Source organism: Poeciliopsis prolifica, unplaced genomic scaffold (genome assembly GCF_027474105.1).
Source record: "Poeciliopsis prolifica strain line A6 unplaced genomic scaffold, Auburn_PproV2 SCAFFOLD011, whole genome shotgun sequence".
NCBI lineage: Eukaryota > Metazoa > Chordata > Actinopteri > Cyprinodontiformes > Poeciliidae > Poeciliopsis > Poeciliopsis prolifica.
In genome coordinates, this window is record NW_026562386.1 from 4,320,396 (window position 1) to 4,554,633 (window position 234,238).

A 234,238-nucleotide genomic window follows, 5' to 3' on the forward strand; every position below is an offset into this window, starting at 1 on the left:
ACAAATGTAGCAGGCAAGTGTCCCTTTATACAAGTGTATTTGACCCTCATTATAATTATGTGTTATTATTATATATGGCCCACCAGTGTATAACATTCTAGCTACATAACACAATAATGCAACGGCACCACAGTTCATCGCTCAAGGCAAGAATGCATAAGCTGCACGTATGGGAGAGTCAGATTCAACAAGGAAACATTCTTCATTGCCAAGTAAGCCCTGCTGTGTTCCCAAGTGCATATTTTGCACCATGAGTTCACATAGCATTTGCTGACTTTGGAACCCAACAAAAATAACTGGAACCGTTTTATAAACCATTTGCTTTTGACATGGAGAAAGCACCTGGAACCAACCAGCCTGAGCTTACAGAACAAGCAGTACAACAACAAACCCAGAGATGGCAAAGAATGAGTCCCGGGGTCCAACGCCATTTCTGCCTTTTTCATCCCTGTGAGAATGTCCCGAATCTTCACTTATTCTCTGTGATGAAAACAGCACACAGAAGTCACCTCACTGATGTGCAGCGCTAAAGAGTCCAGTGTTTTCACAGCTTGAAAAGCAACACTGGCAATTAAAGAGCTTGTTAGTAAAGAAATGATTGTAGAAACATTTGGTTGTAAGGTGCGTGTGTGTTCCTTAAAAGCTTATCTGAGCTGTTTGTGAAGTTTGTATTTACATCATGTTTCTGTATAATCGCAAAAGTATTGCAAATTACAATTGTTATTTAAAGAAGGTAGACGTTGGCAAAAGTTTGACATACCTTCTGTTTTCAAGGGCACATCATTCTTCCTGTCTTCACACCCGTGTGAAATTCACAACTGCTGCACCAACCTTTAATAAATCCCCTGGGCTTTGTTTTCAGAGAGGAATAGAGGTCAAGAGGGAAAATCAAATTAGGTTCTCATTTGATCGGGATAGAGGAGAAGAGCCTGCTCATTAAACAACCAAGCCTCCTGCTGTGGAGTCATTAGGGCCATATTTACCATGCAATAGGAATATAACTGGGAAGAATAGAGAGGATTTACTATGTTTTTGTCCACGTAATTTGAAGAAGAATTGAGAGCATTTGAAAGATACTGACTAAAAACAAAAACAGAAAGAAACTTGATTGACTTTGTTGGAAAGTTGTAAACTTTGAAGGTTTTTGTTTATTTATATAAGAGTCATACATTTCTCATATAAGGAATCTATTCTGGGGAGCCGGGTTTTTGTCTTGATGTTAATACCCCACGTTTTGTAACGTCACACAGCACAGATCAAAAATCCTGGTGCAGCGTTCGTTTTTACTTCCACTCTGGCTTCTTGGATTCAACACCCCCACTCACTGCTTTGAAGATAATCCATTTTGATGTCCATCTAAAGGTTTGAGTGTAACATGTGCTGTTCAGAGGCTAGAAAGGGAACAGAGACTATCAGAAATGATCACAGTCAACCAGAAGGTGACGAGGACCGCAAGCTCCACAGAGGCCGTACTTACTGAATCCTGTCTTCAGCGCTGAAGAGACCCCAGCCATATAAATGGCTTTGAAGAAATCACACTCTCTGTCATAAACTATTAAGGTTCAGTCACAGATACAAAACTACCCGAGTTGAAGTTTGCTGCTGACAAACTGGAGGAAAAATACAATGCTGAGGTGATAAAAACATTGTTCAGTACACTCTTTTTTGACTATGTGAAGGAGTAAAATGTGTTGTTGGAGGTTAATCTAAATATATGTACAGTTTTATTCTAGGATATACCAATATCCTTGTGTCACGGCTGGTTGATGGAAAACCCAAATGCAGAACTGCAATTAAGTGGAGTATATGATGAAAAGGTATTTTATGAGAAATGATGAACAAACAGAGAGCCGGGCAGAATGCAAACCATAATCCAAGGAAACAATAAGTAGTTAACATAAGGAGACATGAGGGAAACGGAGTAGATCAGGAAAGTAAGAGAAGGAACCAGCGAAGAGTGAAAGACAGAGGTGTGATTAAACACTGGGAGAGTGAATGCTGGAACTATAGAACTGGGCTGTTGCAGGTGTGAGAGAGGAGAGCAGAAGGCTGGCTGAGGAGATGAAGAGAGAGAGCGAGTCACTCACCAGATCAACAATTTTTTCTCATGCTTGGATGAAAGCATTCTACTCAGAAATCCACACAAATACAAAAACATACAAATTTAAAACAAATTCCTGAACTGACACGAATGAATGTTGCCCAGGTGATGTAATGCTTTTGGCACAATGCATTCAGTAAATAACCTTTCCTATAATTTAGAGACATAAAAAGAAAGACACCCAGCTGTGTGGTCCCCTTTAAATGTCACATTAACATGTATGCTGACATTGCAGTAGTGGTGTGACCTTCTGTTTAAGTGTGTGCCACAGCGGGTTCATTTAAGTTATCGTTTCATAATTTTTCCATTTCAATTCTTATTGTCCAATGATTTCTTCTAAAAATAAGTTTAATTTACAAAATATCCAGTAGAAAGACTTGAAATATTCTAGCTGTTTACGATACATTTTTTCTTTCTTTTTTTTTACCAGCATTTTTAAAGAGGCCGTGGCCTTTTCTCAGCCACAACATCCCACTTGTTTCTGACCTTTGGCTATTAAAACACAAGCTGAAGACTCTCATGTTTTGTAAATGTTACGCCTAACTAGATGTCTGTGTACCTCATATAAGTGTTACATCGAAAGCATACTGCTGAATCAACTGGAAAAAAAATAATGTATACATTTTATACATATATATATATATATATATATATATATATATATATATATATATATATATATATATATATATATATATATATATATATATATATATATATACAATTTTCTAATTCTCTTCTCACCCACCGCGGGTGGTTCTTATCCTCTGAGCTCGGGTCCTCTACCAGAGGCCTGGGAGCTTGAGGGTCCTGCGCAGTATCTTGGCTGTGCCAAGGACTGCACATTTCTGGACTGAGATGTCTGATGTTTGTTCCTGGGATCTGTTGTAGCCACTGCTCCAGTTTGGGGGTTACTGCCCCGAGGGCCCCGATGACCACAGGCACCACTGTGGTCTTCACCTTCCAGGCCCTCTCCAGTTCTTCCCTGAGGCCCTGGTATTTCTCCAGTTTCTCGTGCTCCTTTTTCCTGATGTTGCAATCACTTGGTATTGCTACATCTACCACAACGGCTTTCCTCTGTTGTTTATCCACTACGACAATGTCTGGTTGGTTCGCCATTACCATTCTGTCTGTCTGGATCTGGAAGTCCCACAGGATCTTAGCTCTGGCGTTCTCCACCACCTTTGGGGGTGTTTCCCACTTTGATCTCGGGGTTTCCAGTCCATATTCTGCACAGATGTTTCTGTACACTATGCCTGCCACTTGGTTATATCGTTCCATGTACGCTTTCCCTGCCAGTATCTTGCACCCTGCTGTGATGTGCTGGACTGTCTCAGGGGCCTCCTTGCACAACCTACACCTTGGGTCTTGTCTGGTGTGGTAGATCTGGGCCTCTATTGCTCTGGTGTTTAGGGCCTGTTCCTGGGCGGCCAGGATGAGGGCCTCTGTGCTGTCCTTGAGTCCAGCTTTTTCCAGCCATTGGTAGGATTTACTGATATCAGCCACTTCAGTTATTTGCTGGTGGTACATCCCATGTAGGCTTGTCCTCCCATGATGGTATCTCTGGCACCTCAACCTCCGTTCCCTGTTGTCTGAGACATTCACTGAGCACATTGTCTGTTGAGGCTTTGTCCCTGATGTATTTATGGATCTTAGTTGTTTCGTCCTGGACAGTGGTTCTCACACTCACTAGTCCTCTGCCTCCTTCCTTGCAGCTCTCAGGGTGCTGGATTTGGGGTGGAACCCTCCATGCATGGTTAGTAGTTTTTGAGTCTTAATATCTGTGGCTTTTATATCCTCTTTTGGCCAGCTAAATCCAGTCAGTTGGCTCATCTGTCATGCTGCCTTACTTCTGATATGCAGTCAGCTCCACAAGCCAACCTTACCTTATCATTCTTCCCCTTAAGGCAGCTACAAAATTCCTATATACTGTGAGAGAGAAGGCTGGCTTGTGTGGCTTGATCCAACAGATGAGCTCCTATAGCTCAAATTGTTGAGGATGTCATTGCTTGTTCTGACAGAAAAGTGTTAGAATGCACAGAGCATCACCGTTTGTTGCATTTAATACTGCCACCTGTACAAAAACAAAAGCACCGACAATGAGAGTGGCAATGATCCTAGAGCACAGGAAGATGGATTAAACAATCAAACATATTTTTTATATAAATTGCACAAAGATGTACTGCGGGAAGAAGTACATCTCCACCCAGTGGAGGCAGTATGATGGTAACGAGGGATGGCAAATGTTTTGGTCCTGCCACTGAGATGGATGGATGGATCCAGGCAAGGTTGCAGACCATGTGCACGTTTTCATTGAAAACTATTGAAAGTCATTACTGCAGGACTCTAAGCTCTGTCATGAATGGTTTGAGGAGCACAACGACAAAGCTTGAGGTGGTTGGTTAAGATCTTAATATATTGCAGATTTTTTAAATTTTAAAATCGCACTGTTTTCTATTTTTTTATAAATAGAAAACAGTGTTCGTTTTCAACAATATTATATAAATGTATTGTATTTCTGACCAAAGGAGAGACGACAGATGATAACTGTAAACTATGTTTACTTCTTCAAACCCAGAAGTCTCAGGTGTTGGAGGGAACAAATCATTCAATCACATTCACAGTTCAGAGCTTTCCAATTAGCACAAACAAGTCTAGAAAAACTATGCAAGCCAAAAGAATGGGCAACAACTAATTACTCAAAGGTGAGAGGATCATTGGAAAGACATCAAATACCAAGCTTCTAATTAGAGCCAGACTCCAACAAGACTGCAATCAAGAGTAAAATGAAAGCGGTCCCATATGTAACAACAGACTTGACACCTCACCATGAATTTACCTGCCCCAGAAAGTAAATTAAAACTTGTACCCTACCTCTGTGACACTTAACTCTTCAGGTCGACATTGCTATTTGGATTCCCTGGTTTAGAAATAGTTATGTGTGCAGAAGCATGTTAAAGAGAGAAAGCTACAGTACTTTAGAAAATACGATCAATTCAGTTTTTATTTTTATTTATTGGGGTGGAAACTGATAACACTTCAGCTGAGTGCCCATCATGAGCAAACATAAAGATAATGAGTTTACAAAAAGATTTTTTAAAACTCCATTAGCCTGTCGACTTGTTTCTGCAATTAAATGTTTACTAGTTATGCATTTTAAGGGCAGAAATAATTTGAGGGTAAGTAGCAATGGATGTTATGGGCAATTTTTACATAGACTCGTCCACATGCTATCATTTACAAGCAGAGCTTTTTTCATTTTTATTTCTAGGCAGATCATGTGCATGGACCATTAATCTTTTCTTCTCTTTGTACTATCATTCTTCATTCTGTTCCTATGAAATAGGCATGCTTCACACATTGGTCAATTTCTCTTATAAATTATCATAAAAATGAAATCTACAGTACCACAAGTGTTTTCCACGCTGAGAAAGGAACATATCCATCAGCTTGCATATAACTCCACCCCCCGGAGTCCAACACACACTAACAGACAGACAGGATATCACAATAGCCTTCAGGCTATGAGCAGATGTATTCCTCTCTATCTTGTAACTCCTGTTATCCATGGGGATGGCTTTTAGTCTTAGAGATCATCACAACATCAGGATATTATCTCTCCATCACACTATTCACATCCCCCAAATCCCAACACTTGCTCATAAAACCATTCCTCCCATCTTTTTTTCCCGAAATAATCTCTGCTTCAGGCGTTACTCATTTCTGCCTGCCATGTTGGGGGTGTTTTTCAATAGACTACGGACAAAAGAAGAGCATGTGTGTGTCTTTCAGATACTGATCTGCTGCAGCAGCATATGAGCAAAGACTGGATGTGATTGGTGTGCAGGCAACCCTGTACAATCACACTGATGATCACTCATCCGGTTTGATAATGGACCATTTCATGGGGATATGATAAAGCTTGGTAGGTTATAGATTGAGTAAACTAAAATGTTCAATATTTTCAATCACAGGTGTTTCACTGTGGCAAAAATTGGGTTTACATACAGAAATCTTGTTCAAGTCTTTGTTTTGGAGACAATGTCAGCTAAATCCGTACTATGTTGAATAATATGTAACTAAATCCAGTTACTTATGCATACATTAAAACAGAGCTGATCTGAATATATTATTTGTCTTTCAGAATAAAAGGTGTCCATAGGATGACAACAATTTGGCATATCTGGTCCAAATTGTTTCAGCTTTCTGCTCGTCGATGAAGACATTAAATGAGGTGAGGTTACATTTGCAATCACTCTCTGGTGTTACAAACCCAATGATACGACTGAATCAAACTTAATTCTAGTTGGTCAAAAATGCTTAATAAGAAAAGGTAAGCTGTCAGGGTCCATTATCCATCTGAGAAGAGACATGACTGTTTTCACAGAAAGATTGGACATGAGCATGTCTACAACAATGGTAAGTTAGATGATATCAGTCAATGTAACAGTGATGCCAGAACTTAGTTTCCCAGAAAAACTCTTCGCAATTTGTCACACTCCCAACACCAGCTCTTTTGATTTTTTAATAGTTAGAATCTGGTTTTCATTTGTGTTTTGATCGTTTCTTTGTTTATTTTTATTTTGAAAAGTTTTTCCATTTTCTACTCGTTTCTCTGCGACCACTTTTGCTAGAAAGTTGTTGCCATGTAGATTCTTTATTTTATGTTTGTCTTCTTTCTTAATTTATTGTGTTATGTCCCGTGTATGTTGGTTCATTCTCTTGGATTAGTGTTAGTCTGTTCCCTCTTTGGTTTGGTTTATCTAGTTTAGCTCCACCAGTGCTAATTGTTTACTTTTTGTTAGTCTCCCTGTTTTGCTCTTCATCACAGCTGTTGCAAAACCTCCAGATTAACTCATCTGCATGCAATGTAATTTTACCCTCTTTCCTGAGTATGCAAGCTTATTGATTAGCTCTCGTGACTTTGCAATGCTTCATGTCCCGCTTATCCTTTAGGAAATACAGAAAGCTTCCATTCTATTGGTCCAGTCATGAGCCAAAGCTTCAAGATGCTTCATTTGGTCTACTGTGCCATCAAGTGGACAGCAAACAGACCTGGCAGATTGATAACAATGACATGACTTTGGTGTGAGAAGGTTTAAATTTTAATAAAGAAATGAATTGTGTTTGTGATAGATAAATTCTGAATGTGGTCTGAATATGATCTAAATCCATCTTAATCTTCTCTGGATGAAAGGGAAAATGGAAACAAATAAGTGGGAAGTCTGTCATGCTTTGAGGCGTTTGAGGAAGACCCAAGTTGCAGCAGAATGGCAGGCAAATAGCAGAGTGAAGATTGAAGGGTTTCAATAATGAAAAAATGATACATTTGCAGAACCTGGGTCGACATGAAAGAACAACAATGACAGGAAAAAATGAACAGAAGATTCCAGCAGTGAAGAAAACCAAAAAACTTAAATACTCTGGAGATGTGATTGTGGCATGGAAACAACAAACTGATTACCGAGTAACTGGGGAAATGCTAAGGAGAGAGCTAAGTGAAGGTAAAATAATTGCCACAAGAAACACAGGAATCTAATCTAAAACACAAATGAACAACAATCTAACAATAGACATAAAGAGATACACTAATTAAATAAGGAGGAGTGCCAGGAAATTAATAATCTGAAAGGGTAGAAGTATTACATTACTTTCAGGCTAAATGCTCCTACAGAAGTAATCAAAAACATGCTGGGATAAACTAAGGACCCCAGAACAAAATGAGTCACTGGGAAATACTATAATCATCTAAACAGAAAGACCACAGAGAAAAAAAGACACAAACACCCAGGGGCAAAGAGTTGTGCTGAGTATACAAAGTGATGTGAATATGCCTGTGTTACTTTGTTTGTAACCTTATGGACCTCATGTTACTAAGGACAAATGTTGTTTTTCCACTGCGTTGGGCTTCAGGCTGTTTCTGTTTTTTGATTTGATTTTGCCTGCTTTGGGAAAAGCCCTTTTTTTTTTTTTTTTTTTAGAAAAGAAACCAGGGTAGGAAATAAATAAAGGAACATCAAGTTCACAAAGGTTGTGAAAAAACATTTTTTTCTGTCTTTCTCGATTCTCTGGACAGGCGAGTCTCCAAGTCTCTCAGTGTTTGGTTCATTCGGGTTAGGACATCCACTTTTTTGGTTGCAGTAACATTTTGGTTCCATTACTGCCAGACTGTGTTGTACTAAAAGATGATACAGTTTGTTTCTTAATACAATATAAATGACTATAAAACTGGCGACCTGTCCAGGGATATACCCCGCCTCTCGCCCGGATTGTTATCTGGAGACAGGCATCAGCACCCCCTGCCAACTCCACCAGGGACAAGGGTGCTAGAAAATGGATGGATGGAAAATGTCTATCCAATAGCAATATTAGAATGTGAACAATGGGTCTGAGAAGCTTCTGAAGATGAAACGGAAGACGAAGCTGAAACAGTGGCATATTCAGAAGTAAGCCTTTATTTTGGGTGATGATCCCTACATTTTTAAGCTAGGATTGAGCAAGAAATTGCTGAAACACATGCAATAAAATCCCAAGATAAGAAAATTTTGAATCACACACAAACCCGCAACCCAAATTCCTGGATCATTATTGTTACATCTGACTTGCAAGGCTTCGAACTTCACCACATAGGTCATTAACATAACCTTCAATACACACTTCACAAACATCCACCTGGATTACTCAACACACTCTTTGAAGCCTCGACACAGTAGGACACATAACTAATGATTTCCCTTGTAAGCTTTCTTGTTGTTTATTATTAAAAACTGCTCTTTTTTCAGTCTCTCTGATAAAATCGCAAACAGAAAACCCAGCTCCACCAGCTTTCTTCCCATGTTGCATCTCGCATGCCATGTGTTCCCCAGGTAGGAGACACACCTCATCCACCTGATGTAAATGAAAAGATGTTTCATCAGACCAGATCTTCTTCTGTTAGCTGTTTTTATTTGTGAGTCAATGCATCCTACTTTAAATGAAAAAAAATAAATATGTAAATTAATTTGCCAACCTTTTCCCATAACTGTGAGCCAAAGAGGTGCGTTCTTACCTTTTTCTTCACATTACTCTTTGCCAAGCAGTGGTTCTTAAGCACAGTGTAAGAAAAACAATTTACTGGGAATTACAAAATATCGCAGTCTGGCACCCTTAAAAATTAACTTCTTAGGTTCTCAATAGGTCTTTGTATGACCCAGGCTCTAGCCAGAGTGGAGGCCCACTCTGCTCCAGAGTGATGCCTCACAGCTGAATACTAATGATAAGCCTCTGATCTCACCCTGACTTTTGACTTTTGCAATTAGGGACAAATGGAAAGCACTCTGGTGGTCCCAGGCAGGAACTTTCCAAAAGATGGCTGTCCCACACAGGGATGTAAAACACCAACATGAGACGGGTTGAGGAGGGTGTAAGTTTATGATGTTCCTCATTCTATTCCATCTTTGATCATATCTATGATGATCTAATAATTTATTTTGTTCCTGGTTTACATTTTTATTATTACTTCAGTATGCCTTTCGTTTCATATTCCATGATCCTCTTGTTTCCCAGAAACCATGAAGTTCTTGTTTTCTTTTGAAACTGGAATAAAAATAAGCATCAGGGAGGGAAGCACTGGATTCAGCCCTGAACGTGTCGGGACTGGCGGAGGGACTGGAGGAGGAAAGAGCACTATGGAGAGCAAAAGATGTTTTATTTCTGGAAGCAGAAAAATGGAGGACTATCAGGGATCAGAGGAGGCTGAAGTACACGATGAAAGAAGCATCAAAGTATGTGTGTACAATTGTTTGTTGCTAAGAAACGTGTTTTGTCATGAGTCTCAGCTGCTGGCTACAATGGCTCCGCCTTTCTCCCACTGCACTCAACACTATGCTAGCTAATCAGTTTTTAATTGATCACATTAACGGAGATCAAATCTCCATTAAACTTTTGGTTGTTCCTTCTGGTTTGACAGATGCCAACTCCTATGCTGTTCTATATTTACATGGCTTTCAATGTTTTGCAAATTAAAGAACAACATTTACCACACTCTGAAAAAAACTCATTAAATTTACAGTAAAAATGGTGAAATACCGTAAGACCGTAATATCCAGAACATTTCATTACCGTAGAAAATAAGTGAAATGTGGAAAACAAAGAAATATACTGTAAAAATATAAGTAAATGTAAAATTCGTAGAAAAATATTGTAATATTGCCAGCAGTTTATTACCCTAAAATTAATTAACTGCTAGCAAGAACTTTACCGTATGAAGACAGTGAAGTTCAGCTGCCAGTATTTTATCATCAATTATTTTTTGTTTTGTTTTGGGGGTTTTTTACAGTGCACATACTGTTTCTTGATTACTGTGAGTGATTCTGGTACAACATTTATTTTACCCAGGTGGATTTGTAGCACAGAAGAGACTCTAAAACTTAAAAAAAGGAAGAAATAGTAAATTGTGCTGTCTCACTGAGGGAATAGTTTCATTATGCTTTTGTGATGGTTGATATGAAAACACAGGCCCAAAAATGTAATCGCTTGCACATTTGCAAGTTTTGAATTGTGCAATTATGAAAGAAAATATCAGTCAACTCAATCAGTCAAACACACAGAACAGAAGAGAAATAAAATCCCGACAGAACAACCAATTTCAATATAACAATCTCTCTCACACATACTCATCGTCTTTGAAATGTTGGCGCTCATCAGGGCTGACAAAATCATTTCCCATTGAACAGGTATAACAGCCTGTCCTTTGAAAGAAATTACGTAGTTTTCTGCAATTTTCGTCTTTATCAAAGTGATCAGGGAAATAGATTGCTGCCTGTCATTGAGAAACAAACTTACAAAGGCTAATTTGCTTAACAACTTTAAGATAAATCTGAAGTTTAGAGATTAGAACACTGACATTAAGTTTTAGTTTTTCTGCTCAGTAACAGTAAGCAAATAAATGATCAGTCGATTCCTTTACATATGAAATTAAAATAAAACTTGTTAGCAATCCTAGTTTGGGTAAGAATGGCAAAAATATTTGTACAGACTCTAGTTGTGCGATGGCTGAAAGTGTAAAGGAGCATAAAGAGTTGACAAATGAGTGTCTGCTGTTTCACAATTATGCATCCAACAGGGATGCTCATATCAGAAAAGAGTTGAGTGAAATCCAATTAAAGTGAAAAAAGAATCAATTAATATTACTAATATTCTGCTTTTTTCCTTTAGATGTAGTATTTATATTGAAAAGAATTAAGTCCAAAAGCACCACATGACTTAACTGGAAGTGTGAACAATGAAACTGATATTGGCAAAGAGCCCAAACATAATGAATCTATTCTTCATAGGAAGTAGTGTATGTGGTAAGTCTCCCTATATTAACAACATAATTCTCTCATGGGAGTGTGATCAAGTATAAACATAACTGCAAATATCAACAAATAGAAGTAATTAGATTAAAAACTCCAGCTTTGAAAGCCATTGAAGTTGTAGTTTGACAAGCACAAGTTCACGTGTTTTTCTTCCCTCTTCGATCTTAAATTCTGATGAGTTCTCCAGAAGAATCTAAAGTGACTTTAATTACTTTAAACAAATTCAGAACCACGCAACTCATTGGAGATAACTAATGAGCTTTTGAAGTATATATTACCAAGACAATTCATCAAGGCGGAGAAATTTTGTTTGACATCTTGGCTTTCTTTGTCTAAGCAGATGAGTGCTCTGAATTGTATTATTTTACCCACTCGCATGTGACTGAAAGCACAGGAATAGACGGAGTACATTGATTTACTTGTTGTTCTTTTGTAAAGTTAAATAAATATTTGAGTTTCAGAACATATAAAACATGATGGACTTTGTCCGCAATCACTGTTAAGGAAGTATTTTATGTCCATGACAGGAGAAAAGCAAAGAATAATTTAAACAAAAAATATTGAATTATTTTCACGTTCTTCCACATGTTGGTTACGTTGGTATCTTACTGCATTTTGTGAGCTCTTGGAGAAAGGACTTTGTAATCAAATACTCAAAAAAATATATTTTCCAGCTCTTTGTAGGAAGATGCTGGTTCAGCCTACAGCCATCATATACCAAAATGTTTGTACCTTTTAATCAGACCCTCAGGCACTTGCATATAAAATGTAACAGCATCCAACATTTGAAGCACATTCTCCATACCTTCTTTAAATTTGGTTTATTTCGATTGAATGGTCAGTAGGATGAAAATGCAAAGAGCCAATAGGTCATTTTTAATTTCTCATCAAAAAAAAAAAAAAAACTAGAGAAACTAGAGGTTGAGTTAGACTTTTTCTTTGTCCGTTATTTTGACTGACTGAGCAAAAAATTTTTTTTATCATAATCAGTTTTTATCCATCAGTTTTTAAAATAATAATATTGACGCCAATTCTCATCAGTTTCATACTCATTACAGCGAGAAGCAAGGACAGAGTAAAAGACCAATCCAGTGGGTCCACATTTATTCTTTATTCCCCAGTAGGACGCTTGTGTCCTTCAAACCACCTTAACATGTTGGTGCACTTGAGATGTGTGGTAATGAGATAAATGGCAGCAGGGCTTCATTTAAGGTACCTCTCCTCAGTTTAATTTAGCACGTGGAATGAACTGTGACTCTACAGGGGATCAATAACCTCTTTGGTGAGGAGGCCAGTTCAATTGTGATTTTTTTTTTCTTAACCAAACCATAAACTCATTTACTCATTGCAAAATCATGAGTGTCTACTATGCGAAAATAATACCTTGAATAAATATAAAATGCCTTGCAAAAATATTTATACCTTTTGATTCTTTTTATATTTTATGATACAGTCACAATTGTGAATATTAAATTGCAAAGTGCAATTGAAATTATAAATTACAAAGAAATACCCAAAGAAGTGGGTAACTTCCATTTGTGGTCACCTCCAAAAGTTGCCACTTTGTGAAACCTAACTTTACAGCAACAACAGTGTTCTAATGTTTTTATTTTGCACATTGGGCTCAGTTAAAATGAATGGAGAGCACAAGAATTAATTTTTAGGTGACATCAGGCACAAAATTACATGTGGGAAAAGTACTCATTCTTTTTCAAAATAAGGGTAATATAGAGCCTTGACTGACACCTTTTTTACTCTCTCTCTTTTTTTTTATCATTTGATATTGTTTTAAAACCAAAAGGCAAAACGAGGTTCATGAAAATTATTGAATGCTGAAAAGAATTCAGCATTTTTCTTCAAATAGAAGAAGAGCATTGGCAGTTCCCTCATACTGTGTTTATTAACATTTGTGAGCATAACATCAAAAACAGCAGGAAACAAACATTGAAATTCAAGTCATTAAAACCAAACAGAACATCCATTCATGGAAGGAGTTTATTTGTGCAGTTTATAGTAAAAATATTTGTGAATACAGTTTCAGCATCAGAGTCAGTTTCTAAGTGGTCATTACAGGGCTCCATTTCAATCTCAGATGTGGTGAGCCTGCTGGGTTTGCAGTTGGCGAAACTGGATGGCCGCAGCTGGAGGCAAGGAAAAGTAATGGCTTGTTTTATGTACACAAGACCAAGTTGGAAAGGAGTTTTACATTAACTGAAAAGATTATAATTGACCTGGTCTCCTTACAGAAAAAAAAGGTTTTAGCTGCTTTCTGCATCTGCAGTTTTAACTGGAACAACTACCAAAACTTTAGAGGAAAATCTTAAATATTTATTCACCTCCTGGAAGTGTGTTACAGAGACATGATTACCTGTTTACATCTGATCTCATCAGCCTTGTATATATTTTACTTTAGTGATTCTAGTTTGATATGTTTATTTATTGTGTGTGTAGTTTTTCTTAGTTACTTTAGTTCATTTTGTTCTTATGTTTAGATTTGCTTGCTGTTAGATTCATTTCTTAGTCCTGCGTGTAATCTCCTTTACCCCCTGCATTGCTGCAATGCCTTCATACCAACAGAGTTTTTATTTATTTTCTCATTGTAATATGTGTGTCACTTTATGGATTCATATAAAGTCTTTTCAACATTTCAAATGTCTTAATAGTTTTTAGGATTGCCTGTTAAACATTCCTAATACTTGTTCTGTCCCATCTTTATGAAACAGACACAAAATATAAATAAATTGACAAATGTCAACTGAACTTGTAGTGAAACCACTTACATGTCAAAATACTGACCAGAAACTATGTTTTCAATTTATTTCAATGGTTGGAAAAAATATTTTTAATGAAAGCTTTAATGAATTACATTTATGATCTTCTTCATTGTGTGAAATTAATGACTAAATGCTGTACTATGGTGAATGCAGTGACTCCCCTGCACATCCATACAAACCTGAATCTACATACTGTCAGTGTCAGACACCAAATACGTCTGGCACATGACAGTTAATAACCTGTCACAGTGAGAGAACATGATGGGTATACCAAGTATGCAATGACTTTGACAGGAGTCACCTCAAAATTTTAATTTAAAAAGTTTTTTTTTTCTTTTCCCTTGTACTTTCTGACCAGCTATTCAACACGATGGAATTCCAATTAAACCGAGAATCTCTCTACAACTTCCTCACCCCGTGATGTTCAAGGTTATTTCTTTCTCTTTGGTTTTACATGGACAGAACAAATGGGGAAGGGAAATGCAGTACAAGTACATTTTATCTGCCAACACGAGGAACTGGAATATTCAAAATAGTAATATAAATAAAGATTTAATTATTTTTCTCAAAATCAAAAAGCAGGAAAAATGTACGTCTTCTGAGCCAAGGTCTGAACTTTAGTTTTTCTTTAATCTTACTATAATTTAATTGTGTGTACCTTACACAATACGCCACAATGCACAGACATGATGGTTCAGGACATTCATCCTTACTGTGGTGATTGGCTCTACTGGAAAAAGGCTTTCATGACCTTTTATGTTAGTTTTAGGGCTTTTGTAAATGGCTATTTTAGTAATCGAGTAACCTATCCATTATTTAAATAAATTTATTGTGCGGTCCATCTGTAAAGCTACACTTACACTGTAACCAGAGGCTGAAGTCAGAGCCACGCGTAACGCAAATAATGTTCCAGCCGGATTGATGCGCTAAATAATAAAGCATACAGTAAGTTAACGAAGCTTCGAGGCAGGTACATTTTCCTCCAGGAATTTTAATAGTCGAGTTGCTCAAATCATTCAATGAATCGTTTCAGCCCTAATTAGTTTCAAAGAAAAATCTGTGGATTCTCACTCCTTTCACTGGCCATGTCACAGCCCACATACATCTCTGAGGGGAGAAAAAGATGAATTTATAGACCAGTAGACCAGTAGAGAACTTGGGGTTGAATCGGGGACCATCGACATGTTGCTGGAGGAAGCTGAAATAAAACTCACCACTTTCCAATAAAACAGTTGTAAAAACAGTTACTCTACCCACTGAACTGCAGTTGCCCCGGATCAGAGTAATCTGTGGCTGAAGTAAAACCTGGTCGTAAGATGGCTGCACATAAATCCCTCTACTCTCACTCTGAGTATTTCTGTGCTTTCAGCTCCAATGCGACGTAAAATCATAAACTCTTCTTTTTCTTTTTTATTCAATTTTGTTGAGATTTTTTTTGTTTTTCAACTGCAACTACTTTAAGCTAATGCCAAGTTTTTGTATAATCTAAATTAGCAAGAAGATTTAGCTACTTAAAAAACATGCTCCTGGATTCTTGAGTGCCATGAATTACTGTGTATTGTTTAAAAGTTGTATTATGTGTGCTTGTAAAAGACATAAAAGGACACAATCAAAAACATTGTTTGTGAGTTCTTCTTTGATTCATTGTTGCTTAATCTTCTATCAAATGGAATCGCCCCGAGCCAATCATCCAAGCTCACGCCAATTCTCAGCACGCAAGTCTGCTGCCGGTGTCCGATCGCCAAAAACTTTGGGTCAATAAAACTTTCTAACTGCTGTTTTTTTCCCTTGTGAGTCGCTACACTCAAGCATCCATTTGCTTGAGTGTAAAGTGTGAGCTTGTCAGTATTCACGTCTGCGTGTGCTTGCATGATAGAGCTTCAATTTCCAAGCTGTGGGCTATGTAGAAATGGGAAATAATTCTTTCCCTCGTGAAACAGGCCACCAACAGCATTCTAGAAATGACTGCCTACCTTACCCTGAGCTCTCTGAAGCATTATTGTGCTGATGGAGCACAGACATTTCTAAACTATTTAGAGAGAGGCCCAGTGCTACCGTTTAAGTCAAAGGCATTTTTTAAGAGAAAAGAGAAAAGACATGAAGAATTAGTAAGTAATGTCTCCAATGTTCTAACAAAGAATAGAGAATAATTAGTGCATGTGTGAGCTGTTTTTCAAATAGTCCACCAATAATAACATTGCAGCTTCAGTGGAATCACATTTCCTTCATGCATAACAGAATATTTACTTCGATATCTTCACAAAAACGCAATGACAGTTGTTTATTGTGAGCTGAAATCTTCAAATAAATCTCATTTCTTATTTTCTTTCTGCCCTGGCCCTCCTCTCATCCATTGCTGCTTAATTCAAATATGTTTATTAGTATCTATATTCCACAGACACATGGGACAGTCAGGGCTGTCCAGCTAAACTGCTCTGGGTGCATCCAGCAATAAAGTATGTATTGTGCATAAAACATTACCAAGTATTAAGATATACATATTAAAATGATTTGTTTCGTTTATCATTTATATATTTTTATTGCATAAATGCTGGATGCACAGAACACTCTGGAGCAGTGGACTCATCTGCGGTGCCACAACTGAGCCAAGAACCTGCACCGTTTTCCTGCCATTGATTGAACCACAAGCATGTTACAATGTCCAAATTTAAAACGTTATCTTAAAAACAAAAACACAGACACACAATTAAATATGGAGAAGCTCCTAATCCTTTTTCTCATATGTGACCCCTGAAAAATTTAATTTTCTTATCAACTATAAAGCTATTTTCCTAAACGCGACCAAAGCAGAGATCAGATCTTTCTCTCTACACAATGATTATTCCTTTCATGCCAATTATCAGGAATTCACTTATTATGGACATGAAGGTCAGCTGACCTGCAGCTCTGAACAAATGGCCTATAGAGAAAATCCAAACTAATGCATCAAATTAAACATTAAAATCCACACTCATTTGTTTTTGTAAGTTGTACATCAAACAGTAAAATGCGTGGAAATCTAAATAATGCAAATTATTTGAACTTTACTGATAAAAGTTTATTGAGGAATTTTACATTATACATCAAATTAGATCATATACCATTTTGATTTTAACACATTAAATTGGTATAATGCAAATCAGAATAGTGCAAGAATTATTCTGAAATTTGTACAAAAAATGGAATTCCAAAATAAATCAAAGACTGCAAAAAGCACCATTTCAAGCCTGCCCTGAAATGAGCTATTAACTCTGATTCGTCCTTGCAAATCCAGCAACTCAAAATGTCAGGAATTATTTTATTCTTTTGAAATGCACGGTGCATGTCAATCCCATACAGAGTACAAATCTGTTCCATTTATCTCTCCTTTTTATTTCAAGTAACAGTTCAATTAAAGCGACTATAAGTTTTAATCTGAGCCTTGAACAGTTTTATTTTCAGAAATAAAAAAGGTTTACATATCAGCAGAGAGATTTGTTTTCCCTCATTTGTAAATAATAATTTAGATTTTAAAGGCTCATATGATCAACACTGATGAACATGATAAGTAATTTTGGGAGGCTTTGGGTGTGTTTGAGTTGAGGAAGGAGAGGCACGGTACAAAATAATGCTATTAGAACACAGTCATGCATGAGCAACTCAGCTAATTTTACCATGGCTGCAGAAACTTGCTAAAGAAAATTGAACATAATTATTACTCTCCATAAAAAAATATTGCAGAGGTCGCTCAGTTATACATACTCAATGAACACACATCTTTCTGTCAAAGACTGCCTTTCACATTTTCTTACAGTCCATAGATGAATAAGAGTGAGAAAACATTTCATAAATTGCCCTTTTATGTCAGATCTATGTTTCTAAAAACTGGACAAACGACAGTCTGACATGAAAGAGGGAAGAAGGAGTTATACAAATGCTGTGGGCAGAAGGTCAAAGCTCGCCACTATTTTTCTCTGCAAATAAATCTGTTTTCAAAGTTCTTTGTTCTCTATCTGCAGCACTCCTGAACTCTTAAAAAATGCAAACTGTTGCCTCATACACAGAGAATAATTTGAGTATTTCTGACTGAGTGCTTAAGTCTGTGATTTTCACCCATTGTATTCCTTATCCTCTATTTGAATAAAATCATATTTTATGTTCGTTTAACCAAGAGCATGTCTCTCAGTGAGATTTAGATGAAAATATAAAAAGAATATAAAACAGAAAAATATGCTCCAATAATTACCATGAATGAAATAATAAAAATATTATAAAAGACAGTTTAATTTATACCAGAAGAAAAACAGCCAAAAACACAAACTATCTAATTATCCAACTCTTTGTCTCTGCTATTAAGTGATAAATAATAGCACTGAATAATAAATTTATTCTGCTCATGGACTGCAGACGTGGGAGGGTCATGAGGGTCAAGTTGAACTGAGTTCTAGGATTCAAATGTGAAAGCAAAGAGGAAAGAAAAGGGAAACACAAGATATTTCATCAAATAGTATTGAAATTCCTTTCAGACTCTGTATTAAAATACCACAAAGTTTCCACACAACCTACCTGAAATCATCAAACAGCCGTTTAAGAAATTTGACTTACATCAAAATGTGCGCCTTCTAAACAAGTTGTAAATCTTCAGTTCATGATTCAGCTTGATAATTTTCTGTTACAGATTGATAAAATGTAGAAAAACCATGAAAACTAAAAAACCCTAAGCCAATTATAACTTCCAACAGTCAACCAACATTAAAAGCGAAACAAAACTCCAGGTCGGCTGCCGCTCCATCCAGCCAGTGTGTATTTCTGGGTATTTCTGGAGTGTTAATGGGTGCCGTGCCTTTGATTCAGACAATGGGATCCACCCACAGGTTGGTGCTGCTGCTGCACTTACCATTGCTGCTGCTGCTGCTGCCGCCTTGTTTTCAACTGGCACGAGTGACTCTATCTGTTTGCATATTTTATAAAAATGTTGACTTTAAAATTTCGCCTGAACTCCTGATTAAACTGCCTGGATGCAAATTAGACATCTATTTAGTGGTGTAAATAAATGATGTGGATTGGAGTGTTGTACAATAGATCCTGAATCTAAGTTTATTTTGGTCTAAATGCTAGTTTGTAGGAATTACTCACATGTCTTCCATGATTACATTTGCATAGAAGGATAACACTTCTTCCACAGTGGGATTTGAATATTTCGAAAGCAAATGCAAAAAAATAAAAAAAATAAAAAAATTAAAAATAGACACTGTATATCACCAAACCTTTCAGACTGTACATTAGTAATTGTTATTACTTTGATTTACTTATATGTTATTTTTCTTTTTTTTTTTGTTTATTTTGAACCACAGCACTTTGTTATCCTGGAAAAACACTTGAATATTTATTGCCTGATGTTCTCAGGAATAATGTATGAGGTTATTGTAGCTGCCTAGTTAGATCTGAACTCTTTGTGACTTTCTTCAGCATAAGGGATTAGAGCCACCCCTACGGAGTACGGTAAGTACCCATTTATCCAAGGAGAACATAGGAGGAGGTAAGAGAAGTAAAACTAAAAGCCATGTGTTTTACAATTCTGTGAGTACCAAAAACCCCTTAGAAGGAAAGGTAATAAAAGGTGGAAACCAAACTATAAAAGGCTCTAAAATGTCCTCTAGCTCATTTTGCCCCAGAGAGTCCAGTCTGGTTGTACAGTGATGTGATTTACAGAGAAGTGGTGGAGATCCATTAGTAATGAAACAACAAATTCTCTATCTAGAAAGTGATTGATGCATTCAATAAACCTCCTTTCATTCCCTCTATTGCCTTTTTCCACTCCCTTACCCCTGACACCAGAATTAAGACAAGTCACATTATGGAGGGCAAAATTTACCAACAGCAGTGTCCTCCAGTATGAAGGTAAAACTACATCATGAAGCTGCTGTAACGGAAATTTGCTTTGGCTTCACAGTAATTGTGTTGTCATATCTGAATTACTGCAAATGAGTAGTGCGACAAAGTAGCATACTTTAATTAAATGAAAGTAAAGTTTTCAAAACAACTGTGATTAACTGTAAACTGATTGTAAAAACATCTAAAAATGCTTAACATGTATGCATATATTTCTATATGTTAATTGAATATTGGCAGCTTTCAGATCAGCTGATTTGTGTATTTATTCCCATCATTTATGAATATTAATCTAATGACTCACAGTCATCTAAATTAATTAAACAACTCATATAATTCAGGTTAACAGTATAAACAATTTGAATTATTTTAAATATCCTCAATAAAACTCGAAAGATTTATCTTTTACTTCAATAACGAGTTTGTAAGTGACAGCAGAAACGTCAATGATGAAATGTGGAAGCACCATGCTGTCACAACTTTCCAATTTGTCTGCAAAGCAGCAGATAAATGACAAAAATAAGATGACAAGAATTTCAGGAAAAGTGGATGTAGCAGAACTGACACCAGAAAAGAGGCGTATCAGGTCCGAGATGCTGAGCCTGGATGACTGCTGCAGCTTTACACTACACACATTAGCAGGGGACCTTACAGCAATGTTTAGCATAAGCTATCACTTGGCAATTAATTTACAAAGAGAAAATATAGTGAGATCATCAGACAGAAGTAGAAAAACTTGGCAGAAGGAATCCAGAAAGTAAGAAATCAGCAGAAAAGGCTGTGAGGAAGAAAGAAAGCTGCTTACAGTAACACGCATTAATTTCCCTGAAGACGGGTGCTGAGGATATTAAGCCAAATAAAAGAGCTAAGCTCTGTGAGCTTCACTGATCCTGCTCCAACCAAAGCTTTACACAGTATGCTTCACCTTGGCAAACACACGCATGACCAAGACAGAGCTGTAATTAAATAGCTCTGGAGTAACTCAACCCGGCTTTCACCACATTTAAGACATTAACAGAACAGCAGAGTTTCTCCAAAATCAGTAATATACGCATTGATGCCCAGGTTGTCTCCATGTGTGAAGTTAGCGGGGGGTGAAATTATTTTCAGTGCCTTTCCATAACTTTTCTTTTCACCATATTAGCAGGTGGATCGTTAAAATCCCAAAAGATTTTAACTATCTTTCAGGATAGTTAAGCTGTGAAGATAGTTATATCAACAGAATAACACAGACCTGCACTGAAAATTAAAGCGCTGTAAGTGCTGGCTGCAACAGCAGGAGCTTTATTACACATCTGAGCCTCAACAGCACAGATGTTTCAGCGTTGATTGAGCTGAATCAGACACTTGAATCACGCACCCCAAAGGTGTGAGGGTTCAGGCTTCACTTTTTCATAGACTTGGCATGCTGAAAGCTCCTGTTACATATTGACTTTCAGCAACGTCATTAAAACAGTGGCATGCTCAAAAGCTTAATCAAAAAAATTTTTTAGAGAGATTAGGTAGACAATAATTGCTGAAAGATAGGGCAAATGAGCATGATATTGTATGCAGTTATTTAATTTAACTGTAGAAATGTTAGTAAAGGAACCTAGTTATAAAATAGTAACTATGGTGAAAATGTAGTATGATTTATTTACATAATTAGTCAAATTATCTAAACCAAAACTGTTGATGAAAACACCCCCACACTTCATCTACCTGACCAAGAAAGAAACTGTCATTATGCGTTAATTACTCTTAGTTCAAGAGTCATTTGAACCAGAGCATGAATTGTTGAGGTTCAACATTGCAAATACAAACTGGTTGAGTTTAATCTGGATTTTTATTTCACATCAAATTTATATTGACCGATCAAAGGGCGGTGTGAATAAAATGAACTCAAATTAAGAGCTAATACTAAAATATGCAGATAAACCTCCTCTCACAAGTCCTTTTTGATCTCAAATGTTTTGTTAAATTTAACCGTTTCCTCTCTTGCCTTGTCTTCGCTTTGTCCACTGTGATTTATTGGATCTCTGTCCTGATTTTTACTGAGAGGTTTGTTTCATAATTACTCTAAGTAGCCTTCATCAGCAATCATGAACCTTCAGAGACGGATAATATTTAATTACAACAGTCAAAATAGACTCTAACCACGTCTTCATTCCTACCTGGGTAAGGAGACATTAAGAAAGCACAACTCTTTGCATTAAATAAGATAAAGTGACACATAAAGAGTAGTTCAATTAGGTTGATGTAAACGATGGTCTCTAAATCAGTACTTGTGGAGTTCTTCAACAACACCTATTATTTCTCGTTTCCTCTGAGCGGTGTACTAAAAATGTATCATCAGTGTGTGAATTAGATCATTTCTAAAGGCAATTGGTGCCATAGAATTTTATTTAGGAGTGTCCAAGTAAACACAGTTATATGCATGCCATGCTTTTTAAATTGTATATGTAAAAACAATTAACCATGTATACTTTTGCTATCATAGTCTACTGTTACAAACAGTAATAGTTTCCTTACAGTATAAGACAGTTGAATGACTTCTGCACAGATTATTTAATGATATTGTCTATCGCTGACCAAAGATAGATTTTAATGCAATATGACTTTTGAACTGGGAAAACCTGAAATTGTCTTTGTTTTTAAGGGGAGGAAACTTATCAAATCTTTTGCATGCATTTTTCAAAGGTTTTGATGCAAGCTTTAATTTTCCTCAAAACCAGTACATCTGATTTATTGTTTACTTGACAATTTTATCGCTTAGATAAGGACTAAATTTTTTTGCCTGGGAAAAAAAACAGGAGTTCCTCTCATGGCTTTAGGCTGAGCCCTGGTGGAAGAATTATGAATTACAGCTATAGTGAAAATGAGAGAATACAGAGGTAATAGTTAAAACAAATAAAATAATCTTGTTTGCGTTATTATTATTTTTACTGAGAGAGAGAGACAGAGAGAGATTAAGATACATATCTAGTGACCGTATACAATGTTGAATTTTTTAGACTTTATGCATTAATATTTCTGAGATTGACTGGGTTACTTTTTAAAGATGGAGAAAAGAAGTAGCTTGAATACCTTTAACAAACTTAAACAAGCATCATTTTCCAGGTTTTCTTTGTAGTTTTGGCAAATTCTATTCATTTATCAAAAACCTGTGTCCATTAAAAAAAAAAAGTAAAAAAAAAAAAAAAAGTTAAGTTTCTAGGTTAATTTTCACTTCCTTTTTATAATAACATTTCTGAGGGAAATTGGTGTAGCAAAGTTAGCATTCTGCTTTTGATATCTTAGGCAGCCTGCTGCATAGAGTTTCTGGGAAACCTCATTATTCAGTGCATGATTTAAATTATGTATGTACAAGCAAGTCTTCTTTTCCTATTGGCTTTTTCCCTTTAGTTCATCTTCTTGGTCCCCTTTCAGAGAGATGGTTTAGTGGAAATTTCAGGGGTAAGTGTGTGCATACCCTCAATATTTAATTTCAGAACTACAGGTATCCAGCTCCATGAGTCAATTTACTACTGCAAAATATTCTGTGAACCTGCTCCGTAGCAGGGTGGCCTAAACAAATTCTCAGACTATCCTACCTTTTTACTGAAACTTGGCATGAAGAAAGCATCAGAAAATGTTATGTCCCTTTCTTTGCGATCTTGTAGATGTTGGACTATTAAAACTCCGCAGAAATCTACGATTAAACATCGTATCATTTCTGGATGGATATCTATTGGAGTTATACTGTGTTTCACCTGTGTTAGTAACATATCTCAATCACATTTTCAGATTATGCATATTATTACTGATGTAAAAGTGGTCGAGGTCAAAAATTGTACACCTACAAGAGCATCAGTATCAACTGCAGTTTAAGATGGATGGGTGGGTTAGAGCCAGTATCAGTTATTATTTTATCGTTAAGATGTGAAGATGTTTTTTGTCAGTTTTCCTTTTTTTTTCACAGTTTAATATATTGTACTTCAATGACTTTTTGTTCTGCAACTACACCTTATCAGAAATGAAACTAATTTAAAGCAGAAAAATGCAAAAAAGAAGTACTACAGTAAGTTTTTGTGAAATCATACTCATGCATTAACTTGGTCAGCAATTCTTTGCCAGACTGACTCTATTTTGTTTGGGGCAGCAACAATATTGCTATTCTTCTGAAATATGTTGACGTCTATACGCCATTATTCATTTTTTATTCTCCATTGGTGAGAAATATGGACTTTGAGACTTCTTATTTCTTTCCATTGCCATGGAGTTATGTGTCTTCCTTTGAGAGCTCATTTTATTTATCTCACTCACCCTGCTTGACTAAGGGGTGACTTGACTCAGAGTTCAAATAAAAAAGTAAGTACAGTTTCTGTTTGCAGCTGTTATGCATGAAATATGTTTAGGACCTTTTAATGCAACACACCAAACCTTGGTATTTATAACAACTTGGCTCAACTGGTTTTTCAAGGATGTTTTTTTGTTTTCTTTTTCCAGATGTCCCTGCTCCTCTTTCCAAAACACTTCCATTTAATTTATTGTTGACAATTTTTTTCTGGAAATCCACACACTCAGCTTTGTGAAGTGCTGATACAGAATGCAAATAACCTTTGAAGGAGGGTTTTACTAAAAATATGCATAAACATGAGTACATGAAAATATCAAAAGAAATTACAAATAGAGAAGTCTTAATGTTGGCCTTATACATTATGTTATTTGTTATTTTGTTTGTCAAAGAACTTATCTTGTAAAGAGCCATGTGAATAAAGCTTTTCTTACTTACTTGTATGACGTCACCATCAGAATGTGTCAGTAAAAACTGGCATTATTAAAGTAATGATCAAAAGTATGTAACCCTTAGTTATTTTAGGTGGTAATGGAGAAGTTTGCCCTGAAATTGGTGGGTTGCCGGTTCACTTTCAGCTTCATCCACCTCTGTCTTTGGGCAAGACACTTCACACACCTTGGTTGTGAGATGTCAAGATCGCTTCTGTTTATTTAATGACTTGAAGTATAAAAAAGTAACACTGTCCAGAAGACTTTAAGAGCCTCAGTGCATTTTGGAAAATGTGACATGTGGAAACTAAAAAAAAGGCAATTGTCTTTTTTTTATTTGATAAAATCATTTATTTCACTTGAAATATTTAGGTTAACATTTCCCTCAATTCCCATCTTTTTTCAGTGTTAGATTCATCTCTAAATAACACCAGTGAAAATAAGATCAAGCAACAGATGAAAAGAAGATGAGGGAATGACGCATGAGGACAAAAAAACATTGATTTTCCCATAGAGTTAGCTCACTTTTAACTTTATTGAATAGATTATCATGTTTCATTCAGTAAACCCCATCAGATTCTTGTATTTGAGAATGTAGAAAGGTGTTCACATAAAAATGATTTTAAGACAAAGTAATGGCAGAGTTCTTGATGAGTTTGAGAACAAGAGGCTTCATATATCTACTTACACATGGAGTCATATGATAAATAAACAGTTATTTGAGTTAAAAGGCTAACTTCATCCAGGACTGATAAAAAAAAAGCAGCCTGCTGTTCCATGAATGAGAAAGAGTCAAAGGCAACTTCACTCATACATACAGTATCTCTCTGGTGTCAAAGCTGACAACTTCCCAGCACTGATTATATAATAATCCACCTTTTTTAAGGTTATTAGAAATCATACAGTACAAGTTGGCAATCTCAGTGTTAATGCAAGTCACACAACCCCTGCTACAGGTCAATACTACATGCACATCTCTGCAGAAAATCTAAGACTTTTGTTTGTTTTGTTTTGATTTTTTTTTCCAGAGCTGGAATATTTTCTCACGCACAAACAAACAAACCATGTTTGAGTTGATTTTCCTATGTGTGCCTAACTTGACTGGATAGTTTTTGCAGCTGATTTGTTTCCTTGCTCAACCTCCCTCATTTGTGTCCCTGCTCAAAGTGCTATTACCCCAAAAAACGATATCTTACTTCTAGTGAGAGAACTTGATTTTCATCAGAACGTGAACTGCAGAGACATTACACCCAAGGAATATTGCACGCTGCCCAGCAATTCCATTAAATGCATCACCTTGTTTGTGATGGATTTGCAAATTCTGAGTTTTGTATTTTGAAACGAATTACTAAAATAAATCAATTTTACAATGATTTTCTAACTTAAAGTCCCGCTGGTATATCTCAGACAAAATAATTTATTAGATCAACATTTCACGTGTGATGAACTTATTTCATGTGTCCATCAATATTTTGAAGACATCTTCCTATATAAGGTATCTATGAAGAATACATCGATGAATCCACCAACAAGTAAAGGCAATGACAAGGCTCATTGTGTTGCAATGCATTATTTTAGACACAATGTAAAGACCCGACTTTACAGTCCACTGGGCCTGAAGGATCATAGTTTATACCACTGCTAATTAGAGGTGTTTGAGTGGCAAAAGAATATTTTACTTAAAATTAGCCAGGAAGTCACAGCACTTATGACTGGTGAGTAAAAATATGGACTGCAAACAGCATAAAAAAGAAATGAAAATTTTCATTACTTTTGCTGTTTGTAAACAAAATCCTTTGAGCAGCACCCAAAACTCATAAACCTGCCAGAATGTTGACCTTGTTGTGGACAAGGCTCACTGGAGACTGTCCTAAAGCATTCAAACATTTAACGCTAATAAAGTATTGTATTGCAATCTGTATTCAGAGTATTCCCCAAGACTGCATCCTTTGAAAAAGACCTTAATTCACCAATAAACCCAATTTAGTGATCGGATATCTCATCTGCACCTTACACCATCATATGAAAACCCAAATTAATCCTGCTAGATTTATTTTAAAATAAGATTTAAAGAAGAAGAAGTTTGAAATTGTATTTTGTCCATTTGTTATTTTCCAGTTACTAAACCTTTTAAACAGAACCATAAGATTCTCTAGGAAGGTTACGGTTTGTGTTGTTGATATGCTATTTTTCTCAGACATGTAAACTACAGAAAGTAAAATAAAAAATAAATGTGTTTTTCATTCTGAGATTAAAGTTTAAAAGAGCTGATCCTGATCTTGCCCATCTTGTTTAAGCTGATGCTTAATAACAAGCTTGGTTAGATACAAAATGTCCTTAAACTGTACATGCTCATATACACTGTGAGTCATTCTTACCCATCTGACAGGGAGAATTTGGTCCTCTCAGTACAGACGATTACATTAATGGATTTTCTCTTGTAAGTCCCACTAAGATCCTAATCTGGTCCAGAAAAAAATGTTTTTGACCTTTAGTTTCATCCTATTGATATATCTACATAGATATGTGCATAATTGCCGGGGACATCAGTAACATAAAATGGAATTATTATTTTCTAAAATTAAACAAATCTTTTGAAGTTTTCTTAATTGATGAGCTGACATACACCAGTTGTGTGCAAAAAGAGGTGGATAATCAGCAATTAAAGATCAGTCTGTTGGAGTGTACAAATATTAAAAACGGAGCGGAAGAAGCATCACCTCTGTGTGCCTCTTTCAAAAGCCCAAACACGTCTGTATGTTAAAACTCAAAAATGTCATTCTGTTTCTTTGCTAGCTTGGCCACCTCCTGTCTTATAGCCTGCACAAGTGCAGAGGTGGAGAGGCTGCTCAGAGGCATGCTGTCCATGTCCTTCAGCACCTGGGGAAGACTTTGCTCGGATAGTGTGCGAGGGGCAGTGGGCGGCTGCTCCAGTGTCTGGCTATACTGCAGGGGTAGCCTGGTGGGACTCCCCTGTGGGTAACGAGGATTAGGAAAAGCTTCAGCATACCCAGGTAAGGGTGCCTGAAAACAGAGTGCACAGGAAGGGAAAGAAAAACACGATCTTTATAGTAAAGAAGGAGCATATAAGTGTACAAATCAGTGCATGATTATGAATTGAAATCATTTTTGCAGACCTAAATACAAATAAGTATAGATTACAAGTCTTAAAAAGTGATGCAACAAACAGAAGGTGTTTTTTTTTTGTTGTTTTTTTAAGCAAGCCTTTTTGGTGCTCAAACAGGATAAATAGGATTTCTTACAGAATCTGTCCACTGCGGCTGGACATCCTCAGGTTCTGGTGGATAGGACATCCAAGAGGGACTGTGGTAGGACGTAGGGGACGTGGGGACAAAATATTCTGAGTACCCTGGCTTTGCAGCAGGGATGGCGTAGACAGCAGTAATAGGGTTTCCTGTTTTAAAAGAAAAACAGTCAATGATTGTTTTGTATTTTTGTCTAAAATGCTGCTATTACACAAAGACTCAATGCAAACATTTCAAATTCTGAATCACCTTCTCATCTGCTTACCTGAGTAGTTTGGGACCGGCTGTTCTGCAGTGATAGATGGAAGTGCTGCTCGTGTGAATGGCCCATATGGGTTTTTCTCACGTTGACTCCGCATTTCAGCGACAGATGTTTCTGAGCTCCTTCCCTTAGGCCCCAAGTCCGAGGTGGAACTTAGTCAAGATATTAGAGAGGCATAAACAAGACACTGCAGAAAGACACCACTAGATGGCACACACACTCCATGTCAAAAAAATGAACACATCATTAGTATTCTTGTCATCTCTCTATACACAAGTTCATTATAAAAATTTATCCAAGGCCTTAAATCACCCTCACCACAACGAATTTCCTTATAGTCCTTTAATATGAATGTTAATGTGGTTTTCAAAAAAGGAACATCTAAAAGGTTAGCAAAGGAAAGATGGTCATTTGTCTGCTCCAGTGTCTGTTTTTGTGTTATCTGTTTTGCTAATTTTTTACGCCTTCCAATTCTTCCAATTCTTACCAAGTGCCTGTTTAAGAAAAGATTGTTGCGTTTTCCTTTACAAGGTGCCGTACATTGGCTTTTGTGTATTTCGGTGAATAGAATAGAATAGAAGAATAGAATAGCATTTATTGTCATTGAACAGGATTCAACGAAATTTCTATTGCAACTCCCGTGAAAAAAGTCAAAATATACAATATTAAATAAACAAACACACAATAATAATAATATATACAACTAAAATTAACTAAAGGCACTCAACCACACCAAAGAAGAAGCAGCAGGTCCAATTATGGTAAAGTGCAGATGATGTGACAGTGCAAGTGCAGAACAATATGGCTGTGTGGGGGTGGGGGGGAGTATGTGAGGTTATGATATGTGTGGGAGGGGGCGGCAGGGAGTAATGGCTAGGGAGTAAAAGCTTGTGCTCCAATTTTCAGTCGTCTGCTTTAGTATCTTTGTCATTCATGACATTTTCTGAAAGTTTGAAAACGAGCTCCTCCTTTTTTGAAGGGTGTCTTAATTTTTTACCGTCTTAAGGAGGTTCTGTGAGGAGGTCCAGTGCGAGGCGGTAAAGGAGGCGGAGAACCCACGGCCATCTCAGGAAGCTGGGTGAAGCGAAAGGCCTTAAACAACAGGAAGAATTTTTGATTAAAAGACTTGTTTTTGGATTGGGTCACTTGAAAAGATGAAATAGTTTTTCCAACTCACAGGTTTAGGCAGGCTGCACTGATAAATATCTGCTCCATAAGATGGCACCCAGTGGAGTCCGCCCCGCCCCGAGCTCATAGTGCCTGGAACGCTGCTGACCACGTCGGCGTATGGGAGAGGAGGCGCAGGGCTGTATTGGTCAGGAGGGGGCTGCTGGTGGTGGCCATGCCTTCCAGACGTGGACTGGCCTCCAGAAGCCAGGCTGAACGCCTCTTCCAGCAACAGGTGCATCTGCTGTCGCACTTCATCAATGGATGGCTGTGAGCTCAGAGTGGATGTCTCTGAATGGCCTTTAAGGCCACGACCATACATGTACCGTCGTGGCCCCAGAAGATGATCAACATTTGTCTCCTCGATCAGCTCCGGCTCAGTCTGTGAAATTTATACACATGATATATTTAATAGATTAGAGTGACTCTTCAAAACTATAACTGAAGACAAAAAGAAAACAGTAAATGTGACAAAAAAAATCCAGAGAAAGATGGTGCCACAACAAAGTTTCAATGACGGCACATTATTCGTCTGGCCCTTTTCAGTGTTTGTTTTGGGTAAAACCATAAAAATTTTCTAGAAAAAGGTCCAGCCTGGTTTCATCAGACCACATTACATTCGACTACAAGATTTTAGATTTTCTTTTTTTTTTTTTATTGTCAGATCTGGATGTTTTAATTATTGTATCCCTACTTCTTAGTGTGGGCACAATAAAGTAGAAGGAGATTGGTGTAAAATATTTCCAGTGCTGAGAAGAAATTCCTGTAGACCCTTAAGAATTGATGTTCCCCAAACCTTCATTGTGCTGTGTTGGATTTACAGCATAAAGCATCAATTCTCCTGATTGATGCTTTGTACAATGAGTTTATTTTATATTCCTTTGAAATTTCTTTGCTGTTATCAGGACTTGAACCTAAGTTCTAATTCAGGTGATTTATTATCACTGGTGACAAAGAGAAGACTGAATACCTCACATTTATTTTTATTTTTATTTTTTTTTTCATTTTTTGCAGGGAGAAGAGTATTTTTTTCTTTTTTAAAGGGCGTTTAAATTAAGGATTATTAAAGACTGTGGTTACCTACAATGTGTTTTTCTGCAGATTTGTTTTTCATTTGACGTGTACAAAGTAAATGCAACATTGTAAATACAAATATTTTTTGAAAAGATTGATCAGGGTCATATTTTCATGGGTTGTGTATACTTTTGAGAGCAGTACTTATTATCCTAATCATTTTTATCTTTTAACATACTTTTTGTCACTATGTCCACCTATTCAGTAGTCCAGCACAGTGACTAATTTATAGAATTTGAGGCTGCTCTACTTCCTGTGCAAAAAGAGGGCAGCCACAGTAGAGCCAGCACAGAGCACCTCATAAATCAGCCCTCCAGAAAAAGGGAAAAGGCTTAAATCTGCAGCCAGACCAGTCCCTTTGTATTCAACAAGGCCAGGACTCATGAAAAAACAGTGCAAACCAACACATGGTCATAGAAGTATAATGTGAGATTTCTGATGCTTTTTTATGTAGGCCAAAAAGAGCCAAAGCACCACCAGTGTGCACAAATGCTCCATTTAACTATGCCTGTACTTTTCCAAGGAAATAGAAATTTTGAAAAATGTTTTGAATTTCTTTGACGCTAAAAATATTCTGACTTCAAGATCATAAAAGCATATTAGATGAATAGCAAAACAGTTATACATCACCCAGCAATGCTTTATAAATCTTTACATTTAATTATATTTTTTTCTGCTCACAGTTTGCAGAACACTTCAAACAGAACAGGTCTAATGTGTAGCTTTGTACACCGAGTCTCACAGCAAGGAGAGAGGGATTCATAAAGTCCTCATAATCCTGATAATCAAGGTTCCCATTTGATTGCAAATACTACAGTTGTGGAGCCTACATTTTTAGCATTGCTCAGATAATTGATCTGTGAAATTTGGTCACATTTTAAAAAAGAAAAAAAAAAAGGGGGAACTTATATTTCTACAATAAGAGTCTGCATTTCCTAAAGGTCTTAGTATTTGCCAAAGTTAGAATATAATTAAACACCTCTCACATTTTTATGCCAATATCTTTAACAACGTGAATGTACACACAATCTCTTCTGGACAAGTGTTGTTGTCCAGGAGGTTTTGGGAAGTTTGGAACTGTTAGCCCTAATGACAGGAACTGTGCATTTTCTCCCCTATAGTTAACTCTCACAGTGCCCATTGAATCAACATATTTCTTTAATGTGACATTTTTTTATCACCAGCAGAGTGCTCCTTTAAGCTATAGCTCTGAAAAAAAGAGATGCCTTTCAGTTGCTAATTGGCTAATTAGGTTTGGTCGAAACGGTTGGTGGGTGTTGACATGGGACTCACATCGTAGCCACTGTTGCGAATGCCTCTTCTGGGCCTCTCTCTCATTACAAGGAGGTCCATCTCAGTTCCTCCGGGACTTGGACTGCTTAGGCTTTGTCTGCTGCGATAGGCCATCTGTCCGACCTGGGAATGCCTGCCAATTAGAGTAAACCGAGTGAGTGCAACACAAATCAAACCTGCTGCAAAGCAATTCTTCACTCAAAGTGTTCGAATTTTTCGGTCAGTCTTGCATGTGCCTTTAGCAGAAGAAGCAGAAGATAAACCCCGTTGGTTTACTGCTTGAGGCATGATGAACAAGGTAAGGAAAATAATTGGACTCCTGTTTGAAAGGTGTGGTGCTGACAAAACAGGTGTTAAATTTGAAGAGGACAAATATAAAAATAAAAATGTTGGTCACACATTAGTGAACACACATTAGTGAACAACTGCAAGATTTTAACATTTTAATATTCTTTTGATCTCTTAATATAGTCTGTGTGTGTCATTACACATCGTAAAACACCGGACAAGGGAAAATATTAACAGATGCCATGACATGTCATTGGAGGTGGGCAGATCAATCCAAAATATCAGTAATCAGTATCAGTATCACATTGATACTAGTGTGGTAAGCAACACTGGTTTTTATTTGTAAAAAAATAATAATAAAAAAAAATGTGGCAACAATGTATGATTTTCATTCCAACTCACAATTGTGTAGCACTTTGTGTTGTGTTCTAAAATTCCAATAAAACAATCTTAAAGTTTCTGGCTATATTTTGATAACTCATTTGAAAATGAGTGCTGGGAAGTGTCGATGTACTTTTTTCATTATTTGAAAGCAACTAGAGATTGTGACCATAAAACCCTTGAACTGAATCTTGTTGGCCGAGTTCATCAGCTCCCAGAACCAGATTTGCACAAGCACTGAATGGCCCATGCCATAGAAAGGGTAGTAATTTTCTTTTCCAAGTCCAAAAAGTCCATTAAGGTTTGTTGGGAAAAATGTAATATCTGGTAGATTTAAAAAAACAAACAAACAACTAAATAGTTACAATGTTTTATAACCATATTTCCCTTTATATTTTTCAGAGGAGGGAACAGAAGGAATCCACTGAAGCAGCAAATTACAAATCAGTCACTGTGTGGTAGAATGATGAAACAGATGCCAAAGTGATGAAGATGGATCTATGGTGGAGTGAAATTTATATCATTATTGACACAAATTGAACTGTGTGATAACTCAAAACAGAAGGTCTGGAAGCATCCAAGCCTTTGGTATTCTCTCCATGATACCTTTAAAACAGCTAAGATAATTTTGTGCAAGACGAGCTCAGGGTACCGTCAAGACAAAAAGGAATACAAATATGATTAGAGATATGTTCCTGAGTGTAAACCCTAACAACCATAACCATATTTCTGGGAAAATAACATGGCCTCAGGAAACGTCCCAGTCTGGACCTGAAGGATTTTGTATTCTCAGATAGATAAAACTGGAAATCCAATACAAATCCTAGTGAATCTGGTTGAATTTATTTCTGCTAAGAAGAGTGGGAAAACGTCCATTCAAAGGTGACATGTAATTGCAAGATCAGTTTTTTGGGTGAAATACATGCCACAATATTCTTGAAACCTGTTATGTCCCGGGTGAAGAACTGTGCGTCGGTGAATGTGACAGTCTGATATAAAGAGCTGAAACTTTCTGACAGCAACGGAATGCAAGCAATGTCAAAACATACTACCAGATTTTACAAAAATCTGCCAGCAAAAAGTCTCTGTGTTAATATATATTAGTAGATATCGACTCTATCTAGTCTGCTCTTACCTTCTGTGAGACTTGACGTATGTGGACCCTCGTTCATCATCTGGCTCCAGAGGTCTGCCATGCTCACCGACTTCCCTGTCATAGTCGCTCCGTTGTTTATGCACCAGGGCTCGACCTCCACCGCTGCTGCTGCCATTGGTGGACGGGAAATCATAATACCCTTTCTTCTTAGCTTTCAGCCTCAGCTTATTTCTGTAGTGCTCAATGTCTGACTTCTGCTTCAACGCCAAGCTAACCTGAAGAGTGGGCAAACCAACAAATGCAACTGAACACAAGATGAAATCAAAACTTAAAAATGAGAAGAGTATTTAGCTTGCTTTCTCTACTGCGGTACATATTGAGGGGTAAATATGATATAAATTTAGGATCAGCCATGAAAGAAGTGTTTTTATTTTCTTGTTAAGCATAGGACATTATGGCGCGGCGATACTATTTAATACTCTTTTCAGGGAGACAATTAAGCTTCTGCATTTGTTTCGACATATAGCAATTGTATTAGGCAGCTACCACAATGCAAACACAACAAATAAAGTCAAGTGACTTTAAGTCTGTCTTCCACAATGACAAAACAAGAAAATGCATAAAGAGTGAACATCTTTGCGGCCACTCCTGGTGAATTGTTATTCAAATATTTACTGTGATAAAGAAATCTTATATTCTAACAGAGTGGAGAAAGGTAAATTATCTTCTATATCTGCCATGAGAGAAATAGTTGGCGAGAGCAAACACAAGTTCATGGCAGGGTGAGGAGGGTTTTTCATAAGGCTTAAGTAATAAAAGAAGAAATTAAATTTAAAGTCTGAAAGTGGCATAAAACAGCTGATTCAGAGAATCCAAAACAACCAGAGATGGAGATATTTTAAAGTGATGGTGCTTCAGGAGTTCCAGAGACATGGAAATTCTCTGTGGGATAATCTGATTAAATAAGCAGCTATAACATAATTTCTAAACTGTATATAGGTTTGGTTCAAAATAAGCAATTTTCACAAAGTAAAATCCATAACAGTGTTGAGCAATGGATATTACCACAAAGGTTTGTCAAAGTAAAGAAAGAAGTGGAATAACTGGAGGAAAGATTCAAATATGTCCTTTACACATCCAGGTAGAGGTCATAATACTACCACTGTGGAAGGCTGTCAGCATGATGTTAATTTTCTAAGATGCAGTGTTGAGTTTTAACAGATGGTCAAAATTTTTCCAGTGTCTTGCATCAGTCCGCAAAATAGTTTTTGGCAAATTGGAAATAAGCCTTAATGTTCCTTTTGGACATCATTGCTATTTTTCCCAGTCTCTTTTTTCAGTTTTAGAAAGTTTTCCTTAATGGAGGCAAGAGAGTTAAGCAGTTCTTAAGACGTTATTCTGTTTTTATATGACTTCTTTGATTAGTTATCATTGGAGAATTGGTCATCTCATGGGAAGTTTTGCCACTTTTCCACATTGTCTGTGGAGTAAAATCACTGTATCCCCAAGTGACGTTCCTGGCCAATAAAAACCAACATCTCTCTAAGTGCAGATGTGGGCGTAAATCACCTCTCCGTTGACGATGGCTGACTCCTGGCTGCGGTCGGAAGATGCAGGGTGGGAGCAATTTGTCTGCGCAGTTACAGGCTTTATGGAAATTAGCTGCAGGGAGCCAGAAGATGTGTCGTACGGATCTGAAGACAAGAGCAGAAGTTTACAAACAAAGAGACAGCAAATACCAATAATCATCACCGTATCAATCAATGGGGGAAGAGTTGTCATCCTGCCTGTCTTCCCTTACTTTCATCCCCCCAGAAAAGAAGAATGTGAACCAACAGTTTCTGAATTGTATCACACAAAAGTCATCTGTCTCAGTAAATGAAGTTGTAGATAGCAACGATAGATCACAAGGACAGCTTTGGCTTCCAGTGTTGTGGTAATGCATCTGTGTGATAAATGAAAGAAACTGACTCTGCACTTTTGTCCGTTATCCAGCGTCAGAAAAAAACTGGACTCAGTTCCAGTTCCACCGAACTCAGCTGTTGAATTATTCAAATCTAGCCGTTAGGAAAATCAGAATCTGACAAATTTGATCAAATTTACAAGCAGAGAGACGGAACTGGAGGAATTTCACTCATGTCTACCGCATCTGGACCGAACAAGACATTTTTCAAAGTAGAACAAAATCTAATGGAACACGAGTTATGAGATTTCACAAGGTATTTCTGGACTTGTAAGAGTTGAGTATTAGAGGGTGTATCTAATCTTGGTTCGTCACAGTACCCAGCAGTCAAACACACCATACCGTCTCAGCAAAGTGTCTGTCTGCCTCATGCATATTCATTTGGTCCTTCTCCACCTACTGCTGGGGGCCGGGGGGTGGTTACCTTTCTGACAACAAGAATCCTGCAGTGCCACTGCATTCCGTTCAACTGACCCGTTGTGTGATGGAAAACCCCTAGACAGTGCAAACATCTTTATCCAAAAAAGGGAGAAATCTATTTTTGTTTTGCTTTTGGAAGCTCTTGACCTTGCCGGCAAAGAAGCGGCAAAATGACTCATTTTTATTTGCATCTACGTGCGACTCCCACCGTCCCTCCTGCGGGCCTCCTCCTTTGTCGATTTCTGCTGCGCTGTGACTTTCGGCACCGTCAGACCCCTCTTAGAATTCAGCTTCTCTGATTCGTTGCTGATGACGGAGCCGTCTTCACTTGGCAACTTGCTGCAAGTAACCATAGCAACAGGAAAGGCGGTAAATTCCCAGGAAGCTGGGCAGGCAGCCATGTTATGTCATCCCTTCCTTTTTACAACCTCACCTTTTCCCTCCTGTCCACTGAAACTCCTTTCCATTATCTATAATGTGTTTAACTAAATTAAATAAACTGCAAAACTATTATCCATGTTTGAAGAATACTTCTTGGTCAAGCTGTCTTACTGGATTTAACCTAAATAGCATCAAAGAGAAAACATCTCTTATCAGTGATTTTGAAAAGTGGGACAAAATGAGTTTAAATGGTTCCCTTTTTTTAAAAAAATTATTTCTCAACCTTATGTACTCAAATATGACAAATGATGGCTTGGAAATGTAAACATGCTAAGGTGCAGGCTCACAGTAGAAACATTTATTTTTTAATACATTTTTAATGGACCTGACCTAGAACTTTGTCATCAGCATCTGACAAAAATAAATATACTTTTTTAATGATCTTATTAGTGATATTTTACTCAGTTTTGCAAACAAATGCTTCTCAAGAAACAAAGGAAATATTATTTAAAACAAAAAAAACAAAGTTTCTTCTTACTAGTGAGTTAAAAAAAAATTGACATGTGAAGTAATGCCATTGATGTAAAATACATTAAAATTAATTTACTCTTTAATTAATTAACTTTGTCTAATAGAGGTGTGTAGTTCACTTTCACTGAATGAAAATTGTGATTGGAAGACAAATGACGTGCAGGATTTTGTATCCACCAAGTATGAATGCGTGGATATTTTTTACTCGTTTGTTTGTTAAATATTGCAGCTGAAACTTGGCGTAATTTTAAATAAAACTGAAACAGGAAATTAAGAAACGTCAAAGTATCATCTGAGCAGCCTGGTGTCGACAGCTGCTGCTTGAGAAAAATAAAATTGATCAATTTGATTTAAAAAAAAAATCAACCATAATACATACTAAACAATAAATAAACAAACAATGGACTTTGAGTGCTCTTATGTATTACTAATATTAAACAGAGGCGCCCCCTGCTGGGGCGCAATAAGCAGCTGTATACATTTGCAATTTTTTCCCAGTGGCAAAACTTATTTCTCTATTAATCTGTTTTTTATTAATTAATTTATTCATTCATTCTTAATATCTGCCTCTCATTACTAGCCTCTTCCATCAACAAAACCAGAGTCACTAATTTAGGTCAAAAATTAGGTGTGTTGAAAACAAATGCTATTTATATCTGTTCATAACGTTTTAGTACTGCTATGTTCTCTGGCTAGTATTTTAGGTTGCAAAATACATATTTGTTTCAAGATATTTTTAACTGCACGGTGTTGAAAACACCAGTTGCTTTGTCCATGCTCTCAAAATCAAAATGATATTTCCGACTGGACTGAGGTATTCCTTCATCTTCATTTTTAAAAAATATTTTTAGGCTCTAGTGTCCTCTTTTGAGCAGTGAGGAAAAAGGGAGAAGAAAGACATGCAGCAAATAGCCTGAAACAGGGAATCAAACCCGAGATAACCAAGTAGAGAAAAATAGCCTCTGCAAATTGTGCGAGTGCTCTAACGTCTGAACCGCCCAGCAACCCCGCTTCTTCGTTTTTTCAGGAAGACTAAACCAAAGCTATTGATATATTAAACACTATGGCTTTGACAAAGTTTTGAAAAATAATAGGGTAGCATAGATCACAGTTTGCGAGAGGAACAGTGGGAGTATCTTACCTTTTGTGTTTGTCAGCAGTGTGACTTTTTTTGTTGGCTATCCCATCTTGTCGCAGTGCCTTTTCTAGCGACAGTGATGTGTCCCGAATTTGTAGGGACATCACTAAAGTATCCTGACTGACAGGCAGCGTCTCCTCATCTCCTCCCTGCTGGCCCAGGTGCTGCTTGGCATAGTCAAATCCCTGGACTGGCTGACGGACGTGTTAGGTAGGAATAAAGAGTGGCAGAAGAGAGTTTTTATAAGCAATTTCTTCCCTTCTGCCCAGAAATGCAATTCAGTATAAAAATGCAAAGCTATGTATGACTCCGTCACAAGATTCGCACAGACAAGCATCTCAGCATAGTTGCCGAGCACATCCTTAAAAGTTAGGGGGATTTAAAAAGCGGAACTGGGATTACTGCACGTCATGCCTTTGAATAGATAAGCACAGATTTAACTGTGACGCTTTGTGTTCTTCATGTACTTCCTCTCTCTGGTTAAATAAATACCAAACAGCAGCAGTCAACAAGATGAGATACACCGGTCTTTGTGGAAATCCAGAGATTAAGCTCAGCAGAATTCAAGATAAGATAAAGATGCATAACCAAGTTTGTGTAAAATGTGATATCAGTACACTTAGAAACAGAAGACCACTCACACAAATATATGCTGAAAAATGTACGCCTGCTGTCATCTCAGAGTCATAAATCGTCTGACTCACATCACACCCAGAGAGCAGCCGGGGCCAAACTGCAAAATCAATGTGTTATACTCCCAAAGAACGTATATCTTCTTTAGCACACACTCACACCCACACTCAGAGTTTTATTGAAAGTGCTGCTGTTGCTAGTCTTTAAGAGGAAGCACTAACAAGTAAGTATGATGAAAGGGTTCGGTTTGCACATTCCAAATTGTGGAGGGCTTGATGTGAGGGTCTTTTTCAAATTTTAGGAGTCACTATCTTTGAGCATTTCAAGAGCTTCCCTTCGCTTTCATATTCCTTAGTAGCACATATTCACAGTGTGCTCTGAAAATGAAACATGTTAAATGTCATTGCAGACCACACGTGATATTTTATGAAAATGATTTTAGCGCTTTCTGTTTCATAATGAGATACCAGGATCTTCCTCTGTGCATGATAACTGAGTACCTCTCTGGTTTAATGCATAAGATTTTTCTGCACTCTTTCCTATGAATGAGTCAACAGAGAAAGCGATGGGGTCTGCTGTTAGTTACACTCTGCATTTTAATTTGTCTGCTCCAATATATGCAAACACCAAAACAAGACCAACAAGCGTATCATCTCAATGTGAAAGCACTTGGCCTTAGTTGACTATAAGTATTTGCATGTACCCAGGCAGAAATGATCTTTCTGCTTAAAACATTCTGCATAACACCGCTGCTCTATAAGGCCTAACCTTTTAAAACCTGCTATCTAGAGACAGCTACAAGAAGAAGAAAGGACAATATTAGCCCTGCTTCCCAGAAAATTGCTTTTTGAAAGCTGTGTTACTCTGAAGTGCTTTTATATCCTTGGTTTTCGTCAGCACAGCTGGATTTGCTGATCTATATTAGCAGAGCTCTCTGAACAGAATCCCATTCAAATCCCACGGCAGGCTCAGCTGAGCCTTGGAAATAAAAACACAGATTACTAATGAGAAGAATTACAGAGTAATAGATACCTGGTGATAATAGCTCACATCCCTCCGATACGCCATCTGAAAACACAAAAGAAGCTGTTTAAAAGGTGCAAGTGAGATCTAAGTTTGGCTTCCAGATTACCTGCAATTTTCCCAAAAAAGATTGAAAGAATTGAAATAATTTAGGTGATGTGCTACAAAAAAAAAAAAGAATTCAAGGCAGTGATCTCTGTATTATAGACTCTTCATTTGGTTTGGGTTATTTGATTCAAATCAATCATATTAACTGTCATGTCCAACACCGGGAACAAATTAAAAAATAAAAAATGATAGGAGCAAGTACAAGGAATCCAACCACAATTTGGAGGAGAGCGATGACGTTACATTTGGAATGGCAGACCAGTGCATTAACACACTGCACAGTATCCAACAATGTCAAAAAAACTGACAGGAATGGGTACAATTTACGCTCATGAAGTCAATATTTAAATGATGATTCATCAACTGAGGTGAAGAAAGTCAAGAGAAATGTTGTGTAAGAGCAGCTGCTTGGAAACTTAACAAACCGAGGGATTTGTTAACATTCTGTGGTGAGTCCAGTGTAATCACGGTTCACCACAGCAGTGAATGTGACAATATCTGCAATTCGAAAATATAACCAATGTTGTCTCTCTGATGTGGTTGGCTGTCATCCAGCACTGTCATTTCTGCCAATAACTGTGCTGTTGGAATAGCCTAAATTACACTGATGGGTCAAGGAGCGATTATTACTCACACTGAAAGTTTGAGTAATAAAAAGTCACTTCAAATGAATGTTACACACGTTATGGATGGAGGGTAAACTGGTCAGACAACATCTGACGTCAAAAATGATCTCATCACTTGGCTCAGACACACAGGAGAAAAACTCACTACTGCAGATATTTATTGTTGCTAAACAATAAATATCCAGAGGAGGTTTGGAGAAATCATTTAGAGATACATTTATTAATATGACCCATGAACAGTAGATGTTTTACATGGACACACAAAGTACAAAAAAAACAATAAAAGAGCATACTTTCTTAGCTGATTAACTTTATACTAACAAACAACAAATAATTATAATATTTAGTAAGCATGGAAATTGATAGAACTAGCTACATAATTAAAGGCAAAGGACTGATAGAGGGAAACTTACCTTGGCTCTGGGATTGAGGTTACCAATGGCGTCAGCTTTAAAGTCGTTCTTGTTCTTTTTGCACAGCACAGCTGTGATGATGATAATGATGAGTGTTACCACAGAGATCGGGGCCAAAACTGCAGCAATAATCCACAGGTTATTTGGAGGGTTCTTGACCACAGCTGAAAAAGCAGAAAGACGTTTTACCGTTTCTTATTTAAGTAGACTATAAGACTGTGACAGAAACATTTGGTCCACAAGTGAGTTACTGTAATTTCCGGACTAGTGTGTGCACCTTCATGTCAGCCTCACTCAATAACTTTAAAAAAAAAATGTAAAAAAAAAACTTAAGCACAAATATGTACTAAATGTTTTTCTGAACATGGCTGCTTAAGACAAAATAAAATATAGTAGCCTACCAGGAACAGTCACTGATTGCTATCTTCATCTTCCTCCTGTGCACAAAAACTACTAAAGTCGCCTTCTTCAGTGTTGGAATCGAACAACCTCGGAATGACTTTGTCACACACTTCCTCAGTCTCTCTTTCATTTTCGCTCTCAATGTCTCCTTCTTTTTTAGTTAACTATTCATATATTGGCCGCATCATTGCTGCCATAGTGTCCAAAATGTGTGAAAAAAGTACTGGCTTATAGTCCGGAAATTACGGTAGTGGCAAAGATTATATAAGGATAGAGACTTTAAAGCAAAAACAAAAGACGACATTCTAAAACATACAGAATTACGGGTTAGCCCTCGCCAAGTGACATCGTTCAGCTCAATCTGATATACAGAGGCCCTGACTCAGCTATTGTAGACTATAATCTATGAGAAAACCCTGTGTGTGTGCACCCCTTTCTCCACTTCTCTTTCCCTCTTAGCATTGAGCAGATCTGCAGCCGTAAACAAACACTGTCCCACTGGGAGCATTTCAAGGAGATTACAGAGCAACCCTTTTTTCTGGGCCCTTCACTCCAGCGCAGGCTCTTCTTTCCAAACCGAGGGTGAATCACATGTTTTCATTTACCTTACTGTGAAGGGTTTGTTAAAAAGTTCTATGGTCAAACGTGGAAGAAAGGAAATGTGCTTACGTTCTGCTTGCACCTGGACAAAGTATCCCAGAGTGAGTGCCATGGTCTGAGAGTCCACTGTGTTCAGGACCTTGGCAGCTGACGTGCCAGACAGAGGGATGCCATTATGCTGAACGTAGTAGGTCATCTCTGCTGGATTCTTCAACCCGGACACTCTGCGGATGCTCACCATCTGGTTGAAGACAACATGTCTTACGCCATAGTCATCGAAAATGATGCAGTAGGTCATGCAGTTAATTACATGTTTGTGCAATTCTGCTTAAGCGACTAAACTGAAATCTTAAGAGCAGTTGTTTAGTGAAAGGTCTCTGGCTTGTTTTGATGGGCAATTACTAAATGATGAGCTGAGAAGCTCCCTAATTATGAGGCACTGACCACAAGTACTCATCTCGAGTGTTATGAAAGTGTTTATCAAAGCATACGTCTTATGAAATATTCATAGCATTCGAAAGAAGCCAACATAAACAATTTCATTTCTCTGACTTGTCATAAACATGCAAGGGCAGTCTGATGAAATATCAGAGAAGACAAAATAAGCTGACGCCTGCCGTTTTAGTACCTGGACGGTGAAGCTGCCCACAGTTGTGGCTCGTCTAAAGCGAGTGCCCTGCTGCCCTGCCAACACAAACAAGTCCGCCAACCGCTGCTCCATTAGACTGGCAAAGCTTTGGTACTGTCCCTCCAGGCTGGCATTATCAACATCCTGGATCACTGCAAGTTCAGGCATAAGGCAGAGAGAGGAGAGATGGTTGTTAAGACAGATAGTAAACTGTTCTTGAGGGCAAATAGTTAAAAAAGAACAAGAAAAGGGTAAGAAATGTGCATGCGTGCGTCTGGTTTATACAGCCTAAAATCTGTAGAAAAAATTTAAAGGGAAACAGCAAAATAAGTTGTGTGTTTTCATCTTTGGGGAAAATAACTGATACAATTTACAATGTTCAAGCAGTGCTGCAAAAATGGTTTGAATTAGGATATGTGGATGCTTCATGAACTCCAGCATCACAGAAGACAACAGCAAAACCCAAATGTGTGTTCAGCTGAGAAACAGGACCTTTAGCTTCAAAGACCCCTTAAACCTGACCTAGAGAAACCAAAACACTGACTATAAAGCGTGCTCTTTTTGGAATATTGGCAGTTCATCACATAAAAGTTTATTAGATATGCCTCATTACTAGGATAGGTTTGGGCCTAATTTTGCCTAATTCCTCAATTCCCCATTCTAATATTCGGTTTAACTTAACAAGTCGTCTTACCCATGTTTAGGTTCGTAAATGCACTGACTTATGACATGTGATTTATGCTATTAATTATAGAGATTTACAGTTATTTTGGCATGAAATGATTCTCATTATCATCATCAAAATCATTTACCAAATTCAACCAAGGAGTTAAAATCTAAGCAACAATATAGAGCTTTCATTTATCTGAAAGAAGAAATTTGGAGCTTTATCTCCAAAGACTTAGGATATGTGGATCAGATGCCATATTCTCCCAGACTATCATGTTGTGGCAACAACAACAACAAAAAATAAATCCAAATTAATGTATAAAATTGGCATAATATTATATGTTTGAATTTTAAGCAAACATGTATGTTGAAAAACCAAATTGTGTTCAAATCCAATACTTCAATACTCAAAGGTCTGTTAAAATGTATGAATTTGATGTGATCTAACAGTTAAAAAAAACAAGCTAGCACAGAAAAATAAAGTGTTTTTTTGTTGTTGTTTTTTTTTTAACCTTTGTTACTAATGTTAAAGAAAAGAAAGAAACCTCCACACAGATCCTCCACTTTATCGAAAACTGAAAAAGCATTTCTGTTGGTTGTATGTCTTGTTGAGTGGGAGTAAATCTCATTACGGAGGTGCTGACCTTGTATTGACTCAGCCTAATATTGCAGCATGTGCAGGTTAAGACCCACAAAATCTGATCTCAGAGACTTATACCTGAAGCCAGTGTAGAAATATGGAGTCAAACGTTGAGCTTTATTATTTGATAAAATTATTGTGGATCAATAGAAGATACAATAGAGAATTAGACACCACTCTCCCAAAAGAGAATCTTTAAATTAAATTAAAATATTTAACGTAATCAAATAAAAATTAATTAATTTTACATTTGTCAAAATTAACTTAAATATCCTGTATGCTACATCCTGTAATTAGAAAAATCCAAAATATTCATATCACTTCCAGAAAGATACATTGTTAAATTTAAAAGAATTTAAAAATTAAAAAAAAATACAATTTTCAACCTGTATGTGCCAAATGTATGTATAATTTTGTTTTAACTCCAAGTTTAAATTATGCTTTAATTCTATCATATAATTACTAGAACATTACTTCAATAATGGATGCATGCCTGATAAATGGATTTTGAGACACTTCAGTTTCAGAAGATTATTTTTTTCTTTACCCAATTAGAGCAGTGACATGCTTACCTGTGACTACCCAGAAGTCTCTGGTTTCAACAGACGTGTTCAGATTGTGGTATTCAAGTGCTGCAAAGACAAAAGAAACGTTAGCATAACATCCTCTTTTCAAGCTTCAATCTTGTGCACTTTGACTTTATAAAGCTTTTCTTATGCCAACTGATGCTGATGATTTGAGGGATTAAAAGGAAACATTTAGAATAATGTCAATTTCTTTGACTACCCTGTCTCTGAGATGAAATGGCTGAGACATATTTTGTATTTGAGAAAGAGTCTTGTCAACATTTCCAGAAACGTCACAAGGGTAGGCAAAAGTTAACACTTTTCCCCATTTTTTTTTTCTTGTCTGTGGTTGAGATATCTGTTCAAAGCCTCGTTATCTCTGAATGTCAGACAAATAGATAAGCGATGATGTGCTTAAAGTCATATGAGTTCTGGTTGTCTCTGTATTCTCTTACACGGATTTCCTGCCTGATTAAGCTCCTGTGCCGGTGGGGCTTGGCACAGTGTTGTTTGGGGGGAATGCTGCATCAGTGGCCTCTTAAAGCAGACTTGCATAAGTGCACACTCAGGCGTGTCAGTGGGAGATGGGCAGGGAGCGAACGGGTGAGAAGAAGAGCAATGGCAATAGATAGGTCGGAAAAACTGTCAGCAAAATGTGCTCTAGACAAGCTTAGTTGGATAATCACAGACAAGGTTTCAAATCAAACTGTTTACAGTGAGTGACGGCGGAATAAACCATTTAAAAAAAGAGAAAATATATATATTTATATATTGATCCATAAAACAATTCCTAGAACAATAATTCATTTTCCACCTATAATTGCTTTTTAATTGCAGACAAAAATTTCCCTGCAGCTTTACTCATGTTTTTGAGAGAAACAGATTAAGAGTGACGAGGGAGTGAAAGAGCTGAACCATGCAGTCCAGCTTACACAAGACTCACACAGCAACACAGAGCTGCAGGCATGCACTTTCGAGTGCATGTGAGATCCCAGGTCTGTTCTGTCGGACCAGAGCTCCGGGTGGTGGAAAATCACCCACTGTTTATTATTTGCTGCAATAGTTGCCTTTGAAATGAGGGAGCAATGTCTGCCAGAATATGTTTGTGCCAAGGTAAAGCAAAAACAAGCACAATAAATGACAACTATCTAAAGTATCTGTGGTATTTTATTTGTGTTTGAGTTTCTTTCTATGTCAGTTCCTGCATCTTTTTCAGGAGAGTTTGTCTTCATCTCTTTGCTTGGAAAACAAAATGGATGTGTAGCTAACCAAATTTAATTTCACCAACGCAGACACCCAATTTATCTTCACTAAACCAGAAAATAAACAAAAAATTAATTAAGATCATAAGAAAAATTATTTCCAGATTGAATTTTGGCGACAGATCCTAACCTTCTGTTCTTCTCAGACTGGAAAACAAAACCTCCATATGTTTTTAAATAAATATATATCTTCTTGCCTTGTCTGCCTCTAATAATCCACCACAGGTTCCACACACTCATCTCATAAAGTCAGGGAAAACTTATGCAACCACATTTTATTAAGCCGGCTGAGCTGCTTATCCACCATCTGCAAATATAAATCACATATCTACTGTGCTGAAAAATATGCAACCAAGACATTAAATGACAGGTGATAAACTCCAGATTACTTTTAGTAAGACACTGTAGAGATTTATAGCAATCGAGTATAAATGTTTCTGCCAAGGACAGAAACACCGACACAAGAAATAACATGCTTTCAGATGAACACATTTTATCTAAAGTAACATCACTGATTAAAAATAAACTTGCTTCTCAACCCTGACAAATGTTGTCCATTCACTGTGGACTGTGAAGATTATAAATATATAAGTTTTATGATCTTGTACATTTTTAATTTTAATGAAAGCTTGTTATCTCCAAATCATTCAAGTGGATCCATCATTCAACAAGCTTTTATAATCTACAGCATAATGTTTCCAACACAAAGCCTCTAGTTCTCTGTTACTCAAAATGATGGTAAATGTGACCTTTAATCACTACATTTTATCAGTTTTATTTGTGGTTTGGGAAAGAACAACTACAACTTGATGTAAATAAATAAGAGCTGGATGTGATGGGCATGCTTCCATCTGCATGTATTAAAAGCATCCGGTAATCAGTTTTTCTTGTTTGGTTTTGGCGCAGTCACAAAGTCTCAGAGACATTGTTTTTATAGATTTTCTGCCTGGAAGCAGACTCAAATATGAAAAGACAACATTAGCTTGTCTTTAAGCCAGTATCTGAGGTTTGTTGCATCATGAAGGATGTGAAGTGGTAAAGTATTCAGCCATTAAAAACAATCACTTTGCACAACATTTTCCCTTTCAGCTGTGCAACAAATAACTGCAGCATTTGTGATTTTTTCCTGTTAGATGTTGTCAAAAGTTTGTTTCAACTGGACTTAAATGGGAAGTTCCACATATTTACCAATCTGCTCAGGGAAAGTCTCAGTTTTAAAGACACTATCTCAGGGCATTTTTTTCAAAATATCACATCTGTCACAGGAATGTGACAGACACATTGCTCCAAGTGCTGTCTGTTGCCAGAGGCAGAGAAAAATGCTCTCAAGGCTGTGATCAGCCCCAAGGTATAACAGAAAAGCGAGTCTCGGTTGTGACTCATGCTGCTCAAATGTCTCAAGCATCAAGTCCTTCGTTATTTTGAGTGTTATTCTACACATAGCAAAAGCCCAGTTTTATCAAGCAAAAGCTGGGGAAATACAGGCAGCATTGAGGAAAACAGTGCATCTTTCTCAAAGAGACAATTAAAAATGTGTAGCTCAATCACTTGTAGTGACCTACATTGTACCTTTACAACTGTCTCAGGCTCAGACCCTGAAATTAACTCAGTTAAAGTTTTAATTGAACCCCACTACATTTGTTTTTTGTTTTGTTTTGTTTTTTTTTTTTGCAAGAAATGCACCTGAACAGCGAGCCTCTCTTCCAAATCTACAGAGTTTGTAATATAAAATCTGAATAGCTTATCAAGGTTGCATAGCTGTTATGTTTACAAAGAGTGTCCGGAAAGTCTTTATGACAAAAAGAAACAATCTCTGTAAACAATTTAAATTTTAACAAAGCATCTTAGTGAAATTATTCAACTAAAACAAGCGAAAATTCTTGATTAAAAAACAAACATTTAGACAAATGTATTTTTGAGAGCATGCTTTGTATTAACAGAGCTTCAACATTTAAAACCTAAAATTAGAGAATATCTGTGGTCGTATGGAGCATGCAGACAAGGTGAGAAAACTATCAGATGAAAATGTGATCACGTCATGCCAGAAAGCTCTCAAACCAGATGTTTTATCTTTGCTCTCATTTCCAACTTTCAGGTAATAATAATGTACATTTAGACTCATTGGAGAGGAACGTTAAGAAAAAATACATTTCATATAAAGAAAATGTAACAGCAGCTGTATCTTAAAGGTAGGAAGAACCACAGCATCATAGGATAACTACAAAATACCAGTTCTTAATAAACCAAGACAGATTCCTTTGTTAGTGTTTATATCACTTTTCATTTATAATTATTATAGAATCATTCATTAAAAAAACATTTGCTCAAATTGAATAACTTTTCTTATTTTGTCATACATTGATTTTGGAAAAAAAAAATTTGGTTAATCTCAATTAGCTAAACACAAAGCCTCTTATTAATTAGATTCTTTTAATAGCATCCAACCACTACTTGCTTCTATTTTTTTTTTATCTTAGACCTTTGCTGTTGTCTTTCTTTTTGCGGAGACACACTGGACTCCCACTGGGACTACTGTTTAGTCTCCTGCTGATTCCTGTCACTGCTTACTTATCTTTGCACTTTTAAACAGATGAAGACTGAATATTTCTTCAAAAGCTAGAGAACAGTCGAGAACATTTCACTTTGGAAACCGGCAGTCATTCAGGCTGACAGGCACTTTACAAGACGGACTCAGTGGCTCCATGTGGACCACAGCTCATAAAAACTTTCTCTGAATTAACACAATAGATTTGAGGCTGCCAAAGAAACACTCCCTAATGAAACGCATGCACTCTTTGCAGCCACCGAATTCTGTATTAACACATTTATTTCAAACTAGAAAAAAAAATGCAACTCACGCTCAGCAATAATAAGCGGGGGATAGAAGAGGAAGTAGCCCACCAGCTCAGCAGAAAACTGACCAAGAAGGTTGGAGGCGACTGTTCCATTAAGAAATACAGTCCCGTTCTTTACAGCGTAGACTAAAGACACAGCAGGAGAGCCTGGTGTCTGAGAAACACTCAGAATCTAGAAAAAGATTTTTAAAAAAAAGGTTAGCAAGAAAACAAGATACAGATGTAGAAAACGACAGAAGGACATGGAAAACAACAGAACAGTTAGCTATAAAAAAGTGGAAAAAAGGCAGCATATTTTTTTACTTAAATGTGTCAGTGTCAAATTAGCTTTGATACATGGTGCAGTTTAATGTGACAGCATATTAAAATTAATACAAACAGTGGCTCACTGGCATAATTACCATGGATCTGAAAAGCAGCCGGTGGAAAAAAAAAACAGAAACAGCCCAATTCACGAGGGGAGAATTTTGCACAAATGGTGAGCAATTTGCATCTGTTTGAAGCTGCCAGATCTTATAAAACGCCAGATGACTAACAGAAGCAGAGCAGCCCGGCCCCGGCAAATAAAGGTCACTGCATTACCTGAACTGTGAGTCGGCTTTTAGCGTTGAGAACTTTGGCCTGCGCCTCAGAAAAGACCTTCTCGAGTCTCTGTTCCATCATTTGTAAGAAGCGACAGGATCGCGGGTCGTCACCTGACCCCACAAACTGCAACACTGCAACACAAAGAATGGCACAATGTAAGACTGTATGGGCTGCTAGAACGTAGTTCAGATGTACTGTCTATTGTTACTTTACACACATGTAATGTGTCATTTTTGTCTCCGATGTGGTGTGACAAACATTCATTTTTCTCTTTGCGGGGCAAAGTCACAGCAGGGGGGGGGAAAGCACTATGAAGTCTCAAGCTGATCTTGTTTTCACCCTGAGTGAGAGTTGGCTGACCTGTTTTCAGCTGGAAGCCAGTGGCGGGGCTGGATCTCCACAAAGCAACAGGAAGAGGCAGGGCTGTCACCATGGGGAGATACTGTCGCAGGTCTGCAATCAGCTTATCACGGCCGTAGGACATCAAACCCTCTGCTACTACAGAAGGAGGGTAAACTGTCTCTCCTCCTGTCACGTGATAAGCCACAGTCATGTTGGGAGAGCCAAAAACTGTCTCCACCTGAAATAGTTGAGTTAAAAAAAAATAAAAAAAAACAGGAGACGGATGTTTACAGATATACCAGACATAATTTATGGCTCTGCATAGAGCTACTTATGTAAGCAATATGAGTTGGTGAAGAGTCCCTTCGTTAGGTTAAACAATAGCTCATTAGTTAAAAAAATGTTTTAAAAACTAAGTTAAAAATGTGCTGGCAGTGTAGAAAGCATAGCTGTTCCTACTGTTACGGACATTCACGGTGTAGGCGTGCTCTATTATTAAACAGAATTTGTCTAAAGTTGTCTTGCCATGTCAGTAAAATAATAAAAACCCAGACATGATGATATTTGATGTGTTTTTATTACCAAATAAATCTTTTTGAATGTTAACAATTTGAGGCTCCACTGTATTCTGCTGAGGTCTAAAAGTTTCTTGTTCAGGCTCATGTATTGTGCCGTCCACATGATCAGATATTTTAGTGGCTAATTCTAAAACATCAACACATACAATGGAGTTGGAAAATCACAGTTGAGGCAAAATGAAAGTAGGTTTAGTTCTCAGCTCACTGTGGATACTGACCCAACATCACATACAAATTTATCACTTAAATGTTTGCACCTATAATTTGAGAGAGAGAATGGGAACAAAAATCAAATGCAAGTCTCTTAAATGTTACCAAATGCCAGTATGAATCTGTTCATCCACAGTACTACTGGTACCTCTATTGGCAAATAATGTCACATAAATGAAAGAATCCTGCAGGCTGTGTGGGATCCAAGATTGCTTTTGTAATTGATCATTTTTGACTACACAGAATAAATCAGGCCACACACTGATACCCTAATAGGTACATTGAGTAAATCTATCATCATTCAGTTGAAAATATGTTGGCGTTATCTATAGGGTTTTTATGGGCGATGTACTGGTTGTTAAATGTGCTTCTTTGAAGAAAAATGGTCATGTTTCAATCCAAGCAAGCCTTTATCGTATTAACTGCAGTGTGACTGAAAATGTGTAGCCAGGTGTTATATCCCCATCAAATTCAAGTGGGCTCTTTAAGACCTGCTCATAAATATCCATAAATGTGGAGTAAATACTGATAGAACATATTCCGACAGCACCAATTAACCAACTGGTTTGGGTTTTTAACACCAAAATGTAATGAAGTACCTGAGTTGTAGGGAATGTTATTGTGTCTGCTTTTCTTGCTGTGATACAAGTTCTAGTCAAATAAAGAAAAGAAAATAAATAAAGTCAAATTGAATTAGCAAAAGCAGTCAGTTATGATATCTGGAAATGTTAAAATCTGATAAAAAGACCAAGGTCTTCTAAAAACTATTCAAATGGTCTCGGATAGTAAGTCTTCTCTTGAGGTTCAATGACTAACTTGTTGACATAGTAATGTATTTTTCATGTTGGCATTTTTATTTGTTGTTTGTTTGTGTTGCTTCTCGTCATTCAGGTGGACATCTGAACACTCTTCACTTGACTATGAAATCTCTTTATTTAGTTTTTCCATTCATATGAAAACAACATTTTTCTTTTTTACATTTATGTGCTTTTAACTTTTTATTTTTTTAGGAAGTCAGAATGAACTGAGAGGTTGTTGAGAGAAGGAGTCTGTCAAGAGACGGCTTTTGTCATGAGACCAGGTGACTAGAGCTGAAAAATAAATGTGTGCTTTTGCATTTTTGCATCGACAAACAGAGTCTTGATGCGTTTTATCAGGAAGAGTTTGACTTTCTCCTCTTCATAAAAGCTGGGAGAGGAGCGATGATGGAACTAGGTGTTTTCGTACGAGAGGTAGAACCATTCGCATCGGTTATTGAGATCCATCAAAGAGCCCACATTGACGAAGAGGCCAAAACACTGAGAGCCTCTTGTCTCCGTAGCTGAAAGTTACAACTCTGCCTCCACACAATTCAGCCTTGTTACAAGCTCTATGAATAGAGCTCTTTATCATCCCGTCATCCTATCAGGATCAAAGCTATGTGAAGATGCTATTAGGAACAAGCCTGTTATTTCCTTCATGACGAGTAGGACAGATAGATGGAAAAATATAACAAGTACCAAAAAACAAAAGAAAACATGCAGATCTTTAAATGAAAAATTCAAAAATAGCTCTTCAAAACGTTCTTAATCTTTAGTCTTGTGTCTTTGAGCTAATTCATAAAATCAGCTCCGCACGTTTGTCTCCTCCCAACCGATTTAGTCTGTAATTAAATGCAAAGGCAATTTCCCCAGCTATCCTCTGCTATAAATGACCCATGCATTGTTCAAATAGGTGACCAAAGTGCACTGAAGCAAAACACCTTTCAAGACCACCGAGAGACACCGAGGGAGAACATGAGCTTCACATAGTCAGCAGCCACGTAGAGGCAGAAACATTTATTTCTGGGTTAAGAAATACAAAAAAAAGAGAGAAAACTGTTATCGCACTACCCACACTAACTGCAATATTGTTTTTCACACCTAATACAGTTAATTATTGCAGAAATATTAAACAATAGGAGCTAAATTAAAACTCACTCTATGGGTAAACTGATATACTTGATTCTAAATGAAATCAGTCTAATAGTTCAATTTCAAGAAAGTATTGAGGATTGCTTTCAAATATTTACTTGTATATTCAAATAAGACTGAGGTTGTTGCATTTAGGCTTTTAACGTCACAGAAAAGCAAACTTCCCCTTTATTTACAGTGCAAGGTATTATGTTGGCGAGTCACTTTTAAATTGCATATGTGACCTTTACCAACAAAACATTCCCAAACTTGCAGTAAAACATTTCCGTTTACACTCAATGACTTTGATTTGTTAGCGTAAAGGCAGACAAAAATGCTTGGTAGAAACTATTTGCACCCTGAAGTATTCAACCTTTTAATACAAACTAATTATTGTGCTGAGCTAACCAGTACAACCATAGATTAATCAGCTGTTTAAGCACTTTAACATTTGCTACAAACTAGTTAAAGTGAGTAGTGGAGAAAATCTTTGTTTTCTCAACTGAACTTGGAACATCTTTCTGCAGATTTTTCAAATTGAAATGTAAAAATCTTCGTAATAAAAATGGAGCATGTAATTACATTGCATGGTTCAAGCACTCTCACAGGATCAGTGAGTGAGAATATTTGAATGTTTTTTTTTATTTTTTTTTATTGCCTTGTTTGCTTCTGTTGAACACAAGAGGTCAAACAGATCAATAAATTACCTGAAGAGATTATATTTGAAAGTTCTAGCTTTGTTAAATTTGCTCCCTGTAAAAAATGGATGCAAAATGTTCCCCTGATGAATATACTTATGAATTGCATAATATTTTCCAAAGTGGAAACTTTGCATCTCTGTGATAAGAGTACTATTAGTTCCAGGATTGTGCATAAGAAGAGATGAGAGTTTTTAGCTTTTGAGTCCCATCCTCATGAATACCAGCTCAAGTTCTCAAGAATAGGCCTATTTCCCTTTCTGAAGCTTACAGTGAAAGTTTGTTTGTTTGTTGTTTGTTTGTTTTTTCCTGGGCCTGCCCTTTAGTTATGTTGCTGTAATTGTATTCCACTGAGAGTATGTGTTTGGAAACTGGCACTATACAAAAACAATGAATCAAAATGATCCACACAATTTTATTTAATGCCTTTTATGTGTAAAAAAGGGGGAGGAAGGAAATAACTGCACTAAACCCATTGCCGAGTTTAACTCTGCTTTTTTCCGATTTTTTTTTTTCTTTCACATATTTCTATCTGGCTGTTTTCAGTAATAACCTTGCATAGTTAAGAGGTGCTCTTAATACAAATTCACATGGAGTGGAGGTTTTAGAGGGCAGTACGAGAGCGGGGAGATAGGATGCTTTTTGGCACATTGGGAAACATGATTTGTTCCACAAAAAGCTAATCCGAACACAAAGGTCATTTTGTCCATGCACTGGATTTATTATTGGGGAAACACCGAGAGGTTACTTTCTTTCTTTCCCCCCCCACCCTTTTTGACCAAATCCAATCTATGCAAAAATGTTGGTGCAATACCAGCAATATTGCTGCAGATTGTTTATAAAGATGTGACTCTGGTTAACCATAAAAAAAAGTAAACGACATCATCTTTAATGTTGGTCCAGTAACTCAAATTTGTGACACCAAACTGTGTCTTCTGGGAGCCAGTCAACCTAATTTCTATATTAATCTTCATCTCTTCTGCAATAGCCTACATCAGGGTTCTTGGTATGATTACATACCTCCAGTTTTCTTGCAAGGGCAAAATGAGGAACAACTCACAATTGCTTCACTGAACAACTGTTTCTCAAATAGTTAAAAAAAAAAAAACATTCATCTTAAGTAGATTTAGTTCTACAAACAAAGTAAATACTCCCAACCTGCTGTTGCCATTACATGTGAGCCGTTTCGTTTCTATGAATTCATCTGGTAAATCACATCCAAGGCTTTTTTAAAGCTGCTTCATCCTGTTGACCTTTGCCTCTTCCTCCACAGGCCACGGTTTAACCTCGCCTTCATCCCTGCTGCTCCCCCTTAAATCTGCCTTAATCAGTGTCATGTACATCAGTGATGTTGCTCTGTCTGCTGTTTAGTGTGCGTGTAGGGCTGGGTGAGGGCGGGTCTTCCTGCTGCTCTCCCCACTTCAGGCATTTTACATTTGCATGAGGAAGGTCAGGGAGGTCCCTAACAGACAAATACCAAAAATAAAAAGGATTTTGGAGACAGGAGGCTGGTGCAAGCACACAATAATGCGCAGTAATCATGTTTGCTTTGTTTGATCACTTATTGGTGTGATCTGCACATTCTTTCAACTTCTGTGTTGTCAGTGAATGTAACAAATCTCTTCAGCAAAACTTTTTCACACACACAAAAAAACTACACACATTGTCATATTATATTCTGTGGAATATGCATTCTTACCTGTGCTTGGGCTGATGTGTCATTCAAAGCTTTTCTGAGGCCTTGACTCAGTCCCCTTCGCAAGTTCTGCCTCTGAATGCTATCCAGTCTATTCCGTCTTACGTAGATTGAAACAACTAAAACAGGCAAAGAAAAAAAGTCAATTTGGAAACAAAGTATGACAAAATAATATTCTTCTTCTCCAGAGTTTACCTGTTTTCACCCATAACCTCTCAGTTATGTTGCACTGTGGTTGTAGAGCCTCTGTGGTTGTGGTGAAAGGTGAGACAAAGACGGCGGTCACCCCCCTCGGAGGGTTTGCTCTTTGGTTGGGCGATGTGAACGTTCTTCTGCTGGTAAAAGTCCTGATGGTTGTGGTGGTTCTTCCGGTAACGGGTTTGGGCTGCAGAGTGGTCTTGGTGGTCGACGCCATCATTACTTTCGGAGAAGGCGTACTCGCGGTAATGGCGGGAGTTTTTGCAGGTGGCGATGTGGTTGTTGTGGTGAGCTTCACAGGGGCTGTCGGGGTATCGTGTTGCGGGGTCACCAGTGATACCTGAGATGTGTTCTCGATGGGCCCAGCAGAAAGGATTACCCTGTCTGACTGAGAAGAGCTTAGACTGACCTCATTTTCTTTGGGGAAAGTGGACACAACTGATTTAGATGTTCCAGCTGTAAGATCATCCGTCTCTGGCTCTGCAAGAACAAACGCCTCAGTCACTTGTTGTGAGTGATCACAACCTAACGTTAAGGTCAAAGCTGGTGAAAACCAAAGGAATGATACTTTCGATGGGTGTAAGTTTGATAGTGTTGACAATATGTTAGTTCAATAAAACACTGAAGAGATTTTTTTATACGTATGAGGACAACTGAGAGCATGAAGGTGATGGAAAAGCAGTTGACTATGATGGAGATTGACATAAGAATGGAGGAAATGGGTTAGATTGTAAAGCTGACCTCTTTGGTTCGGCATTGAAAGTAATGTTTGAAAATGTGACAGCCAAGTCAAATGCATACTTAGGAAACTGAGTATGGGGCTTTCATGCTCTTATACCTCAGTACAAGAAGAGCAGCTTGGGATAGTATTTCAGAGTTAGTAAGTGTAGAAAAGAAGAGTAGAGACACATCTGAACTCCAGACAGATGCAGCAGAAGTTCCTATAATAACTCCGGCAGTCCACTGGAAGACAGGGCAGATCCAGGATGAGCCCAAAGCAAATCAGGACTTTAGTTCTCATAGTTTTGAAGTCCCTTGAGCAAAGGTAGAAAATGTATGCTCTCCAAAGGTCAGACACTTTGGAAATGGACTACAGGTGACAGCTGTTGAATCATCCAAATTCAATAAATGCACATTATGCTCTTGTTTGTCTTCCAGTTTTTGATGTTCATGTGATGAGCCATCTGCTGCTAAATTAGATTTAGCACTGTCAAAGCTGCAAGATGCGCTTCCTGCTTTAAAAGCACTGCTTTGAACCAGAACTGGCTTGGTGGCTTTCCACTTTGTATACAGAGCCATTAGTTTTTTTGCCAGAGCTGAAAATAGCACTCGATGTCTCCTCGCTGTTTTGTCCATCACTAAAAGAGGTAGTTACTGCAAAGGGAGCGGCTAAGGGAAAGGGTTTTTTTTTTCCTGGCCCAAAATTGAATTTGATTCCTCTCTGCCCATGCTTGTGACTGATCTTACTGCAGATAAATTTGTGTCATTAGTGTCAGGAGGGGTTTTGCTAAGGAGGAAGAAGAAGAACTGGCATAGAATTTGACTGAAGGGCTTTTAATAGGTTTTAACACACAAAATTTTCAGGTAAGGGCAATTTAGCAGAAGACATTCTTCTACTGTCAATATTAAAAAGGAAATAAAAGGTGTCTTTTGAAGTCATAAAAGACAGACGCAGGGCAGACTGTGAATTGCCCTGTCTTGTAAAATGCTGGATCTCTGATCATCATAGACTCTTCATTTCTATTGAAAGAAGGTAGCAACAAAAATACTTTTGGTATTTTGGTGGAAGTCTTTTGAAGTTTTTATGCGATATGTCATTATGTGATTTTGTTTTCTTTCTTAGAAGTCATCTCCGTTCTCTGATCTTCTAGATGTTGAGGTTAAAGCTGGATCCTCAACAGGGACTTTATTTTAGGAGGTTGTTTTGAGGATGTCTTCTCCAAAATCACCTTCTCTGCGTAGAGTCCAAGTGAATTGGGCTTTATTCAAGTTTCTAGTTTGTTATTTAACGCTTTAATGTTCAGTCATTTAGATTGTATTCCTTGCGTCCACTCTCTGCTCATAAGGAGATTTTGCCCTTTTGTTGGGTGTAAATATTGTTAGCGCTGTCCAGCCTGTGTGGGCTACATCCTTGAAAGTGCCGTTATTGTTACAAATTCCTCAACATCTCTCAGTGCATCTGACTTTGATGTGGACGAGGCTGAGGGGGCGAAAGCGTTGGCGGGCTCAGGTCTCAGCTGAGTAAGTGAAAGTGAGTTATTCAGGTGAGATGGCACGTAAGCAGATCCCAGCTCAGCCCCCGATGTCTCTCCCAGGTTGTAATTCATATTGATAGCAGGAAGTCTGGGACTGCTTTGACCTGCTGCCATCAGTAAATCACCAGGGTTAGATCATGCATCTTCTTAGGCGCACGCTACAGAAACGTGGGTTTGTGCCGTCTTGGCGGCTGTGGTTTGAGAGGGAGGCATTCGATCTGATGAAGATTGGGAGGAAAAAAGAAGAAAAAAAAAACATTTGCTGGTTGTGAAGGTTGTTGCGGATGTCACAGTCGGATTACCAAAATGTGAAATGATTGATGACATGCCTTTGCTGCTTCTACAGGATAAAGTGTGACTATCAGCCGTAGTCTTGTCTTGATTCCTCATAAAGGCTGTTCGGTGTAACATCTGCTGTGTGACATGACTGGAAAGTGAATAGCCTTTAGCACGGGCAGACAGCAGTGCTGATGTGGGATTATGTGAAACTCCCTGCTGCCTCTGAACTGCATGACTCCTTTGATTGGATGAAATTGGAGAGCTGTTTTTAAGATTATCAGCACATACAGAGTTCAGGCTTATGTTCAGAGTTTGAATGAATCCATCTAAATTAACTAAATGATTCAGATCATTGTTTGGAGTAGAATAAAAAGTGCTGGTCACCGGCCAAAGTAAGACGAAATGACTGTCATTTTATTGCTATCTTCTCTGCTGGGCTTACTTGGGAACATTGATGACTCACTTGTGGCGTTTTGTGTATCCCATTAAACAACATATACTCACCTCTTATAGGTCACCAACCCTATAAGAGGTGCACTTTGCTGGTCTAATGCTGTCTACCCAAGCCTGAGGCTCAGCAGGTAATAACATTGATACCTCTATCTGAGAAACAGGCTGTGTTGGGCACACTCTCCTGACCCTGAGATGAAACAGCTTTGTTTATCTGCTCAGTGGAAGATGACTGAAAAAATAAAGATAACAAGAATGATGGCACAAAGAAGAAAGATGGTACTGGATCGACATTGCTGTCAGTGATCAAAATGACACGTAATGGCTATGTAGGGTGTTTCTAACAACGGCTAAAAACCAGACCTGAGCGTGCTCTGATGCTGTCTCCGACTGACGGTGATGAGGAGGACATGTCTGAATCTTGGCTGGAACTATGTGAAGGCCATTGGGTGGTGAGTGTATCATCCTTGCTGATAGTTGGCAAGGTTCTACTTTGATCAAGGCTCACTGGATGTTTGACAGTTCCTGCCATCACAGTTATGATAGAGGAAAAAGCCGGCTGTCCTGATAAACCTTCGCCCTCTACATCTGCGTTGCTGTCCGAATGAATCACTTGGAAAGGCACCTCCCCCGTCGCTGTCACCTCAGCCATTGGTTGGACATGAGGACTTGTGAATGCAGAGCTCCTCGGTGGGGAGCCAGAGGCATCATAGGTGGGTTTTTCTGCAAAGAGAACATAAAGAGAAGATTACTTATGTATAGCCCTATTTAGACGCCATTTCTCTGTTGAAAGTTCTTGTCAATTATGAGTCAACTTATCCACTACTAACACTATCCGGCATGAAAATCTATCTATCGTCAATACCAACTTCATTGTGCAGGGACATGAGGAGGAAACATGCCACCAGGGTGGTTGGCCTCAACCTTTGACAGCCAATGAAGGAAAGTAATTAACTATATCACAATTATTATAAACTCTCAGGAAATGCTGTCAGATTACTGCAATAAATACCTGTCAGTCAAAGGTTGCACAATCTTTTATGAGTAATTTTAGATTGATTAGAAGTTGTTTTCCATTACTTCTCTATCAATTTCATAAGTGTCAACAAGCCCGAAAATGTATTAAAACCAAAAATGAATGAAAATGAAATTAAAAACAAAGTTTTCAAGAAATTAAATGACATTTATATGGCTATCACCTTGATTTATGAAAATACTTAAATAGAAAGAAATTGTAACATGTGGACCAAAGGGTTTGCTGTGAGATGCATGAAATGGGGAAACAAAAAAACATGCAGAACTTAATGATTTAATAAAAAGGATAGTTCTCCAGCACTGTCACAATCTTAATGTTACCTACATATTGTATACTGACTAAATTATATTACGATATTCCTCAATAAAGATGTATCAGATAACAACCAGAGATCAAAACAAACCAATTTTACATTGATTAACTCTGATCCTTGTCTGAAAATAGACACTTTTTCTGCATTTAAATATGTCAATGAACAACAAGATCTCTGAGGAATTTTGTTTTGAGTTTAGTTTAGTAAAAATATTTAAAAAAGGCAAGAAACATTAACTTTGGTAAGATAATATTTTGTATTTTGTGGACAAAGCAAAAGCAGCTCATCTGCTGCCCTTCACACACAGAGAGACAAGCACTGACCCATGTAAGGCACAAATGATGTGTTACTGGAGGCTGGCAGGTATTTTTGCTTAACCATTGCAATGATGCAATGATGGGAGGACTTGTGGTTTGACAAAGCACTCAAGCAAACATAAAAAAATCAAATAGTATTCATTTTATTCCGTTTTTCTTCTATTAAGTATGATTCTCACTTTGTTCATTTCTTATTTTTGTCTTCAGGTGAAATGTTTCAAAGCTGTAGCCAAGACTTTTTTACATTGTTATAGAGATACTATTATAAAGTTGTTTTCTCTGGTGCACTGAACACATAAAATATTTATTTTTCCTTGTGCAAATGTTAAGACCTTCATAAACACTGCTCTGAGCCCAGGTTTGGGGTGTAAATGCATTTTTCTGACGTTCGCTGACAGCATACCAAGGGCAGACAGTGGCGCATTCCTTAATAAAAGAAAACGGAGGCAAAGCTTAAAGCAGAACAAATGGAATTATTCAAGAGATTGCAGCCATAAGCTGACCTGAAATCTGACTTCCTGAAAAACACAAAAAAGACTCCCGGCGCAAAGCTGTTTGCGTTTGCAAAAATCACAGCTCAGAAATAGGTAGCATGATGGATGTGGAGAGCAGAAACTAACAACAACATGCTTGTGGTGATTACCAGACTGAATTCAGCTGAAGTGGATTTGTCTTTCGTCTTCTCCCATGCTCTTAGCTGCCCTTATTTTGTGGCACGTTATCGACTCGACCAAACAGGGTTCCTTTCTTCCATTTTTAAAACTTAGCAGTCGTGTCACATCTGCCGCCCCCTTAGCAAGTTTCCGCCGCTGAACTGCAGCAGCTCACACACTCATGTACGACTGCCATTTCTGAGCAAACATGAACAATGGTGTTTGAGGAAACCTTATAATGTCTGCAAGACGATCCAGCTTTATTTGATTTGTTTCATAAATCTCTGATTACGGTAGTCAAAATGTGAAAAGCTAAATTGCTCTTCACATTTTGAAATGTTGAATATGTTCTCACAAACTGTTGATATGAAGAGAAATTACAATTACGTACTCACAAAATGACCACTAACAAAACAAAGGACATGAGTCCTGCTTCAAGGCCACAAAGAGGTCAGTAAGATCTACTACAGCCTATTAGTAAGCCCAGCGGCATCATAAATGTGACTGTATGCAAGAGATGCCAGCGCAAGTGGAGGTGTGAAGTTCACCTGCGGTTTGCCACCTGCTCTGACGGTATGGAGCATAAGGGAACATTCTCAGCAGCATACAAGAGGACAAGGTGTGCAGGTGACAGGAGAGAGGAGGAAGTAAAGGATGAACTGGGAATTAAAAGAGAAATTAATGAGAGGTGACACATGATTGAACTCAGGCTCTCGGAGTATAAAAAACTAATTTCTTTCAAAGTTTTCAGTTAAGAAAAGTAATATAAACAACTGTTTTTGTCTTTAAAATGTATCAAAACACAATAATACAGTAAGTATTTATGCTGATGGTTTTTTACAGTGAACGCACTAAATGAAAACAGTGGAATTTTAATTGTTGTACCAACACAGTTTAGCTAAAGTGAATTAACAAGATTTTACAGATATAAATCTAAACAGTGAAACATGCATTCACTTTTGTGCCCCTTTTACTTTTACGCTATTAAGGAAAAATGTGTGCAGTCAGTTTTCAGAAGTAATGTCCACTTCTGAAAATTGAATCTCAGTATAAATGCAGCTTTTCCACAAAGGCCTCAATTTTATCAGAGAAGATTTTTGAACATACGGGTAAAAACCAAGGAAGTCATGAGGATATAAAACAATATTTGTCTGTACAAACCTATGGCCAAGCACACAAAACAGAAGGTCGGGGTAAGAGCACATTAATCATAGAGGCAGTCAAGAGGGCTACTGCTGCAGAGATTCACATCTGCAATGAGATAATTTGTAGACAGAACATGTATTGGTTGCATACTCCATAAATACGTTTTTATGGAAGTACAAAAAGCTAAAAGTCCACAATCCATGATGGCAGGCCTGACAGTCAAGGAGTTCTGGTCAGATGTTTCCAAAACTGAGCCTTTTTGTCCACATGCAAAAAATTGTGTTAAAGAAAATTAACATAACACATCACCCTGGACACACCAGTCCAATGGTGTCATCATGTGCCTTATTTCTCCAGGAATGAGGCACATCAGAATTGAATAGAAAAGTGATGTAGCCAATACAGGGAAATCCTGCAGGGGAACTGTTTGATGCGGCAGAAGTCACAACATGTACAAAAAAGTGAAATTAATAACTTTGTTAGGAACCATAAAGCCATTTAGAACAGAAATCATTTTAATCTCAGCTTTGCTTCAAGTTAAATACCAGAGTGCATTGACAAAACATGGAGAACAAGAGTAAAAATACAATTCAAAGATTCAAAGCAACATTTCTCTGTTATTTCTCATTTAAATAGATGTTGTAGAGATTAACTTTATATACGTACACATTTTAATTTGCTCACAATGGTGCTTGTCATCTGTTTACCTTTGCAATAAAATCAAATCTTGAATATTAATGTAAGTGTTGGCCATTAGACAAATAAGTCACTTGAGATAAACAATCAATTAAATGTAAACTTCAAAAGCACCAACCTTCATCAGCTTTCATTTTAGCAGAGACACATAAACTGTCTTTATCAGTTTTGATTTAAATGTGCCTGTAAATATCTTCGGTCAATTGCTCTTATTTACATCAGTGGAACCCTTTATTAAGGGACACACTTTATTAAGTATGTCAAAAATTATTCTCACAGATAAGCGTCTGTTATTGAAACAAAGAGTTGTTATGCGCAGGAAATATTGGTCACCGTTAAATACAAATATACATTCTACTCTTGACACAACACCCAATACCACAGGCTCCTGAAAGAAATTAATATTTGATCAGTAGGTCATTTATTCATTACAAAACACTTGGGGTTTTTTTAAATAAAAAGAAGGTTCTGTGACCCTCCTCAAGGCACACTGTCCTACACGTTTTAGAGGTTTCGATGCTATAATGTGCCTGATTCAACTGATCGCAGGGCATGCAGGGCGGTGTGCTTTGAGGACCAGGGTTGGGAAACACTGAACTAGCAGATCCAAACCACAGACTTCATTTTCACACTGATTTTACCCCCTCTGCAGCCAGCATTATCTTTTTGCTACAAGGGCGCAAACGTGACATTAGTGGGGCCTGCACTGCTGCACTCTTGTTATGCACACCCTTTCCTTTTGCTTTGAGCTGTTTTTGTTCTTTCATGTGCAGAAAACAGTAAACAAGACAGTATAATTCAAATAGTAGCCTAACGGTCCGCTGTGAGCAGAGAAACACGCTGAAGAGGTCGAGCTGCTTTTTTCATTTTTATGGAAAGTGCCTGAAAAGTATATTTTACACATTGGCGCATATAGAAAAGCAGTTCCACACACAAGTGCTTTGAGCTGTTGTTCTTTTGAAATTATAAACTAATGCAGCTGAACATATGCATTTTCATCTGGTTTCAAGCTTGGAGAAGAAAACCTGTGGCTGAGATGGACCACTGGGCCAAAAGGATATTTGTAAAGTATGTTACACTCATTTTTCTGCATATGTTTTATGAACCGTGAACCTGAGTGCAGTTTTTTTGGAATTTGATCTGATAACCCATCACAAAGTAGAGCATGAAACAAAGAAAAGAAAAGTATTGTATGTATTTCCATGAGTCCTCTTTAAGACAACTCTGCAAACAGGGTTTCACATAATTTGGAGCGTTTTCATACCAGCTTTACACATCTAGAAGCAGAAATATTCCATCATTATTCCACTATTGGGCAATAAGCATGGGATAGGTCACTAGGCAACAAAAGACAAACAAACATGCATGCACTCACACCTAGAACAATTAATGTGATGGACTGTGAGAAAAATCCGGAGTGGACAGAGAGAACCTATGCATGCGCAGGGAAAATATTCAAACTCTATGCACAAAGAACCCAGAATTCAGACCTAGAATGTGTTTAGCTTGTTGGTGATTTTCTCTCTCAGGTCATGCATCACTGGATCCATCATTCACAAGTCACTAGATTTGTTGTTCAGCAATGGGGATTTTTTTTTTCTCCGCACTTCCATAAATTTCAGATTTTAAAGACCACAACTAATAATTGTTATTTCAACAACTTCAATCACATCCCTGTGCGACAATCAGATCTAGGAACATTGTTTTATAACCATTCTCAGTTTTTCATCTGTTCTGACATTTCATATGTGGCATTTAATGGTAGCAAATTATTAACATTTGGCCTGAAATTCACTGTTGCTAATGCTTAGGACATTTCTGATCAAAAAAAAAAAAAAACTCTGAAGTGGTCAAATCAATCAATCAATCAATTAAGTTTAATTGTAAAGCACTTTTCAGCAACAAGGAAGTTAAAAGTGTTTCATAAAACACAAAAAGAAAAAGTTATAAACACATCATACAGTTATCAATTTTGAAGCCAGAAACAATTATTACATTTTATTAAGTCATCAAAATCATCAATGCACATCAGATATGTTTGGTGAATGTTCCAGTGATTATCTGTTGAAAGGAATGCTACAGAGGTGGGCCTTAATTTAAAGGAACAAAGACGGCAAAATAATGGTTCACTTCGTTATATCCTTTGACCAAAGGATTATTAGAAATAAAAATGTACACAGGAAATGTAAATGCTTTGTCTGAATTAACTCATTTCGCATGCATTGTTTTATTAATGATGGGGTAAGTGGAAAAAACTCTGCGACAGCAAACAGAACAGTGACTCAGAGGAAGAGCTGCTCACACCATCTTCCTTTTCCTTCAGATGAACATGCAGCCCCTTTTTCAGCCTGACAAGTCAACAGAGTGACTCCTGTGCTGAAGCAGCTCAGGACACTCGAGTTATTAAGGCTTATGTTGTTGCAGTCATGTCCACTCCTATTACAGTTTATGGAGCATGTTCAATGCTGCCCGTGTTCCAGTGTTACAACTTGGATTATTTGGGTTTCAATGGAAAAAAAACAAAATATATATATATGGCCTATATATATAGCCTATATATATTCTGGTCATATTATAGACATCTCTTCTTAAATGTTCCAAATACAAGGAGCTCACTACCTGTTTCAGTCATATAGAAGCCAAAAAAAAAAAAAAAACATCTCAGCAGGCATAGTCATGTCAAGTAGGATGAGCCCAGTCATGAAATTATGGATGGTACTCTATGCTCTCTAAATTAAATGTTACAATCATTTCCTCCTGTATTTGCACCTCTGTGTGGTGCATTAGACCAATCATCCCATTGAGAGTCTCTTCTTGTGTGTCACTACCGGTACTGGCTGAGTACAGGATACTCATGGTCCTCTAATTCTTGGCTTTTAGCGAAGCCTTTTTTTGGAAGCGACAACGTCCACATTCTCTCCGCTCAAATAAGTGATCAGATTTCTCAGACTGTTCACCGTATACAACGGAACAAAGGTCAGCATGAAGAGATTATGTAATTCCACAATTTCTATCACATGTTTAAAACCTATAAATGGCATCAAGCTGCTTTTGCCTCTTTGGCAATGTTGGGATTAAGACGGGTTTAAGAACTGGCATCTTCAGAGCTGCTTATTTGTCTCCAAACTAAACAGGCGAGTGGAATGGAGTTAAAGAAAAAAAACAGGTAAGCTTTGATGTGTCTGCCTCGAGCAATGTAGCACCACCTACAGATCAAAGGGCAAGATGCCTATGACTAATGAAGCTGGTTTGAATTTGGCATTAGTTCAGCAAAAACAGCAATGTAAAATTCAACCAAAATTTAGAGAGAACACACGCATGCCCAGGGAGAACATGCAAACTCCATGCAGAAAGACTCAGGCCGGGAATCGAACGCAGGACTTTCGTGCTGCAAGGCAATAGTGCTACCAACTGCACCATTGAGAGCTGAGCAAAAAAAGTTAAAATTATCAAAAATTAGTCAGCAGAAGGGGAAACAAAAAACATGCAGAACTTTACACCACAGCACAGAGACGAAAATATAAGATAACAGTGACTGGGCCTGAACAATACCAGTAAAACATGCTTGTGTTGGTGAATGGCACAATTATAATATAATATAAAAGCAAATAATTAAAAAGTGTTAATGTCTTTCGGCTTTGGGTTCAACAAAAGAGACCCTACATAAGGAGTAGTATTTCCAGCTGATGAAATAACTAAATTCATCATTTATTTCTCAGTAACAAGACTTGATTAAAAAACATAGCTTTGCACAAGTTTCTGCTGTTCATGCAAGGACAGAATTTCATATAGGATTCTTAATGCCTTGACTAAGTTGCCACCTGTTTACCTGTTAAAACATTTCCTACTTAATTACTTCATGCAAAATCGATATACAGTAAGGTTGGAGTTACTCCTCATCAATAAAATGAAAAGCTGTCAGACTATGGTGAGTAAAATAAGACGTGCTCCATTAGCAAACACTCTGATCCGTACAGACGCATTGTGTATAAACACGTAGGAGCATCTCTGAGCAGAATATTCTTTTGATGACTGAAGTGATCCAAAGAACTTTGTTGAGCCAGACATAGTGACTGAAAGTCAGAGGCCTCAGAGAGCTTCTTCAGGCTATTGTAGACCAGTAAAGATAAGATTTTTTTTTTTACTTCCTACACCATGTCCAGAGGCAAAGCTGGCCTCTCAATCAAGAGATAAAAGAAAAGGTAGCAACTCACCATGGAAATTTCACAGGAATGAAATCTACACATTAGATTTCATTTCTTTCAGCTGCTTTTTTTTTTTTATCTAAATGTCATTCTCATCATTTTGCAAGAAATAAGATGCATATTTGTTCACAAAACTGGGCTCGCACAGATGTTGTCAATAGATCGGCAGGGAGTTCTATAATCATTGTACCTATTTCCTGATATCTTCTGATAAATGAACAGAGAGGAGGCCGTGTCAAAGCAGGGCTAACAGCTGTCGAATGGAGACATACATATCAAAGCGAACAGGCGACAAGTATAGAAGCGTCACTGCATGCTCGGGGCGGTGATGGGCTGGGAAATTACAGCAGCCATTTCACATGCCAGGCTGTTGAGAAAAGGCAACAGATAGTGACAGCAAATGATGAATAAGGCAAAAACAAATGCCCCATACTGTAAATGACATTTACTTTTTTTTTTTTTTTTGTTATCAAAAATGGTACTTTGGCAGAAGGAAAAACCTGAAAGATATAAATGTTGACATAACTGGAAAGGTATAAAACAGATGACAGCAATGAACATGTGACAACTGTGCTGCTCTGTACAGTCTGATCATATCAACTTGGCCTACATAGCAGGCTCAGTTGTGACTGGTTTGGTCTGGGAAAGGACACGTGAAAGTGTGTTTGAACATGAGGAGGTCCTCTTTCAGCTTGCCAGCCTAAAAGTAGCATAAACTATTAGATTTGACTTCTTCCCAAACCTACTATGCAGATGAAATAAAACCAAATGTTTTAAAAAAACAGGGATCATACAGAAAGCTCATATAATATTTAAATCAGTAACTTCAAATAACTGTTACTTTGACATATTAATCTACATTTGCATAGGTTTTTGTCATAACTAGGTCAGCATAACTAGGTCAGCATTTGAAAATAACTTAAAGGAATAACAAAATGGTAGGAAGTGCATAATGCCCAATGAATAATGTTCCCAAAATTAAAATGTATAAACTGACATCGTGAGCCCAGTTTATGAACTTTTTCCTGGGTGGAATGTGTTCTGTTTTTGCACTAAATAAATTAATAATTTGAAAATTATTTTATACGTTAAATTAGGCCATGTTTGTTCAATAATGATCAAAAATTTTGAAGTGTAACCAAATAGCAAAAGACACACAACTGGATTAAAAGTAAAAAATATAATTTAAAAACTAAAGGTCTAACTAAGGAGAAATTGTCAATTTCAAGGTGTTTTACTGGGAATGTAAAGGATGCGTGATTTCCAAATTAGACCATTTTTGAAGTGGGATTGATATATATTTTTTTTAATATTCATACCTCCAAACTACTTGCTCAGTAAAACTCATAAAATGTCTTAAAACATAACAAATTCTTCCGTATTAAACAAATAATAAAAAACATAGAATGCCCTCAGTTGTCTGTGGTGAGATGTCACAGATGAGAGCGCTGTCGAATCAGGTGGAGCTCAGCATGGTCAAACGCTACCTCTCCGTTCTGCTGTCACTGGTGAGACGTTCCCAAGCCCCTCCGTCTGACTGTTTAATTGGACCCTCAGAGAGACTTCAAAGAAAATCAAAGCTCTTCTCTTGGTATGGCAGAATGCTGACTGTACTTGTTGTCTTTTATTTGCCCTGTGCTGATCTCCTGTCTCTGTCCAGTTGTGCTTCAGTGATAAAAGTACAAGTCCCCAAAACACATTTTGAAGAATATTTTTTTGTCTTAGTTAACTTTTGGGGAATTCCACCTTATTATTGCCCCCTCTAGAGATTGTGATTATAAATGAATTCCAAAATGAGCGCAACTAAAGCAAACCTAACCTTACATTACTAAAGCAACCAAATCCTTCATTCCAGACTTTCAGATATTCGTCCTAGCTCATGTAACCGCAAGCAGTATTTTTTTTTCATTACAGAGGCTTTATGTTGTCAGAGTAGATCATTCTTTCCACTCTGATTTGCCACAAATACCCATGCTGACAATTTACAGGCTAGTTAAGAGAAAAAACAAAGTCACTGTGCCTAAATTCTGTATAAGAGCATAAACTCCAAACCGCTCATTTTAAATCTGTCAATCAGCATCTCACAAGTAAAAGCACAACAAAAGGAGACGCTGGCAACCAGAAAAAGAGAAATAATGTATTTAAAATTTTAATTCAGTGATGCACACAACCTCACTATGGTTCCTATGTTGAAAACTATTAACCTCTGAAATCTCTTCAAATCACAATCATTTTTTTTTTTCCTGACAGTGTACCACAGTGTAAATTGAGGCCTATCAAAGACGGAGGACAACCGTGACAAATAACAAGGTGGGATAAGTCTGTTAAGCTTCCAGGATTCCCCCCTGAACTCGACATTAGAGTCAAGTATAAGAATGTCAAAATCGTTTTAATGCTGTCACACAGCTTTGTAATCTGGGGGTCAGTATAGCAAAGGGCCACAAAGTAGCTTATTCTGGCTGGGATTCACAGGGATTTAGGAATCAAAGTTTCCAAAACTCATTGATGGATTACAAATATGACACCATACATTTCATTCAGTATTCAGACACTTTTAACATTTTATTACATTACGATACAAATTCTATGTATTTCATCTTCAGTTTTACTTGACAGACAAAGCAGTGCACAACTACAGCGCATGGTTGTAAATTGAATGGAAATGTAAAGGGGTTTGAACATATATTTGTAGTTTGCTACAAGTCCTGTAAGTGCCACACTAAACATGTGGAAGGAGGTGTTCTAGTCTGATTAAAGGAACACACACACACACACACACACACACACACACACACACACACACACACACACACACACACACACACACACACACACACAACTTTTTGGCCTTCATGCAAAATGCTGTTTGTAAAACACTTGCTGATTTTCCTTGGGAAGAACAAAAAAGGCTGTCAGAGTTCATAGAAAACTGAATGAAGAGCACAATCCCATAAGAAAAAGCTGCACACACTAGATATTCGGTACTAGGTAAGATAGTTGTTATAGAGGTCATTTGGATCATTTTTTTATGTTGTGTGTACATAAAGGTTCTTCTAAAAAAAATTATAAGAAGCCTTGCTATAGATGGACAGAAACAACATTGTGTTTGCTATGCTGAGAGTTAGTTATTTCGATCCCAAAGACTCAGGTGTGAAATATTTCAATTTTGAAATACTATTGTTTTAAGAATTATGTCTGTGTTTTACATGCTTTGCTGTCAAGCCCAAAACAATAACACATCTTTACCTTGTTCATGTACTCCAGAAAAGTTAAACCTTTATGACTTTATGAGCCTGAATTTTTATATCACAATAGAAAGACTACACAGTTGTTTGCACCCACAATGATAACCTGAGCAAAATGTTACAACTAACTCTGTGATAATAAAAAAGATAAAAAGTAGGAGCTGCATTATTTACCAGGACTGTCTTTCAGGTGAAATAACATGTTTGTAGCACAGCGCAGACACGGCTTGTGATTCACATCAAAGTGATCAGGTATTCGACCTGGACCCACCCCTCAAACAGGCAAACCAGCAAAGAGATCACCACTCTTTCCAGCAGGCAGAGTGATGGATGAGCTCTCAGGGAAATGCATCCTAAATTCAGCCAGTCACTGCAGGATAGCAACTGTTACACTGCAGCGGCCTCTGAGGCTGATAACTCACAAATACCAAAAATCAATTGCAGTCCTGAATTTTGAAACTACTCACTATACCACAGAGTTGGAGAGGACTAAGCTTTGAATAGATAATCATTATTGCAGGGTCTCCAGTACTTAAAATATTATATTATAAACTAATGCTTTTCCTGCTATGACATGTCAACACTTCCACTGTGAAAAAGGTTTAATTTATGTCACTGTGGTTGTGAAAACCATTTGCCTGCAGGGCCGCTGTTAGTTAGTTCATGCTGCTGCTTCAATACAATGCAGCTTTAATTGTAATTTTAAAACTGACATGCAATTAAATGATTTAGAAGTAATTATGTAATAACGCTTCAGCCTCCTAAAAGCAAACATTCAATTAGAAGCTCGTTAATCATGACAAAAGCTAGAAAAACAAAGGGTTTGTAAAAGGCATATTGCAGAATTTATAACCATAAATGTAACTGCGGCATCACTGGATTCAATCTTTTGTTTTGACAAAACAAAGGTTGCACACGGAACATTTAGATAAAGCTGAGATGGAGTGAGCTCATACACGCAAATATTTCTGACATCAAAGCAGAAAATAGTTGCTGTGATGTCAGACTCATGATTCGCTATTTAACAGTGAAATATGATGGCAGGACATTAAACTTTCTGGATTGTGAATGTGTACTTACACAAAAAACACATTTAAACAAAAGGGAAGGGTTTTTTGGGGAAATGAGAACATGTTCCTGGTCATAATTTTTTATTGTTTCTACTGAGCTCTGCTAGTTTAGGGTTAATAAAATGTTGATTAAAGTTAGTGTTGTGAATATAATGGTAATGATTAGGCATAAATGCAGTTACTAAGCTAAATGGAAGTCAATCCAAAGTCATCAGATTGATAGAATTACAAGGATGTGTGTGTGTGTGTGCGTGTGTGTGTGTGTGTGTGTGTGTGTGTGTGTGTGCGCACAAATGGATGTGAGTGTGGGTGTGCGTAACAGATGTGTACAAATATTTCATCTGGAATTTTAAGGAAGTTATTATGTTGAGAAGAGCCTATACATCATTACACTCAACACCTAAACACAGCCGAGGGCAGGTAGGAATCCCCCAGAAAGACCAATGAGGGGAGGTGCAGCATGTCATCCAATTATTTGCATAATTCTAGAAAACAATTAATAAGCTATAATTTTGTTTCTGACAGGAAATGACACCAGCATCTTGAAAAGATAATCAAAGTACAAGGCATATTGTTTCATAAAAATATGTTTTTGTTTTCATATTAAGAGAAAATGACATGGCATTTAGCTAATCCTTTGTACCTTCCTCAAAAAGCAATGGAAACTCTATTAGCATGTCTCCACTGGGTTTTTGTCGAATCAACCTGAAAGTTTAATGTTGGAAGGCCTCCTTGTTATCACCCTTATCTTTACCTTTAATGATTTTCAATCAGATTCAAGATTCAAGTTGGGACTCTGGTTAGAACACCTCAAAATGCTAAGGTTGCTTTCGTCCAAGGAGACATGTTAGTACAATTGAAAGAAGTCCAAATCTGCCAAAGATATTAATAGTTTTGGGACAATTACATGTTATTCAAAGTACTTCAGGGACTTTCCATCATTGAGTGTTTTGGATGTCTGTGCATTATGAGTTATGACTGTTTTTTGTGCAGTGAACTTTTAAAACATGGGCTATGAGGGAGTAGAACTGTTGCCATCTTGCTGTTGTCGTAGTGGCGGTATGCATCACAACAACTCTTATTACCACTGGTTGCTTTCTATGCCAGCCTGCTTGATGTGTTTTGATGTTTTGAAGAGACCTGAAAGGATGTTTGAAATGTCTAGCCTAGTTCTACTTATCCAAAAAAAACTTTTGAATTTTTTACACAGCGACTTTTTCAGCTATACAGTGTCTCTGTGTAAAAAACACATTAGGTCTCTTGATGGATGTGGAGTACATTTGAAGCAGATTTTTAAAATAATATTTCACTACAGAAGGGTGTCAGCCTGGTTTCCCTTACCCTTTATTAGAGGTAATATTGAATGCTGCAGAGCAAGTTATATCACACATAGTTCCAACAGAGTGAAAAATAGTAAATTTACTATTTCCTAGACCTTTCAAACTTTTTCAAAAGAGCATCTAAAGTTTTCTGAAACCTAGAAAAAAATATTTCTCTTTCTAAAATGTCATTTCCATCTAGTTTTATGAACAGTTTTAATATGTAAAGTCTTAATTGAAAATATAAATTTGCATTTATCATCAAAAATTTTAAAATGTAGAAAATTATCTCTAAACATAGAATTAATAAATATTAATTCAGAAGCTAAAGCCAGAGGAAATGTAAGTTCATTGGCTGTGCAATGTACAACATGTCAAAATTTGCTTGATAATAGCAGGGTTATGCAAGGATATAGTTTCTCTTTATACTTTTTTTTGTTTTTTTAGGAAAAGAAAAGGCTCTTCCAATCCAGACAATGAGACACGAATGATGCGTGATGAAATAATCTACAGTATCTGCTGTAATTTTTTTGGCAGGCAATGTATCGCCCTGCAAAATCTTACCTATTCCCAGTTTGATTGTTAATCAGATTTACACTCAGATTGCAGAACAGCAAAGAGGATAGACGTCTCCATGGAAGCCATCTATTCAGGATCAGTAGCTTGGCGAGGATATGTCTTTTGAACACGGCCCTTTCAGAATTAGAAACGCAACAGCTATGCTGTAGAACAAGTATGTGAATCTACTGCATTATATAAATCTTGGTATAAGTGCTTACAGCAAAGATTGCATGGCCTGGACCATTTTGATTTGTTCTGTCACAATTTGGTGTCTTATGAACACGGAACAAACAGAAGTCCAACGTTAGTTTGACTCTACATCTGAACTTTAACCTATAATTATTAAGCTCTGATTAGTTGTCTTCCTTCACAACAAACCCATTTTAAATTCTGAACTTCTTTTGATTTCTTTTATGGTCTTAACAGTCCCACCTGTTATGCATTTACAGTTCACACCCTATTAGATTCTGACCATGTCTTGGAATGGCATCCATGGACTTTGATGAGCCTTGAAAATAGAATCACTGTGAATAAACTCGTTTCATGATTTTATCCTGGGGAGAGCTGCTTCACCTTCAATGATCGTCTAAAATGGTGCAGCGCTGCAGGCAACAAAGACACATGGAGAACGAGGAAGACAGCAACACTCTGAACAGAATCCTGTTCCTACTATACAGTAAAAGAGTTTCTTTCTCTTCTGTGAAATTGCTTTAGATCCACATCTCTCCTGCGGAAAACAGGAGATCATCTACAGTTCTGTAGCCCACTTCACCTTAAAAAACTGATGTAATACAGGTAATATTATCTGTATTACAGGTTATACAGCACATTCTGCTTCCCTCAAAAATGAAATCTGGGCATCTATCCATGCCCACATTTGGACATGGATAGATTTGGGCATCTATCCATGCCCAAATCTATCCATTTGGGCATGGATAGATATGCCATTTGGGATAAAGTTGTAGCATCATAAAAATTCAGGAAAAGTGAAGTGCTGTAAACACTTTCCAGATGCACTGCACATTTTGATTAGAGTATAAATCCTTTTGAACGGAACAACTCTCTTATAGAGCCAAGACAAAACTGAAATAATCCATGATGTTATGTTGTAAAGAATCTAAAGCATTTCAAATCTCTTCAGCTGTGTCATTTTGCACTGCAGATGAGCTGCTGATAAAGCTAAAAGAGGAACCCTCCTCTGCACTGGTGATGAAACTGATGGTGGTAGAGCAGAAGCCTCCAATGCATATGGTTAATTGTGCAGATTGTGACAAGGTCATTGAAACAAACTAGTGTGAAACCATGGTCTGTAGATCGTATATAGCACTTAGCTCTATCCTGACCTAGACAGATAAACCTAAGCTGCACCAAACCCTAGGGCATTGTGCTATTATGGGCACACACGTCACAATCATATTGGGAGGGCATTGCTGACATATACAGCAGGTGCACTGTTTGACAAATACTAAGAATGTAGCAGCTGCTTTCACATTGAACAAAGTTTTCCAAATTAGATGCTATTCAGCCACAATCTAATGGGATATGTTGGCGACTGAAAGCATAGATTGTGAGCGTTTGCCCTCAGCACAAGTAAATGGAAAGGTCTGTAGAAGGTAAAATCTCCAGAGGCAGCACAGCTACACACTGCTTGATTATGTGAGTGATGATTTGATGAAATGGGTTCTGGTGAACAGCCTGTCTCATTTTAAGACTTAAAGACTGGCTCCATCACTCTAACAAGAGATAAAGCTCCATCAACTGCAACACAGATTAAAAAATGCACTCAAGCATAGTTAAAGTAAATATGTTGTGTATAACATGTTTAGACTTTAAATACGAATTGCATGGAGTTTTTAACTGTGTGTCTTCAAAAGCCAGCATTTTGTCCAAAGAGTATTATTTAAAGTCCTTATAGAGTTCAGCTGAGTGAGACTTAAATATTGTTTAAATATTCACTCGGTGGTCGGTGAGTTTAAATTACTCTTGATGCTTCACTGTTTCTGACATCTCTGCAGCAGAAAGACTGCCTCCAACTTGTTTTGCAAAACCTAAAATCAGAGGGAGTTCTCTGAATCAGAGAATTGGGTGAGCTTCAGTATCAAAGGCTTTTCTATAAGCTGAAAATGAGAAACACTCATTTATTCAGAGCCAGAACAGGCAGCCTTTTTTCTGCTTAAACCAGACATTGGCCCATGCTAGGTGATGAGTGGTTTGTTTATATTTTCTTCAAAGATGAATGCAGAGAGCTAAAGTGCTTTCAATGCCATCACATACCCGGGATTTGTGAAATCTGAAGGTAAGAAAATGCTCCTTCTACCATGATGTAATCGTGTTAATAGTTGGTTGATTACTTATTTGTTCAAACCCACAACATACAGTAATTAGAGGACACAAAAGATCAAACAAAAGAATAAGTATTTAAATTTGCATAACAATTAAAAACATGCACTGATGGAACAAGCTGATGAAAATTCCCACAACCAAAAAAGGGGGTCACCACACAAAAATAAATGACATTTTCACATTTTTTCTAGAGCAATTATTTATTTTATCAACAAATTGTGTACTTTTGTGTTTCCCTTGTTTTAATGTGTTTCCTTAATTTTTATTGAGAAAATATTTTGTGTCTCAAATCAATATTTGGTAACCATCCATCAGATTAATCACATTTCATGTAAGAATTGCAATACAGATGACAAAAATATGGCAATTTATCACATAATGGTTTTTTTTTTCTTTAATTACACCAACAACAATAGTTACTGTTAATGCAAGATACCACTTTTTTTTAACTAAGCAAAGGACTAAACAGAAAAAAAATCAAAACACTAACAGTAATTATACTGTTGTATTCTCTTTAGCCAATATGATCCAATTAATGTTCAATTTGAATCTATTTTATTATTTTATTTCAACTTTCAAACATGTTATAATTCTGTTAAATAGAACCACAAATTCCCTACAGAGTTCATTTAATTGTAAAGTGAATTCAAACCAGACTTTGTGCAACACTGATGTATAGAAAACGTACTTGTTAGATTCACAAGGTTATTTGTGTGGGGCAAAAGTTTAAAACTAATCGAAAAGATCCAACATGGTCATTTCAAAGTGCCTTTGATTGTAGCAGTTGAAGAAAGTAAAAAGTCAAATTAAGGTTTTTGCACACAATGTTTTACAACCAGGTTGTTTTCCCTTTATTAAAGCAAAACGATAAAAGTAAAAAATATGTTTTATCAGCCAGTGTTTTCTGTTAGCAGTCTGTAGCTCACGAGACACTAAATAGTTGCCTTCTGACCAAACTAAGTACTTAAAATAATTTTTTGGCGGGGGTTTAAAGTTTGCGTGTACCCCCAATTAGTCTCAAATAACATTGTATTATAAAACCACAAAGTAGTTAAGCAAAAAAGCAACTGACAGACTCTAATTAAAAACGATAACTAGAGTTATTAACAACACTGTGAAAAAATGAACGTTAAACATTAGTTTCTGCGGCTGACCACAACTGCTTGATTTGTAACTTACAGAAGACAAGCCAGTGTGTTGTGTGTAGACAGGACATATGCTGTCCTTCTTGTACTCATACAATTGTTTATTACAGTGGTTTTGGAATTTATTTAAATTAGTTTTACCCATTGCGCCAGCAACTTACATAACGATCCAGTTCCTCCCTAAACATCCATGGTGCAGCCCCCCATTTGCCTGCTATTAAAGCTGTAACATTTTTGAATGAATGTCTGATGAATGTGCCTGTATGTCTTACTAATCTCACATTCCCTCCTCCAGTGGTTCAAAGGGATTTGGTTAAATGCCATGGTCCACAGAGGCGCCTGTGCTGAAATGCAAAGCAAAGCTTTTCAGTACACTTAGTGCTTCCATTTATAATGAGCACAGCTTCCTATTAAAAGCGCTCAATGACTATGTCTCTAGCCACTTGTCTCTTTTGTTTTTGGACACTAAAGATCCAAAACCTTGTCTGATCAAGTGAAAGAGAGTTTTATTTTTTTTTCTATCTGCAACATCGGATTTTATAATGAAGGCTTAATGCTAAACAATCAAGAACTCTTCTTAGAGGTGAACCCTTTGATTTACATTTTTTAATATAAGTATTAGATTAGTATTTACTCTTGGGTACAGAGATGAAATTTACTCAATGTTCTATGAACCATCAAAGAGTAAGAAGGGCGTTTGAAAACTAATGGGAATTATATTTAAACATACTGTACTAGGAAAGTTATAAACAAGAACGTAAAATAAATTTAAGCTATATTAAATAGTTGCCTGAGAGTTAATGCGCTTATTGTGCATAAAGTTAAGTCATTTGTGCTGTTCATGAAGTATCACTGAGGGAACCTGATTGATGATGTCAGTAGAGGTTCACAGCCTGGATTGTCTGAAAGCAAAAAACTAATGGAAAGATGCAAGAAATATTTCAGTAGCACTAAACGTTTTAGAAAAGCACTGAGGAGTGCATTACTGAGCAATCATGGAAAGTAGGTTGTGATCAGAGAGGTGTGCAAGAAAACAGCCTTCACTAAAGGTGATTTCAAAAGCTCCATTGTGGAGGAAGACTCATCAAGAAGGTTAATCTTAGCTCATGTTCGCCACCAATCAGCTCCTTACATCACAGCAGCCAGAAACACTTTAGAGACTGTCAGAAACAAAATCCTCTGGCCTGAAGTACAAGCACATCTGAACAGCATCCCAACTGGGGTGGGGACATTTTTTTTCTTCTTCTTTTTGTGTGAGCACAGCTGGATTCAATGAGACTCTATAAGACTTCTTACCACATAGTGCTCCAAAGGTCTGACTAAGGAACTGACTCGTCTCATCAACACAACATTGATTCTAAGCACACAGCCAAGATGACAAAGACATTGCTTTGGTGTATGAATGTCCTCATGTGCCCCGGTCAGAGCCTAGACTAAAATCCAATGAAGTATTTCTAGAACAATTTTAAGTCCTAAAAATACCAAAGCTCAGGATTGAGAGAAACAAGACAAGCCAATGTTGATGGAAGGAGTAGCGACGAGCTAACTGATATCATGATTGTTGAATGAAATATAGACATTGTAACTGAATATTTTTGTAGTCATTTATTCAGGAAGGCAATCAGTCTAATCACACTTTCTTTTTTTAATCATGTTCTTAAACAACCCACACAAGTGATGCTTGGGATCTCTTGCTGTGGTTCTGTGTACTGCTGTGTGATTAACAATGGCTCTGTGCAGAGCAGCCTGCAATATACCGTGCCCCAGTAAATCAGCCAGCCTGCTGCCCTTTCTCAAGCAGCAGCAGAGCCAAGCCCTTCATCTGCCATCAGCCTCCGCCAAACAGCCGGAGAAACGCAGGGAAACCAAAGAACCCAGAGGCTCAAAGGTACAGAGGGAAACATGGAGATAACCCGTCGCACAATAGCAATATTCCCTGATGGCACCAAACTTAACGCAAGGCAGATGGTACATGATGCTAATTAGAAGCCTTTCCAATCTTTACATCAATATGAGATTGACCTGCTGCTTGCTTTGTATGCAGCTGTGAGGAACATATAATGTCTTTGACTTTTACAATCTGTCAGAAAGTAAAAGAGCATAGTAGTGACTTACAGCCAGATCAGACAACAAATGGTCTTAGTCTCGCTGAGTGATTGCCGATACTAATATATTTTTCATCACCTAACAATGCGCTTTCTTCTGTTTCCCTTTCTTGCTTTCAAGTTCTTTCACAGTTCTAAATAGAGCCACAATAGAATTTTCTTTTCTACCAAAACAAATGTATCCCACAATGAAATTACACATTTAGACAACTGTTTCAGGCACACATATATTTTTTGGGAGAGTATTGTGTGTTTGTATTAACTTCTCAGCTTGACAAGTCTTCACTAAGACAAATGTTTGAGCCTCCAGTGGACGCCGAAACAGCTGAACCCAAACCTGTGGGGAAAAGGAAATCACGTGCATGGAAAAGAATCGTCGCATACATCTCAAGACTCTCTAACAGGTTTACAAATGGCATAATTAACTGCCATTAAGTCTACAGCTGCAATAAGGCAAGACTAGCAAAAACTAATATTAAAACATCTTCAGGCAGGTCACCAGAGAAACACTGAAACAAGATATTTATTTTTTCACTTCAACATAAATGTTTTTGGGAGCCCAGAAAAGAGTAGAGAAAAGCAACAGCAATTCTCTTCACAAACACAAGAAAAAGACCAAGGAAGAGCCTTTACAAGGAGAAAACCCCCAGAGCATATAACAAGCCAACTAATGTATTCACGGGTAAAAAAAAAAAGGTAAAAAGTGCCATCTGATGAGAAAACAGTTTCAGCCATTTCTTAGGCCTATATCAATAAATCTCTGGGCAGGAAGTGATGACTTGCAGCAGCGTAGGGACGGCGTTTTGAATCGAGAGCTCTATGAGGTCAGTCCCCTCCAAAATCAGTTGCCTAAGTATGCAGACAACTTCTACAAATATTTTTCAGGGAATCAATATTTTTTTAGGGGCTCGGAGAAATCCACCTGTGTAATAAAGTCTCATTGTGACATTCCTTTCCTACTAAATATTCCACAGTTAGTTGTTAATGGATTTATGTAGCACAAAGCGGTGGCCACATTTAATCATAGGTTATGGGATAATGAGGCACATGCTGTCCAGGAGTTGCTACCTTTCTGTACAGTTAGAATCACCCAAACTCCACATGCCCTTCAGGTTAACCTGGGAATACAGCACGAAAAACTTAATGAAATGGGTTTTTATGGCCGAGCATCCACATCCAAGTCTTACGTCACTAAGTGCAATGCAAAGTGTCAGATGCAGTGATGCAAAGCATGCTGCCACTGGACTCTTGAGCAGCAGCGGAGACGTGTTCTATGTAAAGATTAATCATGACTCTGTTTGGCAATGCAGAGTCTGGGTTTGAAGAAGAAACTTAAAACTTGCCCGACTACAACAGAATTAAGTCAAGTCAAGGTTATTTGTACAGCACATTTGAGCAACAAGGCAGTACAAAGTGCTTTGCATGACAAAATCATTTGAACCAACAAACAAACATTACATTTTGTCAATGCCACCATAAAAGTCATTAAGAATAATCATTATCGAATATAATAATAAACAGCACAACTACTAATCTCAGGCAACTCTTAACAAGAGAGAGGTTTTGGCCTTTGTAGGAAGGAACTCGATTTTTCAGGTGTTTTTCAGTTTTCTGGAAGTTTGTTCCAGATTAGAGGAGCATAAAAACTGAATACTGCTTCTTCGTGTTTGACTCTGACTCTAGGAATACATGCTGCATGTGTAGTATCATATGTAATGGATGATGTAGAGTAAATTATGGTGCAGGAGCTGAGCAAAGCCCTTTAGTTGAAAAGAACTCTTCATGCTGCTGTATACCAACACAATCTGGACAATTTCATAATCCTGATTTTGTGGGGATAGTCTACGGACTGGTCCTTTATTTTAAACATAACTAGAATTGCCACTAGTATACAAAGCACAGTTTAGAAATACTTCAATGACAACTTTGTTGTGAAATATTTGTCTGATCTGCACAGGCTCCTGACTTCAATCTAACATAACGCCTTTTGGATCAAGTGGAGTCAAGGCAGGTCTTCTCATCCAACATCAGTGCCTGACCTCACAAACACTTTCCTGGAAGAATTGACAATAATTCCTATAAACACATATCTAAACCTTACGGATGCTTTTATTGCTCCCAAGAGCAACCTAACCCCAATTTAAAGAAATACTAGGAAGGCTCTGTCATTAAAGTCCTGTAGTGATCCAAAACTAATCCAGAATCCATTAATGTATCCGTGCATCACTTAGACAGCATTTGTAATTTTAAATGTTTGTGAATAGTAAGCTTTGCTGAACAGTTTTATTCTGTTCTTTCAGGGAGGCTCTTTGAGCTTTATCAGATTAAATGGGACATGTGTAAGCTGCCACATTCATGTTTTTCCTCAGATGTTAGAGGAGGGTTGTGTGTGTGTGTGTGTGTGTGCGAGTGTTGTTTTTTGTTGTTGATATTATTACTTTTATTGTGGGAAGAGGTGTGCAATAACAGAAGTGTGGGAGGTTGGGGTTGGGGTCAGTCTCTGCCTTAGGAAGAGGAGTACTTTTCTAGTTACATCCACTCACTGTGGTTTCACACAGCCAGACTTACGCCAGCCAAACTTACAAATGTGCACATACACTGATATGCAGATCAGTAGGCAACTTATATTTATGCACTCTTTGGCAATGCACCTATTATTGATACATGTGGGACAAAAAACAACAACAAAACCCCCAAATAAATCAAAATTGTATTTAAATTTTCAACTAATGGAAAGGCTTCTGTGTTTAGTATGATCGCCACTTTGTTTTTCACTGTCCCTAAAATCTAAATGAACCTTTTTTTATATATTGCACTGATTCTACATTCTTGAATCAGGCATCGGGGACTATGAAAAGGACTTGTGTGGTACCATCACCAAATATTTAACAGCTCAGGTGCTGCTGCACTTATGTTTAAGAATGGATGTGCTGACTGCAAAGAGGAAGAAGAGAAAGAGATGGGAGGAAGAGGAAAAGGAGGAGGAGACTGTGCTACTGTAGCAGTGCATCACCAAGAGGTAAGACTACAGCCACGACACCACAGTTTGCAGCCCGGAAAAGGGTAAGAGCGCCACTGTTTGTTTAACACCTGCAAAGGAGCCTCTTGTTTTCTTCTCCTTTTAGTTGTGGATGCATACAGAGACCTTCGGGGCCATCTGTGCTGAAGTGGCAGAAAGAGTTGCACGAGCAAAGTGAGATACTGACAAATCAGTGCACTTGCAGAGAGGACCTGTCCTTCACAGGAAAAGACTTGCTCAAAATGTTGATGGAAGAACGGCAGCAAAGTCGGCCCGACTTACCTCAGCTGCCTCGCGTGCCCACTGAGACAAACAGACCCACAATGGGCATGAGAATGTGTGTCATTAGTGCTGTCCCAGATGCTCTGAAAACAGACTGCCCTATAAATGTACTGCATTCCCAGAATAACTCCCTGCAGCTTGTTACAAACAACTGTAGGCCTACTGTTTAATAACCCCTGTTGTGGAAATGTAACTTAAATGAAACTGAAACAGTTCCTCAAGTGCAATGAGGTAGTAAAGTTGGACTGGGGAAAAGGGATGATGATGAAATGGCTATGAGTGCAGCTTGTCTAGGTCTGTGCAGTGCAATCAGATCAGTGAGACAAAGAAGTTAAATGGCTGCAGGCACAGGTGTAGGAGAGAGATAGCCAGAATCACCACAATGTGACATACTATGACATTTAGATATATTACCAGCCAATAGGTCAGTCAATGACAGCAATCAATCTTATGTCAGCAGCAGTGTCTTCAAGCATTTGGAATATGTCATTTAACCATCTGGTTAAATGACAGAAGTTTTGGGGGGTTTTTTACCCCTTCTTTTTAAAAAATGATTTATCAAGCTATTCATCCAACCGCAGCTCCATCTGCACAATCCAAGATTCATGCACCCTGCAGTGGATTACAAAACGCTGCCTGTGTAAAACAAAAGATCCATTTTCCACCCAGTGTGCTGTTTTTTTTTTTTTTTTTTTTTTTCATCCTGTTCACAGTAAATACCACATGCAGGGCAGGTTTAATGCAGAAAGACGTTGGTGCAACAGATCAGCATGCGCCTCAGCGTGCTGGAGCGCATTGCTCGGCGTTGAGCTTACCCTCTGCGGCCACGGCGCACCGGACAAGGAGTGAAAGCAGAGCCAAAGACAGCAGGCAGTATGAGAGCATCCCCGCTGCTCCGGCTCGCAAACCGCTCCTCAAACACCTCCTCCCCCTGTCTCCTCCGGCTTCCCTCCTGCGCGGCGAGCATCCATCACAGGCGTCTGCCCCGCAGGCTCCCGGTACTTCGGGATGACCCGCCCGCCCATCACTCCTCACACCGGGAGCCATATCCAGTGGACAAGTTGCTGAAGTTTCGCTCGTAAATAATGCATTGGATCAATCCACGTGTGTGAACGGGAGGAAACACGGCCGTCACTGGGTCACGTCGTGTGTCCAGGGCTGGATAGAAGGACGAGGGGAAGTGGGGGGGCAGGGGGGGATGCGACGCTGAAGGGAAATTAAGAAATGCGCCCTTATTGCTCCGCCGCGCTCGGTCCACCCATCATCACCGTGTGGCGCAGAGTGGCGCTCTCACTTTGCCCAGAGGTTTGACATTTAGCCGCTGGAGGTGAAGTGGCTCTCTCTGACCCGCTGCTGATAGATGACGGTCACTGAGATGCGTGCAGAGGACATTCAGTCTCCACCAAAGTAAGCATATTTCCACGGAGCTTGGCGAGTGGTTGGCTCATTTAGGTGCTCTAGTCTTCTGGCCAGGCTGAAACAGAATAGCATCTGTACGGAGAGTCAAAGCTGACCTGTCTGCAGGGCGCCCTCTGCTGGCTGTGTTTGGATCAAACTTGTCATTTTATTCATTTATTTTTTAAATTACTGGCCTCATTCGCCTGTGAAGTGAACCGCACACACACAAAGGTCACACTTCTATTATGAATGTCATTTCAAAGTTTAGCAAGTGTCAACCTCATCAGGCTTGTTGTTGGCATCATGACAGAAGGCATTTACAGACGTGGATGTTGTACCATTTTAACTCCACAAGATGGCGCTCTTGACTCACAAAAGACTCAAGTTGATGACACGCTTCTAATTCCCAGCTACACATAGAAACTTATGGAATAAGTATTACTGCTAACTCTTATTTAGTTAATCTTTATTTACAATTGCATATGAACATATTATAAAACTTGTATAATATCCAAATGTTATTTAATTATTAACATGCTCATGGATAGGGACACACAATAAACATTAAGTCTTCCATCTATTTAATTCCATAATTTCTAACATTATTTTGTGTTTAAAAGTAATTTATCTCAATATTATTAAAATACAATAATAATATAAAAATGTATGCAAATAGTGACTAAAACATGATTTGAGTGTATTAAAACCTTCCAAAAATTTTATTAAATTTTATAAATATCCTTTATAAACTTTTCATGATTGAAAGTTTAGTGCTAAATACACATCCATGAATATTTATCTAAACTAAATGTATGATACTTAGATAATTGCTCTGTCATATAAAAACAATTCAAAACTATAAACAATTATATAATTTGTCTTGTCAACGTTTGTGTTCTTTGCCCTAGTCAAAGAAACTGACCATGAAAGTGGGTGATGGAGGAAGAGTCGGGACACGGAAAGGGCTGCATCAATAGATTTTTTTAATTCAAAGTGAATTTTAACAATAATACACCATAAAGTCTTATTTTGACACTCACCAAAAGAGTCACCTGGAAAACCCGCTTAATGTGACAAAGTAGAGAAGGCTTGGTCACACCTAAATCACTGAGAACTAGAGAGGAAACACTATCGCAAACTGTATAAGAGACATCACATCCATAGAGTTAGTTTTCCCAGTCCTTATACTGTAAATATTGCACAGTGCAATTGCTACATGGCAAACTAGTGTAGCACAAAATCAAAACAAAAAGAAGAAAAAAAAAGCAAACAAAACATAAAAACAAAGCCACAAAAAATCTACAGGTATTAAAACAGTAACAGTTCAGATTTCATAATAAAGTATATTTGAAGAGCAGTCTGAACAGGTGATTCCATAACTTGCAGTGTGAATTAACTCTGAAATTGAGAGAGATGACCAGAAGACTGAAAAGAAGACCTCGAGAAAACAATCCTTGTTCAATCAAATCAAAGAGTTACATCGTAGTACATTTAGATTAATAAGAGACCCTGAAGTAAAAGTTCTAAAGGACAATAATGTCATTACCAAAATCAGTAATTTCAACAACTGGACATTTTACTGAGAGCTGTTTTATCTGCTAAACGTGACCACAAGCCTCCAAAATCCATGAACAAAGATTTCAATCAATTAAAATAAAATGGAAAAGAGTGTAAAGATTTCTCTCCTCTTGCATCCATTGTTTTGTGTGACAAATACGGGAGAGTTGATGCAGGCGCGTTGCTGGTGAAAAAGCTTTGAGGGAGTCAAAACACAGATTACATTTCACATGCTTATTGTTGGGGACCTATCTCAAGCACTAATGTATCTAGTTCATGCCTCATCATCATAAGATTTCTTTCCCAAAGTGACATTTGAATGTGTTCAGTAAACCAAACAACTAAGAAAAAACAAAATCTCTAAAAACACAAAGATGCATCAGGATGGTTGTTTGAATGTAATGAGCAGTTTTCATCTGGAGCACGAAATCAACAACCAGACGAAAAAAACAAAACAAAAAAACTTTAGCTTCTTTGATTTTAAAGACCAGTGTTGTCAGCTGTGCTCGAGTTGCTCCAACTTAGCCTCAATCTGCATGACAGAAAACAAAAGTGAAGCGAAGTGTGTATGTGTTCATGCAAGGTAATGTAAAGCGTGGAGATGATCTAAGAACACTTTGTGGTGCAACGACCGCACAATGGAAAGTATTGCATCTGCTGTTCAGCTAGAGTGACTATCTGAAGACCACCATGCATCATATCATTCAAAGTCTAACTGTGGGTTATTTTATCAGCCTGTTGTCACACAGAGGCTTTTTTGTGGACTATCTGAGAGAGGAGCAGATCAAATTCTCTGGCATGTCTCTATGACAAAGTCCTACTTTTGAATTTGTTTTCCCCTCTCTCTTTGGTAAAGCGGCCGCAAAAAGAGACTTTCTACATGATCGTGGAGTTGGACTCTCTGCCTTCTTCGTCCGTTCGCTTTTCTGGATCTCAAGGCACATACACAGTGCTGCTTACACTGTCGCAGTTTCAGTAAAGGACACATAACAACGGCCACCGCCTCGCACTGACAAAAACACTTTGATATGAGTCACTCATAAAGGGGAGAGCGATCTAAACGCAAGGCAGGTTAGAATATCCAACTGGTATTCTAAGCAGATAGAACATTGAACAGATACAAAAGGTTGCAGTAAATACTTGTAATCATTTTGACATAAAACAAGTTGTGAAAATTGTTTTGGAGCAAAAGCATTGGGGGTAAATTTATGTTTCTTTCTTTAATCAAACATTTCCAAGCCTCACTAGCTGTAAGTGCTTCATGACAAGTGTCTAATGTGAAAGGGGCACACTGGATTCGTAGTTTGTTTGCTTTTGGTGTTGTTTGTTTTCTGGTATCTCACAGTGCTCCCATAACTCAGAAAAAGAGTACTGGTAATACACGGTGTTCGTGCAATGAGAAAGTTAAATCAATCCTGCAAGCTACAGCTTCAGATGTGTACAAAACATCGATATGAAAACATACAAAACTTAAGTTACATCGATACATCATTTATATGCAGTGACGAGCCCGAGAGGTTAATAAGGATAAAATACTGATGCTGAAAAAACACGCACCCCAAGGAACAACAAATCCAACTAATGTTCATCATCAGCAAATACAGTAGTTACAGTGACACTCCGAAAATGAATGCAAACACAGAAATCAAAACCACTTCTATTTCAGATAATTAGGGACCTATACAAAACTCTAGGTTTAAACTCAGAGAGAAATCACCTAATTTCACAGCTATTGAAGTGGCAATCATCATATAGCAGCTTATCTATGATACATTCAAGAAAGAAATGATAGGACTTGTTAATTGCCCAATAAGCTAGACAAAACATCAGCTGTTTTTGGGTTTTTTTTTTCTAATCTAACTTTTTTTTTTTTTCCTTTGAACAAAACCTCATTCTACAACTCCAGTATAACTGAGGTCTATGCAAACAGAATAGCTACCTTGCTCAATATATGAATTACAGTCTTTGGTGCTGCACAAGCAACGTCATTTGAAAAACAAGACAGAAGAAAAGGGAAAAAAAAAATACACACAACAAATTAAAACATTGGCTCCCAAAAGAGAACACACCCATGTTTAAAGGTCTGGGTTGAGTAAAATTTAACTAAAAGACAACTTGCCTGCCAAAATATTCACACCCTTAGAAGAATACGTTGTGGAAACATTTTTGGATTCAATTGTCAGTATTCAGTTTCCCTTAGTCCATCAGTAGGCCACGTCTTGACTAATCTATGCCCACGATAGCAAGCTAAACCTGTCAGATTATGAAAACATTTCTTGTCCCCATCCATCTTCACACAGATTTTTTGTGTAGCTTTTTCCCCGCAGATTTTTTAGTCAAATTTAATTCTGGTTTCCAGACTAAGCCATTCAGATTTTCTTTTCGTTCCGGTGAAGTCATGTTTTGTTGATTAGGGTGCATGCTAACGTTCACTATGGTGCTGAAAAACAAACTCAGTCTCCATCTTCAACTTTCTGGATGAACATTTTGGGATCTTTTCACTATTTACGGTTTCAACTTCGACACATCTGTTCCATTTAAGAGGAAACCCTAAAGTACAATGCTGCCGCTGCCATCTTTGACTATTGGTACAACGTTCTTTTGATTTCTTTGCTATGTTGAACATGACATTTGGAGTCACAGAAAAAAAGTGGAAAAAATAGTTTCATCAGACTCTAATTGATTCTGTGACAAGATATTGTGAAAATGCAGCCACCATTTTGAAAATTCCTGCAGGTCCTTTGGTGTTGTTTGTTGACTCTCTGTCCAGTTTCACTTTCTTCTTTTCATTAGTTTTGATAAAAACTTCAGTTTATGTAAAGTCCTCATTTTCCTATTTATTCTCCAACCATCAGTGAACACCTCCACTATGGTGAAATTTCCCACATCTGATATCTTGGTAGATAAAAATCCTATCCAGGTAACATCTCTGCAAACTAGGTTTTTACCAAATGGATATAAATGACCAAACAAAGGTAAAATCCCACAAGTCAGCTGCATTTCATTTCTGATTTGTCCAACTCATTTGAGTAAACTTAGGAAGACTGAAATTGACTGACAAGATGCTTCAACAAAGTGAATCAATTAGAAATGTGCAAGAGGTTTTTAGCTCTCACATATTTTCCACAATGTCATATTAAAGATGATACACACTTAGGGCAGATATTCATCAAAATTAATTTTACAATTATTTTTGCACATCACAAAATATGCCATTTGAACAGGGGTGTGTGCATTTTTTGAGGACCACTCTAAATGAATAAAGAAGATAAAAACACAGCACTTTATATATAAAGTTCTGTGCATATATATATATATATATATATAATATATATATATATATATATGTGTGTGTGTGTGTGTGTGTGTGTGTGTGTGTGTGTGTGTGTGTGTGTGTGTGTGTATGTTTTTTTTTTCTTTACACACTTTCTCCCTGACGGAATGTATAAAATAAGTAGTTGACATTGATAAGCATTAAGCCTTTAACAAATGGTATCAATGTAAAGGGGAAAAGTTAACTTTGTCACACATGCATAAACGAGAGAATTGCACACAATTACCTCACACCTTAACAAGCATCTGTACTAAATATTCTAGCTCTATAATATATGTCATATATGTGTGTATATCAAATACTGCATGGTTTGCTCAGGCTAAGAATATTCCATATCGTAAAACGAATTTGCATTTTTTTTTTTTTTTAAATCTTACCTAATCAAAGCCATGCCCGTCACACTTCTAAACATCTAAAAACAAAGTGAAAACACTCCAAATAAAATTAGAAAGACAAAAAAAAGCAAAGAAATATATAACCGACGACTATTTAGATTGTATTGCCGTTTTTAAACAGTACAAATACTGTTAGTAGTAAGAGTTTCACTAAATAGAAAGTGATTATCAAATGTTAAGCAATATCCAGTACTTGCACTTTGTACACTAGTTCATTCGGAAACAGAGAGGGAAAAAAAAATCAAACGTGTTTAAGGAAACAGCAGGCATTCGCAACAGCAAAGCATGCCGTTCTTCTTGAAAGAACAGAAAAGGAACTCACCACACACTGAAATATACAAAGACTCCGAAAATAAGCACCGCTGTCCGCGATACATCACATCCATGCAGGCTATGCATGGAACATATACACATGTGCATATATATACTCACACATAGGATGCATCGACTGATTGGAATTTCAAGTGCTGCAGTCCAGTACATTAATATTCATGTATATAGTCATATATAAGTAGTAACATTAACAACCTCAAATATGTAAGGCACTATGGCTGGGGACAGTTATACAATGCAGCGAGTCTTGTGACACAAACAATAAGAGCAACGTCTATGCATCTTTCCGTTTACATTTTTGCTCATGCAAGACCACATGCAGCGTGATGAACAACCCTATTTAAATCGGATAATTGACTTGACATTGCGAACATCAAAAGACACAGAAAAGGTACAAATACTTCAAACGCAGTACAACATACACCGTGGACAACATGTGCATCTGTCAATCTAGAGCTAGAGACTGGGATGGCTTTACAAATATGGATGTGTCTTGCACACATAAGAAGGCAATGTAGAAAAATAGCTGGGACCGGGGGGTTTTCTAACTATTCAACAACACCCCAATTATTCATCTGTCTTGAGGAGTATTCGTAGAAGATCCAATGCAAAGATATATCAAATGTGCAAAACACATTAAGTGTGAGTTTAACTACTCATTCATTCTATCATTCAATCATTCATACATTATTTCCTTCTTAATTTTTGCCAGATCATCTCCACCGTTGGAACTCTTTTTTTTTTTTCCTTTTTTTTAAAGCTTAAAAGTTCAATTACAACCAAGTCGACATGATTCAAAAAATAGCTTGTTTTCTCTGTGGTTGTGCCATGGTTTTTTTTTTTTATTAGAAATGAAAACCATGTTGTTTGTGGTTTAGGATGGGATGCTGCCCTGCTTAGCCACCAGGTGGTAGGAAAGGTACCAGAGCCACACTCAAATGTAGGGGTACTGGTTTAGTTTGGTGGGGCTGAGGGGGAAACTGCCATAAGCAGGTGAGGCGATGTAAGAGTGCGGGGGGAAAAGGGGCTTGAACTGGCTCTGTGGATGCAAGGTGGGGGAGGGGAGCAGCCGGGGGTTGATACCCACTGCCACTTGGTGCACAATGCCTGCCGGGTGGGATATGCCATACGTGGGCTGGAGGACGGGGCGGGAGGCGCCAGGGGAAGCCAGCAGGTGGGCCACGGGGGCCGCTGTAACCAGAGGGCCAGACGCAGGGTACGACAACAGAGTAGGCTGAGAATGCGGGTGGCCCCCAAGATGGGGGTGGGCGCCTGTTGTGTGGTTTGGACTGCTGTGGGAAAGTGTGAAGGTGTGTCCATGCATGGTGGGAGGGATGTACGCCTGTGGTCGCCGGTTGGCAAAGTTCCCGTTCCATTCTTGGTGGCATGAAGTGAAATGCTGGACCTGAGGGAGAGAAGAACATATCTGTAATGTAATGCGCATAATCTTGACTTCTTTTTCTTATTTATGCAGGCGACACTGCTAGTTTTCAAACCGAGAAGTACTGGTATAAAAAAAAAGACTAAATGAACTCGGACTGCCATTTGCAGAAACCAGCAGGACAATGTTTCCTGTGATCATTTTAAAAATGATTAAATAAATGGTGATGATATTTAGAAAGATTGCTGTAGTTTCTGTTCAGTTTGACTAAAGCTGGGTTTGTGCTTGCACATTTAAAACACTTCCAACAATGTAAATTTCATAAAACTTTTGATCTGTCCTGCAAAAAATATCTTTGTACTGATCACAAATTGCCCTGATTCCTTCTAGCTACTCATTTAGTTTCAGGATGCCCAGTTTGTTTTTAAACTGATCAATTTAAATTATGTTTTGCATGTGTTTTTTGTGCATGTGTTCTTAGATTCTATTATATATTTTGTGTGTTATTGTGCAGAAGAGTCTGTAATAAAGTTTAATTGACTGATTGAGATTTTTGTGGTTGTTTGTTACTTTTAAGTATGGAGCCATTATCAGAATGGTTCACTTTACAGGCTTCTCACACCGATCCAGAATTTTAGTTTCAGTCTTTGCTCAACTCACAAAAAGTTCAAATGTAATAAATCAGTTTAAAAGTTTGTTTTAGTTGAGAGTTGTTCATATTGATTCATTTAATACATATAAAACAACATTTAATATTTTATTCAGTTTTTGACTTTACAATCGCAGATCATCATCTGATTTTTTTTACTTAAAACAAACAAGACACAGTACTATACAGTGGAACTGTTCAATAATTAGGAGTGTGGACATCAGAACAGATAGTGGAGTGAATGAAGTTCCATTTGTAACATGACGTTGGAAACTAATCACACACACTGCCACAAAAAGACAACATTTGCGATTCAAGTGTTCTCCTTATGGCTCTTGACTACCCACATGCAGTCACAACCACCCAAGTATCTGCAGAAGTCACCCAGTGTGGGCGACTGTGGCTGTATGGCAGAGTAGTAGGTTCGATTCCAGCTTCCTCCTGCCACATGTCGATATGCCTCTGGGCAAGGCACTTAACCCCAAATTAAGTGGCTTGCGTGTCGGTGCATAAATGTGTGTGCGCTTGTGAGTGCAAATGGGTGAATGTGACTCTAGTGTAAAGCGCTTTGAGTGGTCAAAATGACTGGAAAAGCGCTATACAAGTTCAGTCCTTACAAACTGCCAGCTTCTCGTCAGATTCAATTCTTCCCCTCAAAATACACAGATGCTAAATGTTAATACCCTAAACTGGCAGCGGTATAAAAAGTTTGACAAGCAAAAATCAGCATTACGTTTACAAGAAAGTACACCAGCTTTCTGCAAGCTAGAGTACGTACACTTCTGTCATTGATCTATTTAAGAAGGTGAAACATGTCTTTCTACCAAGAGATACTAAGCTCATCTGATGAGAGTCAATCTAATTGACTCTCATCAGATCAATGCCAATGCTGCCAAATTAAGCTCGACTGATGAAGTGCAACTGTTTTCTGCATTTAATAACCCTTTAAAAGAATGGAAGTGCAACCATTACTCTCATTTTAAATACTGAGTTTGTGAATTCCCTCACCTGCCCAAAGCCTATAGGCTGCTGTTGCTGGGGCTGGAACACAGGGCCAATTTTCTGTGGCCTGTTGAGGAGCAGTGTGGAGTGGTGATGCTGTCGCCCAGGAATGCCTCGCCCTTTGGAGTGGCACGAAGACTCTAAGACCGGGAGAGGTCATGTAACAGGAGACAGAGAGAGAGACAGAGATAGGTGAATACAGAAATACTGGTACTCAGGTCTTGGTGTCAGAAAGTATATAACAAGCAAATAGGACTTGAGCTGGAGCATGTATCCAACTGCAACAACTGCAAATGCACAGCATATCTCGGTACCCACTTGCAGCTCTGTGGGCTTATCAGAGATTTCAGCTGTGTAGGATCAGTTCCAAAGCTTAAAACATAGATGGGTATAAATAGAAGTATTTTTGAAGAAGAGGAGAGGTTTCTAACTAAGCTTCATCATAAAGCTTATGGTGGGGGTCAGATTGTTTTCTATAAATAAATCTTTCAGCACTAAAATAGAGAGATGTGCCCTTTTATGTTGGGCTTCATTTGTAGTAGTTTAAAGACAGGGGAGAGATATGCCATTGACACGAAAGCAAAATGAGTCTGTATAATTTTCTTTTAGGATTTAAAGCCAAACACTTCACTTTTTAAACTCAGAAAAAATTTATACTTAAATTACTCTTCACAGCAGTTACAAAGCCCACAGAGATAATGTGTAACAGCAGAAAAGCTACACTTCAAACATTAGTTTTTTAAAATATCAAAAAAATACTAAACTTTTACCTATTTTTTTTTCAGAGCATTGGACATTTGGTGGTTATTACACATGTACTAGGCAGATTTGAGAAGTGCAGATCCACACAATTTCAGCAGATCTCAGATTTAGAGAAATGTAGACATCATGCAAGTGTTCACATCAGAAATCAGAGCAGATTCGTCACAGCAGGGAACCCATAGTCACCTGTGAGAACCTCTGTGGCCTACTAACACAGCATAATCCCAGGCCATGTGACCTGTGGAGCAGACAGCAGCACTGTTGACCAGACCTTTGACTTCACATAACGTACTTAAGCACTTGGTAGCTGTCTGTCTTGGTAACTGTTTATCATGGCAAAAAAATGTTTATTCACTGAATATTTGCTGAAGCAGCATTTTTTTCCCACTGTGCCTGAGTCAAAGGAAGGATAACATTTGACATCATATATCTATGAGTAATTTGATTAGCTACATACAGTCCTACAGAGTTTGAGAGCTCTGATGGAGAGAAATAACATTTTGTCAGCTTCATCAATGCAGTGGAGAAAAACCCTCATGACTGAAACATGGGCAGATTATGTAGAGAAAAAGTGAGACTTGGACAATCACTGCAAGTCTCTGTTGTTAGGAGAAACAGGAGGGCTGATGGCTTTGGGGTTAAGAGGAACAATGGTAGTCAATGGCTAGGCGCAAAAATAATGATATACGTCGTTTAAGGAAACAAACATTTAAATGCATTTCTGTTTAAAAACCTTAGGCTTCAAGTTTACCTGTGTTTCCAGATGTTTCGCTGATAGAACAGTTGTTATTGTTCTGCACCCGCATTGGAGGCACCACAACGGTGCGTATTGTAGGCTTGCTGGGCTCAGTTTCAGGGGCAACGCACGCCACACGCGGCTCACAGTTCTGGTTGCTGTCGGCGATGTAGCGGCGCTCGGTAAAGGGACTGCTGCTGTGGCCGGAGTTGTGCGAGGCAGGCGAGCTCTCCACCGTGTCACAACCGCTCTCCTGTTCATCATCTGACATGCTGGAAAAGGTTGATAAATTAGCTGTTTCTGTTGAATTGTGTAAATGCCCTGGATGTAAAAACGTGATCAAAAGTAGAGTTTTACCTATTGGGTTGTTTACACGGGGAGTTGTTGGACTGGGCTGAAGCTGAAGAGCTGGTGCTGAGCGTGCTGTCTGGACTGCTGAGAGAACAAACTCTCTCCATACTGATGGTGCTCTGACATGCTTCACAATCTGCACTGCCCTTACACCTGAGTTGGTAAGCAGAGTAAAAATAAGATGTGAAAGCCTTTAGAATGAGAAACAAATTGAGCCCGATGCTCAGTACTTACTCTCCCATTGAGTGTCTTTGTGCATCCTCCTCTTCATCACTGCTGATACTGATGACACTAACAGTCGGGCTGGCAAGGCCAGAGATCAACATTTCCTGCCGCTGTTCCTGCGAAACCAAGAGCTCCTCGCAGTCTGGCTCCACTTTACAGCAGCTCTCCTCATCGTCCTCCTCGACCTGATCCTCCACTCGCCCCTCTTCTATGGTGCGCCCTTCTTCTTGACATCTGGCTCCCTCCTCCTCAATTTCCTCCACATTCTTTGCTGTGTCGGCCATTTTTGGGGACTGGCATGCCACATTTTGGATGTTTGTGTTTTGGGAGGTGCTGCTGCCCCTGCGCAACGAAAAGAAAAAAGGTTGTCAGTTCCCATAGCCGCATGTTTTCGTGTCTTTCTTAAGGATAAAATCCATGTGCAGTACCTGTTCACACAAGGCTTCGCTCGCTTGTTTGCCGCTGGCTGTGGCCACACCACATGTGCGATGCCTATGTTGACTGGCTGGTGGGTGGACATAGTCATTTGGTTGGTTAGGAACGGCTGAGGGTGTGCAATCATGGAGCTGAAATGGTTACCATGGGGACGCACTTTCCTGCAATAAGAAAATAAAAGCCAAAAGCTTTAAGCCCAAATTCTGAATGTCAAAGGTCAGCTTTGAGTCGGGCTTCATTGTCAGTAAGGGGAATAAACAATACAGCTTCAGTCTACTACATCCATTCCTTAAGTATAGCAACCAAAAATAAAAAAAATAAAAATAAAAAAACATCAAATAAAAAGCTATACTTTTACAGTGAAAGTATGTTACATCGAGGATATGTAGTACTAAAATAGAAAGGATTCTCACCCCCAGTCACTTAATCTCTGTGTGCCAGTCACAGTGTCAGAAGCCAGTGTTGTTGATGGTGGGGGGACAGACGTAACCTGCTGCCAAGTGGGCACCAAGATCTGCTGGGCACGGCTCGACCAGGCCTGTCAGTGTGTTGGAAAATAGCAACTGAATATTTGACCTATTTTAATTAGGTATAAACTTTACCTCAGTCTCTCAGTCTAAATACAAGCGTCTTGGGAATATATTCACAGCCCTTTAACATGTTGTCAGATCACAACCAAACAGCTTAATATTTTTATGAAAATTTTATGAGACAGAGCAACACAAGGCAGCACAGAGATGGGGAAAGGAAGAAAAAAATATGCAAGATTTTGCAGGTAAATGTCGGAGCGTGCGATGTGCACATGAGTTCAGCCTCTTTTAATTTAATACCTCGAAATAAAATTCAGTGCAAAACAACCTCCTCCAGAAGTCACATATTTTCAAAATTAGAGCCTGTATGAAAGATAATATAAGTATAAATGCAGCTGTTCTCTGTTGGCTACGGGTACTTGCTGGAGAGCATTACAGAGAAGTGTCACATCTTGTGTAGGCGACACAGCAAACATGTGACAAATTTATTTTTGTCAGATTAGACCAAAACACTACACATGGAGCAAAAGTAGCACAGTACATCACTATGAACACACCATCCCAGCAATGAAACATGGGAGAATTATGCAGCTGGGATGTTTTTCTTCAGACTATTAGAGGCCACAAAAGACTTGAACGTAGGGTCAAAGTTAACCTTAAGAGAAGGGCAATGACCCCGGATATACAGCCACAGCTACAATGGAACGGTTTAGATCAAGGTATTTTCATGTGTTAGAATGGGTCAGTCTAGACTAGACTGTGACCAAAATGTGAGAATTTGAGAAGACTTGGAAAGAGTGGGCAGAAATTTCAGTCTCAAAATGTGAGAGCAAATTTTATTTCCACAACACTTTGAATCAGGGAAGTTGAATATATATGGATGGCACACTTTTCTCATTTTATTTATATAAAAAAAAAGAAAAGCTATGTATCCTCTCCTTCCTCTCCTTCCACTTTACACTTATGCACCATTTTACATTGCGACATACCAGAAAATATAACAGCTGAACATTTTTGGTTTGTGATGTAATGAAACAAATATTAAAAGAAAAGTTTACAGGGTATGAACACTTTAAGTTATTAGTGTAATCCGTATCCACCCCCTACCTGAGTGATGACTCCAGGTCTGATCTGCAATGGCTGGATTGATGGTGCTTGAGTGACCAGAGGTACGGAGGCCTCCATATGGACAGAGTAGCCAGCTGGTTTAGCAGTATTAGTGGGGATACCTGAAGATGAAAGTAACAGGATATTTGACCTTTAGATATTAACCCCCCAAAAAAAACACAATTTATAAAAGTGAAATCAAGACTGACAAACGCAGCTGTACCTGGTATTGTCGGGGGACACAGAATGAGAGCTTGCTGAAACGAGTCATTGCATCCAAACTGACCACCACCAGTCTGCAGTGGTATCCCATGGTGCATTACTGACGGTGCAGATGGAACTAAACCCTAAAAAAAGGATGAAAGCAACAAAATATTTTATTCTGCCAGTAGGTGGCGACAGCTCCGTCAACAGAGTTTGATTTACAGTTGGACAGAATCGAGGAGAATGTGTTGGACCTCGAATCTATGCTTACAACAAAGTCACTGTTTTGACAAATTCAAAATTCAGACAAAAAAACATACCCAGAGTCCACTTCTTTAGGATAAAGTTATCAAGTTAAGGCTTTGCTACTGTCATCGCATGTCCAAGCTGATAGAAATGACTTTTTATGGGACTGATTTATTCAGGCTGGCCTGCCGAGGTCAGCCTTGTTTGTTGAATCTGGATACTTACCAGGAGAGCTAACAATGCTGAGCGGAAACAGGTCAGACCCTTTAAATAGTGGAACATGTGCTTTTGCTTCTCTGCTAACCCTCCTCTCGTGCCTGGGTATAATCACATTTAAAGGATAACGAGAACTAGGGCTATATTGTTCTGCTACTGCTACTGCTACTGCATGGAGCCCAGCCCCCATACACATGATGGTGAACACAAAGCAGGCTTTCATATGGGTTAGACCAAATCAGTTACGACCTTCTCCTATAAATGCTTTCTCAGCAGTATTAGATACTGCTTAAAATTGGAAGTGATCAAACCTATTTAGTTATGCATGTGAAAAGCAACATGAGACTTCTAATATTTCTAGCTGCCCGCAAACATCAATATGTAAATATTTCCATCTTTCTAGTTTTTAAACTCGGCATGATTGCTTTCAGGTAAAGATGCTGAGACGTTTCGCGCTATAAAAATCCAAAACAAAATAGGTTGGGGGGCCTTGTCTCCTCTTTTCTTCTCGGCAACAACAGTGATTTGTACTGTTGCCATGACCTCAGAAACATGACGTGTTTTTGTTGCCATGACAGCAGTGCTAGGACGCAATAAGACAGGCAAGACGGCATACAAAATGGGTAATAAAAGCAAGAAATCAGTCTCTGTTGGAACAAATGAAAGGAACAGAACATTGGATGTCAGGAACCTGCAGCATTTGCTATTCTGTTATTCTGCTTCCAAGAATTGTTCATTACTTATTTCTTATCTACCAAAAGAAATGATTAATCTTCTGAGAAACTGCATATTTGTTGGCTGATCCAATAATTATTTTTGCACGGGTTTGAAAAACACAAATGTACAAGCACAGAAGTGGACGTTGCTACTTTAACACTCTGGACAACTTACTTGAGTGTGAACAGCTGGGATCTTACTGAAGGGGAGGTTGGCTGAGGCAGCAGTGGTTGTAGTTACAGGTCGAACGAAAGGACCTTTATTTCTGTTGGCGGCCTCATACCCAGTGGGACGAGTCCAACAAACGTCCATGATGTGGAAACACGACTTCACACTACGGTCAGGAAGGCGGTATGTGAAACAATCATAATAATCTGCAGAATGTAACAAGATGTGAGGCACAGCCGACTCACTGGTTGCTGTGGGGGAAGTCGAGCAGGTGTTGCATCGTCACAAAAGGGTGAATGAGCGCTTCAGCAGGGGCGATCCTCTCTTCTGCGTCGATCAGCAACATCTTTTTGAGCAGGCCCACAAACTCCCGCCGGTCAGCCTTCTCCGCTAATAAGTCACAACCTTCCAGATTCATCATCAAGTTCACCTGTAATACAAAGGGTTGCCTTTTTTTTTTTGTGGAATGTGCAATTAGCACAACTGACGTCAAGACACAGAGTCTGTGCGCTCTCCCAAGAGAACATAAACCTTGTTCTACTCATAACATTTTTTTAAAGCTACCAGCTTTCCTGAACAGACTGCAGCAGTCTGAAAATTTGTCCTCTCATAGCATGAATGAAGGGCAGACACACTCAACATGTCAGAAAATACTAATTTAATTTCTCTGACTTCATTTTAACCAACCTAAGTTGCCTGTGAATGCCTCATGGATACGAGGCATTCACAGATCCAAATAGGATCAAAATTTCCAATTTCCGACCAGCCAGTCATGGATTTACAGCAAAACCATATGATTTTGGACAATTGTTGATGAGTCTCTAATAAGAATAAAACCTTACAATAAGTTTTGTGACATGGCAGGATTTTAGTAGAACATGCTTTTCTAAAAGGCAAATTAGGACAAATTGGATATGAATTTCCTAAAATCTAAAAAAAAAACCTACAAAATTTAGAAAGTACTGACAGAAAACAGAGGAATTTGCCAGTTCTGAGGAAGTACACTGGAAGCTTACATTATAAACTTTAAGTTTGGAATTTCACAAGAAATTACAAGGTTTTTCTTCAAAATGATGCCAGTCATTTTCTTCTTATGAAAAGAAGAAAGTCCTGCTATGTACATTTCAGTCCAAAGAGCTAAACATACGTGCGCTATGTCATCCAAACAGCTGAAGATGTACTTCCTCGCTTCCTTTGATTTCATTCCCGTCTCCGTCTCGTGTTCATCTGTTGACTGCAGAACAAGAAATCATTCAATGAGAATCTTAGATAGAAATTTAGTGAAAAAAAGTTTCCTGCACATGCTGCTGGCACACATTTAGAAATGGTTTATCGATGGTAATATAATGACATTAGCATTGAAAATCTTTGATTCATAGGTAGTTGATTTTAGGCATAAATAAGCAGCAATCATGTCAAACTGTGACCAAATTTTTATTTAAAAACTCTTATGTATTTTGAGGCCATAATTTCCTGTTCCATTGGATTTGCAAGCATTTCCCAGTAGAAAGAAGAGTACAATTTCAAAAGGAGTTAAGGTTTGATCTATGACAATCTGGTTTAGCAGCAAGCAAAATAGGACCACAATCTGATGCTTCAGATAGAGAGTTACTGTTCTATGGTTTGTCAGTTCCCACCTTCAGTCTCCATGCTGCATAAGGCGAGTCCGACTCTTTGCAAAAGAATCGTGCTGTCTTTGTCCCCGTATTCAGTAATTGTTCGCCTGGCAAACCTTGTGTCTGCGAGATGTAGCGAATCTACAGGACAAAAAAACAAAGAAAATCAAAGAAAGATGAGCAATGCTCAAACATTTAGCAATGAAAACTATGAAACTGTCTCGTTTAAAGTTTCATAATGTCGCTTTATCAAATGATTTTAAAACAAATGCACTTTACAATCTCACAAGCACCGACAATTTTCAAAAACCCCCATTAAATTACTCTGAATGGAAGTTTGCAGAGTAGAAACAATTGCAGAACCACTTAAGATGCCCTTTTCCTGTGAAAAGTCTGAACCTGTCCTGCAAATGAACACCAGTATATTGACTGCAGTTTGTGCAGATAATGCCTGAAAAGTGCCAGATAAACTCTGATATCAAGGCTCCCACAGTTTGAGTGCTTTCCACAGCAACAGCGGATAGCAGTCAGATGCTGTGGTGCAAGAATGTCACACAAATTTTTGAAATGAGAGTGGCGAGAACCCTGGCTGACGTCAATCACACCCGAGTGCAGAGAACAACAATCGTTAGAGGTTCGGCGCAGCTTATAAGCACAGAGACCCACTTAGAGAAGGATGAAGGGTATGGAAAAAGTCTAAACAGCCATATAATCACACATTTGATCCTTAAAGATATACGTAACAGAATGTTTAGAAAACAAATAGCAATGATGTTCCATTCATTTCAACTCTGTTGCTCTGTCATCCATTGTACATATAAATATATTTTTTATTTAATAAAAGCTTCTTCATTTGAAAATGTTTCCTCGGCACCATTCAATGTGTGTTTTCACAATGCTGGTGCAAAAACTGCAATTTGTTTCAGTGTGGGTGGGACAGTTGGCTCAGGTTGGCTTGTCACAAACCCACAATATTGCTAAAGGTTTTGGGCATACATCAAGAACCTTACTGACATCCCAAGGCTCCAATCCAGCTTTAATATGACGCTGATCTGCAATAATTTCAACACTGGAAAAACTGTGTACAAGTTTTAAACTCTGTTCATGTGAAAATCTCCTCATTCTTCTAGGAGAGCATTAGTGAGGACACACACTGATGTTGGATGAGAAGGTCTGTCTCTGCAATAATGTTGATGACCCATTTCAGAGACCTATGATGAATGATAAAACACTGTTAATGTCGTTCTGCTTTGGGTTCAAAACAAATGTAGATCCAAGCTAATGAGTAGTCTAACCAGGGAATGGAAAAATTATTATTACGGTTTTTGTAATATTGTCCTTAGTGTACAGTTTGTTGTTCTGTTTTCATTTATTTTAATACTTTCATCCTTCGGTGAACCTGCATGCCTCAACATGTCACTTTGCTGCTGTCTTTCCCCACTGTGGGACAATAAAGGGAATTTCTACTCTAATCTGTTTTATTGAAAAACCTGCTCCAGGCAGAGGTCTTCTGGGTTGCGTTTAAGTTCCTTTGGGATTTTACCACCTTGTTACCACTTTACCTTCCAAAATATTTTCATTACACTGCACCAAGAAATTCTTCTGCTTTGTGACAACCTAAGAAAAAACATCTAGGAAAGTGAATGTGTGGAGGAAATCCCCAAACTTTCAGTGCACATCAACATCATGCACTCTTTTCTTTGTTTTTCCTTTTTCTTTTTTTGCAAATTCCCCTATATTAATGTTTTTTCCCCAGCAGGGGTGGATTTGAAACCACAGCATAATTCTTCCTTTCATGTTCTGTGTCAAATATGTACATCTGTTAAAAAAAAAAAAAAAAATCAAGAGAAAACAGAAACAGAAAGTATTTTCTATGGAACATAGTAGCTGCAAAGACAACAAAGAATATGGATCCTTGTGGGTGGAAATTCTTGCAAAAGGAAAACCCTAATTTTTCCTCGAAGACTTATTTGCTCAGAAAGCTCAGGCGTGAAGCTACTGTTAGACTGGACCTTCTGCTGAAAAGACAGTGAGTACAGACTGCACTGACATTCCTAATATATGCAGGCCAAAGACCTTCCTCAAAAATGAAAGTATTAGAATCACACAATCTGTCTTTTACATGCCTGATGTCAATGTGTCACATGTGACGTCAAGAGACAACTGTGCCACCTTCCAGAGGAGAATTCCAACGGCGGCCTATACACTTCTAACCTCACTTATTATTATATATATATTTATATTTTTTTACAAGCTGAGTAGTCCCAAAGACAAAAGAAACAACTGCATCACTTGCAGTTTATCTTTTAAGCTGCAAGGGAGAACAATGATCTATAACTGCTTACAGGATCACAGTTTGTCATGTCATGAGAAGCCTTGTATCCTTGTAAAGTATAAGATAGTGAGACTAGGCAATGAGGTAAGAAGAGGAGGACCGAGAGCAGAGGAAGAGCCAGAGTTATAAATACAATATGCTGCGTGGGATGGAACAAGACCCCAAAATGAAAGGTAAGAAGAAAGGGGGAAGACGGGCTGCAGAAACTTCATGAGCTGCAGCCAAATCATCCGGTGACCCCAGCATGACCATTCGTGACAGCCTGCAGCTGCTTGGCAAATTAAAATAGGATTTAATTAGTTATCATTCCATTGTTTCTTCTTTTAAACTAATTTATTGTACTTAAAGTCATAAAGTGATGTATATACATTACTCCTGTTTTGGTAGAACATCAACAAAAGGTAATGCTAAATAAAAGAAAAGAAAAAATACTTGAGTAAATACAAACCACAGATTTCAAATCAAGACCAGAATTCTGCCAGACATGTAGAACAAAAAATAAATTAATAAAATCACCCTGAAAGGAACTGCCTGAAAACACATGTTAGGCTAAAAGGTTTTACGAAGCAGCTGAGCTACACAAATAAAAGAAAAAACATAAATGAGACGCAAAAACCACAGACACCTGTCAGACTGAAAAGGGTTACAAAGTCACAATACACAAATGAAGAAAATCAACATCTCATCCAAGAGTTTCCAGATGAAAAAACATCTGCTGACCAAAAGGAGTTTAAACGCGCCACTTTGATGATGCTCAAGGTGAGAAAATATTCTGTGGACGAAAGAGATGAAGTGGAACGTTTAGGAGTTTCTAGACAGATACCATCTGCTGTAAAACTAACACTACATTTTATAAAACAGATCTAAAGCCAGAGTTGAACATGATGGTAGTGGGATGGTCTGGGACTGATTTGCTTCTTCAAGGCCTGGACTTTATTGATGGAACCATAAAGAAGAATGTCCAGTTTCTGACTAAATGAAATATAACAATTTTGTCAAGAAGAGTGGTCCAAAATTCCCTCTAAGTGATGTAAAATACTATTGCGAGCTATCAGAAATGTTTGATAGCCCTTATTGCTGCCAAGGGTGACCCAGTTGGTTATTAGATTCAGGCGGAGCAATTACTTTATCAACAGAGACTCACACTGGCTTTGATTTACCCAGTTTGTCTTTGCTTAACAGTAAGTGTGTACAATGATGAGAAGTAGCTTAAAAAAAAAAAAAAAGCAAACAGAAGCAATGTTTAAGGGAGCAAATATTGTCTTACACTTTATTTCAAAGATCATCTGTGCCACTGAGAACTTTACAATGCACAAATAACAATTTTGCTCTTTGATGGCTTCGATTGACCACTGTGGACATTTCCATAACCTCTTGCTGCACCCTGCTTTACGACAGCAGTCAGGACCTGGGAGAGTTAGACATGTGGGACATGTAGCACAGGTTACTCAGAACATTTCAACAAAGAATAACAGGGAAGCCCGCCCCAACTTTCAATTTCTGTCACTGATTTGCATTTGCTGGATTTTGATCTCTCGCCAATAAATTTACACGCCTTTCTCTAACTTCTACTAGTTTTCAGAGTCATTGTCTCCTACAGTGGCAATATATTCCAATATATTTTTTGTAGAATTTTTTTGCTCTGTCCTCATCTTATCAACTCCAGACAGTCCCGTATTCAATTTAGAAGGTCCCCCCGAGATATTTCTAAAGCAGCTTTGCCGACAGACCGACTTGTTCTCATGAAAACAGATTAATCATCTTTAGACTTCGGTGCCACTGTGCTCAAGTCAAATCTCCTTTTGGAGATGTTGAGTTATCTCTTCTGTTGCAGTTCTGTGGAGGGTGAAAAATGATGCCAGAGCACAAAAATACATTGCTGTGAGTGCAGTGTTGTAATATAGGATGCTGCAAGGGAGAGAAGAGGATCTAACTGAGAGTCTGTTGGCAGGTTGTGAGTATACACGGCTCTGCAGCGGGGGGGTGGGGAAAGCCGCTCAACATAAGCCCTGATCCGTCTAGTCCAAGGAAGATAAGATCAGGGGTCTGCTGAGAGGGTGAGGCATCAAAAAGAGCTCCCAACATACATACCATCATTCACTAGAATGTGCTGTTCTGCTCACTGTAACACACAAGATGCTGATGCAATCCTTCAGGTAAGTATGTCATCAAGAAACATGTTTACAGTGTGCTACATTTTTCTCACTGTTACATGAGCAATATGTATCTTAATTGGTTTAATAAGCTATCACCATGATTGTTTTACAATATTTTCCATAAGATGTCTGATCAAGGTTTCACTATTTTAAATGTCATACGTAAATGTTACAGATCTTTGACATTTATTTATGATTTAAGTTGATTGACATTGCTCTGAACTAAAAACATGCTTTTTGGAAGAAAAAAAAAGCATGTTTACTGGCATAAAATGGAGAGGACTTAAAACAGAAGAAAAGTGGCTAATAGGAAAGCTTCTTTGCTTCTTTGTAAGTAAACGCAGAAACGAATACAATGAACTTCATCCATTGTAGGTGAATAGAAAAGAAGAGAAAGTAAGAGAGGAGAGATGATGGACGCAATCAGCCTCTCCAGTTTCAAGGTGGAAACAGGAGACGGAGAGGCTGTAGATATGGGTGTAGCTTCAAAGGAAGGAAAGTCCACTTAAAAACATTAAAGTGCAGAAGAAAACAGGACCCAGAAAAAGAGACTGAGTCATGAAAGATGGGTGCAAAAAAAAAAAAAGGAGAAAATGCTGAATGAGTCATATAACAACATAAGCTCTGTGTGGGGATGACAAAATCTTGACAAATATAGCGGCCAAAAGCCATTGGCCGATAAAACGTGAGAGGTGAGAAGAAGGTTGTTTACCTGGTCGTACTCCAAGGCCCCGGGGTAAAGAGGCCAGCCCAGAAAAAGCTCAGCAATCACACAACCAAGGGACCACATGTCTATGGCTTCACAAAACGGCAATCCCAAAATGATCTCTGGAGCCCTGTGGGACAGATAATACACACACCTGTGAGTCCAAAGCAAAGTGCAATAGAAAAAACGTAGACATTTTAATCACAAAATACCGGCATGTTTAAAACGTGTTATTTAAAAAACGTTTTGCACACACAAAGGGTGAGCAATGGGACTATGAGAAATCTTTGTAAAAGTCTACACAAAAACAGAAGTTACAATATTAAAATATAATACAATATAAAAGAAAAGTCCTTCATTTTGAAATAAACCCTAACTGCACACATTAGGCTTTTTGTATTTGTGCAGTTAACACCTGTTTGATAAAACTGTGCGATTCCTGATGACGTTTGCTTTGATGGGATTGTCGTAGATGTGTAATAGAGCTAACAGAGGCATAAGCCGGTGTTGTGTGTGTGACAGAGCCAAATCGCAACCTGCTGTGGCAGTGGGAAAGCAGGTCAGTCACAGTGGATCCAAAACTTTGACAGACCTTCCTGTCTGGAAACAAAGTAAGCCTTTTTTTTTTTTCATATGAGGCGACTCATTGTGACTTCATAGCTAAACATTTCATTACTTCACTGGAATTAAGAAAGGAGGCTGTTAGAACCAGTAAGATGTGTGTAAAAAAGATGCAACCTCTTTCACAAAAGTCAACCAAGACCAATAAATACAATCTGAATATTATTTTGTCTGTTAAATCATAATTACATAAAAAGGCAAATAATTGATGCTTATTTCAACATCAGTATTCCTTTCTCATCTGCATAGGTGACAGTAATAGAAAAGCAAACGGGGAAATTTGAGTAATGGAGATCTGTTTCACTTCTGTTCAGCAAACAAATGTGAAACCATTTACCAGCATGAAACAATCCAGAGGATATAAATGATCTAAAGAGTGATGCAGGATCTTCTGTTACATCCTGTGTTTGCTGTTCCACTAAGCTCAGCAAAGTTGGACATATTTAAAGTGACCCAGGAAATGCTTCCTCCATGACGTCTTTAGAGCCATATGTGGCTCAAAGCATGCAGGGCGTGTACAGCAACAGCATGCTAAATTGGGTTTTAGATCATTTTATCACTCAGCAAAGACAATTGCAAGCAACAGTTGGCGGCTTAGCCAACACTGCTTTAGAAAAGCACACAGGAAGTTATTCTGGCTATTTCAAAACTCACAAGCATGTCTTAAACAAAATATGTATTATTTCTTCAGGACAATTTTGTTATTTTTAATATCATAAAATGAAAGTTTCATTACAGCAAAACAGCTCGGCACGTTTTCCACATCATGACATAATAAACGTGCTATGTTTGTTGAAAAAAACGTCAGCTGCTTTACTTATACACTAAACCTCCCTTATCACACAGCACTGGACAAGAGCTCTTTACGGCTGTTTCTTAATCCAACTCCAGCTCGCTTTATGACCATCATCCTGCTTTGACAGAGTGGATGTTTATTTTGGAAAAATATCTTCCATTGTATTTGATGAGAGCCACTGAGCCTTTTAGTGAGACACTGGAGTGACAGATGTTTTGTAATCAGCCCCTAACAGTCATTGATTCTGTTGCACTTTTTGCCACTTCCTCGTTGCAAATCTTATCTGACGGTGGATGAATGCGCACAGTTTTCCAGCGTATGAATCCCCACTTATGCTGACTTTCCTTGTGTTCTGTGGTTCTCACACCTCACAGCTGCATCCATAAAATTCATGCAACAGTGAAACTAAAATGAAACAAAAACAAACTAGAAAACAGCACATCTTTGTTGTATCACCTGAAGAGATAAGTGGAGGTTGCTGTGGTTGCATGGTTCCAACCAGATCAACTCAAGGAAGGCCTTATCCTCCCTCCTTTCAAATCAAACCTGTTTTTCATTCTAAGAATATGACATAAAACCACAGGAGCCAATGAACGGCAGAGTAGCAGAAGCCTTGTGATGTTTCCACCGCATGCAGAAACCACTGAACAGATGGATGGGAACAAATTCAAATGCTGACGTATCTTGTCTTCTTCAGGTGCGTCGCACAGTTGTGTCATAACAGATAATACAGAAGGAAAATAAGTATCGTTTTACAGCAAAATCACTCAATTCATCAAAGCAACACCTTAAGGAAGAATTGTATTCAAAAAAAATATACTCAGCTATTTGTTAGTCAATTAAACTGTGATGCTTTGAAGATCAGCAAAGTCACAAAGGATCTACAAATGAAAGGATGAATCATATCAGATCTGCTGACTAACAACATTGAGAGTGAATGACCAAGAACCAGACATTAGTTCTCAGCAATGTTACTTTCGCCTCATAACCACAAAGGTTCCCGCATTGTCTCTTGTGTTACGTAAGACACACTTAATAAAAACCCATTTGTAAGAATAAAGAGTGATTTTAAATGACAAGAAACACAAATGTGAGCAGTAAACACAGATTCAGTTTGTATCAATTGTCTCAAGTGTGACGCCAATCCCAGAGTGAAACCAAAACAAGCTCAATCAGCAGTGGCATGCTTTTGCTTCTCTTGGCTAAAAAACAAAGTAGCTCCAAAAACTCCCTGGAAACACATCATCTTTCTCTCTCTCTGTGTTCAGTTGTTTTAGTATCTGCTGCTGCTGCCATACAAACACGTCTCACTGCCTACTGCTCAGTTACATATTGTAAGGAAATGTTTTGTTTGTAAAACAATGCAAACATGATGCTTTTTGTATGCACTGAATTACTGGCTGAAGTTTGGAGGGACATATCAAATAATGTAATGAATCAGCTCCTCTACCCTGATATCATATGTATGGGCAAGTACTCAAACATGTCTGCTGGCCTTAGTCTGCCTTTCTGTCTTTATTATTAATACATTTATGTCTGATGAAGTCCAATCTATTTCCTGTTGCTTTGAATCACCAGAGGCAGAAGAGGTTGAATAAAAACCTGAGTAAAAAAAAAAGTATGTACATGAAAAACCTAGCCACATGAAACAAACTTTCATTTTGCCAACGAAAGAAACAACTAATTTCCATTGTTATTAATGGGTTTTTATTAAGTGTTTTTTATGTAAAGCCAATAATTGTAGGCATTAGGAGACATGTTAGTGACCATAAATTAACTTCATCATCATTTTTTATTCATGGCCATTATACCAATGTCCAGAAATAGCCCTGTAACTCACCCTGTTCTGTCCCCAAAGGGAGAGACGGTGTGTAAACTGCCCACAGCACAGTAAACACGGCTGGCCACACCTTCAGAGCTGAACAGTGTGTGTGGCGTGCTCACACAGGTCTTTGATCAAAACTGAGAATCAAGAGAAACTCAGCGGGACTCAGACAAAAGTATGCTTTAAAGCTCAGTCACAACGAGAGACCGACAACATGGCTGCTTCATAATGAGAGAGCACAGGCTTAAAGCATGTCTCTTCCAGGAACTGTAATTCCACACACTCTCTGGGCATCCTGCATTATTAAGTGGAACACAAAGGCAGCTTTGCAAAGGGAGGAAGAGGCACATGCACTCTGATCTTCCCAGACTTTAGATTAAAGACACAAAACTTTAGACACGTTTTACTGATTCAAACTTAGCTCTGTGTCAACATGGAGTTTACTTCCCCCAGGTTTAGGCATAAAGTCACTTCTGTTGTTTTGAAGTTTAATACAATCAATGCTTGAAAGCTAATGAGTCTAATTCTGTTATTCAGGTCACTCTAAAGTAGAGAGCCAACAAAGAACATTTAATAATTTCCATTCTTTGAAAATTGAAACACATTTCTTAGGCATGAAAATTGCTGCAACAAGCCAACGTTGAAATTTTAATATGGAGATTTTGTGTATTCATAAAGTTAAGCTACAAATCTAGCAAATAAAGACAATAACAATGAAGATATCCTTGGCATCCTTGAAAGTGATGTCAAGGAGGTTCATTTTAATCACTGAATGCTGCTTTCATTTTCTCCATCAGTTATACTACCAGCTTCAAAGGGCATGCTGAAAAGATTAGCTTTTACTGTAAAGTAGCAATGTAACACTTTCTAATGTTCTTGGACCTCAGCTTGCAGCTGGAATAACAACAATAATCTTGCAGAAAAAGGATAATTATATTTGCACATTTTTTCTGTTACGAATAATATCTAACTCTATAACGCCATGTGGAATTAATAGCTGACATCTGAAATGTAATGTTTAATTTATCGATTTTGTTTTTACTGCAACATTGGCATCAAAGTATATGCACAGAACTTGACTATTTCCTCAATACCAGCAGAGACATCTTTAGCTGGGATGGTGAAGTAGAGCTGATGTTTATCGTGGACACGTGACATCAGTTGGCTGTAATGAAAGTGCAATAAAATTTACAACAGACAAGTGAGAACACAATCAAAGCATTATACTAGGATTTGTTTCACCTCTTTTCCAAGTTTTAAACGGTGCATAAGAGTTTGAGATCAATCATACATAAAGAGAACAGTAAACGGTTTAGAAAAAGCTTCTGTACTCTTCATTAGCCAGCACACAAAACAAGTTTGTGAGGCTGTCTGGAGAGCTACCTAATCACAGAGCTTCTTTGCAAAGAGAGGTTTGCAAAGTAGCTTTTACAAACATCTGCATAAACAGTTATATCTAGTAGGATGCCCTTGTATTGTATTGTTTTTACAGTTTTTTTTTTTTTTAAAGAATAAGAGCATATCGTAAATCAAAGAATGTAGCATGCGCAGATCCCAAAACATAAGGAAGTGCAGATTGCCCAGCAGGACACCCGATTAGGCTGATTATCAGTATGGCTAGACAGACTGACCCATGACCATCGTATCAGGTGCTCAAATACACGGTGCTTTTTTTTTCTTACTCTGATCAGTGAACAGACAATAGAGATAAATTTCCACTCACTTCCACTAATTAGAGATCTTTCTGATAAAAAAGTGTCTCCTCAGAAAAACCCAAAACTAGCAGTGATAATAAATAGAAAGTAACAGGTTGAACAAAGTGCATTAAAAGCAAAGTGAACAATTCTTCTAATGCATTAATAGGTAAGATTTTACTTTTCAACATTTTCTGTTTCTTCTTAATATTCAATGCTGCTGACATTTAGGAAGCACTGATAAAAGTGTTTGCACTGTATCTGGCTCTTTACTTTTACTTTTTCTTTAATTTACATATCTGTAAACATAAAGTATCTTGTTTGTAAAAGATGAGTAACTGTTTTATCTATAACTAGAAATAAATTTGATCACTAGTCAAGAGCATTTTATTTTTAAACTTCTAAGGACATGGTGAAAATAGAATATAACGTTCTGAAAATTCAGTTCAGCTAAATAGATGAACATATTTTTAATATTTTGTTTATGTCAACTGAAGCTCCAAAAATAGAATTCTCCAAAGTGTAAAAATGTAACCACCAAAATACAGAAATCATAATAACACAAATATAAAAAAATAAAAAAATAAATCCAATAAAAAAACAAACAAGTTTTACTAAACAAAACTAAATGCAACGTGGCATTAAAAATAGACTAAAAACAGATGAGCTGGTTGACCTTGAGTTAGTAGGTGGGAGGTCTCTAGTGTTTCAGGCTGTCTGTTTTAGACTTTGGATGCCGACGTGTTTCACCATCTATAGTAGTCAAAGCAAACTGGCCAGAGTCCCATGAACTATTTTAAGTCATCCTCTCCTCTCGGCCTCAGCAACGCTGCTCCTTCACAGTATGCTTTGCGTATTCTTGCCAATGATGCAGAGTGCATGTTAAATAGCAGCAGACTACATGTATTTGGTTTGGAGTCATTGCTGCAACTCTGTCCCAACATCGCAGTCAAGTCAAAACCACCACACATGCTAATCATAAAATGTACGGCGTGTAAAAATATACAGAAGCATATCATCACACACTAACAATGTTTAAATTCATTTGTGCACAGAGATTGTCACAAAATCATTCAGAGCAGCACTCTCTTTGGTTCTTACTTGTAAAGTGATTTGGATCAATGCATGTACTAAATCAAAACAATGCAACAAGCCCACAAAAGAAACACAACGGTGGTTAGACATCAATCTACATCATCACAGCTTTATAAAAATTCCATTGAGAAGCACCAGGCAAATTCAGCTGACAATGCAAATGGAAGATTTGAATTGTGTCGTATCACACAGTATCAAGTCATAACAGTAGAACATGTATCTAGAAGATGTATGAATGTACGCCTGTCTGCAGCCATTATTCTGCTGACAGGAACAGGGTTTGTCTTGGTTATCCAGGGATTTTCCCAGTGTATCATAAGTCTGGCGGGCTGCCAGGCTTTACTTGTGCCATGTCTTTATTCTAACTAGGGCTTTTTATACACAAGCGACAGTATCAGTCATGACTGAGAAAACTAGATTTATAGCTGACTAAAAACACGGAGGTAATGGCCTTACAATGAGCTTATCAGATTTTCTGAGGGTAACCCTGCCATCATAATCAGTCAGAACAGTCGCTGACCTCAAAGGGTGCCCTATGAACTGTCGAGCATCTAACCCCCTGGAAAACTTTATCCTCCGATTACTTCTGCACATTGTAACTCTAGTTGCCATGTTGTAAACAACCACTTCCCCCAATGAAGCACTCTGTATTTTATGTCAAACTAAATTTAAGCAGACATCCCTGTGAGACCATGCTTAGTGGGTAAACGCTACAGTTCAACATTCCAAGAGCAGCTCAATCATTTCTTTATGAGCCTGTTTCCGCAGCACATTGTTCAACTTCAGTGAAGCCAGACAGAGCCCTGACTTACATTATTACCAAGTCAGCAGAGGTATTGATGTATGTTGTATCAAAATACAGCACCACGCATGACGTGCGAGAAACGGCTGTTCACCAAAGCTTGAGGCTGACAGCGCTGACAAACTCCAGCAGCTGTGGTGTTCACTTCCTCTAACCACAAAAGCACAGAAAACTATGACAGCTCTATTTTGAGCGACTTCCTGAAATAAAGAGCGTTCACAACAACGCTAATAGCTTCTACAGAAACAGCTCATTGATTGAGAAAGGATTAATGAAAATGTACCCGGAAAATTTTTTTTTCCACTGCTCACGTGCAACTGTAGCTCAATGAAAGTATTCTCTGCTCACTTTGAACAATGAGAAAATCAACTGGAAATGCAAATGCAGACAGTTATCAACTCCCTTTTGCATCAATTTTCACCGATAATCTGAATTCCCAGCAAAGCATGCTGATTCATTTTCTTAGTGTGGAGGCAATGAAAATTATTCAAATATTATGTAAATGATGCTCACAATGACAGCTAGCACTTTATGCCACTGTCTTCTACCCAGACTGAGAACCCAAATTTAAACTGCCAACCACACATAAGAACGAAGGCAGGTCTGATAATACCTCACTTAGTTTAAATCTCTAGTCACCATAAAATATCCTACTGCATGCTAACCATCTATTAAGGTGTTTTCCACACTGTAAAATCAATAATTCCAGTGACTACCTGGCCATTAAGATACCATATGACAGAATCTGTCCAATTTGCTATTGAGCATAAAATGTAATTTACCTAATATTTTAAACAGAGAATGATGTTTATTATTTTAAGAAAAAAGAGCTAAAGCTAAGCTTGTAAAAATATCATTTTGGATTTAAAGCTATGTAAAGTTGTTTAAGTGTATATTTCATGCAATTCACAATAATAAGTCAACTGTTGACTTATTGTCAATTTTTACTGGTAAAATTCTAAAAAGCTTTTAAGAGAGTAGTGATCTACTGGACAAACTAGAAGAAAAAAAAAACCTTGGGTTAACTGTAGTCCTTGGATAAACTTGGTCACCACTCTGGTAACTAAATAAATGTTCAATCCACCAAGTATTTTTCACTCTTCTTTTGACATAATAGCATTTTTGTTACAATAGATGAATGTCCTGCGCCACTGTCAGGCTCCTGACAAAGGACTTTAGGTCTTTCCATGAAGAGAGCAATGAGCCTGAAGCAGAATAACACTTCTAACAGGTGCAAAAAATGAAAATCAACCAATTAGAGAAGCACAGAGGAATTGGCTGGTTGCCAGACTGAATAGTTAGAAACTCAAAATTATATACTTTTCCTTTTGTGATTTCAGCCTCTGTTTCACATGGAACATGCAACATTCAGAAATGTTGGGAAGTTTTATAGGTGAGGCAAGGTAAATATTATATATACTCTGAAAAATATTCATGCGGGCTTGTGCTTTACCAATGCTAACCAGGCTAAGTGCTATTATAAAACACATTTACAACTGGTTTGTATCTGACATATGAACTTAGTAACTACAAATATCAAGTTGTTTTGCTCAAGTTGTTGTTTTTTGCTGGAGAATTACAATATAACTTTTATAAATCTAATCAGCAACGCAGACTGCATAAAATGTTCACAAAATCTGTCAAGTATGATTCTTGATTACAAGAATCAAAGTTATCAGAAATCAGTCAGCTGTAAGGTCACATGTTAAACCCAAAGAAGGCATCTTTTCAATATGCAGGTTGTTGTATATTGTTCCAATTGTTCTCTTTTTAATTAAAAGAGAGCAATTGAAATCTCCAAATTAAATGTTTTTACTATTCACTGAGCAAGAAACCTTTATCTTTGTACTCACCTATAGTACCGAGACTGAAGGTACGTCGAACACACTGCTTTGGACACGTGACTGGCTGAGCCGAAGTCTATGACCTTCACCCTGTAGGGCTGCCTCACTGGGTCCACCAGCATTATGTTCTCTGGCTTTAGGTCTGCATGAATCAGACCCATGCTCTTCAATTTTTTCAGAGCTGTAGCTACCTGCTGTAGCACCGGTCTTATCACCTTCAATGGCAGCGGGCTGAACTTATTCTGTTTCAGGAAATCATACAAATTTTGCTCAAGCATCTCAAATACGAGGCAAGTGTGGCTGCGGTGCTGGAAGCATTCAAAGGCCCGCACCAGGTTGTGCTCATCAGCGTTCTCCCCACTCAGGCGAGCAAGAATCCCAACTTCAATCTGACCCTGCCTTGCGTATGAAGGGTGGTTCTTCAGGATCTTCACAGCCACAACCTCCCCAGTTCCCCTCTTCCAGCACTTCACTACCTGGCCGAATGTGCCTCGACCCAGAAAATCTAGCACTTCGTAAGTATTCTTCATGGAACACAGGACTTCATGCTGTACTACCTGATAGTCCCCATCACCTCCTCCTGTTCCTCCAGTTGCACATACACCCCCATGCCCTACACCCTGTTTGGAGGGGCCTCCCCCTGCCCCAACAGCTGTCGGTGCAGTAACGGCTGCATTTCCCACATTTGTCGTTTGCAACATGGCAGGCAACATAGACAGTTCCTCCACAATCTGCATGGTGCTCCCTCGATTATCCAGGTCCTCACTTTTACGTTTCAGCCCACATCGTTGAGAGCTGTCAGCTGAGTTCAAACGTTCACAGTTCTCCTCTCTGTCACCCTCCTCCCCCACTCCTCCTTCCTCAACTCCCCCACTGCAGCCCTCTCCCCTTCCCCCTCCTCCTGCTCCTGTTGCTCCACCGCTGCTCCCACTTTCTTCAACCGCCTGATGCTGCTGCTCCTTGCCCAGTGAGTTGATGACCCTCGCTTCCTGTTGCTGCTGGGCCGCAAGTGGGCCTGGTCCCCCTCTTCTTTTACCAGGCTGCTGTCTTTGTACGCCACGAACCACAACTGTCTGCACTGGGTACTGCTGTCCTCCACGTACTCTCAGGCCCACTGCTAAGTCTCGGTTCACAAACGAATGGGCTTGTTTGGTCGCGTGTGCAATGCCAACGGTTCTGCTGTTCAGAAAGGTCCGCGGATGTGCCCTCTCATGGTACACACAGCTGCTGGGCTCAACTTTGAGTTTCTTCACACTGCTAAAGGCACTTGTCTGGGTTTGATAAATGTGTGGTGGGTAGACCAAGACTTGTGAGGCCATACCTGCAAAAAGAGAACAGAGCAACATGTTACTAGTATCCAGGATGTCATTAATACACAATCAAAAACAAGCAAGCGAGAGAAAGAGTTGTCAATGGCATAAACAAAGTAAAATGTAATGTTCAAATTAAGTTGCTGTTTTCAGGATATAAAGCTCTCTTAATTTTATTTTCTGTGCTCATTTGGTCAAACAATCTTTAACAAAGATGAGTGAAAGATTGCAACACTGAAGTGGTTTATTCTTCTGGGCATACACAAATCAACATAATAAAGGAAGTCGACAGTGGCTCAGGAAGTAAGAGTTTGTCCAGTATCCGGAGGGTTTCCAGTTCAAACACTTCACCCACCTTGCCTGCTAGTGGCAGTCACAGGGTCACAGTCTCGCCTCGGTCAGACTGCATCAGGGCAGCTGACACAAAAACACAAAAACATGGAGGTAATGGCCCTCCATGTTTCAATCCTAACTTGCCACCATTAGCGTGTGAATGTGTGTGTGAATCAGGCTTATTGTAGTGTGAAGTGTGTTGAGGGTCCTCTGGATCTGATAAAGCGCTAAGGAAGTCCAGACAATTTACAGTTTCAGCACCTTATCAGCAGCTGAGACATAGTCATTATCAATTTATCTTCTTCATCCCTTCTTAATTGTATTGACTTTGTGATCAAATGGCTCAATTGTAAACAAGATGTAGTATTTACAAGTTATTATTAGTTAAATTAAAATATTAGTAACCAGTATGCCATTCTATGTGAAGTGTTCCATCGAAACACTTTCTATTTCCTTGAGATTTCTACTCATGATTACAGATAACACTGGATTGTTGTCTGAGGACAAAGACATAAATACTAATAGCTTTATTTATTAATTTCCTCATGGAGGTGGAGGTAGTACTTTAAATATTTCATACTTATTTCATAGAAGGAGTGCATGTAGAGAAGAACATGACACCTTCAGCATTATGCCATACCAACTGCATTCCCAGCAACACCTCCACACAGCAGATGACTAACTTCACAAAGGTTTGTCTGACCTAATCCTGCCATTTTCATGCATCCTACAGCAGGTTTCTAGGCAACCAATTCTGAGAGGATAAGAGGGAGATAAAGAGAGTAGAACAAAGTTAAAAATCATCATCAGCCCCATGTGTCTAATTACATGTGGCATGCTTTATTCTTATGCTCCCCCTTTTAATCGGAGTATGTTTGATTGAGAAAAAGATCACACTCAAATGATATAAGAGCTAATTTTGGGCTTGTGGACATGCATGGACACATTCTGCTGTTTTTTGTTTTTTTCTAAAAGGCCATACAAACATTGTGTCTGTGGTGGCAAGTGCTCATGTATTATTCAGATACTTCGGACGTCAGTCAACACAGTAAAACTGACATGACTCTCAATGTACTCGTATATTAAACACAAACGCCTTCCTAATGTATTTCTAACTTTACTTTTACAAAACTGTATTTCACACTCTCATCAATCCTGCAGAAGGTTTATAGTTTGGCTCGTTATAAATTATATTTGAAGATGAACCAATGAGACTTTTTCTGGCTGATATTGATTTCCATCTTTTTTTTTTTTTTATCTGATCTCCTGGTTCTAATTCTGACTTATTCAAATTTTCAAAGGACTATAACATATAGAAAGTAGAGAATGCACCCATTTTCTGAGTACATCAGAAAACAAAAAGAAAATTACAAGATTTTCTCCATGCCCTGGCATTTTCTATAATGTATTAAATGTAGCGAGCTTATTAACATGATCTGTTTAAAGTCAGAAAATGTTGTGAACTCTTAGATTTGATATATTTAAAGAAGAAGGGAAAATCCAACCGCTCACTGTCAGAACCGATCGAGACACTATTGGCCCATTCCAATCTCTGGCCAATGGTTTGGTGAACACAATGTTACTTAGAATAACTACAATATGTATGTCTTATGCAAATAATTTCATCAATAATAAAACAACCATAATGTGAAACAAGGTTTGTCAACTGGTCATGAACTGAATTTAGTCTGATTTTAAGGCACAAAAATTATTTCACTCAAAAAAAACGCAGACTTGTTTATACAATTGGGGCTTCTCTGTAATTTTTCAGAAAACAAATGTGTGTTAGAGGGACTGATAGGTAAAAATAAGCAGATGTTGATGACCAGTTTTAAATAGAATGCTCCATTGTGATGACATGTGCCAAGTCTGCTTACATTTTATTAGAAATAAGTAAGCAGAAGTAGACTTGTTTAACAGCACAACTCCTTTTTTGGTCTTTGTTGCACAAAGGAAAAAGGTCATCACCCTTCTTTGTGAGCTCAGCTCCCCAGAGTAGCTTTGAGCAGTGACTGGGTCTAATAGCGTAGATAAGTTTATATCTTTCAGGCTGATTTTCCCCATAAAGGTAATCAAGCAACGGCTAAGAGTGTTCTGGCCATGCCACAGATTTCATTATAAGAAGCGAAGAAAAGTAGGGAAATAAGTAAGGAAGCTTCATAATAATGGTCTTGTTAAAAAACCATCTTCAAAAGAAGGAGCATTACTTTAATAAGCATCTTCTATGTGCTGCGCAGCACTAGAACTTATGACCTACTTCCATCTAGGGGGGAGGCATTCAATTATATACAAGCTGCATGGCTTCAGAAGCTTCCAAACTTTAATCAATACTATATTTACAAATCTATTTTTACTTTTTGGTATTCTTTCTGAAGAGTATCCTAAAATAAATTATTGATGGCAAGCCCACTTGGGTTATTACAGTGCACCATCAACTTTCCCTTCCACTCTGCTAAAAGGAGCTTGTAAGATCGTGTCTCAACAACTCTTTGCACAGAGACATGTAAGAATAATTCAAATTATTGCAAGCACAGCTCAGAAAAGCAATCTGAAGATTCACATAATAAGATGACTGGCTATCCTGATTGCAGAATCTGACACAGAAAGCCTATCAGCATCACAAACATTTTTGTTTTTCTGATGCGACGAAAGGTGTATAAAATTTTACCTGGTTAGCATTGGTTTTACACATTTGTAACGCTTACCCTCTCCAAAATACTGGTGTTGGATCTGGGTTCTCTGGGTTCTATTGTTCTGTTTCAGCCAAATTTGAAAACATTTCTAAGAAATCAGCACATCCGAACCACCACATTCAAAATAAACCACCTCTACTTGATAGGCTGGTTAGGAAACCACATGAGAACATAACAAAGAATATGGTCAGACTCAAACATCACAACTCCTTCCTTCCCCCCATGCATATTAAAAAATGTACAAGTAATACCATTAATAAAGCTGAGGTAATAAGCCAAACAAATTGCCTTATTACCTGTGTATTTGTATTGCCACAAATACAAAATATTTGTGATAATACCACAAAGTATTACAAATTTACAGCTGTGGTTGACTGAAATTTAGAACAAGCCAAAAAAAAGGTGACAGCCTCTATTATCACAAACCCAAAGCTTAATAAATGATACAAATAAGAAAAGAAGAATGGGTTACCAGCTGCCATACAAATAAAGATTCAAAATTATTGGAATAATGTTAATTAAAGCCAACACAACAAATTGTTCCAGATATTCCCAAAACAAAACACATGTTTTGGAATAACATGAATGTGCATCAGCAGAGCTGAGCATTTATACAAAAATATGCTAAACAATCACTGTAAACAACTAGGAACTTCCAAAACTAAGAAAACATTTGGCAGATAACTGCGTGAAGAAAGAGTGCATTGCAAATAAATTTCAACTAATCACATTGAAAAACTATGACATTTTCATATGAAGAAACCTCAAATAAAAGTATAATTGGCACGAAAACTGTCTCACATAAATTTCTTGTGCTTTTGACTCACACTGACATTTCATTACAACTATGACAAAGGTGACCCGCTAAAGCTCCTTCGTTCTCCCTTCACAGTGGGACAGACAGTCGGCTGCAAGCTACCAACTGAAAAGTTAAGTGGATCTACAGCCATTCTTTTGATCACAGCTTTCCTGATCATGTCAGTGACTGAGCCTTCGCCTGAGACATGCTGGTGCTTTTAAAAACTTTAAATGGAATTCTGTTTTGCAGCCCCAAGGAATGTGTGTGTGTGTGTGTGTGTGTGTGTGTGTGTGTGTGTGTGTGTGTGTGTGTGTGTGTGTGTGTGTGTGTGTGTGTGTGTGTGTGTGTGTGTGTGTGTGTGTGTGTGTGTGTGTGTGTGTGTGTGTGTGTCCATCGTAGTGTCATTTCAAAATACACAAGCCAAAACTATCTCTGATCATTGAAGGCAAAAATTTATAATTTTACAATTTTTTAATTATAAATGTATATAATATCAATTTATAATTTACATTGTATAAATTAAATAGGTAATACAGTACAAAGATTAGTCCCATAAGTATAATTGTAGATCAATTTTTAATAATGTACGAACTACCAAACATAAAGAAACGTTGTGGACAGAAAACACTGAGAGCTCCTCACCAAAGAAACATGATGAGAGTTGATAAGTTGTATCAATTTTTACATGCACACTTTTATATAGGACTCCAATGATTTCTTAAATGACTTGAAAGATTTTATAAAAACAACCAGAGCAAAATCTGTTGCCCTAATTCTTTGTTAATTGTGCAGAATGTCATGCTGTCCACCAACTATTTTTGTCCCCCACATGGTCACGTGTTTCACACGGGACGGTTATTACTGCTACACAACCTGCTTCTGTTTACATGAACAGTGATGAAAAATAAACAGAGGAAACAGACACCAAACATAACAAGTTTAGCTCTCTGTCAAAACAGAGAGAAGCAAACATCATCTACAGTAAATCGAGTTAGCTTAGCATGTTATGTTATTATAATATTCTAATATATTATCACATTTTAAGGGTCATTCATTCATACTTTCTATATCTAAAACAAGTTGGCTAGTTGGCTGACCCTTCATGGTTATACCATAGACATGGGTTGTCAAAAAATACTTATAAAAACTCAACTTTTAAGCTTGGCATACCTAAACTGGTTAATACCAGTTTATGCCAGGCCGACTGTAAGGAAATGTGGTCATAAGACTCCTATAAATAATATCTATAAGCGGAATGTCACTTCAATTTATTTTGGTTTCATCAGGGATCCTGATTGGTCATATTCATTTGCAAGTTACCTGTTCTGAATAGGAATGGGTTGAAATAGCATTATGAAATCATTTTAATTATCTGTGCAGTTGAGGAATTGATGCATCTATTTGTCTCTCAATGTGTATCATAATACTTAGACGCAAATAAAAACAGATGCTTTATGGTTAAGAAATGGAAGAAGAAAAACTAGAAATGTGTGCATGAAGGTTAAAAAAGCAAGGTTAAAGTCTAACCCGACACACAATTCCCACATGACATTATTCATATTCTGCAATTATATTTATTTTGCAAAGACATTTTATTTTTACGACAATTTACAAAGGCTGTCTGCATTTACTAAAATGAATAACCATTTAGTCAAATAGCTTTGCTTTATATCTCAAAGAAGAACGGAGCTGCAATGATAACCCAGCTTAGGATTCACATATCTGAGCTACAAATGTCTGCCATCTTACAACACTTTACAACGGGCCAACAAGGCTTTCACACTTTTGTCAGATGATCAGAAAAGCTGTCTGTGTGATGCTTTGTTGTCACACGTTCATCCAGAGTGCATTCTGCTAGGCTGCACTACTTCCTACACCAAAATCCACTCTAAAATGCAGTAAGGCATCTCTGGCTCCTGTTGACCTTAAATGATCAGACCTAATGACGGAAGCCCTGATCCACCTCGATGCTGTTCCCATGCTTTCAATACCACACAAAGGTTACTCTCTTAGACCACATGGCCACAACCTATCTTCGGTTCTTTCCCTGAGTCTCATGAACTTGGTTTTTCATACTCTTCGGATAAAAGGCTCCTTATTTCCTCAAGCATGTGATCTCGTGCTATCTTGACTGAGAAAGTCTGACATTTTGTGTGCAGTTTTCTTTTAGTGTCATAAGCTACCGTTTACTGAGAATGTCTACGAGCATAGAAGTCCAACGCTGATGATCAAATGTAGTGAAAGAGTCCTTTGACTACAACTTAATTTCTACAATAACACACAATCACATTCAGGACTGCCTCAGCAGGACTGGTGCAAACCTCGCCAATAATGTTAAGTCGTTATCTCATAAAGTGATCACATGCAGAACACAATAAAAATGTTTTACTAAAATACAAGACCGTCTCTAATAAAAGCCTCAACTCAAAGCAATGAAAATGGGAATAAAATTGTAAAGCAATGAGAAGGCATGAAGCTTTCATGCCTTCTCATTAGCATTTATGCTTTCTGGAAAAAGACCCAAAACAATACAAGTCCAACAGAAGTCCTTTCAGATGCACGTATGTTTCCAAAGCAAATCTGATATATCTAGATCTGTTACAAATTATCACTCAATCGAGAAACAAGACTCCTCCCTGACCATCTTTTAAAAGCAACACTTATGCTATTGTTAGTCTTCAACTTCCTGCAGCAACGTATGAACGACTGACTGAATGACACGGTGAAATGTTATACCCACAAACAGGAATTTTGATCGATCTGCAAAGCACTGATCACAGCACTACATAAACTGATATTAAACAACTGCATGACACAAGAGAGACAGCTGTTTTACCACACTTGTTTCTAAACAAAATTATCTTGGGTGAGAAATGAACAAATTATTGAATTACAGCAAAATAAGGTCTATGAGCCAAAGTCATGGCTCGGGAAATAAAAGAAACTGAAATCGCTTTTGCGATCTTGGCTAGAACACAACACGGCCCTGTCACTGTACTCCCCCTATAAACTCTCACTCTGTTTTGTTTACTGCCGGGCATCTGTAGGCGTACGACCAGATGACATCACTCGGATAACAGCTATTTACGCCTGCCTCAAAGCAACTGATGACCAGAAGTTCCAGGCAATAAAATGACTGTCACCAGTAAACACATGCAAGTTGGAAAAGTACAGCGGCGGGAGTGACTTTCTCGACATAAGAGAGAGCGAAAAACAGCTGCACGTTTAAATGATCAGCCTATAATTAAAGCTTGAGTTTGAAAATGACTTCATGACTAAATCCTCAACCACATTAATTCCAGCAAAATCCAAACATATCATTTAAGCTAAGCATGTGTGATTGCCTTAGCATTAGGCTTAAGTTGTTTTTGTTTCCTAGGGCAGTAGGTTAAAAGAAAAACAGATTAGAAAAACACAAAAACATTGCTTTTCGTTGTATTTCTATGAAACATTGTTGTGCAGTGCAATTTAACTCTGTACTGAATAACAGCCACTGTCACAACTATATTTAAAACTCAAATCCCCCATGATGTTAACCAGCATTTTAAATGAGGTCAACATATCTTTTTCTTTAATAGAAAGAGGCTTGCAAGTTCCACACTGGATTTCAGATATGGTTTTAATGTTATTTTACTGTAAGGTCTATTTTAAACATATCACTGTATTAAACACTTTGAGCAGAATTTTAGTTAGAAACAGAATGTTTACCAGCGTGAACTGAGTCAAACATGCTGTAATAATTCCCTGATCTGTAAAAGACTGTGTGGCACCAATATCTGCTGTTTTGGTTGTTTGCCAACTTGGGCTCTAATGCATTAAAATAAACAGGAGGCTTTGCTGAGGTTATTATTTCAAATGGCCAAGTTAAGCCCACAATTTCTCACAATCCTGGCAGGTTTAAAGTAATCCTTTAATTTTACCCACATGTTTCTTCTGGCTGGAGGTAATAGCAATGTTTTGTGTTTTGAGAGGCCCAGCCAGGAACACAACATGAATCAAGTTGGGAATCCGTGAAGGAAGCCAAAGATTATGGTTATGGCAAGAAAGGCTTTCAGTCTCAAAGACCTGAAGCTCATTAGCAAAGACGAATCTTCAAAACGCCAACGGAAACCTGCAGAACACTGCTCCACACTTATAAGAAAGGTTTAATTTTGGGCCTATGTGGTTCAAGGTATGCCAAAGCTATATACATTTCATTTAAAACTTCCACAAACTCTCTTTACCAATATCCCTTTGATTTAAATTCATTTCAATGGCATTCTAGAAAAAGTGCTAGAGTAGTGAGTTTATCCTTTGTTGGATGAAGCATAAAATAATGCAGCAGCGACTGCCTGCAGCCTAATAGAGACCTGCAATACCTCTGCGTCCCTCACTGAGATAGATCAATTTTATTGTCTCTAAACATTTCAAAACTCGTAAAAAGGAAGGGAGTCATGGTATAACGCTGCAGGGCCAACCAATCACGCCTACAAGGTTAACAAAAAATGGTGAGCTATGAAGCAGCTAAGCAGCTGACTGTAGGGTCTGCCTGAGCAGACAGCCCAACTAATTAGGCAGCTAGTATCAGTACAACACACGCTTCACTTTATAAATATCATAGGATCAAAAAGGTTTAATGTTCACTGTGATAGCCATTAAAAACTACCATAAAATGTATATTTTATTTACATGCTTACAATATTCAAATAACAAACAAATGTTAAACTACATAACTTTATCAACAGTGGGAATAATTGTAGCTTTTCTATTTTAGACAAGTAATTATTGAATGTAATGCATCTATGCTTTACATATTAAACTGTGCTACATTTACACAGGGTTATTATACCTGAGTTTAACAGGTAAACTCAGATATACCTTCTAACTAAGCATATGTCTAACTAACCACGCCTAGTAGAATATATATAAACATAAAATACATTTTTCAATTGAAAGTAAAACTGAAATGAGAAGTTAGTTATTCGGATTACATTTGAATAATCTTTATAAATAGGTCATTCTATGTTGTGTTAATGCCTGTAATAGCAGTTAAATATGCTTTAAAAATAAAAAACTTCAACATGAGCATCGCTTCTGACAGGCAGTCTTTTCTGTGCCTGAGTCAAGAGGTAATTGAAACAGAGTAAAACAGAACTTACCAGTGAATTCACTACATCCATACTGTTCAGTGAAGTTAGTTTTAAACTGGATTAATCCATTAAATAGCTCTGAAGGGTGCAATCACCAAATATCCGACCTAAACTATCGAAAACGACCTTAACTCGTCGCCGTGACAACACTTGTGTTTTCAAGGCGGTTGCGTTACAATAAATCACCTTGGACGACATCGTCATCACCGTTTGGCCCGAAAGGGGAAACAAAAATATTCACCACCAATTCAAGCGACGACTTAAAGTGTAGCCTGTGTTACTCACGTTTGACGTTGAAGAGACATCCAAAATTGGTTAAGTTTACAGCCAAGTTGTGACAGAGTAAAACGTCACATCCAAACCTACGTTTCAAATGTTCAGCTTGGAAACTGACAGCTTTCAGTGCGCCACTTACCTTCACATAGAGTCACTTTAAGTATAATCCAGGGCTTCTCTGAGCATGTTATGGACTTATAAATCCATCCCATGCACAGTTCGCCTGCATTGCTGCCATCTTGTCCTAGACGACAGGAAGGGAGAGCTCTCTCTTGGTAACGCCACCATCTCCCACATTTCAAACATGAAATAACTCTTGCATATGGACGTCCGGGAGCAGTACACCAAGTCCGGCTTGTCGCTACTCAGCTCAGATCCGCGTCCTTTCTCGTTGGGCGCCGTTGCCCATCTCTGAAAGGGTGCCCGTTAACCCCTGTCTAGACGAGCAGCTCCGCGGCCCTGCCAGCCTCTAACATGTCCCTTCTCTCTCTCTAGCAACTGGAAGCAAATGTTTGTGAACTGACGGCATCAGTCAGACCTAAGTAATCCATTGCAGATTACCTTAAAAATAGAACTTATTTGGACTTATATACTGTATAATAGAACTATATATATATATAATTTGATTTTTATCAGCTTGGATAGCCAAAATGTTGTTACCCCTGTGAATAAATAAATCAAATTTAAGAATTTCACTAGTTTTCCAACTAGGGTTTGGAAAACAAAAGCTGTCAGACCACCTTAATTTGTCACTATGAGAAAGTTTGATTAAAAATTCAGAATCAACTTTATTGGACAAGAGTGTGGGCACAAACAAAGAATTTGATATTGGTTTTCAAGGATTCACAGAATACTTACTTAAAGGATAAATATATTAGTTGTTGGAAAAATATAATAAAATATACAGGATTTACATGTATGACCAGTTTTGTGGCATACATCAACATTTTATGTTTATTTATTGTGTTCTGATGTGTGCAAATTTTAGGGATATGTTTCAGATATTAGTCTACAGAGATAGAACCGCTTTCATCTCTGTCAGCAGGCAAATTGCTTTCAGAAAATATCTTTGTTAAAGGGTACAAATTAGTCACAGAGCACTCAACTGTATAGCTATCAATTATGATTTGTAGATCAACTGTTATCGTCTACAAAAATGTAGATGTGAATCTTCATTTTTTTTCATCCTTCAGAACAAAGCGCCATACTTCATAAAGTAGAAAAGACGTGTGAATATGCCTTTTACTGACTACCATGAGCAATCACAGCTCTTGGTGAAAAGGAAACCAAAAGTAATACAAAACTCTTTAGGCTTTGAAACACATTGCATTGTATCATATTTTATTGTTCCCAAAGGCATCGTGACTTATTTCCTCAGACATAATGAATACCTCACACTACTATAATAAAATAATAGAAATAAACATGTTTTCCAAGCTTACACAATTGCTCAGTGTGTAGCTTCTAAGACTAAAATCACACTTATGATTAGGTTAAACATATAGAAGGAATCATGTATATGGAAACCTGTACATAGTTACAGGTATTATATAATGGGTAATACTGATAAAAACCGGTTTGAGAACGGAAAAATAGAAACTAAATATGTTCACATGTGAACGATAACTGCCTCGCTCTATTACTCTAGTCTGTTGGCCAGGCGAGACAGACTCGCTGAAGCGCGCGCTCTCTGTGGCTGGGATTTGCTTCCCCCTGTTGTCCAGCAGAATGATCAGAGTCATTTGGTGGAAAATCACTTGTTCCTGTTTCTGCTTAACAGTCTTCCTTAATTGTAACACATGCATTACATCTCACATATGTCAAACGGTATTTGCTTAGAGACATACTATGATTTAATTCATTCTGGAAGTGTGGTTTCGTCATAGCGATTTCTCAACTTGGTGTAATTCAACCAAACGTGAATGTAAATCATAGTATATCAAACCGATTTTAAAAATATGAATGACTTTTTTTAAATCCCTAATGCTGCAGCCTATGCTTTTATTTTGAAGAAACTGTGACAGCCGGATGTAACTTTGTTGTTCCTGCACGCGCAACGGAACATCACTGTCTGCCTTCTCGCCATTTTAGTCATCGGCCATCCAGCCGTTGAGCTGTTAGCTGCTCGAAGGCAACGTAAAAAAATCACCCTAAAACTATGCCGATGACCTAGTAGTTTTGAAGGAAATTTCTGCATCTTGATTATTTCGGTGTTAGTTGTAGTGGTTGATAACTTTTGGGCAGATCCTCTTCAGCCATGTCGACGGAGGGAACAGCCGAGCAGGTAGCAACACGCAGTTCTATTCATGGCCAAGCTAGCGGGATATCTGTGTCACAGCTAATGTTTTATCATACAGCATTGTTAGGCACGAAAATCAGTTCGGAGTGTTCACAGTGTGCAGCTCTATCGGGAGAATCAAACGCGAAGAAGTCATGTACTTTGTTTTTTGTATTTTTTGTGGCGTGGTCGTGCGCCATATTGATTCAGCTGCTTTGTCGCAACGTGAAGCTAGCCGATACCAACACTACGAGCTAACATTAGTTCACAGTCGTGTTACTTTGCAATTTCTGATAGTTAATGAATTATTTTTTACTCTTGATATTGCTTTGTAAGGTTCCATTTAATGGCGCCAGCTAGAAAAAGCTACCTTGGGAAAATACGTATTTCAGGCGATTTGTGTCGATTTTGTGCTGCTTTTCGTTTTTATGACGTTAAGGGTCCGGTGTTAATTAACACAAATACTTCCTGCGTGAGTGTAGCGCCATGTGGGCCCTCGCATCACATCACTACAAGCATTTTGAGTTTGCTAACAACATTGCTTGTTGCTTTTTTGTGTGTGTTACAGACAGCAGCTGAGTATATTCCTGAGAAGGTGAAGAAAGCAGAGAAGAAGTTGGAAGAAAACCCATATGACCTTGACGCATGGAGCATTCTGATTCGAGAAGCACAGGTTTAGTGACACCGAGTTGTATTACTGGGGATAAGGATACTGGGAATGAGGGTGGTGGGCTTGGGGTTAGAATTTAGTCCAACACGAAACTTTTGATTTCGCCTTCCACCTCATGACTGGCAAGATTGCCATTGTTATGTTAAATAGTGAGTGGAATGTAAATGCAATCTCCTCCTGTAGAATCAACCCATAGATAAAGCAAGGAAGACCCATGAGCGACTTGTCTCACAGTTCCCGAGTTCTGGCAGATTCTGGAAACTGTTCATTGAAGCTGAGGTTAATACTTTTTTTTATTCTTTTCCCTTGTGTGCATGGCTGAGACTTATTCTAACATAATCAACTATGTGATTTTCACACAATCCAAATGTATCTGACTTCAATGGAGTTTAAAGTCACAATTCTTGTGTTGAGCCTTTTTGTCTAATCTCAAAAGATGTTCTTCAAAAGTTAGAGTTCTTACAATTTCCTAAAACAAAGTGTACAAAGTGAAAAACCTAATGAAAACCTAATTTATAAAAATTGACACAAAACACTTTGCAGTTGGGCTCAACAAATCTTAATTAGGAATTGTGCCTTTAAGCAAGAAGGGGTTATTATCTATAACTAAGGATAATTCCTCATGTTTCCAGGTTAAACGAAAGATTACATATCATCTGCGGCATATTAAATATGGGGTAAAGTGCATTTGTTGCATGTTTGGTCTGCAACAGTATTAAAACTATTTTAATGGTATTGGAGTGCATTAGCCTTTTATTCACTTGTCGTGTCAATTTATTGCCTCCTGTGTCATTTCTTTTGGGTTATTTTCATAAAGGACGATCTTTATTGTGTGGCCCATTCTTTTCTTGAGACCTTTCGCCCCACTTCTCCTGAACACACAAACTGACCCTTTGCTTGTTTTTTTTTTTTTTTTTGCCAAGAATCTGTTTTTCTTTCATCCAACCAACAATTTGACCAGAAGATTTATTTTCCCCTACACCCGATGATCAGTTCTATCATAAAGTCACATTTTCTACACTAAATTTATTAATTTTCTAAAATTAAGCAGTGAATTAGTTTGTAGATTCTCCTCCAAATAAAACCTCCTCATATATTTTGCCTTACACTATCTTTCTGCTAAATTTACGCTATAAATTTAGGACAACAAATTTTCTCTTTTTCATGATAGACCTCAATTCTTAAATATGTTTCTTATTTGCATTATTGTTATAGCAGTAACAATGTTAACAGAAAAATGCAATCATAAAGATAATATAGTGTGATCTAAGTCATTTGTTTTACCATAATACAGAAGACATAAACCAAAAGGATATTATTGGTGTTTATTTATTTTAAAGATAAGTATAGAGTTGACGGTATCAAAGAAATGTGTCTTTAGTGTGATTTATGACCCTTATGGATTATTAAACACAGACGATTTGGGATTCTTAACCAGATGGAATTGAAATATTTTTCAGAAAAGGGAAAATATTTTTAGCTGTTGGTTTGTACATATTGCCACTTCAAATTGTTAATCAATGTTTGATATATGAAAAATAAAATTGACAAAGCTTATACTACAATTGAAAAGGTTAAACAAATCCAGCATCAACATTGTTTTTTTTTTACAGTGCCTTGCAAAAGTATTTATTTCCATAAACCTTTCATCATTTTTGTTACAGCTGTGAATTTTTACATTTTTATAAGAATTTTATGTGAAAGACCTACACCTTCAGCACGTAATTATAAAGGGGAAGGAAAATGCAAGATTTTCAATTTTTGTTGAAAATAAAGGCCTGTAAATTTGGCGTCTATGTTCAGTCCCTCGCATGCTCTAAAATTTCTAAGCAGAACTTTTATTCCTTTGTTTTTTATCTACACTATTCTGATATTTATATATTCTGTCATCTGCTTTAAGGTTAATCTCCTCCCCTGTCTTTAGTACTTGAGGTTTTAACAAGTTTCTTTTCAAGTCTAACCAGATCGATCACCTTTCTCTTGCTTCAGAAAAGTATCTCCACAGCATGATGCTTTGTCTGCCCCACTTTTTCCCTATAAAGTCTTCCTTGACATTTTCTGATAAAGCACTGCTCACTTCAGTGTGAAATCATGCATGACTTTCTGCTTCTTTATTACATAAATCCCCAGTAACATGTTGTGAAGTCTGGTTGTGACGTGACAAAATGCAAATGAGCTCAATGGGTGTGAATACTTTTGCCAGGTACTTTTTCTGTCCTCCATTTAACTCCAAATACCTGAATTTCCTTAAATCAGCTGTATTAGTTAGATTGGAACAATCACAAAGATTTTATTTTTGAAATGACACTCAGAATTATCAAACCAATTAAAGAGTCCTAGGATTACAATCAATGAGGTGCACCAAATCATTCTTAGTATAGCTGCTCCCCCTTGTGGTAAGTATATGTATGTGCTAATTTCTCTGTATTTAAACAAAACAACAGAGGACCACATTGGAAATTCCCCAAAATGTACAAAATAAAAATTTTCTCTGTCATGTTCGATTTGCCTGCTAGGCCATCTATACGTACAAGAGACCCAGCTTAACTTGAGTTGTTTCCCCTTCTGTATTCTAAAATATGGATCGAGACAAGTCCTATGAAGATTCATTTATTAGGTGCCCAAGACTGGAGTTAGTAGATAAACTAATATTGACTCATGGTGCTGTAAACAACTAATATTCATTCAATGAAATGTCTCTAAACTTAATGAATACTTCTTAAGATTTACACTCCCTGTGCTATTGATACATTTGATAGGTAAACTTTGAGAACGGTGACTGGAAATAGCCTGTAAATATTTTTTTTTTCCTACAGTAATGTGTGTAAGGTTATACTCTTGACTGTCAAAGGCTTTTGAGTTTGGACATTGGCAGCTGAACTGGAGCTTTTGCCCTTCACCTTCTCACACTTTACTGCACGTCTCTGCAAACCACACAAAGGCTTAGGAGCCAGATGTAGCCATCGCTGAGAAGTGGACTCGGAGAAACTGGAGCTCAGTTTTTAGTTTGAAGAAGTTAAATTTGTCCTTTTCACCAATGACAAACTTGTGAAGAGAAACAACTTTTACATAAAAACTTCTTGAACGTATTTTGGCAAAAATGTTTGGAGGTTTAAATCTGTGCTTTTCTTTAGTGCGAAGATGAAATCGTCTTGACCTGAATTTGAAATGCTAAATTTAAGCAGGCTAGACTGTTTTAGTTTGTGTGCAGTTGGGCCAGAATTTCAAGTTGTTCTGACTCCTATGACACATTTATGCCAAATAAGGTCACTTGTAAGTTATGATGCAGATTTCAAGTCTAGTTTGACCAAAAACACATCGTTTGTGGGATGCCTCAGAACACCATGTAAACTGTGACATTCTGTATTAAAAACTTAAAGGTTCTATGCTGTATTTTTTGCATTTAATGAAAAGTGAACAAAATATTTGCAGGATGTGTTCAGGATCTTCTTATTCCTATCCCTCCAGTCTGTATAGCCTCCCACACCTCTCAGCCTTGTATTCAGTTTTTATTTTTTTAAGGAGTAGGGTGCTTGAAAAGATAAAACCATTTCACAAATATGCTTACCTCTGCCCATTTGCATTTTTCACAAGGATAAGACTTTGATCTTAAACTCGCACATAATTTAAACATTTGTGTCCAAAAATATCCCAATGGGTTTATATGTTTAGCAGGAAGGATTTAAAGTGAGACGAGATGGCATGTAGGATGAGAAGAGGCAGGGATGTTATACTAATGTACAACATTTTTTACTTGGGTTTATTATGATACAATAATTGCTCAAAATTATGTGTGGCATTAAAATGTTTATTTTTACTCATTAGCAAAACTTTCCAATCAGTGCTGTTACTGGAAAGAGCCAAACAATTTTTTTTACAGTCAGAAGATTATCATCAGTAAACAAATTTATTAGCCATACACCCCTAAAAGTTATTATTGAATGGTTATTTAATATTTCAGGTGCTTTTGCCTTTAAAAGCTGGGCTTACTACAGTTAAATTAATTTTGACAATATGAATTGTTTGTTTTTCTATCGCGTTTTCTTGGCTTATGTGGTGCAAGTGGAAAGAAAATAAAATAAACCCCTTTCTAAAAGTTAGTTGTCATTCTTGTGTGAATATCACTGTTGATCCTTAGCATTGTGTGAATGTGTGTGTTTGAGTTATGAAAACTGCATGAATGCATGTTGACTTTGAGCTTTTATATTTATAAGTTTTTACACTTTTATTTGCAGATAAAGGCTAAAAACTATGACAAGGTAGAGAAGGTAAGTGCCCAAACTGAAAGCTCGTTTTTAATGCAGCTCTGTTTGATTGTAATCTGAATATGCAGAAATTTTGCTAATTAGATTTTTTTGAAAAAAATAACTAGTATCTTCTGTCGTGCCTTTTCAATAACGTTTGAACTGTCCGTCTTCATTGTTCTTGCAAGGAATACTTGCCCCAAATACTTTCTAGTTCTTTCTTTTCACATATTTTTATCTATATGTAATATGCTTGATGCTGTGTGTACCTTTTATGTTGCTTCACTTTAATAAAGTCTTCAAATGTTTAAGTGCCTGCTCATTTCTGATTTTAAGTATTTTATTTCAGCATATGATCTCAGAAGGTCTGCAAGCATTGAACTGTAGCTTAAAGATCACATAGATGAAAAATTCAAAGAATATATTAATGATGGAAACAGCTTTTGCCCCAAGGGGCATTTGACCAGCTCATTGGTTGCTACATAAATCAGACTGTATGTGATTTCTGTGTCAGAGTAAATTTAAAATGTTTTTTTTTTTCAACATGTTCTCACATCTTCTTGCAGTTGTTTCAGAGATGCCTAATGAAAGTGTTACACATTGACCTGTGGAAATGCTACCTTGCATATGTTCGAGAGACCAAAGGGAAGCTTCCCAGCTACAAGTAAGAAGACATTCTGAATTATGACATCCAACATGTGAAGAGAATGTACATAATTTCATTCCTTTATTCTCAGAGAGAAGATGGCCCAGGCGTATGATTTCGCCCTTGATAAAATTGGAATGGAAATTATGTCCTACCAGGTCTGCAAATATGAACTTTTATTAACTTGTTTTAGTTTCTGTTCACCGCTTTTATTTGACTCGATGTTATTTCTTTCTCTCAGATTTGGGTCGACTACATAAATTTCCTGAAAGGAGTGTAAGTGTTTGTGTTTATTTTTTTTGTTTGTTTTTTCAATTCGTTGACCTTAATTGTATCGTAACCTGCATCAAAAACTAAAATCTTGTTTGTTTTGTGTCTTCTATTAGTGAGGCAGTGGGCTCATACGCAGAAAATCAGAGAATCACTGCAGTTCGGAGAGTCTACCAAAGAGGTTGCGTGAACCCAATGATAAACATTGAACAGCTCTGGAGAGATTATAGCAAATATGAAGAGGCAAGTGAGCCAATCAATCTTCAGTATTTTTGGGTTCCCTATTTTTATAATAGCATAAACCAATCAAACATCTTCATTCTGTTTGGGCACCTAATGCATTTTACGTTATTAGCTTACATATTTGCCATTCTGCCATCCAAAGCGAATGCTGCTGCCTGGTAATAGGGGTGTGAAAAATCACATGGTTGCCTCTTTTAGATGACATATACATATTCACTGGCCAGACACGCCCAAAGAAGACCTAATGAAACATGATGGTGGTAGTATTTTGGTTTCTCATCTGTGTTGGCTTTCCGTTGAAGGCAAAGATAATCAAAAAGCAAAAATTACACATTTATATAAATTAATTCTAAACACTGCATTTACTTAAATATCAGCAGAAATTAGATCAGTCAGAAAAATTACCCAATGCTCTCCAGAGTGGCTTTAATTTAAAGTACTTGATCTAGAAACGTAAAATCAAAAGCTCTGTCATTAATATTGAAGGAGATTAGGTGTTTAATTTTGGAAAACAAATTACGATTCCAGAATGGAAATAGTTCTGGAGACATTCATGCAAGCAGGGCGCATGAAAGTTACTGGAAATTTAAAAAGACTGACTTGAGTTACAGTGTTTGGTCCCGTTAGCGATGTAGGATTTCTGTAATCTTGAACAAAGTTGAGCAAGTTTTTATGTGTAGACATTACACAGAAACTCACAATGGATGCCAAAAGCTATCAAGCATAAATATACATATAGATTTAGATATTCAAAAGCAACAAAAGCAGGAATAATCTATGAATTTTATTTACAGGGTATCAATGTGCATTTGGCTAAAAAGATGATTGAAGATCGCAGCAGGGATTACATGAACGCAAGGAGAGTGGCAAAGGTGAGAAATCAGGTTCCCGCTGAATAATGCACCAAATACGGTTTAAGGTAACTGACACAGGCTGTTGGGTGGTTTGTAATGCAGGAGTATGAGACAGTAATGAAAGGGCTTGACAGAAACGCACCTTCAGTCCCACCACAGAACTCCCCTCAGGAGGCCCAGCAAGTGGAAATGTGGAAAAAGTACATTCAGTGGGAAAAAAGCAACCCACTCCGTACAGAAGACCAGACCCTCATCACAAAGAGAGGTGACACTAAGTGCAATGTTAAATGTTGGTGGTTTTGTCTCAAAACATTTTTTTGGTTGTCATATATAGTTTCTTACATTTATTTCAGTTAATGTCTGAATGTCGAGCTCTATTAACATAGAGATCGTCTTACCTGCAGATCCGACACTAGAGGGCAGAGTTTTACTCTTTTCTGACACAAATCCCTTTATTTTACTGTTGCACTGCAGGACCATTTTTAATTCATTGCTTTTTAATTTGATTGGATGCAGTGATGTTTGCCTATGAGCAGTGCCTGCTGGTTCTGGGCCACCATCCCGACATTTGGTATGAGGCCGCTCAGTACCTGGAGCAGTCCAGCAAGCTGCTGGCAGAGAAAGGAGTAAGACACACCTGCACTTTCAAAACTGAGCCTGAATAATTTTCACATATTAAATATCAGATACATTTGATGTCTTAATTCCTATTTTTTTCTGTTCTTTTTCTTTCAGGACATGAATAATTCAAAGCTGTTCAGCGATGAGGCAGCTAACATCTATGAACGTGCCATTGGGACTCTCCTCAAAAAGAACATGCTCCTCTACTTTGCGTTTGCTGATTACGAAGAAGTGAGTGGACAGTTCAGAACAAACTAACCAATTCATCATATACCTCTCCAACAACAATATTTTTGTGCGTCTCTCTCAGAGTCGCATGAAGTACGAGAAGGTGCACAGCATCTACAACAAACTGCTCGCGATCGAGGACATCGACCCCACGCTGGTCTACATCCAGTACATGAAGTTCGCCAGGAGGGCGGAGGGCATCAAATCAGGTCGCGCCATCTTCAAAAAGGCTCGAGAGGACCTACGCACGCGTCACCACGTCTACGTGTCTGCAGCTCTGATGGAATACTACTGCAGCAAAGTAAGACGAAGCAGAAGTTCGGTGCGTGGTTTGAGGAGCGGCTGGACACACAGATGCTTCAAAATCTTGCTTGTGTTTTTCTCAACAGGATAAATCAGTGGCCTTTAAGATTTTTGAGCTGGGTTTGAAAAAGTATGGAGACATTCCAGAGTACATACTTGCCTACATTGATTACCTCTCCCACCTTAATGGTTTGTAACATCCTCTAAATTGTTCACCTTCCTGTAGCTTTACTGCTTTCTTTCACAGACGTTGTTTTATGTGTCTGATTCTTTTCTCAGAGGATAACAACACTAGGGTTTTGTTCGAACGGGTCCTCACCTCTGGAAGCCTGTCCCCAGAGAAATCAGGGTAATGTCAAGCATTTGGCTGTGTTATGTGTGCATGTCTGAGTTGAAGATATCGGTCCAAACCAGTGAACTGTGACATGCATCGTCTCCTCAGTGAGATCTGGGCTCGGTTCTTGGCGTTCGAGAGCAACATCGGAGACCTGGCCAGTATTCTTAAAGTAGAGCGCCGACGTTTCACAGCCTTCAAAGACGAGTATGAGGGGAAGGAAACGGCTTTGCTTGTAGATAGATACAAGTTCATGGACCTTTATCCCTGCTCTACCAGTGAACTCAAAGCCCTTGGTTACAAGGTGTGTTTTTCTTCCTGTTACATGAGTTTGAATCATGATCGCCAGTGTAGTTGAGCCAAGAAAGACTTTGTGATCAGGTGTGCTGATGTTTGACACGTCTTCCTGCTTGTTTGTAGGATGTGTCTCGTGCCAAACTGGCAGCACTGCTCCCTGAAGCTGTGGTGGCTCCCTCTGTGCCTACACTAAAGGACGATCCTGATCGTAAACCAGAGTATCCCAAACCAGACACCAATCAGATGATCCCGTATCAGCCACGTCACCTCGCTCGTACGTAATCCCGAATATTTCATGCAGGGTTCATTTTTTGTGTGTTGAGTTCTGTTTTCAGTGGCCTGATGCTGCCTTTCCACTGTTTCCCCTCTAAATAGACCTGATGTGTAAATGGATTCATGTTTGATCTTACCTCTGTTCCTCCCCACAGCTCCAGGTCTACACCCGGTCCCTGGTGGAGTTTTCCCAGTCCCTCCAGCTGCTGTTGTCCTAATGAAGCTGCTCCCTCCGCCTACGTGCTTCACTGTAAGTTACGGCCAGTTAGAGCGACCAGGCTCCTCTTTAATGAGTTGTCAGCAGCAGCAGCAGTGTTCAGTTTTCAATTGTTTCTGTCCATAGGGTCCCTTTGTTCAAGTGGATGAGCTCATGGAAACTTTTAGGAGATGTACTCTTCCTGAGAGTAAGTTTGTTTGTTGTCTCTGTTCGAGAAGCAACAGAAATAATGTTGTTGTTCAATAATATTTTCAGTCTAAAGGAAAAGACTTTCAGCACCTCACAAAAATATTCATGCCTCCTGAATTTTACGTTTTTGTTTACAGTGTGTTATGTTACAAACAGAACGAAGTATATAATAGTGAGGTGGAAGTCAATGAGGCAGATGAGACAAAAGTTCAGTTTTTGCCTCATCTGACCAGGAGACCTTCTATGTTTTCTCTGTCCCCCCAACATGAACTTCGACTGTCTTTACAGTGCTTATTACAGTTTTTATTTTTATTTTAACAATTATTTTCTTCATACCACTCCTCCGTGAAAAATTGAACACGTGGCATAATATTTTACATCGTTCCTTGGTCTTCATCATGGTGTTTGTTCATGATTTAAACTTGGATTCAATTACACACAAATAGACTCTATTTACTAATCTAGTGATTTCTGAAAGCCAACTGGTTGCAGTTGATTTTATTTAGGGGCATCAGAATAAAAGGGGCCGCATTCACCTGCAAGCCACACTTTTCTGGTTAAGAATTTTAAATTCTTCTGGAAATACTGCCTCTTTCTTCCCAAGCTCGTCTCTGTTGCTTTATTCACATGAAATCCAAACAAAAGACATTGAATTGTATCATCCCATTAAAATATTCTCTCAGTTTTTCATTGTGCTGTCATACGACTGATTGTGTTCAGGTGTTGATGCTGCTGTGGAGCTCATCACCGGCAGACAGCCTGAGGCGGCAGGGGAGGGCAACGGCCCCATGGAGAACCACGCTACCGCCAAGTCCCTCAAGAGGCCAAACGCCGACTCCGACGAGGAGGACGACAAGGGAGCCATAGCGCCACCCATTCACGACATCTACCGCGCGCGCCAGCAGAAGAGGATTCGATAAAGCGAAACCGCTGGAAGAATGTAATCTTAACAGACTGTCAAAGAGAATAAAAACACACGTCCACAGGACTGGGTTTTACATCTGTACAAATAAACCATACACACGCTCACACAGATACTTTAGCACACAAAAGCGTTTTAGTGTTTGTTTTTTTTTCTGTTCCGTCATGAATTTTTCTTTTTTTATTTCGAAAGACTGATAATTATACTGTACAAAGTTTTTAATTCTACTTGGACTTTGGGATACATTTCTGTTCTGATCTTATGTTTCAGTTGTTCCAAGGATAGCAAAGTGGAAGCTTTTTTTTTTCCTTTTTTTTTTTTAGATATCCGAGGAAACACTGTTCCTTTCAATAAAATTGTAAAATAATTTCAGCTGCTTGTGTTTTTATTTGAGCATGAAATATTGCTGACGCTTCAGTGCAGACCCATTTGAGAACAGAATTTGCTCTCTGTTTACTAGTGTTTCTAATGGGAGATTGAAAAGGTTTACATGCTTCCTTTTAGTGTTTACATCCTGATATTTAAACCAGTTAAGCCAACGGCACCGTCGTGTCTTGCCGTAAGTGTGTTTGTGTCCTGGAAATGTTTCTCTGTGTCTCGGTGGTAGTTTGAAGTAACGGGTAACAGCTGGAGCGCAGTGGAAGCATATGAAGGATTCTGTGGTTTTGACTTCTCGGAACAAAAGGATTTCTGTCACAAACAGGATCATGAACTATTAGAAAAAGGGGGGGGGGGGACTCACATATCTGATTTCACAGAAACAAATTCACAAGTTTATTGTTCTTAAATTTAAATGCAGATAATTGCTTTGTCTTTCACAATTATCCACTCTGAATCAGTTTATAGCTAGCATACCAGATGTCATTGTCTCCTTAGAACTGATGCAAAAGATGCATGAACGCTTCTGTTCTACATCGCAATTTTACCTCAGACGACCTAAAATACAAACAAGATGTTTCAAACCAACAGGAAACACTCCAGTCATTTCCTGTAAGCCAATTAGAAGGGTTATTTGTACCTGACTTAAACAAAAACCACTAAAACGTGGCTGAGATTGTCATAAAAGAAAATAATCCTCTCCAACATCTGTTTTGATTTTTCAGAAAACAAAATGAGGCAGAGTCAGGAGCACGTCCCCACTGTCACTAAAGCAGAATAAGGAACTTCTAAGGTTTCCAATGTCAAATTTTCACATTTTTATCTGATGCTATTGCACAAGAATAACAGCCACAGCCAACCTGCAGGTTTGCTTCTGACTGAATCAGACCTATAATGTCTGTTTGAGCTTAAAAAGTAAAAATAACTTTTTTCTATTTCAGAAAATGCATCAGTGGTTTTTTCACATCAAAATGAGCATTTTGCCTCAGTGACCCGCACCACATAAAATAGTTAAATAGATCATTAAATATTATAGCTTACACTTTTGCTCAGTCATCTGTTACTATGTGCATATAACTTGTATAAATATCACTGCAACAACATGTTGATACTAGACAATTTCGTTCCAAAGTACTGAACAAAAGTCTCAGGGTGAGCTTTATAAAACTGTCCCAGCAGTCGCCTCTTCTCCTTCCGGGAGAATTTGGGGTTCTCATAAACTGTCCTCAGTAGAGAAAGGATCTCCTCCTTTGTGGCTTTCTGTCCACTTTCAGAATATTCCTTGGCACTGACCCTGGAGCAGTATGTTGTGCCTGCAGTGGAGGAGCAGAGAAATAAAATGAATTCGCTGCAGAGCAAGTCGTTCCTTTTAATCTACAACAGCCGATGCAAACCTGTTATCACATCCGGATCCTTCCCCAGCACGATATTCCTCAATCTTTCACTCACCATCTTGTGCAAGGAGACGGGAATCTAGTAGAAAAATCCAACTCAATTCAGTTCAATCAAACTTCTTTATATCAACTCCAATTTGTTATCTGAACACTAAAAATATTACATTAGTTTCTAAGAAACAAACCGTCAGCACTTACTTTGAACATATCACAGTGGTGATCCATCATGAACAGAACCATCAAGTCCACCTTGCCCTTCGAGAGCCTTCCGCTGTACACGATGGAGCTGGAGAAAGCCCTCTTTACCGCCATCCTGTTCTCAATCTGGGAAGAGCATTTAGAGTCGATGAGGAGCAAAAACGAACACATAGCGGCACCCAGGGTGAACAGGATGAACAGGAGCACTGACCTCTTTGTGCAGCTTCACCTCCTGCGGTTTGGCCGCAGTGGCCATGAATCTCAGGAGCCTCCGGAGTTCCTCCCGGCTGTGGGAGTCCTGCAGCCTCAGGCTCAGCTGCAGCGCCTCCAGAGCCGGCTCCAGCTTCCCGTTCACTGACAATGCAACAGTAACAGTTGTAAACTTTAAACTGAGTGAAAATAGTTATCGCTTCAACACTAGGAGCTGGTTGCATGATCCAAAAACAGACAGGGAACAATTCCTGCTGCTGTTGAATTGAGCTGCTTTTATTATGGGTTATGCTTTTCTTGTAAAAGAAGTAAGTAGTATAAAAAGTCTTCTGTTAGCCAATTGACCAATCAGGCACTTTCTCTGACACAACAATTTAAAGTTATTTTGAAAGGTAAGGACTGAAAAAAATAATAATTACTGCTTACCAAGTAGTTCTGAGATCCCAGAGTGGATATCAAAGATATAGTTGTTAAGCAGAGGCGGCCGCTGCGTCTGTGCGTAATGCCTGACCAGGACCTGGTAAAGCAACCTCTTGCACTGAACAAGGTCATCCGCACAAGCAGCCAAACCTCGACTGACTTCCACCACCAGCTCATCAGGCAGAAACTCCAGACAGTCCACCGCCACTGACATCCACTCATCAGCCCTGAGGCAGAGGGAAGGGGAGGAACTAGTTTTATACATGGAATTTTATTTTTTGTATTTTAGTGCCCTTTTGTTTCATATTATTTAAGTACCAGACAAAGAAACAAACTATAAAGACAGTCGATGCGACTTGTCCAGATGGCTTAGAGTTTAACTGTGGACACTGCAGTTTTTGTATATGGCCCCTAATCTGCTTATCCCACTGTGTGTAATTGTACTGTAATCACAGCCTTAGATGTGAAGGATTTCAAGACACCAAAAGTGCAAATTCTTGGCCAGTTATATTTTTAGCAGTTGTGACTCATGACAAAAATAAGGAAAAATACATTTCATCTGATTTTGACACGATTTCTCATAATTTCTCATGAATTCAATGATTTCAGGCTTCCGATGTGGGAAGTAGTTTTAGAAGCTCATAGATTATGACAGTAAGTCGAGAAAATCACAATAAAAAGGAGACTTTTCCACAAGTCACAGTTCGGACTTACTGTGCTTCACTGAAGGCTTTCAGAACTTCTCTGTCCAGGTAGCTGGTTGTACACAGCAGGTCTGGGTCGCTGGCCATGCCATGCAGAGAGGATCGTGAAGCGACCTCGCCTTCTAACAAGCTCTCCAGCAGGGGGAGCTCTATGAGCTGCAGCAGCCTGGACACCGCCTGCTGGTGCCACACTTCATACAAACCTGCCAAAGCCAAACAGCAGTTTTACAAGCGTCAGCAATCAGCAGTTTCACAGTGTTTACAGATGAAAACATTTCGACTGGTTTGTTTTACGACACGCTCGGGCGTCTGGTCGGTCAGGGCAGAAGCTTACACTCCTGCGTGAGGCCGAGGTGGCTCATCTGGGGGGTGGTGGTGGTGCTGAGGTTCAGGTTCCCCAGCACCTCCTCCAGCAGCTTCTCTCTCTTTACCGGGGAGTGGGTGGTGTAGCTTGGGACCCCTTGGCTGGTAGGTTACATAAAGAGAGCAATCAATGGAAGTGATTCAGAGACTCGTTACAGGAACAGACACAATTAATGCAGCAAAAAACAAAACAAAACAAAAAGCTTCCTTATACCTGTCTTTCATTCACATGGTGGCTTACAGGATTTTTTTTTTCTATAAATGAAGTATCTATTGCTTGTACAAAAAGGATAATAAACTTGATTTTTTTCCATGAATACTGTGTGTTTGTTTTGTCGCCCATTCATTCCAGAGGCAGAGATTGCAGAATGTCTCACACTACTCGTTAGGCAGGATGATAGTTTAAAGTATATTTTTGTAAGTTTAAATCACCCATCATTGTTTATTCTACTTTCTGGATTTCCTGCCAACAGATAAAATGTTTCCTAATGTCTCATTACTCACAACCACAGACTTTGTTTTGTTTTTTACAGCTTTTTTGCTTCTGAGTTTTGACGTTTCATAAAAGTGTTATTGATCTAATTTCTTTGTGTTTTTAAATTTTTGTAATTTATATTTCTTTTGTACCACATTTGAGCAGTGTTTTGTCCTTGCTGGTATTTTGTATATTGCAAATAAACTTTGAGCTTTCTTTTTGTTTCTTTCTTTTTTGTACATTTAAGATGTTACAACATGATTCTATACCTTTCGCTTGTCAGCGAGCAGCTGCTCTGGTTCATGTTCGGCGAGCCATAGCCACTCTTGATGGCACCGGTGGACTGGGAGTTGGTATTGGTCAGAGATAAGGAGGAGGTGGTTACTGGACCCAGGAACCTGTACAAACTGACGCTGCTGTCCTCGAACTTGTCTCTTTTCTTCTCCTTTCCAAACACTTTAACCCCGACTGGCTCAAACACCTTAGAGTCCATGAGGACCTGACAGAGCCGGACGGCCTTGTGTCGAGGCACCGCCTCATCGCCAAAGAAACGGCTGAGGGTGATGTGCGACAGAACCACGTCCACGGCTTCTGAGCCCAGGAAGCAGTCGTGGTACGACTTCAGGTTGTGGCGCCTGTGCTTCACCTCGACTTGACTTTGGAGATTGGAAATGATGCTGTTCCAGATGTAGGTGGCCCGGAAAGGCTTCCCAGCCATGCTTTGTTCTGATGGGGAAATCAAAAGGAGATGGAAAACATAAGGGACTGCCAGAGATGTAAAGGAGATAAGCTGCGAAAGCTGCCGTGAAAAGCAGAAAGATGAAAGGAAGTCTGGAAAATTCTTCTGTGCTGTAAGTTTTACAGCTTATCGTGTGCATGAAATGAAACAAAAAACACGCAACCACAAAACTTCTTCAGTCTCTTGAATTTCTAGCAAGTTGAGGCAAGCAAAACTTTTATGTTGGACAAAAATGGCGGAAAATAACAGAAAACGTACCATGTTGCATAATCACAGCTGTCGCATTGACATGAGATGAAGTAGCTATCAGAGGCTTACGCTGCGTCTTTGTACAAAAAAGGTTTCACCGAATTCAAAAACAAGACACCCATTTGAATCAATTGTGGATTTATTCTAAACTTCTGGTAAAATGTTAACATAAGTGATTTTTTACACTCAATGTGTGTTTCTATGCAGCTCCTCCAAAGTCAGAATTATCTGCACTGCGCCCGAATAAAGCTCTTATTCCAGTCAGTCAGTGTAAAGCGTTGGCAGATTTGCGGTTGTGCCGTGCTTGTTAATTTTGAAATGATGGGTTGAACAGAGCTCTGTGAAATGTTCAAAGCTTCTTTTTATTTATTTTTTTAAAAAAAGAACCTAACCCTAATTTAAACATCTCTACAAATTTATCCATAAACATCCATGGTCCCTGATCTTCTTGATGCTTTTTGTTTTCTGATGTCCTCAAACGTCTGAAGCCTTCAGAGAATAGTTTCTCTTACACTGAGATTAAACGACTCACATCTTAGATGTCTAAGAAACATCTGAAGCTGTTTCACAGGCAGGCAGGCTAAAAATAATCACCTGTTCAGATTTTTATTTGTCAGACGATGTTAAAAAGGACACGTTGCACAACACGACGGCCCTCTCAAGTAAAATATCTGGATGGAAAATGACAGAAGAAATCAGCCAAATAACAAAGAGAGAACTCTAACGATTAAGATCTTTTCAAGATATTACATAACATTCTGACTCTTGGAGGGAGGATGAAATAGCATAAAGTTACTTCAGCGCAGAATCTTTGAACAATAGAAAAAAACTGAACGAATGTCTGACCTAGTTTCTCTTCGGCGTTCCAGAGGTCAAGTCTGTTTTGTGACCTATTTCTTCATCCCTCAGTTAGTTTGTTATTCTCTGTTTGAGGCAAATTCTTAGAAAGCCCGGGAACTGTGCTTTCCTCTGCCTTTCCCCTACACACTCCCTGTCCCCTGAGTTCCTGCATGTGGGTGTGCAGAATCAGGATGAAAGTTAAGTAACAGAGTCTGTATCACTAATGTGTGATAGGCTTTTATTTATTTTTTATTTTTGGGTCAACGTGAGCTTGAAATCATCGTTCCATCCAAGATTTAGCGCTTGCCTCGCGGTAAAAACCTTAAAAAACAAATAGCAGAGTGTGTCCCTGTTGATGCGCCGCTGCTACCTCCAGAACCCCAATCTGTATATGATTCAGATGCAGACATGTTCAGTGTTATGTCATTTGTGATGGAAAAGCGACTTGTGTCATCCCTCGGGACTCAGATCTGTAAAAAGACAGCAGGGGAGGAGTTGGTGAGATCTTAGCTTCTCACAACAGGAAGCATTTAAGCCTGCTGAGCAACTGTTAAGGAGGGATGTGAGGGACTCGGCGAGGACATAAATCAGGCTCTGACAGACTGTGTGTTTTGATAACACAACCTGACAAATGCAATTACAGACCCATCTGTGAAACTTGAAGACAGAAGAAAGAGCCCTGGAACAGTGCAGCAGGAAAAGCAGATGTTCCCGAATCAAAGGTGCAGAGGATGGGGATTGTGGGTGATCTGCTGATTAATGAGATAAATCTACGTCAAACTGTGTCTCCCTCTGGGGAGGAGAAACGGTCCTGGACTGAGGATTTGCATATTAGGGAAGAACATTTTGGCCTGCGGCAGCTGCTCAAAGGAGGACACTTTGCAACAGTTCGAATGAGAAAACTAAACGTGAACGCAACAGAACGGCGTTACAATGAGAGAAACTCAAACTGAACTCTCTAGATTATGGTGGAGAAAATCAGAAAAGACTCTAAGGGAAGACCATCTGGGGGTCTGAAGATTACAGTACATGGTTATAAATCTGGCTGTCATTAATTCCTGGTGAGGCTAGTTAGAAAACAGTGCTGTGGAATAAAAATCGTCCGGTTGCAGCAAAAAGCATTCATACGTCGATGTTTCAGATGATTGAACATCAAAAATGACCCCATAAATTACAAGTGAGCGTTTAGTGTTTAAAAGAAGAAAACAAAACAGCTATTCAAAATGATCAAAACCAAAATTGCAAAAAACAAAACATTACAGTGGTGAAAGGGTTTATTTTTTGTGGCCTGTTGGATCAGTTATTGATGCCCTCTTATAGTGTTTTAAGTCAATTTTCTACATGCCAATCAGTAATTAAAGATAAAGAGGAAATGCATTTTTTTTGTTTAAATTTCTTTATATGCAATCAATATAATCGTTTAAAGTGTTCTTTTTTTTACTCATTCAAGGTTATTTATATTAAAATTAACTTCATTATCTGCAACTTTTAAGTGTGACAAAAAAACCAATAGCTACATAAACAAGACATAAAGATGTGAAAGGGCAAAACTTTTTCATAACAAGTTGCTCAAAACAATCCTGGGAACTATGCTCAGTCTCAAACCGGCGCAAACATTTTTTTTTTTTTTGCGCCAATTTGAGCCTAAGCTCAGTTTGCACAGTCGAAGCCAGTTTCTCTTCACTGTTGCGACTTCTTTGCTCAAAAAGAAACAGGAAAAATCCGAGCGGGCTCCTCTGGGACGGGAAAATGGCCCAACCTTTCATCCGACGCACAACAGCGCGCCATGTGTTTGCACACATCATGCGGAGGTAAATAACCGCACAGGGAGCGGCGTAGTTCCCACATGGGTAACCTTTTTTTTTTTCTCCGCTGTTGCTTTACCTCTATGCGTTGCGACTTTTAAACACGAAGCGGAGAATAAGAACGCAGCGTGGCACAGTCAAATCACAGCCGCTGGAGGATAATATCTCCATTCCTTCTGCACGTTGAGACCGGTCAGATGAACCGATCCGGCTTCGGGGCGCAGCTTGAACCTCGGTGGGTTTACTGGCGCGCATGAGCTGAAACCCTCATATCCTCTGTGGAGTGTTATGCTTAATCATCTGTTTGTAGTCATGTTGTGACACAAACCTGCTGAGTCTGCACAGAGCAAATGTCGAACGGACCACTTCTAAAAGCAGAGTACTCATGGGAGGCGTTTTGATCATTATATGCACGTAAAAGTATATAGTCCTATAAATATTTCCATTCAATGTAAAGCCTTATTAAAATACTATAAATTTTGAAAACTGAAAAGAAAAAAAAATGCTCCTATGATAAATCCGCTTATTCTGCTCAATCCCCGGTAATTTGTTCTAGTTCATCCCAAACACAGTGACATTATGAGAAGAAGTCGTGAGCGACCGAGATTGTTGCTGCGCGTAAAAATGATTCCAGAAAACCTCCGGTTTTTACGCAGCAGCAGTTTGTGAAACAACCAGTCAATGTGTTCCGTTTTAAAAAATAGACTAATGATTAAAAATAAACAATAATGTTTCATAATCAAAATCAATATACGGCGACTACCTGGTCCTCTTGTGGCCGTGTGGACAGCCATCCATCCGCACCATGTCCCTGCGCTGTCCGAATCAAACCGTGACGCACGGAGCCGACGGCAGACAGAGCCGAAACTGCAGCTCCTCCCTCCACCAACTCCATCATGAATTATTTATGTCGCCCTCACTCCCCGAGCCCACAACCAGCCGTCCCACTGACTGCCTTACAAAAGGAGCATTACTGCGATTGTTTCATGGGGACTTCTGTCAGAGCTTTGGCACAGGTGAAGAATTGTATTTATTTGTTACAGATGAGTTACAATCACGTCCCCTGTCTGTCTTCTAATTTCCTCCAATAGGCTTTATTGAGCTAATAGAATACCACTAATGAGGGAATACAAAAATAAATAAATAAAAATGCAATCAGATTTTTCATAGCTTTTCACAAAGTCACATTTCCAATTATGGGAACACATTCGACTAGGTCACACCTTTAAATAAGGAGGTCCTGACCAATGGTCAGGCAGCTTCAGATTCAAACTGTAAAACACAAAATGGACACAAGACATGTTGAAACTTTTTCTTTCTTTTCTCCTTCAGCCAAGGCAACTGTGTGCGTCACAGCATGTGACTGAAGAGGCCTCAGGTGACAATGCTATGTGTTGATGCCCTCCATGTTTCAGAGAAAACTCAAGATCTGGATTTATTTCAAAACCTTTAGACACAGTAAGATGCAGTAAGATAGAGTAAGATGAAGTTGTGAGGACGGTGTTCCTCAAGGAGACTGAAGCTCTTATCAGGAGGGAATGAGCTTTAAAGGGTGAGGCATGCAACTGCGACAAACTGGTTAGGTCACAATCCTTTAGGTGTTTTCACGGAAGAATAAACATTGAGCCGTCTTTCATTCAGTGACCGGTGAACATGTTGAAGATGTTAGGTTTTTATTTAGACGTTAAAAACACTTAGAATGATCCTTAGGGAAATGAGCTTAAAATCTTGGCAAACCTTAGAAAAAACTGGTTCCATGCTCTAAGAGCTCTAAAGAAAGGGTTCTTCATTTTGGTCTCTTTATAGCGTTAAGCCGTCATTTTTAGAGATAAAACTTTCTTAAGCCATTTGGATTAATGTGGTGTTTTGAAAACCTGTAGACGAAAGTAATGATATTTCTAACACGCCTGCCTTCGTGCCTCGTCAATGAAATATCAATTTATTAATTAGGCTTTTTTTAGTTCATTCCAATGACTAACAGCTTCACATTGCTGCCTGTCCTGAAAACACAAGCTGGATTATAATTCCAATCCAATGACGGATTCTGAAACTCAGAGAGAAAAAGTAAAGCCTGAAGCTCTGGGAAATGAACAGGAGTCACCTTGAGGTCCAGCTTCAGGGTTAAGAGACACTTTAAATAAAAAACTGGATTTATTAATCTGAAAAATATTTACACAATACCAGACATGGTTTTTCTAAGCTAATACCAACAATGTAGTTGTTCTGGATTGTTGTGATGCTCTCTTCTCTAGTTAAAAATAATAATAATAATTTAAAAATCACAATTGAAACTGCTTCAAATCTCTGCTGTAAAAACATTAAGCAGGATTCTGGTATAAGGTTTTTAAATATTTTCACTGTCATAAATAAAACTTACTTTTATTTAGTTGTTGGATTATTTATCATTTTTCATATTCCACTAATTATTTTATTAGTTTTACGAAAAGTCTTATTGTATTTTGTGTCCGTATGTTTTGTCTTCATCACTGTTTTTTTGAAAACATGTTAGCGACGGCGATGTTTTCTCCTCAACAGATGTGCGGATTTTATTTTATTTTTTTTGTCATAGCTGACACTGTGGCGCATGTTGACCTCGGTAACATGTCTTTGTTTCTCCTAGATAAGGAGGAAGGTACTGTTTTTAACCCTTACAGTGATACCCACAACATATTAAGGTGCTATACCCAATTAAAGTATGATTTAATTATACAATTGTACCATTTTTGTAATCTTTTACCTCTTTGAAGAGGGGCAAACTGCTGGCGTATAATCACACAAAATGCATTTCAAATGTGTTATAAATGAAGAATTTTTGCAATTAATGTGTTGCTGTGATTAGCAGATCAAACAGGTAAACAGAAACATTATTTCATAGTAATAATGTTTCTACTGGGTCTTATATTTTCTCATGGAAACAAAGGGAACCACAGAATACGTCAGAGACGTTGTCAAACCCAGTAGAGGAAATACAAACACTAAAAACTGCTAAAGGTTAGTTGTAAACATCAAACTTGATGTTTAAAGAGTAAAGTCCTATAAAACTTGTCTATGCTGTGTTGCTCGACAGAGCCAATAGGATGCCTCAGCCTTTTCTCTTGCTGCATATTTTTATTGTTTACACATACTGGAGGAAACGTAACCCAGTCAGTGCCAGGAATCGCAAGCAGAGGGTTGAACTGGTTCGCCGGCTCCTCATCTGAATGCGCTGCTGCGTGATGCGCTGGTGTTTTGTAAACTTGACACAAAGAGTCTCCACCTGCTGCGTTCGATGCGTTGAAGGCTTTGCATACTTCCTTTTGTTTCTCCTACCTATTACTCATGAAGTGCCGCATGAAATTAAAAGGATGACAAATATCCTGAGTAATGTTCTCAGAAGGTGGCATTCAAATGCAAAGTACAAGGCCTTAAAAAAAGTATTCACACACGTTCAGACTGTCATTTTCGTTTTGCCAAACCGCAGGACGGTTCATCTAACTAATTTGGAATGAATGAAAAGCATTTGTCGTGACAAGTCTTTAACTCTTGTCACAACTTTTAGAATGTACTTATATCTAGACTTTGAATGGACCTTCCTCACACATAAAAATGCTTTCACCTGAGCCATTTTATTGTAGCGCTCCCTGTAAGTCAACAAATCTTTGACCTGTTGGAAGGTGAACCGCTAATGAGGGAAGATCCGCCCATATTCCCAGAAACTCCAATGAGATTCCCTGTTCCCGAAGAACAAGATCCCGACATCATGACACTGTCAAGGCTCAAGACCATGTTTCATTGTGGAAAAAGCTCAGCCATGTTGTGCTTGCAAGATGTTAAAATGTGGAAAAGTTGAAGGGGTGTCTTCAGTCAGAGGCTTCTTCAAATTTGTTGCAGTACAGACAGCTACAGGAGACCCTTCCTGCCCAAGGACATCACCATCTACAATAACTTTTTTGATCAAATCATTTTTAACATTTAATTTCTTCGGGATCAAAAGAATATTTTTGAAGTGAAATGAACTTTACAAGGTATTACACCTTGCAAAGTGGCAATACTTTGCAAGGTGCAAAGTATTACACCTTGCATATATACCACCTTATATAGGGTATATATGTATCCTATGTATATATACATATCCTTTGTATATATGTACCCTATGTACAGGTATACATTGGGTACATATATATATATATATATATATATATATATATATATATATATATATATATATATATATATATATATATATATATATATATATATATATATATATATATATATATATATATATATATATATATATATATATATATATACATACCCTATGTTGCTTAAGCCAATATTATGTTGAACCTATCAGCAGAATCTGATTTGTAGAGACCAATCTGACGTTTAAAGGCATGTAATAACAATGTAATCACATTTGCATAGCAAAGAATGTTTTACGAAAAAGCAAAACTTTCAGTGCGTTTCCACACATGATGAGACATAAAACTACATCATCACTCAGCAGATAATGTCTCATGAAGAGAAATTTTCAAAAGCCAAGAATGTTTTTCAGTCCAATGCAACAGAGAGCAATCGTGTTTCTGTGCCCTCATCACGTCGTCACACAGCCTGAAGGTCCCCTCAGTCTGACTCCCACATATGGAATGACACAGGGCATTAGCAATTCATATGATTTCCATCTGGAGAGCAGACTCTTAGAGTCCGTCCCTTCCAGTTGTGCCCCGGCTGGAATCCAAAGTGCATGCCGAACTGGACTATCCTCCACCCCCATTCCACCGTCTGTCTCTAAAGGACAGAGGACAGTGCTGTAACTGCACCACAGAAGCACTTTTGTGTTTTGTGGATTGCCAGTAATTTTTTTCCCCCCTGCATTGTTGCTTCTCTGTCACATTTTATTCAACAGCCCCGAGACCCTTTAGGTCAGCCAGCCGGTCGCTGTTGGGTTATGAGTTTGGTGGGCGAGCGTCGCTGTCGATTTCTCTCCTTGCTGTGCCCCATTGAAGAATGCAAGCCAACATCAGCATGAAAACGCTCAACAGTTTGGTAAAGTTTAACTTTAACTGACCCCTGTGGACTGAGCTACAAAGGCAAAACAAGAGTAATGTATTGCTGACAGTTTTTTAGACCAAGTGCCAAAATGTTTGCAAAAAAAAAAAAAAGTACAATTGACTACAATTTTCTGGGTAAAACAGTTCTAATGAAATTGTATACGCCACAGCCGACTCTTGGAATCTCCATTTCCAAGAGTTCTCACTCCCAAAAGAGAATCAGTGTTTAAATTTTCTAGTATATTCCTGCCGACACAGAGGAATGAGTTTTATTACTGCATGTGAATTAAAACCACTTCATTGCTGTTCAGTTAAGGTAGTCTAATCTTAACAATTGACTACCTTAAATCATCTGATAAATTCATATATTCATATAAAACACAACATATTTACTGACACCCTTTATTTCCTGTGGAGAAAAACCTAAGATTATAAAAATGATTTATTTTCTTTTACAAATCACCTGCAACAACTTTTGAGATGCTCTTTTGTTAAAATGCTCTTTATTATTTTGAGCATTCCTCTTCGCACAATGCTGCTAGATTGTCCGGAGTCCACGCCCCGGTCCAATGCATCGTTCTCTTTAGCTTAGAGCATTTTTTCCCCAGCTTTGTACTGCAAAGAATCAGGAGAAAGATGTGTCTGTTTTCACATTTCTATATGGATTTAGCCATAATTTGAATCATCACCACCATGTGAAAAACACGATGAGAACCCATTTTCTTATTTCCTGGTGTCTCGGAGTTGAAGTGAGCCACTCTAAAAGCATCTAAAGACTACAGAAAAGAAAAGAAAGTTTTACTGGCATCATCCGAACAAGCAGCTGTTGCGAAGACTTTGCGACACCAAGACCTCACGTTTTACTGCAGTTTCCTAAAATTGAGATCCATTGATTTGTTTTCATTATTTTCCTCTGACCTGATCATGGCGCAACGACAACAATGAGAAGCTGTATGAGTGATTCCTCCTCTCTCAATCCAAAACCATCCACATTCGATTAACTGTTTACTCTAAATCGTCTTCAGGGATGCGTCACAACTGCTGGCATATGAGTGGCAACCGGTGCAAAATAAAAAAAAAATAAATAAAAAAACCCGGAAAAAAACAAACAAAACAGACCTCTGCCTTACTTAAATGGCTTTCTATCGTACAGAGGGACTGAGACAAACATTTAGAGTCCAGAAAAACAAAATGTCAAGGATTGAAGTTATTAGACACTCTTGTTGACAGAAAGAGTGTAGTATAGATTACAAAATGATTAGGTTCCATTTATTGTACAGGATTCGTAATGAATGACAAAGATTTTGCATAAATATTTCGGAAGGACAATCAAAAAAAAAAATCAAAAAAATCTAACGCAGGTTTTTTTCTAGACATTTCAACATGGAAATATGCTACTGTAGTGAGAGATTAGCCTCAATATTCTAACACATCTCGACCTTGTATGAAAGACGCTGTACTCGGTTATATAATCTGGTAACAAATATAACATTTTCCCCAGACTTTTTGACGTAAGCCTTGCTTGCACAGTGCGAAACACACCAGTACACATTTAGCATATGTGCCACTTTATTTACAAACTGCATCTGCAAGCAATGAGAATTAGTGACATCGACGTTTCTGGCTTACGGCCTTTTGTGAGGAGAAATGTAAAAACGACAATGAAAAAAAAAAAATCTGTCTCCTAAGAATAACAATTGCTTCTGTGAAAAATATATATTTGTCATAAAATGTGGGCTTTGTTTATAAAACAATATAAAGACAACTACCAGTTATTTCATTTTACCTTGGAATAATTCAAGGTAAAATGAATTACCTTGAATTCCACCAAAACTCTGGGTATTGATGATACAGATGGGAGAGAGAGGATGCAACTGTTGGAGAAAACCAGTAACTGATGCATTAAAGTTGGACGCACATCGTTTGCAGTCGCTCAGCTCCGCAAGAAAAGCGGCTGCAGGTCTCGCCTCTCGCTTTTCTTCCCGCAAAATGTAAATTAGTCATGGAGAAGTTGGCACTCCATTAAACAATGGATGTTCATCTAACAGTATGAACTACAGTAATACTTTATATATACTCAATTTTGTACAATATATCAACTCTGTATGAAAGCCTACTTAAATGATTGATGAAGGCTTGTTAAAATGGTACTTAATCAGATTTCTGCCTTTTATTTGTCCCACTCTACTTCCTCTATCAATTGTTTTCTATCTAGAACACAATTAAGGGTTATCATATGGCATTTATAAAGGAGCGTAGAAAAGCCAATAGAAACCTATAAAAAAAGGCTCATAAAAAGATGGCTTTTAAAACTATAAAAACGTACAAAGAAAAGGAGTCGCACTATGTGGAATTGTTCCGAAGTGCCTCCCGAAACAAAGTCTTTTGTTGATCAAGTTACAGCTTCGTGTTTTGCTCCTGACATCTCTGTGGATGGAGGGGAATCCACTCCACACTCAGTCTCTGCTGCCGCTGTGACTTCAAGGCATCCATTTGAGCTTAAGCGGTGAACTTTGCATTGGCTTCCCCTTGTATTTCTTCGTAAGTCAAGTCTGCCGAGGCTAAATCATCTGCAGACCTGCTGCACTTGACTGATTAGCTCTCCAAAGCGATCAAAGAGCCCGTCCACCCAGGCTCCGTTCTCCAGGCACTTTTGGACGGTCTCCTCCTGCCCCAGGTTGCCGGCCCGTACCCGCAGCGACGCAATCTAGACGACAGACACAAACAGACTCTGAGGAGCAGCATGCAGGAAACGTTTCCAGATCAAATTTGTGTCGGTTAGATCAAAATCGCATAATAATAAACAAATTTAGCAACCGGCAGAAACTGTAAGCGATTCCTCACCTCGTCCTTACACATGAGGTATGTGTGGTATTTGTAATGCTGCAAAGAGTGGTACAGAGAGAACCACTGAGTTTTCTGCTGCTCCACTGTATACTCCTAGAGGGGGAAAAGGTGACGTAAGAAGAACAATACAGAGCAAAAATAGGAAAATATTGGCTTCTGTATTAAATAATCTAGAACAGCAACAAATTCACAAGTCCAAAATTAGAACCTCCTAGAAGATTACAATGTTATTCCAAGCAGTTATTAAATACATAAATATTTAAATAAATCAGTTTAAAACTGAAACTCATTGAGGTTCATTATATTTAGAGTGTCATGTTTCAATAATTTCCTTAAATTTTGCTAACTTTGGCTTGCAGATAATGAAAAATTTATTATATTCTTAATGTCTAAAATACTGTAGTAGAATATCATAAACCAACTACAGCAAAAGGGTTCTTAATACACAGATGTTACTATTCAGCCTGCTCCATCTTCAGGGCATTCAAGGAAAGAGTTGTTAACATCTTCCACAACAACTATAAATCAAAACGTTGACGGCAAAAACAAAACGGAGCATATTTATGTTATTTATGAGAATATTAATGGAAAATTGAGTGGAAGAACAAAATACATATATACAAAAAGGTGTGCTTGCTCCTGACAGCAAAACACAGAGTAAGAGTGGTGTATCATACGATGCATTATCTTGTGATAATGCATCTGTATCATAAGAGTTTAACTAAGAAAAAAAACAACAAAATTCTAAAAGGGATATTCTAATTGGCCCTTGAATCTGACATCAAAGAATAAGTTAAAAACTTGTAACTAGCAAACCAGATGTTATGGATACTACTTCTTGAAATTCCTTTCAGAGAAATAGGACAACAGCATCCAAGCCTAATCCTTGGGGCTTTTTTTTTTTCTATTGCAAATTTTAGATGTTTTCTTACTTCAGTATACTTGTTTGAAATTGGCTGGCCATTGACAAGCCTGGTCACACCTTCATAACGAACTGCTGAGATATAAATCCCCTTTAATAGGGCGATAGGGAAGAAAGCCTCTGAAATAGGGAGCCTGGGGATGATAGGGGTTGGAGGACAGGAACGCAGGAAATGGACAACTAGTGGTGCTGCGCCCTCTCCTGGACAAATCACGTAATGAAACATTCTGCTAAAGGAGGAACATGTCTGACCTGAGGCACTTTGTTTGGCAACTTGTAGGACTTCATCGTCTTCTTGTTGTAAGCCCTCCCACTGAGACGTACCTTAAAGGCTGGGGTTTCCCCATCCTTCTTCAGCTCAGTCACCACTGAGATCTCTGGGAAGCTGTCTAGAGCTGTCTGGAAAACAACAATAAAAAAAAATAAAAAAACTCAGCGAAGTTAAACAAAAGTAACAGTTTGCATATGTGCCTTTTAGCTTTATTCACTAAGGCAGATGGGTAAGCTTAATAGAAAAACTCACCTTTAAGACCTGCCCTATGTGCAGTTTGTTAAGCAAGCGTTTCCTGATGTCAGTGATTATCCCATCTACTTTCTTCATATGAGGCAGCAGCAACTCATCTGTTATAAAACACAAGAACAACGCTCTAAACCTCTACTAAGAGTACGTAGTCCGGTGACATTGGAAATGTAGATCACAAACCATTTGCCCTCTCTAGTGCTGCCATCACGTCTTCATCCAAAGCAACACTAATAAGAATCTCCACAAAGCTTTTGAAAGTCTCTTTTGTAGTACGTGTGTTGAGGAGCCTTGAAGCAAAGGGGGGGTTTAACTCTGAAGTGTAACAGAGACATAGGAAAACTTAGGAAACAGCAAAGAGAATTAAACGAATACAGATTCAAGTTAAAGTTAAATGAGAAATTAAAATATTTCTGTAAAACAAAAAGTATGTTCTCAAATCCTCCTCAGTACCTTCTTCTGCAGATGATCCTGAGGGGGTGGGTGAAAACTCCTCCTTCCATTTCTTCCTCTTCTTGGGCGGCGGTTCTGCCCGTGGCTTCACTTGTTTGGGGCGGGGCTTATGGTTCTGGGGAGCTGATGAAGGTGGATCTGTCAGGCCCAGCAACGCTTTCATCTGAATAGCCCTGTGAGGCAGACAGACAGAGAGAAAGAGAGAAGTTACACAACTGAAAAGTCACTCTCCAACAAATGTATGAAATTAGATTCATCAACTTACTTTAGTGAAGTCATAGGCTTGCTGCGTGGTTTCCGACTACAAACTCTCACGTACTCCCTTTTGTTAACCGTTTCCAGAAATTTCACATACACTCTCTTATACATCGTCTTTGCATCGCCAAAGTATCCAAGGTACTGCAGTGCCAAGGAAAAAGGGTCACATGTTGAGAGGAGACAAGAGTATTTGAATCCTTGTGCATCCAGAGAGAGATTTAACTCACACTGTTCGTGGCAGAAAACACTCTCTTCCCGTCTTTCAGCTCGGGCACAAATTTCTGCAGCAGTGCTTTCTGGACCTTCCAGATAGCTGGAGGCTCCACTCCGGCCCTCATTGTGACCTGAAGTAAAGATGTAACAGAAGGGGGACTTCAAGACTTCACAGCAAATTAAATTACGAAACAAAAAAAGACAAGTAATTAATTGAATCTCATTAATCTTAGACAAGGTTGAGCTTTTGGTGCACGAACACTTAGCTGAAGCCATGACGACCAAAAGAACTTTATCAAGGTAGACTAGACAAAACGTGGATGGCTGATAGACTCGCTCCAAACATCAATAAAAGATGAAGCTTAAACACTCTTTTCATTTTTTATTTTTTTCTCCACAGCAGATTTGTTAGGTTTTCTATTGAATTATGCTGGATATTTGTCACAAAAAGACTGGGAAAAGTTTTGAAATCATATGACCTCATTTTTTTCCCACATGATCTAAACCACTCTGTGCTAACAGGAGTGTGTTAATGCTGTGATCTGACATACAACAACATAGCAAATATTTGCAGTTCATGCATTAAGTGGGAGAAGGTAAATGTAATAAATTTTCTTAAATATTCTATGTTTATGATTCTATAAATTCCACCAGACGTAGCTGGTGTTCAGTCAGTACCGGATTGGTCAAAGGACCAGCATGATGTGTGGATGCCGCTTTAGTTTTTGGAGACCTGTCTTTTGGACGCCAGACCTCTGATGAGAGTTATTAAACAGAGCGGCAGGCACGAGTCACATGCATAGTTTGTAATACTAAAGGAGCAGAAGCACAACTCTGATTCTCACTGTTAAACTTCACATACCTTGAAGGTTTCAATGTCCTCGTTCCTGATGACAAACTCGTCTCTCTCCCGATACATCCCTTCTCCCCCGCTGTCAGACGGCTCATCGTCAGTCAGCCCCTCCAAGGCCACGCTCAGAAGCTGCACCGCTAACTCGCCTGACGGCGTCTCTTTTAATTTCTCTTTGGTCATAAACTCCTTCACTCCTGAGACTATGGTTGGCGCAGGGGTCACCACAGCAGGGGCGGATACCGGTGGCAGGTAAATCTGGGTGATGGTGAGAGGGATGGTGGGAAGCTGGACAGGCTTCATCACTGTAACTTGAATTTGGTTATCTGAAGAGGGAGTAAAAAGGCATAATAATAGTAATTATTATATTTTTTTATTAATGAGTCAATCAAGAGTTTTAGCAAATTTGTGCAAAGGTTTTCCTGCCTGTGAAATAAAGCCATTTTCCATTACAGATAAAAACAGCATAAAAAATGTCAATATAAGCTGAATAGTCGAGTTTAGGTAGGATGCTATTACCCATAGTGGTTTTCCGATCTGAAGTCTCATCCAGAGCTGAGAGAGCTGAGCTGATGCTGTTCCTCAGAGCTTGATTCTTCCCGGTACTCTCCTCTTCGTCTGAGCTGAATGATGGCAACGTCTCCAGGTTCTTGTGTAAATCCTCTTCCAGACGTTTCTGCTGGGAGCTCAAACCTGGATTCTTCTGGGGAAGCAACGGTCCAGGAAGAGTGGGCACTTTGGGTGGCAAAGGAGGCAAAGTGCACGGTTTGGAGGAGGAGGATGGTTTTCTTGGACGACTGTTACTTCTCGTAGAGCTTGGGGAGTACTGCTGTTTGGGACCAGATTTGATAAAGTCTAGGAAGGAGCCAAGGAAGCCAGTTTTGACCTCTGGCTGTTTTTCTTCCACTTCACGGATCTTCTGCCTAATTCTTTCATGCTGAGGACAACTGTCCTGTGTGCTACTTGAGGCAGACGGAGGAGTGGCATCACTGCCCCGTGTGTTTTGACGCTTAGTTTGTCCACTGCGCTTAGCTGGTCTAGTCAGTCCCTCACTGTCCTCAGAACTCCCCGGTTTGGTTAAGGACTTAGAGCGTGCTTTCTTTTTTGGTGAGTCATCACTACCTGAACATTCTTGTGTTTCTGCACATTTTGTAGTCTCTTGAACTCCATTGTGGACACCTGGAGAGTTAAACACCTGTCTGGCTGAGTGGTAGCCAGTCTCAGAGGTCATTCCATCTCCGTTCATGACAAGATTAATGTTACTGTTGTGGCGAGCAGCCTGATCTTGGCTGTTTGTAGCCATCTGAGCACCATTTAGTGTCATGCTGATAGTTTGGCAGTGAGTGTTGGTGATGGCAGGATGTTGTGATGAGGAAAAACTGGGCGACATCTGGCTAATATCCACAGTCAGGAGCTGACCTTTGGAATCAACGGGACTTGCCCTTGCAGTCATTTCAGCCTCAGCGGATGATGCAGCTTTGACAAAATCTTGAGGTGTGACACCACAAGCGGCCACAGTGGCAGCCAAGATGTCATCAACATTTGACAAAATATTTCTGTCATCTGCCAGGAGCATAGAGTCTGGAAAGCAAATAGAGTTAAGAGCAAACTGGTTCTTGCCATCATTTGGCTGCTGACTTGCTGTCTGGCTGTAATGGTTTTTAGAGGAAGAGCATTCTGAGCTTGGTTCAGACATGACCACAGACTGCTGACTCTGGTTTTCATTAGTGACATTTGTGCAAAGCAGGCCTCGATCCATCTGAAGGTACTGTACGTGAACTGGACCCAAACACTGGGCTGGTTGGACACACTGCATTGATGCTAGCTTTGAAGAGTTCTGACTTTGGTGCACAAGAGGTTGCTGGACCAGAATCATCTGGTTGGGCTCAAGAAGGACCTGAGAGCTGGGGACTGACATAAACTGAGAGCGGGTAGCTGAAATTTGACCCTGGGACTGAGAGTGAGTTTGCTGATTTTGGTGGTGTGGCTCAGGAGATCTGAGTTGTTGGTTAAGATGCTCTGAACTGAGAGGTCCATGTGATGAAACAGAGGTATTTGAACACTCTGAGTTAGCAACTTCATGACCATCAGCACTGCCTAAACAAACCTGCTGCTGGGTCATGCAACCTACATGTTCATCCTTTGCCTGTGCTGAATTTGCATGGCCAAGTCCCAGGAATTGTTCGTCAGAGCGAGAATTGCTTCGTATAACACTCTGTGGTTTGTGATCATCCATTTTTGAAACCACGTAGATGACATTGTTGTGAGAAGCCATACTATTATCAGCAACAGAGACCATGGACACCTGTTGTAGAGCCTCGATGTCCTGGGATGGAAGTTCTTCAAGCTTTTGTTTGGCGTATGTTGGATCTGTTTCTTGTATGGAGGTTCTTATGTCATTCTGTATGGGTTGAGCAGGTGAAGAGTATGTAGGCAAAGGTACGGATAAAACACTGTGAGGCTGTGTCTGTTGGTGGGACACACTGGTATGCGCTTTACCTGCCACTGAGTCTTGTATGTGGCCATAATCCACCAAAGAATTAGACGTAGGAAGACTTTGCACACATGTGGATTGGAACACGGTATCGAGGGATTGTCCCGTGTTGTAACTTTGAGAATGTGTTGCTGAAGCTTGCTTCTGCGGCTGAGAGGTAAACGTCAGATTTGGGGGCCCCTGAGAGTGGGCACTGGAGAAGCTGTCGGAGAAATTTTCTTGACAGAATCTCTGAACCTGGGCTCCGTACTGGATCTGCTCTTGGTTCAGCCCAGGAGTGGTTGTATAAATAAGAGCTTGGCTAACGGGAGCCACGTTGTCACAGTGACTCGAGTGTGATGGCAAAGCAGTGTAAAGTGAGGACAGTTTCTCTGAGGGGGAATGAGGGGTCTGTGACTGTGTTTGTGGACTCATGTAACTTTGAGGCAAACTATCTGACATTAGGCCAGACAGCTGGACCACTTGTTGATTAGCAATGACAGAGTTCTGCTTCTCAGTAGGAGAAGAATAACGCTCCGGGGATCCTGTTCTCAAGTTCTGAGTGTGATTCTCTTCATCTCCAGCAGAATGTGAATTCAGTCGGGAAGAAGCGTCTTTATTTTTCAGCAAAGAAGTGGATGAGTACGGCTGTGTCCCACAATCGCTTTTAGATTGAGGAGATCCATTGACTCCTTGAGTGGAGTCTGTTCTTGAAGACGGACTGCAGGACACTGGTGTGTGACGAGACGGTTCCTGCTGGTAAGACATATCCGTTTCACTGCTAGAGCCAAAATACCCCTGCAGGGAGTCCTCTGAATTGTGCATGTGCTCTGAGGGCATGTGGCTACTTGAAGGCCTCTGGTGGTGCTTTATTACACTACATTCACGCTGAAGAGCTCTTTCAATAGAGCCAGAGAAAATCGTGGCCCCATAGGACTGTGAGGCACCATGAGTGGTTGGCAGAGCAGAAGGAAGAAGACCAAACTGGGGCTGTAATAGGTGGGGGGCTGACTCCTGGGCTGAGCGGTAAGTGGAGGACTGCACAGGCAGAGCTGAGCCCAGAGAGGGTGTAGAAAGGTGATTGAAGGTCAGGGCAGTGGGAATCACAGCTTGGCTGGTTTTAAGGTTAAGCAAGGGGTCGTGGTGAGGAAACAGCCCATTGGTGGAAGTGCTGAAGGCAGGATCTGGAAGCGTAAGGGATGTGTTGGCAGCATAGCTCCTGGGTGGGTAGGCATCTGTGTGCTGAAAGGAGGACAGAGGAGCAGGAGAGGGGAAACTGGCTGTGGAAGGCAGAGCACCAGTCAGATACAGCTCTGTGGTGGAAGAGTTGGCACCTACAAAGAAGAAATCAAAGTTTGTAACAAGCCCAGCATGCACAAAGAAAAGGGACACATTTGCATCATTTGTGAGCTTACAAAAACGAACGACTTCAAAAACCATCAAGCAGATTAGGTCTGTTTGTACACAAACTCCATTTTCTGTTCTTACCAGTAGTCCAAGATGGTGGTCTAAAAGGAGGAAGCAAAGAGGCACTAACAGGACCAGTTTGAAGACTTCTTGACTCCATGGCTGACAGGAAGCTCATGATTGAGGTTGCAGAATTATTCCCACTTGACTCAAGTGTGCCTAACAGTCAAAATGAAGAAAAATTCAATTTAAATTAAAATCATCTTCAAAGATTGAGGCCTTCAATAATGTTAGGCATTTAGCTGACTGGTCCCACTGAACAAAACTTGCAGTGTCTAAAACTCACGTGCAGCTGCTGGGATGTGTGCTGTAGTGTAAGTGGGGAGCTGCTGCGTTGTAGTGTAGCTTTGCTGTTGAAGAAGCTCCCCATCGAGGTTTGGTGCAACATAATTGGGACTGTGTGCACAAAACAAAAAAAAAATTTAATTTGTCCAATTGCTTTTATTTTTCAGAAGCATCATCGAGTCACCCTGGGAAAGCTGAGCAGGCAGAGAATTCAAAAATTCCACTGGCCAAACTATAACAATGAATTTTTAAGAAAGTTTTAAGTCAGGAGCGTGAAAGGCTTGATTAATTTAGTCCTGAAGTTTTATTTATATTTCAAAAGACCAAATTATCTCTTCAGACTGAAGTCATGTTTTGCCGTAGACTGCAAATGACACATTTCTCTAACTAAGGTATGTTTAGAATCACCTAATTATTGTAGGACACAAGCCACTGAAGGCTTTAGATATCTATCTAAACCTATAGCAGATAAATTACTGTTTCTCTATTTACTCTCAAATAAATATTTAAGTTTCAGAATATGAGTTTCAGAACAAAGATGAGCCCCATTGGAAAAATACTGAGATTTTAGGAAAACATGCAAAAGTCTTTGCTTTCTTCAAAGTGAGTTAAACATTTTATCTACAACTTGTCTCTGTTGACAAATAATTGAAACCAGTTACTGAATATCCTTACTATAGCTAAGCCAATAGTAAACACAAAGCAATAAATCTTGTGCATTATTGGTTTCTCTCAACTAGTTTATTTTGTCTACAGAGACTTCAAAATTTATTATATTTCTGTTGTCTTGCTTATTTATTTTGGAGTTTTTAAATGTCTTCTTGTTTCAGTTTTAAATGTTCATCAGAATTTAATGTTCATTTATCTCTGTGAATGTGTTCTTGTGCTATTATGCCACTATCATTATATTACTTGAATATGGTCAAAGACATTATCAGTATTGCAAAAACGTCTGGCACAATTTATTGTCCAGCAAAATTTGTTATTGTGACAGGCTTAACTATAGCTGCAAGATATGACATTATTGGTGTGTTTAGCAGCAGGTTTCCAAAGAATGGAAAGTACTAATTTCAAAAAGTTTTTATCAGTTTGCCAAGAGAAAGAATCTGACTGATCTGAGTTCTTGTATGTTGAGTTTATTTCTAAAACTATCAACCTTTGATTGTCTTTTTTGCTTTTGCAAAAATGACTCTACAAACCTGCTACACAAATAAAAGATTAAAACAAATTTGCATCATCAGTTAGTCAACAGAAACAGTCCTTTATTCTCCAATATAATTGAATCAGCCAGTCAACCAGATTTAAAGTACTGACCTTCAGCCAGAAGGTAAACATCTGTGAATGGAAAGATCCTAAACTAAGGTTATTCTGGCTTTTTGCTGAATTCAATACAAAGTGCCAGAAATCCTGCAGCTGTTTGTTCTTAAAAGAATGCTACATTCTATATAGTAGAAAACTAAATGATATACCTGGCTTCCTGGGGTGTTCAAACTGTTCCTGGGGTATACACTCTTATAATAAGAGTGTTATACTCTTATTATAATTACGTTTACCACATTAATCGTAGTGATAAATTGAAATCAACGAACTACTGAATGTTTTCCTACTGAATGTGAATAACATTTGCTACAAGCCTGATATATTTCTGAAAAAAAAAAAATCAAAGTTGCTTAGAAATAAAAAAAAAGCGCTACAAAATGAACAGATGAGCCATTAATCGCCAAAGTTTGGTCAGAGGACCCTTCAGTGTTTCACTAACTTGTTCTCAATGAATAAGCAGAAACAACAATGGTATGAATCTGCTCAGAGCGACACGAAACACTTTCCAGAACTGTCAGACAGTAACTAGCTCTGGCTGCTAACAGCCCAATTTACTTTGGTTCCAACTATCAGCCACGAGTGGAGGAAATGCCTTAATACAATTAAAGTCATATGCACACCTGGTCAGCTCATCATACAGACACTATAACACTTTATTCTCTAACTAGCTGCAATCCACGGACGTGATAGGAGACTGTTTTGCTAACGTAAATTAGCGAGGGGGGTGGGAGTATCAACAAACGGCTTCAAAATCCCAACAAGTTGGATTCTACAGCTGTGTTTATGTCGCGGAATATATCCACGTATTTCAGCGTCCCTCAGAAGCACAGAAACCTCTGTACTTCTCTCCAAACGCAAAGACTAGGCCCTCCATCACCGATATTTCCTTCGGAAGGTGACCCGCCCTCTCCTTCAACTCCTACCTTGGCTTGATAGCCACTGAGCCGCGCTCATAGGCCCATGAAGCTACGGTCTGTGGTGGCACAGCCAGCGCGTCCGCGAAGCTGGAGCTCGGGTAGTTCCTGTCCATCATCCGGTGAAAGGTTCACTTCCACACAGGAGCCTCGTGAAGCAGCGGGAGCACATCGTAGCAGCCCCGGGTCGTGCCCGCCGGACCCTCGGGGAAAGCGGCGTACGGTCCGCAGAGGGAAACAAACCCGACGCCAGGCTGTCCTGTGTCCCAGATGAAGTGTCTCCGCTCTCTGCGTGATTTATTTTTCCTTCATTTCCCGTCACGTTAAGTTTGTGTGGTTGCAAGAAAGTCTTCAGTGTTTGAGGCAGGGACACATGGCTGCACCTAGCGGGCTACATGAAACTTCTTTTAAGGATGGATTGCGTTACACTGGAGACAGAAACACACACACGCACACACACAGCAGGGAAATTTTAATCCGAAAAATCAACTCCAGATGTCCCAAAAAATAAACAATATGACCATGAGCAGCCTTCAATAAACAAGTAAATACATAAAGGTAGTGCATTTATATAATTGAGGTAAATTTATTTAATTGTATTCAAAATTATTAATGAAACAAAGTAATTATATTTTCTAATATTGATGGTTATGGTAAACCAACATGTGTCTCAAGAAATAAAAGCTATGTGTAAATTGTGTCAAAGAAAGCATTTTTTGATAAACTTCAAGTGGAAAGTGGATGATTGTGTATTTCTTCATGACTGAGAAAGCCCTAAAATATGGCATCGCAATACAATGAGGCAAACATAATTAAAATAGAATTTTATTTAAAAATACAGAAATGATTTTAATTCAAAAAACAGCTGTGCTCGATACAATCTTGAAAAACACAGTTGCTCAATGAAGTGCAATTCTCACATTTTGAAAAAATAAATCTGTCTTGAAAATAAAGAGTTCACTAAGTATTTACAAGCACATAACTTATTTACATCTGCACTTTTAAAACAACTAGATTCTCAAACTACAACTTTTGGTTCTGATGAAGCAAACTGTTGCATTTTTTTTCAACAATCCACTACTATTGGTTTTGTTGTACATTTCAACTGAATAAATTATTTGCAATCATTTTAAAAGAAAGAGCATCAGTCAAAGTGCCCGATGCACCCATGTACATAATTTATTGTAATTAAATAAATTTGGCATAAATGTGATAATCTCAGCATAGACCATGACAGAAAAATAGGAAATTAATATACAATTGGAGCCGTGTACATTCTTCAAATTGTAATAAAAAAAAATCACAGTTTATAAAAAGTACACATAAAAAAGTTAATTGACAGTGAATCACCAGGTACAAAGCTGGTACTCCATAAGAAATGCTTAGCACAATTTCTTTGACCGCAGTTTTTACTATCAAGGAAATTAAAGCAGTGTCCGACTTTTACTGTGAGGAATTCATACAAGCAGAGTCATGTTTGCTCCATCAATCAGAGATTAACGGCATATTAATCTCTTCCTTGGCATGGCATCCATAGAAATTCCACTTTCATACACTGCTGCATACTGTCTCTGCTCCTTCGAGGAACAATTAGATTTTCATTAACTTAAATCAAACACTCATCATTCAGATAAAAAGCAGTAAACCATAACAACTGCATCATAATAAAGCTCATCCACGGTTCAAAAATCCCAACAAGTTGGACTCTACAGTTGTGTTTATGTCGTGAAATATATCCACATTTCAGTGTCCCTCAGAAGCAAAATAACCTCTGTACTTCTCTCCAAAGGCAAACACTAGGCCCAGACCGACACTAGAGGGGGAGGTAAAAATGCACATCAAGAAGGGAAGCAAAAACTAAGGTTTTACAGCTGGAGTGAAACTTACTTTAATAGATTACCAAAGACAAACAAACCGCTCCCCGTCCCAAAAATGCGGTTTGGTCCATACTGACACGTTTTAACAGAAGTTTTTTCTTTCTTCAAACTTTCTGTTAAACAGTAACAATGTTTTCATTTTCAGCAATTTTAAATGGAAAAGTGTCCAATTTTCTTCTAACCGTACACTAGTTTGGGAACTATTTCAAAGTCTTAAAAGTTTAAAAACACATTTGCCGCATCTCTGTCAGGCTTTAAATCCCACCGAAGATTTGTGGACGACACTGAACATGACGCTCAGCAAACCAGCCTCAAAAAGAGAAAGGGTAATTGCAGAAAACATTTATATTAACTTCAAAAATTTAACTTTTCAGGAAATGGAAAAAAAAAAGTTTCTTCTTCATTATTTATAACAGGAAAACCCAAAATTAAATTATGCTTTGCACACTTTTGAACTTCCATTCTGTCTATGTGGGGAAAAACAGCTTAATAATGGTGCAAGAGGTACAAACCATTAGAAATCAGATTATGTAAAAACAGATACAGCATTGTGATGTAAATGCTACTTATAAATTAAATTTTTATTTCACAGTCATTATCTTGCATTGTTTAATTTTTTAAAGATTATTGTCGAGCACTCCCAGGTCTTGAGCTGGAACCCCCCCCCCAAAAAAAACAAACAAAAAAAAAAAAAAAAAAAAAGAAGGGTTACAATGACATAGTTTTTGTGAAATAGGTTCAGGAAATTATTAAAGGTATAAGTTCACATGGATTACCCAGGATATGGAGGAGGTGGCGCATCGTGCTGTCCACTTGCTGAGATGGCCTGCTCGTATGAGGGTAGGCCGGGAGGGTCTTCTACATCCAAAGTTGGCCCGGATGTTGGAGAGAGCGCAGGCTCTCTGGAGACATCATCCAACCTTCGCATTATTAGGGAGGCATTGCTCCTCCTAGGACGTCCTCGGGTGGAACTGTGAGGACAGGCAAATGTTTATATTAGGGCAAACTTAGTGCATCAAGAGAACAAATTAGAAACTGAGTGTCAAACTTAACAGAATATGCAGTTATGGCTGCAGATTTCACAAGAGGCATGTAGATGCAGAGTTGAAACAAACAGAATTCCCAGTTATGTGCTAGTCTAACTTTTCTCTTTGCAAGTCAAAAGTCAATAATTTTATGTTTGCAAAACGTGACTGCTTGATGTTTTTCTGCGTGACACATAGAGAAAGTACAGATGTGAAGGTATGTGTATATTAGAAGATTGTGTTAAATACGACTAAAGTCTGTTTCTTCTTGTCAGTCGCATAGAAGAAGCCTTCTTCACTTAAATTTTTCTCTCGACATCCAAGCACTTAAACGTAGATTAAATCCATTGTGGTTCTGGTATTTGGGAAAATCTTCCTTGAATCTTAATATCAGTCTGTTTTTTCCATTTCAAATATGTTTTGATGTGTTTGAGATTAATGTGTGTTTGGAACACTGGATCATGTCCAAATATGAGTCAAATGTCAAGAGAAATTGATCAGGATGTTTTTTGAAAAAACAAAACAAAAACACAAAGAAAAGGCCCCAAACTGAGCCAAATACCAATATAGTAGTGGTGGTAGCTTTATGCTGTGGAGCTGTCTTATTGCCAGCTTTACTGATGCATAAAACAGATGTAATATCTAAAGATCGGTTAGATTTCTAACTACTTGACCTTACAAAGTGTGGATGAAGCTGACTTACCTTGAACGACGGCTGAAGCCACTCTTAAAAGTGGATCTACACAAATACCAGATCAAGACACCAAGAATAACAACCACCACTCCAGCACAGATGAGTCCCACAAGAAGTCCAGTTACATCCACCCGTGACGGACTTTCCACTGTGTATTGGCAAAACCACAGAAAGTAAGATTAAATGATCTTCTACAATAGATGCAGCACAATGACGTATGTATATATATGTGACAACTGTATAACTCAAAAGCTGAACTGGACATTGTTCTAGCTTGGAAAACTCATCTAACTTGTCTTTATGTGCAACTGACAGTTATTAGCTTTTATCCCCCAGATTGAGTAACGGAGATAATTGATTAGTCATGAGAAAAACATGTGAAATTAGCTTGTGATCTGCATTGACAAAACAAATACCATGCACATCAAAATATGCAAAACATTCTGCAGGTTGAAAGGCCGCTGGTAGATTAGCGAAGTGACACTACGCTGAACAACAGGAAACATAGTTCCCAGGAAGAGAGCTGTAAGTCAAGTCTGGTAGATCTTACTGGGATCCCTTCAAAATATCCTCTAATGGTAGATGCAATGTTCAAATGTACAATCTCTAGTTCATACAATATGTCTGAAAGCATAAACACACGTAATATATATATATATATATATATATTTTTTTTTGCACAACTGGATACCCATCAGACATTAAGAGGTTAAAGCACATCAACAAAGACAAATGATCAAAACACCAGTGTAAACATATAAAAAGCTGATCGGTTATAGGAAAGATAATGCTCATCTTTTATTGGCATCATTGGTAATTATGATTATTGACATGATGTAATGATGTAAATTCACCATTTTACATCATATAATACATTCCTATCTAATTTCCTATTAAACACAAACTTCCTGTCTTAATGGAAATAATAAAAAAAATTCTAAAACTATAAAGGGATCTGAAATTTTAATCATAACTACACGGCATTACATCAAAACTCTTTATTTGTATTGCAAGACCTAAGTGAGCGACACCCACTTTTGGACTGACGTTGCAAATTAGCCTCAAACCACCACAAGCTAAGGTGGAGCATGTATTACATATACCAAGGATCATACTGGAAACATTTTGCTGACATATAGTGGTTGATATGGTCTATAGTAATTTAACTAATACACATAATCAATACCTAATTTAAGATCTACTGTATGTGCCACATTCAAATGAGCAGTCTTAACTCAAGCCAAAACAGTAATAACGTAATATCCAAAATATCATTCACATTATTTATTTCTTACCTTTGGTGTATTCTTTCCAAAAGGCATCCTAAAACAAACAAACAAAAAAACCCCACAAGCAATCAGAAATATTAACTAAAAAAGACACTTTGATAAACTGCCCCAAGTATCAACACTTAACTGTTTGTGGTATGTTTTCAAAGACTTCCCTGGCTTCCTCATAATTGCAGATTTCTTCAATGCACTCCCTCTCCAGGTTGCCAGGAACAAACATTTCAAAGTCAAAGCGATTGGCCAGCAGATGGCGCCCCAGGAACAACTTCGCTTCTGACTCACCTGTAAACACTTCAACCAGACACAAACAAGTTAGGAATATTTCAAAACAGGAACCAGGCCACAAATAAAGGTGTTAGTAGCCTAAAATATGTCTCACCTTTATCTTCTGGCACTTCGTTTAGAGACATTAAGTTCCTCGCAGAGGCCGCGTTTCCAGCGGCCAGCAGCCGGAGCAGAACGAACAAACCGAATAACATGATGAGTTCACGTACGAACAGACTGTCTGTCCTTCCGAACCACAAGGACTACTCCAAAACTCTTACAGCGAAAAATAATAATCACGATTATCAAAGTCCTTCATTATAAAGTAAAAAAAAAAAAGAAGAAGAAAGAAAACGCAGCACGAATTAATGTCCAGAGTTCAGCAGCGACAAAATGAAAGTTACCGGAGGGAGCGGTCGGTGTCCTGAGCTGTCTGTCGGTTCGTGACGCTGATGAAGGCCAAATTGGAAATTTCACTCATTGAAACTCCATTCCGTGTCTCTTTCCTGTGACGAACTTCAACTGTAGCCAAAACTGAGGTTAAAGATGAAACCGGCTCCAGAGGCTTAACAAGAAACGACCTGTGTTGCTTCCAGGCAGGTGCGATTCTCCACCTACTCCGAAACTGTAGAGCAAGGCTTGATCAGTCGATCACCTTTACCTTGACTGCATTTCACCAAGGTGGACGCTAGATGGCAGCAGAAACACACCGAACTGGGATTACTCGTGCAAGTATTGTGTTAAATACGTGGGATTAAAATGTGATCTCTGACAAAGAACCTTATGATGCCTTTAAGCTGTCGCCCCACCCAAGGGCAAATCATATTTTTGGCTTTAATCACACATTTCTGTTGTAATCTTATGTAATCGAGCCATTACATTTCTGGCATCCTATAAACTGTTGTTTTGTTTTGTTCTTTCATCTTATTCTTGAAATAAAATAAAACCTACTTTTTTTACACATTGTGTATAAAATAATACAGTTTCTCAATTTTAAAATTTAAAAGGTGCTTTGTAAGAAACTCTGCCATGAGCTTACATTGAGAAAGTCGCCTCAAGGTTGAGTTTTCACTCAAGTTATTAGAAAGCTGTTAAACCTGTTCGCCGTGGCCTCATGAAGGATCACTGCGTTTTCTAAAAAAAACAAGAAAAAAGTGTGAATTCAAATAGCATATGATTCAGCGTGAATCATGGTGAAACCTGGTGTTTACTGTAATCTGACACCAACATGGGCACCCTGCGGGTGTTTTGGACTGCTGTAGTTTGGTAGCACTTTTGAAAGTTACCAGAGGGAGCGGTCGGTATATATATATATATATATATATATATATATATATATATATATATATATATATATATATATATATATATATATATATATATATATATCTATACACATATATATATACATACACATATATATATATATACATACACACATATATATATATATACATACACATATGTATATATATATATACATACACATATGTATATATATATATATATTAGCAGGTTCAAACAAACATTTTAGAATCTTCAAATTATTTGTGTAAACCTATTTAACAAGGTTCACAGCACCATTAGTAGAAAAACAGACCCACAACTGTGGACCTAAGATCCTCCACCATGCTGACCAGAGGGCATGGTGTGCTTTTCCACATATTAATATATTTTTTTCCAAATTAGTCCCACATGCGGTTGAAAAAGCACAATCTTGTTCTCATCCAACCAAAGCATACAGTTCCAGTAAAAGTCTCAGTTCCACAAACCTATATACTTGGTTATATTTTAACATTTTACACATCTATTTAAGGACATTCCTCCCCTATGTTAAAAGAAGCACATCTTGAGTAATGGTCTCTATGTTTCTCAATGCTTAAATTTGGTTTGGTAACTTTGGAGATATTTGGGGTTTGCAGGGCTTCTGGTTTATGTTTACATATTTATGTTATCTAACTGTCTTCTGGCTGGTGCTAATTGAAGTTCAGTTGGAGTCCCACTTCGGTAGTTGTCTGCATCTCTTAAGTACTGTAAGAATGCTACATTTGCCCAAAATATTGTTTATTTATGTGGTATTGAAAAATAATGTTACTGTAACATGAGCTGCAATAAGTTTTGAATGATATTGTCTTAATACATTATAAATAATGGTGAATAATAGTAGATGGGAGAGAAATGTCTGTACTTATTGGTGTTATAATCATCTGGAATAAATCAAATCTACCAATGTTTCATTCTTAAAGAGTACAAGTTTGAATTTATTAGATTATGACCACACCAGTAAATGACAGCAGCTTTGAGCAAACAGGAGTCGGTTTACCAGAAATGTCTTTATACGTTTTAGTGTGAGAGAACAGATCATCCACCAAAACACACCTAAAACACAAGTAGGAAAAACTGCAGAAGTCATCTGAATCAAAGCTGGAAAAAAAAAAAAATCATATAGAAACAGAAACCAAATCTAAACTTGAGCTTGAGTCAAAGTAGTTTCCATCTGCCCTGCTCTCTTCCTCGCAGGTGACTGTGATGAGATTGCGCTCCAGAGAATGTGTTTTGTGATTTACACCCTGATAGTGGCTAGAGATGCTGGTCTGCTATGGGAAACTGGACACAAGTGTGCAGTGAGATTAAGCAGACCTCTGAAAAGACAGAAAAATGAACTAACAGATTATAGTAGTGACTGGCACGCCAATGGTCTAATTAATCTAAAATAAATACTTCGTTGTCTGGACTAAAATACAAAAACTGCAAATCAGTGGCATCTGAGACGTCCAAAATTGGTGTACATCAATTAAACGGAAAGTATTACTGTCAAGGAAATGAGCAAGACGGATGAGAGCTGAGGAAAGCCAGAGTGCAACCCCAATAATCCGCACTCTGTCGGTCACTGCTGATTTCATCACTGACCCGGAGGAAGAAAACCGAAACAAATCCCTTTTACACCTAATCTCTATGGCATAAATCATGAGATTAACATCATAATACGCTAGAGGCCACCTGAAAATGGATTATAGTTCTTAAGAAATTGGTATTCAATTTACAAAAATGTGAAACGGCTCCTGTATATTTTTCCCATTTCAATGACATTAAACATATTGAAGAGACATTTGCTTGAATTACCTCTTACTGACAAAACATTTATTGTATCTAGTCCAGTCTGTTTTTTATTTTATCTCCAACAGAACCGAAACTCTCAGGGCCAAACTTGGCAGCAACATGAAGAAACGGCTTAAAATAAAAGTAGCAATATCTTTCCTGATACCACTTTCCTCCCCAAAGAAGCAAACTGATCTCTATTGTTCCTTCATCCTTCCAAAGCCAGAAATACTCAGAGAGATGATCTGATCACACTGTGCAACCCTGCGGCTCCACTGTGGTGCCGCAAATTATTTCTTTGCGGCTTTTGTCAAGTGGCTCACTTCTGAATTAAAGTGCTGCATAGAACAACGTCTATGGTTGAGGTTGAAGTAAAGCCAATCCAACTTTTCTGACCAGATCACTGTTAGAAAGAAATTAGGTTTACTACAGTGACAGAAAACACAGAACCAACGTGCTGCTGGTTTTGTGTGATTGAATCATTAACTGATAGCAGTATGTAGTCAAACCAGCGAGGTCAGACATTTTGTTAAAACCATGTGACCCCGATTTAGAGGTGAAGGCAAACACTTTCTATACTATACAGTCGAGTTCTTAGTTTGTGAAATGACTTCCATATATTTCATTCAACACTGTTAAAGACAAGTCAGGCATGATGTTTCTCATACTGGATCAGTTTGAAATATTTGAAGAGGTCATGTTGCCTTACGCTGAGAAGGAAATACCTTCGAGTGTTTATTAAGTCTCCTAAGGTTGTGATTCACATGGCGGATCAGCCCAGCCCAGCCCCTCCGGACCTTAATCCAATAGAACGTTAGTGACATCAAGACATCAAGAGTACGGTTTCTGGCTAAACTAATAAATGGAGAGGAATTATACAATGTTTTCCAATAGTTCTGGGCAGGAATACATGTTCACAGGGGAAAGAACTTGGATGACTCGACACAAACGCAAATGTGATGCTGTTCGTCAGAAAGAAACGTATTAATAATATAATGACTCACAGGAAGATTAAATCTGGAAGCATGTTTCAGGTTTACAGAAAATGCTTCAAGTTTGTAGAGAAATGAAGATTAGTGTCCTAATCAAAACACACATCTTTGTGTTTTGATTTCAACAACAATATTCAAGATAACGCATGATTCAAGTATAAACTTCACTCTGTATTTTTAAGTACATTTTTTTTTATTTTGAATGGAGCCGTTTTTCCAATCCTCTAGAATTAGAGCAGCAGTTTATTATCTATTTGTCTGAAACCTGTATTGCTATATTCCTCAGAAACTATAAAGCGCTGAAGTATATGAGCAATGTCAATGATTCAATCGTTTCTAGAAATTGAATAAAAAAATAAATATATCACAGCTGTCTGGCAAAAACTTGTGTATTTCCAGAACAGAACTTTCCATGAAATAAAAATATACTTTTTAATAGACATTAAAAAGTATCACCTGGATAATAATTTATACTGTTTGGTCAAAGTCACAGTGACTTTGATACTTTTATTTTTAATGTCAATTCATCAGTAACTATTGATCACAGACAGTTGAAGTGTGATGAATAGAAGATTTTCAAAACAAAATAAAACCCCCAAAAAATGGAAACAAAAGGTTTAGCCCAACAGTGACAACTGAACCATCTATATTTTAGGAATATAACTCATGGCATGTCTTTAAAATGCTGTCCCAGACTTTAAAGTTTCTTGCAGAATTAGTGTTTTTGCCACAAATCATTAGTAACTTAATCCTTCTTTTCTGCTTCAAAAAAAAAAAAAAAAAAAAAAATCCCAAAACATGTGAAGTTGTTCATTTCAGTTTTAGGGGGATTGCAGACAGTGAATCATGCTGACCACAGCTGAGCAGACTGTATCAACCCAGCTGAACGTTTCAAGGTTGCAACAGCAGGGAAGGAGCCTTCAGAACAATGCAGCTTTGACCGTAACATGGAGGGTCATCCGAAGTTCACATAAAAATTGTTATATCTGTACAGCTGACTAACTGACCCTCATGCTGAAGGTCATTTCTCACCCCCAGTCACAGCTCATCTACTACACTGGTAAGCTGTCTTGTAACTGGAAGCAGATGTTAAGAGCTGCTAGCGGAGAAGTTCCAATTGGGGACCCTGAATGTTTTTGTTAAAAGGATGAACACTATATTATTATCCATTGAATTAAGAAATAAAGTAAATATCAACACAAAAGCCCTCATTGGTCACCTTCACGTTTTTATTTGATGCAATATAAAAACAGATCTTTTCGGACAGAGATTCGGTGAAGCAGTGAAGATCTGAGAGTCGGGTCCATGTTGGAGTTATGCGGAGGGGGACAAGGTCTGCAGACTGGTCTTGACGGTTGCTAGGTTAGCCTTCCAGGAGCTCAGGGTGTCGTACAGCTGCTGCCACTGCTGCTTGCCAAAGGTGCGGTGTGTGCTGTGGCTGAGAGAATGGAGACAGGAAAGCAAGGCCAAGGTCACACACTTCATGGCAAAGGCAGGTTCAGCTATGAAAAACATGCAAGACCATTTCTGTACACAGACCTGAGATCATTTAGGGATAGAATCACTTGGAAAAAGAGAGAAAAAAAAAACATTGTATATATTTGTATCTGATCTAATGTTTTTACTACACCATACTTCTCCAGATGCAGGTACTGGACTGCTAGAGTTCATCCTTGCAATCTATAATATTCCATTTATACACATTCATGAACAGTAACCCCATACTTCAGGAAACGTTTTTAGAAAATGTTTACAAAGGGGTCCTGCATGCAAACTTTTTGCACAAAAGAATGGACCATCTCTTCCGTTTTAATATCCAGTTTAAACCAGTGACAAGATAGTCAGGTTTCCAAAAAGCCCTGGGAAGAAAAGGGAATACACAAGCACAGCAAAATAGGTGAAGATAACAACGTTGTATGATTATGAAAGTGCATAATGCAGTAGATTACACACCAGTCAAGTTGTTTCTATTTTAATAACTGAAGATAGTTTCACTAAGTAAAACACAAAACTTTAATAAAGACTTTAATACTGTTAGAATTATTTATTTGAATACTTATACTTAATTGTCATAATATATTATCTTAGTATTTCTTTATTTGTTTTAAACTATTATAGTGCATTGAGTTCTCCTACACTAAAGGATTTTACAGACACCATCCACCTACGACAAAGTTTAAAATAAAAAACATTCAGCAAACACCAGGAAACATACATTGTCGTGCTCAATGTCAGATATTTGAAAAAGTTATATTTTTTGTATATTTATTCAAATTTTGTACTTTATCTAGAGGACCTGTTTTGTCCCTCTTCTCAAGAATCACTGAATTGATGAATCCATCATTCATTTAGATGAAAATAAAAACTTTTTTTTTCTATACACCGATCCAGACCAGAAAAAAAAAAAAAAAAAAACTAATTCAAATTCTATACTTTTCCAGAGTGCCAAGAATATTACTTGCTCTCTTGGTTATCTGAGACCAAACATCTTTTCCACAAAGCAAACTGTAGCATGTTTTCTTTTTAAGTAAAATCTTTATTTTCATTAGCTTCATATTCATGTTAACCTATGTATGGCACAGCAGAAAGAACTTACCTCACAACAACTTTCCTTTGCGTCTGGTCAATTTTGCAGTAGACCATTTTAGTCCGAACAGCTAGGAGAAAAAAATGGCAAGACAAAAAGAAAGGTGAGGAGAGAACAAGAGCTTCAACAAAAATCAAGAGGATCTTCAAAAGACACAAAAGGGATAATCAGGTCCATGTAGATTAACTGATCAGGATGGAAATATTATTTTTCATTTTGTCAGCTAGTCATCTTGGGCACATCCAATCCAACAAAATCTTGTTCAAAATTTCCTGAAGCATTATTCATTGAGAAGCAGCAGAAAGATGATGCGTCTTAACATCGTAGCATGCATTTAGCAGATTAAAGATCCCAGCGGTCTTGTCTTTTTCTGTCAGTCAATGATTAAGAGTCATTCATGCGTCTCACTGCGATTTTGTGTTAAACCTACAAACCTTCCGGAGCGTCTAAACCCCATCCATCACCTTCGAACCTGAAGCAGCCCCAAACTTTAGCTCCCCTTTAGAAGGCTTTTAAAGGTTGAGTGAATAATTCGTCACAGATAGTGACGCTATGATTGTTTTTAAAGTACAGTTTGGATGAAGCTCACCCATTAGTGCAGTCAAACTTGACTGATGCACAGAGTAAGCGGAAACGTTGGCCCACAACCCAACAGGCTGCGGTTGTGGGCAGCTTTAATAACATCCATGTATTTGGGTGTCAGACAGCAGAAAACACAATATTTTAAAATGAGGTCATATTGCAAACAGACTGGAGACATGGAACTAAGACACCCTAACTACATTTAAATAGTCTTGAGTATATGTTTCTCTGAACTGCACTGAGTGTTTGAAGGACATGGATGGAGAAGGTTCATTTGAAGTTTATACCGTCAATGACAAAAGCCTCGACGTCGTCAGCTCCGATCTGCAGTTCCTGCTGTATGGTATCAAAGGAGATCTCTTTAAATTCCACCGCCATGCCCATGAACGTCAGCAGGCGCATCTTGGCCATGTTCTGCTCGTGAGAGAGGCCTGAGGACCAAAACGCAGGGATCATTAAGCACAAAAGAGTCACAGGCAATTACTCTCCGCTCAGGGAGTTTCCCTGTAATAAAGCTCAGGACGTTTAGGACCAGTCAGGGATTCTACTCATTAACAAAAACATCTCTCTGTGTTGGCTGTTTTGAGAGCCCATCCTACACATGTTTTAATTGAATTACATTCATAATGCAGTTGGGGGGGGGGAGAACGAAAGTTCTGCTGAGACAAACATTCTTGATCTGCATCAACACAAGCAGACACTTAGGGAATAAAATACCCCTCCAAAGTTCATTGTCTTGCCACAAACATAGAAAACAAGAAATGGAATAAATAATATTCTTATTCACATTATAAGATATAAGTACTTACCAAGAGAATCAATAAAGTCTTTGTTACTCTGGTAGAATTTGACGTATGCTGCTAGTTTTGCACTCACAAAGATGGTTAATAGCTGAGAAGACAGATGGGAAGAAAAATCGGCAATAAATAATCAGTCGGATGGACTTATACAAACTAAGGTCATTAAGTTTCTGGACTGATATTATGCACTTAAGCTATCATAGCTCTTGTAAACTGTGAAATCACAAAAAGCACAATTCAGCAAACAATTTTAAGCCTAATTAAGCACCTGCTGATAAAGCATGACATAGTATTTTTTCGATAAGATTTAAAAATGAAAGAAGAGATGTAATCCCTCCAATATTTAAAATGAAAAATGCCACCAATATTGGATGAATTTGTCTTATTAAAAATGATCTACATCCTGGTAAATTTCCTGCCTGGTTTGAGTTATGTAGTGAACCTTTAAGCACTTACATCATGGATGAGTTCTCCTTCCAAAAAGCGAACGGGTTTCAGGGTGAGCAAGTGGTCAAAGAGGAAGGTGTTGGGGTCTTTCAGAGCACGAACAATACATCTGAAAACGATGGAAAAGGGCTGGAAAGAGGGACACCGTTTCAAATTTCAACAAGCGTGAAGCCAGTTTTAATAACGCACCTGTGAGCATCAACGCGCGCTTGTGAAGCATTGTCCTCTGTGTAACTTCCCAGCAGCTCAACCATCACTTTTGCTGCAGCTTCACTGCAAAGTGGAAAATTAAAAAGGTTCAAGTCCTTTTGACATATATGTTATAATTAACACAGACCAGAGATGTGCTGAAACACACCATCAACCCACTGAGTAATAAAGCACATACACAATGTTACACTGCACTGCAACATTGTTACATTGCAATGTTTCCGAGTGGCACAATGTGTCAAATTACAATCCTCATCTCAAAATAAATGTGTGCAATACTTGAAAAGCTAAATCTTCTTGGGTGCAGTACTTGGTAGGATTTTATATCAATCTTCAATGCATTCAGGTTTCACCACTGGGCACATTTTGTCTAGCTTTTTTGGCTGCTTATACTTTAAGCAGAGCTAGACAAAATGAATGTTGTCATGTCCAGAAGAATATCACAGTAATACCCTGCATTGCTCCAATGAAGTAGAATGCATTTGACAATTTGTCTTTCTGCATCTGTTGATTTTGAAATAGTCACAATAAACATCAACTACTGTGTACAGTTACCTTTTTTTGCAGTCCACCAATGCTTCATACACCAGCCTCAGCATTGTGTGCTTCTTCTCTGTGTCTAGGTTCCAGTCAACAATCCACTTGCGTACCTATTCAGCGACACCAACGCGAATCAAGCCAAAGAAAAGCACCTTTACACCGACTCCGCTTTTAAGATGGAGAATGGAAATACCTGATCAAGGTCAGTGGGGATGTAAGAAATGGCATTACAGGTTGCAGCCACCTTGACAAGGCTGCAGAACACTGTGTACCTCACCGGAGTGTTCTCGTCCATGCCATGGAACAAGTTGCTCAGCCTGAAAAAGCAATTCAAAAGTTGAGACGGACCTTTATCTTTTAATTATCAGAAATCAACACGTTTTTTTTTTTTTTTTTTTTACAGGACTCACAGCTGCAGGCGAAGGGAGGGTCGCTCTCCTTCACGGAACTTTACCAGCTTCTCACACAGACTTTCAATCAGAGCCTCTTGCTTCTCTGGCTCCAGGATTAACAGCAGAGACACGATGCTGTTCATTACGCTCTCGACATCTACAAAGAGACAGAAAGCAAACAGGTGATTCAAACAACTGAACTTAAGTTCTTTTTCTCCTGTTAAAATGAAACCAATTTCACTTTCTTGCTAAAAGGTAACAAGAGTCAATGTGTGAGACATAGAAGCGTTCTTCCTCACCCACCTTTATCATCATCCTTCAGACAGACGTCACAGGCCTCAATGATCTGAGCCAAATCAACATGAAGTCCACCTTCAGCATTCTCCTCTGAGATATCAGCTCCTTTGGCCTTGATGTAGGACCTCAGCTCTGAAGCCTGAAATAAGACAATGACATTGTTAATGTCAAGGATGTTTCCTCTGCAGAATACTGAACTATTGATCCAACAAGAGCAAGCTGTACTTTAGTTAAGAATTCAATAAACATCCTGTTTGTCTAGCTATGCTTTGAAATATGAACGTGCTGATCCTTCTTCCTTAGTCTGGATCAGGAGTGTCCAAACAAAAAAAACAAAAAAAAAACCCAATTAAAAATAAGTTTAATTTTTTTATCTGCTCAACAATAAACTAAGCATGCAATATGTTAATTATGTAGTTTTTTTCTGGGGAGAAGGAGAGAGAAGTACAAATTGTTATTTTAGGTTTGATTAAAAAATGAATAAAAATAAAGCCAAAAAATGTCTCTAATACCAACAATAGGATTATGTTTTGGTGTCATTCTTTCTGTCTGGAAATGCTAAATGAATTTAGCCATGTCTAATAGATTAATTAAAAGCAGTCTTGGACAAAACAAAACAAAAATCTTTTGAATAAAAGTCACCAGACAGATATTTCCTCATTTACTCGGAAATTAAAGCGAATGCAAATAAAGCCTGGTTATTAAAAGCAAAACGCTATGCTACCAGTATTTTCTGATGTAATAAGATTTTAAATTGTATGTAATAAATTTGCCCCAATTAAAAACAAAATGTCTTCATCTGCATCAACCTAATTTGTGTCATTCTTGAGAACTGAGTGCTGCACTTTGGACATCTTTACGTGTTATGTCATTCGTATAACTTAAAACTAAGTCAAACGCCAATATCCAACCTGTTTGAAAGTTGGATCACATACATTGTACACCATGTAAAAACACGCAGTGTTGGAAAAAGCCTTGCTAAAGCATTGAAACTACAGGGCTTAGATCCATTAGTTTAAAGAAATATGTAAACACCTGCTTAATCTCCACCACAAAAATTATAGTTTGAACTTAGTGGCATAAGATAAAGGGAAATTGAATGAGTAATTGTAATGCTTTGTTTATTTCATTTGCTTTTTTGTAACTTTGTTTATGTCGACATGCATATAGGTGGCTAGCATCTGCTAGCCAAGCGTTACTTTTCCGACTGCAAATATTTTGATCTAGAATAAACTTAGATCAACATATCTCAACGAAATCCTAATCGAAAATATAAATAATTAGTCTTATTTCAGATTTTGCTAACGTACACATCTTTACCATCGCCTCCCAACTGCTAAGCACGGAGTTAGCATGGCAGGAAGCTAGCACATGCTAACTTATTTAAATGCTTCGCTTTAGTTCTACAGTTAATCTAGAAAACGCAATTTAATGTTCTTAGAAACCGTAGGTGGCACCTGGTCTTCTTCGGTTATGTCGATAAACGCTGGGACGCTCATTTTGGTGATTCGGTGAGCCTAGATGATGAAATCCACGCTCTCACCAACTCCGAGATCAGAGCGGAAAAGAAAGTCCAGCATCGACTAATCCTCATCCGGGTCATTTTCTTAAAGTCCCAGCAGCCGCCTAAACTCATTCAGGAGTCTGCATTTATTCACCGTTTTATGTGACTAGGAAATAGCGACACTTCAACTTTAATTATGCTACAAATAAGTCGAACTTTAACCTGATTAAATAACACAGGTGTATGTGAAAAAGTGTTGAGTGAAAAGTAAAAATAAATCAATGAAAAGGCCCTTGCTCTCAGAAACACTAATCAACGATCCTATCCTGTAAATTTTATTGCATTGCATTTATTCTGTGAAATAAGCATTGCGTGTGTTAGTAGCAGAGGTCGATTGGAGCTCAGTGAAGAGAGTTGCTGTACTCATTACTGATGTGTAAAAGGAGGAAGAAGCCACTATTATTGCGGTCAGACATATTAATTTTGTGCATAGTCTTAAAAACCTTGATTCAATGGTTTTTGAATCCTTCTAAGTTTTTGTCAAGGCACCATTCTAAAAAAGCACAGCATAGCACCTGCTGCTCATGGATGCAAATGTTACAACTATGTGACTTACTAAACTAAAGGTATTTATTGCAAATAAGCACATACAGTTTACAATAGAACTGATTTGCACAATTCGTAACTATTTACAGCACCTGGCTCTTATTGAGCTCAACAGAAAAATTTGTCATAGCTTCACGATACCAGATATTCTGAGTTATAATACTAAAAAACTAAGTGCCCACTATAAAGGTGAGAATTAGGCTCCTTTAACTCAGAAAATGGCTAAATGTGTGTGAAAATTCCCTTTTGCTATTTATCACTTTAAAAAAAAGAACCTGAACTTTCTTATTCTTTTTTTTTCAGTTTTTATTCCTATTTCAGCAAATGTCTCCTCTTTGGAAGATCAAAATTAAATGTTATGGATTCAAGTAGAGAGTGATTCTGTGTTAAGGTTATCATATCAAACTATAACTCTTTTCTGCAGACTAACACAGAAACTGTGACCCAGAGAGGGCCAAGGTGGACATACTGTCAGTGTCAGAGGGCACGTCTCCCCCACCACACACCGCTATGTGAACATGTGTTGGGCCCCTGCACCAAAGGTGCAGGGTCAGTGATTGTTGCAATGGCAGGTCACTCAGTGATTAAGGTGAGCAGGGCAAGTGAAGCAAGAGGTCATCTTAAAACTATGGAGTCGGGTTACTGATGTTTGGGTGGCGAGGAGGCTCATCCCAGGGTAAGGATACTGTGGGGTGTTTTTCATTTCCCTGCCCCACTGCTCACGGTTCATCTGTCAGGAAAATATGTATATTTTGGGGATTCATGGGCTATGGAGACACCTCATGCCATGTCATAATTCCTTGAAAGTCCTCTTGTCACATATTTCTTTTAGCAGTTACAGAAAGGGAACTTAACTCTGCTACATTCATCAGATCATCCACTGTCTGAAAATAGTGTGCTGAGGGGAAATGGCTGATTGAGTGTTTCACCACAGAGCTCATTTGATGCGTCATTGTGTTGGGAAGGAAGGCGCCTGGTACCAAATCCCACCTTCACTCTCTCCCCGCCCTTGTACACTGTCATGTCAAAGAATTTATGGGTGTTTCTCCACAAGAGTGCTTGTGTAAATCTGAGGCTTCTATTATCTGATTAACAGCTGTTGTCAAGTGTCTGGTGTATTTCAAGTCCTGAATAAGAGTTTTGCAGGCTTTGAAGCACCAGGTGCCGATGAGACATTGTTCGTTGTTTATTAAAATAAGTGTTCAAAAACTCACGTAGCATTGTGGTACACTGACCTTTTTATGTTGAGCACCAAAGCTTAAAAAATAGAAATGCAGTTAACAGATAAAAGCTTATGATAGGGTTGGATGAGAATGTTTTTATTCTGTTTCATTAGGCATGTTATATCTTTTTGAATTTTCCTTTTTATTTAGGTTCAAGATTTTCAAACCGCTGTGCAAGAAATACTGAGATTGCTGAAAACTGTTTACAGGGTTAAATAAAGCGTTGTTGGCTCACTGAATCTCTGGAGACCCTGAACCATCCTCCGGAGAGGAACCTGGACATTCTTTCTTTATTCCATCCTTTTTTGTTTGTTTTTTTCATTCTGGTGAATCCTTCATGAGTTTTTTACACGCAGAATAATAGAAAGGTAGTTCATTTAAAAAAAGAAAAAAAGCTAATATCTATAAGTCAACAGTTAGCTGCTCTGGAAAATATTTTGAGGATTCCGCAGGAGAAACTGATGCAAAATGACAGTGACCCAGAGTGTGCTGATAGATTCTTATGTTTTACTTAATTTAGAATTTGAAAATATTATCAACCCCAACTTTTTCAGGTTTTAAACCTTAAAATTACTGTTAAAGATAGCAGTAATTCAGTGATGGCAAAACCCATGCGTTCCCTCAGATTTCCCTCAATTTTTAGTAAGCATCACACTTAAATTATTAGATCATTAAAACAAATTTAACATCAGACAAATAGAGCCTGAGAAAATGCATTTTTCAAATCTTGCTTACATTCATTAAAAAGATGAAAATAGAAAGAACAATTTGTACTTTCCAAAAGAATGTCTTGATGATCTCAACAACTCTTAGAAAAATGTACTGCAGACTGATGAAATCGAGTGGAACTGTTTTTCAATGATGAGCATTCTGTTCCATCCCCATTTCAGAAAAATAACTTCATACATGACGGTGGTATGATCATCTGTGGCTGGTTAGCAGCAACCATATTTGAACACCATGTTGTTATTAATGGAATCATGAATTTTGTTCGCTACCAGAAATCCTTAAAGAACAAAAAAGCTCTTGGATTATGTAGTAAGACAGCAATCTAAAAAAGGCCAGCAAATCCACCTCTGACTGCTATTTTTCACTTAGTAACCGCATTATGATTTGAAAGCAACATTTCACATATACTCAGTTTATCTGCTGCTTATCCTTTGGTGATCTGGCATATGTAACTGTAAAAAAAAAAAAAAAAAAATCACAAAAACAAAGAAATTAAAATGTGGGCAAAACTTTTTCTCATAGCACTGCATGTCTATGTTTTAGTTTTAGTTTATGTACTAAACATGTACATAAATGTTTAGTACATAAACATGTACTAAACATGTTTATGTTTTGAACAAGCCACCATCTCTGAGGCAGAAATTAATCTGTACTAAAACTGCTTTGCTTTTTTTCTGAGGGGAAAAAAAAGAAAAAGAAAATGCCCATCTCCAGTTGTAGCACCATTAAAAAAGATAACATGTTGGTAAATAGAAAATGTATCAATTAGTGAAGTTTTTTTTTTTTTTTTAAATATTAAATCTTGGCACACCACTGCTCCGGTTTCATTATGACAACAAAATATTGACAGCTCTTTCTAGCTATAACTCATGTCATCTAAGCAGAAGAATTTCATGTTTCTAATTTATGATCCGGCCCTTTTTTCTTTGCCTCTTCTTTCTCTAGGATTCAGCATTCTGATAACCAGAATACTGTATATTTTCTCCTCTCTTGAGGAGAAAATATACAGTATTGTTAGTATATTTTCTCCTCAAGAGAGGAGAAAATATACAGCTCTAGTATAACATATCAGGATATATATTTACGCATTTATTGTTTATATATTAACCAATAGCTATCGTTCCCTTATATATTTTCTGGTGTGAACATTCCAGATATCAATGTTTTGGTCAGTTTGGCTTCATTGACTCATCTCTGCTTGATGGGAATGAACACATGCTCTTCCTCAAATGCTGGCAAACAGCCCGATCAGCCTCCTCAAAGATAAATGACAGTGTGTTAGGAGCTGCTTGAACCCAGGTGTTGGGCTCTCTCCCTGCCAGTCAGCCAAGTGGTGAGTACTCATGTAAACTAGTCTCATGGTCGTCATCCAGCGCGGCTGCCTACCCTTCCTCCGACTAATTGTCTGGTTCCCACAGTTCTGGCTGCTTTCACAATCTCTGAAAAATCCCCTCGCTCTAGCTCATCTATCAGTCGGTGACCTTGTCAGGGTGCAATGCATGAGTAACTTCCCCATTTCTCTAGGTGCAGCAAATTACTTGTTAATTACTTATAAGTTAACCCCTTTACGCTCCCTTCCTCGCCCCCGCCCCCAAGATGTACTCTAATTAACAAATAAACAAATAAATCCTACAAAGATGTGTCCACATCCCGTGGGGACACTTCTAATGGACTATCACGGTCAACATCTACAAAGAAACAAATTAATTTAGTACTTTTTTTAGCAATCGGAAAATGATTGTTATTGAAGTGAAAAATCAAGTCGTCTAAAGATATTTTCTCCAAGTTTGCCTGCCTCAATCTAGGCTTTGGAACTTGTGATGATTTGTGATAATTTATAGGTGTATAAATCATTTATTGTTAGTAAGCACTGTTTTTCCGCCACCTACTGGCAAGATATTTGTTCATACAATTTTAATAGTTCAAAAACTCATTCCAGAAAATATCAGTTGAAATTTCCTATCCAATGGGGTAGCACTTTGTGTGTACCACTGAGCATATGGACTATTCTAAAAACTCTTTGGTTCCTGTGATGACATTCTACACCAAGTGATCAATAATATGGCGCAGTTCAAGTCAGATATCTGACTTGGAGAAGTTATTAAATGATTAAATGATTAGATGCTTGTTATCAACACATCTCAATCAATTATCAAAATTCTAAAGTAAGAATTTTGACAACAAGATAAAATTAGTTTTATCCTGTTGTCACCAAATTAGAACAAGTTTGCTTTGAGTGTTTTGAACAAGCCACCATCTCTGAGGCAGAAATTAATCCAGAAGATGTAGATCACTGCTCAGAGTAGCATCAAACCGGGACATTAAACAATATATAGTTTAATATCTAAAACTGTGCGGAGATTTGTTGAAATGCTGCTTTAGATTTCTGAAACCTTCTTTGTATTAGAAAAGACTCTCAAAAAAGAGCTTGCTCAGTGTCTTCTCTAAGTTTAGGACAGCTTAGATTGCAGTGACAGTAAAGAATCTAATATATATGCCGGTTAAATTCAGATTGAAACATTCAATGGTCTGAAAACAGATTTTTTTGTAAATAATAATATAATAGTAAATATGATAGTAAGAGCTGTTAGCTAAACAGCCCAACCTGTATTTGACAATGTAAAAGTTTTGAATGTTAAACTTTTAAATTTTTAAAACAACTTCATTTCATGAAAACAACCCCATAATGATCTATAATGAGTATTTAACAATAAGACCAGGTTTGTTGCATAAAACTGTTTTGCCATCCAGAAAATCTGCGTTTACAATTTTCTTAAGACTGAAATGTCTCGCTGCATTAATCCTGAGGATGAGGGTTGGTAAAGCAACACTTTCCCTTAAATGTAGCGCCAGATGTTATGGTTACATTCTGTGCTGATTGTGGTGATTTTCATATTTTCCCAACACTGTGCATGTACCTCAGAGACATACCGGTAACTTTTGCTCACCGAGCCTCAAAATGAGGCTCAAGGGTATGACAACAGATATTAACCACTAGAGTTATCTGAAATGTTTTCTGATGACTGTTTACGCCCCAGCCACAGCTGTCAGGGTGTGACGGTGAGGAAGAGGCTGTGGTTTACTGTAAAGACCTGATAAGGGCCGGCCTTGATCCTGACATAAAGCCACCTGCTGGGATGAGAAAAAGAGTATTCAGCAACAATCAAATATGTTACGTGACACATAGTAAACAAACCACTCCCAAAAATGCAGTTTTTGTGGCCAACACATTTGGTCAACGCAAGTTTGATGATGACAGTGTGTCATACACCTCCGATAATAATGAAAACAAGGTTTTGTGTAAGCATTCCAATCTAGTAATCACTGCTCAGAAATAATATTGCTATGAGTCACAGCATTTGAATTTGGACATCCACTAGAGGCACTAGAGGAGAAGAGGACATATGCGTAAAATCACACATTCTAGGTCTGTTTAAAATATACATGAATTAATTCTTCCTCCACCTCATCCTCAGGATTAATGCAGAGAGACATTTCAGTCTATTTAGCGAAGTAATCAGCAAATAACTGGTCATCTTGTTTATGAATCAATTTATATATCCAATTAATGGAGTTTTCCAAGAACCTGTCTTCCATGTTTAAATGAAACACATGGATTCATTGTCATAAATGTTGTCCAAAGATTTTTGTCCAAATAACTTTCTGTCCTTTATCACATGGCGGTCAGAGTAAATTTAGTCTTTAAATGTCCAAAACACTTGGTGATCAGTGAACCTTTGGTTGAAAGGTCAAAGACATCCTGTTTGTGACAGTTCCAGTTAGGATTAGCTACAAGAGGTGTTGAAATGAGCCGTCACTGTTACAGTAAGTTATTACACATGTCATCTTAGTTACTTGTTATTATTTATTCCTGATGTAAGAAGCTATGAGCTAATTCACAACTTATGCTTAATTTGAAGAAGTCTGATGATAATAAGTTTCCATTTTAGCTACTTATTCAGCTCTTTGGAAAATGTTCCGTTTAAATTCACTCCAAATGAGAAGAGCTGTAACATGAAGCAATAAAACTACGAGAAAATATTTAAAAAAGAGGAACTTATGCGTCACCTTTGAGACTCTAGTCCGAATCAGTAGCACTGTTTGGCAGAAAAAAAAAGTTTATTGATGACAACTAAAGTGAAGAGGTTCACAAATTGACGGTTAAAACTTGGATTTTTGCTTTAAGCAGGAGTTAAAAAGTTTGACACGTTAATAATTGTTTTCATGTTTTTATCAGATTTTGTGATTGAAGTTTCAGTCACCGTTTATTTCCCCTTTAAGATTTCACTTGAAATAAATCAGTGAGGATGACTCATCAATAACACAGTTCTCAGTGTTTTGCTCTCTCACAAATTGTGATTTTCAATACTTTTTAAGTGTGCCACACATTGAGGGATGCTCAGAATGGCATGACTAAGACAGAACAAAGACGAAACCTTTGATATGTAGTTTTACGATCGTACCTTTCTCCACTGATGGTTCAAAGCTTCATAAGGACACACAAGATGTGAACAACTGCGCTGCTGTGTTGTGAATGACAAGCACTTTTCCATAGCAAAGTGCTTGTCAAAAGGGATTTTGAGAAAGATTAATTATTCATTTAAATTATAGGAACTCCAAGTGCTCCTGTTAGTGTTTAGACAAAAGGTCCTGATGATGTGTATTCAGTGAGAGCCGTAAAGAAAATTTACTGTCATGTCTAAAATAAGGACACTAGTACAAAAATTGACTATGGTAAAAATATGTTTTTTAACAATAAAGAAACCTACTGAAGAAATTGCTCTACTTATTACTGAAGAAATTGTTTATTATGAACAAAAATAATAATAAACCAACAGAGAATTATGGAAATCACTGAGCTAGTAAAATCAGACAAGATTGAAGATTGATGCTGGATTCAGGTGAGCTACTCAGGGAAATGTGGAACAGCTGAGGCAAACAACAAACAGGGAAGGAGACTAAGTAGCACATATGGAGTGGAACTACAACACAAAATGAAACCAAAATCCCAAACACCTGAGATTTTTTTTTTTAATTTTACCCTCACTCTTAAATGTTTTCAGTTAACCAAAAATCACCATACAAACTACAAAGTCAGCCTGGCTCAATGAGAAAAATCCTACCATTGATAAATGATGAAAAATGTGTGACTAGCAATTCTTTTTTTTTGTACACTTCCACAACCATGGCCCAGTTACTTTTACGAGTGAAACAAATTGATTATTTAAATAGCGCATATCTGACAACAGGAAGTAGACTGAAAGAGCTCAAAAAGCAACACCTTAATCCCTGCTTGACTTTGGGACTGCAGCTGCAACGCCAGCAAATGTAAACAAAAGGAGAAAACAAGGAAGAGTGGTGAATTTTTCCCAACCACTCATAATTATTTCAAGAGTGAACTGACAAAAGAACCCAGAACAACATCTCAAGCATGGCAGACCTTAATGATCTCTGTTAAAGTTTGTGTTCATGATCCAGTGTTAAGAAAGGGAATGAATAAATATGCCATCCATAGGTCAGGACTGATTGGACCACAAATTCTGCTCTCTATCAACAACAATCTTAATCTTAAAAATCTTAAAGGGAGGCCAGTTATTATGATGAGAATACTATCCACAACATTGTGTGGATAGTATTTTGTCAGTAAATGGAAATGCTCTTCTTAACGTGTCTGTTCAGTCTTATCCATTTCCCAGAGATTAAGGAAGATAGAAGGAAATGATGAAACATTTCAACACCATGTTTTTGGGTTTGTTATCAACTTGTTTCCATGCCCACAAAGAGAAGGGAAGGTCTGAGCTTTTATTTATGCTACTCTCAGCACATCCAAATACCACCTGTTGCTCTATTGTAGCACTGTCCTGCACTACAAGTTGTCAGTTGTATTATGTTTTTTTTTTAATTGTTGTTTAATCCTGCTTCTTTTTTTGGATTCAGTAAACAATATAAAAAGCAGTAAACTACCTATCTTCAAATGCAGTAGCATGAATACAGATGTTTATTGAAATGGAAAAAGTAATTCCCCTCTTTTGCCTCTGCCCGATCCCAATTTCGTGTAGTTTATTATGCTTCTTCTTGGCTGAGCAATAACCTTCTCAAATTTCCTCTTACTCATTGTGCTGAAAGGCCTGTCTATTTCTTGTTAAGGGTTGGAGGCGGTGTTGACCGTTTCCCTTTTTCCTCCACTGAGATGTTGTTTTAAACCCTGAGTTAACCAGAGATTGATCTGAAGAATGGTTGTATTTGGGGACTGCCATTCGTCATATGGCCTGAAAGGGTCGTTTTCTCCCCCAACCCTGTCACCTTTGATGAATCCTCGCTAAAGACTCCTCTGCTTAAGGCAGCGTTTGCGTTGGCTGAGAGGCCTCTCGCATTTTTATCTCTCCCTCCGATTTTTGGCAACACACTTTGAACTGTACCACAGAACATTACTTTATTTTGTGTTTGTTTGTGATGAGTGGCCCACAGAGGGCTTTTAATAATTGTTCTGGGAGAAATTAATTTTCTTTGTAACTATTTTCAAATCCGCTATGTGAAAACGTTCTCCTTGGGGATGACAGTTTTGCATTTTGCACTTGTTTATTTCTGGAAAAAAAAAAAAAAAAAAGTCAGGGATCACTTACTTTTCCATTTGGTCACAAAACCACACAGAATAATTGCTGGAAAGATTCCCACTCAGTTTGTTAAGTTATATCTATTGGACTGAATTTTTAAGCTAATGCTACACTAAGACAATTCCTACAAGTTTACAAAAATTTTAAATACTAAAACATTAAAATACTGAAACGAAAACTGTTTAATAAATTTACAACTATGGCAAATTTGGCATTGGCTATGCAAAGACATTGAAGGTGACGTGCTTAAAATTTTGCAATCGTGACAAAAAATTGTCTATGTGAAGCGAGCTCAGCAGATTGTCTGCTGATTTCATCACTTTAAAAGTGACTTCTCTTCCCAGTCACTATGTTTCCCCCTCTTCCCTCACACAGCAGTTGTTTTTAAGTTGATACTGGGGTCAGCAATGTTCACTGGAACCCTGAGCCATGCTCCAGATGGTGACGACAGACACTGGTTAATACTGTTCACCTCTTCAACACCAAACTCTAGTCTCCTGTATCAAATCTGAAGGGCATTTTAATAGTTTGAAGTCAGTCAAGCATGAAATTAATGAAATGCCCTTTTTAATCAGGTTTAAACTAAATCTTGTGTGATTTGGGGAAATATTGCTTGAACACTGAAGTTTGGAAATGAGTCATTATTATGAAGTTCAGCATCTCAACACTTTTCAACTGTGAGTGAATATTTGAGATTGAATGATGTGTTAAAATGGGATGCAGTTGCGTTTCTAATGCTAGAACAAATGTCATGTTCTAGCAAATGTCTAAGACTAAATCTATTGGATCTTAATAATCCAAGATATTTAGGCTCAGAATATCTTGGATTAATTTATAAGTGCTTCTCCAAATACCTTAAATTGTGATGAAGAACAATCGTGACAGAGCGAACATTACGTGAAACACCTGAATAGTCTTATCATTGCCACTTAAAAAGAAAAAAAATCATTGCATGTCCGAAAAACTCCACTTTCTTTTTTTTTTCTTTTCGAATTTTTTCCCCTTACTCCATTCAATGCTACTAATTAACGTTTTTTTTTCTGATTTTCTGTATCGGCTCGGTATTAAACGTCAGATACAGTATGTGTATCAATACTGGAAGTGAAAAAGTGGATCAGTACATTCCTATTTTTCAGCAACTATTCTAATAATAAGGCTCAAAAAGTCTTATTAATACTGTTTTGAACTAAGATATTAAAAACTTTTCTAAGTGTCTTTGAAAAGGTCATTTTGAATTAAACCGCAGAGGTTTTATGAAACACTACAATTTCATGTAGAGGTTTGTCTGTTCAGCTTTTGAACACTTAATATCCGCAGTTTCCCATGAAACTTCCATAACTTCACAATATAACATAGATTACAATGATCACACTGGATAGTCCTAGTTTTGTCCAACCTTCAACATTGAGGGAAAAGGGCCACTAATGCAACAATGTGATACTTAGTTCATTGCTTTAACTACTTTTACAAATAGAACACATTCAGCAACAAATTATTTGACTCAGAATAAATGTAGTATGTTAGTTTATAACATGCTAAAGAGGAGATTAGAACCAAACTTAATCTTGCATTTATAAGCAACCACATAAAAACAGCAAAAACGTGACGACTTATTTGCAGAAAGGTTACAAAACGGTTTCCCTGCTGAGAAACAAACAATGGAAATTAATAAATTGGAATTAAGGCTCTGTGGGAATAACTGTTTACCTTAGGGTGTGTGCAGCTATTGCATTTGCCAGCTATTCCTGAGGGAATTGACATTTTCTAATGTTACCCAAAACAGGAAAGAGGACTCTGAGAAGACACAAACTCAGTTCTGATGCATTAAAACACAGATAAAATGTATAAAACAATGTTTTTTTTGTGTGTGTGTCAGTTTAAACAATTGATTGAAGTTCTGTAATGATTGAAAAGCAGTGATTACAAAAGAAATGTCTCATATTCCCATTTATCCTTGCCCTGTGATGGACCAGCGACTTGTCCAGGACGTATCTGACCTCTCGCCCAGTGACCTCTGGAGATTGGCACCAGACCCACTGTGACTCTTTAGACAATGGATAGGTTTCTGTTTTAGAAATACCAGAATTTTGGTGATGTTCTTACATCAAATTCAGATAAGCATAATCATTTAGAAACAACATCCATAAGACCTGGGAAAAAAGGTCGCTGAATGTTGTCCCAGACAGAACTGATATTCTTTGTTTCATTAAGTCACAGGACATGTCGCTATATGATATTTTTAAAAACATTTTGCTAACTTTGCAATGGATAGATGTACAAAATCCTTTTCCAGTAAGTTTCTAAACAGCACTAAAAAAAGCAATCGTTGAATCATGTTTCAATGTGCCTGCAAAATAATTTTAAGTGTTGTTATTGTGGGAATATACAAAAAGGTAACCAGTCTGTTACAATTAATGTAGCAAGCTTTCTTGCTTTTAATTAAATAAATAAACAGCAAAAAACTTTGATTTGTAACGCTTTTTGATTGTTCTCGGCTTTGAGGGAAAGGAGGAACCCGTGTGTTGATTTGAAAAATATCACAATGTTAAAAGATCCACAGCAGCTGGCTACTTTTTGCAGGCCTATTGAAGCTCCTGCATTCCTGCGTATAGCTCCACTTTGAGTAAAGTTAGAGTCGAAGCTGGAACCTCTGTGTCTGACACACACCCACACTGAACTCCCTCTCTCCTCTACTAATAAATAATTATCCTTTTGTGTGATGTGGCTTTGCTCCAAGGCCGTGCACTTTATGTGAAATGCTTTTAGCCAAGGAGTCCAAAAGGGGAAAATTCACACAAAAACACTTTGACTTTTAGAGTTTACGTTACACTTTTAGATGGTACAATAAACACGTGGCTTGCTGATGCCCATTGTTGCATCAGCAAGCGAATGCTCATCTCAACAAAACTGATCTTTTCTGTGTCTTTATCATATTTTTGTTCTACTTAATTATTGCACATAAGTATTGAAAATAGAATATTTTTTTTAAAAAAAGACATGAACTTGAACATGATGTCCGATGACGCTCGCTTGACAAAAAGGGCCATTTATTCAAAAACTTCCAGAGAACTCATAAGTTTTTGGGGGGAGACAATTTTAAATATATTTCAATTCAAACATTTTTGTTTCATTTTGAAAGTTTTACAGCTAAAGACAATCGATTGCATGCGATCACAATAGAAATTCTGAACATCTAATTAACTAACTCAAGTCCTCAACACTTCAGCTTGGACAAAGAGTGGAGAGCAACACCCTCTAAAGCAAGGGTGACATTTGTCAGAATCTACTCACATAGATGCAGCCTGTAGTTTGTGGGCCAAAGCAGTGGAGTCATCTGGCTCCTCCCCCTGTTCAGAGTTATGCAGTATTTCAGGCTTCAGGAGAATAAGGAAAGCCAGACAATGTAGAGACACAGCATCCAGACACCTTTAACTCAGCAGTCTTAATTCTTAATCTCACTTCTTCTGCAGGATTTCAAGTTTGTCATCCAGTTTTTTTAATTTTCGATTAAGTTTTATGTTTTCCTCCATCATAACAGGTTGGGAAAAAAATGACTTTGGAAGCGCACTGCGAGAACTTATGTTTGTTTCTGAATACGTTTTGGCTCCAAAGGTTTTGTTCTTTCACGTACTCTTACTGATAACCTGTTAGGATAACCTGAGTCTTTTTATTTATTGATTCCTTTTTCCTGGAGTATCATCCATTTTTGTTTGGACTGCTTTAAACTGCATTCAGCGATGCTGACTGAACTGAACTTCGGAGGTATGTCTGTGGGGTCAGATGTCTGCGATCTGACCCTCTTACCACCAGCACCTCCTGTGCCATCCCTACCAGGAGCTGGAGGGATACCTGTTGGTGGCGGCCAATGGACCCAGCTGCTTGACCTTCACCCTGGCTCTCCCTACGGCACCCTGAACTCCCACCATTCCCTGATAAAGCAGGAGCCCAACTGGGGGGCCGCTGACCTAAACGAGGACCCGCACTGTGGACACGGGGCCTTTACCGTTCACTTCTCCGGGCAGTTCACCGGCTCAGGCCCTTGTCGGGTCGGCACCTTTGGGGAGACACCCGTGAATCAAAGGATGTTTCCCACTGGGGCCTACCTGCCCGGCTGTGTGGACAGCCCACCTCCGACCAGGAATCAGGGTAAGGAACCCGTCACAAATCTGTCTTTAACAGAATCAGTTAAAGACAAACATCAAATTTTTTATTACTGACTAAAGCAGCATAGAGATTTTTATTCACCTTCGTGTTTAAATGTTTTAGAGCAGAGTCTCAACAGGATCATTATGAACCATAACAGCTGTGACAGGATCTGTAGCACATTTCTCAGTTCTGGACTCAGTCAACACTTGCGGGAAAAATGTCTTAAACAGGATATTATGACTCAAGTATCAGCTGAGGACTGAGTTGTTTTTGTGAAGTTACCCAAAAGTAACCAGTTGGAAGCATGGCTGAAAATACAGGACAATCTCTGCCAAGTCCAGGATTCTAACGCACAAACAAATTTAAGTTTCACAATACTCTAAATTTAACTTCAGTTGTACAAAGCCTTACAGCACATATTTCACTCTGTTTTTTTTAATCTTTTTTTATTTTGAAGCAAAAACAAAAACACCGCCTAAGCAGCATGGAAACATTTTAAATTAGGTGTTAAATTTTACTGTGTATGAGAAAAAAATAACTCTTGATTTCCACGACAGGATACCTTCTTCGATCAAAAATTTGAATGTCAAACGGAAAAACATGCCACCACGTCTTTTGACAAGCATGGTCAAAACAAGACTGTAGTTAGACTTCACAAATCATTAAATGAAATCTGGAGGGGGGAAAAACATATCTAGTTCACAAACTCCAACTCATATGCTTGTTTTGGAAACCTTATAAAATCTCATACTTAATTTTATGACTGTGCTATGAGAATTCACATTTTTCAAATTAAGGTAGGCTGACTCTGCCGATACATTTTACAGTGGAAAATAGTTTCTGATGCAGCAGTAAAAGAGAAAACTTTTTTCAAGATGCTTAAGGGGTTTAAGACTTAATGAGTCATTTTTATAAGAAAGTATTTAACTTTCAGCTCAAGCCTGACTCAGGATGTCCCTCATTGGTGTGTGTGTGTGTGTGTGTCAAATAAACATTTTAAGAATTTATACAACAATATTAAGCCTCCACTTAAAGTTGACATTATGTTTTAAAAGCATTAAATGTGAAACTACTGTTGTTTAAGACTGTTGGGATTGATATTGTTCATTTCTTCTACTAAGCTTCTCCAACAGTAGCTCATTCTCAGACTGTCTCTTGTGTTTTTGCCAGATTTCTTTTTCCACCTGCCATAAATTTTGCAACCACAAGGCCAGAGATAGATGAGGGGAAAACGAATATGTTTCTGAGGAAAGAGGATTTAGTTGTGTGATGAATGTCTCTCCGCGGTAACCCTGCCAGGGACTAAGAGCAGCAGAGTACAGATAACTGACCTAACAACTTCACAACCTTTAAGACATCACAAGTCGTTTGTCAGATTGTAACCTTTAATGGCTCGAGCAGAAAAAAAAAACATCTTTTTCTTTTTTTTTTCTATTTCTATTTCCATCTCCATCTTCATTTGTTTTTCCTCTCAGGTTATGGAGCAGTTGGTTTAGACAGCAACCCCAGTTACGGTCACACACCCTCCCACCACAATCCCCAGCTCTCCAGCCTGTCCTTCAAGCACGAGGACACGCTGTCACCGCCGAGCAGCATAGGTAAATGTCTGCGCCGTGACTTGTCTTCACCAGACTGGAAAACTGTCGTGTCTCGTCATCAAGGTTATATAAAGTAACCCATCATTTCTCAGATCACAAACAGCATCGCTAATATCCACTTTCATTCAAGTGCCTCCATTTCTGGCACAGGTCAACACAGTTTCCCTTAATGACTTTGGAAATCATAACTTAAAGGGAATAACTTTTCTGAGACTCTGTTGGAATGTCAGAAACTGTCTGGGGAGCAGTATACTATATGAACCTGAAAACTACCACAGTTTCTCGTCAAACGTCTTGAAAAGAGGAGACGTGCAAGCCATTTAAATTAACTATTATTTGTTTTACAAATATATTATGAAAGTGCATGCAGGTACAATAATATTTCTGGGCTCTCCAAGGATGAATGATGTTCATCTGGTTTTTATTGGATCCTACAGTGTTTTATAACACGCAAATTATACAGCGCACGTTCTTAATACTCGAGCTTTAACTTCAACCTTTTCTAAATACTCCAATAAACTAACTTGTGTGGCACAAAAGTTAGTTTTCTGTGCTACAAAAGCAACAAAGCAAAGGTTAGTTTTGTGCTACAAAACTAATGTTTGTAGCACAAAAGTCAGTTTTTTCTTTGTTGTCCATTTGTTCTGATCTTTAGAAACTCCTAACTATAAACTAAGTCTAAATCCCATTTCACAGGGTTGTTCCTGTGAAATTGAAAGTTCCCTCTTCATTCTGGTAGGGCTTACATCGGAGAAATGGGATACTCAACTGAGAAGTGGATACATTATAAGTTATCAACTGCTTCTTGCGCATAAACATGTGAAGTAACATGTGCGCATATGCCATTGTTTTATTTTTATGCAGAAATTGATTATAAGTAACAAAAAAGTAATATTATCCAGAAATCAGCAAAGCATGAATTTACTTTAATGTATTCAGACTGTATTTAGGTTTTTATTACTGTATTGCCAAAATACTAACGAAAAGTACATTGTTGCAACCTTACTTTGTTTTGTTTTTGGTTTTTTGTAAAAAAAAAAAAAAAAAAAAAAAAAGCAAACTGATTTTCAGGATTTGCTGTTTGTTTTTTTTTCTTTTTTTTTAGTAGACCTGAAAAGTAAAATAACACCAAAACACGTTGTAATGATTGTAATTGTTTTTTTGTTTGTTTGTTTGTTTGTTTGCTTTTTGTCCTGGACAATATTTAAACATTACAACTAAACTTGTAATCTATTATAAAAATTCAACTGAGAACTGACATATGAACTTGGGTCACACTATTAGTAGTTAGTTTGGGTGCAGGTGGGTAACTGTTTGGTCTCAGCATCATGTTTCTACTACCTATCTCACATGAATAGTAAATAAATCATATAACTTGTATTTTTTTATTACTTGCTTTCAGTACATATGCACTATTCAAACCAGGAGGTGCATCAAAAGTGAGAGACACACTTCAAGGACATGGAAGGATTTGCAGCACACATGGGGAAATATTTAACAGTCTGACAGCAGCTTTATATTTTTGAGTGTATCTGGAAGCATGTAAACTACTGATTGCAAGTGATTCCCAAAAATATATATTTTTAAGGGCTAGAAAGTCCTCTTCCTTATTCTATTTCTGCACAATAAAATAAGAAAAAAAAATACTTAAGGAGTGAGAAAAGCGAACAGGGATTTCAGCCTGTCTTTTTTAAAGGTCATGCAATGCTGGCCTATTTTAAATGAGCTTTTTACGTCTCATTTTTTCAGTTGACCAGCAGTATTCCACACCAAATCCCATGTTTGGCTGCCACAGTCCTCCAGAATCCTGCCCAAGCAATCAAGCTCTGTTGCTGAGAAACTACAACAGGTACAATTATCCCCTCTTCACGCATTTATTGCTCCTACTTTTTCACTCTGTCTGCCTTCAGTCACCCTTGAACAAAATTTTCCCTCTTACACCAACGTTGTTAGACTCCTCACTCATCTGTCAACGTCAGTTATTTTCCACTTTTCTTGGTAATTTTTAGAAGTGTGAACTGTCTCTGATCCCACGCAGAGCTCTGCATTGGCTTCTGCGTTGCCTGTATCATGAATCCTCATTTGTTCTGAGGCTAAGTGCTGCCCACTGGTGCTCAGCAGGCCAAAAAAAACACAGTGTGACCTACTGCTGATGTGTCCGAGTCCTCACTGCGGAAAAAAAAAAAAAAAAAATAGGAAGAAAGTAGAACAGACAAGTTCAGTGAAAGTGTGAGACTTGGTTGGTGGGGGTAAAGGGAAATCTGCCTGTTTCAGACACTAAATGTGTCTTCAGCTTGTGTTCGTTTTGATGTAAAGCATCTCAAGCAGTAAATTAGGAGGACATTCTTCAGATGCCGACTGGAGATGTTGTTGGAGAAAAGGAACATGTGCAACCCAAATATTGGGACAGCAGCAGATAAGCGGGAGGAAGAGTGTGCTGCTGTTAGAGCTCATGGCAGGAACTGGAAACCCTCAAGCGAGCACGCAGGCATGCATATGCGTGCACAAACTCACACACACGGCAAGTACATGTCAGATATCAATGAGTCTTTCCATAGTTTACCATAGCTCAGGGCTGATTAGCGAGCCATCGCGATCCTTCCCTCAAGGACTTCTCAAGGAATGCCGTCCAGAATTCCCCCGAAACTGTTTCCCGCCACTAATGATGCTGAGGACAGAGTGATGTCATGCTCTGGTCCAGGGTGTACTAGGCACGGAGGCGTTCACTCCCACAGAGAGTGCAATCGCATCTTTAAAAGTGTGCATGCCTGGGTGCGCGTGTGTGTGTGGGGGGGGAGGGGTGCGTGTGTTGGCAGTGGGTTCTGCCAAGGTAAAAACAGACTCAATGTGTTTTATAATGAGAGCGCTATAGTTTGGTGGATGGAAAGAATTAATTAGCGAACTATCAGCAGTTCCTTTCAACACGAGATCTTCATCTAATCACCTTCATATCGTTTCATGATACTATTTTCTTTTAATGTCAGTGATAACCTGTACCAAATGGCATCTCAGCTGGAATGCGTCACATGGAACCAAATGAACACACTGACATCAACAATGAAGAGGTGAGATCGCTTTTTGTGTTTTAACTGTATATTTTTAAAATGTCATTTTCATTAAACTTTAGAACAAGTTTTTTGTGGAGCTCTTGGATGAGGAAGAGGGTTTTAGCTGCATAGCTATTGCCAATAAATAAAAACAGGGCACAAAGGAACGTTTAATTATATACTTAGTGTTTTTATCTGTATATTTTATATTTTGATGAGTTTTACCTTTGAATGTTTCAGGTATTATTTTGACCAAAGGATAGATTTGTCTTTTTGGTCAAATGTATCTTTATGATAAATGATTATATGATGATCAAACACAATCATTTCTGACTCAGATGTGGTTTAGTCAAGTGTTGCTCACATGACATGACATGTTTCATGTAACAGAAATCTATTTAAAAGCTGCGAGGTAAGTTTGTTGCAGTTCATGTTACAGTTAAGAGGCTTTTTTGTTGTTTTTTTTGCTTTGTTTTAGTTTGTTCTCAAACCTCACATCCAGCTCACTTACTTGCATTTTATTTATCTGCTTTTGCCGGCAGTCATGCGATCAGTTATGACAGTGACCCTCCAGCTCCAGCCCCGCCCATGCTCGTCAGCGCCCAGTACCACATTCACACACATGGTGTTTTCAAAGGACTCCAGGTCAGACAGATAACTGAAATGCATACATATACACTTGTACAAATTAGGTAAATTATTTAACAATAATTTACCTAATGTAATGTTGCCAAGGATGTCAGACGGGTGCCTGGCTTGGCTCCTCCAGCGGCAAAATCTGCAGAGGCCAGCGAGAAGCGCCCTTTTGTGTGCACTCATCCCGGCTGCAACAAGAGATACTTCAAGCAGTCGCATCTGCAGATGCATGGCCGAAAACATTCAGGTAAAAGCTACATCAATATTTAAGTTGTTTCTTGCACATTTGGGGTCCCAAAAGGGATAAAGAAATGCTAATGTCAGTGGCGTTGGGGGTTATTTTGCAGGAGAAAGGCCTTACCGGTGTGATTTCACGGATTGTGGCCGCAGATTCTCTCGCTCAGATCAGTTAAAGAGACACCAACGCAGACACACAGGTAGATTCACTTAACCTGTTTTTCATATTGCCTAATTGGAGGCAGAAACCTGTTAAGATAAGAAGTTTCTGCATACATACTTAATAATAAGGTGTCTCCACTTTGTGATGAATGAAACCCTGTTGTTGCTAATTACTGTGAAATTTCCATCATGAATTACTGCTATGATAGCAATGTATTGCAATCATTAAATATGAATAATACACAATAAACAAATGTGAATATATTTTCGTTTTGTTTCTTTTCTGACATTTATATATGTATATAATCAGAAATCCCTTCAAGTCATATAGTACAAGGACATTGTTTTGAAATCGTAACCTCTCTAATGCTTGCTATTTGCAGCACTTTCAGTGTTTGACAGTGATTGCTCCATCTAATTGTACATTCATACTCTGACTCCCCACCCTTCCTCTTGACATTTTTCCACTGTGACTGTGACCGTCACGTCTGCAGGAGTGAAGCCCTTTGAGTGTGAGACCTGTCAGAGAAAGTTCTCACGGTCAGATCACCTTAAGACACACACTCGGACTCATACAGGTAAAACAAGTGCGTATACCTTTTATTTTCTTCCTCTCAATCGTTCTCAATTCAATTCGTCAACAAATTCAACTCACGCACTTTATTGCCTGTTATTCTAAAGCACTATCTTCTTCGGTTGTGGGTTTTTTTTTCTTCGTTTGTCCACTTTTTGTCAGGTGAGAAGCCCTTTACTTGCCGCTGGCCCAACTGTCAGAAGAAGTTTGCCCGCTCTGACGAGCTGGTGCGCCACAACAGCATGCACCAGAGGAACCTGACCAAGCTGCAGCCTGCCATCTGAGCAGCGAGAGGCTGGGGAGTAACATGAAGAAGAAGGTGACAATATGTTGTGCCAGCTCACAGAGAAACACGCCTGGAGCCTGGTCAGCAGTTTAGGGTGGCCTGCCAGACTTGGTGAAGCGGTGAGCGCAGCTGACGGTGGCACCAGTCAGACATCTGATGCCAGAAGAACAGACTGACTAAAATCATCAGGATACTCCTCAACCGCTGCTCGTAAAGGTTATATCACATTAAATCTCAGACCTTGAGAGGATAGAGTGCCACACAAATTCTGAGCCAAGAATATTTTTTGCTGTTTATGGGCGATGAGGAAAACTTTAATACACTCTATTGTAATACATTCTGTTGTCATGTACTTGCACTGTTTTATTTTGTTTAATTTTTGTCTGACTTTGAAAATGTTATGGATTTTGCATTAAGATCACAAAAACAGACTTTTATTCCCACTTTTTTTGTCTACATTTTTATATGTCTTAAAGTAGGTTATTACTCACCAAAGTGCTTTGTATATATTGTATGTGGTGCCTTTTTGTGTAACACTCCAGACATTTCTTAGGCATTATCTGTGCTGTTTCATAAAACTGATTTGACAACAGTGTTCTGTGTGAAAGACTGTGTGTGAAAGACACAGAGTACTGAGCGTTGTCGAAATAAGAGAGGCCACCTATGAGCAGTGTTGGTGTGCCTTGGTGGTGAAAGACAGTAAAATGGTGCCCCTCTGTGACTCTGACAAGATGCAGGTCTGACCCTCTTAAATCTCTGACACACATCTTCCTAACCAGTAACATCTGTGGCCCATTAAATCTCATTAGAGAACATGGAGGTATGGTTCAGGTCTACGACACTTAAGCTACTCCCCCCATCTACACAAGACAAACATCATAATCAGGACAAGTCCGTCTCAATAAATTCTATCATTGGACAGTCAATTTGTTTCAGGAATTCAATTCAAAAACAGAAACTCATATTTATCGATTACACACATAATTATGTCAGGTGCCTATTTCTTCCATTGTTAAGATTTTGGCTTCCCGCTAAAATTTCTTTGTTATAGCAAAATTTCAGTATTGCATGAAATCAAATAAAACACATACATAAAATAGAACAAAAGATTGTTGCTATAGAAGGTAGCTGCTGAGACTATTTATTATCCAAGTATATCAATGGAAAGTTAAGTGGAAGGAAAAAGTGCGCTAGAAAACAGCAACATTAAATTGAGTGGAAATTCAGAAGGCGTGGACAGCAGTTTGACGTAAGGACACGTAAGGACAATAGACATGTTCCTTGTGCTAAACCTTTTCTAAACTCAAAACAATTGCCTTCCTGCAATGCCACATAATAATAACATTATATAACAATACTAAAATAATAATAACTACTGCAATGTACATAGAGCATTAGAAGAATGAAGAAGGTCTCAGTGATGCTTCAGTCCTATCCATCTTAGTAAAATGCTGTTCAGAAAAGTCGGATCGTTCAAGAAAATGTATTGCAGCCTTTTGGTCACAGCAAGAGATGCGACCTGTCAGTAAATACCTCTGCATAACAATTCAGCACATCGCAGATGCAACATATGTGTCTGTGGACAGCTCGCTTTGCTAACATTATGAAGGACAAATAAGCTTGTCCTTCAAGCTGATATGTCCACGGTTTAATTTCTACCACATTTGAGCCACATGGTGGCAGTGTCAGCATGTTCAGTCCAAATGGGATTTACTTTTCTCCCCCTCAGACGTCAGACTGTACATGTCTGCTCTGCTCTCGGCCTTCTTGGTACTGAAAATCCACAACACTTTTGGTGATGTCAGTGAAAGGGAGAAACAAGGCATCATTAAATATAAATGTTGTGGATGGAGATGTGTGTCAGCTTCTGTGCAAGAGATGAGATGATTCAGCCACTGCAGGTATGTTAATAAAACATGACTGAATGTGGGCAGAAAGAGCTGCTGCCCAGCTATCAGGGAAAATGTTGTCATATAACCAGGAAAACAATGTAAACACGCATAAGCAGGATGGCTATATATTGAAGTGGGTTAACATATTTGATCCTTTAAATCATACAAACACAAGCTAGAAATAGACCTGCAAACAGAGGACATTCAAACCACTGTCACTATCTGCACTTGCTGTCAAGAACCAAAGAATTCAAAACAACTTCAAGCATTTTTTTCACCTGCTTCTTCTTTCATTTGTCAGACTTTTGAAATGTAACAAACTATCTTGCTGCTTCCGGATCAGGGTGGCTTGTCCTGAATTATGAATTCATCTGCAGAATTGTGTATTTCAGAAAGTTTGGATTATGTACACGCAGGTAATTTCTCTTCTCCAGCACGTCTAGTGACGCAATTATCTAGATATATAATTTGTTTTACTCGTTTCTCTTTCACTCTACTTTCCTGCAGCAGTGTCAGACTCTCAATCACCAACTTTAGCCATTGAAGAGTGAACAAAAGTACATTTTTACTACAATGCTTACATTGTAGAACCTTACAGTTGCAGAGCTAACAAAGATTAAAATACTTTCCTCCTGCTTCAAGGTCAGACTCGGTTCATTTTAGCCGTCCTTCAGGTTGTTTTCCAATCCGCGTAATGGCTGTGAGGCACTATCTCTGTGATGTTCGTTTTTCTTTCCTGTTTCTTAATCCAATGCACTTTGATTAGGAAGGGCTGCTCTTTGTTCTGGCTCGGCAGGGGCGTTGTGAATCATGAGGGAGATCACAGGAATTGCCGAGCTGAACATTTTACTCACTCCAGTTGCCTCTTAACAGAGACTGCAGACGAGAGCCAAATGCTTTAAACCTCCTCGGTCATTACTGCCATCATTATCACATGCTTTTGGAGAGACGCTGACCTCGACCCTTTGCGCTGATCTACCTGATTCACTGCATTCCTCATGAATGAGAAGGTTTCTGACCGAACGCTGTGGTAGATTTCTACTCTCCACCAACACAGAAAATGTGCGCCACGATTCTATCCCCTCCTGTGAAACGTTAGCTCCGATGTGAATGCATGAACACACTCGAACTTACATGTGCACACGCCACCAGATGCCCCCTCAGCTGTACTGCTGGCTGTTTGCCTTTGAGGGGTGTCGGCGTGGGTAATCTCAGGTGACGTACACCTGGTAATGCACCATCCAAGACATCTGCAGGACAGCAGGCCTGCTAGGTTCACAAACTCCGCAACCAAAGCATCTTGAAGCTTTTCCTTTTCACGGCAAGCACATTGTTTTACGTCCTACACAAATCACCAGGAGAACTGACTAAGCTTATTCGACAAGTTTAAGCCTTTATTTTCTTTGCAGTGCTGCAAATCAAAGGGAATTGCGTTTTTATATCTGGGTTTAGTTAAACCCATGTATTTCCTGCATCAGCATCTGTCTCCTGTTGAGATTCTCTGGGTTAAAAAGCTGTTCTCCAACCTCTGGGAGCAGGAAAGGTCAGTGCACATGTAGCTCACACTGCCCTCTCTGACCCCAAGGGGACTGTTAACAAGGTCAAGGCCTAAGGGACAAAACTTCACTGAGTTACAAGGAGGCCTGTGTGCGGAAACAAAGCTACACCACCAGGAGGCGCTGTCAGCGGCTGTTTGACTGCTAAGTGAAGCATGTTCTTAGTTGTATTCCCAGACAGCTTTTACCCTCCCCTCGGGCTGTAGCGCTCTTGTGCAGAGCTGCTGCTTTTCCGTCTGAGAGGCCTTGGGGTTCTTCGGGGGGTATTCCCTGTGGTCCAGCGTGGAGCCTGAGGGGCTCCTGTGTGTAGGGGGCTTTGGGAATGCGGAGGTCTTGGGGGGCCTGGAGCTCAGATGGGGCCTTGAGGGGAAACTTTCTCACTGAGGGAGCAAAGATGGAGCAGATACAGAAAGACAGCGAGAGGAAAACACCTTGAGAGGAGGCTGTCAGACATGCAGGCAGCAGCCGGGACGATCCCACGAGGGTACGCAGGCAAAGGAACACAAACATGTGCATATGTACACTCCAAACCAAAAGAAATATGTGGGCCAGCAAATAAAGAAAAACATCCCGCTCCCTCCTCAAACATTGCGGCTTTCATCCCCACCCCCTCCACCCTTCCTGTTGCCTCCTCTTTACCACAGGAAGATATTAAATCCTAACAGGATTAGATGTGTCTATCATGTGAGATAAAAGATCACAAACCAACTCAAGCTCCCCAGAGAGCAGCGGGATGGGAACGTCTTCATCTCCTCACTTTCCACCTCTGCCCCAAAGGTATTCAAATGCTGGAACACGGGGAGAAAGAACCCGAGAAACAGGGAGACAAACGACGACAAATGGAGCGAGAGAGTCGTTTTGTCCAAAGATGTGTAGTCTCTCTGGGACAGGTCTGTCTCCACCTTCTGCGTTGCGGACTCCAAAATGTCGGGAAAGAGGCCTGTCTTCTAATTAAAACTTGAAAAGTTTCTCTGAGAGTAAATCAAATAAAATATGCATAAGCCTGTCAGAAGTGGATGACTGAAACAGCCTTGTAAAAGCTGTTTGAAACAGATTTTGAGTCACTCTGACCTCATCTGAAAGGGGCCTCCATTTCTCAAGAGGCAGTTACAATTAGTTCCCAACTCACTAGGTTTATGGTTCCTAAATTGAAACCTACCGCTCTTTAAAGCCTTCTCTCTAATTGTGTAGTCATTAATGGACGATTCCTTATCTACACCGTGTTGATGGTGCATAAAAAGTCATGATGATAGATGAGCACAAAGTGTAGTTCTTGAAAGGAAAGAGATTTCTATCCTGTGCCGTAAACCACCACTAGGGGGAGTAAAGCCCTGTGCTGCCAAATGATGAGGGGGGGAAATCACTTTCCCAGGGATAACGTAAAAGATTGATGCCCTCCTTCAAGCTTCATTGTGCAGGAGTAGAAACATGCAAGGCACTGAATTAGCCTACATACACGACATGCACATACAACCGCACACCTTGCATAAATGCAGGGGGAGTCCTGTGCATCATCAGGGACTGCTTTTACCCAAATGTGCCATTTTTATTTCTGCAGGGCAAGTTTGAGTTTTCACATGTATTTACTGAATGGTCTACCAAATAATAGTTTCATGTGATAATAATATCTCTTTGAATTTCAAAAAAGCGCAATAATTTATTATTTTTTTTTTTTGTACAATAAATCGTCAGCAAGCATTTTCATGTTTGCAGACGAATGTTTCCATGGTCCAAAGTGTTTTTGGACTTTGGCCGGAGTACCAAGAGAGAAGCTATGCCTGTGCAGGGAGAAGATGCAGACTCAATGCAGAAACACCACAGGCAAAGAGTCAAACCCAGGACCGTCCTGTTACAAGGCAGCAGCTCAACCAACTACAGAGCAGCCTTGTTAACACAAATGACTTTGGAAATCTTAACTTACCTAAAAGGGAAAAGGCTCACTCTGATTTAGTGTCTGGCAGTGAGAAATAATGGTAATGAATCTTTTTGTGTAATTACGTAAATGTCTGATTTCAGTTTCATATAGTCTGGACCTCTGCTTGAGAAAATGATGTGAGGATCCCTGTCCTATAGGACAAAAGCTGCTTTTTTAAGAACTTATTCCCCTGAGGCCAAAACTGCAGAGTTTAGGTGCAGCGTAAACATGATCTTTTCTCTTTCTACATGCCCTTCTGTGCAACTCTTCCTATTATAAGAACCATAATAATATTCTAAATGTTATATGACAGAAGGAAAACAGTCGTAGTGCAGCATTATTTTACCTTTTTTACTGTGGTTTCTGTTGGACATCCAATTTGTCCTGCAAGGAAAAGCAAATCCAACCTCTGCCTTCAGCTTTTACTTTAAGACGCAATATCGTTGTTAAAACTCCACAACAATGGACAAAATACTTTTTCAACTCTGCATACTATAATGGGCAATGGCTTATAAAAGCCACAGTGCAAGGTGGCGACAATAATAATAATAATAATAATAATAATAATAATAATAATAATAATAATAATAATAATAATTTATTTTATTTTGAAGCATCCTTCATAACTCTCAAGGTCACTTTAGAAAATAAATAACAACAGCAAGAAACATCAAACTTAACGGTGAATCACAAGGAGTAGGCAGTCTTGAACAGGTGGGTTTTATTTTTCCCAAAAGATCATTGAAAATAACAACAGGGGAAGTAAATCCACAAAGGGCACAAACACTCAAATTAAAATGACAAACAAAAAATAGGGTATCATGACGATTGTATGAGACTGAAAGGAGGTAAGGGGAACTGACAGCTGATTGGATGGATTGTTTAGTTTGTTATGCAGGCTGTTTAATTGTTGTGGCAGTTTGGAGTCCACTGCTGTTAATTTGTGATAAGGAAATGGAGGTAGAAAATGAGAAGAAGACGGTTGGTGGACCAGCCTAAGCGAAAATGATTCTTTGAGGTTGCTGAATGGTGCACTTTGTGACCGTCTTCTCTGAGTGTCTCCAGCCTGATCCTCACCCAGAGGGCTCATTATTATCAGAGAAAAAGGGCTGATCTACGCAGACACTCATATGAGACCCGTCTGAAGGCATTACTATGCGCACACTCTGCCTGCACCCCCCGCGCCCCCGCCGACCCAGTGTGCATGATTAGTACCCTGGTGTAAACAGGAGGGGCAGACTGCTAAACATGGCCGCGAGGCAGCGAGCTTGTGCGCCCTCCCGCCACATCTTCAAGTGAACACACATTTGGTTCATTTACATCTCTGCACACCACTAATACTCATCCACCTTCAATCACACATTGGCTCTGAACACACAGATTCAATACGACACATGACAAACCTCATATGCCGACTTGGAGGAAGTGCATTGAGGAACTTTGGAGTTTCAGGCCTCCCAATTATTCAAATGCATGAAACTGGAACAACCCAACATGCGTAAGTCAACTAATGGAGCAACCAATATATGATCTACATGAGACTAAAATGTTGATACTGTGAAACACCTTGAATCTCTCCAGACATGCAAGAAAATAATTCTTTCACTCCGAGTTTTCTGACCTTGCCTGGTAAACAATAAAAACGTTCAAGTGCAACATTACAGAGCAGCTTTTTGTGGAATTGTGACCTCTGTTCGAAGACTAAAGTAATGGCTTAGGTTATAGCACAACAACACGGCCAACACATACATCCATCGCTCCATCCCTTGTTCCTAATGAGCTTTATCGCATTGGTCCCGCTTGACTTGTCCTGCTAACTGGCACACATATATCCGTATGTTCCACATGAGCAAGCAGAGGGGACAAGCTGGGTGGCAGCGCCGTTCTCTCAGTTACATCCGAAGAGTTTTACTGCAACAGCCAGCAGCAACAGCAAGTCATCTCAACTCCGTCTCTCCGCAGCGCATGTGGACCGCAATTAGTCTAGAGATATGTTAACAGTATATGCATGTTTCTTATGTCCACTGAATCAGAAGACAACATTGAGGATTTAATGTTTGAAAGACCTAGACTGGCTGTCTTAATCTGTAAGAAAATATTGCAATGCAACCTGGAAAAACAAAGTCTTGTAGCTTTTGTAAGCTGTTCATGTTTGTGGACTGATTGCAGGTGCTTGAGAGATCCTAAAAGATAAAGCAAGTACTTGAATAGGTCCATTATGCCTTGTTGGCTGTGATCCGGTCATTGAATACGAGTTCTCACTTGTACCAAAAACTAAATTGACAGGAAAACCAATCCATTGACCACAGATATCAATATGATGTTTGCAAGGACTTAAAACTGCCCAGTTATAAGTAGGAAGACAAGTAGTTTGTCCTCAATCACCTGGATAACTACAATCAGCAGAAAAAAATAACTCTCAGTTTAACAGCCACTTTATGAAGTTCTGATGCAGATAACACACTGAGGATAGAATATGGGATGGTGCTGAATTCCAATGGATTTGCAGTATCTTGATGTGAAAGGTCAACTGTGACTTTTGGGGGCTTGGATGTGTGTTTATGATCTAACAAGCCAAGTTACAGGACATGGCTAACTTGTGTGATCGAGCAACAGAAGCCACGGTTTCCCCCAAAAAAGAACCTAACCTTGGTCGTTGATGTGAAAAACCCACAACAATCCCTTGAACCACAAAACAAATCCAACTTTGAGGAATCAAAGAACGAGTAAAATTGTCTTGTTTAAATAGAGCTGCCTCATTTCACTTATTTCCTCCAACCTCCTTCCTGTTGCAACCCAGACACCAAGAAACTTTATAGAATCACCTTTGTAATGTAGTACACAAGCCTAAAAGACAGGGCTATGACACAAACAAAATGGAAGAAACATATTTATTACTTTTTTTATGCATCTGGACAAGAGTTGAAGACTTGTGTCATTTTTTTTATACCTCAGTGTTCTCAGCTTCTTATAAAATGTCATTTTTAGCAATGTTTTGATCAGAATAAACACCACTCTTAGGCTCTGTTCTTACAAATTAGCTTTTTCACAGTAAGTTTTATAAACTCCCTGAAAGCAAAAAGGAATTTTATAAATTGTTGGAAAAAAAAAGTTGCAAAATTGAATTGTGGAAAAGTGTAAACTTAAATCTAGAACAATATAAAAGTAAAAACTAACATTTTTGCATACACTAATAAATACAGCAAAAACTAAATATGGAGGAAGGAAAGCAGATGTTCACAGGCTATTAAAATCATTAAAATCAGATGCGTGCAAAATTCATGCAATGTTTCATCAATGTAAAAAGAAAATCATCAAAGCTCTTCAGCTAAACAAAAACCCGTTACTAATTAGTACAACTGCAATTAGACTGCACACAAACATTTTCAGTAAAAAAATCCTATTCCTCCTCAACTTTCAGTATCAAAGTCATCTGATAAATATCTAAAAAAAAACAATAACTGCTCTAAGATGAGGTTTCACATTATCATTTCTATCACAAACTGTTCATACAACTGATGTCTAAAAACACTTTTAGAAATCTCAGAGGCAGCACAGCCTGCTGCCGCGTGGCTGGAAGGCACTGATCAAAACAAAGAGCAAGACCCCTCTGGTTTCGTTCCTGAATGTCAGGGACAAAACTATCTGCAGGAGGACTAAAACACCGATCACAAAATCTTAGTAGGTCCATCTTCCATCCATCTCTCCTGCTTGAGAGGCATCACTGTAAGGCCCATCCTGATTTGACTGAAGTTTCTGTTTTTAAGGACAAAGATACACATCAGAGTTCATCATGGTTCCTGGTGAGGTCTTCACCATAATTCGTGGCTTGACTTCCAACAAACATGTTCCAGTTGTCAAGAATCTCCTGTTTGGTCAGTTTCTGATCCTGATGACACAGAAAAGAGAAGATGCATAAACTGGACACATTTTAAAGCTTACCGCGGCGGCTGAAGCAGCATACCTTGTCCTGGTCGGATTCGTACACAAGATGTCTGGCCTCGGCCTGGGCGTGGTCATAGTCCTGTGGCATGATCCATTGCCGGATTTCATCCTGATCCATCTTTCCGTCTTTGTTCAGGTCTCGGAAGTCGGAGAACTGCTCTCGCTCAGTCCTGACCCAGTCCGGTTCAGGTCCCCCGTCCTCGTGGGCAAACATGTCAGCTTCAGACAGAGAAACACTTAAGTTGTTGTTTTTTCCTCTTAAGTCACTTTTTAAAACTAAAAACACAACAATGCTCAAACTATGAGCATAAATATAGAAGCACAAGCTTTTATTTTGAAATTTGTAGCAAAAGAAGTTATAATCCTGAGCGCGAGTTCAGGGTTCAAAAACAAAACTGTTTGCAAAAATGAAAAACAAAAATAACAACCAAACCTGAAGACTTGTTTCAAATTTGAATTCTGCTTCAAAAAAATTGAAAACTTAAAAATAGCCTCCTCCCCTTGCCTTCATGTTCCTCATATTTTAACGGTTTCCTTTCAGTTCACAGAGTACACTGCCCGGCTGGCAGAAGCCTTCAGTGCTGATTTCTCCAAAACTATTTTTCAAATCTAATTTGATTTAATATGATTTTATTTCTCCAAACTCACCAATGTACTCGTCTTCATCCACATGTCCGTCGCCGTTGTTGTCGATGTCCTCCAGCGTTTCCTGCATTCAGAACGAGTTAACAGCGTCATTAAAAGGAGACGTGAGGGTCAAGTGTAGTGGGACTTCCACTGCGAGTAGTTAAGAGGGAGACATGTTGCCTCTGGCCGTGCAAGTGAATAAGTGTGTGAGGGTCGACTTATAGCCGAGCTGGCAGACTGACATGCCAATTACAGCGCTGCTGATGAGAACTGAAGCTCCTTAATTAAAAGACAAATAACATCTTTCTGCAACAATTAGTAAAACTTAACATTTTAAACTTATTCTGAAAAGCTCTCCCCCATTTCATCCCAGAATCACTGGATGAAAGTTAAAGATTTAACAATGATAGATTTTCTGTAATAAATAAATACACTTAGTCATTGATATAGCTGGAGATTTTTGGACCTTCGATAATAAACAAGATGTACCTTGTATACAAACAGGACATAAAAGTCAATTTCTGATGGGGGTCACCTGCATCATGAAGCACTTTTACTGGAAGATTCAACATAAAAAGTAATTAATATCGCCAATATTATCTGGGATTATTTTCTAAATTATAATTTCACACAGGTGACTGTAGAATGTCTTAACTAACACTAATATATTCATTTTACTTTAAGACAAAAAAAAAAAAAAGCACCACAAAACAGCAAACAAAACACAGACCGCTAAAGCATATTATGTTTTCACAATATAAAATAGCATTGTGTACAGTAAAATAAGTGTATAGTCAGTCTGTTTTGTGTTTATAAACTTATAATAGTTAAACAGCAGCAAATGGAAAAATAAAGTGGAGAAAACATCAACTATTTTATTACTTCACACTTATCAAAGATAGTTCAAAAGGTTTCAACATTTTTGCACAGCTATCTTGGAAATCCTTTAAACGCTACTGTTTGGGAAATAATGTGGGCTTAAAATAAGAAACTAGAAAGACACAGCTCTGGCCTTTGCCCGTTTGTGCGCTGCTGCATTCAAGTAACAAGAAAACAAAACTTAACAATTACTGATCAGAACAGATGAAGGAAAAAATTACCCAACTGATGTATAAACTCATAAAAACATGTCTGGCAACTTTACATGGCAAATGTTTGAGAGGCAACTTTCTACCAAACAGTTCTTTGGTAGAAATTGTATTATTTTTATGGCCTTTTCTGAATAGATGCCCAACTATGATATTTTGTACCTAAATATCTGGAGAAGCCACAACACCTAAAAACTTACAGTCAAAACACAGCTTTATACTTTTGCACAATAAATGTTCTATAAAAGTTATAAAAATGGCTCTCCTGTCAATAATTTTTTTTTTTTTGCATCAATCTGTCTCTTCATTAGTCTGTCCCTAATTTGCAGGTTTCCTGATCACAGCCTGAATTTAGATGGCGATTACAATTTTGATGTTCTGAATAATTTTGCTAAATGTGACATATTTCAAAAAGAGCAATGCCATCATCTTGTGGGACAGAGAAATGTACATCATAATCCTCAACAATAAAACCACAAGAATTTTATTACGGTGAAAATAAAATGGCCTGCTTTGGATCACTTCAAACAAACAATCATGTCCAGTCCTTTTCCGAATAATTACATGGTTCTGGTACGCAATTTAAAACTGTTCCAAGTATAACTCAGACAACAGGGAGCTGCAGCGCCTCCACCTGTTCACCCCAGGGATCGTCTTTGACTGGCCCATCGTAGTCAATTCAAACAAACAGTTGTTATTTTTCTATCATTTACCTGCTTTGCTCCAGATTTGGATTCTTTCTAAAGAAGAATCTTGAACATTTTGTTCAGTCAATGTTCAGTAGCCAGTCCTCTCTACAAATCTGGCCATTGAGAGCAGAATTACAGGCAACAATGAGATCTCAGCAGGTAGAAATTGAAGCCGGGCCTTTTAACAGAGAGTTCTGTTATGTGATTGGGAGTGTATGTGTGTGTGTGTATGCTTTCACTGGGAACAGGTTATGTTCTAGCCTGAACCTGCACAACAACCTCCATTAGTTTTCTGTCCCGTTACCCTACAGCCATGTTCTTCCTAAGCCGCAAAGTGCCTCCTTCTTATGTTTCTCCCTGTAACAACGCGCGCCAGCAAAGCCTCCTTTCTGCACTTCTGTGCGAAAGACCTGAATAACTTGTTGGGAATAAAAACCAAACCCACAATACATCTGCGCATCAGGTTTAGGGACTTCAGTCTTTGACAATTGTGCTTACTGCAGCAAAGAGCCGTTAAAGCGCCGCTGCCTGAGTCGTTCCTTGGTTAACATTCAGCGACATCGGAAAAATGAGGGATTAATTATTAACTCTGTCAAATGGGTGGTACAAGTTTTATGAGCACGGCAGCACAGTGCACCGCTGCTAACATTTGCCACGCCAATGTTCCACAAACCCAGATTTATATTTAAAGATCGGGGCCTAAATGGGCCTGTCTGTTGGTTCCCATCGGGTCTGTTCCAAAAAGGATCTACAGACGCAATGATTTCCAGAACTTGTTCAAATTTCATTAGGGAGTCATACAAAGGTGGCAAAAACAATTTTGCCACACAGATTAAACCCAGCTATATTCCCAAAATTACACTGGGGTTTCTGACTAGAAAAATGTGTCATGTGATGAACTTTTTAAAGAAATTTTGCTTCTTTATCCAACTACAACAGCGGCTTCAGTTCACTGTCTTTGAAATCCAGATAAGAAAATTGAAGGCGTGGTCTTACGAGTTAATCATATGTAATTACTGCGTGTTTTTAGGGGAGGGAGGGGCGGGCTTACCAGAACCACAATATTCTTCATGTGCTCAAACTCCTCAGGATGGAGGAAAGACATGAACTCTTCCCGGTCTGCTGCCAGGTCGCCGTTCAGATCTGCTGCTTTAAATCTCCTCTCATCTCGAGGCAGCATCTTCTTAAAGCTGAACTTGTCTGTGGCATCCTCAAATTCCTCAGGGTTAGCTGAAAGCATGCATTGAAAGTAGGCGATTATCTGGCATTGAAATAGCTCTTTAACATAGTATACCAAAAAGAAAGAAAAATGAAAAATAAAGTAGATCGGAACTGGCCAAATCTTCACTTGACTGCCTTTGATCAGTGATTTTTTTTTTAATTACTACTTATAAAGTACACCAAGATTAAAAACTCCCATCATTCTCTGTCTATAAACAAATAGCACATACGTCCATGCACCTTGTTATAGGTAAAAAATTAAACTTTGACACTTAACCCGTTTTTTTTTTTTTTTTATTGTTGTCAAATCTAAAATCTCAATTGAGGAACTTCCATCCTAAGTTTGTTCTTCTTCATGCGTTACAGTCCTCAGACAAACAAAAAAGGGGACCAATCAAAATTGGTATCTGCAAGCAAAAGCCTAATCGGGACATGTTTGAATGATAGCATGTCCACTATGAGAGGAGCCATACCGAGATAGTATCCGTAAGTGGCCTGCTTGTACTCATCCCATGAGATCTTGTTGTCTTTGTTCAGATCATAATCCGCCCACACCTTTGCTACGTTCTCGTACACGTAGCGCTTTTGGACACGCTTTATCCAGGCGTTCAGCTCATCTGTCGTGATGTACTCATCTGCGTCCCCATCGATACGGTCCACGATTTTGCTGAGGGGGGGAATATATGTGATATTATTGATGCAGGTTCTTTTTTTTTGTTAAATGAAGACATTTCAACTCTGATTAATGACATTGTGAAACACGGTTCAGTGATGCAACGATTAGAAAGGCAGAATACTTGGGATAAAAACTATTCATTTAACTGGATCAAAACTTAAAATGTCACCTGTTTTTTCTTTTGTTTTTTTTTTTTTTATTCTATAAAAGAAAAAAATATATCCAATAAAATATATATGTTTAATTGGTGTGTTTGTGTGTTACAGGACTTCAAGAGCAGAATCTCTGGTAATAAAGCCTAATTGGTGGATCTCAAAGTATTTTGGGAGGGACACACCTTCAGTGAGAATACTCCAGTGGGTGGAGCGGAGTAAACCCAATTTTAGAAAGAAAAAAAAACAAAACAACAACCATGCACTGTGGCTTGTAGTATATTCTTAGACATATATGTTGCCACGTTGAGACGTCCCAACAGGGATCCACCCACTTTCAGCCCCACACCTCAGTATGTGGCACATAATGCCAACTTGTCAAAGTGAAGCTAGCACACTCACTCCAACAACTGTCTGCAACAATCCGCCTATAACTTGTAAGGCTGTCCTGTTGACATAAAGAAAAAACACGCAGGCGATGATCATCTTAAAGAACATGTGTTCTTGTGCATTTTTCATGTCACCCATCTGCAGACTCCAGCATGAAACTGAGTGGGTCAAAATAAGAGAAGATAAACCAGAACGCATCACTGTCAGGGGGGGAATGCTTCTCACCTCAGTCTGTCTCTGCTTTCCTCGGGGCTGAGCTGGTCAAACGTCTTGGCCTCGTCCTTGCCCAGAAAGGCCTCATGGTCGTACTGGTAACTCTTATTGTCTTCGTGGGCTTGTCTGCTCAGCTCTGGGTCACGGAGGACCCTCTCTTTCCTCAACATGGGCTTCGCGCTCACCAGGAAGGCGCACAGGAGCCCGGCGCACACCAAGCTAAAGCTAAAGCTAAAGCTAAATCCAGCCATCAGTCTCTGGGGCTGATGCTGATTCTAACCAGCAGCCCCCCCTTTACACGCCACAAACAGGCCTAGGAAAGCTACAGTCAGTCGGCAAAGCAGCTACTTCCACCTCCCACCGCACACGGAGCTCTTTCTTCTTCTCTCGTTGGAAGCCGAGCCCGTGGAAAACGCCAGCAACCAGCTCCACTAAAAACACTTCCAGTTCCTCACTTGTACAGTTGGAAAGCAGTCCCGTCTTGTGGCGAGGATGCTGCCAAGCCGGGAGTTCCTGCCGCTTTACGTTCGACCAATCACAGCGTCCGTTTCACAGTGGCCCCAGCTTCGACCAATCACGTGGTCCCTACGATGCACAGATGGGATTTTCGTAACGTTGCAGGAGTTAAGGCGCCACGTTGCAAGCCGACAAAGTGATAAGGAGAAAGTACAATGAGAAGTTGTGAAGGAACGGCCTGCTCAAAGTAGTGTATTGTGGCATCAATTAAAAAAAAAATCTGTAATCTGTGGCACGTATTAGTATTCAGATTATTTTCATAGATCACATTTTGTGGCCGATGTCAATGCATCTCACATCCAGACTTTTCCTCATGCTCAGTCAGATTCAATAAATAGTGTGATGTTGACAGGTTTGAGATGCATTTATCCTCCCATCAACAACGATCAGCTTTTCTCTGCTCCTGGTGCAGAACATGATGATGCTGCCACCACCATGCAATTATATTGGGAGGGTGTTCAGGGGGATCTGCAGTCCTAGTTCTCTACCTCTCAGCAGTTCACATGCATGTCACAAAAAGTTACATTTTGTTCTTATCTAACCAGAACAGAACACTATTTTCCATGTTTGCTGTGTCTCTAGTTTGTACAAAGCTGCAAATTGGAATTATTTTATTTTATGTATTTATTTATTTATTTGTCTTTTGACATTTTCATGAAGGTATGCGGAGCTCATGGTGGAAGATTGTCCAGCCTGAGATGTGGATCGACAGAAGTCCTGCAGAGTTACTGTTAATTAACGACATTTGCTTTGAAAAACCTAAAAAAACCCACTTTTTTAATAACTTGATCTTTAATGATAAGAAGAACAGTAGATTTTAATATTTCATGGTCTTACCTCATTTCAATAAAGTTTGTGTTTATGTATTTATTTCTACTGGAAATTGGTTTATTTATTTATTTGTTCCAGTATTTTTTTTTTTTTGGTAATTTTCTTTTTTGTTTCTGTGTTAATGAAGCCAACAGCATTTTCTTTTTTTCTCTCCTGTTTTCCCACATGCAAATATTGTTCAATGACTGTTTTTGTGTTTGTTTGTTTGTTTGTTTTTTCAGAAAAAGAGCTGCCGAGTCTTTCAACTGAACTGATTTCCTGCAGAAACTGAACTCTTTTCATTGGATGATATCTACAACAATCCTTCAGCGAATTAAAGTTTTAAGATGACCAGCGTATCAGTAATTAACAGATGATTTCAAATTTAAGTCTTCTGTGTTCATTTTTTTGTGATGTGTAGGACATTAATTTGGTTTTACCAAAGCTGCTAGTGCGTTTCCAAGAAAACTTTAGTTTTTTTCTTATATCTACAAATAAATGATGACTTCTTCCATTTGATACTCACTTATATTTTAATTATAGCATCATGTTTTAAAGAATTTAAGCAAAATCCTGAAACCTGAAAAACATGTAACAGTTTAATAATTTCTATTCTTTCCCTAAATCTCAGCCTATACTAATGATTAACATTAAAATTCAACATGGAATTTGCTCCGTTATTTTACTATTTCTTCACTGCATTGACTTCAGTAAGAATCGTCATTCTTAAAAAATCATTTTCTATTCTGTCATAATTTAGGGGTTTCTGTGTCAAGCTTTGCTCTAAACAAATATAGTTGGCTATAAATCAATGAAACATGTAAAACTATCACAAATATCAGTGCATCTGCTACTGCTATTGTCTATAGGAACTTACAACAGCCACTGCAATAAGTTATAGTCTTTGTTACAGTTTCATGACATTGTAAAAAATGCATTGATTGAACTACTGATTGTACAGGTTTTGCCCACAGTTTATCAATGATCAACACGTTTTCACTGCTGGACACTGATATATGTAATCATTTTCAAAACTTTTTCTTTTCATTTGTGGCAAGCTACTGGATAGTAACCACAGCGGCCCTGTTGCACACTGTCAGACTAATGAGGAGAGCTTTCAGTTTATCATTATACCCTCCAGGTGAGGCCTCATCAATGATTTTAAGCAATAGATTGGGTGTAGCATTGTGCGCTACTGTCTTGTTCCTCTGGCTAATAAGACCTAATAAATGATCTATATTGTTTCCAAAGAGCAGTTTTTTTTTATTATACACTGATTTAGACATATTATATGTTTAAACCAGTGTTAGAAATTAGCTCTGAATTTTCAGTTTTAGTAGGTCCAAAGTTTTTTATTTCCTGCAAATTTTCAATGTTTTCACCAAAAGAAAATGTCTCGAACAAAAGAAGGTCATCTGCAGGATGAATAGCTGTGTTGAGTTCTAATTTGTAACATAACGTTTTTTGTTTTGTTTTTTTTAACAGGAAAGGATGAGCAATATCTGAGGAGGGGGCTGTGATCTCATCCAGGCTTCCTGACGAGTACAGGAAGAATCACATTACACAGCTGCATCTCAAGATGCTGCAATATAGAAGAACACACTCTATGCACTGGGAGCAACTTGCTGATGCTGCCATGCCTAATCCTCTTTTGTGAGCAGGAGAAACATGTATTTTGCCATTCACTATTAGCATAATAAGCCAGCACATGGCACTTTGCTGTTTTGCATAAGTAGTACACCCCAGTTTATGATTATAAAGAGGCCTTGGGGCTAACTAGCCTCTTTATACAATTAATGAATAGTTCATGTATTCAAATTAGTCCCGCCTAGTCAATCTGAATCAGTGTTTTGGGATAACAGTACGAAACACAAATATGTATTTTAGAGTTAGATGCAGTTCCAAATTATATGAAGAATGTACACATGAATAGAAGCTTTATAAGGCAATCATGATGTAAAATGCCATAAATAAGCTTCAACACACTTCAATTTAAAAGTCATGAAGATGTTTGAATTCATCTCGGCCCCTTGTTTCACTAAAAAGAAGATTTCAACACTTCTGTTACCCTAATATCAAAGAACAGTGGCAGGTTTTGAAGAGGTTACTCCCAAACAACGATGGCATGGTTGAGCAACTACAGGCAAGAACATGTTGGAGGAAGAGAGTCGATGGGAAGAGTGGCTTTCAACATGAATATTTCACTGTGGGACAAGGATGGGAGGTGTGTGTGTGGGATGGGGGGGGCAGCTACAGGGGTGTTCAGTTAACCATGAGATTGCACACACAGCAGAGTGCATTTGGTTAATGTAATTAAAAAAACCCTATGGTGGGAGACACGGGGCATTAGTGTCCAGGATGGGCTCCTGTTTTGTTGTGGCCTCTTGCTGCCCCATGAGAACTGTCACTTCCATATTTATGTCTTCCTCAGATAATTCTGCCTTTATGCAGCAAAGGCTTTCCAGTTTGTTGAAGCATGGATAATTTATGGATAACCAGGCATTCTTAAAAAAAAAACTAACCCTATACTTGTTTAAGGTTAAATTTGCAGCTAACAAAATCATATTATGTTTTTATTGCGCTTATGTGCTCCAAGATTTGTTCCCATGCAGTTGTCTTACATGTAATTCAGCATAGGCATACATTTTTCTTCTTGAAGAATTTTTTAGCATGCATTTTAGTTGCTGCTTTGGATGAAAGTAAAAACCCATCATGTTGTTTGGGCAGATTGGAATTTTCTGGTTAATAAAACCCTACATGTGCGCTACCTTCGCATATTTCACTTTCAGATTCATAAGTACTTTATTGATCCCAAAGACAAATTGAATTGGATGTTATTTTAACTCATAATTTACTTTAAAATGTTAAAGTGGGCAGGAAGGATCTCCTGTAGCAGTCCATATTACAACGACTCTGAAGAAGCCTCCAACTGAAGGCACTATGTTTTTCTGTCTTCTGATTTTATGAAAAACCCTGTATAACATCAGGATTCTTCACACCATCATTGTAAAAGGTTTCAAAGCCAGCCTATTTAACAGGATGTTTAGCCTATAAGTCCTGGGTTTTGATGGATGATCTATTGGATGCTGCTAATCCAACAGATGATGGCAGAAGTACAGCAACACAGACTTTCTTGATTTTGTTTCACTGCAAATTTGTATTCTTACTTGAGATCCCCATAAGCAACAGATGAAAAACAGCCTCTTTTGAGGAATTAAAATGTTAAAAGTCAGTCATTTATCCAATTTACAGATGATGTCAAATATAACAAAAGAAAAATATTGCATACATTGTTTACTGCATGCACAACAGAAAGGAATTTTGGAAAAAAATTAAATATTAATTGATTAAATTTTTCACTTTTTAATTAAGTATATTGATATGTAAATATACTTTTTGGAAAACATGCCAAACTGCAAGGGGTTGTGCAGTTGGTAGCACTGTTGCCTTGCAGCAAGAAGGTCCTGGGTTCGATTCCCGGCCCGGGGTCTTTCTGCACGGAGTTTGCATGTTTTACCTGTGCGTGCGTGGATTCTCTCCAGATACTCTTATTTCCATACTCTGGCTGCAAATGAACATAACAGTCCAAAAACATAACTGTTGGTTAATTTGTTTCTCTAAATTCTCCTTAGGTGTGAGCGTGTGTGTGCATGGTTGTTTGTCCTGTCTGCCTCTGTGTTGCCCTGCGATGCAACAGTGGCCTGTCCTCTTGCCTGAAACATTCGCTGTAGATAGACTCCATGGATGGATGGAAACTGTATCATATTAAACATCAAAGTTAGAATAAGAACGAAATGAGTCTGAGTTGGCTAACTATCAAAAGTTTTTTTCTTCCGACAGTTTTTGTGTGCAGTATTTCGTCTTAGCAGACATGTTTGCTTTAGTTAGTTGTTGTACTGTGCATTTAATTAAGAGATTTGAAACATATAAACACTGCTGATAAAAGTGGGTTCACACTTGAAACTGTGGTAGTGAACATCAAATATCAAATGAATCCTGAATTATTAGGATGGTTACCCTTCATAATCCCTTCTTTTAACTTATTTAGTGAATACTCCAGCTCCTGGTGTCTTTCAGACAAATAGATGAAGCAACAATAAAGTTTACATCAGTAAAATATTCCACAGAAAGAGATCTTCTCACCTTGTTTTGACCAACATGAAGTATTTCTGTTCTACTTTGATTTGATTTTAACTTTAGAATTCAATTCCCTATAAGATGACACGTGTTACATTTCCCTCAGTTTTTGTCATCACTTTTATCTTTCTTTAATTGTGGTTTTCAGAAAGGTGTAAAACTGGAAATCAAGCACGATACAGATCTAACTGAACAACACCTCAGAGTGAAGCACCTCATCGCCAAATTACTCCACACAATTTCCCCCCTCTCTTGTGAAACTCTGCTGTTCTAATAACCCACAGTGCGCTCTATTCTGGAGAGATTAATAAACTTCTCATCGCTGCCACACAAGAGAAAAGAAACCTTTGCTCTGTTTAATGACAACTGTAAAGTGGAGGCAATCATGGGATGCCTGCCATGACATTTTCCCGTTCCCTGTCCGCTCCACTTATCTCAGACAAATGGCCGTGCCGGGCCACTATCGAGATGAAGCGTTTTCCCCGAGTCATTACGTCTGTCACCGGGGCCATTTCCATATTGAAAAATCTGAAACAATAAACGACGCCCGGGCTTTTAATAACCGCGAAGGAATCATATTTGGAAAATTGCATCGAAGCAATAACCTTTTCTCCCTGTAATTAGATGACAGAGAGGTCCTGGTTTTAATTAAGTCAGCAATTTATAGTCGCCCAGCCATACCTCAGCGCGCTGATTAGTATAGGAGGGATCATAGAACAACGTTGCTTCGGTTTGAACAGATTTGATCTAGTAATTAATATGTAATATGGCAAAGGCCGCAGCAAGTCTTAGTCTCCAGGCTGGGCTGCTGCGGTGCTCTGTGAAGCATGGCCCCCTTTTCCTTTACCATCGCCAGTGGAGCTGAAAATATGTGGCAAGCAAGTGTCTGTCTGAATGGGTTTTCTGAGGTGGTCATCAACAGAGGGCATAATGTTTGAGGAGACACATTAAGGTGACTTCACATTGCATTGTAATTGATCCTCTTGGTCACTATTAAATGTTAACATTCACACAAGGCAGGGGGGAGCTGCAAAAGGGGAGTGAAAAGATGCTGCTTTGGCTCCGTGTTAATAAACATGGCAATTTACCCTCAATTTATGTCCTGACAGGTCGTAATGAAGACCATGAAAAGAAGATTAGCTGGAGCTGTTATGGTAGCCTGTCTGGGGACCGTCATCATGAGACTGTGGGGACAGGCGCTCGTTGTATGTGAGCTGGCAGCCTCCGGCCTGCTGCAGCCATCCACATGATTGACAGTAATGGTCTGGTTTCAGGAGAGGAGAAGTGGATCGGTGTTCTCATTCGTCACATTATATACAGACATGCATCTATAGGCGATCAGGACAATAGCACATGGCAGACCCCCCTTGACATATCATTAGTGACATCAAACAGATGCTTGTGATCTGTGCCACTAAATCCATTAGCTTTTGGGACTAACCACTAAGGTGTCTTATGTTGTTAAGATGCTCCTTTGATAAAAGCAGAAAAAGGAATGATCACAGACACAATAATAATGTGATGCACAGAAAAGAGTCATGAGGTAAACTAACAAGGTGTAGCTCAGGCTGCAGCATGCTGTTTGTTAGCAGTAACTTTGTTCCCTTTAGTTTCTGGTCTGGAATCAGAGAATGTCAGCAGGTCTTGGTCACAGGACCTCTTGAGCCCGAGGAGGGTGTACAGATGTTGAAAGCAGATGCTGAAGCTCATTTAAATGTTGCTACAGAAGATTTGGATGATCCACTGAAATACTGGGAGGATATTGTCTAGCAACATGAATGCAAAGCTAATTTTCAGATGTTCTGTGGCACACCATGTGTAGATGAAGAATGGATCTGCTTTTTCCACCAAAACCAAACATTACACCAAAACTAAATTTTGCAGGGAGAGCCTTCATTGCGTGATGTCAGCTGTTATACACTATTTGGTCCTGGTGGATGTCACCAGGAGTGAAGGAGGGTGAATGAAAAATATACAGATATGCTCCTGTAAAAAAGCTGAAAATGTAGATTTTTGTGTGGATTTTCAAGCAAGAAGAAAATCCACACAAAAGCAAGACTGCTCAAAGGTGTAACAGGGGGAACAAACTTTAATTTAATTAAAGTTTGTGTGAAAGAATAGAACAAAATCCCACTTACATGACGTACATATGTAATTCCTATGTACTTCTGTACTTCAATATCTTGAATATAAAACTAGATTTTGGGCTTTGTATAGACCCCAGGACGACTCATTTTGTTTCATACCTGAATGATGTCGGTTGAATGCTGAATTGAGATTCCTGAAAAACTAAACTCCCAATCTTATAGACAATCCCAGAGGCCTAATGGAAGAATGGGGTTAATTAATCCCAGAGGACTTTCAGATGGGGTAGAGGGTCTCCTCAACTCCCCCCTTCCCTCTTGCACTTCCCGCCATAAAGGTCACACTTCACAATAGAGAAACAATGCTTGTGTTGCTCCTCTGAGGACTCATCTCTTCCCCCCAAAACATCTAATTTGATCTCTTTCCTTCAATCAGCCTCAGAGCAAACCCTGGAACACATTGGGACATTAAGTGCCAACACTAAATGCTGTCCTCAGGCTCTGAATCATCCACAGATCTGTGACAAAGCATCCTCTGAGGCTATGAAGTCTGGTACTAAACGTCCATCGGCGGCTAAACATCATTTGCACACTGACGTTAGATGCTAAAGAGTATCTCCGGGCCTTGGCAATGTGATTGTGGCCTCTGATTTTTGGGACATTATTTGGGTGACATTTTCCTCTGGTCCAGCATTCTAGTCAAATGGCTTTGGAATACTTAGCACCTTATCTGCTCTCTTTTTTCAAAGAAACCCATTGAATAAATGTGTTGACAAATGAAGAAAAATGTATTTTTGATTAAGTTTAATTTCTACAACATTTGGCTTGGATGTTACCACAAAGACATCCTGGTTTGAGTTGGTGTTTCTGTATCTATGATTTATGATTCCTCTCGATGCATTTCATTGAGAGATCACAGGCATTTTGCATAAACAGGCATTTTGCATAAAACACTAATGAAAAAGATCAATTTTTCACTCTTTATGTTCATTAGTACCGCTTACTCTTTATTTGATTTGCCTCAACACCTCCTCGTCCAGCAGACAGGGTAGTGGAGGGTTTTGGCTGCAGAAGGAGTGTCTCCCCTGGGCTGCGGAGGAGCTCCTGTCCCCCTTCTCTTCCTGCAGCTGGAGCTACCAAAGCCAGATGCTTCGCAGCTCCGCCACCCTCTGTCCCCCCTCTCTCTCTTCCAGGAGGATGGTGCCCAGAGAGGAGGATGACAAACGCCTCTGCCTCCGCTTACTGACGGATTTGGACGACCTGACTCCAGCCCCGCGCTGTTCCAACCGCCAGCACAAGATGTTGACTTAATGGAAGGGGGTTGGCTGTGGATGGGCCCATATGTGTTTGTATTGAGAAAATATGGCAGAGCGGCGTGTCCGCATAGCTGTGTGTTCAGTGGGACGGCATTTGGGTGTGTGTGTGTCGCTTCCACCTAGCCCAGACTGCCGACATCCATCATGCCATGACGCTCTGGCAAAGAGTGGGACTCAGACAGCTTCACTAACACACGGTCAGTTAAATTGCCTGTTAAATTGTCCTAGGCTGCAGCTATCTTAGGTGTATATAAAAACACTGCACTTAAAGTGTGCACTTAAAGGCAGAAATTGTCAAGTAAATGCCAGCCTCCTTCCACACTTTGGAAAAGAAAAAGAGTAAAGGAGGGAGAGACAAAGATCCTATGAGGGAAGCAACACTGCAGCATCCTATGTGAGTCTGCAGAAAATGAGTCTGCAGAAAATGTTGCAACTATCTTTTCAACTGCATTATCACCAATCTTCTTTGTGTTTGGATAAAATCCCCAACAATTCGCTGTAATACCAATATTCTAAAGTTTAAAGGCACTTTAGAATATTAAAGTGGTTCAACATTTGCTTTTTTGAAAATTAACATAATTGTTAAAGAATCCTCTTCCAACTGGCTGTGTGAGGCTGATGCCCATCTGATCAATAGGCTAAATTATGCATGAGCAGCAAAACCCTAATCCTTCCTTATCAACCTTAACCGTGATCCCTTAATGATTAAAACTGCAGTCTCAATCCAATACGTTTGACATTTCTCTCCATGCAACCAGATGGAAAATTAAGTCTCATTCTTTTTGCATTACTGAGATATTAAGGGTAATTGCATGCTTCTCTCACACAAACTTGGGAGACATGGACGTGCAAAAAAAAAAAAAGAAGAAGAAGAAGCTTTGCAGAGCTGCTCTATTGCAGCAAGGGGCGGCAATGAAAAAAGAGAGTTAGTTATGGACACTGGTCAGTGTTTATGAGAAGAGATTAAACAAATAATGAAGAAACTCACAAAGGAAGAATAAATCTATTCATTTTCACATTGGCTCAGATGTAAACTTTCCAACTTGTGTGAATTTAAGGTCAAATCTTTTTTTTAAAAAATACGATATTGAATGGCTTGATATTCTCCTACAACTAATATTTGATCCGTCTGCATTGATTACTTTTAAATATCGACGGTCATTCATAATTTACACTGCTTATTAATGAATTATTTTTGTGTGTGTTTTCACTGTTGGAAATTGACACCTGAAAATGAATGTGATGACATTATTTTAATTTTTATTAGTAGATGCATGCATGCAACCAGCAACTATAAACAGTGTAGCTGTCAAACAGGTTTTTTTTTTTTTTTAAATTATGATTATTGACACAACAGAGGCTTCATACATGCATTACATGCTTCAGCTCGCAATGTGTGACAGTGACTGCAGAACACATCAATATATGTCAGTAGCTGTTGGTATAAAGCCATGAAAATTGTTAAACTGCTCAAAGGTGTAACAGGGGGAACAATATTTCCTAAATGTCAAAGAATAAATGTATCTCCAATAAGGTGACTACGTTCATAAGGACTTTTGTTAATTGAGGTATTTTGTGGTTATTCGTTGGACAATGACAAAAACTTCTGTGCTGTGCTGACAAATAAAAATGAAGTTAATTTCAAAAAAATATATACGTGATTAATGCGTATAAATCATGTATATATTTTTAGGAGAATTCCAATTGTTTTCTTGTTTATTTGCCAGTTCCTCGAGGCATGAAAGTTTCCACTTCCCCTCACCGCAGTAGCTGCAGATTTCTCATTCGCCACTAGGAGTCAGAAAAGCTCCACAAGAGGCGAGTGAGGCGCGCTGGGAGCCTGGGAGCCGCAGAAGCGCTCAGGGCAACTTTTCAAGCAGTTCGCTGTTGTCTGAAGATGTTTCGGTTAAATTTAGACTCTGGGTCGCTGGGCGTTTTCTTTATTGAAGCTGGTTTAGTTTTGAGTAAGCAACGTTTCATTTGAACAATTTCACCGAATTGACACAGTTTAAATCAAATCTCAGAGATAGAGCAGTGGAATAAAGATCTGCTCCTGTAAATTGTGTCCTCGGTGGATCAGGACGAGTGCTCGGCTTTTGGCTTTGATGTCCAACTTTTGGCCCTCGCGTTGGACTTCATTTGTAGAAGAAGGTGTGACCATAAGCCAGAGAGCAGTCTTCTTTTAATCTGCGATTTTCTCTTGTTCTGCTCCAGCAGACATGGTACTTTGCGGGGGATTTTGGCCAAACTTCTGCCCATCTGCTTGTCCAGCTGAAGAGGGCCAAACCTTAACTTTCACAACGCAAAACCAAGGAGCAGTTACTGGAGCATGGGGTCTGGGGTGGGCGGCATTAGGGAATCAGTGACAGTTTTATTGCTGTGTGACGTGATGTGATTTGGCATGCGTTTACACGCAAAGTAGGCTAAATAGACGCAGGAAAACCCAAAGCAGTTGCGTCCTGAAAGACCGCTCTCTTACATCCCAATGTCAAAATGACCCCAGCAAAAATCTCCAATAATAAAAATGAGCCAAACATCGAGTCCTGATGGAGTTCCTGTTCAGGGCGGAACCTGCCTGGTTAATGCGCACACATCACTCTAATGCATGTTGATCGGAGACTCTTTCCCGCGACAAAAAACCCTACAGCTGTCTTCAAATCATTACATGTCAAAGCGATGTGAAAATAAGCCCATGCAAATCCAAGCCAGGTGAGTCATACTGCATATATAGCATGCAGAGGGAAATAATACCCATCCACGTTGCGTTGTTTAGTCTGATTTAAACCTGGTACAAGTTCAAAAATTACTTCTTTTTTTTTTTTTGGCTTACATTATTGAGTTGTCTCGGTGTATTAAAAATGAGCGGCAACCTTTAATCACAGTTCATCCGTCATTATTTACTGAATATTAAGCAGCAGCGACCCTGCAGTGCGCCTAGATTTGTGTGCGCTTTTCTCTCTCTTTCTTTTTTTTTTTTTTTTTCTTCTTCTTTGCGTCAACGCAGGAGGAGGGTTGCATCTGTTAGGGTCCAATGTTAGTCTTAATTACTGGCCTTCATGTTCTCCATGGCCCTCAACCGTCTTTAATTAAAACCTTGATTAGGGGGGAGGAGGTCTCGGGCAAGACTATTACCAGATGGGTTTCCAGCAATAATAATAAAGACTTTATCCTCCGCCACGGCTGCCCGCCTGTGAGCCATAAAGCGCAGAGAGCGCCGGCCGAGCATATCAAAGCACAGCGAGCAGAAAGAGGCTGTTAATTACGCCGGTAATTACTTGTCTAATTACGGTTGGTTTGTGATTACATTTAGGGACGTTTCACGGAGTGCGCAGAGGCCCTCCGTGGCAAGAACGCGGGCTTAACACTGCACAGGCTGAAATGTAGTGTGTATCCACAGCGGGGTGCTGCTGAATAACCGGCCTGCGAGGGATGGACTGAATCAGATCAATAGTGAGGCACTGACCCGAAAATCATCTTTATTTCTCCTCGGAGAAGTCTTCAATAATCTGCGCGTTCAGGCAGCGACAAAGTGAATCCAGAATAAGTCGCAAACATGTCGTCAAAACACAAAATTCGCTTTTTTCCCCCCTTTTGTCGCTTTACACTTGTCCAGGATTCCTTGTTTTGTTGCCTCTGTCTCCAGATGAATGATAGGCTTTAGAGTGTTTAGTTAGCTCTACTGAGCTTCCTTAAAAGCCCCCGAAGAGGTCATTTGGAGCATTTTTTTTTTTTTTTTGGGGGGGGGGTGAACTTTATGAGTTTCGGTGTAATAATTCACGATATTTTCTTGGTGAAAAAAATCTTTGCGATTTGCAGGAAAAGGATGGAGAGTCCAAATCGGTAATACATCCTGACATGTTCCGCAGAACTGCGCATTAACGATTCAGGAGTTGCCCCTTTATGGATATATCTTGCCAATGGTCTGAAAGTCATTAGGAGTGCGCGCAGGCATGCCGCCGCTTTTATATTCAAGACGGAGAAACTTGCAAATAACAATCAGTTCAATTATCCTCAAAATATTTACTCCGGGATAGGCTTTGTCATCCGGACACGGAGAAAGAGGGAGGGGAGGAAGAAGTGATTTCTTGCCACACTACGTGCGTCCATTTTCCAGACGGTTTGCCGTCGTTATTGCCTGATTTGCTGTGTGTTGTTGTACGTAGGCCCGCTATCTGTGTGGATTTGCGAAGCCTGCGACGCGCCGCTGCATCCATTTATACGTATCACAAAGATTTGCGCTGAGTTTGTCACATTTGGTGCTTTAATGTTCCTTCTCCTCTGTTGCTTGGAGCCACGATGGTGTCTGCGTCAGGCATTCCAACGTGTCTAAGGAGCCGCGCAGCTACTGCCTCGCCAGATATTTAATTAAACACTTTAGATTTTTCTACAATTTTGGCGCGATGTTAGACTAAAACAAGTGAAACATGGTGGTGGACGTATCGTGGTGGAGTGTCTGTCTGTCTGTCTGTCTGTCTGTCTGTCTGTCTGTCTGTCTGTCTGTCTGTCTGTCTGTCTGTCTGTCTGTCTGTCTGTCTGTCTGTCTGTCTGTCTCTCTGTCTATCTATCTATCTATCTATCTATCTATCTATCTATCTATCTATCTATCTATCTATCTATCTATCTATCTATCTATCTATCTATCTATCTATCTATCTATCTATCTATCTATCTATCTATCTATCTATCTATCTATCTATCTATCTATCTATCTATCCATCCGCAGGTGTCGGTGGTGTAATTACCTCTCTGCAGCAGGTGCTCTGGCCTCTCTGACCCTGCGCAGTAAAGCGCCACAGGCCAGGTGATGGCATTAGCGAACTAATGTCTATTTTTACATCCCGCCTCCTCCACCAGGAGAGAAAAAAGAGCGGGGCTGAATTACAAGCTCACAAATGTCATTCCGTCACACGTCACTCATCGTGCCTGCTGAATCTGGCGAGGGGCTCCTCTGGTCCTCAGCTGAAGAAGATTTGATCTGGAACGCTGAGTTTTTGAAGGCAGATTCGATATTTGTCTCAATATATTCATACTTAGCCAGGGGTTAAAATGTGCAGATGGAAGATTTTTTTTTTTAAATCTAAATCTAGTTCAGACATTCAGTCGCCTTTTTGGGAATAATCGAGTTATAAATTGACAGCTAAACCGAGAAACAAGTTCAAACTTGCGTTGAGATCTTCAGTCATGATCACAAATGCCAAGCGGTGCGTTGGCTGAAACGCACACCACGCATTTCACAGAAAAATGCATGACCTCGATGCACAGAATATTTTTTGTTCTTGCAAGCTGACTCGGTATTAGTTAGAGGCGGGTTGTGGGGATGCAAGTGGTCGAGCGAAGAGGACAAAACGCGCTTTCCATTTAAACTGTCCTCAACAAATAAAGGTTCACCTCACCAGATAACATAAAATCGTTGCCACGGTGGCTCTGAAACATACATTCCAACAGTATTTCACACAACACAAATTAAAGAGTTGTCTTTTTTTTCCTCTCTCAATTAGCTGTTGAAAGTCGGAGGTCCAATTGCTATATTAGATCACATTTGTTATGAAGCTAGTGTTCCTTGACGGTGCTGAATCCAGGCCAACACCCTTTAGTTGATGCGTAATTTGCTGCACCGTGCGTAATTAACTGAGTCGCCATCAGAGCCCTGTATTTGCAGCACTTTATTTTTGAACGGTGCAATACGTTTCCATTAAATGTTATTAAAGCGCGGGGAGTGACGAGCTCTCATTTGTCTTGTCAGGACATCTGACAACCTCGTTAGCTCCCATTTTCCCCTGTCAGCTCACAGCGCGACACGGACACTGACTTTAGCCACTCCTGGCAAGTGAGTGATAAACGCGCCTGTTCAGCCCTGCGCAGAGCAGGAGCATTATTGTTGCGAGCACAAAGCATCAGAATCAATCAGGGCGAAGACTGCATGGCAGGTGTCAGTCTTGGGTATGTTTTCTTTTTCTTTTCTTTAATCCATGAAGCTGTCAATCTTTAATTTAATTTAAGGGTCATGGATTTGGGGCATGCTATCCTTTCATTCTCACTTTCTCTACACACCCTGACTCTGACGTGTGCAGTTCCACATATTTCACAGCTCACACAGGCCTCTCACATGGATCAAATGTTTGGCAAGTAGACCTGTTTTGAATTTTTGTCATCAAAAAAAAAAAAAAAAAAGAAAGAAAAGAAAGGAGGTTGGGAGGAAGTGATCATGTTGTTTCCAAAGAAAAAAAAACAAAAAAGTCAGAAGAACACTTAATGGCACGGGATCTTTCCGCTCTCTGCGCTTTCAGATGAAATTCTAGATCGAAGTTCGGCTTGTCACGTTGAGCGAAAGTGAACTCCTAACATCCAGGGCGTGCCTGTCTGCTCCGGACAAATTGCATCCAATCACCCCGGGGGAATTCGGCTAATGTCTCGATCCGAAAGCCGGAGAGCGCGGAGAGAAAACAAATCAAGCTCCGCGCACACGGAGCGCGCGCAACTTCTTAAAACATTCCGCGCAGAAATGAGACACAATAAAGTGCGTCTTTACGTTCGCGTAATGAGAGGTGGGAATTAGGTTGGATTACTCTTTCATGATGTACAGCCAACTGACATGATCCGCCGAGCCTCTTGAACACCTCTGATGCTTTGAGGCAGAATCACAATATCATGTCATCAATCAGGTATCCAGGGGCCAAACAACTGTTGCCCCTTTGATTCATCGTTCAGTGGGCATTTTGCAGCGAAAAGTTGGGATTTAAGACATCGGATGGTGTCCCATGTAAAATAAACTCCAAGTTGAGAAACTCGCCGTCTTGTCTCGGATTTCCTACTGGAGAGCTGCATCATCTCTGCGTGCACCCAGAGTGCTTGGTCCTCCTGGACATTTTCTTTTTCTGTCTGCAGTAAACAATAAGACATCCCAGTGCAAAAAAAAAAATAAAATAATAATAATTAAAAAAAACTAAGACGAAAGTGCGGCACCTGTAGTTTGCGCAAGTTTTTTTTTTTTCAGTGTCTAACTTAAGTTAAGTCTGATCCTTAACTTAGACTGGAATGTCTTGGTTAATATGTAATGGGAATAAATTATAGAATCACATGCAAATACGGGCTGATATCATGAATATTTGAGTTGCAGAGTTTCCATACATCTATAAAACGCAGAAACAACTGTCAGTGTGTTTCAGTGTGCAAATGGCAGCGCGCGTGTGTGTGCGTGGGAGAGAGACACAGAAAAGCGGGCAGGGGAGGGAAAGAGAGGGAGGTGGCGTTGTGCGGCAGCAGCGTGGTGACGGCAGAGGGAAAAACCGGCTGGACAGATTTGCCTTCACGCCTGATCTGCTTCTGGAGAGCGGGGCTGTGTGGGAAGGGAAAGGGAGCACCTGGCCCGACCGCTGCATCCCATCTCGTTTTATTGACAGCCTGATAAGCAGGGACCAAGCCGTGCGGTTTCCAGCGCCCGTGTTGAGCACCCTGCTGCGTTGCACAGTATCGAGGCCTCTTAATGGCAGCGCATCCAAATAATGACCAGGACGCAGCCAGTCCCGGCTGGCCCGTACCTGCCCTGCTGCCCCTCCTCCCCGCACCGTCTCTTCCTGGGAGACGAGCGGCGGCGCGGTTGCCCATTAACTCACCGTCTTGTTCAAATTGACACAAACGTCAGCGGTTGTGGAAAAACAAAAAAAAAAAAAAAGGTTTGAAGCTTTTAGCCTGCCTCGGTTAAAAGCCGAGCAGAAGTCCAATTATGAGTCACTGATGACAATTTTATAGGGCCCAGAGAAGTAAAAGGCCAAAACAGTGGAGACGTCTGCTTGCCTCTGCTTTAAAACGTTTTATTCCTCTCGTACGCGTGGCTTTCTATCTGAGCGTTGGAAATATACCCACGTCCACCGAGAGTGGTCTGAGAGAGTTTGCTTCCACGTGGTCTGTCCGCACCTGTTGCACTGAGCATGCTCAGGCAGGAAAACGCGCTTTTAACGTCGCAACACCTCAGCAACTACTTCAAATATTCTTTGTCCCGATTTAAATCAGCACAATTTATCTTATCACAGAACATCAAAGAAAAAAAAAATAATATATATAAATTATTTAGTCATTTATTGGATATGTTGCTGCTGTGGTCAAACTCATTCATGTGGTAGACTTAGACTGGTAAGTAAGTAAATAGATAGATAGATAGATAGATAGATAGATAGATAGATAGATAGATAGATAGATAGATAGATAGATAGATAGATAGATAGATAGATAGATAGATAGATAGATAGATAGATAGATAGATAGATAGATAGATAGATAGATAGATAGATAGATAGATAGATAGATAGATAGATAGATAGATAGAGATAGATAGATAGATAGATAGATAGATAGATAGATAGATAGATAGATAGATAGATAGATAGATAGATAGATAGATAGATAGATAGATAAATAAATAAACACTACCTATTAACCAAAAATGGTCTGTCTTAATATATTAGATATTTTTAAGAGTGTCAATTTTTATGGGTGCCACACGCCCTCCTGTGGGCCTCCCCCGGGGTGCGTCACTGGCCTGCGGCACGCTCGGTGTGTACTTAGAGAAACTTGAGAGCAGAGCGGACAATTCAATTAAAATACACACGATTGCAATAAAACAATGGCCTTTACAATGCAGCAGAGTGTCTGCGGAGTCAGTGGCTAGGCTGTTAGCCCCCACACACACACGCGGCTCCCCGCACACAGGCCGGTGAGCTCCACATGGAGGCCACCTTGCGCACTTCCCAGTCCTGCGCTCCGTCGCGTCCTGTCCAAGGTGTGACGTCGAGCCGTCGCTCCAGCCAATCACTGCCAACTTCAGGCTGATGCTGAAGGGGGAAAGTTGCTGGTAAGTGCTGCATATTTTCTCAACCCTCCTCACTCTCATTGACAGTTCAACTCCACGACGGACCCGAAGGTAGAGAGATTTATTATTATTATTATTATTATTATTATTTTTGGGGGTTTGATCTTTGATTCGGGAGCTACACGTTTTCTGAGGAGAAATCCTGCGGAGGCGAACTAATATACACACGGATAGGATTCACGGTTACACGCCGCTGCTGCCTTCACTCCGGTGAGTTTCGCCGAATCACATTTTTAATTTTATTTATTTATTTTTAAGTTTTTCATACGTGTGTCTTTCTGATGTTGAACGACATAAACGCTGCTGGAAAAAAATCGCGTATATATTTTCTTCTCGTAGGACGAGAACTTTTATGCTCGGATACTAAACAAAAAAAAAAAAAGAAAAGAGAGAAAAATTTGCTTCGCATGTTGCTTCATAATCAACGACACAAGCTGATCAGAGTGAGCGGATTTTCTTTTTGTTGTCACTAATGCAGCTTTTATTTAATCCTCACTTTAAGCGCTTTTTTTTTTTTTTTTTGACGTATTTCCATGAAAAACCTCTGGTGAGTTGAGAACTGCTCGGACTCCATCGATCAGTTCGGTGGACATGTCGCTGTCCAGCAGCGGAATCTCTCACCTGCAAGGTCTTGGATCGATGCTTCCTCCGCTTGTTTAAGTCTTTGGATATTCTTGGAGGCGCCGAGCAGAGCGCATGTGAACCTCATGAAGTCAGACCCGTTCAGCGAATGTCGTCTGGGCTTTGATGAAGAAAACGAACGAGTGGTGCGATTTGTGAGTTGACTTATATACATATATTCTTTTTGCCTTTGGGAAATGGAAGTGGTCTGCACCTTCTTCTTAAATGCGCATCTATGATATCTGTATCCAACTCGCCTCCCAGCAGCCTCAGGTCTCAGGGTTTTCTGGCCCCTGTGTCTCTCTTCCTGTTTCGCCTGCTGAGCTGCTCGGTGTCTCCATCAGTCCTGGAGTTTTCTCCGAGCTTCTCAGCCTTGTGCTTTTTCAGACTGCTCACCTCAAGCGGCTTGCAGCAGCGAACCGAGACATCCTGCGCAGAAACATGAACACACTGAAGTGAACTCAATATTGAGAGAACAGAGTATAAATGTAAGGAGCATAACGCAGCATGAAGAGAAGACGAGCAACATTTAAACAACTGAAAACATTTTTTTTTACGCTATAGGCTGTTTCCTTATTATAACTCAGTGTGTTCAAAGAAATCGCGCGCAGTTAAAAGGAGCTTCTTCCGTTCCTGGTCGCGCTCCACGTGCGCCGCCAAGCAGGGGGAGAGAGAGAGAGAGAGAAAAGAAACCTGGATGATGTGGACTGACGAGATCTGACGAGAATAAGTTCAATTTATTCGTATAAAAGCCTGGATCCGACTTATCCAACGCGTCAATGACATGTGCAAATAAAACAACCGCGGTATCCTCGTGCGTCTGGTTGAAGTGCGTGAACGTGTCAGTCAGAGGCTGTTTGATGAAGCACAGCAACAGGAAGAAGTTCTGCAAATATTTATTGACCATATTTATACATGCATATAAGAGATTTATTACACAAGTAGCTACTGCAACTGCTATAATAATAATAATAATAATAATAATAATAATAATAATACATCTAAATGTGCTGAATATTCTATAACAGTCATAATGCTGTGTTAAAAATGGTATTTTGATTCAATAGACCTAGATAATAAAAATATATAAATATAGCAATAATATGCATTTAAAATATAAAGATAATGTGACCTTTTTTTAAAAAAATCTGCTGCAATATTTTTTTTAATTAACTATTTGTATATATGTATGGGAAATTTCCTGCTGAAATCTCCCATATTTCAGCAGGAATAAGGGTGTTACATCCAGAATATTTGCATGTTCTGGATTTTCTTTCCGTCTCACCATGCTCCATGTCTTTATGCCGTATGGACAACATGTGCAGATGTATATATAAATATATGTTTCAGCAGAAAATCTCCCATATTGGTCAGCATGGCTCCTTGACTCTACAACAGATCTGCTTTGTCCTCAGCAAAAAGAAATGTTTTCTTTTTTTAATTCTATTGTTTCTGTCCACTTTTTTTTTTTCTTTTTTTTTTTTTTTTTTTTTTTTGTATTGAAAAGTTTCTAGAGGGACACAAATACTACGTTGCCTCAGGGGGAAATATCGAGCAGCTTAGGCTCTTCAAGGCCCCTATGACATTAGTTGCTGCTAATCCGAATTGGGCTAATTGCTTTCCCAACGTCGCCCCCACCCTCTTCTTCACTTATTTATGCAACTTATACAGTATTTAATTTACAGCAATTAAGTGAGCTTCGTCAGCTATGAAACTTGAAATATATTTTTAAAAAATGAAGCTTTTTTCATTCCCGCTAGGCTTGACACAGATTGATGTATCTGGGAAGATTTAGAGAAGAAAAAAAAAGAAAAGAAAAGATTACAGAAACCTCTTGAGAGTGGAGAGACAACGAATTAGCTCTTAGAGCGGATTTGCAGCTTAACTAAAAAAGAAACCAATAACCTACTGGAGGCATTGTTTCCAAAGAAAACTACTTGACACTCTCACCGGGGAATCCGTCTGTCAGGCGAAGGCAGCCAGGTTAGTGGCGTGCATTTTGTTTTGCTTTGTTTTGTTTGACAGCTGCAGACTGTGACGAGCGAGTGGCACTAAAGTTAGCACGACAAAAGTGTGCATTTGTAGAGAGTTTTGCAGGGGAGAAAAAAATAAACATACATTTCTGTCCAGTCACATTGGAAACTTTAAAACAAATCCTGCATGGATAAAAAAAAATAAAATAAAAGAAAGAAAGAAAGAAAGAAAGAAAGAAAGAAAGAAAGAAAGAAAGAAAGAAAGAAAGAAAGAAAGAAAGAAAGAAAGAAATATTTTCCAACCGTCCTCAAAGTTTCCCTCTTTCAAAAACAACACTGCGGATATAGAAAACTTTCCTTGGCCCTTTTAGCATTAGTTTTACTTTAATACATCCAAACTCTTGGAAAATGTAAATTATTCAAAGCAATATAGCAAAGTGAATCTTTAGCTCCTCCTACAGTTTAATTTGGAGCCAAGTCGAGGTTCCCCTAATGGCACAAGGAGGAGGAAGAGGTGAGGGAGAAACGGCGGTGTGTGTGTGTGTGAGACAAAGTGTGTGAGGGGGTGTTTTTGGTCTTATGCATGTCTAATAGGAGGGGTCACTGACGTAAAATTGTTAGGGGAACCCCCCCCCCCCCCCCCCCACACACACAACCCACCCGCCTCCCCTTTAGATGATATAAGCTGCGAGCATTCACGGCGGGCCCATCGGCTGAACCACCAGTCTGAGTAAGTAGAAACAAAGCAGCAAGGAGAAACAGATGAATGTGCTCGTTTAGTTTACGGGTTGTTTGATGAGGGAGCACTGGCCAGAGTGTTGTTCCTCACCACGGGACCCTCGGTGACAGTTTGAGCCGGTCTTCTCAGCTCATTATCTCGCCGGCCCACTGAGGGCCCCATTCAAGCCGGGCAAACCCTCACCTCCTTCCCTTCCATCCCCTTCCCTTCCCTCTCTCTCCGTCTCTCTCTCTCTCTGTGGCAGAGTCGTTTGTCTACTCATTGAACCCGCAGTCAGGAATGCAATGGTTGTTAGGGAGCCCTCTTTCACCTCCAAAGTGTTTTATTGATGAGCTTTGACTTCTCCTACTTTTTCACATGTCAAAGAAAGTCAAGTGTAGGCCCCCATGACTTCATTTCGTGGCCCCCATCCCTAAAAAAAAAAAAAAGTAGAGAAAATGTTCTCCCCCTCCCCCTGTTTATGCTCTTCCCAACTCTCGTCATTTGGCCCTCTCCGAGGCACCCTCAGTTTTTTTTTTTTTTTTTTTTTGCTTGAGTTTTGACTCCAGCATGCACACAAGCCTCACTTCTCTCTCCCCCCCTCCTTTTTTTTCTGGGGTGCCTTCCTTCCTCCCAGAGAGCTCAGAGTTTACGCTCGGACACATGGCGCAGAGGGGTTGCTTTTGGGTGCGCTGAGGTGTGCGGTAATGGTCCAGTCATTCAGCCGGTGCAGTTACGGGGTTACGTGTGGCCATGGCTACGCAGTCATTTGCTTTACTTTATTTACGCGCGTGCTCTTCGCTGTCAGGAAGCGGGAGTGACGTCGCAAATGCACCCCTACCCCCAGCGCCCTCTCCCTTCAACACCGCCGCCCCACCTCCCCATAAAATGCAGCCGAGCTTGCCTAAAGGGCCGCGCTCTTTACGCATGGCGCTCCTTGTTGACAGGAGGGGTATGGCTGTTCGGGAGGGGAGACGGTGATGCTCAAAAAGAATAAACAAAAGCACGTGGTGAGGATTTTTTTTTTTTCCAGAGTGAAGGCTGTGAGTCTTTATTTTACGATAGTTCGATTTAAGATGAGAAACCTTTGCCAATGAGTGACGCTTCTAACACTTTGGAACAATCGCGTTTTATTTTATTCTGGAAGGAGCAGGATTTTATTACAAATGTAAGAAAACCAAACTAGTCGTTGCGGCTTATGAGCAACATCAGCAAAAAGGAAACAAACAAGCAAACAAACAAATAATAATATGTACAGATTTCCGTAACGTAAATCGCATGGACTCTTTTAGGAAAGGTACGCTGCTGCTCTTTGTGGTTTTAATTCGGTGCTACGAGTTCCAACATTCACGTGTGCGCTGCTCCGCCGCCGTGGGTTCCGCCAGTTCCTCCCCCATTTGTCCACTTCTTCCCCTCCCACCTCTTTGCAGCACCGTCAAGCCTCAGGTTGGAGCCGAGCATGCCCGAGACTCCCTGGAAGAGGAATAGA

At 38.7% G+C, this 234,238-nt stretch overlaps 10 protein-coding genes across 21 annotated transcripts in view; 3 read left to right on the top strand and 7 right to left on the bottom strand.

Annotated features, from left to right (window-relative positions):
• Positions 1-25,166: 25,166 nt before the first annotated feature.
• Positions 25,167-82,659, bottom strand: kiaa1549lb (KIAA1549-like b). The gene is made up of 22 exons (XM_055036847.1): positions 82,008-82,659; positions 58,101-58,460; positions 54,751-55,233; positions 54,559-54,674; positions 49,461-49,680; positions 49,098-49,231; positions 48,519-48,687; positions 44,405-44,464; positions 42,524-42,675; positions 41,965-42,136; positions 40,894-41,057; positions 39,756-39,791; positions 38,094-38,284; positions 36,249-36,379; positions 35,227-35,351; positions 33,697-33,932; positions 31,893-32,025; positions 29,536-29,907; positions 29,356-29,450; positions 28,362-28,510; positions 28,094-28,245; positions 25,167-27,854 (listed from the first exon to the last, which is right to left on the bottom strand). The coding sequence occupies exons 1-22, from the start codon at positions 82,237-82,239 to the stop codon at positions 27,591-27,593; spliced, it is 4,146 nt and encodes a 1,381-aa protein (XP_054892822.1). The 5' UTR covers positions 82,240-82,659; the 3' UTR covers positions 25,167-27,590.
• A 5,157-nt stretch (positions 82,660-87,816) lies between these two features.
• On the bottom strand, positions 87,817-123,449 carry hipk3b (homeodomain interacting protein kinase 3b). 2 transcript variants are annotated; one of them, XM_055037074.1, is made up of 17 exons: positions 123,108-123,449; positions 112,438-113,749; positions 103,758-103,881; positions 98,576-98,695; positions 98,086-98,172; positions 97,184-97,368; positions 96,945-97,104; positions 95,611-95,734; positions 95,388-95,509; positions 94,164-94,288; positions 93,744-93,911; positions 93,325-93,657; positions 93,097-93,243; positions 92,755-93,011; positions 92,190-92,241; positions 91,248-91,381; positions 87,817-89,614 (listed from the first exon to the last, which is right to left on the bottom strand). In XM_055037074.1, exons 1-17 carry the CDS (start codon positions 123,178-123,180, stop codon positions 89,106-89,108), a joined length of 4,032 nt encoding a protein of 1,343 aa, XP_054893049.1. In that variant the 5' UTR covers positions 123,181-123,449; the 3' UTR covers positions 87,817-89,105. The 2 variants fall into 2 exon arrangements, with proteins under 2 accessions (XP_054893049.1, XP_054893050.1); XM_055037075.1 differs by lacking the exon at positions 92,190-92,241.
• Positions 123,450-125,020: 1,571 nt separating this feature from the next.
• cstf3 (cleavage stimulation factor, 3' pre-RNA, subunit 3) lies at positions 125,021-136,023 on the top strand. Its single transcript, XM_055037076.1, has 20 exons — positions 125,021-125,252; positions 125,815-125,919; positions 126,100-126,195; positions 130,152-130,184; positions 130,727-130,824; positions 130,898-130,964; positions 131,048-131,082; positions 131,193-131,319; positions 132,114-132,191; positions 132,276-132,438; positions 132,690-132,799; positions 132,909-133,025; positions 133,105-133,323; positions 133,412-133,514; positions 133,605-133,674; positions 133,768-133,963; positions 134,080-134,230; positions 134,385-134,479; positions 134,573-134,633; positions 135,356-136,023. Exons 1-20 carry the CDS (start codon positions 125,226-125,228, stop codon positions 135,553-135,555), a joined length of 2,151 nt encoding a protein of 716 aa, XP_054893051.1. The 5' UTR covers positions 125,021-125,225; the 3' UTR covers positions 135,556-136,023.
• A 279-nt stretch (positions 136,024-136,302) lies between these two features.
• depdc7a (DEP domain containing 7, paralog a) lies at positions 136,303-144,149 on the bottom strand. Its single transcript, XM_055037077.1, has 9 exons — positions 144,096-144,149; positions 139,969-140,425; positions 139,196-139,326; positions 138,872-139,064; positions 138,164-138,384; positions 137,739-137,881; positions 137,528-137,653; positions 137,330-137,408; positions 136,303-137,248 (listed from the first exon to the last, which is right to left on the bottom strand). Exons 1-9 carry the CDS (start codon positions 144,124-144,126, stop codon positions 137,025-137,027), a joined length of 1,605 nt encoding a protein of 534 aa, XP_054893052.1. The 5' UTR covers positions 144,127-144,149; the 3' UTR covers positions 136,303-137,024.
• Positions 144,150-149,608: 5,459 nt separating this feature from the next.
• qser1 (glutamine and serine rich 1) lies at positions 149,609-161,302 on the bottom strand. The gene is made up of 13 exons (XM_055036813.1): positions 160,897-161,302; positions 158,655-158,764; positions 158,390-158,527; positions 154,948-158,235; positions 154,441-154,754; positions 153,593-153,709; positions 153,373-153,506; positions 153,108-153,280; positions 152,838-152,969; positions 152,658-152,755; positions 152,387-152,533; positions 151,210-151,305; positions 149,609-151,072 (listed from the first exon to the last, which is right to left on the bottom strand). The coding sequence occupies exons 1-13, from the start codon at positions 161,004-161,006 to the stop codon at positions 150,932-150,934; spliced, it is 4,998 nt and encodes a 1,665-aa protein (XP_054892788.1). The 5' UTR covers positions 161,007-161,302; the 3' UTR covers positions 149,609-150,931.
• Positions 161,303-161,696: 394 nt separating this feature from the next.
• prrg4 (proline rich Gla (G-carboxyglutamic acid) 4 (transmembrane)) lies at positions 161,697-166,668 on the bottom strand. The gene is made up of 6 exons (XM_055037081.1): positions 166,152-166,668; positions 165,900-166,063; positions 165,779-165,806; positions 164,493-164,631; positions 163,541-163,735; positions 161,697-163,416 (listed from the first exon to the last, which is right to left on the bottom strand). The coding sequence occupies exons 1-6, from the start codon at positions 166,249-166,251 to the stop codon at positions 163,389-163,391; spliced, it is 654 nt and encodes a 217-aa protein (XP_054893056.1). The 5' UTR covers positions 166,252-166,668; the 3' UTR covers positions 161,697-163,388.
• Positions 166,669-171,335: 4,667 nt separating this feature from the next.
• eif3m (eukaryotic translation initiation factor 3, subunit M) lies at positions 171,336-177,573 on the bottom strand. Its single transcript, XM_055037026.1, has 11 exons — positions 177,440-177,573; positions 175,989-176,121; positions 175,704-175,842; positions 175,487-175,610; positions 175,309-175,403; positions 174,733-174,816; positions 174,553-174,652; positions 174,106-174,187; positions 173,584-173,727; positions 172,724-172,784; positions 171,336-171,565 (listed from the first exon to the last, which is right to left on the bottom strand). Exons 1-11 carry the CDS (start codon positions 177,479-177,481, stop codon positions 171,442-171,444), a joined length of 1,128 nt encoding a protein of 375 aa, XP_054893001.1. The 5' UTR covers positions 177,482-177,573; the 3' UTR covers positions 171,336-171,441.
• Positions 177,574-190,075: 12,502 nt separating this feature from the next.
• Positions 190,076-197,936, top strand: wt1b (WT1 transcription factor b). Of its 2 annotated transcripts, none has more exons than XM_055037062.1 (9): positions 190,076-190,804; positions 192,280-192,402; positions 194,152-194,251; positions 195,387-195,467; positions 195,992-196,094; positions 196,185-196,332; positions 196,433-196,522; positions 196,979-197,071; positions 197,221-197,936. In XM_055037062.1, the coding sequence occupies exons 1-9, from the start codon at positions 190,396-190,398 to the stop codon at positions 197,340-197,342; spliced, it is 1,269 nt and encodes a 422-aa protein (XP_054893037.1). In that variant the 5' UTR covers positions 190,076-190,395; the 3' UTR covers positions 197,343-197,936. The 2 variants fall into 2 exon arrangements, with proteins under 2 accessions (XP_054893037.1, XP_054893038.1); XM_055037063.1 differs by having other exon boundaries at positions 196,979-197,062.
• Positions 197,937-205,584: 7,648 nt separating this feature from the next.
• rcn1 (reticulocalbin 1, EF-hand calcium binding domain) lies at positions 205,585-212,216 on the bottom strand. Its single transcript, XM_055037066.1, has 6 exons — positions 211,721-212,216; positions 210,751-210,944; positions 210,108-210,286; positions 207,301-207,361; positions 206,672-206,871; positions 205,585-206,596 (listed from the first exon to the last, which is right to left on the bottom strand). The coding sequence occupies exons 1-6, from the start codon at positions 211,957-211,959 to the stop codon at positions 206,489-206,491; spliced, it is 981 nt and encodes a 326-aa protein (XP_054893041.1). The 5' UTR covers positions 211,960-212,216; the 3' UTR covers positions 205,585-206,488.
• A 17,248-nt stretch (positions 212,217-229,464) lies between these two features.
• Positions 229,465-234,238, top strand: part of pax6b (paired box 6b) — a 21,360-nt gene continuing 16,586 nt past the window's right edge. For 9 of the 10 annotated variants that reach the window (XM_055037056.1, XM_055037059.1, XM_055037057.1 and 6 more), the window contains exon 1: positions 229,465-229,647. The gene's annotated coding sequence lies outside the window, so the exon portion shown is untranslated. Of the gene's footprint in view, positions 229,648-233,849 lie in introns of those variants that run through there. The other variant, XM_055037052.1, reaches the window with a different exon arrangement.

Excerpts from the sequence above, each read along its gene's own strand:
- kiaa1549lb (XM_055036847.1), bottom strand. The coding sequence starts at position 82,239 with ATGGCTCCCGGTGTGAGGAGTGATGGGCGGGCGGGTCATCCCGAAGTA. Across the intron at positions 49,232-49,460 it reads TGGCTTCCAGCTGAAAACAG|TGTTGCAGTTTGTGGGGTCA; the intron begins GTCAGCCAACTC and ends TTTGTGTTGCAG. Across the intron at positions 42,137-42,523 it reads TGGGCAGCTTCACCGTCCAG|ATGGTGAGCATCCGCAGAGT; the intron begins GTACTAAAACGG and ends GTCTTCAACCAG.
- hipk3b (XM_055037074.1), bottom strand. The coding sequence starts at position 123,180 with ATGGGATGGATTTATAAGTCCATAACATGCTCAGAGAAGCCCTGGATT. Across the intron at positions 95,735-96,944 it reads TCCCAGCTGTTCACACTCAA|GGTTTAGTTCCATCTGCACC; the intron begins GTAAGTTGTCCA and ends TCCTTTTTTTAG. Across the intron at positions 93,658-93,743 it reads GCGAAGCCTTGTGTGAACAG|GGGCAGCAGCACCTCCCAAA; the intron begins GTACTGCACATG and ends TTCGTTGCGCAG.
- cstf3 (XM_055037076.1), top strand. The coding sequence starts at position 125,226 with ATGTCGACGGAGGGAACAGCCGAGCAG. Across the intron at positions 126,196-130,151 it reads AACTGTTCATTGAAGCTGAG|ATAAAGGCTAAAAACTATGA; the intron begins GTTAATACTTTT and ends TTTTATTTGCAG. Across the intron at positions 132,439-132,689 it reads GACCCTCATCACAAAGAGAG|TGATGTTTGCCTATGAGCAG; the intron begins GTGACACTAAGT and ends GATTGGATGCAG.
- depdc7a (XM_055037077.1), bottom strand. The coding sequence starts at position 144,126 with ATGGCTGTCCACACGGCCACAAGAGGACCAG. Across the intron at positions 137,409-137,527 it reads ACCACTGTGATATGTTCAAA|ATTCCCGTCTCCTTGCACAA; the intron begins GTAAGTGCTGAC and ends TTTTTCTACTAG. Across the intron at positions 137,249-137,329 it reads GGATCCGGATGTGATAACAG|GCACAACATACTGCTCCAGG; the intron begins GTTTGCATCGGC and ends CCTCCACTGCAG.
- qser1 (XM_055036813.1), bottom strand. The coding sequence starts at position 161,006 with ATGATGGACAGGAACTACCCGAGCTCCAGCTTCGCGGACGCGCTGGCT. Across the intron at positions 153,281-153,372 it reads AAGCCTATGACTTCACTAAA|GGCTATTCAGATGAAAGCGT; the intron begins GTAAGTTGATGA and ends TCTGCCTCACAG. Across the intron at positions 151,306-152,386 it reads TGCCAAACAAAGTGCCTCAG|GAGTATACAGTGGAGCAGCA; the intron begins GTCAGACATGTT and ends TTCCCCCTCTAG.
- prrg4 (XM_055037081.1), bottom strand. The coding sequence starts at position 166,251 with ATGTTATTCGGTTTGTTCGTTCTGCTCCGGCTGCTGGCCGCTGGAAAC. Across the intron at positions 166,064-166,151 it reads CGAAGTGCCAGAAGATAAAG|TGTTTACAGGTGAGTCAGAA; the intron begins GTGAGACATATT and ends GTCTGGTTGAAG. Across the intron at positions 165,807-165,899 it reads TTGAAAACATACCACAAACA|GATGCCTTTTGGAAAGAATA; the intron begins GTTAAGTGTTGA and ends TGTTTGTTTTAG.
- eif3m (XM_055037026.1), bottom strand. The coding sequence starts at position 177,481 with ATGAGCGTCCCAGCGTTTATCGACATAACCGAAGAAGACCAG. Across the intron at positions 176,122-177,439 it reads ACATAACCGAAGAAGACCAG|GCTTCAGAGCTGAGGTCCTA; the intron begins GTGCCACCTACG and ends GTCTTATTTCAG. Across the intron at positions 171,566-172,723 it reads CAAAGGAAAGTTGTTGTGAG|CCACAGCACACACCGCACCT; the intron begins GTAAGTTCTTTC and ends CCATTCTCTCAG.
- wt1b (XM_055037062.1), top strand. The coding sequence starts at position 190,396 with ATGCTGACTGAACTGAACTTCGGAGGTATGTCTGTGGGGTCAGATGTC. Across the intron at positions 192,403-194,151 it reads GTCACCGCCGAGCAGCATAG|TTGACCAGCAGTATTCCACA; the intron begins GTAAATGTCTGC and ends TCATTTTTTCAG. Across the intron at positions 196,095-196,184 it reads GTGTTTTCAAAGGACTCCAG|GATGTCAGACGGGTGCCTGG; the intron begins GTCAGACAGATA and ends AATGTTGCCAAG.
- rcn1 (XM_055037066.1), bottom strand. The coding sequence starts at position 211,959 with ATGGCTGGATTTAGCTTTAGCTTTAGCTTTAGCTTGGTGTGCGCCGGG. Across the intron at positions 210,287-210,750 it reads CACTTACGGATACTATCTCG|CTAACCCTGAGGAATTTGAG; the intron begins GTATGGCTCCTC and ends GCATGCTTTCAG. Across the intron at positions 206,597-206,671 it reads ACGAATCCGACCAGGACAAG|GATCAGAAACTGACCAAACA; the intron begins GTATGCTGCTTC and ends CTGTGTCATCAG.